Genomic DNA, 235,017 nt, shown 5'->3' on the forward strand with positions numbered 1-235,017 from the left:
CACCTTGGAGGAAACCCACGCTGACACGGGGAGAACATGTCAGAGCACCTGGAGGAAACCCACGCTGACACGGGGAGAACATGTCGGAGGGAGCACCTGGAGGAAACCCACGCTGACACAGGGAGAACATGTTGGAGCACCTGGAGGAAACCCATGCTGACACAGGGAGAACATGTCAGAGCACCTGGAGGAAACCCACGCTGACACGAGGAGAACATGTCGGAGCACCTGGAGGAAACCCATGCTGACACAGGGAGAACATGTCGGAGCACCTGGAGGAAACCCACGCTGACACGAGGAGAACATGTTGGAGCACCTGGAGAAAACCCACGCTGACACGAGGAGAACATGTCAGAGCACCTGGAGAAAACCCACGCTGACACGAGGAGAACATGTCGGAGCACCTGGAGGAAACCCATGCTCACACGGGGAGAACATGTCGGAGCACCTGGAGGAAACCCATGCTCACACAGGGAGAACATGTCGGAGCACCTGGAGGAAACCCATGCTGACACGAGGAGAACATGTCGGAGCACCTGGAGGAAACCCACGCTGACACAGGGAGAACATGTCGAAGCACCTGGAGGAAACCCACGCTGACACAGGGAGAACATGTCGAAGCACCTGGAGGAAACCCATGCTGACACAGGGAGAACATGTCGGAGCACCTGGAGGAAACCCACGCTGACACGGGGAGAACGAGCAAACTCCACACAGCAGGGACCGCCCACCCTGGGTTGGGTAGCTGTGAGGCGACGATGCTAACCACTGAACCACTGTGCCACCATAAAAACACAAACAAACGAACAAACATAAATATTATTCAGTTGAAGCCATTAAAAGATTTGTGTGCTTCAAAAAGCAGTTCAGTATCTTTAAACATCAGCAAATCTTTGTCCAATAAAACCAAACTTTAACCTCAGAGTTGTTTTTCATCATGCTGCATTGTTGACAGTGTTTCCCATTGACAGTGAGTTGTTAAAAATATGCATCGGGGTGTTCATACTGATGTGTACAGATTATATAAACTATGAAACAGAGCCACATCTCTAGAAAATCCTCCGTGGCGCTGTCACATTTGCATTCTCCATTTCTCCCAATTGAGTGTTGATGGAGCCGTACATCTGTGCGACATCACAGATGCAGAGAGCGGACAGCCTTGTTTCTCATTATACAAGGACGAGCAGTGAATGTTAACCGTCCCAAGGCGCACATCCGAATGGTGAAAATCAGCATTTCTCCTCTTTTAATATTGTTACTTCTGCACACTCGACATGACATGCCTCCCTGAAGACTAACTCATTACCTTTTCCTCCCTGTCAGCCGTCCAGGCTCACAGTGAGCTGACAAACTGTCCTTTGGGCTCTTTAACCCCGTCAGGACTCCGGCACACATTAGTCTTGTTTTTACAGAAAACAGCCAGGCCGCTTCACAGAAACCCCTCCGACACATCAAAACCTCCTGAATCTGTCTCTTTTTATCAGAACACATGATTGGATGATGGAGTGCTTCACTCTGCGTCTGACTCTGCATTATTGCATCGTGCCTGGAGATGTGTTTATTACGTAATAGTCCAAGAAAAGACCAGAACAGCCCAGGAAGGCCTCAGCTCCTGTAAAAATAGAAAGGCAGGCACAAAACGATCGAGTTATATTTAGCAACACCCTCCCCGTCCACTTCTAAGAATAGCAGGGGAGATGTTTCATCCTCAGACTCAGCCTTGGATTTGCCTGAATGTTTCCATCCCTGTACTCTGTGAGTGGAGTGGACAGACGCTGCCTTATGCAGGCTCGCTGTGTGTTTGTGTGCAGGCTGCGGGCTTTCTGAGGTGCACGTCATCAAAATTTTACACACTTATTCCTCATTCCATTACTCATCGCCACCCATTTCGGTGCACAGGCATCTCGCAGCTGATGAGCTTATAAGGGGGAGCCAGGGAAATAAAACTGGCAGATACAGCAGCTCGGAGATTCGAGCAGCTCGCCGTATCGGCTCCAGTGATATTAGATTCATGCTGAGCTTGTTCAGGTCTGCTTTATTGCTTTAGAGTCTCGGTGCTCAATGCAGGTGGTGCCCGCCATGAGGAACGGCGGGACGTGTGATTCCCTGAAAGGTGCACATTAAAACGGACAGTTTTTATGTCAGATAGAGGAAGTGAGGTCTAAATGGACCCGGGTGTGAAAAATTAATCGATCTGTTTTATGAGAGGTTTTATCTCTGAGAGATGTTTCTGCCTGTTTCAGTCATTGTGGAGTAAAATTCGATTTGCCAAATCACTTTCCTCTTCAAAACAGGACACTTTATAGACGCACGTTTATGTGCAGATGGTTTTACTGCAGAGATTTTGTTTTTTATTCTATTTATCCTTTATTTAGCAGGAAAGTCCCACTGAGATACAAGATCTCTTCTTCCAGAGAGTTCTGGTGGAGACTGCACCACTATCAGATATAACAGTAATAAAATAAACTATATCACATATTAAAACACTGTTGTTTTAATTAGTTTACTGCTTGTGTTATTGTTGTTCTGACCTGAGTGTAGAGTTTGATTCCATCGATCACGCCACTCTAATTAAAGAAATAATGGGACACATGGGAAATTTGCTTCTCCTCTTTCCTGCTGCAGAAAGGAATGATGGGGAAATCAATACCAGTCTAATATTGGTCCATTTATAATAATACTAGCAGCAGCAGATAATTAGACACAAAACTGGCTATCATGAATTCGAGGGTAATTTTGCGTGTGATTATTTTGTGCACAAAGTCAGAACATTTCTACACATGTGTTACTTAACGAGGCCTGAAGACCTCTTAGAGTTAACGCTGGTTTCCTGGCAGTCAGAAGAACAGTAACAACAAGAGGAGCTGGATTTTGTAACCAAATATGCTAAGCTAATCGCTGATTGGCTCTCGCTTCATATTTAGCATCGAGACATGAGAGTCGCATCAGTACTTCCATATAAATCTCAGCAAGAAGGCCAATATGTTTTTATTCTACTGATAGACTGAGGTTTGGTTTATTTCATATTAAAACAAACCTACATTAAATACTCTGTTTGTCTCAAAAACCGGAGTACCACAGGGAACGATTCTGGGACCTGCTCTGTTTCCTCTCTACATCTCTGACTCCGTACTGTCCCTACGCAGATGATACAGACTTATATCTGTCATTCAAACAAGAGCGCTCTGCTGCAACATAAAGTGCTTCACACTGTGGCCTGAAAAACGTTAAAGACCTCTGTTTTAAAATATAATTCTGGGAGCGCCCAGTACCTCAGTTGCTCACTTAGAGAAAAAAAAAAGCGTTGTGGAGCGTCGTTCCTGTGGGCTACCGCAACACTATACCCCTGAGCTTGCCTGAGAAGGACTAAATACACAAAGCTGCTATTTTTAAATATCTCATGGAGAGAGACTCTCACTGCAGCCTGTTCTACTTTGTTCTGAAAATGTCGGCGTGCAGCCTCGTTCTGTGGACGATAAACCAGGTGCAAACTTCCATCTGTGTCACCGGTGAAATAGAACAACTCCAGTCACATTTAAGAGGACTGTTTGCGGTGGAAACACTAAACAGACCAAGGGTCAAGGTACCATGTCTGAAGGGTTACTGTTGGTTCCAAAGGGACTACACTGAAAGCGTTTGGTGGAAATGGGGCTTTTGCAATGGAACCAGGGCAACACTAACTTCCATGTCAGCTTACAACCATCATCCCTGCAGCACTCCATGGACCCCCATGGTAAATGTCCAACTTTACAGCAGAAATAAACATGTTTACAGCCTGGTCCAAAAAAACAGTTTTGGTCTTTATAGCTAATTTCAACATTCATGACAACCGTGCACGGCTGAACTTTTATAGAACTCACCAGTTGATTCATTTTTGGGGCAGTCCAGGAAATAATGAGTTACAGTGATCTAGATGACTGGAGACAAAAGCATGATTGAGAGTTTGTTTGTCGCTTAAGGAAAGAAATTATATAATTTTGACGATACTACTGATTTGACCGATAGCTGATTTGGTAATGTTTCTAAAATGTTAAGAGAAATTTGAATCCAAATCAAAGATCACTCCCAGACTTCTAGCCTCAGGGATGCATTGTGCTGAATCTAAAATGTTACTGACACAGTCTCTATATGATTTGGGTCCAAACACCATCACTTCAGTTTTGTCATTGTTTAGCATCAGGAAGTTAAAACTCATCAGGACCTTACAGCTGTAAGACAGTAGTCTGTTAGAGCGTGAACTGAGGAGCGGTCTAATGGATTCGCAGATAAATAGATTTGTATGCTGTTGGCATAAAAATGAAAAAAATATTTAGGTTTCGGATGTCTTGACGCAGACATGTAGATGCTAAACAGTAAAGGGCCAAGAATGGACCCTTGGGGAACACCACAGGTGATATTAGTGTGGCTGGAGGAGACATTCCCAATTGATATGCAGAAGGTTCTGTTAATAAGGTAAGACCTCATCCAGTCTGTTAAGCTTGTTTTCACTAGCAAAAAATACCATTAGCATTATCAGTTAGCCACAGCTGTAACTGCACAATGCTAACCAAGCTAGCAGCTAGCTTTAGGGCTAGCTCCACTCTATCATACAAATATGGTCACTTTTGGATCCAAAAAACCAAGATGACGTCAGCCAAAATGCTAACTGGGAGGCCAAAAAGCCAATGGGTGATGTCATGTTGGCTACGCTGATTTTTTTTTTTTTAATGCAGTCTTTAGTTTTTCTGCATGGACTCGACACTGAAACAGCAGAAGTGTCTCTGCATTTACATCTTGTCTTAAAAGCCATTTTCATAGAATTGCTTTTCTACACAACTAATTCATTTTCCTTGTCTGACTGTGAGGCGGCTTTTTATGGAGTTAATTTCTGTATTTCTGTACATTGTCTTTGTTTCACTGCTGGTTAATGTTTTTATCTTTCTTACATAGATTACAATACCTTCTAATTGTGTATTTTATTTTCTATCAAAGGTGCGACACAAACACAAATGATTATTATTACATCATCAGTCATGATGTGACTTTAACAAATCTGACAGAAAATATAACAGATACACACTCTCTACTGTACACTTGTGATGCAACATGAACCTACCATGTTCCTAAAGTGTGTGTGTGTGTGTGTGTGTGTGTGTGTGTGTGTGTGTGTGTGTGCTTAAGAGTGCCAATTAAAGTTTCTGATTATAGCTTCCAGTGGGCGGCGACCATAATAATATAATAACATGAAGTTAAAAGTCATATGCAGATAAACATACAGAGCCGATAGCAGCAGTAGCGAGCGTTCATTATAATGTTGGACGGGACTGAAACGAGGCAGAGGGAGAAAAGTCTGCTGGCTGTAATTAGCACACTGTCACATGTTACAAAGCAGCCCACGCCGTTAGCATGTCAGATCACTTCCCAACACCATCAACCGATTGTTTGGTTGCTATTCTGAAAGCGTGTAACGACTGAGCCCAATAATAAAACACAAACGCCTGAGATTTAATGGAGAAACATTAGAGTGTGTATTTGTAAAGACAGGAGGTTACTCCGCTCACACAGTGTCGCCTCTGCATCGTTCACTGGCTGGACAGTTCAGCAAACAACTGAATAAATAAAATGTGACACACACAAAACAAAAAGATTCACGTGATGCTTTTGTGCACAAACACGCACACATCTTTTCAGAGGTCTGATTTCCTGCACCATGAAGCACATGGTAACACGGTGTTCTGTTATTTCTGTTCTGGAAAAGCCACAGACTTGTTCTCTCTCTGTCGACGCTCCACGTGGTGCTAAATAATGAAGCAGAGACTCCATGAAATGTGATCGTACAAAGGATGTCAGTGTCATATAATGTAAAAAGTGAAAGGGCTTTGAGGAATCCTTCAACCATGAACTCCAGATGGCTCAACGAGAGCGAAACGACTCTCATGACAGCGCTTCCATCAACGTCTGATGGCTGCTGTCATGTGAAAACTTCATGAACCAAAAACATTTTTCAAAACCTCTGGATAAACTGGAATATATGCCAGAGTCCGATTCAGACCTGTTTTTATTAGTTTCTGAAACACTGAGACTTTGTGGATACAAAGTTTTCACCATCTTTAAACTGAACCTCTGAACATCTCTGCAGCAGCAGCAGGAAATCACAATGATTCACCTGCAGACTTGATTTGTTTGCTCCTACATGTTACTGAAATCAGCCGAAAAGTGCACGACTGAATTTATACGGAAGATTTAGATGGATGAAAATACAAATATTTAGGATCCTTCAAAGGACGTAGTTTGTGAACGTTTGTTCTTCAGAGGATCTGAAAGCTGTTTTTAAATTATTGTAGAAAACAGTTTAACCGGCATCATTGTGTCTGCGGAGCAGCGTGGATAAAAAGTTCAAGTTTGGTGAATTTTAATCTGATGTACTCTGAATGGCTGAATGCTTTTGCAGTGAGTAAAAATGTGGGACAAATTACTGAACAGTGTTTTTAAGTGTAACAAATCATCACACCAGACCAAACTGAGACCAAACTGAAAACATTTGCTGAGCTAAACATCAGCCTTCAGATTCATTAACAAGGTTTGCTACAAAAACAGCTTTACCAGATGCTACTTCAGTTACGACATGTTCTCCCTGTGTCAGCGTGGGTTTCCTCCAGGTGCTCCAGCTTCCTCCCACAGTCCAAAGACATGCAGGTTAATTGGTGACTCTAAATTGTCTGTAGGTGTGAATGTGAGTGTGAATGGTTGTCTGTCTCTATGTGTCAGTCCTCCCTTCAACCTGGCAACCTGCCCAGTTGATTAATGCAGTAATAGTTAATATAGTGCACGTTTCCAAACCCTGCATTACAGACTGTAATATCACAGTACACACACAGTGAAGCATGCAGCTAACACACACTACAAAGACAGAGTTTGTGTAGCATGTAAAACACCCCACTCTGCCCCGCCTACAAGATGTGTCATGTCTGTACCCCATGTAGTTCTGCTGCAAAGCCTGACAGAGATCAGTCCTCTGTGCCACAGAGTTTTTGTTCAGGTGTTTAGTGAGGTTTTTGTCTAAATAAAACTAAAATGTGTGACTTGAACCTAAAGATGAGCGTCTTCAGTCTGAACCAGCTGTCACAGACAGGGTCGGGATGTAATGAGAGATGGACACATTGTTTATTTTGGTCTGTTTATGGCATTTGTCGACAGGAAGAAAGTCTTATTCTTTGTCCTGCTTTAGGTTTCAGAATACCGATGCTACAAAAGACGACACAGATTTTGTCCTCAAAGTTCAGATACAAAAGAGGCTGCATTTCTCAGCCACATTTCTTGTGGTTTCTCTGGAACAGGACGGTCTGTCATCCTGCTGTAATGTCTCAGATCTTCAGATGAACACTTTAAAGGTGCAATAGTGTGAAGTACATCTATTCCAGTGTGCTGCTACTGTTTGAACAGAACAGGAAAGGTGCCTATCAACATGGAGAGCGTCTCTAACAGGAGACAATGTTGGTTTCTGTGTTTTAAAACAGACCACAGTACAGACCGACATGTTCATGGTGTTGTCTTTTCATCCTGTAGTGACAGAAACAACAGAAACAGGTTTGATATGAATATTTATTTATTTAAAGACTCCAATTCTTACAGAAATAGTCATTTAAATTGATCTTTAGTGGCTTCCATATTTCCTATAAGAAGAGTAAAACCTGTGCTGTCTGTTAACACATCACTAACCTCAGTAACTGATCTTAAATACATTATTATGTTTCAATGGACAAATCATTTTGATTAGTGTAATCACAAGCATCATGCAGAAGCCATGAATCACTCCTCTGAGGGCTGATGAAAAATAAGAGCTGATGAATTTTGGGTGGATGAATCGTGGCATAATAAAACACCATTCTGTAGTAAAGATGGCTGTTAGGAGGCTGGGCCGCATTATTCTCAGCTGAATGATTCTGTCTCTTTGCTGAGAGCGAGACAGCCCAGTTTTTTCTTTCCTTCCCTCCGTTGGAATCATTCTCCCTCTTATTCACATCATTTCAACCACTGAGAGCTGAGAGAACAATGCTGTGAGATGATGTCTGATGAGTGGCTGTGCACAAGCGAACCAAAACAGAAAAACAACAGTCTCCAAAAGAAACATCTGAAGGCATTGCACAATTCCAAGATTGATCAGTGAGATTTTTAAGGCAAAAAAGTTTCTAAAATACTCCAGAATAACATGTAAAGATGTCATATTACAATTATTTTTTTAACGCATCGATGCATCACTGTTAGAAAAAAATCTACACATGCAAACTTAATGCATGCTATTAAAAAAACATCAGAATAAAACAGGATATTCATCACGAGCATTCAGTTAAACCACCTATTAATATTATAAGGTACAGTAAACAGCGTTCATGTTGTATGTGTGAAGATTACGTGGGCGTTCATATGGCCTGGCATGCTGACACGATACCGCCTTGGCAGAGTGACATGGATGAACGATGAGCGATGGGAGGCAGCGAGGTGTATGAGCCGACTTCATTAAAGCTTGTTTGTCCATCAGAAGCACAGGCCTGTTTTTATTTATTTGTTTGTTTATTCGCCTTGTAGTCTCCTACACAATGCTTTTGATTGTCACTCCTACACTGACGCAGCCTCAGAGGAACAGTGACTTCACACGTTGCAGCCACACGTGACAAACCCAGCCGTATATGTTAAGACTTCCACTGAGATCCTGTGCAAACAGCGTTCACGTTTTCGTCCTCATCCTCAAGGCAAATCCACGCTTGCCAGAGAAAAGATCTCCATGCTGTCATATCTATACTGCACATCACAGAATAATATGGCAGACATGGAGCTGTGTTCTGTGGCTTTGTAGCCATCTGGACAGAGTTTCTCAACCTCTCACAGGGCTGATCTGTTTTTAATGTTTCAAATGTTCTGTTAAATAAATTGACAGTTTGTTAAACCCCTCCCCTGTACAGCAACTGTCCAATCATAGCGTAGCATCCACAGGTATGTTGGACCCGTCAGGCTTCAGATTTCTCTCCATGTTAAAGTGAGCGGCTGCAGAAAGAGAGATACGAGGGCTGAATTTGGTTTCTGTCATTTACAAAAACATAAAAAAGTGTAAGAAATGTGTAAATGTTTTTTATCTGAGCTGAAATCATCAGCTTAATACTAAAAGAGGTCACTCATCATTCAACCAACAACATTAGTTTTTGAGGTCACAGGTCACAATTTGGGGACATTCACCCTCCAGTGTTTCCCTCGGAGTAGAGCTGCTGCTCCTTCGTGTTGACTGAAGCCAGTAGGGTTGCAGTGATATACTGGTTTTGAGGAATACCTTGATTCTAAAATTGACAGTGACCATACCGCGTACATTTGCTTATCTTTAATACTGAAAAAAAAAATTTAATTGCAGTGCAAATCTCCCCTTTGTGTTATTTTCAACTTTTTACAGAAACTTCCATTAACAAAATGGTTTCAAGTTTCAATTTTAGTGATAAAATGTTTGTTTAACCTAAAATACCCCTTCTGTCTTAATTCATTTAAGGATCATTCTGACCGATAATAATTAGAATTTTGTAGCACTGCGATACAGTGAAACTGCGATATTTTCTGAGATGGTTATACCATTAAAATCTCATACTACTGCAACCTTAGGGGTCAGTTCAGGTAGTTCAACATCTGATCAGCGACAACATTCACAAACATTATGAGACCTCTCTCAGAGAGCTCTGAAAAAATGTAACAATTGTAAGAATTTTCTTAGATTGTTGTCATGAGGAGCAACTCTTAGTGCTAGGAAGCTCTGTAAATGGAAAGTGTCACTAGTTACGGGAAGGTCTGGGGTACTTTGCTCAGGCTGGGCCCCGGATAAGAGGATAAAAATGGATGGATGGATGGATGGATGGACAGGAATTAAAATTTTTGTGAACCAATTGCTTTTTAGTTTTCACACATTTCATATTGAGTCCAAGTTTTTGAACAGAATATCTTACACCCCACTGAGCTTGATATCCTGTGATGTGTGTTCCCGGACAGAAGGTTGAGAAACTCTGCTTTTAACAGTGTTAATACTGAGATCAAACATCACGACACTGAAATGACTGTTTCTCTGAGACAACAAGCGTGAAACTCTTCATCTTCACTCATCCCCAGCCTCGTTATGTAAGTGTCATGCATGTTTCATATACAAATACATGTCCTGGATGTACAGTGTATACGAGAGCGTGGCTGTGAGATGACGCTGACATCGTGTCGTGATGAATAAATGAAAGGCCCTGCCTTGTGTTTCAGGAGGAGAGTCACAGAGTCCTGGCAGTTCGCTGCAAGTCAACTCTCCACAAATCATACGTACAGTATATACAGGATATAGAGATATATATATGTACATATAAAAAGACTGTTCCAGCCTGATCTGGGTGGATCTGGTTCAGTCTGGTGTTGCTCCAGTCCGGTACCAGACACCAGTGCTACATTGTGCAATTCAACATCCCCGCTGTCGTGCGGGGGCCCCGCCATGAAACAACTATACAGAAGAGTACAAAACCTACCAGACCCCCCCGGCCCCACGCTGAGGGACCCTATTCAGTCAAACTGAATAACCAGCTTTACTGGAATGAGTCTCAGCCAACGATGAGACGCTACACTTAACAAGAGATTCTGAATTTGGCAGAAAACTGTTGCTACAGAGTGTGTACTTGTTCATCAGGTCTACTTTAAACATCTGGCACACATGAAACAGACATTATTATCCAACCATTTGCTTATATAAAAAAATACAGGCCTGTCGTTCATGATTTAAATATGAATAACTTATGTATAAACATGAATAAGGCCTGTTAGTCATGATTTAAATATGATTACAGGCCTCAGTATAAAATGTAATACGTATATCAGCAGTAGAGAAGCAGCATTACATAAAGTTTATATCCACCAATACACAAAAAAAGGCAAAATTTGTACAGTGTATAAATGTCTAAGAAAATGTTTTACAAGCAGTTAATAAGTTTTAATGAAGCGTCAACAGCCAAGATGATTTGAGGCGTACGTTTAGAAAAATGTTGTAAACCGTCTCTTACATTGATTCCTTGACTGAATAGGGCCCTAAAAAGTTCTGATAGGATCTATAGTTTGTAAAACACAGAGTCGGATGTAGAAACGCTGTTCTTCACACATTTACAGGAGTTATGAGGAGATACGGCGGCTGGAGCTTCTCTAAAAGCAAATGTTTTGTGCTTCGTTTAAAGTCACACTGTAAAGTTTTCATGTACACGTTAATGGGCAAAACAGCAAAAAGTTGCATCTGAGTTTCACCCTGAAACTTTCCTAAAAGTGACAGTGCAAATACCTGTTTAGGGTTTGAGTGTTTTCATATTCGTTAGGGGAAAAATCTAAAACAACGAGGTCATGAATGTCACATACTCACAACCTGGAGGCTTGAGAAGGTAAAGTAGCTGACTCACTTAAAGAGGACAGCAGCTGTGGTTAGTTTGGATTCACAACAGTTACAGTAGATTCTAATGGAGACCCAGTGTCAAGACAAAACTAGAACCACCACCCCCGTGGTTGTATGACTCCGCCCACCAGCCCACCCCGTGGTTGTGTGACTCTGCCCACCAGTCCAGTGTCTCTGACAGTCTCCATCCATGTCAGTGAAAACATGGATGCTTCACACACAGAAGATCTATACAATCAGCACAGTTTCAAGATTAGAGTCACCAATTCAGTATCTGACCAAATGTCTCCCCTTCTGTTCCTGAGATATGATGTTAAAACATGACGATGTCACAGTCAAGCTGACCTTTGACCTTTTGGATATAAAATGTCTCCCTTTCAGTTTTGTCATAAATAGCATATGAAGTCTTCGGTTAGGGCCAAAACATATTTTGTGAGGTCACAGTGACCTTTGACCATAAAAATCTTATCAGTTTATTCTTCAATCGAAGTGGACGTTTGTGCCAAATTTAAAAAAAATTCCCTCGAGCAATTTTTGAGAAATAGAGTTCACAAGGTTGGGATGTATGGACAACCCAAAAACATAGTGCCAGGGCAGAGGCATACAAATAATCATAATAAAAGTTAAATTAATTAAAAATAAAAATGTTCATAGTAAGTTATTGCAACCAAAAAACATATTAGGCCAAAGTCGTAGATTGAAATCAGTCATTCTTCTGTCGTTAGCGCAGTTAGTTTGTTTACAATATTACACAAATGCCACTGTGACACTAAACATATGTGTTGTGCTTATCACTAATGAATAAACGTATTGCGTGTTTAAAAGATAATTATCATCAGTCTGAATAAGCCACACCTCCTCAACCAGTAACACCAATACAAACTAATATACCAATATATCTGTAACGTATAAAGTGAGGTCATGGGACATTAAGCAGCAAGTTGTACTAATATTAGCTACATATGCTACTTAGTAAACACCTTAGCAACCTAAGCATAGCTAGCTAAGGTTAGCACTTCATACAACTATTTTGCTGCTTAATGTTTCATGAGCTAACGTTCTACATTTATACATAATATTGTTGTTTCCTTGGTGTTAGTGGTTGAGGGGGTGTGGTTTATTCAAACTAAAGAACACATGCTATCTTATCTTTCTGATCATCTCCAGTGAGCTCACACAATTTCAGACTTCCTTCTTCAAGCTTGGGATGTGAAAGAGCCTGATGCAGGAGGTGAGTCCAGGCCTGCAGCTCTGCAGCTACACACTTCTCTAAATACTGACTTTCACCATGAAACTGTGATCTCGTTAACCTGACGATCAAATGACATGGTCATTTAGTTTTCAGTTAATCTGCCTCAACAGGACTGAGTGTTTGATCAGATCTAACTGACAGAGCCGACGAAACAAGCAACCACAGTACTGTCACTGCATTTGATTCAAACATTGTTAAACTGTGGTTGGTGCTTGGAAGCATGTGACGTTACATTATCCAAGCTAAGCCCCGCCCACCTCAAACCAGCAAAGATAGCACAGACAAAAGCAAAATACACAGAAATCTCTCCTGTGAAGTGTCTCTGACCTCACTGCCCACGGGAAGACGCTGACTGAGAAAATAAAAAGGTTTTCGGGGTTTTAGAAATTCGTTGAAAGTCGTTTTATCACAACCTGTACAGCTGTGTCAGTTTCATACATGTACATTGTCAATTTGGAGGTAATTTTTCTGTTGTCATATTTTTTAGGAAAATAACACATTCTCAGTCCCACTAATAAAACTCTGAGGAGCTCAGTTGTTTCTCCATCTGGAAGAAAAAGCTGTCGGTGACTATCACACTTAGAGATCTAATTGAATTGATTATAAAATGGTGAGTGAGCGTCTGTGGAATCCATTTTAAGTGTCGTAATTCCGATGTGAGAACAGCTGCTGCCTTCAGAGCCACCTTCAAGCCTTCAGGAGGTGAGTTTGGTACTGATATCATTAATGTTTCTGTCGACTGTTCCTTTAAGGAGGCGATTAGCGACCTGCTACCAGACTGATTATTACTTTTAGTGACAATATAGTTGGAAAACATGGAACTGAAATCTGAGCTCACAGTCACTCCTCTGATCAGGATAGGGAGCTGCTAATAAAAACAAAAAGCATCTTTGCATTTTGGTTTGTTTTTCTGTGCACGTATTCACAGTGTGTTTCTAACACTAAGGTGTGAGTCACCTGATCTGATAGCTACCAAAGTGCTTCGATTCTCAACCTACAGTTTGGCAAATATTCTATGAATCCTATGTGAGAAGGTGAAAGTGTGAACTCTACAGACCGACACACCAAACAGGTTTTTTTTTGGCAATATTAAACAAAGTGAGAGGTAGAGAGACGTCAAACTGAACAGAAAAATGCATCTGAATGTTCCATGAAAATAAAGAGACTCTAAAACGTTAACACACAGTCAGGTTCGGTAGTGAGATGTGTGTTTTTGACTTCTGGGCTTGGAGATCCACATTTCCAGAACCCATGGTGGACACGGTGCCTGTGAATGTAAGAGTAAGGCTGGTTCAAGTCCCTGCTGCATTTGATTGGACCAGACTCCTTTTGAGTCAAGGCAGGTGGACGGAGCAGAAGGTCGGAGCGTGGGAAGATTTCAGGTGGGTGATGATGGGTTTGTTCTTAATGAAATATGGCAGTGGTGGTGGTGGTGGGAGGGGGGGCTGTGTGGGAGGGACAAAGCCCTGAGTGCAGGACAACAGTGCATGCTTCTCTTAAACTAGCACATGCTCCATTTATTAAAAAAAAAACATACACACTCTGTAATGAAGACCACGGCGCCAGGGCCGAAAACGTTTTTGTACAAAGTCACAACCTCCAGTTTCTGCAGCCGAAAAATAGGAATCTGAAAGGTTTTCACATTAAGTGGTAAAAATGTCCTCCTGAAAAAACGTCTCCACCTTCGTCCTCAAACTTGTAAACATTTATATATTGAGATATTGTGAGAGAAAGAGGAAGTTGAAATAGAAAGAGCAGATGAACAGTGTTCCCAGTTTGGACCAGTTTCAGTCTGACAGCTTCCTGTGGTCCATTTCTGTCCCGCTCACACTTCCTGGTGGAGGGTAGTGATGTCATACCCCCACCATGACCCTTCATACCCCCTCCTTCATCCACTACAGGAAAAGTCCCTTCTTCGGAAAAGTGAAAGCGTCCCACTCGGGGGTTTTCCGCATCACACCCACGGCTCGCGGCCAAACGTTTCCGAAAGTGCAACATGAGAGAGCGGCCGATGTTGCCGTGTGCTCAGAAGCTTCCAGTGAAGAGTAGGAAGAAGAAGAAGCAGAGAGAGGAGAGGAGAGACCAGTAGAGTTGGCTGGCCGGCGTTGGAGCGAGGCCTCGGCCTTTAGATTCGGCTTACCCGTCTGCAGAGGAGCGGGTGGATGGCCGGCGGAGGACAGGTGGTGTAAGGAGGCGGCAGGGGGCCTGGTTTGATCCCTCGGGTCCTCATGTAGGACAGGAACTGGTCCGGGATCTCTGCCAGTACTTCCTTCGCCAGGCGAGCCATGCTCAGGATGTGGTTTCCACGCCGGTCGATGTAGTCTCTGAAAGGAACGAACTGTGGAGAGGAGAGGAGACAAGGTGAGGAGACAAGGTGATAAGAGGAGAGGAAACAAGAACAAATAAGTAACGAGGTGAGAAGAGGGGAGAAAACAAGGACAGAGGAGGAGACAAGGAGAGTAGAGGAGATGAGGAGAGGAGACAAACAAGATGAGGAGAGGAGAGGGCGCAAGGACAGGAGAGGAGAGGAGAGGAGAGGAGACAGTGGGTGTAGTTTAGAGGAGTGAGACAGCAGGAGGAGGACAGAGAGACGGCAGACTGAGGACAGGAGGACAGCAGGAGGAGGACAGGAGGACAGGAGGGGGTCAGACGCTGTGACCTTTGTCCCATTAATCATAACTCCCACATGTCTCTGAAGACATGTCTTCGTCTTCTTCTGTGTGTACCTGAACAATGTCCCTCTCAGCGTATCGTCCTTGGGACGAGATCCTCTCCTCGTCCCCGTCCAGCTCGATCATCTCTGAGGAGGGAAGCACATCAGTCAAGGCCTGTCAGGAGAACTGGAGCAGCCATGTCAGAGCAAACACGCCACACACACAGTGTGTGTGTTTGAATCTGCTGGAGCCATTAGCGTGCCGCTGCGTTACATCTCCTCCGTGTGTTGGCGATGCCAAACGCGGCGTGAGTACACTGAATTTGCGTCGCTGAGCGTGAAGCCAGCGGGCCGTGAGCGGCACACAGCCGTGCACAAGGAGGGGAAAAACATGCTGTAATGTGTGTAAGCAGAGCGCGGCAATGTGCACCGCGGGGACATCATGCAACCGTGCACACTGACTTCATAAAGCGTGACAATTGGTGAGATCCCGTCGACTCTGCAGCTCATTGCTCATCATGAGTGAGTTTGTTTTTACAGAGGACTGAACTGTAAATGTGAACATGACAAACACACAGAGGAGAGGTGAGAAGAGACAGGGCCAGAAAATACACCACCTCTGGTCTGACAAATGAGAATCCTCACATCCACTTAACCTCAGAGGAGGAGGAGGAGGAGGAGGAGGAGGAGAAGGAGGAGGAGGAGGAGGAGGGAAATTAAGGGGGAGCAGAATGGAGGAGAGAAGAAAAGAAGGGCTGAAGCGTGTGGGAGGCGAGATAGGAAGCAGAATGAAGGCGAAGGATTACTGCATGCAAATACCACACAGCTCCACATAAAGCGTGCACGTGATCGTCACCCTGCTTACCGTCAAACTCTGCTGGGCCAACCCCAACTATTATAATCGACATGGGCAAAGATGCAGCCTGTGAAGGGAGGAGGAGACAAAACAGGCTCATCAAAGAGGGGGAAGGAGCAGCACCCGTCCTTTTCACCATGTGCTATCTTAAACACCACAGGCTGTCAGTAAAATGACGAAGTGTACGCTAACATTCGACACAAAGGAAGCTCAATAGCCAAAATCCGATGCCATTGTTGAGACAGACGGAGTTTGTCCAAATCCATCTGGCCTCTGCAGACGCTTTCATAAAGCCTCTCGTCCGGCCAGAGTTTTCTAATTTCATGCATCTACAACTTTGTCTAAATCTCCCAAAGCTTGACAGCTTAAAAATGACTCCCATTTACATCTTCCTCTGCCCCGAGCCGCAGCTGAACTTCTGCCCTGCATCGCAATATTGTTTATTAAATCTTGGCCGAGTGGGACAGCAGAGTACAGTCGGAGTGATGAATGATGAATGAAGGCTTTTTTTAGTGTTTCATAACTTCCCCTGGTTATTAGACCGACGGCCAAATTGCTAGAGATATGAAGGGCACGGATCCTCCGCAGGAGAGTAAATAATTACTGTGGAATCTTACTTTACAATAACATTACATCACACAACGGCGAGGAGGGGGGAGAGGGAGGGGGGCAGCAGGAGAGGAGGCCGCTGAGGCTCCAAATATATGAAAAATCATTACACACATTAACTGTGATCTCTCTAATTAGAAAGCATAGTTATTAGAGCTGAACGTCGAAGGATCGGGGGGAGGGGGTGACCAGGCCCACTCTTCCTCATTAGTGAAGACGAGCAGAGGGGGAAAGAGACGCACTGAAGGAGACGGACAGCTTCATAATGTTTGCTTTTTGGTTGATTAGGGTCTCCATTAGAGGTTTAATCAGAGCTGAACCCTCGGGGGCTCCTCACATGTTTTACAGTAAATTAACTGAATGAATACGAGCATACAGAGCATCAACCGCTGCCCTCCTTGATACTGTCACTGCCTTCTGTTCATGTTGCTGGGTGAGATGGTTTTTAGCTTCATAATGTCTTTAAGTTTAAACACTGAAACACAGAGAAGATGAATTGAGTCTAAATGTGGTACTGTACATTGACGATGGACTCCTTGGTCTGCGCCATGTCTGTGATGACGCCGTCAGAGATGATGAGCAGGATGAAGTACTGGGAGCCGTCCGTCACCGCTGAAGCATACCTGAGACAAAGAAGGAGAGAGACACAGGGTCAAAGGTCACATGAGCGACAGGTCCACAGGCGCAATGGACTGAAAAAGAAATTAATTATATTCGAGCGTGTGACTAACTGACAGCTACTTAACAGAGACAGCAGTTAGCTCGACAACATGGCCGAACACAAGTATGTTCTAAAAACCAAAGATATTTAAAACACTTTACTGTCTAACGGGAGTCAGTAACTTGGTTTAACAGATCAGTTAAACAGATCAGTACAGTCAGACGCTGATCTGTTTCTCTGACTGTGATCAGTGACGACAGTCAGCTCGTCTCTGTTCAGTTTAACTTTATTAGTTAAAGGGTTAACGTACGATCAGATGTTGTTCAGGACCTGCTCTCATCCAGGAAGCTGTAACTTTGTTAAAGCCAAAGTAAACTGACACTTCTTTAACACTTTATTAACATTAAAACAGATATTCTGACTTTTCTCTTCTGCTGAGATCCACCTCTCTGTGTTCATTTAAAAAGGTCACTCCACTGATTTAACACATCAGGACCAACTAACAGGCGACGAGGACGAAGACTCAAGATGACTCAACCTTTGAAACAGTTGTTAAACGTCTTCTGTGACTCTGCGGGAGTTGTATAAAGTCTGAGAGAAATTAACTCTGAGGATGTCAACACTGTTATTTTGGCTCCAGCTCAAAAGTAAAACTCTTTTTCTATACAAGCTCAGAGTTTAAAGACAAACAGAAAGTGCTGCATTATGGGAAGTGTAGGATCCAGTGTTTCTGGAGCTCAACCTACATCAGAGACTCAGGACCTCATTCCATTTCTATCCTTCTCACCAGCCCATCAAATTTATAGACCTGTTAAATGAACAACATTGCACCCCTGTCTCAAACCACATCACTGCTGCAGTTAAATCATCACATAACATCCTGTATTAGATTATTGCCCCTCAGTGATCAATGAAATCAATCCTATTTTATCCAGAACAAATGGTCCAATTACAGAGCGAGTATCAGTGCTGAGTCTGAACAATGTACGCCAGGTAAAATGAGAATCTAGTTATTGATCGTGAAAATTAATATTTTAGGTATTGAAAGCATTAAGTATATACTTAAAAAACATGTACAGACTAAAGTAATCGCTCTAAATGACCACATATGACCCACTCTCAGTGTGGTGGTGTATTTATCTGCAGAGACTCTACCCTCTGCCTGTATTTTATAATTTTGCTGTGTTTGACACTTTGCTGGGCACAGCGTGCAGGTGAGGTGGGACTTTGTAAACAGATAGCAACCAGTAACCATACTGTACGTAGCATCCAAAAGGAAGCTACAATAATGCATATACAGTTAGAGGAAACACGAAGCGAGCAAAGCATGTGTTCGGTAACGAGAGTGAATCTGGCTTTCAGTTGCACTTTCACTGGTGAGCAGTGAAAAAGACATGGGAGAGACGCTGAGTTGTCCTGTTTCCTGTTGGACAGGAAGGTGTCAGCAGTTAGCTCAGTTAGCCTGCTCCAGTAGCGGATTTTCCATTACAACAAATTTAACATTCCAACATTAGCCTGCAGTGTCGTTAAGCAGTGAAGGGAGGAGGGGCCAAGTATGAATGTCGTGTTCATAGTACACAGTAACTGACATTTCCTGCATACTGTAAATTCTCTAATAGTGGGCGGGGCCTTTATTTACCTTTACTGCAGAGGATGCCAGACCTTTATTTGAAATATGCTCTTATCAGAGAGGCAGTTATTTCTGATTCACTGTTATATTGTTGAATTTATTGAATTAAAGTCATGTAGATGTACATTATTTTTAGTTACCATGCACGTTTTATAACCTGGAGTTTATCCACCCGTGTCTTTCCTATATATAAAATATAATATGAGACCTTTGGTGTCATTTTTAAAACAGTGAGTAAGAACAAACTAGACAAAAGCCAAAAATGGCGTGTACCAAAACAGATTTGACAGTTTCTACAATCAGGCTCCACCTCACCATCTGCATTGCCAATTTCCTGTCTCCAAAATGTTGGTCAGCATGGGTCAAAGTTTCTCCATCAACTCTGTTTTTATAGATCGCAAAACCCAAATTGTTCCTGGTGGCTGTTTATCAGTGTGTGAGTGTGTGTGAATGTTTACTGAGTAGCAGGTGGCTGATCAGTGCACCACACGTCTATGTAAAACAGATGTGTGGTGCACCGGGCAGTGTGCAGTTTGTTGGCTGATGGAGGTCTGTACGTGTACTGAAGGTACTGAGTGTGTGGGATTGTGAACAGCCACAACTCTGTGTGTGAACTGTGTAGATGTAGGAACTGTATGTATAACTTTTTGTATCTTTTAACGGCAGGTACCGCATGTACCCAAGACAAATTTCCTTTGGGACAATAAAGTCTATCTTATTTTGTATGTTAGCCTCGGCCAAGAGTGTGTGAATGGGTGAATGTGACATGTAGTGTAAAAGCACTTTGAGTGGTCAGAAGACTAGAAAGGATCTGTACAAGTGCAGTTCATTTATTTAAGAAAATACAGTAAATACTTTAAGTACGCAGTCTTTTATATGTGTTTTTTATGCCAAGAATCATATACTAATAATAATATAATATATATAATATATAATAAACAGTATTTCCAAAGGAAGTGAAAGTCGACCCCACATTCACTCTCATTGGCTTTATCTGCGGGGATTTGTTTTGTTTTTTATGCACTGTGTCCACATTTTTTGTAGCTTCCTCTTGAATGCCTGCTGCTGCCACCTGGTCGCTACACTTTTATACAGTCCCTGCCTTTACCTGCACCTTGTGCACAGGAACGTACTGAACACAGCAAAATAAGGACAAAATGAATAAATCCAGGCAGAGTCTCTGCAGATAAATACACCACCACACACTGAGAGCAGGTCATACTGTACGTGACCTCTGTATGAGTCTGAACATGGTTTATAGGAGAACCCTGTACAGGATGAATTAGAAACAGTATGGTTTATGCTTTAGAGTTGAACATCCAACAGTCAGGTCTGTTTCTCAGCTCTAAACTAACATTTACATCAGTTTTCTTTTATATAAACCAGAGTGAAACATCTGAAGTGATGTCACAGGATCATATTTTGATCGTATATTAAATGACTCTCTTACACACACACACACACACACACACACACACACACACACAGTCGGAGTATTAAGAACCTGACGCAATTTGGTGTCACTTTTTTTTAGTGTCTTCCTGGGTTAAAGTCAGAAGCTCGGCAGAAGTGAGGCTGAACAATGCAGCTATTCTCAGGCTGAGTGGGCGGACGGCGCTCACAGAGAGGAAGAGATGGAATTTAAAAGCCGACGATGAAAGGTGGGAAAAGTGCTTGTTCCAGTCGATCTTGAGGATCATAAGACGAGATGTGGCAGTCGGGAACGTCAGATGGAGGTCGGGAAGTACTGTACTACAAACCAGCACATGACGTTGTATCAGAGGGGATTGGTGTAAATTGGTTGAGTGCTGCTGACAGTTTCCTGTAGTTTCTATTAGAAGTGTCTATTATTTGTTTTTAATATTTAAAACAGTGGAGGAGTGTTTCTGCATTTATGATTTGTTGCTCCAATAAAAATGTAACTGCACTTGAGGGCCCACACGTCTCTCATTAATGCTGTTTTTAATAGTGAAGCGGCGGTACGTGTTTTCTGCTCGTGTCTGTGGAGATTCATTTACTGTTTATTTGTGAGATGGTGGGAGGTGAGACATTATCTGTTAACCACACAACTCTTTCTTTCTTCTGCCTTGCTTTGGGATTTTCTGTTTCTCAGATCCTTCAGGCAGCTCCTGGTCTCCTCCTGAAGACTGTCGCTGCACGTGTAACAGTGAGTATTGATTCCTCTTAGGTGACGGAGCTATCAGCACATTTATTTTAATCTCCTCCCTTTGCTTCACAGATTGCGTCCAGCAGCCCACACACACAAACAAACACACACACACACACACACACACACACACACACACGGCTGCAGTGTCACTGAAGCAGAACATTCTCATGGCGGCTTTGTACTCCGTGACATTTGTGTTGTGTGTCAGCCGACCACGTCCCCAGCTGTGATTACAGTGGACCTACCTGGCCACATGGTTAATAACAGGGGAGAAGTGGGTGGGTCCGTAGAGACGCACAGATTTGAGGCTCTGGTAATAGGCCTCCATCACCCCCTCAATGCCATTGCAGTACGGGTTCTGTGGATTTCCATTCTGCACAGAAACACAGACACAAAACACTTCATGAGTTTTGTAGAAAATGACTGAAATGTTACTGAGTCACTGACAGAAGTGTCCACTCTCAGGATCAGAAGACTCCAGAGTGTCTCCATTTCTTAAGATACACTTGTGGGAAACATGTTTTGACTTGATTTGTGTTTAAAGAAGAAGACGAGCCGTGAACGCCCCTCTTTGTGACTTGACAACTTGAGTATAACGAAGCTAGTGGGAAGGAGGGTTTGCAACTGACAGGATGCTGCGTTTGATGTGTCGACTTCCTGACAGCAGCTCTGTAACGAAATACATGAATCTAAGACTACAGAGACAAACAAGACTGATCATTCAGGTTTGTATATGATTAAGAAATGAAATAGGAACACCACCTTCATTAAGAATTTCAATATGTTATTTCCATGTTTGAGGAAAGTTCAATCAATATTTGTGAACATGAGCTCCTCTCTCAGAGTCAGAAACCAGAGGGGACAGACCTCCTTCACACCTGACACGAAAATGTGTTTTGGGTGACCGGATTGTAAGGTGATAGTGTTTGACTACACTTAAACTACAATTATCACCCCGTGGTTGTGTGACTCCGCCCACCAGTCCAGTGTCTCTGACAGTCTCCATCCATGTCAGTGAAAACATGGATGCTTCACACATAGAAGATCTATACAATCAGCATAGTTTCAAGATTAGAGTCACCAATTCAGTATCTGACCAAATGTCTCCCCTTCTGTTCCTGAGATATGACGTTAAAACATGATGATGTCACAGTCAAGCTGACCTTTGACCTTTTGACCTTCATTATTTTATCCTGTTAGACATTTGTGTCAAGTTTTGCCATAATTAGTGAATGAATTCTTCAGTTATGGACAAGAACATGTTTTGTGAGGTCACACTGAATTTTGACCACCAAATTCTAATATTCTTCAGTCCAGGTGGACGTTTGTGCCAAATTTAAAGAAATTTCATGAAGGTGTTTCTGACGTTGCATTTGTGAGAATGGGACAGACGAGGTCACAGTGACCTTGGAGTTTTCAGTGTAATGTAATGTAATTTAAATTCATGATGTCATTTTGTGACTGTCTGAAAGCAGATCTATAAATGTGGGACGTGTGTGCTTGGGAAAGCGTGGATTTTAACAGTTAACTCCAAACTGAACCTCTCGTTTCGACTGATCCCCGTGTCAGTACAAGGTCTGTTGAATCAGGGATAAATGTCTCTTAACAGCTGCTGCAGCACAGATCTGCCACGTTCTTCCACAGAGTCAGAAAGCTTTTGGTCTTTATTAATCTCACTTTGTACCTTTATTTCAAACTGAACACGCAGACACAAAGTTCTTTTTCTTTGCACTGAGGCAAATTAGAAGACAATGTCCTGATTGTGCTGCGTATGAGTTTGATTACTCTTTAATGTCGTTTCTGGAACTCTAAAAAAAGCCAAACCTCATTTAAAAAGATGAGACGTTCTCCTCAGGCTGGAGTATCTTTGGTTTCCTGTTTCAGGTGTCTCTATACGCCACCAGCTAACAGTCAGTTTACACACAGCAAGTCTCATCATTGATTTAATGTCAACTACATAATACTTTAAAAAATGTGTTAAATTCAGGGACAATTAAAAAAACTTGCCGACACTGCGTCTCCTGCTGTTTGCACATTTTAACACCATGCATCAAAGTTAGAATTAAACTGGTACAGTTTGTTTTGATATTCAGACAATCATCAGAGGGAGAAGAGAACAAAGTATTTGTAGATTTTATACCTCTTTATGGGAAAAAGACTGGGATGGATTTACATGTTATGTTCCAAACAGGCCTGTTTGGCTGAAAATTGCAGGAAACACGATTACATGCATACTGAGAGACATAAAAATGCCCCCCCCCCCCAGGGCCAAAACATCAATAATACTTCAATATTATCAGAAATTATTACCCAGTATAAACGGCTCTGGAGGCTCAGAGGCCCTGAAAGATGTAAAATCCAATCTTACATTTAAAATATTCCACATATTTTAGGGAAATGTTGACAGTTTAATTCTCCTGCTGCAGTAAAGAGCATCCTGAGGCTGGTCGTTTCACATTTTAAACTCTGCATGAAGAACGGACACCAGGAGAAGTATTCTGGTGAAAATCTATTGTTGTGAGATTAAATTTGTTTTTAGAAGTTAGAAAATATTCTGAGCATTTTTCTAAAGTCCAGTTCAGACCAAAGATTCACGACAAGACAAAACCGTTTTCAAACGTTGCGGAGAAAAGTATCAGCAGTGTGAACTGGCCGGTCTGAGCTCGACTCAAGCGGGCTGATGGTGTCACCTGACACTCAGCTGATCAAAATGTCCGGCGGCTGGTTTTAAAGCACGTCACCTGTTTCAACAGCCAATTAGCTTGTAGTGAAGTCCGCTGGTGAAGTGAAAATGACCACAGACGGCGTGTTGGCTTGCTGCAGCAGGTGCTCCGCCCCCACTGAGCCCTCTGTTTCCGTCCTCACAGTGGGTCGCTGCTGCTGCTGGCTCTATGTGCTTATGCCCCGCCCACACACACACACACATTCTCATTGACTGATGAATTGGCGCTGGTTATTTATATTATTGTGGCGTACTGATTAAGAATACAGTCCATCTGATGCTATACTCACCAGTCACTTTATTAGGTACACCTGTTCAACTGCTCGTTGATGCAAATAGCTAATCAGCCAATCATGTTGCAGCAACTCAATACATTTAGTCATGTAGACATGGTGAAGACGACCTGCTGAGGTTCAAACGGAGCATCAGAAGAAAGGTGATTGAAGTGACTTTGAACGTGGCATGGTTGTTGGTGCCAGACGGGCTGGTCTGAGTATTTACTGGGATTTTCAGCACAACCATCTCTAGGGTTTACAGAGGATGGTCCCAAAAAGAGAAAATATCCAGTGAGCCAAAATGCCTTGTTGATGCCAGAGGTCAGAGGAGAATGGCCAGACTGGTTCAAGATGACAGAAAGGCAACAGGAAGTCAAATAAGCACTGGTTCCAACCAAGGTCTGCAGCAGACCATCTCTGAAGCAACAACACTTTGTCCAACCTTGAAGCAGATGGGCTACAGCAGCAGAAGACCACACCAGGTGCCACTCCTGTCAGCTAACAACAGGAAACTGAGGCTACAGTTCACACAGGCTCACCAAAACTGGACAACAGAAGACTGGAAAAACATTGCTGGTCTGATGAGTCTGGATTTCTGCTGCCACATTCAGATGGTAGGGTCAGAATTTGGTGTAAACAACATGAAAGCATGTCACAAAGCTCACATCATCTCAAACATGACGATGAGTTCACTGTACTCCAATGGCCTCCACTGTCACCAGATCTCAGTCCAATAGAGCACCTTTGGGATGTGGTGGAACATCATGGATCAACTGTGTGATGTCATCATGTCAATATGGACCAAAATCTCTGAGGAATGTTTCCAGCACCTTGTTGAATCTATGACACCAAGAATTAAAAAGGGCGTCCAACCCAGTACCAGCAAGGTGTATCTAATAAAGTGGACACTAAGTGTATATTCAGCCACAAAATAAGTCTGAAAAGCTGCAAATCAGAACAGAGGTTAAGAGAGTTGTTGCATAGAGATGATACACTGTCTCATCTAGTTGACTTGGTGTGAACAGGCAGGTTTTCAGAACGTTGCAAAGCGAAGTGTTGACAGAAGTCGTCTGTTTCAACTCGTCTTCTCATGACCTTTGGTCTGAACTGGACTTTAGAACATGTTTGCCCAACAGAAGCTCATCCACCTGCTTCAAACCTGTTTTAAGAACCAAATCTGCTGCAGTATTTTCATCTCTCTGCAGCCTGCACATCCTTTGACAGACATATTCAAACTAATGTCTGGTGACAGGGTTTAAGTTTTCCAAAAGTATCCACCAAAGAAGCAAACAACACATTATTTAATCTCCCATATGTTTTGGGCTTTCTAATTACCTCAGTATGAAACCATCTTGACTGACTCTGCTCGGCCGCTCATGAGTACGATCGGCGCACATGAGACTCCTTTGCTGTGTAAATGGAGCTTGCATAATGACTTGGGATTCAGCAGTGGCTTTTTCCCACTGCGGCCTCGCAGCTGCAGCTTCCTCTTTAAGAGCTGACGAAGTTAAATCCTTAATGGTTAGATTAATGCATGTACGCCTTGTCTCGAAGGTTTGGCGCCGCTGGGGAAGCTGTTACCCAACGCTAAGCAGCTGTAAACGCCTCTGGAGGAACATCTGGAAGTGACAGTAGAGCAGGGAGAGGATTCTGGGTGGCCGAGGAGTGGTCAGGACGTCTACAGCCCCGCAGCGCTTGACATTGAGTGGTACTGTATGGATGAATGAATGGATGGGTGGAGGATGAAAAGATGCAACGGCTGAATGCTGATGGTGCTGAATGGAGGACGCAGTTAACCCAGATCCTTAATGTGTCCTAAGTATGTATGATTTCTATATATTTTTAAATGATTGTCATAAAGAACTGAAACTGTCTTTGTCTCTTCAGCAGGAGAAAAAACTGACAGTATAAATATAAAAATAAATAAAGTTGTGTGTTTGCAAAGCCAAAAACTCACCAGCTCATTTGGCTTTCATCAGCGCAGTGTGAGCGCCGGCTGAATGGCTGAATTTGTTCTTGTTTTTGGACAGCAGCGTTCACCACCCACCCAGAAACTGTTGCCTGTAATTGGTCATTTGTGTATGAAAGTGTCTGGTTCCATGCTGCGTGTTTTCACTTTACTTTTACAGAGTTTTTTTTTTGTTGACATAGTTCTGATACAACTTTATGTTCACATTTTGATTTGAGAAATAAAGCAGGTTGCAAATTTTCTCCAGCTGGTGTGAAGGCCATTAAAATATTTACTCTCTGTGACATATTCAGCAGCAGTCTGAGAACCAGTCCAATTTGTTTTTATACCGTCAGTCCTGATGTTAATGTTGTCCTAAATTAACACTGCAAAATCTTTATGTCCAAACATTTTGTCCCTTCAGACGATAAATATCTAAACTGTAGGATGATCAAGGATCAGGAAATTTGATTCATGTTGCTCAGTAAATTCAACTAAATGACTCTGGTGACAAATTCCACATCTACCCGATGGACTGGCAAATAATCTGATACAGACAGTCATGTCTTCTCGTGACTCCTCATTACTCCTCGTGACCTTTCATCTTTCACCATCATCAAGTTGAAATTTTGAATTGTCCCACAGTTTGTTTTTTGACTCCCGTCAGCTTCAGTTATACTAAACGTTCAGTTCTTTAGTTGTTTGTCCACAGCTAAATATTCATGGATTTATTATTTATTATTGAAACAAAGACAGTTGTCACCATATTAGATTGTTTTAGATTAATGTCAATTTTCTTTCTGACTGATACCAACTACTGACTGTTTTACGGCATCATGTCTGGGAGTGGCAAACTTAACTTCATCTTACTTGTGCATCGACAATAAGATGTCTGTCGGTCTGTCCATACATCTATCCATTTAAATTAACACAGTACACATTAAACCTGCCAAATGTCAGCATCGTCATTTCAAACATATTAGCATCCAGAAGTAGCTGCTGACATCTCTGTGGAGGTTTTGTTTTTTTTTCATTTCTAAATTATTACTTCCATTGTTCAACACTCAAAGCATTTAGCATAGTTAGCTCTGGAAAAACACTGTCACTTTCCCTCTGTGTGCTGTAAATCAATATTTTATCAGGGGTGCAAACTCATCAGAGGTGTAAAAGCTGACACGGGTAGTGCCAACACATATTTGCAGACTGTCTTTGCAGTAAGTGCAAAATTCCAACCAGTGCCGCTGGTAATTGAGCCAAGCAGTTTTTTTATTGATGGTTATATGTTGCATCATGCCACACAGTGCGCAGAGTCAATGTAAAACCAAACGCGGTCCATTAGTCTGTAGTGATGAATGTTTGAGACAAAGTCGGCCTCATTCAGCAACTTGGCATCATTTTACTCATTCACACCGTGACTTCATTGTTTCGTGCCAAACCTGACCCGGCGGAGGCCTTGTTGAAAGTGATGATCTTCTTCATCAGTGTTTTGTTTGGTTAAGAAGATTATGTGAAATAACTGAACAGGTGTTTGCACGCCTTGTGTAGGTTTCGGTAGAGGAAGGAACACACAGTTAAACTGAAGTGTTCATGCGTTATTATGGCTTAGATGAATATTTCAGCTACAAGTGATAAGCTGAGTACATCACAGTTTTTTTGTTTTGGGTCAATTATTTGGGGCAATTTTTGTCATTTCAGTTTGCTAATTTTAAAATTCTGCCTCTGAAGAATGAGTGAGAAAAACAAACTCTAGAGATAAGTTCGTTTTCGAGACGACTCAGTGAAAGACTCTGGCTCAGTGAGCTAACACAATGCAGAGAGAGACAGCGGGGAATCAGGGGTGAGTTAGGGTTTTACTTTAAACAAAGCAGAGTCAATGATTCTTAAAACAGTGGAAAGACTAACCAAGATGGTTTTAGTGAGAATAGTTTCATTTCTTTTATTTTGTTTTACGATGAGGCAACAAGGCAGTTAAGCTCGTCTTAGTTCAGTGAAAGAAAGAAACTTAAATTCAGAAGGAGTTCGGTTTTATTTTTCTGTTTAATAAAGGAAAAAGTAAGTGTAAAAATATTTCCTCTCTTGAGATCTTGTGAGCTTATTTGGTTTATTCATTAGACTAAATAGCTCAGAGTTTGTGCAACTTACCAAAGAAACAATCAGAAACAATACATTGTGTGCCTATATTTAAAAAGGAGAAATGATTTGTAGATTTGTGTGGATGGTTTCATGTTTGATGATAATAAGAGAAAACTGTTTCCTCACCAGGGCGAACTCGTGCGAGACCCGTCCGTCTGGTGGAAGCTTGGCACCAAAGCCCAGTGCAGGAAACATCTTGTCACTGTCGTAGTCCTGGATGATCTCTCCAACGGCCCGCAGCGCCATGGCGTAGTCGTTGAGCTGGTATGGGCTCATGTAATGGAGCGAGGTGGGCTGGGACGGGTTGCCTGGGACCCGAGCGTTCAACACAATATAACACACATCAGCATCAAACTGTAATTACGCCCGCTCCCCCCGGGCTGTGAGTCATATTAAATATAAAAGGAGGGGAGTGGGTGGAGGGGGTTCACATGCAGGCTGGAGTTTAGCTACACAAACATGTCTCCTCAGCACAGCTGCTCTGGAGGCAGAAAGCATCTCACTGGTCGCCTCAAACCTCAGCGGGCAGTGAGATGAACCGCAGCTCGTTCAGTAGAGCTCAGATACATGGAGCTACTAATAAGATAATGAGCCCCAGTGACCTGCTGACCCCCCAACATCTCCTCCCCACCATCATTAATGAACCAGATCAATAAAGATGTGATGACTCAGAAATGATGAAGATGATAAAAACAGTAAAAACTAAAGTCTGACTTCATTTGTCTCTTTTTTATTTTTGTCCCTAAATGAGAACAGATAAATATAAATACATGAAAGTAAATGTAAAACCACAGTTGTGACATTAAAGGATGAGGCCGGTGATGTTCTATATTTCGACTTCCACAAACCGTCTGTAGCTTCAGAGCCTTCAGTTCTCTCTGATGAATCTTTAAAAATCTGTCTGTCACATGTCGTTTCTTCTTTTTAAAAAAGGCCCAGTCATTCAGTAAAAACAGCTGAGCTGGAGTTTTTAGCCAACATTATTAAAACCAGAGAAAACAGATCATTTGTTGGGGACTATTTTCAGCTTTACACATTTGGAGCTGTGCTGAGTATTTCCAGCAGCAGGATGGTGTGTGTGGGATTTAATCAAAATAAACTACAGCTCCCATGTTCGTCATTACACAGGAACACGTGACGCAAAACAACAGCGTGGCTCATAAATGTGTTTTTAATAGTTTTCTGAGAAAGAATGGAGCTCTGTGGCAGAGAGGAAAATTATATTAGATCAAAACTTTTTTAGACTTTTTAGAGCCACTCGGAGTGATATTTAACCCTGGAGAAAGATAGTTGATTGTTGAGTCTCATTTCCAGGTCATCAAATATTGACGCTTTGGGTGGTCAGAACTGAACCACCAACCCAGTGTTTCTATCTGACAACCTGGAAATATCAACCATCTTTTTCCAGAGTCACATACAGCACCTTTAAAATACATTTTACAAAGCTGAAGAAAATAAAAACATATACTGAATTAAATGACTTTCGGTTCAGGACTGACAGTTTTACTCAAATGTTTAATACACATAAACTTATTTGGGAAGTACCTGGCATTAGTTTGCAAGTTTTGGGGGGCAAGAGGAGGAGCCCTGATGTATCAGGTTTATATTGGGATGAATTCATTGTTGGTTTTTGTTTCAAGTCCTTCTGTAATAAAATAAGGAAAATAGAATATGACAGGCCTCGTTCTTTAATATGTGTGCGGACTGTTTTGTGTAATATTATAAAGGGAATGAGAGGTTTCATATTCTAACAAAACTTCTGCAAATATGAACAACTGAGGCTGGAACAGAAACTTGTAATGTACTGTAACGTAATTATCTGCATAATATCACCATTATTTCAGACGTTCCTGGAGACGGGGCGTAGAAAAGGGATTTGATGGCAGTAAAAAAAAAAAGCCTACTATTTCTCCTGCGACATAAAGATGTCTCCAAAATCGTATTACATATATTAACTTAGTAAATCATCCCTCACTGAAATGAGAACATCCCTCATCTGTGAGAAAGGCTTCTGCACAGAATGTGTTTGTTTGTGGTTAAATTGCTGTCACTGATGAATGTACAGCAGTTTACCTGTGGGGCTTCATAAACACTGACGACATGTGGTGACAACCATCTGAACTGGAAATGTCATTTAAAAATGCGTGTAATGAGTTTCTGTACAGGCTGAGGCACAAACTGAGAACTTCAAACTGAGCTCACAAAGTTCAGAGGAAAAGATAATGTTCAAATAATCGTCCAACTTTTAGCTGCTTTGCCTTTTTTGTCTCCAGCTGAGTAAAAGTGTCATTAAAATAAGTCAGTTAAAACCGACTTCACTAAAGACTTCACATCAAGTAAAGATCTTAGTGATAACCACCAAAGTTTAATCTGTTCGATACACTTTCATCGATAAGAGCAGAAGCTTTCAAACACTCACCATTTGATGCCGTGAAATCAATTGCCACTGTGAAATTAATCTGAGTCCTACAAGAGAAAACAAGTCACGTAAGGAGTTAACGTGGAACCATCAATCACGCTAGATTATACCACAGCATGTTTCAAAGCGTGCAGCGGCGAGCAATTAAGCAGCGGGTTATCGGCAGCTGTCAGTCTTAATATCAGAGCTGAGAGATAAACACCGAGCGGTAATCCTCTCAGCGGAGTCTCTGGAGACTGCACACAACATCACAACTGCAGCTGACTGATTGATGCTGCCGTTGAATATCTGCACAATCATATGAGGACGTTTATGGTGAACTCACCCGCCTCGGATGTAGTCCAGGAAGGAGAGCTCAGTGTCCACCAGGCAGGACAGCAGAGTGACCTGAAGACAGTCAGAGACATGAAGACAAGGGTCGGTTTCAACTTCTAAGCTACAAGGCCATCCACAACCACGACCTCCTTCCTATCACCATACCTGCTCGCACCCTCAGATCCTCTTCTTCTATTCACCTCACTGTCCCCTCCGTTCGCCTCACTACCATGGGGGGCAGAGCACTGAGCTGCTCTGCTCCCCAACTCTGGAATTCACTCCCCCCTGACCTCCGAAATATTGATTCACTCCCACACTTTAAATCCAGGCTGAAAACTCACCTGTTCAGGCTTCCTACTCTCTTTGAGTGGGTAGATGTTTTGTTTATGTTTGTTTTGTTTGTTGTTAAATGTTTAATTATCTTGTACTTTGTATTTTATTGTAATTTACTCTGTATTTTACTCTGTAAGGTGACCTTGAGTGTCATGAATGGTGCCCAGAAATAAAATGTATTATTATTATTATTATAACATTACAGCATGAGCAGAGGCTGTTCAGATGAAATCAGAGATCATAAGTTTGTCATTTTGTAGAGATAAAAACAGGAGGTCCGTCGCTCCAACATTCAGCTCTGTGTATCATTCTTTGTTTTGCTTCTCAATATTTTAAATTCTCAAGTTCATTACAGTCACTTCATTTCACTACTGAACCACGACAAACTCATCAAACACATACATGTCTCTGACTTTAATTAATTTGTGTAAAACAAATCTAATGATTCTTATTCAAACCTGTTTAAAGCGTGGTCAGATCAAACTGTCTGGACCCAGAGGTAAAAACCTTCTGTTGAGCCTCTGTTGCTTCAGTGCACACAGCACAGTTAAGATGGCAGTGTCATTAGGACACAGATCCTACACTGGATACTAAACGTCTCTAAACTCTGTTTGGCCCCGATCACACAGAATGCTTTTCAGCAACCTGAAGATGTTTGTCTAATTGTTTTTAATGAGACTGAAGCTTTTTGTTCGCTGCTTTTGCATTGCTGAGCAGCTCATGTTTTCCTGCTCTATGCAGATCATGTTGTTGCAGGAGCTGCTCTGAACATCTCAAGTTAAAAAAACTTCAACTCAGAGCAGAAAAGCACCTGACTTCATTTGCATTGCAGGTGTTACAGACAATGCCCAAAATTAAAAACAAATCACACAAACTCTGGATATAAACTGCTGACTCACCGTTCCTGAGTTTTGGTACTTTTTCTTCTTCTTTCCTTTTTTCTTTGGATTTAGCACCTGTGGAGGAAACATGAGCATTGATCAGCTGTGTGGCGTCTCAGTGAGCTGTGAACGATCCTGATTATTTTATTTCACTCGTCACATGACGCTGCTTCTAAAAGAGGTCGGACTGACACCATCGCAGGCTTCAAACTTCTCCCAGAAAATGTTCACGTCAAGATGTTTGTGTCTGAACTGATTATTTTATTTTGTATCGTGTGTGTGTTGGTAACAGGGACGTGCAGATGTCACAGCTCTTGTTTAGTTTGATTGACAAGTATTTTAACCTGAAACACTCAGACCTCGACATGAGCTCCACCTTCACTTCCTTCAGTGTCAGCCTCTGGTCTGAACCTCAGACGTGTGAAGGGCAGCAGAGTTACAGAAAACACTTCATTAAAGGGAATTTCGGTTTATTTCAACCCGTCTCCTATCGTCCTAAATTTGTTTGTTTATCATCTAGCTCTGCTTTCCAAAGCGCAGCTGAAATATCGCGAGGAATGTGACCGAGGACGAGACACCTCCACCTGGAGTAGTATCCAGCTGGGCTTTATCTAGAGCTCGCAAGATTTCAGGCACGGTATGAGATCGCTGCTTGTTCTCGCGATATTTCGGCCGCGCTTTGGAAAGCAGAGCTAGATGGTAAACAAACATGGCAGCACACCGGTAAGGTAAGACAACACGTTTACATGTCGTTTTCTATATGTTCTCTGACATTTATCCTAACGATATGAGGCGGTTTTTGTGGAACAAAAGCTTGTTTAGTGGACTAACTTTGCACTTGAAGGTTGCCCGTTCACTTACGTTTTAACAGGTCTGACGCTACTATGTGCCCCGGCTGTATCTAGGCTAACGGCTAACATGCTAACTATTATTTTTATGTCACTAGTCACTTGAAACATTTTTAAACTTAATTTCCCCTTAAGAATAAAGAAAATAAGAGTTTAAACAGAAGGAGTTAGTCTGGAGAAAATCCAGAGCAGGTTTTAAAAGGCAGAGACAGCATGAGTGTGACGAGATGATGTCACATGTTACATCACATGTGTGCAGAGAGAATGCTGTGCTTTTCCTGCCTCTGCAGTGATTCAGGTTGTGCTTCGTAAGCACCTCTCCTGACTCCTGACCTTCACTGATTTATGGTTTGTTCACACACAGCTGGTGTAGAAATTAATGGAGCAGGTCAGTGAACTGCACTGAGAATAAAGAAGGTGAAAGAGAAGTCGGTCTGTTTAGGAACTGGTGCTCGAGTGTTTCCACCGGGGCAGGGCGTCCAAACTTTCTGACTGGGGCCACATTAGATAAAAATACCCGGGGCCAGCTGCTTCCCACTTCACAGGGGTTGTTAAAGAAACACATACAAATGAGACAAAGCAGCTGTTTCATCTTTCAGTGCAAAAGTATTTAACATTTCACCTGAAAGCAGCAGCTCTCGCTGTCAACCTCGTGCTTTTTTTGCTTTGGACATGTCTGCGACGATATGGGAAATATCACCTGTTACATAACCATTCATGTGTTTGTTCACTGTCTGTTAATGCAAACACATTAGTTCCCCCCAGCACAGTTCCTACTTGGTCCACGTTTGAAAACTGTTACTTGACTTGACGGTCCTGCAACTGAAAGGTGAACGGGAAAAATGCAAAGAGATCCTACTTGATCAACCAGGCACACCACATACAGCAGGGTTGCCTTAAATGTGATGCAATAACAGTTGTGACACGTTTTCTCTTGCTATGTTATTGTCATCGTGACATCATCATGTCGACGAGGTGCCAGTACAGTAATAAACAGGACAATATGGACAGGATTTGTCCACTCTGCAGGAACAGCAGGTTTACACTAATTAGTACAGGTACAGTAAGTAAAAAGTGAGTAGAAATTAATATCCAGGGTTTTTTTCAAATATAAATTTGTGTTTGAATATTGTGGAGCTAGAGTCCACACGTCTGTCTGCGTGTATCTGATCTCCATGTGTTAGCTGAGTTTTCACATGATGTATGTTGGTTCTGGTCTGGAAGGAACGCCAAAGCATGGGTGCGTCCAGAGGCTCATTTGTAACTTGTGTTATGTTTTTTACTGCCTGGATTTAACAGCACAGCTTGGTTACTTCACTTGTATTCATAATATTGTTAACATGTAACTTGTGTGTCTGCTGTTTGTCAATAAAACTTGACTTTATAAATGGACGTTGTGTCTGTAGCTCAGACTGTAAAACTCAGTGATTTGGGGTGTTGCACTGTTGACCCTCCAGAGGTCAGAGCACAGTTACAGACAGACGTCCCCCAGAATGCACTCTGTGTTCAGTCAGATGTCATCCAATTACATTCTTAAAGACGACCAGCGGTAAAGAAACACGGCGGTATTTTTGGTCGTGGCTCTAAAACAGTGGTCCTATGTCACACAGTCAGAGAGGTTTAAGGGTGGCTGTTGTCACAGTTTGTGATCAAAGACAGCCTGGGATAAAATTCTGACTATGTGATGCTGTAACCAACTACGTCTACTAATGAACCAATAGCAATGAGGCACTGATCTGTGTGACAATGCTAAATGCTAGTAAATGCTAATAAATACACTTAGAGCTCTTGTTCCCCGGCCACGGCCACGTCTACGTTCTCCTCCGCCTTCTCCTCTTCTTCTTCAGACATTTTTCCAACACATAAATGCCGCTATAGCGACGGCTCCATTCATGTTTGTTTTCATTTTTCTCTGACCACTACAGGGCGTAGATGGATGACGCACGCTGATGACGTTTTGTTCTTGCGTACTGACGGCAATGGACATACATTGTAGCCTGTGATTCGGTAGGTGCTGTCATTGTACAGTCTGCAGACATCAAACTTGATGCCAAGTTTATTAGATCCATGTGTCACAGTGTCGCTGCACTAAACTTATCAGGCTAATAAAATCTCACAGTCTGTAGGAGGATAAAGGGAAAATTCAATGTTTGAATTGTGGGAGAAAATCTTAAAAGTTGCATAAAAGGCTGTCTGCCTCTGTTGTTAGATAAGATCCTGTACTCCTTAAGTTAGCCAGGTTGAATTTGACATTATTGACCACCTTTATAAAGCTCTTTACACGACAGATTCAAATCTAAAGTGATCCTGAGGTCATGGTGAATTACAAACAGCTCTCAGATTGGATAAACATTGCTGACCGTGAGGAAGACTCTGGAAGACGTTGGCAGTGCTCAGACTGTAAATATATTTTAAATCAAGTAAAGTATTTCGTCCCCAACTGTACTGTACGTGTGTCTACATTTGAAATGAGTAGTTCAAGGTGACATGATGAACTGTAAACCAACGGGGAGATTCCTACAATCAGTAGTCAGTCGGTTCATGGTCAAACTCTGATGTATGTATTTGTCCAGTTTTAGTGAAGATACATGATGTGTCTCTGGACACGAGACAAAGAGGAGCAGAGAGAAAAGGAACTGTATGTTCACATTAATGTGAAGAATAGATTTTTACTGACGCCCCCTCCATCATGTTCTTGGTCTTTGGGGGTTTTATTTCTGACGTTGATCCTGAGCCCATGTATGCACGCCGCACTGTGTGGGCAGCTCGATGCCAAAAGTTCAAAACTTTGAACACAAGCTGCTCTGACCTTTGTGAGCTCAGCCCGCTGCTGTACGGAGCACTGAGCTGTAATTAAAGATGGAGGAAGAATTAATAATTTGTGGGGCTTTTTATCTTCCACAACTACATGTTAACAAATGTTCATACATGGAAACAAAACTTAACGACAAAAGGTGCTTTTATTCTTGTTTTCCAGCCAGATCTCTTTCTCTTCTATCTGTACATCGAGAGCAACAAAAGAAACACAGCTCTTTTCATTAAAGATGAATACTGGATGAAGGTAAATTCTGTCGTTCTCCTGATGTGTTCAAATGTAATCTTATATATTACATCGTTTTTGGCTGTTTGAAGGACAAATTTGTTGACATTTCTACAGCAATATAAAACAGATATTAGAAAGTGAATTATGATATATTTCATAGAGTAAAAAGCCTTTGTGAAACAGTTGTGTTTTTTATATGAAGGTTTTATCAAAGGTTGTTTCATTTTAATGGGCAGAACTTCCAAAATTTTCAAGGATCCATGATAAAGATTTTTTTTTCTTGCCCCATTTGCCTGACATCAGATTTAAACTGTTCAAGCACTGTTCAAGCATAAACCATCACAAATGCCTAAATCTTCCTTGTCACGCCTGCAGCTTGTCCAGAATGCTGCTGCAAGACTGATAACTGGCACAAGGAAAAGAGACAGCATAACGCCTGTGCTGGCATCCCTGCACTGGTTACCAGTCAATTACAGGATTGAATTCAAGGTTTTATTGTTTGTTTTTAAAGCTGTTAGTGGCCTGGCTCCCCAGTATATTTCTGAGCTCTTATGTCCGCTTTTAGATTCCAGAGCACTCAGATCTTCAAACCAGCAGCTTTTGGCTGTGCCTCGATCGAGGCTAAAGGGCAAAGGGGATCGTGTGTTCGCTGTGGCTGCACCCAAACTTTGGAACAGTCTACCTCTCTCCATTAAGGATTCCCCATCTGTGGACACTTTTAAGGCTAGACTTAAGACCCACTTTTACTCTAAAGCTTTTGAGCGCTCCTGAACTCTTATCCCCCTTTTTTAGTCTTTTGTATTTCCACTCTCCAATTTGTTCCTCTACTTTTGGACTTGTGTACACGGGACTATACATTACTACGTAATCACGTAAGCACTTTGGTCAACCTAGGTTGTTTTTAAATGTGCTTTATAAATAAATTTGATTTGATTTGATGATAAATCCAGCTCACGGGCAAACAGGAATGGAGAGCTGAACCCAGGATGGAAATGACGAAACATACATGATGGTAAACAAAATGGCACAAGGCCACCTGGAGAAAAAGCACTGTGCCCAGCATAACTTTTCAGAGCGCTGTGCCCTTTTTGTGCATACCAAGCACTTCAAGTTGAAAATCTCTCAACTTTTCAGAAGGTGCCAGTGAGATCACTGCGGCTTCTGTCACAGCGAGGACAGAGAAGCTCATGTCTTGGAGCAGAGCGGCCAGCGGACTCTCGATGTTCCTGCTGAGTGTTGGAATTTTATCACCGTTAGCTTTGTAACCTTGAAGTTAAATGTGTCAGCCCTCTGTTAATGAAGCTTTATGTTAGCTACCTGGCTAATGTTAGTGTCAAGATATTGTTGTCATAGAAACAAAACCCAAGCCCAGCACGTCATTACAAAAAGCACGGTCAGCACTTTCTTAATGTAGCGCTGTGATGAGGCGCTCCCCAACACCCTGCTGCCAGTTCCTGATTTATAATGAAGATTTCTTTATTTCCATGGCACAAAAGGGGTAATAAACAACAAAAACAAAATAAACAACAACAACAAAAAAACATCAGTATCTGTTGTTCACCAAATTGTTAAACATTGTTAAACATATTGGCCCAGGATCAATGCGTCCCTGGGTCAGAGGTTATGATCTGAAGTATGGACTACAGGACAATGAAGTTACAAGTGTGTGTGTGTGTGTGTGCGTGTGTGAACCATCACCTCATAGATGTGGAACTGTGACTGGCTCCTGCACATTTCTCTGTAGCTGGTGCTGAAGTCGCCGATAAAGTCGTGGCTGTAAAATAACGAACACACAGTCATGTTCGGCGTCACAGTGAGAAACTCTGCAGTGAGTAAAAGAGCAAAGATCATAATAACAAGAATCGAACATCCCGTAATAATAGTTAAAATGCTTCCATTCCTTTGTAGTGTATTCACATTGTTAAAGCACAGCACAAATCAGGAGTATCACTGACAAGCTTCCTGGTTACCGGAGGCATGGGCGTAACAACCAATTTCATAATTTCACGGAGATAATTAGCGCTGTTGGAATCAGAGTCAGAGATTTGTGGGAGCTCGGGGCAAAACGGACTTGAAATGTCAGAAATGGCCTGTGAAACTAACAATGAAGGGGTGAATACTGCTCCTGAATACTAGGAATTCACCTGCTTTAAATATAAACATGGTCTTTATTCCCCGACCGACTCGATGGAGTTATGGAATTCTCTGTCAGGACAATGTTCAGGCTGTATTAACAGTTGCTGCAGGTTTTAAGCAGCAGCAGTTTTTATCACTTCATATTTTCTACAGTATTTAAAGTGGAAAACAAGAGGGATTATAAGGACAGCATGATCTGTGACTTTAATCCCAAATGTCCGTCCCTACTCTACACACATGCTCTCATATTTTCAGGCCAGTTATTTTATTTTTTAGGAGCATACAATCTCAGTGTCATCAGGTGTAAATCTTTATATCTCATTATGGCATGTAGGATTAATAAACAAAGAAATAACAGAATCACTACGATGTCTATAAGTCAGAGGTAATTACAGCAGTGACTCGGCCCTGGGGCCTCGTGTCTAACGTATACAGTGTTTATTTCACAGCAGGATGTCAGTGGGCTGCTAACACTGTACTGATGGATGGAGCATCATCACATCATCGCCTCAGTTTAACAGGACAAAAGGAAGAGAGTTGTTCCCTCACCCTCCATCTCGGTCCCAGTCGTACACCTCCACCTTAATGCTCCTGCAGGGGAAGAGAACACGAAGGAAAATCCCATTAAAAAACCAATTAGCACGCTGATTTACGTCCTCCTGCTTAAAACTCTGGGAACTGGTCCGTGGAAGGCCCGCGGTCCTCCAGTGAGAGGATGAGCCGACGTAACACAGACAGGAGGGTTTTTATCAGTATACCCTGGTGTCACCCCAGCAAATAAGAAAAGAATTAGAAAAAGATTAAAATATATAAGAATTAGGAAGCACTCAGACAGCACACAGCACCACTGAGGCTGCCTTGTGTTCAAAGTGACCGATGGTTTTTATGGGAAATATTTCTGTTTCTGTCATTGGAGAGCTCTATTCTCCGCCCTCCCTCCCCTCCTGCCTATCTTTCCCTCTTCTCTACATTGGGTCCTGATGGGTTTGTCGTGGCTGGGTGCTGCGGTGGATCCCTTTCAAAGTTTCCCCACATGGTGGATGAGCTACAAGCAGACCGAGCTTCGCACATCTGTCATGTTTTTTCTTCAGGTCAGGACTTTATAAAAAGGAAGCAACCAGTTGCCAGACTGTAATGAGTAGCGATTCAGTATCAGTGTTCAAATGCACTTAAGGAAAGTGTTAAGAGAACATTTATAATACCGTATTTTTAAGTATATTCAGTTGCCAGTTTATTAGTTACACCTAGCCAAAACAAATGCAGTCTTAGGGCCCAGACACACCAAACTGACTAGCGACTGAGAGAACTAGTGGCAACGAAAGCTGACTCCTGCGTTGCCTCACATCACGTGTCTTAACTAAAAAGTTGCACCTGAACACACCACAGAGCCTTCAACCGACAGCCAACCAGCACGTCAGCTCTGTGTCGTCACTGCATGTGCAGAAAAACAGTGTTTGGCTTCTTCCTGTGCCGATAGCCCCCAGAGCTCCCCACTCATCTGCCGGCAAAAGTCCGTCGGGTGACAGGAAGCGTGTCATTGATGACTGTTCAACTGCCCACGCTGCAATGACACAGAGCTGGTTGAAAATTGGCACAGTCTCCCTGATAAGGTGTCAGTAGTTATTTATATAAAATGTAGAAATGTTGGATGGTTAAACATTGTCACAGGCAGCTGCAGGTCTTCTTTCCTCCGTACTGTATCCGTTATCTAACAGGTGTTGCGTCTGGTATGTGCCAGCAAAGCTGCCACGAGACACAGAGCCAAATCTTAGTGATTACATCATTAAAGACCCAGAGAAATTAAAGAGAAGTTTTCCAGGTATGTGTCCAATATATGTCAATTGTTTCTATACCAAAACTGCTCAGTTTTTTCATTTATTACATCAGTATAAGTGTAAAGATGGTCAGTGAAATGTTTGTGTTTGTTTCCTTGTGTACCTGTCGTAATCTCCATTACACAGCGCCCTGACGGGAATCTTAAAAGCCTGCCACACCGGGTCCAGAGTGTTCTTCACCACCTCTGTTTTGTGGCAGATGGTATACCTGAGAGTGAGACACACAAAAATATTAACAATGACAAGTTTACCTTTAAGACTGAAATCACATTTAGTCATCCATTTCCTGTTGTCAAAAAATGATCTCTGATTTTAAATGTGTTTTATTAACAGTAGTGACTGGCTGGTTTCCATCTGCACAGACAGATACCAGAACAACAGGTACCAGAACAACAGGTACCAGAACAACAGGTACCAGAACGACAGATACCAGAACAACAGGTACCAGAACGACAGATACCAGAACGACAGGTACCAGAACGACAGGTACCAGAACGACAGATACCAGAACGACAGATACCAGAACAACAGGTACCAGAACAACAGGTACCAGAACGACAGGTACCAGAACAACAGGTACCAGAACGACAGATACCAGAACGACAGGTACCAGAACATGACATGCTGCTGATCAAAAATTAAGATTCGTTTTACTATTTTTGTTTTATTTATTGATATTATTTTGATTATAACTGATTAGTGTTTGTCGTGTTCCGACAGTAAATAACACTTTAAACCAATTAACCTTCTGGTTAATTAACCTTCTGGCAACTTTCACTCAGGGGCAAAAATCAGCCTTTAAACTTGAAAAAAAGATTTTTGCTTTTTAAGATAATCAATATTGACTGATATGACAACTTTCATCTTGATAACATCTTTGATCACATCGTCCAGCCCTGATACAGACATACTTTGTAAAAGAATCCACTGTAACAGTACAACTTCAAAATGTTTAGATCACATGAAAAATCAAACTTCCAAGTCTGGATTTTTGAAAGATGACAAAAAAACCCCCGATGTGTTTACTTAATGTTTTCCATATGAAATGTTATTCTTAGACTGTACATGTGTGCACATCTTTGCAATTCAACTTGTTATGAGTTCAGAGAAACCAAAATACTTGGCTGTGTTCCTTGTAGTTTCTGAGTCACTTTCTTATCATACTGTATTCAGTCTTTGGGGACGTGGGACAGTTTGTTCCTAAAATATAATGACATACACAGTAAACTGTAGTCCCATGTGCCCAAACTCTTAATACAGTATGATAACGGAAAGTCACTTTCCAGCCAAACAGTTTGACTGATTTTGGAAATTCCTTCTTATCTATTTCTTTAAGTCAGGCCCGGAAGAAACTTCCTTCAAAGGGAAATATAAAATCTTAAGATGCAGGCACTGATGGGTTAAGGGGAGTGTAACACTAACAGTATTTGATAAAGCCTGATGTTTGGCTGAAATAACAGCTTTCTGTTCTTTTTGATGTGGCACCTAGTCGGGCTCTTTGTGAGCGCGGCGTGCTGCTGTTCTACCCTGCGGCTGAACATTTAGGCTGCATCAGTAAATACCCAGCTGCACAACAAGAGAATGTGTGTCTTCACTAAGACGCTGAAGTCGACTTGAATAAAAGCATCTGCGGGGCAAAGAAAGTGCGACCTCCACACACATTTTTCACTTAACTCCATCTTATCCATCCTTTCTCCCTTTATATTCCTCTTGTCAACTCTGTCTTATTATCTCTGCTCATCCCTCCTTCTGCTGCTTTCTCCTGTTAACGTCTGGACGGCAGAAGTCACATATACAGCGACTAGAGTTACATAACATCACAGAGGCGGTTCAGACCTTATATCCTCTGTATGGGAGCTTTTTGGAGCATGAAAAATGTCTATATGCATTTCAGGCGTCTTTACGTGCTGTATGTGTGTTTCTTTTTTTCTTTGTGAGACAGCTGCTTTTGTTAATTCAGCAAAGTGACATCCACAAATACCATGAGGAGGAAGCTGCCTGTCAACTTACGATCCGTCTTCGTTGCTGCGGTAGAAGACGAGAAAAGGATCCGATTTTCCGAAGAAGTCCTTCTTATCCAGCTTGTTCCCACAAAACTGAAGCATCACCGACTCCTGAAACAGAAGGAAGGAAGTACATGTAAAATATAACAATACCAACGTTCAGGTCATAAAAAGTGACACGTTGGCTGCATTCACCACAGATAATATTAGATACTGTTGTTTATTGATTCATTCTGTTATAGATTTATTTTGGAGAATAATTCTAAATTTTTAAAAGTCGATTCAATCTTTCTGATCTTATCACTCTAATGTAGGACTGGTACCGTCATACGTTATCACTTCGGCATCAATTAAAATGACTGCACACATTACATTTGGACAATTTTTTGACATTTTCTTCCACTGAGTCCTGGGACCTGATATTAAAATTCAATCTTCACCTGCTCCCAGAACAGAGAATATTAAATGGAGATCATGAGGCTTAATTACACCCTCCAACACTCTGATATTATTACCATGATATCATCTTAAATCTGTAATTAATGATCTATTTTTCAACAGTGCTGTAAGTTATTTGGTATGACGACTTTCCCTTTTGTTCCACTTCTTAATTAAGCAATTTCCTTTGTTTCCCTGGAAGACTGGGAGACGAACATAATTACAGTTTTCTAACAGCTGCATCGATTCTGGCACATTGTGTATTGACAGAAAAGAAACTGGAGTTCTCCTGAGATGTTTCTGTGCACAGTGTGGGCTCAGAGCTCTTCATCTTTGATTTGAAGGAAAGTCATTCTTTAACCTAACAGAAAAGAGTCTGCTTTCAAGCATCACTGGAAATATCTTGTTGTGAAGTGATTCATATACAGCCTGCAAAGACACCATCAAATGACAAAATGGGCCCAGAACAGCGAAGGTACTTTTCCAGAAATGTCCAAATGTTTGAAGTGATTTTGTTTCCCTTTGATGGAAAGAAAAATTCAAACAGACAAAGTCACAGTCCCGCTCGGTGTCAAACAGTCTGCTGCATCTTCAACTGAAACCAGTCCTCTGTGGGGTTTTAACTGGATTTTTTTTTTCAACAGAAATAAAGACTCAAACCTCCTCTGTCCAAAATTTAAAATAAATCTGTTGAAGGGAACAGAACTTGTTTGAGTAAAGCAAAGCATCTGTTCTATTGTAACGAGTTGAAACACTGTCAACGCTCTGTTCTACAATGTTCTAAAAAAGCTGCTGGTTCACAGGAAGTGACCTCACGATGAGACGGTGTATCATCTCTAGTCAACAACTCTCTGTACCTCTGATCTGTAACGCTGACAGGAAGTGACCACCATGCGACGGTGTATCATCTCTAGTCAACAACTCTCTGTACTTCTGATCTGTAACGCTGACAGGAAGTGACCACCATAAGACGGTGTATCATCTCTAGTCAACAACTCTCTGTACCTCTGATCTGTAACGCTGACAGGAAATGACCACCATAAGACGGTGTATCATCTCTAGTCAACAACTCTCTGTGCTTCTGATCTGTAACGCTGACAGGAAGTGACCACCATAAGACGGTGTATCATCTCTAGTCAACAACTCTGTACTTCCTTTCTGATTTGCAGCTTTTCAGACTTATTTTGTGGCTGAATATAATTTGTAGCTTCTTAAAATCTGAATGAGGATAGTGATAGTGAGATACTGGCTACAGTGATGAAACAAAACCAGCATCAGATGGACTGTATTCATAATCAATACGCCACAATAATATAAATAACCAGTGCCAATTCATCAGTCAATAAGAATGTGTGTGTGTGTGGGCGGGGCATAAGCACATACAGCCAGCAGCAGCAGCGACCCAACGTCTGACACCGGCACACCATGAGGACAGAAACAGAGGGCTGGGTGGCGAAGGAGCACCTGCTGCAGCAAGCCAACACCCATCTGCAGTCATTTTGACTTGACCAGCGGACTTCACTACAAGCTGATTGGCTGATGAAACAGGTGACGTGCTTTAAAAACCAGCCACCGCGTTGCAGGTGACAAAATCAGCCAGCTTGAGTTGAGCTCAGACCAGCCAGTTCACACCGCTGCTACTTTTCTCTGTAACGTTCTAAAACGGTTTCATCTCGCTGTGAATCTTTGATCTGAACTGGACTTTAGAGATAGGCTGAGGAGCTCAGACATCCAGAGGGAGTTCGCAGTTGAGCTGCTGCTCCTTCATGTTGAGGTGGTTCAATATCTGATCAGGATCCTCCTGGGCGTCTCCTGGAGGTTTTCCAGACACGTCCAACTTGTAGGAGGCCCACGTGGCAGATCCAGAACACCCTGAAGGACTGGAAACACCTCGGGAACCTCCAGAAGGAGGTCTGGTATGTATGTATGGATGTATGGATGGATCTGTGATGGCGTATGATGCTTCCTCTTGTTTGCAGCAGTACAGTGGAATTTTTAGAAACTACACTTTTAGATAATGTGCTTAGTTCTCTGATTAAAGTCAAATTTCTGGTGTTATAGCAACGCCGGTGTCTCACAAATAATGTCTTTAGTGCTTTCTTAAAGCGATACAGTGTTCAACTGCACTGAAGGAAAGTGTTTAGAGAACAGTGATAAGACTGCATTAGTGTGTACACTGTCAGTTTATTACGTAGGTACACCTGGCTAAAATAAAGGCAACAATCCTGCAGTCAATCCTTCATGAAGGTTATCATGTTCAGAATATCCTGATTTAACTTTAAAAGGATGTCGTTTGTGATGCTGTTAAATTATAGTGAGTTATATTGAGAGGTGTTTCTATTATTCTGTCCACCCTCTGTGATATAAATGGGATAAAGGTGGGACTTACTGTAGCCTGCTGTATTAGACTGTATAAGTTCTAACCTTATAAGAGGACACTTAAGTGTAAGTCCAGTTTGTATAAAACTGTTAATGTTTCCAGTATTTTCATGGTATTTATGACAGAATCTCCTCATTAACACCAGACTGTGTCTCCTGGTCACTCGGAGTTATTCAGTTTAAGCTGTGTGGAGCAGCAGATGGATCTAACGTGTCACTCTGGATGATGTAAAAACCAGAAAGTTGGTTTAATTAGAGGAAAGTACCTGAAAGTCTGAAAGTTTGACTTCAGATGAATCAACAGGGGAACAAAACAAACTCTTACCCTGCAGTTGCTCAGCTCTTCAGCTCTCACTATGATGGTGCCACATTTCTTCCCCGGGATACCACTGGAAAAACAGAGGGAGAAAAATATTCTCTTTACATCTGAGCAGCCGAAGGCCTCAAACTGTGAGTTTATGACAGGTGGAACAATGGTCTGAAAAACCACTGAGTCACTGGGAAGAACTGTCTGAGTGGTGCACGATGTAATAGATATAATATATAGGTTTAAATTTTATCCCATTATAGTTCATTTTTATGTTTTTTCCATCAGGTTTTATAAAAAAAAAAAACAAAATCAGTCTTTTTTTTTTATCTCCTGCTAAAAAACAAACCAAATCTTTCCATATAGTTATTTACACTTTATAACTCTGTTAGGTGAGACACACTTCAAGGAAACATAAATTTGCATTGTCCCTTCATTTTAGATTTAGTCTTGAGATGAAAATGCTGATTAGTTTTAGTCACATTTTAGTCATTTTCATCCTTCATAGTTTTCTCGGTGGGTGTTGTTCCTCCATCTGGGTTGTCCCTTATCACCGACTCTGTATGTGACATTCATGGACAGGATCTCGACCCTCAGCTGGGAGGAGGATGGGGTCCAGTTAGGTGACCTCAGAATTGCATCTGTGCTGTTTGCAGATGCTGTGGTTCTGTTGGCTTCATCACACCGTGACCTTCAGCATGACCTGGGGCGGTTTGCAGCCGAGTGTGAAGCGGTCAGGATGAGTCAGCACCTCCAAATCTGAGGGCATGGTTCTCCGACAGAGAAAAGATTGTTCCCTCTGGGTTGGGAGAGAGTTATTGCCCCAAGAGAAGGAGTTTATGTGTCTTGGGTTCTTGTTCACGAGTGAGGGTAAATGGAGCATGAGATGGATCAGCTGTTTGGCACGGTATCAACACGCCAGACTGTTGTGGTGAAGAGGGAGCTGAGCTGGAGGGCAAAGCTTCCATTTCCTGGTCCATCTCCGTCCCAACCCTCACCTACGGTCATGAGCTCTGGGTAGTGACTGAAAGAATGAGATCACAGATACAAGCTGTGGAATTGAGTCTCCTCTGTAGGGTGTCTGGGCTCAGCCTAAGAGATAGGGGGAGGAGTCAGACATCTGGAGGGAGCTCGGAGTAGAGCCGCTGCTCCTTCATGTTGAGGTGGTTCAACATCTGATCAGGATCACAGCCCAACTAACTGGTATCATCCATCCAGCAGCTTTTGCATTTTGTCGTACTGAGATTGAGTCTGATGTTTTCAGATTCATACTGATAAATGTCTTTTTCTACATGTAGCATTCATCCTCCACACATCGCAGCTTCAGACAGACTGAAGTATTGATGTCGTTAATAATCAGGCTCTATAAGATAGAAGGTTATTATGTGGTTAAAATGTCACTCAGAAAAACACACAATGTAAAATTCTTCCAGCCGCAGACGCCTGCAGACCTGGAATCTTTCCTCTTCTTCTCAGTCTCATTTGTTTGGCTGATTGTCTGAATAAATATTAATTTATGCTGAATGAAAGCCTTTAAAAAATACTAACATCAACATAATATAAGCAGATCCAGTGACATTTCAGCTGCAGAGTTTGTTTACATCCTGAGCTGCTGGAGCGGAATAGCCAATAAAGCCGAGGGAGACTGACCACTAAAAATAGACTCATGAATGCCACAGACCGCGGGCCGGATTCACAACCAGGAAGTGGCAGAGATCATTTCATTTGGATAAGTATTGTCCAGCACAAGAAGAGACGTGGGGAAACGGACGGCAAATTGGAGCAAGGCTTTGATACTTCCTCCCCCCACCACCACCCCGTCACCTGAGACACACCGCCGTCCTTTGATGCACGGGGAGGCATTCAGTGAAATTAATTCACTGTACGAGCAGAGAGACGGCTCGGTGAGGGGCAGATGGAAACATGGCAGAGAGACGAGGGAACAAGAAGGAGAAGAGGAAGAACAGAGTCAGAAAGATGGAGGAGTGGAAGAGAGGCTGAAAACATCAGAGCATGTTTCCACTGAAATGAGACGTCAGACCAAGATCGATATCTTATATATTTCTAATAAAGCTGACATATTATATATTGATAAAGCAACATTTTAATAAATAACAAGCTTGCACTGTACTCAGGATTGAATTCAATAACAGACTTTTTTTTTTACATGTGCATTTGTATTTGTATTTGAGTGCTGATATTCAGTATAACAGCACTGGGACTTTTAACTCTGTATGTATCACTCTGCTTTACAGCTGATCTGAGCCATTAATTATATTAATCATTAATTATCTGACATTAAAGGTCATCGTAACAAACTTCGCACCACAAAATGAAACATATTATCAAACCAATCAAATCTAATTTAATTGTAAAGCAGGTCTGGAACAACCAGAGTCGACCGAAGTGCTGTACCATAGAATAGAATAAGTAAAATAACAGAACATGGTAACAGTGAACATCAGAGAAGTAAATATGGACAAATAAACAAGTGAAAAGGAAAATAAAGCTCAGAAAAGTGAAATCTGAAAATAAAATGTCAAAGATAAAACAAAAGCTGAAAGGATAAACTGTTCCAAAGTTTTGGGACGGCTACTGCAAATGCACAATCGCCCTTCACCCTTAGTCTCGACTGCAGGACGGCCAGGAGCAGCTGGTCTGAGGACCTGAGAGATGTTGGGTTAGAAAGAGGGCAGAGGGGGCGTCGGTGGCTTAGTGGATAGAGCAGGTGCCACATGTACAAGGCTGTTGCCGCAGCGGCCCGGGTTTGAGTCCAGCCTGTGGCCCTTTGCTGCATGTCACCCTCCCACCCACGCTGTGAAATGAAGTTCATTTAGATCATAGTCAACTCATGACATAGTCTGACTATGAAGAGTAGATGTGTGTGTGTGTGTGTGTGTGTGTGTGTGTGTGTGTGCGCGCGTGTGTGTGCGTGTGCGCATGTGTGGAGCATATTGTCACATCAGTTGTTTCTGCTGCTCTTTGTTTTTGTGATCCGCCTCCACTCCACTGAGCACTAGTGTGACTTTGTCTGTGTGTTTCACACTTAAAGGCAGCAGACTGAACACACACACACACACACACACACACAAAGTTGTACAAACTTATAAACAAGTGTGTCAGAACAAGAAACTACTAAAAATATCTTCACGTATCTAAAATAAGAGAGGGGGATAAAAATAAAATGTAAGGACACACAGGCGCGCGCGCACACACACACACACACACACACACACACACACACACACACAAGCACACACAGATCTGAGTGAATGACTGCAGGCCGAGGTGATTACATAACTCAGCGACAGCAACACATTCTTACATCATATTTCTTGTGTGTCATTCTTCAGCAGGCCCATTCAGCTGCAACTGCTCATTGATTCTGCCACACACAGACACACAGACACACAGACACACACACACACACACACGCTGGACACCACTGGGGAACGAGGCGAGGGTCAGACAACCAATGGCTCGCTGTCTCAGGAGGAAACAAAAGCAACAACAAATTGTTCTCTTCAGTAAACTGGAGAAGAGTTCTGCTGGGTTTGTGTGTGTGTGTGTGTGTGTGTGTGTGTGTTAGAGGACAGTGACAGTGCAGCTGAGATAATATATTTATCAATCTGGCCGACTATAACTTTGCTGGTTTAAATTAAGTTTGCAAAGAGAGTGATGCTCTCTCAAAGGGACGGCTCAATCCGAAATTTAAAACATATTTTTCCTCTCACCTGTAGTGCTGTTTATCAGTGTAGAAAGTTTGGGCGGAGTTGCAGAGTGTTGGAGATATCAACTGTAGAGATGGGGGGGGGGTTAAGAACAGTGCAGCAGAGTAAATAGAAATTACGATGTCAGGCAGTACGGAGGAGACATGTTGATTTAGAACAGCCTCAATAGAAGCATCCATCTTGTCTACAGTAGTCGCCATTGTTGATCTTGTTCCTCATTGGTTGTAGCACACCATTTAACAACAGCACTGACAACAGCATTCCTGACTGTGACTCTGATTGGATCATTTTTTATTCTAATCAAGAAGCCAGACTGAGAACTTAAAGGTCTGGACCCAGGCAAGTGAGCAGTTTCAGGTAGGAACTATTTTCTTTCTACCAAACAACACCCACCAACTGTATCACCGCGAGAAGGAGGCCTGCATCTAATGCTAGCTCACCTAGCATCACTGCACTAACATTACAGCTCAGTCGCGGAAGACGCCATTGATGTTTACATCTTGTCTTGTCACGAGCACGAGCCTCTTGTCCATGAGTACATGAAAAAAAAGACACACTTGTTCTGCCTCAATCAAATATCAAAAACTACATTTTAGATGTTTTAAGACTTGTTAAGGATCTGCAGGTATCCTGACTTCATAGCTTTTAATACTTACGGAAATGCTATGGACTGCCCACACTGAAGCATCAAAACCTGCAGTTCCTCTAATGTCCACTTGAGACTGGCTCCAACAGTGAGTCAGTCCCCACAGACCCCAATGTTAATATGTAGAAATAAACATGTTTACAGTCTGGTATAAAAAAGGAGGAAGTAGGTATACTCTCCTGTATATTCCTGTGGCTTTTTGGCTGATAGGTAGTTATACCCTCCACTTCACCACTGGTTAGCATGCTAACACATGAGGCTAAGAAACATGGTAAATATTAAACCTGTTATATATTAAATAAATATAAAATATTAAACATCAGCATGTTAGCATGCTAACTTAGCATTTAGCTTAAAGTAGGTAATAGGCTACGGAGTGGTAACATCAGGGGCTGACGAAATGAAGCCAGCACAAAACTACCAAAAACTGCAGTTCCTCTAATGTCCACTTGAGGCTGGCTCCAAGAGTGAGCCAGTCCTTACAGACCCCCATGTTAAACACAGAAACATTCATGACAACTGTACAGGGGCTAAATTTTTATATGACTCACCCGTTTAGATTTTATTGAGGCTTACAGTTAAGTGCAACACACATGGCCGCCATACACCGCATGTCAACACGCCCACCTCCATTATATTCTACGAACAAACCGACACTGGCGCCGGCTGACGCGCCGCGCCACTCTGCTTCAGCCCACTGCTCTATTTCCAGCGCAGCCGGCGCTGCGAGAAAAGCCTTTCATGTACATCTCGGCCACTGTAGTATCAACTCCGGTTGCTTCAAATTTTTAATAAGACGTTTTTGATAAGAAACTCACCCGTGAAATCCAAGTTGTTGTTGCCTCAAAGTTTTTCCTCTTCTTCTTCTGTTACTAGCAGTTGGCAACTGTTGGCAACTAGTGTAGGTACAGCCACCTAGCGTGCTGGGCTGGGAAATACACTTTAGTGTCGACGGTGCTGCTGCGCGCCGCTGCCAATGTGTGTTGGGGGCAACACTTGACGGCCACAGTGCCACGCCGGCGGCAGTGTGTGTTGCACTTCACACATAATTAAGGGCGGGGCCTCTTTGAGCGACAGGCTCCTCAGCTTCTCAGTCAGCTCCACCCTCTCACCCAAATATAGTCACCTCTGGCTCCAAAACACCAAGATGGTGACGGCTGATAACCTGAACTCGAGGCTTTAAAATGGGAGTCCACAAACTGATGGGTGATGTTACAGTAGCTATGTCGATTATTTTATACAGTCTGTAGTCCATTCTGAGAAATCTGATTTACTGATAACTGCTTTTCAGTCCAACTCTGAGTCAGAAGAGAAGTCTCAGTTTAATCTGTATTTGTGTAACATCAAAACCTTTGTTGTATTTCTGTGGGTAACTTCTTTCTATCTTCTGCCACATTGACTGCTTGGTTCTTTTCTATTTATGTCAAACAAACTGATGTTTTAATTTTTGTCAGTATTAAATATTTGGTATTAGAGTGACTGGAAACAAGGAAAGAGTGAGAGGAAGACTTCCTGTGTCCCAGAGGATGTTTCTAAGTTCAGACCAACCACGCAAAGAGCAGCAGAGGTCAAAGGTTTCATGCCGTGACCACAGGTTGATTTTTGTTGTTGTAATAGAGAGCAAAACTTAGACATTATTTCAGATGAAAATGTCTGTGATTATTTCTTCAGGGTTCAGCCGAGCCTTCAGTTCAGTTTAGACTTCTTCGGAAAGAAGCCGGAAGCTGGCCGCTGACATCTTCCCTTCGGGTGAACTGTCCCTTTTCACTACACACTGTTTCCCATCTTAGCATGTTTACAGTGTGTCATTAGGCCCGCTGCTGTTTAACTATTCATCTCATTTGGCTGATGGAGACAGTGTTCGCTTTCATCAACATCTTGCCTCATTTTCATGCCCCTGCATCGCTTCCCTTCAAACAGCGGCAAGTGATCCTAAAATAACGTGTTGATTTTTAATTAATACCGCTGAACGGAACAGAGTTAAAAACCTGAACCTGAACACCTGACGTCAGTGGATCTCTGATTACAGTAATATAACTGAAAGTGAATGGACGAGATGCTCATGTTACGAGTGTGTAATTAACAAAGCAGAGAGTGTGTGTTTGTTGGTGCATGTTGTGAGCATGGTGCTGCTTACATCAAAGGTTTTTCCAGGCGGCTTCCCAGGGACCCAACGATCTCGCCCAGTGTACAGAACGCCTGGCCCAGGAAGTCCTGCAAAAACACGTACAAGTAAACACATGAAACAGAAATACAGAAACAGGGAGAGGTGGCAGAGCAGAGAGAAACAGTCAGGAGGATGTGTTTGACATTTCTTTATTCAGCATGTCAGGTTGTAGCATGACACAAAAAGAGCTTAACTTTCCCAATATGGAGACTCAGAGTGTTTCCTGTTAGATTCACTGATTAATAACTTGTGTAAATCATATGAAGGTTGTTGAAAGATGTGTTTATCTCAGTCACTGAATCAGTTACTTGATATGGATGAAAGTAGGCTGACGAGATAAATGTTTATCTGGGATAAACACTTATCTTTCTTATTATTGGTTCTTGGTCTGAAGGTTTATGCACATGTTTTGTAACTCTGTTTTCTGACGCTTCTGTTAACACAAAGCTTCATATTGGTTTGTTTAGAGAATCTGTGTTTGCTGACAAAGGGGCTGATGATATATGGACTAAACCAAAACTAAGTACTTTAACGATGATAAAAACTGAGTTGGGTTTAGTGAATTATGTTCAATATAATGTGTCTTACTCTGTGTTCAGCTGAGATCTACTTTTCGAAGCAGTGATCTGTCAAATGTTCTCTCTCCTCCCCTCACAGTGTCTACATGTGGTTAAGTGTGATTGGATGTTGCAAGGCAGGTGGTGTTCGCTGATTGGACAATTAGCAGAGACTCCTGCCACCAGATTGGTCCAAGGCATGACAGAAGATTTTTAAACGCCAGCTGACAGATGCTCTTCCCTTCTTTCACCTCTGCCACTCCCACAGAAGCTGGTACTCTGAACTGTGAATGTGAATTTGTTTGAGTACCTGCAGGTCAAACTTCTGACTTTGTAAGCTAGTGTGTGTGTGTATGCTGATACCTTTGATATTTAGGAACGTTTCTGATCAGTGTTTAGTAGGTGAGTTTACTATTTAGAGTTATTAATTGGTTTTCTTGTATTCTTTTGTTCGAGCACTGCAAACAGAACTTGAAGCAGCTTTAGTCAGAGTGAGAATCCCTTCTTGTTTTGCACTGCCATGTTCTTTTCTATCGTTGCGTACAGTAGGAGCTTAGGTTAGAAACCTGTCTTTTGTTTCTGTTAGGGAGGTTCAGGGTCTGTGAGTATATTTTGTTTGTTATTCAGGGCACTGCTCAATTCTGAAGCCAAATAAACTGCTTACTTTGTCGTCTGAAACTCTGTGTAACAGGCCTTCATTGGGAATGGGAAGAGTGGGGAGTCACAGCATGTTATGTCTCGGTTCTCCTGGACCAGGGACCTAACATTTGTTTATTAGGATATAAATAGATAGAATTTGCGGATATGCACACCAGTGCAGACCAGTGGTGGATGAAGAACCTAAAAATCCACACCTGAGTGAAGGAACAGATATTTGACCAGAAAATGACTGGAAAAAGTTAAAGTGAGTTAACAGAATATAACTTAAACTATCTGATAGTTACTGTTAAGTATCAAAAGTATTTAGTATGTTAAATGTAATCAAGTATTGGAAGTAAAACTAGTGAGTAAACGCTGGTAATAAAGACAAGATTATAAATTTTTAAATTATAAAATTCTTCTTAACATGTTCACTGCCTTAAAAATGGAGCGCACATCACATTTGGAGGAAAAACGAAGTCCTCTTCACACCTTAAAGGATTTAAAGAAAACCTCTAATGGTCCAGGGTAGACACACTGCAGTCACCGTGCACTTAGCTGTCACACATCGCTATCTTCTTTAATCATTACTCTCTACTTTCATTACCCTCTCTGCTGTGAGACGCCATTTTCTGCTTCCATCATGACGCCAGTCTCATTTTCGACTAGCATGTAGCATCTAATCTGACACGCAGCGGGAACCTTACTGGTAATCCAAAGTTCACTGTGGCTTTGACAGCACTAGTTTAGTTCAGACCGCTGATTCTCCAGACCATCTGATTTTATTTTGCAGTAATGGAATAACAAAAATGCTCAGGTGAAAGAAATACACAGAAGCTGGAGTAATGGGACAACCTGAAAACATAACGTCTCTGGTCGAGAGCATCACTGGCGCAGAGGCATAAAAATAAATGAAAGAATTAATAAATGACCATGAAACTGTTGAAAATAATAATAATACCTGTTTTAAACTGAGCTCAGTGCTTCCTGCTTTTTCTGACACAATAAAGGTTTATTCACAGAATATTTTATTTAATTGTTTCACAGCTGAAATGATTAGTCAATTAATCAATTGGTCGATTGAACACTTAATCAGCAACTATTCTGACATGTTATTAATTATTTCAGTAACTATTCTTTGGTTCCAGGTCGTCAGATATGAAGATTTGATTTATGTCTTTGTCATACATCACAATGAACTCAATATTTGAGTGTTTTTGTCTGTTGGTCTGATAAAACAATCACTAGTCAGTCATCTGACAAATTATAATGGGCATTTTTCACAGTTTAAAATATTGATTAATTGGAAATGTAATCCAATATTGAAAATAATTGTCAGTTGCAGCCTTCTGCTATTTTTCATCACTGTACCTTTGTCAATCAAGACAAACGAGACAGAGATAGTTATGTGATGTGACATCCATCACACAGACCAGCAGGGACACGTCAAGGAGGAGACAAAGCTGTTCAATTAAATAAATGAATGAAATGAAATTAAAAAGAATTATATTTATGCACACACTGTGAGCACTATAGAGGCATACAGAACACAAAATAAGGCTTTAAACAGCAGCTTCTGATTTCATTTCCTTGGCTGAATTTAATGTTTGTCTTGTGACAAAGTGAATTAACGGATATATTTTATTTTGTTCTCTTCCTTGTGTACATGTTGCACATTGACAGCTGAGCCCAGCATGCAGAGGATCCCGTGTCCTTGTTGATCACTGTAGGGTGACCACGAGAGAACACTCAGACTGAGGAAGAGGAGGAGGAGGAGCCTTTGGCCAGCAAGAAGAGCAAAGAGCAGAGCGAGGGGAGGGGGTCTAAAAGTCTGTATACAACAGGCAGGGAAGGATTGTTCATGCGCGGCTACTGAGGCCTCCCTGACCAGATTGTGTGTGTGTGCACGTGTGTGTGTGAGTAAGCGTGCATGTACGTACATGTGTGCGTGTGTGTGTAAAAGCGCTTGGCAGATGAGCCGTGTCGAGTCCGGCGGGCAGAAAGCTGCTCCAAAGATCTTTGCCGGTGCTGAGCAAATTTCTCCCCCAGCCGAGGTTCAAACAAAAAGAGATGACAAAAACGCTCTGGCCTTTCCATAAGAAACATGCTGCCAGCTCGCCGCCGCCGTCCAGCGCCTCGTACGCCTCAGATATCTGAGGCCAGAGGCTGAGGCGCCTCAGATCTGCAGGCTCAGAGAGGGCAGGGGAGGATAAAGGTCAGGTAAGTAAAAAACGATCACAGCTGAATCCAACAAGTCCAACCCTCCTTCCTTACATCTCCTCTGCCCATCTAATAAAGCACATAAAGATTAACTGCTGGATAAAGCTAACGAGAGCTTCACCCAGTTTTAGGTTCTTCAATTGTAAAATACCAAAATGTGTTGGTGTACTGGTTTATTGTGGTGTGTGTAATTGTGTCAAGTGTATTTCATTATATTTCCATTTCTGTATTGTGATGTTATTTCATGACACTGACAGTTGTATATTTTAATCACACTTTGCATGTTAAAGTACATTAAAATTAAAAGCTGTGAACTTTCTGTGCAGCACGTCAGTCTATTTCTTGGTATATGAACTATGTTGGAATTGCATCAACCAACTGAGTTAAGACGTCAAGTAATGTCCAGATAAGTGTTTCTGCAGAACATGATGATGTCACAGGGAAGTTGACCTTTGATCTTTGGATATAAAATGTCATCACTTCATTATTTCAATTTATTAAGACATTTGTGTGAAATTTTGTCATAATTAGTGTTTGAATTCTTCACTTGTGGCCAAAAACATATTTTGTAAGGTCACACTGACCTTTGACATTTCACCACCAAATTCTAATCACTTCATTGTGAGGCCTTGTTGAGAAATTGCCTTCACGAGAACAAGACGGACTTAACGTCTAACTGATCGTTGACTAGGGTTAAGATCGGGATCCGGTTCTTTTTTGGAACTGGGTCCAAAGTTTCAGTTCCGGAACCGGTTCCATCACATTTGGCGTAACGGTTCCTGCAAACGGTTCCTAGATTGTAAAAAAAAAAACAAACAAAAAAAACGTCACATGCATTTCCATTAGAGTGTGGCACGGGCCGCATATTTCTGTCCGAACCCGACCAAGCCTGACATTATCTAATCACTAAAGCACTGAGTTCGTGTCTCACAGTTGTCATGGTTACAGGCTATTTAACAGGCCGGGCGTGCGCCGGGTGCTCAGCAGAGTGGGAGACCTCCGTGTTTGAGACGGGAGCAGGCGGCGGGAGGTCTGCTTCCAGCGAGGGGAGAGATAGAAACAAACAGCCAATGTGTGTGTGTGTGTTCTGTTCAGGTGTTGTCACGTAAATAACAGTGCCCAAGCATGAGTGCATATAAGTATTTTTTATTACATTGCTGTGGTTAATTTTAATAGTGTTACTGTAGAAATCAGAGAATCACTTTTTGTTGTTATATATTCTCAGGGAGATGATACAAGCTCTAAATCTGAAATACACACCACACACAAATGTGTATTTTCATCTAAGTGTACTGTGCAGCAGTTAGAATAAAGTTTTTGTATTTGTATGATTGCAGTTGTGTTTATTATATACTTGTTTAAGTATAGCAAGTATAATGAATATAATGTAGGAATCGGTAAGAGGAATCGGTAAGGAATCGGACCGTTAAGAAGGAATCGGTAAGGAATCGGAATCGTTAAAATCCTAACGAGTCCCAACCCTACCGTTGACCACCAAAATTATTTCATTGCTGAGTCCCAGTGGGTGTTTGAGCCAAATTTGAAGAAATTCCCTCAAGGTGTTCTTGAGACGCTGTGTTCATGACAATGAGACAGAAGCAAGGTCACAGTGACCTTCACCTGTAACCACCAAATTCTAATCAGTTCCAAGTGGATGTTTGTGCCAAATCTAAAAAAAATCCCAAGGGCCTTCTTGAAATATTGCCATCATGAGAATGAGACAGACGCAAGGTCCGGGGGTGTACATGTTTCGCACAGCGGCAATCTTTGTCAATCGTCCTCAGAAGAGGTCCGTCTATAATTTTGTCAAAGATGGCTGCTGTGCATATAACCCACTGACCCACACTTACCTCAGGTTTTTTCTTTAGGACTAAGTACATACAGTACATGTGTGCACAGTAATGAGCAGGTGAAATGTCTGTCTAGCTTACATTTAGGAAAATATAATTTTATTGAACATAATAAAAGTCACTTGACATGCTGCTGTTTTGTGCTATGACCTATTTAAGTGCTGGAAGTTGTTATTTACGTGACAACGCCTGAACGCAACACTGGCTCCGCTCCAACAGTGCTGTGCTGCACTGCTGTGCGAGCAGCATGCTTGTCTGTATAACAGCAGTGTGTTGATGGTTATTTACACACTGTCCATAACAATAACTATGTCAGCTAATAAACTGCGCCGGGCTCGGGTCAGGTTTGTTCAGGAAAATGCGGCCCGAGCCGCACTCTAGCGTGCTCACCTGCCGGAACTCTGCCGTGTGCGATACAGAGAGCAGAGGAGAATTATTAATGCCTGACCATGTAGAGACAGAAATGACACGATGACAACACGATAAATAGTATATTGTTATGTTATCATATGAAGCGTCCGTCGTGCAAATTAATATAACTTTAGTTTATGAAGAGATAAGACGGAGCCCTCTCCTCTCCTCTTATATACTTTAATCACAAGTGTGTGAATTGACCTGGATATGAAGCGTCTGTAGCACCAAATAATAACGGTTAAAGCACCAAGACGGGAAGAAAAAAAATCACCAGCAGCGGTCATATTTCAGCAGCGGCGGTGCACCGCTGCTAGTTGCATATAGGGGAAACACTACACGGCATGCTGTTTGCTCTCAGTGTCCGATAGCTGGCAGTCAAGCTAACAAATGCTAATCATTCAAATGCAGTTCAATTAGTAGGTCCATTAGTAAGTCCTGCATCTACTGTTTGGAGTTTTCATTTATGGGTTGATTTTTCCTTTCTATTGTCAGGTTTTATCCTGCCTCTGGCGTTTCCTCATTTCCTGTTCTCAATGAGTACTCTTACACAGTTTGTATGAAAAGTGCTGCACAAATAAAGTCTGATTGACTGATTGATAATAAGGGGAATAAAAGTTACAGTAAGATCCTGACATATTTCAGAGGCAACACCCAGCCAGTACAATTAATTACTGCCTGCAAACAAAGAAGCTATTTCCCTGCCTGGATCCACTCTCTAATCATCGAGTAGAAATAATGAATAAAGACTGTTTGTCAGAAGGATATTGGTGTATTTTATCACCAAAAACAAACATGAGTAAAATAAGGGATTGTGCACAGGGCCGTGACATGCGTCTGTCAGAATGAAAAAGCAACATTCACTTCATCTGCGAGGAAACAGCACACAGCCCTTAATTAGATTTTACTGTACGCTCCGGCTCTGCACATCTTCGCCTGCAGCCATATCAGCACAAGGTATGCAAACCATATGGCACAGGAAAAACATCTGCTGTGATGGAGGAAGGAGGCATCCTCCAACGCTGTCACTGAAGCTGCCAACAGAGATACTGTAATTGAGTGCAGTTTTTTTTCTGTTATTTAAAGCGACTGGAGATGGACCGTGCCCGGACAATGGAGCCATCACTGCGTGCCAGATCACCAATCCCACACATCCACAGTGACGACAGGACGCATCCAAGCGTCCTCAGCATTCATGCTGAGAGTGAGTCGCTGCGCTCACATTGCTCAGCGCTCTCAGAAGAAGCCCCGGGGGCACGCTGGGGTTGGGGCTGAGGAAAGAAACTGCCTGCAGTTGGCAATGAGTATGAAGCTGGGTAATAGGAAGAGGGCTGGGGGCGGAGATGGAGACCAGGTTATGGACAGAACTGGAGCACGGTGCTGCTGGAGCTTCTGTTTGATCTGACCGTGAAGGATGGAGATGAGGGGCAGTGAAATATGAAGTCTCAGATTTTAAATAAACACAGAGGGAGAACTTGATCCAGAAAAGATGGCTGAATAGTGACGATCTGCTGATGATCGGCCTGGCTGATGATTGGACATGATTTTCAGCATTGTTTTATTATCAGAATCACTATTTTTTCATCTGATAGCCAATAAAAAGAACTAATTGAACTAGAATCACCGGCCCGTGGTTGTATGACTCCGCCCACCAGCCCACCCTGTGGTTGTATGACTTCGCCCACCAGTCCAGCGTCTCTGACAGTCTCCATCCATGTCAGTGAAAACATGGATGCTTCACACACACAAGATCTATACAATCAGCACAATTTCAAGATTAGAGACACCAATTCAGTATCTGACCAAATGTCTCCCCTTCTGTTCCTCAGATATGAGGTTAAAACATGATGATGTCACAGTCAAGCTGACCTTTGACCTTTTGACCTTCACTATTTTATCCTGTATTTTATTCTTCAGTTATAGACAAAAACACGTTTTGTGAGGTCACGCTGACCTTTGACCACAAAATTCTTATCAGTTTGTTCTTCAGTCCAAGTGGACTGGACCTACAGGCCTTCTTGAGCTATCACATTCACAAGAGTGAGACAAATAATCTTATCAGTGCATCGTTGAACCCAATAAGACGTTTGTGCCAAATTTGAAGAGAATATATATTGACATATCATGTGCACAGGAATGGGACCGACAGACTTGTAGACATATGGATGGACAACCCAAAACACAATGCCTCCCGCCATAGCTAGCGTTGGCACAAAGGCATATAAATGCAGTACTCCGACACAGCACAGCGGCACAGTGACCCCACTGCTGACAAGCTATTTGGAGGTTTAAGGGTCTGTATGCACATTTTTTTGGGTGTTGGGAAGAGCTTCATTCCAGGGGGGCTTTTTTTAATGATGTGCTGCACATGGGTTTTGTTTCTATGAAACCAAGCAGCTAACATAACACTATACTGACAGAGAGCTGACACAGTTAACTTCAAGCTCACAAAGCTAACGCTGATAGAAGCACAACACTCAACCGTAACATCCAGAGTCCTGTGGCCGATCTGCTCCCGAAAAGTGAGCTGTTCTGTCTTTGCTGTGACAGCTAGCAGTAGCCTAGCTAAAGAAGCTGCAGTGACATCACCGGTACCTTTCTGAAAAGTTCAGAGATCAACTGAATGCGCTCAAAGCAGCTGCAGAAAAAAAGGTGAAGTGCCCTGAAAAACCCCTGAACAGCGCTTTTCTCCAGATGCCAGCTATTTTTTTTGGACGTCATTTCACATCCCAACACCAGAGATGGCCGACTGTAATAATGCACAGGTAAAGGAGCCATAATCTTTTTTATAGAGATAATGATGATAACATTCTCTTTGAACCATTTTATTAAACACAGGATGCTTAAAGGCGTTTACACAAAGTTATGTGTTGAAGTTTTGTATTTTTGTTATTCTGATTTCAGACACAAATATATTGGTTCCAAATATCAGTTATTGGTCATTACAATGACAAAGCTGATATGTTTTCATTGTTTCATTAAAGCCTGACAGCTGACACCTGACTCTCATCCTTTATTTACATTTTGATGAGCTATCAATTCCTCCTGAAGTCAGTGCTGAAAGCCTTTAACTACAAAATGTTTTTATTCCAATATCATCTCTTTGTTTAATCCATAAAGCATCTTATCCGTACACTGGCGCTGCTGATGATTAATGGATCAGCTGATGAGTAAACTGACAGGAAATTATCCAACGAGCCACTGTTTCCGAAAGCACAAAACATCTCTTGGAAAGAGCAAATCCATTTATTAATTTGCTCCTAAACATTTGGCAGGAGATTTGGAGAAAAAAAGCCATAACCTGTGGACGTCTAAAACCTGAGGCTCCTGAGATTGATGACTAAACAGGGATATTCATCAAATACATATAATGGAGAAATTGACATACGCCCTCAGAGTTCACCAAAATAAACACAAATAAACGTCCGGTCAAGATGAATCGAGTTCATTAGACCCTGAAGACATGAAACATAATTACTACTGTGAAAGTTCTGCAAAGGGAAATTATAAAAGATCCCAAAATGTGAAAAAACACAGGCCTGTGTGATGATGAAATGTAACGGAGACTGTGCTGCAGGGTTATGTACTTCTTTTCTTTTAAAATCTGTTTTCATTGAATATATATTTGTCAGTAGAGTGTTTGTTATTGTCCTTCAGTAAATACAACAGCTGCCAATACAAAACTACACAACTGTACAACGGTATACCATCCTTTACTACTGTGTCCTGTTCTGTACTATATTACTAATGCTCCTGCCTGTGGAACCACAAGACATTTGTCACACTGACTCTCTCCACCTTCACATCCTTTGTGAAAACACAGATTTTCCAGCTGACATATTTGGTCTGATCTCAACTCTAATGGTGACACACCAGTTTTGCATGTTGATAACTTTATGATGATGATTTTAAACTTAACCATGTGTGGCAGGCGGCACGGAGGAAAAGAGGAGGTGCACCAGGTAGTGACACCTTTAACATAGAAAGGAGGAGGAGGAGGAGGTTGACGTACAAGGTACTTTCAATTTTAGCAGTATTGTTTTTTTCCGTATGCATTTTGCAATATTTTGTAAAAAAGTGTTTTTAAATATTATCCATTTGTGTCTCTGCAGAGCATCAGTGATCCATTAGCTGCTTCTGGTGTTTGACCATTTACATTGTTTGGTTTTGTTTGGTTTTGTCTTTTCTTTGTCTAGTCTGCCCTGGCACACATTGTTTGGGTTAAACATGAGCATGTTACAGTCCTGGAGGATTATTAATGTGCACCTCCTCCTGTACTGCCTTAATATGCACATTCAGCACATCCAATGCATCAAAACATTGTTTTCTAGTTGGAGCCGCGCCTCGTTTTCAAACTGCATGGTTTGACTAAAATGAACAATGACAGCAATATAGTCCACGATGAGCAGCGCTAAAATCAACCTGCGTAGTTGTCCCTCCATTGTGACATTAGAAAGTGTCACATTTATCTTGCAAGTGTACTCTTCTTCAACGTTTGCTTTACTTCCTGGATTTTTCCCACATGGAAATTCTGAGCAATCAAGAGCAGCTTTCTGACGCTGGCATTTGATCTGGTCCGCTTGTAAATGCCGCCACACGAACATGAGTCCCTGATTCAGACCAAAGGAGATGACTCTGGGTCTGACAGCATCTTCACATCCTGTATGTTCAACTGTGATTCTCTTCGATCGAGTCTTCATTAAATACTGTGTGTAATCCATCAGAGTCTCCTGAGGACTTGTTCAACTATTAAATCATTAGCTGTGACATTTTCATCAACAGCTATTATTATACACACCGATCAGCCAAAACACTGCACCCACTGACAGGTGAAGTGAACAACATTGATCATCTTGTTACAATGCATCTGTTGGGAAATCTTGGGTTCTGACATTCATGTAGATGCCACCTGGCACACCACAAAAACTGCTCTTGAGTGGCCCAAGGAACATGACGGAGACCGCAACAAGTGCCATTACCATAAGGGGGTTTACTCGGTCTGCAACAGTGTTCAGGTGAGTGGAGAGCATCAGGTAGCATTTACATGAATGCCAGGACCCAAGGTTTCCCAATGGAACACTGCACTGCAACAAGATCATCAATGTTATTCACTTCACCTCATGGTCATGGTCATGGTTTTAATGTTTTGGCTGATCGGTGAATAATATGTACGAGTCAGAATAAGTTAGAAAAATAGTCAAACTGCTGAGAAGTACCTGAAGATATTTAAGACAGTGTAAAACAAAGTCACAAAACATAATTAGAAGTGATGCTAATTTGTGCAGCTGCTTCTTATTTCTGTGAGTTTCTAATTGTGTTGTCAGCTCTTCTTTTACTCTGACAGATTTTCTTTCAGTAAAACACCTCCACACCTGTAGTTATAGTAACTGTTAAGGAACTGCATGTGACTCTGAGCCTTTAGGTTTCATATAGCTTCATGTCTTACAATGGTGTTGCTACAGGATTGTTCCTGTGACGCCACTCTTACCTGTGACACTCTGATTCATATCAGGCTGCTATTGTACTGGAAGGATAAACATTTGGCTGTATAATATCTCCATGAATGCACGACTGATTGTTGAACAGCTGAGGTGAAGGAGACACTCACGTGTTTAGAGAGGTTGTCGCTCTTGCAGTCCAAATCATACCTGTGGAGAAGAGAGGAGAGATGAAACATCAGAGCGGGAGCTGTGATAGGCTGCGAGCTGAGAGCAGCAGATCTGTGACTGAAAGGCTGCCAAAACACCAATTAGTAGTCAATGACAAAAGCTCCTCTCACTCGTCACCTACTATTAATGCGAGACACTTGTCCGCTAATCACTGCAAAGAAGCTGTTGAGGTTTAAAGTAGCCTCGTGATTACGCCACCAAAAGCTTTAGTGATCTGATTTCATGCGTGACGGTACAACAATGTTAGCGGCCACAGTGCAGCTAACGGCTGAAAGTCTTTCACTTCACACAGCAAAGTCCCCATTTTCCAGTTTTAAGCAATGATCAGTTCAATAAACGATATAAAGAGACAGATAAAAGAAGAATTAAAGAGATCTGTCACTGGAAAATGACACATTAAAAATACTGCATAGTTTATCTCACTATAACAAGAAAATGAAAGAGGAGAACAGAACAAGCACGTTTTCACTTTGGATTAAACATGGTCAGAACTCTGTGAGGAATCAACATGAATGGATGATGGATGGATGGATTAATGCATGGATGGATGGATGGATGGATGAATGGACACATCCATACTTAGATATCAAGCACAAACTCACTAAGCAGACTCACAGACTCGGATGAATGTTCAGGGTTTTTAATCAGGCAAAGGTTGGTACATGGGTGGTCAGTCACACTGGTGAAAGTATCTAAAATCAACAGGCACAAGGGTGGTCACAAGTAAAAACGATCAAACAAACACGGAGGGAACACAAGGGAAACACTAGACCTTATATTCAAGGGTAAAGACCATCCGGCAACAAGGGGAAGACAGGGACTTAAACAAACTGAGACAAGAGAGACAATGAGACACAAGTGAAACACATTGAGGCACAGGTGAAACACATTGAGACACAGGTGAAACACATTGAGGCACAGGTGAAACACATTGAGGCACAGGTGAAACACACTGAGACACAGGTGAAATACACTGAGGCACAGGTGAAACACATTGAGACACAGGTGAAACACACTGAGACACAGGTGAAACACACTGAGGCACAGGTGAAACACACTGAGGCACAGATGAAACACATTGAGGCACAGGTGAAACACATTGAGGCACAGGTGAAACACACTGGGACACAGGTGAAACACATTGAGGCACAGGTGAAACACATTGAGGCACAGATGAAACACATTGGGACACAGGTGAAACACATTGAGGCACAGGTGAAACACATTCAGACACAGATGAAACACATTGAGGCACAGGTGAAACACATTGAGGCACAGGTGAAACACATTGAGGCACAGGTGAAACACATTGAGACACAGGTGAAACACATTGAGGCACAGGTGAAACACATTGAGACACTGGTGAAACACATTGAGGCACAGGTGAAACACATTGAGGCACAGGTGAAACACATTGGGGCACAGGTGAAACACATTGAGGCACAGGTGAAACACATTGAGGCACAGGTGAAACACATTGGGACACAGGTGAAACACATTGAGACACTGGTGAAACACATTGAGGCACAGGTGAAACACATTGAGACACAGGTGAAACACATTGAGACACAGGTGAAACACATTGAGGCACAGGTGAAACACATTGAGGCACAGGTGAAACACATTGAGGCACAGGTGAAACACACAAGGCACAGGTGAAACACATTGAGGACACAGGTTAAACACATTGAGGCACAGATGAAACACATTGGGACACAGGTGAAACATACTGAAACGCAGGTGAAACACATTGAGGCACAGGTGAAACACACTGGGACACAGGTGAAACACATTGAGGCACAGGTGAAACACATTGAGACACAGGTGAAACACACTGAGGCACTGGTGAAACACACTGAGGCACAGGTGAAACACATCAAGGCACAGGTGAAACACATTGGGACACAGGTGAAACACACTGAGACACAGGTGAAACACATTGAGACACTGGTGAAACACATTGAGGCACAGGTGAAACACATTGGGACACAGGTGAAACAAATTGAGGCACTGGTGAAATACATTGAGGCACAGGTGAAACACATTGAGGCACAGGTGAAACACATTGGGGCACAGGTGAAACACATTGAGGCACAGGTGAAACACATTGAGGCACAGGTGAAACACACTGAGACACAGGTGAAATACACTGAGGCACTGGTGAAACACATTGAGACACAGGTGAAACACACTGAGGCACAGGTGAAACACACTGAGACACAGGTGAAACACATTCAGACACAGGTGAAACACACTGAGGCACTGGTGAAACACATTGAGGCACAGGTGAAACACACTGAGACACAGGTGAAACACATTGAGGCACAGGTGAAACACATTGAGGCACAGGTGAAACACACTGAGACACAGGTGAAATACACTGAGGCACTGGTGAAACACATTGAGACACAGGTGAAACACACTGAGGCACAGGTGAAACACACTGAGACACAGGTGAAACACATTCAGACACAGGTGAAACACATTGAGGCACAGGTGAAACACATTGAGGCACAGATGAAACACATTGGGACACAGGTGAAACACACTGAAACGCAGGTGAAACACATTGAGGCACAGGTGAAACACATTGAGGCACAGGTGAAACACACTGGGACACAGGTGAAACACATTGAGGAACAGGTGAAACACATTGAGGCACAGATGAAACACATTGGGACACAGGTGAAACATACTGAAACGCAGGTGAAACACATTGAGGCACAGGTGAAACACACTGGGACACAGGTGAAACACACTGAGACACAGGTGAAACACATTGAGGCACAGGTGAAACACATTGAGACACAGGTGAAACACACTGAGGCACTGGTGAAACACTGGTGAAACACATGAGACACAGGTGATTTGCTGGCACAGGTGAAACACATCAAACAGGTGACACATTGAAACACATTGACACAGGTGAAACACACTGAGACACTCAGGTGAAACACATTGAGGCACAGGTGAAACACATTGGGACACAGGTGAAACAAATTGAGGCAGGTGAAGTTGAGGCACAGGTGAAACACATTGAGGCACAGGTGAAACACATTGGGGCACAGGTGAAACACATTGAGGCACAGGTGAAACACACTGGGACACAGGTGAAACACATTGAGGCACAGGTGAAACACATTGAGGCACAGGTGAAACACACTGAGACACAGGTGAAATACACTGAGGCATTGGTGAAACACATTGAGACACAGGTGAAACACACTGAGGCACAGGTGAAACACACTGAGACACAGGTGAAACACATTCAGACACAGGTGAAACACACTGAGGCACTAATGAAACACATTGAGGCACAGGTGAAACACACTGAGACACAGGTGAAACACACTGAGGCACAGGTGAAACACATTGAGGCACAGGTGAAACACACTGGGACACAGGTGAAACACATTGAGGAACAGGTGAAACACATTGAGGCACAGATGAAACACATTGGGACACAGGTGAAACATACTGAAACGCAGGTGAAACACATTGAGGCACAGGTGAAACACACTGGGACACAGGTGAAACACATTGAGGCACAGGTGAAACACATTGAGACACAGGTGAAACACACTGAGGCACTGGTGAAACACATTGAGGCACAGGTGAAACACACTGAGACACAGGTGAAACACATTGAGGCACAGGTGAAACACATCAAGGCACAGGTGAAACACATTGGGACACAGGTGAAACACACTGAGACACAGGTGAAACACATTGAGACACTGGTGAAACACATTGAGGCACAGGTGAAACACATTGGGACACAGGTGAAACAAATTGAGGCACTGGTGAAATACATTGAGGCACAGGTGAAACACATTGAGGCACAGGTGAAACACATTGGGGCACAGGTGAAACACATTGAGGCACAGGTGAAACACATTGAGGCACAGGTGAAACACATTGAGGCACAGGTGAAACACACTGAGACACAGGTGAAACACACTGAGGCACAGGTGAAACACACTGAGACACAGGTGAAACACACTGAGACACAGGTGAAACACATTCAGACACAGGTGAAACACACTGAGGCACTGGTGAAACACATTGAGGCACAGGTGAAACACACTGAGACACAGGTGAAACACATTGAGGCACAGGTGAAACACACTGAGGCACAGGTGAAACACACTGAGGCACAGGTGAAACACACTGAGACACAGGTGAAACACACTGAGGCACAGGTGAAACACACTGAGACACAGGTGAAACACATTGAGGCACAGGTGAAACACATTGAGGCACAGGTGAAACACACTGGGACACAGGTGAAACACATTGAGGCACAGGTGAAACACATTGAGGCACAGATGAAACACATTGGGACACAGGTGAAACACACTGAAACGCAGGTGAAACACATTGAGGCACAGGTGAAACACATCAAGGCACAGGTGAAACACATTGGGACACAGGTGAAACACATTGAGGCACTGGTAAGACACATTAGGGCGGGGCAAGAATTTACAAAGGAGGGAAACTTGACAGGACACGGGATCTGAAACAAGATACAGTGACAGTGGATACCAAAATAAAACAGGAAACACAGAGATGACAAATGAACATGAATCTAGGCAACTTGATGGGTCAAGACATTAGACATGTGTGACATGCACATTGCTCCACAAGGTGTGCCTGTTTCCCTGGCCGTTCTTTCTGTTACACAGCTGCTGTTTTTTGGGGTTTTTCTACAGACATTTCCACACACCCAGACACACAGACATGACTGCTTACTGACTTCACATTTATTTGATTATTCATCATTATTTTGTGAACAAATAAGATTTTAGCTCTTTGTACACTCGTCGATGCAGCCTCAGAGAAAGGCTGGAACAACATTACAGTACCGATGTGAGCATGTGTAGTCCAGTATTCTCTGCACTTTCTAGCACACATTCAACACATCCCTGTATGTACAGTTTGCACCTGTGTAAAGATACAGTGTGTTTGTGGTCTAGCTGTTATCTGTTTTCATACCTACTTGCCTATGAGGTAGATTATACCTGTTGTTTATGTCTGCTCATCTTTGTTTAGCTCCAGTACACTGTCTCTGTTGAGCTGCATGTCTGTATCTGTATGTGCCTGTATATTTGTTCTCACGGCGTGTGTGAGGATATCATGAGAGCTGCTGACAAGCAGAGTCCAATTCCTCGTACGTGTCAACATAATTGGCCAATTAAGTTGATTGTGTTAGTGACAGGACAGCTGGCAGACGTCTTATCAGATTTAGAAATACAGTTAAGCTCAAGCACGATGACTCAATGTCACTTTTGATGAAACTTTATACAGTTACACATCTCTCTGTTCGGTTTTAGTATTCCAGCTGCATTTGACTGTGTGTGTGTGTGTGTGTGTGTGTGTGTGTCACTGCCTGAGCTTCATCTCATCACAGTGTTCTCACGTTCTGAAACCCTGATGACTAACAGAGCGTTCACACGAACTTTTCAGGACTGAATTTGTGCAGAACAAAGCCATTATTTCCAGTGGTAAGAACAAGCTGTAACAAAGCATCCTGCCCTGATTTGCTGTCAGGTTTTAAACTAAACTACGCTGACCTTTGACCCCGAACACACTGACCTCTTCGATTAGAGGCCAGTGGGATTGTGGTGTTGATGAGAGGCTGAAGTTACAACAGTGAAATCTCACTGTAGAGAAGGACAGAAGAGAAATACATTTGTGCATCAGTTATGTAACTCTGCACTTTGATCCTAAACAATCCTGACATGACAGAAAATATCTGAGAGGACATGAACGCCAGGTTAGAAAATAAATATTCTGATTGTTTACACTGCAGTGCATCATGGGAACACAACACAATATCTTTATCGTCACTGTAAAAACACAGCAAGATTCAGCCTTCAACTACAGCACAGAGCTGAAATAAACAAGTTCATACAAATAAGTTCAAACAGCAATAAATAGAGATTATAAAACGTATAGGGCATTTCAGTTTGCTGGTTAATAGGATTATTTACTGGGATTTGTTTTACACGCAACCTCTAAAACTCTGTAAGAAACACCACATTATGTCCTCAGTCTGTGACAGTCGCTCTCAGACAAAACTCAGAGAAATACCTGAATTAAAATCAAAATCAGACTTCATCATTCGACTCCTGTATTTTAACACTGTCGGACTCACAATGGATATTTTTTAAAAGGTTGATGCATCAGAGACGCCATATTCTCAGGGCTGCAAAATTACTCACAATATTATCACAAGAGCAGTATCCAAATTTAAGGAGCTGCTATTTTTGATGGAGGTAAAATGTGTCATAACATGATGTTATAGATAAAGCGCTGTGGTGCTGCAGAGATGACCCAACCTACGAATCATAATCCAAACATAAGGGCACATGCTCATCAGGTACAGACGACAATAAAAATTACATCATTATTATTTTTATATTTTGTTTTTGGTGAAAATGAAATTTTCACAAACAAAAGTGACAGCAGCCTTATTATTTTTTATGCCACACATTCATTATTCTTAGTCAAAACCTGGTGCCTACATTACCCACAATGCAACCTGAATGCTGACAGTTTGCTCTGAGATTTCCTCACATATGTGGTCGTGGGGCTGCACAATTATTCAAATTTAAGATTTTGGCTTCTAACAATTCAATGAACATGATAATTTTGACTTTTAACATGCTCAGAGAAAACTCTGCTGCACATCAAATCAAGCGCTCCATGAACCTGGCAGGAGTGTAGCTAAAGCTTTAACCACGTGGGCTTTATTTGGTAAGATAGCACGGGATTGCTTCAAAGTTAGACCAAAAAGTTTGCAGACTGGGTTGGGGTCCATTTAGGTTTCAAACACCTTGCTAAAGGCTTTAAATATATTTGTTCAGAAATTTGGACATAACCAAAACATATGCATTAAGTCTGCTGGCTGGCCTCTATATCGATGGCATAACATTTGGATATAACTTTGTCAGTCTAGTGTCAGTAAGATGAGCTCTATGAACCACTTTCAGCTGTATTACATATGTTGAGAGGATGTGGTAATGCATGCATCTAGTCTAAGATGGAGTCCCATTGGTCGTCTGTTAGAGCTGTTCTAAGAGTGCCAGGCCATTTTTATATTTTCAAGAGTGTGGATTAATATCATTAATGAGCTTGTATATCAGGGACATCAATCCTCTATGATCTGAGTTTAATTCAAGGATACGGTAGATGTGTGATTCTGCTAGATTATTTGGAAATGAATTCAATGTGTTTCTTTCAAAGCTTGAAATTTGAAGGTAATGGAATAAATGGTTCTTAGGTAGATGATACATCTGGGCCAACTGAGAGGAAGATGCAAATATATCTTCTATGTATAAATTATGGATTGATCCGATCCCCTTACTAAACCATAATGTAAATGCATCATCTGTACACGAGGGAGAAAACATGTGATTGGACTTAATGGGGGGGAGGGCTGAAGCTCCTTGCATGGATTATGATTTTGGCCATAATTGTGCAACACTGTGCAGAATCACTTCCTGTAATCAGAGTTCCCCTTTAAAACATACAATATTTTTTCTTCCTGTCCACATAGCTTTCCGTTGCCAATTTGAAAAAGTAGATTTTTCCCCGACTTCACCTGACAACACTGCTCGGTCTACAGAATAGTCACAGTCTGACACACTCGTCCATCCTGTGCAGACGCATTCATCCAAACCCATAAGTAACATCATGCAAACCATGTGATCCACTCGCTTCTCTGGAGAGCAATTTATCCAGCTTTATTTACTCCCCATAACCCGTCACCTTCCCGGGCCTCTCAGGTGTGCGTCAATATGTGTGTGTGTGTGTGTGTGTGTGTGTGCAGCACCGTGCAGCCGAGTGTGTAAAAGGGAGAGCCTGAGTGTTTCTTTCTACAGACAGCATGCCATGTACGATAAGGCGCCTGCTGACACAACTGGGAGACGCTGTGTGTGACTACAGGAGGGTGCTGGGGGGGGCTCCAATACAGAGACGTTCCTAATGTTATTCCATAAGAGCAAGGAAACACGCTGCTGTTACGCAACGCGCCAAAGGCAAAATGCACAGGTGCGCTTCATGTTCTATTCGCCCTTTGCTTCTGTCACTACCAAATGTTCATAAATGATTCATATAATCTTATTTAATAATGAGACCCAAACACAGAGAGCAGCGGGGGAGGGGAGGGGGGCAGAGGGGAGGGGGGAGGAAAACATACTACTGATATATGTATACCATGTACGGTAGTCAGGTCGAATCAGTTTGATTTATAGAGCCCAGTATCTTAAATCAGCCAGAAGTGGCTTTACAATCTGTGCAGATACACCACCCTCTGACCTCTGACCCTCGAACCAGAGCAGGAAGAACTCCCCTAAAATAACCTTCACATGGAGACACTGTCAGAAACCTCAGTGGAGCGGACGGACCGCTCCACCAAAACATGTTGTGAACACACACTAAACCAACACTGTAAAATTACGCCACAATCAGTACGACCAAACTATTGACCGACTGTAAACATGTATGAAGAGTGTATTCAGCTGGACATGTTCACCACACCTACAAACACACACATGTTCACCCACACCTACAAACACACACATGTTCACCGCACCTACAAACACACACATGTTCACCCACACCTACAAACACACACATGTTCACCGCACCTACAAACACACACATGTTCACCCACACCTACAAACACACACGTGTGCAGGAGCATGCCTGTGGATATTCTCATTCATCCAGGTCATAGTTATCTCAAGGCAATTGAATCGAATGCAACTGGACTTAGTTTTGTCTTAGAAGACGTTTCACCTCTTATCCAAGAGGCTTCATCAGTTCGTGCTTGTCTGACTAGGCTGGAACTAGTCTGACAAACTGGTGTGGAAGCACCCAGGTATTTAACCTCTGGGGAGGTCTTCAAAGGGCAAATTATGTCACTGGTTCATTAGTGCTCCAATGGTGTGTCAACGACAGTCGTTGAAACTCCTGCTGCAACGCTGCAATTGGAGTCGTTAGGGTCACATGAGGCCATTTGTGAACGACCATTGTTTTTAGAGGTTAAGTTGTTAAACCTCCTGGGCAAGGATGAAAGGACAGCATTATAGGTGGCACCTATCCTAGTTCCAGCCTAGTCAGACAAGCATGAACTGATGAAGCCTCTTGGATAAGAGGTGAAACGTCTTCTAAGACAAAACCAAGTCCAGTTGCGTTCGATTCAATTGCCTTGAGATTGGTGTGCAGGAGCGCGTGTCTCATGGCGCCTCATGAGTGAGTGACTATGTGTTTACGTGGATGACATCACTATGCATGGGCACTGGGCCAGACAGGGTTTCTGTTGTTCCTGTGCTGTCTGTCTTGCAGTGTGTGTAGTGTGTGGTGTGTAACGGGGTGGGGGGTGGGGGGGGGCAACGATGACTAACGATGGCACACAAACAAATGAGGCCAGAGAGGCAGGCAAACAACAGCTGACAGCTCTCTGACACTTGAGCTCCGTCTCCTAACAGCTTTATGAAACCTTCATAAAACCTCCACAGCCGCGGATACGAGATGTTGCACCACTGTGTTATTAACACAAGTTCGATGGTCTGATTGGTCCTGACAGATTATACTGAAGAAACTGTCATTAGATTATTTTCCCACATTGTTCAGCTCTACAGATGAATGTTATGCAATAAATATTTGCATGAGACGTGATAAAAACTGTTCTGTCGATATATAAGCATGAACTCTCCAATAGTTTGACTCTGAATCATTTTTCAGATCTCACCTTCTTACAGAATAATGGTCCAATTTTTTTCAACAATTCAAATGTAAATGAGTTTTTTGTTTTTAAATACATTTGAACTCTGCTGATGTTTGTCAAAAAAGAGTATGGCCGAGTTAAAGGTTGAGTTATTATTGTTTCTGATTCTGCTGATTTGTCGTTCGAATCGTGGGTCTATTTGTGACATGTTTTTGACAGAGAGGATTCCAGTGCAGTAATTAGTCATAAACAAAGAGGTATTTTGTGTTTCTTTCTGGTTTAAAGATAAAATTACATGTATGATCAATTTCATCATGCACAGGTTACATGTTTGTTGTGAGTTTTTGCATGAGTAACACTGCATGTTAAACTTGGACGAGGGAGCGGCTTCCTCTTGTAGATAAAATCATGTCAGTGCAGTGATTTACATTTTAATGTAAAACTACAGTCTTCTGTGTGTCTACAGATATTTCCTAAATTCATACAGGTAAATTTTACATTTTATATTTTCTATATTCTAAGTTATTAGGGATGCTTTGTGCATACTGTAAAACCTTAGTTAGTAGCCCGGGTTTTTATTTGTCTAAATCACTGAAGTCAACAGGCCTATATTTGAGACGGGCCTTAAATTCCTCTCACACAAAACTGTTCCTCAGCAAAGACAGAGAAATACAATCAAATTGTTCATATAAATTAGTCTGAATATTACTGTATAAAAATTAGGCTTCCAACAACAAATCCATTATGAATCAGTCATTTGGTCTAACTCCAAGAGACAGTTATGACACTCGTTTTATGTCACACAAGGATTACGTCACCCGTCAAACGGACCCAACTCCACTTTATCCTGTTAAAACATTTCTCACAACTTGGATTAATTTTATTAAAAAAAACCTTTTGATTATTTTGTTCTGAGGACCCTGATGGACTGAAGGAATATGAATAACTCACAGGGTAACCGAGGAATGGACACATAATCTGACTTCATGACCGATTCAGAGGTAATGTACTCTTTTATTTTTCTTCCATCTCTTGTTTACCAGGCCGATTAATCAGGGGGAATTAATGTCTTCTTTGGTGCTCATGGTCTCAGTCTAATGAACTGAATCGAGCTGACGATGTGTAGAGTTTCAATACTGACACAGTTAACACATTTATATTTGTATGCACAACCTATGAGCTCACTAACACTAGCTCCAGTGGGTAGCCAACAACCTGATTTATACATCCAAGGAACTTCTATAATAATGAACTGCTTGGCAACCAGACCAGGCCTCTAATAGAGACAGGCCTTTATCTATCTATCTATCTATCTATCTATCTACCTACCTGACCTCTTTAACAGCCCGGCCAGTGCCAGCTCCAGTCTGCCAATATACTACAGAGAGCACATACGTACTGAGCAACATTCAGTTTGTTTCCACAAAAATGTTTATGTGAAAATGAAGCATTTCTTAATGACTATAAAGTTCTTATACATTTTAATATAGCTAATAGAGCTGATTCCTGATATCTGATACTCTGGATCACTCTGGCAGAAAAATCTCCAAACCAGTGAAATAAATAGAGTTAATACAGCTATATTCGCCTTTTATTCCTTTGGGAGGATTTTTCACGTCATTTTTTGAGCTCTGATCCAATTTGCCACACTTGATTAGACAACAATCCACCCTGAGGGGCTTCCACTGGCTTCACTGAGCATCTCATGTTTCAGTTTATAAAGGGGAGAAAAGAGGAGCAGTGAACATGGCCCGCAGTGAGATGGGGGTTAACAGGATTTCCAGGCACGGATGGCAGCAGAGGAAGCAAAGTGTGTCGTGGCTTTGGGGTCTTTGGGTAAAGAGAGCAGGGGATGGTTCAGCAGCAGTGCGGTTGCTGGCGGTTTGAGGGGTGCTCGCTGCTGTCTGGCTGTATGAATGTCCTGAAGGGATGTGAGGCGCAGAGTGGGAGTGAGGGGAGGTGGAGGAGGTGAGGAGCTACAGTAAAAAGACTTTCAGACCTCAGGACAGAGGAGAGCAGGGTCACCGCTGGTTCTGGGAGAAATCTGAGAAATCTATGTGTGTGTGTGCATGTTACAGCTCAACATGAGAGGCAGAGAGGAAACTCTGCACATGTTTCACTGTACTCTGTGTCTTTTTACCTGAGTGTTGTATGTCTTTAACATTTCAGAATATTTATGTCTGTGCATTAAGCAAAAAATTGAAAATAGCAACAGACCCATGTTATTACCTGGAGGTAAAGCTGCCTCTCCCCCACAGGGCTGTAGGCTACATACTGTAAGAGTCTTAAAATGTGTTTGTCTTGTTGTGTTATTGGGAGCCAGAACAGAAGGAGTCATGGCTCAAAACCAGCCGCCACTGCCCGGCAACAAAAACAAAGACAACTATAGTTAAATGTGATAAGACCAAAGGACTGGACGGAGGCCATCATCAAAAATGCTCACAAGTGCAGCGTACACTTCATATCAGGTTAGGGAAAAAGTATTTCCTGTTGTAGGGATGAATAACGTTATGTGTGTTAAGGGTTATCATGTCCACCTCATCAGAAACTGGGGAGGGATTAAGAGGAATATTGGATTTCTCTGGAACGCTAACCCATTGGTCAGTGTTTACTTATTCAAGTAACACTCACGGTCCCGGAGAGTGAGTGACCTGACATGGTGCGTTGGTAAATTCAGTCTGATGCTCTACACTAAAATGAAAGCCCTGTTGGTGGAAGAAACGGAGCGTTATATTTCTACATGAATGAACCAACGGTTAAGTTAATCACACATTCACTCCGCTCTGTGCTCTGCTGCTCCGTCTCCACAGACAGAGTGTCCAGAGTGAGAATATTTCAGAATATTCCCTATTCAGAGTGACTTGTATCATCTTATCATCTTCCTTCATTGTTTGAAACAAGCCAACAGAACCAGCTAGCGCTAGCTGACATCTGAGGAGAATTGTTTTGCCTCCAGCTAAGCCCCGCCCACCAAAAAACGTCACACGGTGTACTAACAGTAAAAGGGTCTCTGCTCTCCATTCACATAACATATTTTAATTGTCTGTACCGAAGGTTCGTATGGAGTTTGACAAACAAGTATGCAGATTCTTATCTGTGGAATCGTGTGCATAGGGACTTAAGAGTTTCACACACTGGTTCCTCTCGACTGTTTCAAATCTCTGCTGCAGGAATTTTCATCATCATCTATCTGCCGATGTCAGGGTGTGTTTTAGCTGCTCTTTGTAATCATGTGTAGTTGCCCCTGTTTTTATGTTTTTATGGTTCACTTACAGCATATATTAACAGACTTTTTGTAATCTCATTTTGTGTTTTAAATTGCTTGTTTTAGAGCTGTATATTTTTTACCTTGTGTTTTGGTTCTGTTGTCTGTCTCTAACTTTATGTTGCTGCCTTTCTCGGTCAGGACACTCCTGAAAAAGAGATTTTTAATCTCAAGAGGTTTTTTTAAGAGTTGTACCGATACCGAAACCCGTATCAGAAATGCCTACGATACTGCATAAAAATGCGGCATCAGCGAGTACAGCCTATGACCAATCCAATACCACGTAATGCCTCACATCATTACGCATATTCACGCTATCATTTGAACATCACCATCGCGATGTGCACATCTGCGATACTCACATTGCAGGACATGCAATGTTTTCTCTTTTTTTAGAACATGTAAACTTTTGTTTTGCTTCAGAAAAGCAGCTCTAAAGCTTCACTCGTTGCTCCGCTCCGCTCGCCTCTCTCTCTGTGTCTCCCTCTCTGACAACAGCAGCCCCTTCCCCTCTCATGCACACGCTGCAGTCACACACTGAAAATGAACGACATGCAAGAGGGAGAAACGGTAAAGGAGGATTTATGCCTGGTACACACTACACGACTTTTCTGCCCGTTCTTAAAGTCACTATGTCACATTACATGATTGTGGAGTCATAAAACCGTGCCGTGACTTGGCCGACAGACATGACACACTACACGAGTGTGATGTCATCGGGTTATTCTTGTCCTATTATTATTACTTTTACTATTATTTGAGTCACTGTCTGTTCATGTGCCAGCCGAAATGTTGGTGTAGTCACCTAAAAAGCGCCAGCAGACGGCAGGAGCTACATTTGAAGTACCGTACGTAAACATTAAAGTCACTGATTTCTCCACAACAAGTTCCTGCAAATGTTTCACAATAAAAGCCTATTTAGAAAATTGAGGGATTCTCTCAGCCGAGGTTATAAGGGGCTTTTAATTTGAAACAAGTTCAGGAAGTGTTGAGTTTGAAATGACGGCGCCATGCATTAACTTTATCAAGCCAACGGGAGCGGATAAAAAGTAAAAAATATAAAGAAGAGGGAATGATAAATTACGACCCTTTCATAATGTAGTCTGTTTCAAATGAAGCTGGTAGCCTCTGCAGTTATGGTGAGTAAAAGCCCCACCACTATTTTTTAATTTTCTTACTTTAAAGGGATAGTTCAACATTTTTTGCAAATTCTTCTATTGCCGTAATCCCTATAGTCATATGAGTAGGTACATTACCTTTAATTGTCAGTGCGTGCTGTTCTGAGCTGAAATGGAGGTAAACGGTACAGGTCCCTCTCTCCCTCAAAACTAATCAAATACACCATCAATTGACTCCAAAACGCTCTAGTGGACATGCGTCCGCTTGCGCATTCCCCACGCTATTAAATAATAATGTTTAATTAAGTAACATTACGACACATGAAGCAAATACTCGGAACTACTTTCTTGAGTAAACCACTGGGCGGAGTGACACAGTGCGCAGCTGAGACAGTGCCGTAGTTTTTGCTTGTAGCCATTTGCGGTATCGTCAGCGGGACACACCAGAAGGTTTGAGGAAAGTTTACAAGTGTTTTTGTAAATCATGGTTTACACATGCATTGTAAAGGGTTGCAGTAACAAGCCGAAGACATGGAGCAAAGTGAAGTTTCACGTAGTTCCAACCAGTAATATGGACAGGATGAAACAATGGCTATTTGTGCCGGACATCGACCCCAACACGCCTGTGGAAATGGTCCAGAAAATGTTTGTGTGCTCCTGCCATTTTTTACCGGAGGACTACGCTGAAAGGATGGAGCGCAGAAGCTCAGGAATGGTTCAAGCACTTTTCTTCAAAGATACTGTCATACCATCTGTTGGCATCACAAAACGAGCAGACGTGGTAAGTGATCGTTGTGTATTTTGCTCAGCTAAATGTTGTTATGGTTATAGTTATGTTATGGATAAGTGCTTGCCCAGAGCATATAGTGAAGTGACTGGCATTACTTCTCATTGTTGGGAATAAACAGACTGCTAGGGAACAATTTATGTTGTTGTTCCTTCAGGAGTTGTGGTGATTTATGAGTGTGGAGTTAGCATGTTCTCCCCGTGTTCCGGTGATTATTTTGAGGCGTACTCTATATTTATATTGCACAGGTGTACCTAATAAAGTGGCAATAAGCCCCACATTTACACCACCGGCTGTGGGTCTCCCCTCAGCCCCTGGTTGCTTGGCAGCCTCAATCTCTCTTCTTGCTCTCTCTTCTTCCAAAAACTGTAACTCTTCCTCTGTATATTCCGGCTTCTTCTCAGCAAACTTGTTGTTTTGATGACGGGATTAACTGCACTAAACATACGCTGTTTGAAATCACTCCGCCCGGCAAGTACTGCATGTCTGGAATGTAGTTCCGGCTCTGCATTTGGCTTCAAAACAACTCTGTCTCGTAATATTACATTATTATTTCATAGCGTGGTGAATGTGTAAGCTACAAGTTGTCCACTAGAGCGTTTTGGAGTCATTTGATGGTGTATTTGATTAGTTTTGAGGGAGAGAGGGACCTGTACCATTCACCTCCATTTCCGCGGGCAGCTCTGCTCCACCGATCTCAGAACAGCACACACTGACAGTAAAAGGTAATGTACCTACACATATGACTATAGGGATTACGGCAATAGGCGAATTTGCCAAAATGTCGAACTATCCCTTTAAGTCAAATGTTGAAAATTCTTGTATTTTTTAATACAAGCCCTACATTCTACTGTAGCCTTTAAAATGTCTTTTTTTACCAAATTGTGTGACACTTTAACCTGTGTCTTGATCTGTGTCAACACTGGATATAATAATAAGAAGAAGAAGAAGAAGAAGAAAAGAAAAAAAGTTTTATGGCATTCATTCTACTATTATGTATTTATTTCTTAATATTTTACATAGAGTTTTGGGAGTTGAGATATACAACAATTCATATCCCATTCATTTTTATTTTACGTGCTGGTATCGGATCGGGACTCGGTATTGGCAGATACCTAAGGTTCAGGGATCGGAATCGGTATCGGGAAGGAAAAAGTGGTTTCTGTACATCTCTAGTTTTTTTGGTGAAATAAAGCTTCAATAAATAAATTAAATTACACATATGGTATGCTTCATATTGTATTTTTTTCATTATCCTCAGAAGCCTGTTAACATCTGGCAAAGGAACTGCTGATGATTCAGTTTGGGTGATTTTACATTTGTTTAAATGTGGATTAATGTACATCGTCCCTTTTATACAAATAAATTGAAATTGATCATGTCTGTGTGTGTTTGGGTGATTTTGTTCTTTTTCTGGAGGCAGACATTTGTGTGTGTGTGCGTACGTGTGTGCGTATGTGTGTGTGTTAGCCATGTCCTCGCTGCGAGTGATCGTAGTGCCATCAGCCCAGCAGACAGTAACGGGGCCTGATGCTCACCCACTCACAAAGAGCCATACAGGGAGTCGGCCGGGCTGCACAAACGCACACACACACAAATATCCCTCTATATATTTGATCACACATGCCTACATGCTGAGGCACAGGCCTACACACACATATACACATTACCAGACACAGACTGTTGGTACAGTGGGAACACAATACACTGCCTACACGTGGACACACACACACACACAGACACACACACAGCCCTACAGGACCAATGGCAAGCGTCTTTCCTTGACCTTCAGTGTGACCTCCCACAGCTTGTAAGCAGCGTGAGTCTCCGGCTGCCGACAGGCCAACAAGTAAACAAACAAAAGAGCGGTTGCATATTTCATGAGCTCTCGTGGGAAAACGCGTGAGGCTGGAACAATAGAGGAAAATACAGATTATCATAATTACTCCGACAGCTCGACTTTCAGGGCTTCATGGGGAAATATGACTTTTTTAACTTTTAACACAAGCGTGACTCCAAATCCAGGTGTTTCTGATGTGTTCGTGACAACATGTAAATATTCGGTTTGTAGCTAAAATAAATACTTTTCTGTTTTAATCCTCCGACAGACGGAGAGACTTTATCAGTCAGATAAGTTTAGTGCAGCTACACCAGGGCTTGACGCTAACTTTTTTCCCAAGGAGCACATGTGCTCCTAAGTTGAAAAAGTAAGGAGCGCACAAAGAACTTTAGGGGCACAATGTAAATTGATCAAATAATGTGTTTTCTGTAATAAACGTGATGCAAATAGACATTTACAAGCAAAATTATTTAATGAATTTGTATACAAAATGTACAGAAAGGTAAAATCATCAAGTTTTGAAAAAGTATTGCAATTTAATTTTGTCTTTAATGTTATTATCTTATATATATTATCTTTGCAATATGATTGTTATATAATGTTATTACTATCCTAAAACATTCTCCAGGTCCTCTGAAACTCTGCAGGACTTAAGCCTCTTTCACACAGAGCGCCCTTTGCGGCGCCCACCGCGGGGTAGGGCGCAGAGGACAGGATTTGGGGGAGTACAGGCTCGTTCAGGAGCTACAGCTCCATGGTGACCGCTTTCGGGTCTACTTCAGGCTCTTCTCTGCTATTGGACGCGCGGTGCTGAGGTGTCGTCACAGCGCGTTGCGGTGAAATTAAAAGAATTTCAATTCGAGCGCAGGCTGGCGGCGCGTGACGCTCAGCTCGGCGGCAGAGCGGTGCGCTCTAGCGCCGCGGTAGCACATACGCAATGAATGGGTTCGTCAGCGGAGGTCTGCGCTTTGCGTGCTGTGTGTGAAAAGGGCTTTATTTCCACCCTGCCCAGCAGCGGTACCGTGGCGAACGGTCCCTAAAGGCCTCTACACACGATCAGCTGTAAAACCGCTTTGCGCTGGCTGTCCCATAGTTTGTCTATGGAGAGGGCAGCAACGTCTGACAAAGCGGCACCGCTACCCTTGGCGTCACGCACGATATTCATTGTGCCGACAGCGGCTTGGAAAACCACCCATAACCGTGTCACACGGGGAAGAGGGAAGGCGGCTGGAGTTCCTCCAACATTTGCGGTTAGATTATCATATTTTTTTATTGACAAAAATATAGGCTGCTTTGGCTGATTTTTTTATGTGCACGTGCCCCTAAATATTTTTTACAGTTCGCACACACCTATTTTTAGTCGCAAATGCGAGTGAAACGCTTGCACTGTCGAGCCCTGTACACTGTGCCACATGGATCTAATAAACTTGGGTACGACATTAGGTTTGATGTCTGCAGACTGTACGATGACAGCGCCTATTGAATCATAGGCTACGACGTACAATGCAACAGCTTCATATACTGAGTGCACAAGGATGCTGCAGGGTTATTACTTCTCCAACTGTGAAGCAAAACATAGAGGTTAATATAACTAATAAAATTATTCTTATCATTAATAAAAGTTATAAAATGCCTGAAAAAATGTTAATAAGATGTTTGAATGTCTGGATTTGTACTTTTTTTTTATAAAATCTCCAAAAAAAGTGATAAAATGTCCGAAAAACATTATTAAAATAAAAAAAAAGTTGATAAAATCTCTTGAAAATATTTATAAAATATCTGAAAATATGCTGATAAAATGTTCAAAAATTATTAAAATGTCAAAAAAGTAAAAATGTCCAAAAAATATAAGTAAAATGATCGAAAAAAAATTGATAAAATGTCTGACAAATATTCATAAAATGGCCTAAAACATGTTTATAAAACATCAGAAAAATATAATTGAAATGTTGAGAAGAAAATTACTAAAAATATCTGAAAAGTATCAATAAAATGGCCAATACGTTGATAAAATGTCAGAAAATTATTATTAGAATGTCCAAAATTATGTTATTGAAATGTCCGAAAAGTCCGTTGTTAGAATATCTAAACCTGTCTGTTTGTTTGGGTTTGGCGTTGATCAGTGGGTCATTTCGTGCTGCATTTCTATTGGTTGGTTAGTAGACATAGGTGGTAACAGCACTCACACAGTGAGATGGTCATCCCAAATTTCTGACACTGTCAGATTTACCCCAGGCTGTCTTTGACCGCAAGACCATGACATCCTCGAACCTCTCTCACTGCTCAACACAGGACCACTGTTTTAGAGCCACCATCAAAGATATCCATTAAACAATGAAAGATAAATGTTCTTGACTTTATGTCAAAAAGAAACTTTACAACAACTTTACATTATTAAGGACACCCCACTGATTTTCAACCAGCTTTGTGTCATAACCATGTGGGTCGTATGTGTAAATGAAATGTGGTTAACTTCCCTCCGTCTCACCAGCAGCCTGGAACGGTTGCTCAGACTACAGATTGTAGCCACCATGGACACCAAGACTATAGAAGTTGATTAAGGGAGAAACTGCCCCTCTCTCTCTAAACTTCAGATCAAACTCTATCAAACCTTAAATCAGGATTCTGTCACTGTCTTGTCTATATGATCACAAAATAAAATGGAGGAGAACATGATGGGGCCTCAAAACGAGCTCTGAGGGACCCCTGAGGTGTTTGTTGTCTGCTGTGGTAGTTAAAGAATCTTGTGTTTTAACAAAGCAGGTTATGCTTGAGCGCTGAAGTCTAAGAAAACTCTGTGCTGACCCAGAAGATACCCACCCAGTGCTTAAGGCAGTCAATTAAAATTGTATGATCAACTGTGTCAAAAGCCGCACTTAGGTCTAAAAGGATTAAGACCGAGCAATCTCCTGCATCTGCTACAGAAACGAGGTTGTTTGTTTCTTTCATAAGAGCTTATTTTGCACTGCAGAGCAGCCAAAAACAAATTCATAAAAAATGGTGGAAAATATTTGATAAAAATACAATTAACAGAGGAAGGAGTTCAAGGTCTTCATCAGTTAAAATGAACCGACTTTTGTAGGTCGTGTGACTGTTTGCTGGAAGATCCTGTTTACATCCAACTGAGAGGACAAACTTGTCTTTTAATGGATACTGAGGAGAAATGACCGATACTGAAAATGGATCATAATCATCACAAAATGCCAAGTGTGTGATTCACTGTGTGAGCGTGGCCCTATTTTGTCTCAAAGCATTGTATGAATGAGATGAATTCACATGGAAACACTGGTGGAAAAAGTGGCAGGAAAACTTGTCTTTTATTTAAAAGGGAGAAGACTTACATCTCCCTCTGCACAGACCATGAATATTTCAGTCTTCGCTCGACTCTGCTCCACACAGAGCGGCAACCACGCCCGCACAACACACACACACAAACACACACACACACAGCAACACACATAGGTCAATTGTTAACTCACAGGTCAAAGCGTAGATTCTGCCTCTCCTCAAAGAAATAGTCCAGGATGAATTTGCGGACGAAGTCAGGGTTGAGGGTGTTGTCTATGACTTCTGTCCGTCCAAACTAGAGGAGAGATGACAGGGTGATGTTTGATTAGCAGCTCAAAGAGTCATTCCACAAACTGGAAAAACACCAGTGAAAAACCCTACATAATGTAAGAAATAACAGTCCTGTATATCGGACATTAAAAATTACACTGTTGTTAAAAAAACAAAGCCTAACAACATGCCAACATGCTGCATCTCAAATGCTTCATGTCTAATATCATTCCTCTTTCAAAGCGCTGATGATTCACCACGAAACCAGGTGAAACTTGTAGCTACTTGTTAGGGTGTAATGATCCATCGATGTGGATCAATATATCAATTCAATGATCAATGATCCAATATTATTGATGCAAAGTGAAAACATCTATCTATATCATCATCTTTAGGTCACGCCTTTATTTTAAAATCCTGTGTCACTGTCAAACAGCAGCAGGCAGATAACGGCGAGCAGCCGAGAGACAGATGACGAGGATAACGTTGTTTACTCGGGAATAAATCAGCAGTGTGGAAATATTTTGGATTTCAGAGAAAATACGGGTCAACAGACAGGACACATGTTGTGTGTAAACAATGACTTTATAGTGATATATTTCAGTCTGCTCTGTCCACAGTCCACAGTCGCACAGAGGCTTTACTGCTAAAAGCAAATTGTTCCTAACAAGCTGAAACAACAACTGTTTATGTCTCATGACGTGTTCACGTAAACCAAATGTGAATTTTTAAGTTTGAAGGCTAGGATACTTTGTGCTGACTCTCTTCATCAAGCAAATAACTCACGTCATACGTGCATGAAATCGCTTTATCACTGTGTGAACTTCCTATGTTATGTCCTCAGCGTCATACGTCCACAGAGGATCTCATTGCTGATTGGCTATCACGGCACGAATCAGTTCAATCAATTTCACATCCATTGTGTCCATCGTGCCGCTCTGCAAGAATTCACATCTACTTGCATCTTTACATTGAATTTAAATGTAATTCACTCCTGTGAATTGTTTTGTGTGTGAACACAACATTACGGCTCAGCCTAGTTTGCCTAATATCTTCATGTTTATGAGCCATAACTTTACCTACAGGCAGTGATTCTTGTCAGCAGCAGAGAGGACAGAGGACTGAGACTGACTGATGTCTCTGTTCTTTATTCTTCATAAAATTCACTCAGTACTGTGATTTCAGGAAAACGATTTATTTAACTGACCTATCAGATTTGTTCCCAGTGAGATATTTAGTATTTAGTGAGTTAATATTGTCACTTTGCTTTTTTTAATATTACTGTTGCTGCTCTAGAAATAAATAATAAAATAGAATAAATTCAGAACAGGATCAAAACTGAATATTTCAGTTTTGATCCTGTTCTGAATTTATTCTTTTTAAAAAAGACTTCCTTGTATAATTTACATTATTAGTTCTCTGAAATTCTCTTTCACATTGTAGCAAAAACCAGTATTGTGACTGAAATATCCCAAATCAGATCAATATCAAATCGAAGTGGAAATCTGGTTTGATCAGGACCTTGTGAGTCAAAATCAAATCGATTCAGGAAATCAGCCCTAATTGACAAGCCACAAGAGTTGCAAGTGACATCATCAGCCTGCTTGAGTCCAGCTGAGACGGGACAGTTCACACTGCTGAAACTTTTCTTTTCAACGTTCTAAAATGGTTTCATCTCATTGTGAATCTTTGATCTGAACTAGGGTTGCAGGGATATACCGGTTTCAAGGTATATCATGATATAAAAGTTGTTGGTTATCATAAGTGAACATGTGCTTTTCTACGATATTGGAAAAAAAGCAACTGGACAGAGAATCTCTTTTTAATTTTACTTATTTTCGATGAGGTGACTTTTTACACAAACTTCCATAACAAATGTTTCAATTATAGTATTAAAATGTTTGTTCAACCAACAATAATCCTTCTGTTTTCATTCTGACTGATAATAAGATCAATTCTGTGATACCATGAAACCACGATATTTTCTTAAAGCTTATTCTACCATGAAAATCTCATACCGTTGCAACCCTAGTCTGAACTGGGTTTAAATGTCCAAAAATTGATACTGCACAGAGGATAAGCCGCTGTGATGCCACTGATAACGTGGTCAGTGCTTCCCTCAGGACAAATTGGACAGTTTTTAGAACGACCAGATTTTCATTCACCATTTTTCATCCATCCATGTTTTCTTAAGATGAACATTACAGCTTTACAGGGCTAATATATGGTTTGTGTGTACATGAAATGATTACATGAGTAATCACTTTACGTGCTCATTTAGTTACTTAATTAGAGTTAAAGAGTGACTGATACTGGCTCAGTAGCCAGAAGGATACTGGGACGTCACGCGTCCTCAATCTATTAGAGAGTCACGGGAAAACTATCCTGAGGCTGCACAGATTCTTCAAAAAACCAGACCTGGACTTTTTTTCACAGAATTTACAACATGTAAGCTGCAATTAACAAAGTGAGAACACTTCGTCCCATTCATTTCGGCACTCGTTAAAACAACGCTTGTGACCCTGTAGGACCCAAAAATGAATCTGCAATTTGCAAGCATCAATTATTTGTCAAACATGATGCTGCCCTTTTTGCAATTTGCATGTACGCAGTGCTCACAAAATCTCTTTAGTGGAACAGGCTGCTGATCTGAGAGAGACCCGAGGATAATTAGACCTGCTCCAAAATGCAATCAGCCCCAACACAGAGAAAGAACACCAACACCATAAATATAATTAAGACAACTCCAGTCCTGAGTCTCACTTCCTGGGAACTAAGAGGACCCGAAAAGACCCCTGGTTTACACACACTCAATCTGTTTCTGTCACACAAACACGATAAAGCAACGTCATCAAACACCTTCTGAAAAGAGACGCCTGCGTGTGATTGGCTCAGCACGCTGGGTTAAATGTGATAAATTAAGACCAATACATTGATCCAAAAGACTTAACACTGCATTTCTGAGGGTAACAAAAACAGCATTACTTTTCATGTTCTTATCACTGATCAGATACTGTCAGCTGGCTCACAGGCCACCCGCCCAAAAACTTATTGTATCCCTCCGATATGACTTTCTGAAGGCAGCTGCCATTTAAGCTCCTTGGAAGCTTTCAGTGGTTATACTGTAAATGATTCCCACACACCTCCGCCCCTGTACTCACCTCTCTCCATTCCCTGTTGGCTATTCCTTGAGTGTACAGCACACAAACTGTTGAATTAGAAACAGAGGAGAGGAGAGAAACAAGAGAGGGTTAGACTGATTGAAGAGTATTTAACGGTGGACAAAAAAAAAAAAAAAAAACACTGAGAAGTCTGCTGAGAGCGTGTTCTTCCCCCGGACCCCAACATGAGAGGAAAACTCCCTAATTAAATGTCACTAGAACTTTGCCTTGCAGCATGATGATATTTGAGAGAGGGGCTGGGGAGGGAGGGAGGGGGAGGATGGGGACGGGGTGAGTGAGTGTTTGTGTGGGTGGAAGAGAAAGTCCTCCTTAGTGACATTCGAGCGTCTCCGTCTGCGGAAGTCTTGGAGTGTTTTTTGATTACGGACCACCAGTGAAAACACAGTGAGGCAATCAGCTGGCACTAAAATGACATTTAATTTGCATTCTAGCAGCCTTTACTGTATTCACACACACATCTGTCACATGGCAGCCACTCACAACTCTGAAACCCCCGGGACCACACACTCAGAAATCTGTTTCAACTGGTAAAATGTTTACATCATGAAAAAGTCAGTGGAACTGTGGAAATGCTAAAGATGGTGTGTTAACATGATTAAATCATAGTTTAAGTTCCCCTCCAGACACATTTTAAAGCAGGCAGAAATACTACTTACTCCATTAATATTTTATATATAGATATATGGTTTATTCCACATAAAAAGTAAAAAGAAAACTCTGAAAACGCGCTGGAAGCAGATCTACTCTTTTTCAATCAAAAATTCTGTATCTGGCCTCTCGCCCCACCCACCGCTACAGCTTGTCGTAGGTTTCGCTCTCTCCCACTGTGACACAGCTTTAAATCAAAGTGTGGAAACAGGTCTGCAGCTGTGAGACTAGTACTATGTCGACCGTTGAAAGACCAGTGTGCATCAAGATGGCTAACGTACATGTTTGAGCCCCAGTCAGACCCAGATGTGGAGTCTGTCCTGCACCAAAATTAACGACTAGTAGTGGTAGGTGAAAATTGATGCAGCATAGTATTGCAATATTTTTGTGTGGTAATACTGTTTCGATGCTGAGTTCACTGTATCTGACTCCAAGTATTGATATTTTTATTACATAACACAATTATTACAAATACAAATTTTTGGTAGCCTACTGGAATAATAAAATCTTTGTATTCAAGGTGAGGTGAACAGACTGAAAACGTTATCTCATTAGATATAAGAGATGTTGACAAAGTTTTCCTTTGTTAACGTAATCTGCGGGTGAAAAAAGATAATAAATTGCAATATGTTTGAAATCACAATAATATTGTATTGTGACTTCAGTATCATGATAATATCATATCGTTGGGCCTCTGGTGAGCAATTATCAGACATATCAGATAGTCAGTGTCGTTAGCATCTTTTATTGGTTCAGTGTTTCCCACAGGTCTGAATTCTGTCACTGGCTGAGGCAGACCATGGTGTATTTAAGTTCATGCCAGTAGGCACAGGTGTGGCTTATTGAGGGAAGCAAACAGTTTTCATCTGTGCTCAGATTGAGATTTATGTGTCTGTATTTATTGAACTTTGTGTTGAAACTTATTAGAAGTTAAAAGGACATTACGGACACTGGTGAGACAATAACTTATGATGATATAAACCTTTGGTAAAGACTGGGGATCATTTCTGATTCTGAGTACACGTCCAAACATTTCAGCCAATTAGCAGCCAGCAGTGGCTAAAGTATAGAGCAAGTCCCTACAGTGCATAATCCAGCTCACCTGGTGCACATTTGAATCTCAGATTTTGGGGAAATGCACAAATATCACCCCCTTCAGTAGAGTAATGTGAAAACACCTTTGCCCTGATACAAGACAGTAAAGTCGAGTTTAGACATTTTAGATAACATAAACAGAAGAAAAGAGTAGGAGGAGACTTTAACATGCTTAAACATTGTAAGAGAACAATAACTTACTGCCAAAAATCAACAGAACATATGCTTTGGATATTTTTCGTGTGCGTGCATCCCTTTGTCATCTCTCCATGTCCCCTCTCTGAATCTGGAGGTTGTGGATCATGATGCAACGTAGGCAGCACTCTTAATGTATTTTTTTCCTCAGCAGCAGTTTGTTGAGTTTGAATTGTGGGGCGGAGAATTGATCAGTTGATCAGTTTTTGGTCAGCTTGATCAGAGCTGATTGTTGGATTAGACGAGCAGCTGCTGCAGAGGCAAGTTAATGCAAACTTTTAGATCTGGCTCTGGATCGCAGGGTGCATGGTTTCCATGGGAACACTGCTGGTTTCATCTGCTGTAATTTGAAACGACACCGCTGTCGTTTGAGGAAACGGAGCTCTCTATTTTTTAATGAATGAATCAACGATTAAGTTTCAGTTTCTGTATTCTGCTGCTCCATCTTTGCCTAGAGTACACTCTGTGCTTGAAAGTGTGGTGCTCTGAATATCCGCACAATATCTTTAACCACCACTCCTAATGAACAGTCCAGCCCAGAAAATAGAAAATCAGTATGTGGCAACAATGCTGATATCGGGCAGGCCGGCACATGTAAAAACAAAACATGAAGTCAGACCTTCATTTACAAAAGTTTATCAGTAAAATATAAGATACTGATTGACACCTAATTTTCTTTTTGCCGATTTATCCTGTGTTACAGTTCATGATGCTACATTTACTTTATATAGCATTAGCTGACTGGACGGTGCTGCAGATTTACACCTTATTTAGGTCTTGAATATTTTGCAACCTGATTTAGTTCATCTCTGTTTTGAAACTACTCAGTAATCACAACGTTAGGAAGATAACCTGTTTTAGAAAGAGTGGGTGAAATCCAATCTAGTTGCTACATCTGAAACAAATGGAGTAAAGACATCGATCTGCACTTCAGCTGTTTAATAATCGTCTGTCCTCTCTCTGATATCTACGCTAACAAACCACACACTGCTCTGTTTGGTATGGGTGATATTTACTGCTGTAATCTGCTGTAATCTGAGCTCCATCCTTTGGGAATTATCTTTAAAAAAACGCCTCATGAGGAAGGCAGAGCGACCCGTTTCCAACCCATTCCACCTGAGCAACAACGATCGCCAACTCTGAAAGGCCACAACAACAACAACAACAACAACAACCTCTGTGTGTCCTTGTCCTCTCTGGTCACACAAAAGCACTAAAAAGGAAAAGAAAAGGAAAAATACAAACACATGAGCCTGTTAGCTCGTGTTGAGTGCTAAGTGTCCACTAAGATGGTCTGTGTTGCTGGAAGAGCATCCATGGGGATGCACATCATGGCTGGTGAGCTGGGCAGGTTTTATAGCTCAGTGGTTACAGACACACTGATCTGTAAAGTCCAGCTCAGACCAAAGATTCATGAAGAGATGACATTATTAAGTCAAACCCTGAAACAAAGGACAATAACGGATGTGTAATAATGGAGAGAATGTTGGACAACTAATGAAGCTCTAGCCAAAGTTCAGTCAGGAAGAAAATACTCTGCATGCTCAGGCTGTAAGTTTTCTTTCTCACCCTGCCATTTGCTCCTCACACACATGGTCACTCTTTATCTCGAGCTGTCATTGTCCGGGGCTCTCAGAAGAGTCATCAGCTGATTAACAATCAGCCAATAGCACAGTGACACACCTTCTCTGTCAGCCTATCATCTCACTGCTCCTCATTTTAAATATGGTTCTTTCTTGCCGCAGTCGTGTGCACCCTCCACCTTCCCATCACCACAGAGTCTTTACAGATTCATCAGCCTCATCTGCCTCATCATCCTCAGAGTCATCAGCCACAACCATTGTCTGGACTCCATGGAGGGATTTATCTTGCTGCCACTCAGATGTCCTCAGTCACAAAATATATCCCTCTGATGTCCAAAGACTTCTGTTAAATCATCTGTTAATCTATTCACTCACATTCTGTTTGGAATATTATCTTTACTTCACTCTCCTGTCTCTTCTGATTGAAGTATTACAGCTCTGTGCTCCTGGAGGAGTTCTGACATGTTTGCCTTTCAGCATCAACACAGAGAGCCTGCAGCAGCCTATGAGATGACTGTACATCATCATTTATTTGCTGAATTTGCACCACTCTTCACCCTTTATCAATACACCAATATTTCCACCTCTCCCGAAGCGTAAAAACTTTTTTCTATATTTTCTTCATTTTTCATAAAGAAAGAGATGGAGACACAACTACTGAAGCTCAAAGGGAAGAAAACACTATTTATATGTTGCATAAAAACTCTATATCAGGGTCTTAGGGACAAAACAAACACCTGATGCAATCAGACGCTCTAAAAAAAGCACTTGAGTGCAACTTGTGTCATCTGATTATGAAGGCAACACCCTCAGCTGAGGCGACTTGCATTATCATTAATTACAGCAATAATTGTAAATTTATGCCTGACTTAATGTATGAGCTACCACCGACTGATGAAGTAACATGACTGATTTAATCATGGCTTCATTAACAGTTGTGACTGTGTGTGAAAATCATCCGATCTGATGAATCCCAGTTTTTCTCCTCTGAAAACTGACATTTCCATCTTTCAGAGCGAAGCTCCTGCCGCGTTCAGATACGCTATATTATTACCAACATTTTGTTTGTGCGACTCGCGGCCGTGTTGAAAATGTCACACTGTTTTTGAGTGCAAACACAGAAAAACAAGTGTCCTAATTACCCTGCGTCTGGTGCAACGGCGGCCATGCTGTCAGTCTGGATGTTGTATATGTTGCATTGTGGGTGGCGTGCAGCGGGCCTGGGCTCAGCTGCTTCAATATACAGTCATCCTTTAATCTTGCAATGAAGCATCGGATGACACATGGTCTCCGCGTTATTGTGCGGATGGGGATAGCAATACATCAATCACACGCCTGTAAATAGCGATGCATCCTCGCCATTCGTACAGCCGTACTTTCAACTCTTTATTCACGGGCTGATAATGAGGTAAAACCCTGACAATAACACGGCCAACACTATCTCTGTTTTGAATGCAGGAGATACTGATGGTGTGTACTTTGATAACACTCCCGTCTGCTAAACGCCCTTTTCCAATCTGCTGAAGCCCACTGATCAAAGCACGTCCATGTTACTGCACACACACCCACACACACACACAAACAAACAAACAAACAAAACACAGGATTGTTGTCTAGCTTTATAAGCTAATATGAATATGGTGCGTGAGCCTGCCCGAGGCCCTGGATGTGTGTGTGTGTGTGTGTGTGTGTGTGTGTGTGTGTGTGTGTGTGTGTGTGGCTCTGCTGAGGCGGTCTAATGCTGTGTGACTGGGGCCAGTGCTGTCAGCAGAGCAGAGACATGGACGCAGCACAAGTGCCTCCTTGCATAAATGTTGGTGCGGGCGGGGATGCTCATCCTCCTCTCCCACCGTCTGACACTTAAAGGTCCAATCCGCGATTCTGGAAGCTCATCAGTTATGGGTTCACGCACACCGGCCAACACTTAAAACACCTTTGGGTTCGCTGTGTAGCACCCAGGTGGCAAAGAGCGGGATATTTTGGGACTGAAGCAAGGTGATGCTTTAAAAATGCCTGGTAACCAAACCCCAGATGAATACAGGGTAATTTATCATTTCATCATAACTCAGAGAATTCTCTTCCTGTCGTGTTTTTTTATTTTTAGAGGGCTTTTAACAGACAGGAGGACTGTCACAGTCCGTTACAGAAAACAAAGCCGGCACGATAGATGAAAACAGCAAGGAACTACTTTACAGTCTTCAAGCTTGTGTGTGCACGAGTGCACGTGTGCATGTGTACGGGAGTATAAGAGGTTCTGCTCTCAGCATTCAGTCGGGCTGAGGTTCAATTTTAACAATCATCCTGACAAGATAGTTTTTGCTCAGATAACCGAGCACTACTTTTTTGAAGTTTTTACTAACTTGAGGATTGAAACCAGGGTCTGAAGCTGACACCCAGCAAGTGCCAAATTTTCCATTTTGGTGAGTAAATTTCAGAAGGCTATCCACCACACTGGTGGGTAAATGTTTGAACCAAAATATTCAGGTAATAAAAGAAGTCTTCTGAGAATCTGTATCGTATTAGTTAGTCATTAAAGAAGTATTTCACCACTGGAGAGATGCTCTTTTAATAACACCAGGATGTCTCTGCTACAGAAAGACACAAATACTTTTAAAATGGATGCAACAGAACCAGAGAAGACCGAGAAAAAGAATGCTTTACCCCGGAGATAGAAAACCTACGACTACCAGAATGCACTGCACCACACTGGACCAATAAATGCTCCCACTGGTGGGTGAGTTAATGCAAACACGTTCATTTGAAACTATGGCGGCCGGCTGACAAGAAACGACCTGGTATTACAGTTAAACAGCAGCTGACACATGTTGTGAGAGAAACAAACTGCGCAGTAAAAGAATCTTGGTTTAGATTTGATCATTTGATCTCAGTTTTTCTCCCTCCATTCTCACTGTGCAGGAAAGCATATGGCACCCACTTCCTGTTCACAAACTCTTGCATTTACAGCTAATACGGGCACTGAAATATGTTTCTGAAACCACTGTAGGTGAGTGATAGGCAGTACAGTAAAAAAAAAAAAAAACCCTAGATCTATATTTGATCAGCAAGGCCTAGTTTTACAGTTTGATTGGTCTGAGTTTTGTGTAAAATAAAACTAAGTAGGTATAAGTAGTAAAAGGTGGTGATAGTCAATCAATCAATCAACCAATCATCGACCAATTGTAGCCTGCCATCTTCCACAACATGCACAGGTGATCAGGACGGAGGTGCTGAGGACCGACCTTACTGTTCCACCTGACAGCATCAACAATCAAAGCTTAATGTTTGATGACTGTTTTATGACCTCACGTGGAGGTGAAGGTGGACCCTGTGGCTGATCAGCTGTGTGACACGTTCGGCGTTCTGCTCCTGACATTAAATGCCAGCTTTTGGTATTTAACAGTTGTCCATGCGCTGTGTCACGCGAGTCAGTCTGAAAAACAAATTAAGGTTTGATAGCCAGCTCTGGTGTTTACATGTTCGTAGAGACAAAACATTCTCTAAAAATGAGAACTCAGTTTGCATGTTTAAAACTTTTTCCATCCTGCACTTTACCTTTCTCTATCATGGCAAATTACGGTTGTACTGCAGACTGGGCCTTTAAAAACCACTGGACCAGTTGGCAAATTGAACCCCTGCTGTCAAGGGAGTGAGGAGTGTGTGTGTGTGTGTGTGTGTGTCCTTTAATCTGTAGGAGGGAAGTGGCTGGTTTGTGTGTGAGGATGATCTGGTTCCCCTCACTCACGTTGGGAGGGAGAACAGTGACGAATACGACCCCTGACATATGCAAATGTCTACTGATTCACACAGGCAAGGCAAAGCGTGTGTGTGTGTGTGTGTGTGTGTGTGTGTGTGTGTGTGTGTGTGTGTGTGTGTGTGTGTGTGTGTGTGTGTGTGTGTGTGTGTGTGTGTGTGTGTGTGTGTGTGTCCATGTGTAGTGCACGCATGCCTGTGTTGGTACAGTTTAAATCTGCCTGCATGTGGTGCATGTTTGTCTGTGGATATTTCTGTTTGTCTGCAGAATTTAATGTGCACGTGACTGGATGTGTGCTGTGTGTTTGGCCTGCTGGGAACTACAGTGTGTGTGTGTGTGTGTGTGTGTGTGTGTGTGTGTGTTTGATAGCAAAAAGGCTTACTTGGATCAGACTTGGAGAACGTGTCTCTGTCCAGCAGGTTTCTGGAAAACAAGAAAACAAAGAGACACGATGACATAAAAATAATTGCACAGCTCTCAAACAAAGACGTGAAAACAGGAAGTCATCTCATCACTAAACCTCGCTTAATTAGCTCCCTCACTGACCCTGACAACATGTTTAACCATAATCCTCTTCTGACTTAATTAACAAAAGCCATTTCATCCTCCCATTCAGGCAGTAGCATTAAACAGACTATAAAATCGAGCTTAAAGCAGAGTCCATTTATATTTCAAACATACAGAGAAACAGCGAGGAAAGGACCTATTTTTCACTTTTCTGCTCTCCCTGGGTGCGAGCAAAAACAGTGCAGTCTGCCATCAAATTTAGATGACACTCCAGTCCTTGCTCTTTGCACAGGGAGGGATAAATGCACTGAAGAGTCCCTTCACAGAGCAGATGCTCGGCACCGCCGAGGTACTCCATGGTTAAACAGCTCTGACGGAATTAAAAATGCACACAAGACGACAAGTCGCAGCTGCCTGGGACCCAACAAGAAAGAAACGGAGGAGCAGCTCGGGCTCGGCGAAGGGAAACCCAGCTGTGTTACGTCAGTGGTGGGCCTTCGTGTTTTAAACTCTGTGTCATTTGCTTACAATGTCCAGGTCTCAGGAGGAGGTAGCCAGGAGGACAGAGACAGGGCGGACAACACCCAAAGGGGCCGAAGTGAACCCTTCACTCACCCACTCAGCTTGTACTGCTGCCAAGTCTTACATTAAAGCTCCATAAAGCTTTCATAGAGCTAACCCAGACAATAATATGAGTGCAACGGCCGTCAGCAGGAAGTCCAGCGGGACACATTACCTCAAAATCTACTGTTGTGAAGCTGCTCAAAGTATTTTACATCACATCACAAAGGTAATACAGGCTTAACGTGTACAACTAACTACACTCAATTGAATCATATTTTAAATCAGAAGGCCGATTCAGTGGGCACAGGAATGCAACAAAACCATAACAGTAACTGGCCGCAGCTGTTAAATTGGATTTCATTAAGACTTAAATTCAAAACGTTTACACTGTCAAAACTGCTGCACAGTGGCTTTTAAGTAAAGCAGCACTTCTAAAGGAGAATTTAGGAATAAAAATACTTGTGCCTGATGTAACTAAACCAGATATGTCCTCCTTTGTAGTCCCTGCTCTATTTTTCTTTCTCTCAAAATCCTGGCTGCTACACTACAATTCAAACGGCTTATGAATTTTCATCAGCACATTCGTTCTGGAAGCTGTCCTGACTAACAGAGTCTTCAATAAAAAAGACATTCTTCATTTTATGGGGACTTTCATTGCTTCCTGCTGATGTCAGATGATTATTATAAAGCAAAGTGTAAAGATACATGCAAAATAAAACCTTGAGAAAACCAAATTAACATGCAGACAAAGTACGACTGCACTCTACACTTGTATGAAAGTCTTGATGGACAATTGTTTTGGAGCAGCTCCCATCAGGATAAAATGGAGTGTCGTTCAGTTTGCAGTTTAACAAGAAGACCTCCAAGCTAAACAAGCGAATTAAACATCTGTCATTATCTTCCAAAATGACTGTTTATTACAAATGACTGATACAAGAATGATTCATATGACCACGTTCTGATTCTTGGTATCATGGTATACCAGGGAATTTAGTCGACTTGCACCGATTCATCGGCAGTGCTCGGAATCGTGAAAGTGAAACATGGGCGGCTTCTCACCTTAATCATTCGCGCACACACATCAAAAGAGAGAAGGCGAGGCGCGTGTCTGCGCGCTTAATGTCGGGCACGTCCTGAAGACCTGTGTGAATTTTCCACAGGAGATATTTTTACTTTTTTGTCTATTCAAGAAATTACCCACAAATGCTATACATTAAGAATTATTATGTTATTTATCTGTTTTTATTAGGGCTGACCCAAAAAATTCAAAGCTTCGAAGCTTCGTTCGATGGCACGGGATTCGACTGTAAAAAAATAAAATTTGAAGCTTCGGCGCTTTTTTTTCATTTTTTGGGGGAGGCCTTAAACGCAATACTAACACCCACCAGTCCGATAGCTGGCAGACATGTCCAAGAGGTCATCAGATGTGTGGTTGCACTTTAAAATATGCCCCGACAACCCCCAGAAAGCAGAGTGCCAGATGCCAAAAGCAATTGGCATATCACAACTCAACAACAAATTTGGGAAATCACTTGAAAAACGTAAGTAGTAATTAAAAAAGAAAAAATCTCCGACAAGGAAATAGAAAGCCCGACGCACAATGGAGACCTGCTATTATCCTGTTTGAACACAGACGGCTAAATTCTTTCAACAATGTGACTCAAAATAATGATAAAATAGATTTTATTGATGTAAAATATGCAGTTTCCAGTTCCACCGGTCCGCTCCGAGTCTGGTGTCAGACACACTTCTGACGCTCTGAGTTGCGCACCTGTTTGATTATGCTGCAGTATGCGCCGAGGGTTTTAATTTAGTGTTCAATCAAAAGTTAAACACTACTTATCACCAACCATTAGTGTTTTTGATTATTGAAAAGCTGGTTGTATCTTGGCTAAAATGTTCTAATAAAACAAAGATAGAAAATATTGCAATATCTTGTATGCTGTAAAGCGGTTTGAAAAAAATGAAATCAGAATCAGCCATCCAAACACTCTGCAAACCGGCCCAAAATATTTTAATCGGTGCAAGTCTAGTGTTTAGAAATCCCAATGGTACCGTCAAAAACACACGTCAATGTCACAGGACCAACTATAAACAGCTGAACTGTGAAAGCAGAGAGACTGCAGGGTTTATTTTCACATCTAACTCTGTGACTTAAGGCTGTATTTTAACCAAACCAGAACAGTGGACTGACTAACTAAAGGACTGATAAGACTTGCCAAGACAGCTTTACAGAGTTTCATTTTGTTCCAGTTCAGTTTGAATGAAGTGCGTGTTGAGTTTGTCTTAGTTTGGTGAAAAAAAGAAACTTAAATTCAGAAAGTGCTCAGTTGTATTTCTCTGTTTAATGGAATAAGGGAATATAGGTTTGAGAACATCACCGTTCTTCTTCAGAAGCTATCAACTTGGACTTCCCCAAAGTCTAAGAGGTTTTGCCGCGCTACTTTCATCAACAGTAACAAGGTGCAGGGCCAAAAGAGTTCCTTGTCAAGTAAACATAAACACATGTATTTGGCATTTGAACAAAATGTTGTTGTGGTGAGGACACGCTCATGTGTCTCTTACATCTGAATAGGATAAGGATTAGAGTTGGGTGATACTGAAATTCCTCTACTAACTATATTGCTTTAAGAAAAACAGTGATATTTGAAAATTATGATCTAAAAAAAAGCTGAGAAGGAGACACACATAGATACGAATATGTACGGACTGGAGATACCAATGTGTAACCACAAAGTGGTCCCAGTGAACAGGCAGTAAGAGCTGTTTTCCACAGGGGCATGCTGTATTTCTATTCAATAACACATTTGACCACTCCGATACAGCCAGCTCGCCTGATTGAGGGTTGATTGCTCACCCGGTCAGAGTTTAGGCCCGTTTGCTCTATGTGGATGGAGTCAGTAGCAGACGTGTATTTTATTGGATGGCGAGTTTAAAGATTGAGGCGGAGATGTGCAATGCTTCCATCTGAAGTCACGACTTGTTTACTGCTTCGTCTTTGTCTTCTGGCTGTCTTTCTCATTTGGTGTACAACCAAAGAATCACCAAATAGGCACATTCTGAATATTTTTGCTAATGAGAACGAACATCTTTCCTGCTGGAATTAGGACTACTGGGTAATTACACACAGCATCAGACGTATGCTAACATGGTGTTACTTTTTTTGGATACACAACAACAATGGTGGTAAGCATAGTGAGAGCAAGAAAAAGAGACTGAATACAACACAAAATACATAACAGGCGTTGCATAATTGAATATCTTTCTATAGGGGTGGGTGGTATGGTCCTAAAATAATATCACGATAAAGATATTCTTGACGGTATGACAAATTTGTCCAAAAAAAGTTTATTTTATTATTAATTTATGAAGATTGAATGGCAACAGAATCAGTGATGTATTTTTACAGTTTGCTTTTAATGTTCATTAAAAACTAAAGAAAAATGATCTCTCATTTCTTCTCAGAGTGAGATTCAGATTCTGTCACAATATTAATAGTTCAACTAAATCAAATCTAACACTAATTACACATTTAAACAAACGTCCCCTGAGATCTATATAAATATAAATCATCTTTGATGTTCAGGCTGTAACCTGTGACAGGCTGTAAGGAGACAGAATCACTGTGATGCTGCCAGAGGAGCCGCTGAATGAGTTCCCTCTGAGGAGACGCCACACTTTATTACACACTACTGAAGCTCCTCTTCTTTTTGGAACCACCGTCAATATGTCAACAAGTCAAAATATTGCCAATATCATGATATAAATTTTTCACATCACAGTAAAAATGATACCAATATTATAATGAAGGAGGTGATATGGCACAGCTCTATCTTTCTGTTATCGTGGACACCTGAGGATCATATCATGGCCGACCACTATCATGTTGAGAGATGATCTTGTCATATCATCCAAGCCTAATAAGGACGGTCCTCTCCCAGCTTGAGGAAGACTGAAATGGGTTAAAATATTATTTTTTAAAGGATCAGGCTGTCATGTGCACAAACTCACACAGACATCAACTTGGGAGCTTAACAGGGTCGTGCATGATGACTGAGACAGAAGTGACGAATTTGGAGTGTTTGGATTAGACTGTGCAAACAGACGGAAAGCAGAGAAATGATTTATGCTGCAGGAGAGGTCTGACAGGTCTTTATGGACATTTGATGCCTTTCTTTCACTGTCACTTTTGAACTCCTGTGACTGACGTGAATTAAAGTTGCCCTCAGCCATCATGCTCTGTGACATTCGAGTCACAACAAACTTTTTACAGCCAATTTCCAGCCCACAGAGTGATTGTGATTCTTAAAGGGAGATTTTAGGTATCTCTTTAAGCTGCAGTAATCGCAGCAGCGTGACTTCGTCCATATTGTGCTCTGTTGACAGACAGAGAGAGACGAAGGAGGAGAGGAAGGAGACAGAGGCTCCTGCTATCATGCTAGCTGCGGGGCGAGCGTTCTGTCGCCCGTCCTGTCCTGTATGACAAGCAGCGAGTGTCTTGAAGCCGTTGATGGCTAGTGATGTATCTAGATCAGGCACTCGTGTTGTGCTGATCCCAGTGTGGCCCAGATGGTAAACCGCCACGCTCTGCTGCCTCGCTGTCAGGGCCGCCCACCGGCCTTCCCCCGCCTCTGAGATCTTAAATAAATGATAATAAGCGATGGAATCGGGCCCAGTCATATCGGGGCTGTGTTTACGACTGGCGGAGCGTCTGAGAGGTTGTGCAGGAGTGAGAAGTGGGCGACTTCACCTGCCAAATGGGATAAATGTCCAATAAAAAGTAATACAGTACTCTCAGAGGAACACGAGTGGAGGCAGGGAGCCAGTGAAGGAAATAAGATGAAAGACAGGACACATCTGTATGTGTGCGAGTGCTGGCAGAAGTGCACACACTTGTATAGATATGGTAACCTCCCTCTGAATCGTGTGCACCCTTGGGCTCCCACCTGGCCCTGATAGAGATGGGCGACTCTTTAAAAAGCCCTTTCCACCGCGGGCAGCCCTGGAAACGTCTGGGCAGTCCGAGCAGAGTGCCTCGTCGTTCATCAAACATTTACGAGAGCGGTCCCTCCTCGACACCAGAATTACATTTGAAATCCCACCAGTTACATCACAGCCACCTAAACATGGCAGCTGGAGCTTTAAATACCTGTATGTGAGGAGGAAGAGGAGGGACGGGGGAGGAGGGAGCTTCCATCTGTGAGAGCAATTGAGATGAAATTTTCTAAGATGTGTGCTTGGAAAAAAAAGGAAGATTGCTGCAACCAGACATAAATAGAGGATCAAAAAGGATTTCATCCCAACAGGAGTGTGAGTGTGGGCTCTGGGAAATCACTTATCATACGTTTTTAATGGAGTGCTGCTCTAATTTCCAGAAAATACAAGAAAAAGAACAGGTGATGCATTCAAAGGAAAGACTGTGTGCATATATACAGCACCATCTGCCTTTGTCACACACCTCTAAAGCCCTGTTTCCATCAAGCAGTCGAGTTCGGTTCAGTTCTGTATGTATTGTTTCTGTTCCCACAGCGAAAAGTTGTGGATGGTACCAACAGAACTGTTTCTTATCGTCCCCATGTTTGGTCCCCCCTCTGTTGGGGTACCTAGCACACAGATCTGGTACTAAAAGGTGGAGCTAGAAACCCTGCAGTCTGATTGGTCAGTAGAGGACGGTCACTCTGCTTTTATGTAACCTCTGTTCATAAATGAGTAAACTAGAACTATAAAATGAAAGGATGTTTCGCTGCCTCTCACAGCAGCTGTAGACTGAGAAAAAGTAACTTTATTCACTTGTAATGTTGTGTTCATACTGCGTGCAAATAAAACAATTTGCACAAGTGAATTACATGTGAAGTCAATGTAAAGACGTCATTAGATGCAACGAACACGACCTGAATGACACAAACTAAGCGTCACGAATGAAGCCAGCAGCGCGATTTCGCAACATACGCTTATTCGCAAGAGTTAAAAAAAAAAAACTGAACTTAAGCAACCAATTCATGCCGCAGTAGCGAATCAGCATTGAGATCCTCCAGCAACATATGATGCTGAGGACATACTAGCAGAAGTTCGTGTATGTATGACGCCATGTATGACACTAGTTATTTGTGCATATGTAGTTAGTCAAAGCAAAATACTTGTATTAGCGTTCAAACTCACGCGAGTGATGCGATGCAAATATTCGCATCATGTCTGGTGTGAACACGACATTATGTTACTCAATGCATGAGTTGATGACGTGAATCCATCAGCACATCTTAAATTTCACTGTGACAACTTTGACCATCACTTTAGTTTCTATATGACACACACTTTTAGTAATGACTTTAAATATATAGATTAATTTGGAGCGGATCATGTGAAGGTCATATATTCTAATCCTCACTTCCTGTGGGCTACAGCAACACTAAACCCCTGAGCTTGCCTGAGAAGGACTAAATGCACAAAGCTGCTATTTTTAAATACCCCATGGAGAGAGACTCTCACTGCAGCCTGTTCTATTTTGTTCTGAAAATGTGGGCGTACAGCCTCGTTCTGTGGACGATAAACCAGGTGCAGACTTCCATCTGTGTCACTGCTGATGAGGAAATACAGGGAGTGCTGGACGGAGCAGTGAGTAACAACAACCCCGCCCACATTTAAGAGGACTGTCTGAACGGACCAAGAGTCTAGGCACCATGTCTGAAGGGTCACTGTTGGTTCCAAAGATACTGCAGTGAAAGGGTTTGGTGAAAACAGAGTTTAAATGTCAAACAGGTTCTATGATCCATTTTCCATATTGTATTTAAAATTTTAAAAGACCCCTTACTAGAGTATGAAAAGTTCTCATGCTTGATGCAGTTCTGTACCACCTTTATATTTTGGAGGAGAAGCTCATTTCCATGTGAAGATAATGAAGTCAAAGTTAAGCCCCTTCACAATGTGATAGAAATGTTTATTTTGGGCTAATCCAACAAAGTCCTGGTAAATCAAGGTGCTTCATTGTACTGATGCAAAAATAACAAAAAGTTATTGATTTAAAAGTTTACCCAGAATATCCTGATACACAGAGATTACAGTAGGAGAGCTACCACAGGCAGCCTCTGGCTTCCATTCAAACAATATTAAAATGCATGTAATAAAAAATATCAAAGGTCTACTCTCTGTCTCTCTGTGCTTCCAACTTCACACACTTAATTCAGCCATCAGCCTTCATATACTCAACTAACACATCTAAAACAAGTATGTTTCTTTAAAGCATCGATCACACAGAAAGTGTTATAGCAGTCGGAGCTGCTTTTGTAATAGTTTTTCATGAGAACGAAGCTTTTTGCTCGCTGTTTTTGCGTTGCTACAGGCCTCGTGTTTCTGTGCTCGAGGTGCCTGGCGTTTTTTGCCAGAGCAGTCTGAACTCCTCGAGTTGAGAAAACAAATCAGAGCAGACAAGTGCCCCAACAAAAAGCAGTGCGGTGCGCCTTGTGTTTTGCAACCTGCAAAATGCTTTCTGTGTGATCAGGGCCTAAAGATACACTCATCAATTTTCCTATACTAACAGTGTTTCAAATGACTATGCGTAATGAGGAATTAATCACAAAGAGAATGATCCCTGAAATAAAGTTTCCCCTCAGCTCTTCCAGGCATCTTAGCATCTTTCAGCTTAATGTTTTGGTTGTACAGCTCATAACTATAATGCTTTGTTTCGCGCTCACCGCTCTCAAAGCATCATCTCCACCAGCAGCAGGCAGCTGTTCACTACCGGTCAGCAGACAGACAAAGGTTTTAGAAAGCAGCTGTTGAACATTGTGAAGCATTTAGCAGCTAAACAACCAGATATTTCCTTCAGCAGTTGGCTGAGACCAAAACAGAGCTATCCTGGACTTACATTTATCATCACTTTAATGTTAATGTTGTTTCAATTCTGCTGAATGTGCAAAGAGTAACTCAATTAAACATTTTAAGAACTCTTAACTAAGATAATGGAGAACACCCACCAAATAACACACAATAGGGATTCCCAAACTGATACCAAACAGAACAATTAAGCTTTTGTTTTTAGTTTTAAATGCTCCTGCAGCCCTGTGGTTGTCCCCCAATTTTATTTTTATACTTAATTTGATCATATAGCTGTCGGGAAATGAGCACACATCAAACTAGTGAAACTTCCATTAACACAACAATTTCCAACTGTTCAGCTTCCTCCAGCGACCTTAACACATGCTAAGAGATGGATGTAAGTGTGTGCACTTTTAGTCTGGGCGTCCCCGGTGGGGTTGGAAGCATTAACCCTGGCAGCCTCCGCTCACCAGACTCCACAGGAGCACAAGAAGCAAGGAAACGTTCTCAGCAAGAAAACCTCCTCGTCTTCTTAAAGCCAGAGAGCTACAGACTGCAGGGTGGGCGGTCACTCTCATTGTGTAACCTCAGTCCACGAGTTTGACATTTAGCCCTGCAGCTCATGCGCAGGTTTGTTTACTGTTGGTGCAGCAGCGATTGTCTGCAGAGCTCTAAACCATCTCATAAAGAGTTTCCATGCAGTAATGAACAACACAGGCTGGTCCTGCTGGGAGGATAACACCACATCAATAAGGTCAATTGAGTCTGAAGAAAACTGAGCTGTCCTGATCAATCCACCTTTGAAGCACCTGAGACACCCTCTTAACTCTCAATGATTTTCTCTGATGCTCAGTGTGTGTGTGTGTGTGTGTGTGTGTGTGTGTGCTGAGGGGAAAGAGATGTGCATCCAATAATAACCTGAAGGAATCCCACGTCACTGAGAGAAAGTCAAAGCATCAGCAGTCCATGTAAATTTAAGGATTACTGCAGAATAATGACTGTTGGAGCAAAACTCTCACAGTACAACGATTAACTCATGCTGTACATCATCACTGATTCCTTCATCCCTGTCAGTGCTCACCAGTCTTCCCCCTACATGTGATCACCAACATTTCAGAATCAGAACTGAGCTTTCAGGCACCACAGTGCTACTTCATTTCTTTACACAGACAGTCATCTAAATCCCTAACAGTAACACTGCTGTATGAACTCATGTAAACATAGTATTTAGATGAGTCAAGGCAGGAAGAGGCTAAAACTGTGTATCTGATGTTAAAAGTGCTCAGTGTATTCACACTTAGAGCATCTGGTCTCACTCTGCAAAGTTGTTTCATGTCATTGTGATCTGCAGTGAAAACAACAACCAACCAGGAGCTGGGAACAGGAATATTAGGGGTGCACAATAATATTGGTATCGGTACCAATAACAGCCTTAAAATGAACAGAATCAGCCAACATGCTTTTTCGTAGTTTGCACAATGGATGAATATTACATACGTTGATAAGTATGGTGGGCCGTCATGATGAGAGTACGTCAAAGTGTGGCGGAGGAGACGGACCGGGTTAAGCGACGGACCTCCGGGGAAGCCCTCTCCCCTCTCCCCGCAGTTAGGGACCGTTCTCTAAGCTACTGCTGCTGGGCAGCGTGGAAATAAGTCAAAGGGTGGAGGAGATGGACCGGGTTAAGCGGTGGACCTCCGGGGAAGCCTGCTCCGTTCTCCCCGCAGTTAGGGACCGTTCTCCATGGCCAGGCTGTCAGCTGGGTGGGAATAAGTCATTTATTAGTAAATTAGTATTAATAATTTAAATCTGCTAATCTGCTCAGTAACTAAAGCAACAGAATGTATGTAGTGGATGAAAAAGTACAGTATTTGCCTCCAAAATGCAGAGGAGTGGAGCAAAAGTATAAAGCGGCATGAAATGGAAATACTCAAGTACAGTACTTTTGTAAACGTACTTATCTCTTATTATATAAAAATAAAGATCAACTGCAGCCACTGTTAATGCACATTTACTAATCACACTCCCTGATAAAGACAACACATACATATACTGTAGATTAACTATAAAGCATTTAAAATGACAGCAGTTTATACGCCATATCTACAGTCTGCTCACACAGTTTAAAATTCCTGGATTGCGTTGAAGTTTCAGAGAACATATGTCTGGTAGGAACAATGTGATCATGTAAAGGCACTGATGATGCAGTATAGCACATCTGTAAGTGACACGTTGCTCTAATGACTGTCTCACCACTGTGACTGAACAGCTGCCTTTCCTGTTTTAATGTTAATATTTGCTCGACTTCCTGCCTGTTTCTTTGTATTTGATTGATGTTTTATTTTGTTATGATTTTCATGTTAAAAATGTAATAAAAATTTTAATTACAAAAAACATCCTGGATTATTTGAAGTTTAGAGCACGCTAACCACATTCACATCACACACTGTGCTCAGCAGAAACCTTCAAACACGACTAATCAACAGAGCGTCTTCCAATCTGCCCACATCAATCATGGAGATGGAGGAAAGTGGCTATGTAAAAGATGAAAGCAGAGGAGCAGAGGGGGCAGGAGGTGAGCTGGTTAGTAATGTGATGGAGCCATGTCAGCTCTCTGAGGTAGCAGGAGAGGCTACGGTGGCTGGCCGGGGCCTTAATTAGGCCAAATGATTCCTTCAAAAACTCATTAATGCAGCCACTCAGCATGACCCTCACTGGGCCTCCTGCGGTTTGGCCCCGCCACAAGACCACCTTGATCTGTTGGTTTTATGCTCTTTGCTCTGTTCCACCCAAACGGTGGAGGATTTGTTAAACCAAGGACTTCAGGTAGAGAAGCTAAAGGGCAAGTAACACAGGGAAGGAGAGGAGGAGAGGAAACAGGAGGTCTGTGCTACAATGTTAAGTTGTATTTCTTTAGTCTTTGTTAGTCTCAACAGATCTACCTGGTAATTAATAAGAACAAGTGGAACAGGGTGGAAATGCATTAAAACAACAGGTATGAAAAATTATAATAAAGATAATAAATCAACAGAAAAAGTGATAAATTACATAAACAAACCGCACCTGGAGGAATTTCTGTACCTAATCTTAACAATGCACACAGTCACAGAGCGCCTCACTGCTCCGAAATCACCCTCATGTTTTGTCATGCAATTTGTGTAAAGTCTGCTTAGTGTTACAAATACAGAAGCAGGGTTGGAAATTAGCACCAGCCACCAGAAAAATGCTGGTAAAATATGCAAGTGGCTGCTGGACTTGCTTCACTCACCAGCCGACGAGTGACCAGTAGATTTTAGATTTGACCAGTCACAGTGGCAGGTTTACAACAAAGTTCATTTCCATTCCTGCGCAGGAGGAACTGCTGCTGTATGTTGACCTCTAGTCATTTTTTTGTCAAATAATACGGCAGTAAATTGTTTGTGTAGATTGTACTGCTGTCTATTACATTAATCTTTCAGTTTTTTGTGTTAAAGTCAGAATGTGTCTCATGATGTTGCGAGTGTGCATGTTTCACTAACAACACTGACTGTTTAGAGTGCTCGTACACGTCGTTGTCGGTGGTGCTGAATGTGTCGCAGCGGCTGTGTACCGTTTGCAGATTGTTTTTTCTTTTTAGTCATCTTTGTATAAACTAGAAGTTTACATTTACAAGTCACATACACAAGTTTATACACATTTAATCTTGTCGTTGCCTCTCTGTAAAGACTTTTTCATAAAATATGCATGAACATGTACTTTCTAAGACGCAGTGCTTTACAGAGAGGTAGAGACACAATCGGTAACACTATAACACAGCCCACGACTTATAGACTTCTTAACTCACAGTATAATATCATCATATACTTTTGACACCATTTCAGAACGTGTAGCATATTAAGTTGTTAATCTGGATATATAGGGGGTGTATGAACCTGCTGAATGCACACTGTGCACAGAAACTTTAGGGGCTCCACGCAAGCGCCAGAGCAACGCCGTCGCAGCACACACACATTCCTCCCAAACGCCTTTATTTCAGGGCACGACAGCTGCGTCCTGAGATAAACAGAGTTTAAATTTTGAATTGCAGCAGCGTGCACTACACGTCACGTGATGAGGACCAGCCAATCACAGTCAACAGACATCTTTCCCTTCTTTAATAAATATCAGTCTATGATAAATATGAAGAAGAGGTTGATCATTTTTCTGCAGGGTTACCCAGTGCTTCATATCTGTCCCACAGACAATGTTTTTGGGCTAATACTCACTTACAAAACAGCGCCCAGGGTTGCCTGTAGGGTTGCCTAGCAACCTCAGACGCAACTTGTCACTGCGCTCTTGAAAGCTGGCACAGAAAAGGCACAAAATAAGTGCCCAGCGCCCGACCTCGAGTTTCCTACACAGTTAAAGACATGCCATGTGTATGGCCCCTTAGTAGGACAGCTAAATGGGTCCGTCAGTGGTAAAGACATATTTTGACGTTGCTGGAACACCCAGGAGAGAAGTCCAGCTCGAATATGTGATTATGTGACCAATGCCAACAGTAAACAAGGAGGCAGTCCCGAGCGCTTGTAAGGTGTCAGGTTGGGGTGGTGGATGGGTCACAAAAAAATGGACTTTTTCCCGAGACTTTCCCCTGGAGCCATATGTTCAGATCTGCGGGAATTTTGAGTGAACTCTGAGGTACATCCTTGCCATGTTTCTTTTCCTAAACCTAACCACAGTAACATTATCTTAATTACGGAATTGTATTTTAAGGACGTAATATCATCCGTGGGGTGCAAATTCATAGGATATCATACAATCTTCTCCCCCTGAGTACAGTTTCCATCATTTAGAGTCTTTGGTGAGTGTAAAACAGTGTGCAAGACATTAGCTGTAAGCTACAACCTCATCTGATTGTACACCTGGCAACATTAAAAGTGAGTCGAATTAGCTATTATCAGTTCCTGTTTGCACTGTACCCACAGATCTACAGACTTCTATTAATGGATAACTCTGATACTTATAAAGCTTAAAAATATGATTATTCTCAGGCATGTTCTGGAGTTATAAGGAGTGTCTTTTTTAAATATATTAGTGATGGACATTGGAGATAACTATATCCTTGGGAAGTGTAAGGCACACTCAATCTAAAAATATGTGTATAACTTCTGCATGTTCAGAATTTTGACTCAAATTGCAGCAATTGGGCACTAAGTGTTTTAAAGCACCTTGATTGCCTCCACAATCTGCTGCTGGGCTGCTGACCGTGTTAAATCAGCCATACAAACTACAATAACTAACTTTTACTATTTTTAAACACGAGCACACACCTGTGCCTTTCACCTCCACTGTACCTCTGCCAAAATGAGGCACCAGTCGGACTCAGCAGCTGTCAGACAGACTCAGGAAGAACTCTGCAGAATCTGCAGTGTGAGCACCAACAGCACCACCGCTTATGGTCAGTTACTGCTCAGAGCTTTTCAGGTGTTACATGAGAGGGAATGGAGATCATAACTGTTCACAGACACAGATGAGTGCCTGGACAAGCAGAGGGAACCATACGACCCTGAAGAGCAGAGGCAATTAAGCTACTGTAAAAATCCCATTCCACAGTCTTGATAATTTATCAGACGCTTCCTTTTAGCAAGAAGCATCACAGACCTTTGGCTTTATGGCACGTTTGCAATCACGGAAACTGCATCCATATCACAGCACCACATTAAACATCTGCTTTTCCTGCAGCAGCCACTACAGCAAAGCTTTTGGTGTTGGGTTTTCAGTTTCTGGGGAAATGTTACAAAGAACAATAACCAACCCTGTAATCACTGTTGGTCGGACAAAAGAAGAAACACCTGGTTCTCTGTAAACCTCGAGCTGTGGTAACTTGTGATGAACATTTTTGACATTTTAAGGACAATTAATTGCAGAAAAATAATCAATCATGATGAAAATGATCTTCAGTTGCAGCCCTACTTTAAGCCTTTTCTTTCAGCATTCAAACACTGAGGGTTATTTAAAGACATCCTCGTCTTGTTCGGATGTAAACCTGCCTGATCCTGCAGCCATGCTGGCTGTTTGTGTGTACAGTACTAAAACATGAGAAACATGCACGCAGGATTCCTTCTCTGCTTCAACAAGTCTTTCTGTCTCTTTCTTCACTTTCCTTGTGGAAAGTGCAACATCGGCTGTGACACATCGACCAGCCTCTCAGCAGGTCAGCGTCCAGCTTCAATACAGCCACATCACAACACGTCAATTCTTCGACAGGATACACTTCCTACCTTTTGTGCCCAAAGGTCACTGCTATCTCTCCGCTGTGGACCGCTCAGATCAGGTGACAGCCACGCCAACGTGAACGCCAACATCTTTGTGCACAAACATTCTCAGAGGACCGAGCGTCTGCAGCTCTAAAGGCCCGCCTGGCTCGCTGTTTATGCACAAAACTAAACTCCATCTTTGTGTGTGTGTGTGTGTGTCATCAAGGACTTGTGATCAGGAGTGATAGGCACTCATCAGTCACACGGTGCTGCTGCAGCGGCCGAGGGATTTTCTTCCCACCGATGCACAGTATTGGAGTTGAGTTAATCAATCTGTCAGTTCTTCTGCTTGACTACACACATGATGAGAGCGGCCATGGTTTGGATTTATTGAGTGAAGGAGGGCTTTCACTGAAGGATGGGATCTATCTAGACTGAATGCTTCAGTGGCTTCACCGACACACAGAGACACAAAAGTGGGAAAATCACACCGCCCACCAGCTCAGGGCTGGTAAAGTTTGTGTTGGTGAGGCTGCCGAGGGTGTCGACTCTGCCGTCAGCTCGGCAGCTAAAAAACAGCCATCGATTGTTGTTTTCTGTTAAAAATAATCAAAGTAAATGGTAAACAATGGGTGTGTCTGACACGCAGTAGAAACTTTACCAGCCACTTCATCTTATGGATGAAAACATGACAGCACAGGTGTTCAGGTGGTGTTACAGAGAAAAATGAACATGTGTGAACATCATCAAAGCTTCAGATTGGAGCCACAATGATTAGTCGATCAACGAAGAATTAATCAGCTCATTTATGCTCAACATTAGACTCAGGGTCCAAAATTAACACCTGTAAAGCTCCAAAATGAGGCTTGATTTCCTGTTTGGCGTGTAAATCCAGGTATGCCGTCTGCTTGGCTTGGGCGGTACCTAATTTTTCAAACCCTCGTACCTCTCTGTAATTTCACTGCAGTATACGATACATGGGGGGTGATACTAATTGTTGACTAACTGTGACAGACTGTGAATATGACAAGAAATGGTGTGAGACCGTTTTTGGCAACAGGTCAGTAGCCTACGTGCTACATTCTATTAAAACGGCACGGCTGTTAAGGGGGTCGTTCGCCAGTGGGCTGCAATGAGTACTGGGCCATCAAATCACAGCATTTTTTGGAGAAATGAAACAACAGAAAACAAGCGCACAGACCCATCGGTGGTAAAGTGGCGCACATGACTCGTGCTACGGACTGACGGACGGACGGACGGACAGACGAGCCACGTATCTAAAACAGGTAATACATCTGGCTACATCTTTCCCACATCAAATATCCATGATCGCCTAGAGCCACATGCGTTAAAGTGCACACAATTCCGTGTCCTCTCACCGCAGATGCAGTGATTTGATGGCCCGGTACTCAATGTAGCCTATTCTTATAAGACCCAATAATAATAATAATAATAAGTTAGTGTGGACCTATATGCCATGCTTTTTAATAAAATGACCAGAGGAGTTCCCTGAAAAACAGGTAAAGTCAGCCTGAATTACTCGTGTGCGTCCCCGGTGAAAATCGCTGACATGCGTGGGAAATACGGCTTCTACAGGCTCGCCATAGCTTACTGTCAGGACTCAGGGACCAGAATTCGGGATGGCAGACCGTCGGGATGGCGATATTTCGGAGTGGCGGCCTGTAACTGTTGGTTAAATGGCCCGTTCAGTTGGATTTCAGATAACTGGGGCTTTACTGATATAATACAGTAGCACCACCCAGCAGTGAAACCCGTGTACACGTTTACGTGAAAAAAATGACCCACTCTAAACGATTTTTGTTTGTTTAGACGAGATTTTTGTCCACGAACTCACCCCTACTTAAAACACACTTCATTCAAACTCAACTGAAACAAAATAAAACTCACCAAAACCGTCTTGATTAGTCTTGTTAGTTGCTTAGTTAGTTCGTCCACTGTTCTAACAAACACCAAATCTCAGCTGCGTCTTTCACCAAACTGACCTCTGGTGGCGTACAATGTGAACTACATGCAAAACATCCACATTACAGCCTCCCCAGTATGAGGTTAATAAAAAGAGGAGCGTCTGTATTTTTGACGGCTTAGGAAATTATACCATCTGGATTTCTAAATACCCTGGTATATCATAATTCCGTGATACCACTCAAGCCTTCAGTTACTGAAGAACACAATCAGGAGATCAATCAATAATTAAAGTAATCATTAGATGCTGCCCTGATGTAGACCTTTTGATATGTTTCACTGCCCTCTCTGTTGAATGTTTCAAGCCATTCACACCTCCAACCACAGTCAACAGTGATGTCATGTTGTACACATCTACATCACTGCTGGAGCCAAACAGGATTTTAAGTTTACAGAGTGCTCCAGTTGAAGATATGCATGAAACTGATTTCCAAAAAGAATGGTTAAAATCCATGCAGCAGAGATCAAGATATCCAGTCTTTTAGTCCAGACTTATTGGTCATGCTCCGAAAATTCTGGATCCTACATTTCCCATAAAGCAAACAGATAGCATCTTTCATTAGACTCTGGCTGTCTGGTAAACACTCCTGCCTTTAAAACTCCACACCTCCAGTTTGTAACACAGGCTTTCTGTTATAAATAAGTAGCCTCTGAGCTTAGAAAACAATATTTTCTCAATATATTGTCTCACCCCCAGAGGTGCTGAGATATCTGTCACTGAGATTTCTGCCTCTGACTCAATACAATGGGGGGTAGTGGGATTGTTTGTGCTCCTCACAGCATTGGAAACTGACATAAAACTCTATAAATAATGTCCTAGTCCTCCCTGGGAACACTTAGAGCTGCCTCCTACTGAAGAAATAGCACGTATGAAAATTGTCCTGTGGCTGTCCAGAGTATCGGGGACATTGGTTTGTGTGACCCTGTCAGTCACAGCAGCTGGACGCTATATAAAAAATGTTGATTCTAGACTCCAGTTCTCACGGTCAAGAATCCAAAAGGCAAATAATAAAACATTACTCCATAATTTTACATAATAACTAGTCTGGTCCTCCCCCCGTGAGACGTGACTTAAATATTTTTGTCCATTGCAGGTTGCTGCTGTAAGCTGTCCCAAGGAGCCGTCCACACTGGGAGCCGACAGAAACAACACATCATTTAACAATCCTATGACTCAAAACTCCTCTACAACCACTAATGAAATGTTGCTGCAGTTTGTCATCTCGCTGCCAATCCATCTCCCATAACTACACGTGTTCCTATTCATGGTTACATGCGACAGATCTTACATTATGTTTTATAGCCACAGCATTTTGTAAGAAAACATGATTCATAACTCTCAACAACAGAGCTTTTCTGTCATGATGCCATCATTTTAAAACAACAATTATTTTTGTCCAGATGGTAGCTTCATAATTTTGGAAAAAACGTCTTTGCAGGCTCAGATCTCAAAATCGCTGAGGTCATTACCAAGCTGACTTCTTTTGTTGAGTCATTATCAGGCTTTTATCTTAGATATGCATAAAACAGCAACAACAGCTGGCTGATTTTGGGTCAGTGGAAACATAATTCAGTCCAAACTCTTTGTTCTTGTGCTCAAAACAAGACTTTACAAGACTTGGTTTTCCAGTAAAATAACACAACACTTTGAGCGGGATGATGGTGAATCATCACAGATCACAATATTTCTGAGTAAGCCTAAATAATATATTTGCTCATTGTATTACTGAGTTTAGGAGTGACCGGTGCTTTTAAAGATGAATCAACTAGTCTACAGACTAAAAATCAAGACTCAACTATTCTGATAACTGATCAATTATTCAGTCTGCTGTCATATAAAACAGAGAAATGCAGCAAATATTTACATTTGAGAAGATTATTGGTGCTTTGGACTGAAACTGGATGAAATAAATCAAATATCAGACACACAGACAGGTCGATAAAATCATTGATCAAGAAATTAGGATGACCAATTATAGAAATTATTGATAATTATTGATAAGGAGTGCCATGTAGGTGTAGGCGAGTCTCCTCGGCCAGTAGCAGCATCTAGAAATTACTCCCTCCCTTTCAGCCTCATCTACAGTACAGCCCTCTATTAGTGCTACAGTGGGGACGGAGTGGAGGAGCTGCTTCAGTAGTAAACCTATTTTTAGCCTATTTTCATCTCTCTCTTTTTTTACACTATTTATTTCCAACTTTATGAATGTTTGTTTACTTGCTTGTTTTGTTGACTAGTTGGCACCTGATCAGATGTAGCACTGCTTGTATATTCTTTGTAAAATGACAATAAAGGCTTTCTACAGTCTGAACCACACACCATCAGTGCATGCTTCATCCAGTCTCCACACACCAACATCCATAGAAAAATATAACAATTTATGGATTACATCATTACCACGCAGGAAAAGTGCCTATATATATTGTATTAAACACATAAATTCTCACAGATGTGCATGTGGCAGCTGTATCTGAGCAGCACAGCAAAGACATGTCAACTCTGACCTCCAGCTAAAGGCTGCAAACAGACGCACCACATTCAGCTGTATCTCCCTTTGAACTGAACGTTCAAATCTCCAAATTGTATCACTCAACCATGACCACTGTACACAGAGACACAACTGACCCTTAGACGGATTCACATCGGTTTAAAATCAACGATAACAGCAATGAGCGCGAGCAGAGTTCCTGGTGCGTTTACTCTCCACTACATCCATCCACCTCAGTGACCGACACTTACTCCGTGTCAGGAGTCAAATCCCAAAAACCACACAACAGTCTCACACATGCAAACACGTCCTCTGTGTCTCTGACACACTGAGCAGCAGTGTGTACTCACCTACAAGAAACCGTGAGTTCAACTTTGGTGGCAGGTATCGCAGCGGTGAAAGGGTCTGCGTCCCCAATACACGCCATATTCATCGAGCTGCTGCCTGGTCGATCACAACTCGCCCCGTATCCAGCGCCTTAACGGCGGCATGAGAGGAACCGAGAGGAGAGAAAGAGAGAGGGATGACGAGGAAGCCTTGAACCACAAGATAACGAGCCGTTTGCTTCTGGAAGCGCGAAGCACCGGAGAGGAGAGACGGAGACAGAGAGACAGAGAGGGGGAGAGACGCGGAGCTGCAGCGCGCCGGAGTCGCGTCTCTGTGCGCCTCGGTGCTCCGGAGGAGAAAGGAGGTGTGGAGGGGAGGGAGGAGGACACACTCACAGGGGGAGTGTACTGTAGTCATCCATCTGGAAGAGCCCCAAAGCTTCATCTCCTTTTCTTTAGGAATTAGTTCAGAATATTAAAATTAAATGTAAAACACATTCAGGGTTTGAGTGTTGGACATGAGATTATTTGGGGCAGACATTAAAATGGTGAGTGTAACAACTGCAGGGTAAAGAGTTAAAACCTCCGAAACAGCAGAAAAATAAGTTAAACACTGGACAGCCATGTTGACAGCTCATGGAACTGAACTTTGTCATGTAACACACGATACAAGCTGACTTCATTAGCATTAATTTGACTATTAGCATAACTTCGATGTTGTTAGCATAAACTTGACGTTAGCTAACAGCTAACCTTCCTTTACTAGAAGTCACCGACCGTTTAAACCCAGAAAATGGTTTCAGACCTTACCATTGATCCGTTCTTATGTTCAGAGTCCTCTTAGATTCTCAATCCTCTCAACAAAAGGAAATATATTTTGTCTGCTGCGTGAAAAATAGATTTTTAACCAGTTTCTCAACTATCTTTCTTGTCCGAGCGCCAGTCCGGCCGCCATCTTTGTTTTGGTACAGAAATGGAGGGAAACAGGAAACAGGCTACAAATATGTTTTTATTTTTCAGCAGAGCAATATTTTATTTAGTTTTTATTTTTATTGAGACGGTTATAAGAATCTGTGTATATTGGAAATACCTTGATATTAACATGTAAGTGATTTTAAATTACTCTGAGTTTTTCAAACATGGCTAGTTATTTTTATTTATTTATAGAGAAACTGGCTCTGACCTGAATGTAACATGCTAATATGCTAATAAGCACCCAAACATTTGTTTATTGATTTTAAACATTTAGCAAGTTACACAAACATACAACACCACCAATGTAAGTAAGGTTTATTCTCTGGGGACCATAAATGTCTGCACAAAATGTCATGGCAATCCATCCTGAAGGCAAGTTGTTGAGATATTATAGGCTGGAACAAAGTGGTGGACCAACCGATAGACCACAGCCATGCCACAACCTTGATATCAGGACTATGTAAATATGTATAGATTAATGTTTATAGTAATTGTCAGATAAAATGAGAATAATGTGGGGAAAAAATGACACTTTGTCTGGTATGTGAGTAAAGCATGACTATAATTTCAGTCTTTATTTTTTCAGGTCCTTAAATGTGTAAAGGTTTGTGTGTACATATACTGATCACACAGTGGAGACAAAAATCTGTTTAGCCAAATTCTGAGGCTTACCATCTGCCTGTAAATTGGTATGTAGTAGTTTTGGTTAAGGTTAGGGGAATGAATGTAAGTCATGACCACGTCCTCACACAAGTGACAAAAACAAATGTGAGTATTCGTGTACAGTACCTCTACTTCACACACAGTGTGTTTACATGGCTTTTAAAATCCACGTCAACATGTTAGTGTGACTGAAATGGTCCTAATGTGAATTTGTCAGAGTGGGACTAACACACCCAGATAATGTGACTCCTGCATGTATACATACAGTCAATCAGACCCAAACTGGCCGAGGCGCTCTGAGCATGCTCTGCAGTTTCCGCCCCGGGCTTTTTCTCCCAGGCAGCTGGCAACTATCACAATATTTTGGGTGGTGATATTGTATCAATACACGGACACCACAAATCGAACTTTTTATCATATACATTATTCATTTTTTTCAAATACACATTTTAAAGGGCCAGTGTGTAAAATGGGTTGAAAACCGTTGAAAACAGTGACATCAGTGGTCAAATTCTAGATTGCAGGGCTCACTCACTCACCCCTCCCGTCGGGTAAATGACGGTGGCCTCGTAGGGACAAAAAGACTTGCGCAGACACGTGTTTTTCAGGATTAGGTCTATCTAGACGAGGTTAATATTTATTTAGAAATCTAAACCATGTTACGATATTGTAATGAATCCCTCATGAGCAGGAGACCAGAGGAGCGTTCGGGAAAAAGGCCCGTTTATTTGAGCACTCCAAAAACTCCGGTAACACTCCAGGGGGTAAAAGACTCCGTCCCAAACTCTGACTCTTCTAGCGTAACACACACAGTTCATACACACATACTCACTTACAGTACCTAGCGGGTACCCCCTCCCCTCTCTGGTCCACCAATCTCCAGCCCGCACACTGACTGACAGCGTAGCCGGTAAACAGAGCTCAGCTGTTTATTTAGCCTAGCAATATCTCTGGACTATAGTAGCTGCAATGGACGACTTTGAACACGATTTTGAAGAGTTTCTTGTAGCGGACACAGACCCAGAGCCATACCTGTTTGAGCCGGAGCATACAGATGAGGAACTTGGATGCTGAGCGGGCGAGAAGAGAGGCTGAATGCACAGAATGGGATTCGGTGCTACTGCTACCATCGTTGGGGAGATATATCACCAGGAGGAAAAGCGCCGCAGAGAGTGCATCACAAGGAGTGAAGTTGCGTCTTCTTTTCCTCGCAGATGACGGTTCGGGTTCATTCTCTCCTGTAGTGTGGTAAGTGTGGTCCATTCGTAAACTTTATAACTAAAAAAACTTTTCACTACTCTCTGTCGACGAACTACTAACACTCTCTGCTGTTTCCTCCTCCTTCTTCCTTCCGCTGTCTTTGTTGGTTTATTTATACATGCGAAACGCGTTCTCTGGCTGGCTGGATTGTCCGCTCGGGCTGCCTTACATACATGGCGGCGCAAGATGGCGACCTCTCTAAAGCAAGGCCCTTGCTATATATATATATATATATATATATATATATATATATATATATAAGCATAATTATAAGGCTACGAAAATCATCGAATTTTATATAGATACACTTATATAAACATATTAATGGGTAGAATATTCAGATTCAGATTTAACAATAAACCATGCCAAATATTACACACTGGCCCTTTAATACATCATTTTGGCCAGTCTTTGCTTCTAATGAGGCTTTAGTGATAAAGTTAGGGTTAAATTAAGCGTTGGGCATGAACAAAATGTGTGTGTTTGTATTTGTATTGAGGACAGACACCCTAAAAGGTTAACATGTCGTGAGCTTTTGTTCTAAGGTTACAGTTATAATGATTAGGTTTGAGCATGTAGCGATCAGGGTTACGGGTGTTGTAAACCTCCAGGGAATGAATGTAAGTCAATACAGTGTCTTTACAAAGCATCAGTGTGTGTGTGTGTGTGTGTGTGTGCGCGCGCGCGCAGGTTTTCTGTTAATGAGGAAAAACTACTTTCAGGATGCTCTGCAGAAGAGGGCGGCCTTCAGACAGCCGAGGAGAAACTGTACTGTACCAATAAGAAAAGACTCACAATAGACCTGCGAGTGGCTGATAAGGCTGTTGATCAATAAACTCATTGATTACTTGGCTGGGAGCCTAAATTCATTCATTTTAAACCCAAATTTAGGACTGTTTTGGAACAACAACTTCCGACTTCACTTCTTCTTTTTAAATGTAAATGAGACTTTGTTATTCTTGTCTGTTAATTCGGCGGGATACGAGGGGTGAAGAGGCCCCGTGTGCGTGTAATTAAATGATCTCTTTTCCCAGCGGTAGGTTGACAATTACTGCTCCAAAAAATCATTTAATTACTTGTTTGCACTAATGTTATGAGCTCCTCTAATCGTGTGGATGAGGTTGAATTATCCAAAAGCAAATTTTCCTTACAGCCACCCTTTAAAATATAAGTAATTAAGATGAAAAATGGCAAAGAAAACAGACAGTTGGCTTTCCCTCCATCAAAATATGAAGTATTACTGGCAGCAGAGCCGACTGAGTTATCCATGTGGGTGGGAGAAAATGCAATTATCCGTGTTTGGAGTGTAAATGGAAAGTAATAAAACTAACAGTGTGACTTAAATATACTAAAATAAGTTTAGAAATAGTGGTAATTTTGAAATAATTAAAGACATGCAGTGTTTAAAAATGAAACGAAGAACACCCATGGCTGTTAGGTAATCAACTGAACACAAAGAAAATGGAATAATTAGGCCTCACATGGATCATAAGTATTCAGTGTACCTGGAACTCAGTGTCCTCTCTACCCATGTGGAGCGAGCTGCTCCTGTCAGCAGCGTGCCAGGTAAAAAGGTGTGTCACATGAGCTAAAGCCAGAGTCACAGGCAGATGACAGAGACCACCTGAGGAGCAAAACAAACTCAATTAAGCTGCTCAGCATGAAACTGAGAGCTATAAATGGGAATACGCATGTCAGCTCCAATTAGTCTGAAGAAACAGACAGAGAGTTCATTCTGCAGGTCAAACACCTGTTAGATTTGTGAATTAAGGAGCCGTGTGCTTTCTGTGGGGTGATACGGGTTTCCACTGACATGTATGATGTCACCTTCTGAGTGGTCAACATGCGGTCCGAATGTTTTCGTCATAAGACCCCTTTTAATTTAAGTTTTACAGTAAATGAATTCTACTATGAGTGCTGGTGTCCTATCTGTTTTTTGGTCTTTTGGCCAGTTCCGTGGAGTGGGGTTATGCTACACAGACACACTGTTGTTTGTCCACTAACTAATACATTTAAATATCAGATTTTATTGTACGTCTTATTTATTGCCGCATCACTAATGTCTTACCATCAGAATTTATTTTTGGCATTCAATAATAAATTGAGAAATGTATCATCTAATCTAGTCTTCCCATTTTTGTAATATAATAATATAACATCAGGGTTTATGCTATGTCTTTATGTATGTGTGTATGTCTCTATATTAATATTGTATTTTTATTACACCTCCACACGCCAGCAACAGTTGTGGTCCGAGGCATAATGTTTTCAGGATGTCCATCCGTCTGTCTGTCCCATTGTTGTGAATTCAATATTTCAGAAATCTTGAGGAAATTTCCCCATTTTGGCACAAACAATTACCTGGACTCAAGGATGAACTGATTAGATTTTGGTGGTGAGAGGTCAAAGTTCTCTGTGACCGTGCTTCCATCTCATTCTTGTTGAAGCGATATCTCAGAAATGCCATGAGGAAAGTTCTTCACATTTGGCACAACCGTCCACTTGCACTCAAAGACAAACTGATTAGATTTTGATGGTCAAAAGTCAAGGTCACTGTGACTTTGTATCTGTGTCATTCTTGTGAATTTGATATCTCAACAATAACTTGACGGAATTTCCTCTAAATTGTCACAAATGTCGAGTTGGACACAAGTATGATCTTTTAAGATTTTGGTGGTTAAACGTAAAGTTTACTGTGACCTTGCCTCTGTCTCATTGTCTTGAAAGTGGTATATCAGGAATGCTTTAATGAGAATTTCTTCCAATTTGGCACAAACGCCCACTTGGACTAAATGATGAACTGATTAGTCTTTGGTGGTCAAATCAAAGGACAATGTCACAGCGACCTTGCATCTGTCTCATTCTCGTAAATGCAATATCTCAGAAACACCTTGAGAAAATTTCTTCATATTTGGCACAAACGCCCACTTGGACTGAAAGACAAAGTGATTATATTTTGATGGTCAAGGGTTAGTGTGACTTGTTTTTAGCCGTAACCCAAGAATACATACACTTATTATAACAAAACTTTAATAAAATGTCTAACAGGATGAAACAATGAAGTGATGACATTTTATATCCAAAAGGTCAAAGGTCAGCTTGACTGTGACATCATCATGTTTTAACATCATATCCCAGGAACAGAAGGGGAGACATTTGGTCAGATACTGAATTGGTGACTCTAATCTTGAAACTGCGCTGACTGTATAGATCTTCTGTGTGTGAAGCATCCATGTTTTTAGAATTTGTAGCTTCTTTGCAGAAACATCCAGATTTGAAACATCACCTGCTGTTATGACTTCATGTGAGTCTGGACAAACACGGATATAAATTGTAACTTGACTGGTTCTTGGAGGCATTCAACTGTGAGGTGGTAATTCCAGCTGATACAGTGTTAAGATGAGTCTGTTGATACACCCCTACTGTTCTGGCTTTTTACATCTCTAAAATCAAACCAAAATAATGTACACGTATCAGCCTGTATAACATAAAGTTCTGTATGTAATATACTACACAGCCAAGAGTATGTGGGCCCTTAAAATTTACATTCATTCCTAAACCATGAGCATTAATCTGCTCCTATTACAGAGCTGTTACCTCCCTCTCCATTCTGTATTTAATGTTTTGTCGCGGAGCTGAAGCTGCAACCTTTCTGCACGTTAATATCTCACCCATTTTTCTGAGTCACATTTTGGATATGGGAACTGAATGTGGCTTTCACAATTTCAGTGTAATTTTCTGGCTAAAATGATGCATATAGTTACACTGCACCCCACTCCTCGTCTCTACCTGAATTCAGCACCTGGCAATTTGTGCAACATAAAAACGCCCACAAGATGATCTGACTCCCATTTTCCTCGAAGACATTAGGGGAGGAAATGAATAAGAAACTTATGACCCCTATGAATTTATTTAATTTTGTCTTGTGGTGGTGTTGCTGTCCTGCAGGCTGCTGTCCCGTGGCTACACCTTCTCAGTCTCTGAGACTTTGATCCAAGTGGGTTAAACACAGAGAGAATGATCATCAGGGCTGTTGGAAGCACCTTGCTCATTGTGCTTCATGCCAGGAATAGGCTACAGAAGACATTTGAAATCCTGATCAAGTGCGAAAACACTCAGCTTCACACATTTAATTACTGTTTTTGCATTTGTTAACAAGTACACAGTGTTCTGGATTAGGTCTGTTGGGGTTGTAGGAAAAGTTAATAATCAGAAACATATAAAAACACTTTGTATCTGGGATTTTAAAAAACGGTCACATCTATATTGGTTCTGTATCCAGTGAAAACAGGAAGGGATGGAACAATGGAAATGGTTAGAAAGGATAATTGATTTCTTCTAATGGGGCTCACTGTGGTGTGAATAGTCTTAAAAGTGAGGAGTGATGAAAATTGAAATATCTTAACAGCCTCTGATTGTCATGAAATCTAGTGCAGACATTTACGATGGATGAATCCTCATGACTTCGATGATCACCTGACTTTGCCTTTAGCACCTTCAGCAGGTCAGAGTTTTCACTTTGAATGAATGTTTGGATGGATTGCTATAGACCGAATCACCATGAGATCGTGCTAACAACAACAATCACTTCTAGGCAGAAAACTGACAGTTGATTACAATAGCAGAAATATGTAAATTTGCAAAACTTGTTGATTTCTGTTGTTATTTTCAAAGTGTGGCATTTAATGATATATAGTTAAACACAGTGGTCTGACCTGTCTGGTGTTTCTGCTGTGATTATTTTATAAACTGTGTAACTTTCCTATCATCTTTGATTAACCAAGGCTGTCGGCACAGATGCTAAATAATGTCCTGCTGTGGACGGGGACACAGCAAATCATATTTTAGACACCTAAAAAAAAATCAACATCAGAGTAAGTGTACACTATATTTGAATATTTGTGCCACTTTACCTCACACACTAACAGATCAGCACTGAGGTAGACCAGCAACTCAGTGTTCTGCTCAGTAAAATGACTGAGTCTGGTGGTTTTTTATATAATGACTTCAGTTACTTGTTAGAAAAGACTTTTGGACAGAAAGGTACAGCGGTGAAAATATTCTAAATATAGCATACACTTAAACTGATATTGATTTTTTTGGTGGGCCTTTCTTAAGTGGCTACAAACTAAGTGAAGCAGAGTTTGCGCCAGCGCAGTTTGATTTTATGTATGACATTCCCATCAGCCTTAGCTGTACTTTGCTAACAAATTACCAAATGTTAGCATCAGTGGTGTGGTGGTGGTTGATGAGCTAGGTGTACTACTAGGTAGACAAGCAGGGTACCAAGGAGGAAGTAGGCATATGCTCCGATATATTCCTATGGCTTTTTGGCTGATAGGTAGGTATACCCTCCACTACACCACTGTATATTAAACCTCAACATCAGCATGTTAGCATGCTAACAGCATTTAGCTTAAGATAGCAGTCTGACTTAGTGCAGCCTCACAGAGATGCTAATGTGGCTCTTGGTTTTGGGTAATAGGCTACCAAGGCCTAGTCCACATGAGCACAGGTATTTTTAAAACCGAACTTTTCTGGCCTCCAGTTTTTAAAAAATCAGTGTCCATACGAGCGGTGTAATAAAAATACCTCCGTCCACATGACACCGCAAATTCCACTATCACGCAATGTAATGCACACGCCAAAGCAGTAGGTGGCGATATAACTCCTAACTGTAAGGCCCTTGTAGCCAATCAGAAGGCAGTAAAACGTCATTACCGGAAAAAACAACAACAGGCGTACTATTATGCAGCAGGAGCAGTTTCCGTAATAGCACACTCTTGCGCCTCTGTTGCTGGATGTGGTTGAGTAGCGTTAGTTGTATGATACAGCCACAAAGTGCTGATATGCTGCTAAATACCAGCAGTATTTTGTTTAGGTCCATCCTCAAATCGTCTCTCGCACACACTGGATCGGGTAATAACACAGCTGTTTTCTGTTTATATCGCACACTGTGACGTCATACAATGGAGACGAGACAAAATAACTGCGGTTATCCTGTCCACACATGACTGCTGACACCAGACTTTTCCAAAAGTTCACCCTGGACTCCGGTTACAAATAACTCTGGTTACAGGGGCCCAAAACTGCAGTTACGTGTGGATGAAAGGCCAAACTGTGAGCAAAGAGTCACGGTTTTATAAATACCCGCATTGATGTAGACAGCCCCTAAGTGACAACTTCCGAAACTAAAAAATAAAGCCAAAAACTGCAGTTCTCCTAATGTCCACTTAAGGCTGGCTCCAAGAGCGAGTCAGTCCTCATAGACCCCCATGTTAACATGTAGAAAAAAACATGTTTACGTTCACGTAGCTGGATACAAACAAGAAAACATTCATGATAACTGTACAGGGCTGAATTTATATGTATATGTTAACATTTACATTTCTTTATAAGATTATTTTTTGGGCTTTTTTGCCTTTATTGTGCAGGGCAGGGTAGTGGGGGGTGACATGCAGAGATGGTCGCAAGCTGGAGTCGAGCCTGCGACTGCTGCAGCGAGGCGTTGCCTCTGTACATGGGGCACTACCCACTACGCTACCAACGCCCCAACATTTACATTTCTTTTACACATAATTGGGCAGGGCTTCTTTTAGCAACAGGCTGTCTGCAAGGCGTCACCACAGTATATGAGTCTGATCCACCCTCTCATCCAAATATGGTCACTTTGGCCTCCAAAAAACATGGACATGCCAAACTTGAGGCTTCAAAACAGGAGTCCACAAAATAACAGGTGACATCACAGTGGCTTCGTCCATTATTTATACAGTCTGTGGGAAATGTCAGATGATTTTACCTCACAGGCCTCTAAAAATATTCAAATAAAACAACCAGGGAGGAAAATTAATTTACTGACATAATGCATCATGATGAATGGGTCATACGTAGAGCTAAAGAGATTAATCGATAAGTTGTCAACTGTTAAATTAATCACCAATATAATCATAATTAGTATTATTCCTAGAACAAAAAAGGTAAAAAAAAAATGTCCAATTCCAGATTTTTAAATATGAATATTTTTCAATTTCTTTACATCACAATAAACTGAATATCCTGTTGACATTTGAGGACGTCATCTTGGGCTTCATGAAACAATAATTGTCATATTTCAACATTTTCTGACATGTTATAGATCAAACAACTCATCCATTAATTGAGAAAATAATCAGTGGATACATCAGCAATAGAAATAATGGTTTGTTGCAGCTGTAGTCATGAGACAAAAAGGTTGGGTCTGATTTCTATCAGGATGCTGAGAAACTACATTTTGAGAAAAATCAATATCAGCCCACAGAAAACGCTCGGCTCTTTATTTGTCAAATCTAACAGGTGTGTGACCTTTACTTAACCAGGAAAGCGCTTCACTGAGATTAAAGAAACACGCTGACGTTAGCATTTGGCTCAAAGCACCACTGTGCCTGAGCACCTCCTCACAGAGCTGCTAACATGGCCATAGACCTGTGTTTCAACCTGCTTAGTTCTGCTGGGAGCGATGACACGAGGTTATACGATGGGTCTAAATGATCTCAGCCTTTATTCAGTACAAGTGCAATAAGAGCTTCATACAGCAGCTGAGGGAGAGATCCAGAGCTGGTGAGGCAGCGATACAGAGAGTGCCTGACAAATGAGCTTTAATACTGGGGGAACTATTTGATCAACTCTTTATTGGAGGACTGCCTGTAACTCCTCGAAGATACATTTATATTCTTCCTTAGCTTTGTTATTAAGTCTTTGGAGATCCATAGCAGCCAGGAAGTCATTAATAATTTCAGAGTTAAACTTTGACTGAGTGAGTATTGAAACGCGAAAGAAAAATCACGTGTTAAGATTCATCCTTTAATATCTGAACCTGAGCTGAGGGAGCAGTTTATTCTAAACGCTTGCACGACTTGAATTTACATTTAATCCCCTAAATTGTAAAGTAGTTTTTGCTGTAAGCTGTCAACGTATCTGAACTGACATAACTGTATTTTATTAATTCCTCTGTGCCATAAATAGATTTCAAATTATCAGAGTATGAAGCCTCTCTGACGGCTTCTAATGACCGACTCTTCAGTCTCCCTTTCTCTTAATTTGCAGAGAGAAACAGTCTCGCTGTGTTGGATACAGAGTTTTTCTGAAATGTCTTAACCTCCACAGCCCTGCATGACCCTCTGCTGGATTCATTACTACAACCTCATGTTGTGCAGCTGTTCAAACCCACTGAACTTTATTTTAAACACCAATTAAGATCCCAAACTTTCCAAAGATATTACAAATATCGAGCTAAAACTTTAGGAAATGTGCAAAAAGTTCTATTTTAATTTGAAGTCATGGCATCAAAATACAGTGTAGTGTATATTAGGGCTGCAACTAACATTCAGTCAGACGACTCACGTTTAAATATTTATTTCAACAGCAGAACATAGTTAGAGTTTGGCGTCTAGACTCCAGGCTCATCACCTCCCGCAGATATGTTTACATGAGATATATATTTGTGCATTTTAAGGGTTGTATCTAAATGACAATAAAAGTCAGTCAAAGTCTAAGTCTAAGATATTGGGAAGTGATGATGAAATCTCTTCCCTCCCTAGTCGGAGCCTGCAGGTGGATGCTGGGGTGGAGGTGGGGCTGAAAGAGCACGCGGCAGTACTGATGCAGGCAGCAGCGGTGTTCACAATGCAAAGGGAGAGCTGGGAAGATTTTGCAGCTTAAATAGACCGCAAAATTTGGAGGGTGTGTTTGTAGATGACATATGGGAAGTGATGTATAGCGTGTGCGTGTGTGAATCAGTACAACTCGAGTTGACTGCCTGAACTAACTCGCAGGCGTCGCTCCATTCATTTTTTTTAAACATAAATTCATTCATTCATCTTCTAACCGCTTCATCCTCTTGAGGGTCGCGGGGGGGCTGGAGCCTATCCCAGCTGACATCGGGCGAGAGGCAGGGTACACCCTGGACAGGTCACCAGACTATCGCAGGGCTGACACATAGAGACAAACAACCATTCACGCTCACATTCACACCTACGGACAATTTAGAGTTATCAGTTAACCTAGTCAAATTCAAATTAGTCTATCTCTGAATTCAAGTAAATGTTTGTGTCAAATTTAGGGAAATTCACTCAAGGTTTTCTTGAGATATTGCAACAATGAGAATGAGATGGACATGAGGTCATGGTGACCTTGACTTTTAACTTCCAAATTCTAATCAGTTCAGTATTGAATCTAACTGAACATTTGTGTCAAATTTGAGGACATTCCCTTTAAGGCGTGCCTGAGAATATCACTTTCATGAGAATGAGATGGGCACGAGGTCACAGTGACCTTGACATTTGACCACCAACATCTTATCATTTCATTCTAGAGTCTAAGTGAATGTCAGTACAAAATATGAAATAACTCCCCTAAGGTTTTCTTGTGTTACTGCGTTCACAAGGATGAAATGATGTTAGGTCACAGTGACCTTGACCTTTGACCTTCAAATTCTTATCAGTTAAGTTTTGAGTCCAAGTAAATGGTTGTGCCACATTTGAGGAAATTCCTTTAAGGCCTTCATGAGTTATCACATTTAAAGGAATTAGACAGACGCAAGGTCACAGAGACCTTGACCTTTGACCACCAAATTCTAATCAGTTCATCCTTGACTCAAAGTCAACGTTTTGCCAAATTTTATAAAATTCCCTTAAGGTATTCTTGACATATCACATTAACAAGAATGAGACAGATAAGGTCACAGTGACCTTTGGCCACCAAAATCGAATCAGTTTGTCCTTAAGTCCAGTTGGAAGTTTGTGCCAAATCTGAAGACATGTCCTCAAGGCATTCTTGACATATCATGGTATCAGTGTGGGACAGACAGATGGAGGGACAACCAAAAGCATAAAGCCTCTGGCCACAGCCATCACCGGCGCGGGGGCATTAAACTCTTCGACATCAGCAAACAGGCAAAAACCCTGAAAATATTCACCTGCCTGTGATGTCAGACAAGACAAAACAGCTAATCATCACATCTGAGAAACTGAAACCATCAAACATTCGTCAGATCTGCTTGAAAAATAACTTAAACATTAAAGTTATTGTCAGAATAGTGACTGCCATCTTATTTTCTACTGTTTGTTTCCAATGTGAGGGAAAGTAATTAAGGGAAATAGTTTAAGGGGTCAAAGGATTATTAGTTTCTATCACAGCTTTACTTTTGTAACTAGTGACACAACAAACAGCAGGCACGACCAGAGCGGCTTCAGACCCAGAACAGTAGTAATGATATGGTTATATGATTCAGATATAAACGCAGTTAAAGAACACAGCCTTGTTAATGATGGCTCTTTCTGAAGGGAACTCTCCCTCAGTTAAAGTCACCTGCTGTGATTTGACATTGTTCAGTAGAAAAAAAGGGGCTTTGTAAACTAGTTTGTGCTGATGCAGGTCAAAAATCTCTCTCTGAGGGGCGGAGACGAGCTTGGCAGCGAGCAGCAGTGCTCGGTAAAAATGTGCACATCTCTGCATCTTGAGAAACAGCTGGTTGTGCTGTTTTTAAATGAGGATTAATGGACGCACATCAAAGAAAGTGGCGATTGACCAACGAACACGTGCTGTTGGTGAAGAAGTCAGCAGGAGGAGCTGTTAATGGAGACGGCTTTGTTAAACAAGATGTGCGTCTGTGTGGACAGGAAGTGATTTAAAGTCTGAACGCTGGCACACAGTGAAATAATACTGCAGAGACTTCTGAGGAGCTCTGGGTCAGATTCAACCCGACATAACCTCAGTGTCATCCGCACACTGTCACAATGTAACACTCACATCAGGTGGCCGGTGATTGGTGCTGCCTGTCAGACAGTGCTGCAGATTGATGACGGCAGACCCTGATGGCCCCCCCGAGTCGTTCATTAGACATCTGAACAAAGTGTCAGTGTGAGTGTTCTCGCTGGATCCAGGCAACATCACATCCACGTGTCAGACTTGCTACATCTTGGTCATTTTCATTTATATCGCCCAAAATCTGGGCTTTACAGTCCGAACAACACACAACACCCTCTATCATCAGACACAGGTTTGGTTAAAGGGGCAGTTCAACCTAAAATTAAAACCTGTAATCCTGTTATCAGTCTAGGTAGTTTTGGTGTGAGTTACAGTGTTGGAGATATCAGCTGTAGAGATGTCTGCTTTCTCTCTACTATAATGGAACTAGATGACACTCGGCTTGTGGAGCTCTACATTTGAAAAACTCAGCATCAATGTCTCTTTCCAGAGATCATAACCTGGTTAATCAACAGACCTTGTTGTGAGCAGTTTCACCTTGGAACCATTTTCTTTCTGCCAAACCACACCTATCACCACGCAGAAGGATGTGTGCATCTACTGCTAGCTCACCTAGCATCCATGAGCTAGCTAACGTTACGGCTCAGCAGAGGAGGATGTTAATTAATGTTTACATGCAAAAAACATTCTTGTATTTGCTCTGAAAAGAGACTATTCCTACAAAACTGATAACATGGTTAATGAAAATGAATGTACCACCAATATTACCATTAACATGAAGCCGTGCATATTCCAGTTAACATGCCCTAACATATCATCGTCAAACATAAAAATGTAAATGAGGCTGGAGCTGCTTGTCATATTTTTCAAAGTTTCCCACTGGTGGTGGACATGTTGGAGCGTGTGTACACAGCCTCCCTTTTTCATTCCTTTAACCACCCTCTAGAAAAGGTCAACATTGTCATATTTGCACATATCCATGTTTAAAGTGGGTTATTTTCTCCTTCCAATCAGAAATGTGGGCTTGTCTTTTGGACATGCATCTCTCGCCCACAGCACTACAAACTGTTGGAGAGTTTGTTTACAACATATTCACGACAACACACTGAGCCAACTGTAAACAGACACGAGGCCGTGTGTCACAAACTGCAGTAAAACCCCCATTAATCTTTATACATTTTTAACCCTAACCCGACCTTTATGACTGTTGTAGTGTATCCATGTTCACTGTCTCTTGCTGCTCTGCATCTGTGTGTTGGTGCTTCTAACATGTGTTTGTTGTTGTTGTGTTGTTCTGATGCTCTGCTGTTACTTGTTGCTTTGCATTGCTTCTGTTCTAGCATGAGAATTCCTGTTTGCTGTAGTGAATGTTGTCCTTATGGTGTCCTGTGTCTTTGTCCTGTCAATTTTATCCCTTTACTGGTTTAAAACATCTTGCCAAAGGACGTCAGTTAACAATTAGCCAGCTGGCTAACACTGGCACATTTACAGAAACATTGATTAATGTGTGTTGTTCTCATAAATACATTAAAAGAAATGAATGAGACAGATTGTGTGAATGTGCTGTGTACATGTCCAAATAATACTCTTAAAATCCGAATATCGGCATATCCCATGTCTTGACTGAACAAAGATAAATACAGAATATCTACACAGAATATGTTGTTTACATGACCTGCATCAAACTCAGAATATTGTCATATTAGGAATAATAGTTGAATATTAATGTGCATGTAAACAGAGCCATTGTCACAAGCACAAGTCTCTCATTCATGAGTAGATGCACACTTCCTTCTGTGAAGTGACACAGTTGGTGGGTGTAGTTCAGTAGAAAGAAAACCTCGTTGTGAGCAGTTCCTACCTGAAACTGTTCACAGCAAAGTCTGTGGATTATCTTGAGTAACCAGGTCATAATTTCTGGAAAGAGACATTGATGTCGAGTTTTTCAAATGTGTTATTTTGTGTACCATTATACTCTACGGCTGAAATCACAAACACTCCACAACTCACACCAGAACCATTTAGACTGATAAACAGCTCTACAGGTAAGAGGAAATATATGAATCCCTGATTTTGGTGTGAAATGTCCCTTTAAGGATCAGCTGTAAAATGATTACTGAGATAGAAGAAAAGACAACACTTTTGTTTTTGCTCCCATTTTTCATGAGCTGAACTCAAAGATCTAAAACATTTTCTATATACACAAAAGACCATTTCCCTCAAATATTGTTCACAAATCTGTCTAAATCTGTGTTAGTGAGCACTTCTCCTTTGCCGAGATAATCCATCCCACCTCACAGGTGTGGCATATCAAGATGCTGATTAGACAGCATGATTATTGCACAGGTGTGCCTTAGGCTGGCCACAATAAAAGGCCACTCTGAAATGTTCCGTTTTATCACACAGCACAATGCAACAGATGTCGCAAGTTTTGAGGGAGCGTGCAATTGGCATGCTGACTGCAGGAATGTCCACCAGAGCTGTTGCCCGTGAATTGAATGTTCATTTCGCTACCATAAGCCGTCTCCAAAGGCGTTTCAGACAATTTGGCAGTACATCCAACTGGCCTCACAACCACAGACCACGTGTAACCACACCAGCCCAGGACCTCCACATCCAGCATGTTCACCTCCAAGATCGTCTGAGACCAGCCACCCGGACGGCTGCTGCAACAATCGGTTTGCATAACCAAAGAATTTCTGCACAAACTGTCAGAAACCATCTCAGGGAAGCTCACCTGCATGCTCGTCGTCCTCATCGGGGTCTCGACCTGACTGCAGTTCGTCGTCGTAACCGACTTGAGTGGGCAAATGCTCACATTCGATGGCGTCTGGCATGTTGGAGAGGTGTTCTCTTCACGGATGAATCCCGGTTTTCACTGTTCAGGACAGATGGCAGACAGCGTGTGTGGCGTCGTGTGGGTGAGCGGTTTGCTGATGTCACCGTTGTGGATCGAGTGGCCCATGGTGGTGGTGGGGTTATGGTATGGGCAGGTGTATGTTATGGACAACGAACACAGGTGCATTTTATTGATGGCATTTTGAATGCACAGAGATACAGTGACGAGATCCTGAGGCCCATTGTTGTGCCATTCATCCACGACCATCACCTCATGTTGCAGCATGATAATGCACGGCTCCATGTTGCAAGGATCTGCACACAGTTCCTGGAAGCTGAAAACATCCCAGTTCTTGCATGACCAGCATACTCACCGGACATGTCACCCATTGAGCATGTCTGGGATGCTCTGGATCGGCGTATACGACAGCGTGTTCCAGTTCCTGCCAATATCCAGCAACTTCACACAGCCATTGAAAAGGAGTGGACCAACATTCCACAGGCCACAATCAACAACCTGATGAACTCTATGCGAAGGAGATGTGTTGCACTGTGTGAGGCAAATGGTGGTCACACCAGATACTGACTGGTTTTCTGACCCCCCCAGACCCCCCCAATAAATCAAAACTGAACATTTCAGAGTGTCCTTTTATTGTGGCCAGCCTAAGGCACACCTGTGCAATAATCATGCTGTCTAATCAGCATCTTGATATGCCACACCTATGAGGTGGGATGGATTATCTCGGCAAAGGAGAAGCGCTCACTAACACAGATTTAGACAGATTTGTGAACAGTGTTTGAGGGGAAGTGGTCTTTTGTGTATATAGAAAATGTTTTAGATCTTTGAGTTCAGCTCATGAAAAATGGGAGCAAAAACAAAAGTGGTGCGTTTATATTTTTGTTCAGTGTATTTTTGTTCAGTGTAGATCCAGAGAGTTGGGGCGTGTCTTCATGATACTTGAGTCACTTTACAGATCAGGATAAGAAAATCATTAAAGAGAAAAAAAAAAACCCAAACACATACGAAGACAGAAACTCATCTTAAAGAAATAAAGAATACCTGAATGGTTGTAATGTCCACCATCCAACTCTCCCATCTTTTCAAAGACATGTCCTGTTGCAGTGTAACAGAAGAAGTAATCCTCTCCATTCTACAGATTTCATATACTGTATAATGTCAATCCAATCATCGGCTGTAGGTTTTAGCCACTTTCTATAAATGGCTTTCATGCTGGCTGCACTTAGGATCCAAAATCAATATCTCTCATGAGAGGGAACCTGTCCAAAGACACAATATAGGATCTCTAGCTTCAATAGAATGTCCACATTTCCTTTTTGTAGCTTCAACCTGTCACTCAGTTAAGACAGAGGTTTAAAGGGTACATTCCTCTGTGGTGTCTCTGCTGACCACTCACACATCTGAAACATAAAGCTGATATTAGACAGATATTTTTAAGGCATCACAGTCAAAAAACACTGGTTTAATTTGGGCTGGATTGTACAAGCTCCATCTTCATTATATTAGCTGGTCTGTAATAATCGGATATTGTAGATTTGTTTCGGAAAATGTGGCACTGACACAGATGATCAGCTGTTATGATTCTGTCTGTGGATGGTCCTGTAATAGATTTGTTTTTCATCCAGACTGACTGACTGGGTGGTCAGCAGCAGCTCATCTCTGCCCTGCGGCGTCCCACTGGGTCGATCTGGAAACTGAAAGGAGGATTCTGAAATATTCTGCTGCTTATTAGCCAAATGCCTAAAATGTCAGTGAAGGTATTTTTGGACATTGACAGCTCTGAGGATGACTTACACTGAGGCTGGTCAGGCCTGCAGGTGGTGCTACTGCCATCTTGTGGTCACTGCTTCAAACATCTGGAAGCAAAACTCCTCTGTTAAACGTTCACCTGCTTTACTGAGAGAAGCTTCACCTGCAGCAAACAGGTGGGAAAAGAAACTCTGGGAATCAGAGCAGGAGATAAAAAAGGAATAAAGAGCTCTGAGCACCAGCGTTTGACGCTGTGTTGACGAATTAACACTAATTATACACACATCTGGTCCTGTGAGGAGACGAATGTGGGACAGCCTTTAGACACATTTAGTTTATGAGATCCCCGAGAGGAGCAACATGTTGTGTCTCTGATTGATAACAGAAGAAGAAGCTCTAAGAATTTATCTGAAAAAACAAAACAAAACAAACGACTGGCTGTGAGCAAAGAAGCAACATTTAAAAAAGCAGATGGACACAGTGAGGGACGTTCCCATGCCTTGATGATCTTCTGCTCATCTCTTGTATAATACAAATATCAACTGTTACATGTAAAATGTCAGAATAAAAAAGGTGCAACACTTTAACTCCCTGGGACCGTTTGCACAAAACACCTCAAGTATGACACAGGCTTTATTTCTCTGTAGCTGAGGGACTTACAAAGTTGCACACAATCCCTTTAAGGTTTTCTTGGTGAAGTAAAAACTTATTTACTGCAGTAAAAGTTTTCATGGAGATTGTTTGCTTGGACTCACGCTTGCACCGCCTGTACAAAACTGTACTGGTCAAAGGAGGAAAAGATGAAAGAAAGAACTACAAAGTAGATCTGATCTCTAAATATAGAAAACAGAAAACGACTGTAGGAAGAAACTGCAACGAAAATTAATCCTGGTCACAGAACACTCCTCTCACTTCTTACTCCCACTCTGGAAACTTACAGAAACTAAACAAATATTAAAGAATAATAAAAAAAACAACAACAGAAAAACAAAAAAGAACAAGAATCATTGCCTGTGGTTGTATGACTCCGCGCACCATTTCCGCCCAAAGTGTCTCTGACAGTCTCCATCCATGTCAGTGAAAACATGAATGCTTCACACACAGAAGATCTATACAATCAGCACAGTTTCAAGATTAGTCACCAATTCAGTATCTGACCAAATGTCTCTCCTTCTGTTCCTGAGATATGACTGATTAAAACATGATGATGTCACAGTCAAGCTGACCTTTCACCTTCATTATTTTATCCTGTTAGGAATTTTGTGAGGTCACATTGACGTTTGTGCTAAATATGAAGAAATTCTCTCAAAGCTTTCTTATCACGAAATTCACAAAATGAGATGAAGACTGACACAAGACCAGAGTGAACTTTGACCTTCAACCAGGAAAGTCTAATCAGTTGAGTCCAAGTGAATGTTTGTGCCAAATTTGAAGAAATTGCATTCACGAGAATGCAACAGATGAGGTCACAGTGACCTTGAACTTTGACCATCAATTTCAAATCAGTTCATCCTTGACCCAAAGTGGATGTTTGTGCCAAATTTGAAGACATTCGCTCAGGGCCCTCTTTAGATATCGTGAAATTCACAAAATGAGACAGAGATTGATTCAAGGTCACTGTGACCTTTGACTTTTCACCTATGACCACCGAATTCTAGTCAGTTCATGGTTGAGTCTAAGGAGACATTTGTGCCAAATTTGAAGAAATTCTCTTAAGACGGATGAGGTCACAGTGACCTTGAACTTTGACCTTCAACCACCAAACTCAAATCAGTTCATTCTTGACCCAAAGTGGATGTTTGTGCAAAATTTGAAATTCTCTCAAGAAGTTCTTGAGATATCACATGGAAGGGAAGGACGTCCATATGTACATGTGTATGGACAACTTGAAAACATATCGCTATCGCCGACACAAAGGAATAATACAAATTAAAACTTATAAAAATACAAAACTATAATAACTGCTCGAACAGACAGAAACACAAATGTGTTTCTCAGATTTGTAAAAACAAATGAAAATGACACATCTAACTGTTGCTGTGTTTCAGTCTCCAACCTGCAGAAATAATAACAGCACTGTTAAGTCTTTGAATGAAGATATGAAGAATGACTCAGAGCTGGTTGTTTTTGACAGATGGCGTTTATTCTCACCAAGGCATCTGACATTAGAATCGCTACAGAGTCCGCCACTTGGGAATGGCTGCTAAAACTCCAGAGTGGGAACGCCCGGGATATGTGGAACAGGGACAGCATTACAAACAAAACGAAGATGAAAAAAAAACAAAAAAAAAAAACTAACCATAGGCCACTAAACACAACCTGCCACATCACTGGAGGAAAAACTCCGTCCAAAGCGTCAAAGCTTGTCAGTCTTCCGTCAATTCTGGTCCTCTCGGCTCTCGTGTGAGACTGCGCTCAGATCAGTGGTCCCACAAAACTAACATTCAGTCAGATTTTTCTTTTAAATACATTGTTTACATACATCAGATATGTACTTTAAGAAACGCCTACAACTGCTGTTTGACCGAACATTCAGAAGTGACAGCACACAAACACGTCGGTTACATGACGGAGACCACGAGCGTCTCCAGGAAGGCCCCACAAGGATCAGAACTGGGAGACAGACGTGGTTAGGCTCACGACACAGGCAGAGTCTGAAGGCCTCTCCTCTCCGAAAACAAAAAAAGAAGATAACATTACACATATATACAAACACGCTGCTCGGTGTGGAGCGGACCTCACCCGGAGTCCATGACAAGAAGCCCTCTGATAGGGTGGAGAGAAGGTGAGCACGTGACGTAGCAGCATGGGAGTTAGACGACGATGACTCAGTAGTGTGGGATTAGTGAGTGTTAACAAGAAGAGCGAACATACGCTTTACATACGATGAAATATGAACAACAAGTGTAGAATATCCTCAAACGCTGAACCTGCTCACATTCACAAAGGATTACGTGTTTCTCAAAGACTGTGGCGGTTTCACAAGTGCTCAAGAGTTCGACATTTTGGGAAACACTTCTGCTGGAGAGTCAGATGAGAACAGTGATACCAGCTACAGTCTGTTAGCTTAGCTTAGCATAAAGACTGGAAGCAAGTGGAAACAGCTAGCCTGGCTCTGTCTGAAGGTAACTAAATCTGCCGAGCAGCTCCTCCTCCGCTCCCTAGGGAAGTCATTAAATATTGCTGCACAGCTGTCGCAAGCTTTTTCCATAGACTAAAAGAATGGTTGTAGCTCCCGTGATGCCACCCATTGGTTTGTGGAGTCCCATTTTGTGGCCTTGTGTTTGGCATTTTGGCCTTTGCCATCTTGGTTTTGAAGCCAGAAATGACCATATTTGGACAAGAGGGTGGAGCTGTAGAGGAGTGAGGGGTGGAGCTGACTGAGAAGCTGAGGAGCCTGTCACTCAAAGAGGCCCTGCCATTAATTATGCGTAACTTTAAGCCTTAATAAAGTATTAACAGGTGAGTTATATAAAAAATTCAGCCTCTGTACAGTTGTTAAGAATGTTGAAATTAGCTACAGAGACCAAAACTGTTTTTTGGTACCAGGCTGTAAACATGTTTTTTCTGCTGTAAAGTTGGCTTCATTTCATCAGCCTTGGAGGTTTCGCTTGGTAGCCTACTGCCCTACAACCAAGAGGCTACGGCCATATTAGCATCTCTGTGAGGCTGCAATTAGTCAGACTACTACTAAATGCTATGTTAGCATGCTAACATGCTGATGTTGAGCAGGTTTAATATTTACCATGTTTACGATCTTAGCCTCATGTGTTAGCATGCTAACCAGTGGTGTAGTGGAGGGTCTACCTACCTATCAGCCAAAGAGCCACAGGAACAGGAGAGTATACCTACTTCCTCTGTTTTTGTACCAGGGTGTCAACATGTTTATTTCTACATTTTAACATGGGGGTCTATGGGGACTGACTCGCTCTTGGAGCCAGCCTCAAGTGGACATTAGAGGAACTGCAGTTTTTAGCTTCATTTTTCAGCCTCGGAGGTTGATGCTTGTTTTTTTTTTTCTGGACACTCCCACAGTTACTTCAGCTGTTCCATCGCTCACCACCTCCGGTTGTTGGGATAGTGACTGCAAGGACCTCACGCTGAAACACTTTGGTAACTGGGGATAGCTACCGGGCCCCCAGGAATAGTGTTGGGCTATGAAGCCAATTTCACATTGTGGCCTGATAGCGTAACAGCAACTTTCAGGTCTGTCTGTAACATCTGTAAATCCTTGAATCATTTTTTTTGAGCTTCACCACCCCCAAGAAATGAGTCGTTTCATTATCAAGATTTGACCCATTAGGTCTGATAACTTCTTGAAAGTCTAGAAGAGCCATGATAAAATAATTTTATCCCCATTCAAGTTATTGGAGGGCTAAAGAGCAAGTGAGAAGCACGGGAGCAATGCTGTGGAAGATCCAGGTGACTTTATAACTGGGAAGTCAAACTTTTTTGGTTTCATGTGCCATGAAGCAACTTCCAAAGGAATGAATGAGGCCCCGTCTCCAACGTTATATCTAGTTCTCTTAACACATCCATGATTGTTACTAACAGCTGAAAAGGTCTATCTTCTTCCTGTTTTTGGTTGCACAATGATTGATGCACTTCTTTGCCTTCATTTTCTTCCCAAGATATTATACTCACACTTATTCTATCCAGTGAACACTTACTTAAGTTAAAGTCATAAACTTTGTCTATATTCACTTTGATCCAAACAAAAACCAAAGTGTAGAAATGGAGTTAAACCCACAAATCGTTATTTGAACACTTTGGGTTCTGTACAGATTAAACAAACGAGATTCAGCATGTTCATCAGTGAGCTTCAGACCTGCACACAGTCAGATTTTCTTCCCAGAGCTAGCAAGCTGTTTCCCTGTTTCCAGTCTTAATGCTAAGCTAAGCAGCTGCTGGCTGTATATTTAACAGACAGATATGAGAGTAGTTTCTTCAAACTCCCAGCAAGAAAGCAAATCATCATTTTCCCCAAAATGTCGCACTGCTGCTTTACAGTGAGACTGTTACTGTACAGTGTGTTCTGTTCACGGTGCAGTGCAGGACAGCAAAGACGACAGAGTGCACAATTTTGGTCGCTGATCTTAAAACAGCTGCAGGAATCGAGGAGCACAGAAGCAGGAGAGGGACGTTAAGGGGAACGGTGATTTGTCTTATTCACATACAGTAAAGCCACTTTTTGTTATTTGGGGGGAGACAGAGCGTAGGGCAGGGCTGGTGAAGGTGCGGGGGGACATTAGTTCTGCTTCAAGTGCAGAGGAACAATCCAAAGAAATTGGAGAACTGGGGTTGTGAAGACCAGCTACCAACCCGTTAGCTCTGCCACACTTTTCTCCTCCAACACTCAGCGTCCTGTCGCTTTTATTCTAATCTAACGCTGCTGAACTTTTTCTGGTTAATGTGTGTCTACAGGTGGACTTCATCCTGACACAGCACTGAGCAGAGCTGAGCAGCAGAGATATTTTCTATGAGTGTGTTTTAAATAAACATCCTGCGAGTTCTTATCTCCACGGTGACGTATCGTCTACAGCGCAAGAGAGAAAAAGATGCTGCAGAGAGTCGTTAATGACACAGAAGTGAAACAGATCATCACGACTCTGAGCACACAGAAGACTCTAACAGAGGAGTGATTGTGCTAGTTTGTGTTGAGATGAGATTACTTCCTGTTGGCTCAGACATGAAGGTTACATGGCGTGGAAGGTGTGTGTTTAAGGATTCAGCATTGGAGAAATTAGGGGTCAAAGTGCAGGGCAGCAGCATCACTAGATGCTGTTAGTGTCCTTTCAGGCATCAGTTACTGGCCACCTCGTCCACATTGTCACCCGCCTCTAAAGTGCTGTCCAGTCCACCACGTGCGCGCCAGATCTTCACAGTCCGGTCACTGAAACACAGGAACACAAAACATGAAGGAAATTAGAATCCAGACGCAGTCAGATAGCAAGACGCTGCATAGGTACATTAGCTGGCTAATTGATGTCTCATTTGTGAGAGACAGAGAAAGTGAGGCATGGAGGGGCGGATTTTACCCATTTTAATTAGTAAAAAAAATCAATATGTGGTGGTCCATGTTAATACTGATGGATTATTTGACTCATTGATTTTCAGGGGGCAGCCCTAAGCATAAGCATGTGCTGGTGTGTGCTGGTGTGAGACTCACTCGGAGGCGGTGAACAGGTGGCTGCTGTTGGTGGAGATGCCGTTGATGGGGCTCTCGTGGCCCTTCAGCTCCCCCAGAGTCCCCAGCGTGTCCGTGTGCCACAGCTTGAGCACCCCGCCTCTGCAGCCGCTCAGCAGGGCCGGGGACCCAGGGACGACTCCCAGCGCACAAACCCAGTCACGGTGTGCGTTTGGGACTTGCTGTTGGAGAGAAGAATGAAGGTTTGCAGAGTTTTGAGAATCGTTTCAGCAACCTGTTGCTGCAACTGCATGAATCCCTCAGTTTCTTAAACTTCACCCTGACGTATGAGAGCACTGGTGCTCTCAGACGAAGTAAACAAGTCTCTCAACAAACAACAAAACAAACCTCTCACTGACTTTTTAAAGTTTTCTCCAACTCTGTTCTTTCAAAATGTGGTTCAAAACTTTTTTGTTTGCCGTGACTTTATATTTAATTAAATTTGCATTATTTATTTCATAACTCTCATATTTTTCTGTTTATTGTTTTATTGAGATGAATTTGAGCTCATTTATTATTTAGATATCTTTTCTTTAAACCTTTTAATGATGCACAAATAAACCCACCTTATCTCATTTAACCAAGAAGCCAGACCTGAGCACCAAAGCAAACACCTAAATATTTCATAGCACCCTCCTCAGTCTATCTATCTATCTAATATATCTCTATATCCACCATCTCATTGGTCCAGTACCTGCAGCAGGTCTTTGCGGTCCAGGTCCCACTTCTTGATGCCGTTGTCTCGAGAGCCGCTGAAGAAAATGTCCCCCTGGACCACCAGTGACTCAATGCCATCGTAATGGGGGGGTTCAAAGTTGTGTGTGGGGCCAATGCTCCCCAGAGAGCCTTCAGTGACGTCAAACAGCTGCAAGAGACACAACACTGCACGTTAAACTGTGTCACAGATACAGATACAGTACAGCTTTAATGTGCCTTTTGTTGTGAAATCTAACATTCAAACTTTGAAACCACAGCAGCTCTGTATTTTATTATACTGAAGATAATCATGCTGTTTTATTTGTGTATACTGGAGCTTCAATGGGACCCGTTTGGCTCATTTTCAGGTTGTTGTTTATAGCTGTATTTAAGGTTTCTACAAGAACATGTTTGCCTGCTTCAATGTTCTAAAAACACTTTATTTTCCTCGTCCTGTCTGTGCTGGAACAGCTGTATTTAATCTGTCTGAGATGCTCCGTTTTTGCGCCTGTCTCTTTAAGCCCCCTCCCAAAAAAGTATGCTCTGATTGGTCGGTGTTTCTAGGTCTTCTGCATCTCGGCATCCCTGCACCATCAATGCAGCCGAGGAATGACTGTGATGGAAAACAGCGGCACACAATAAAAGCATCTAAACAAAACTGGACATGTTCCTGCAGGAATATGATCCAAAGTCGGGGAGAAAGGGGTGGGAGACTTAAGACTTATTTCAAGTTAAGGTTGGTTTTTAAAGACAAGTGGAGGAGGGAAAGTAATTTGGCATCTGTCTACACTCGCACTGAGCAGCTGGTGAACTGGAGTCTGACAGTTGGAGGGAGACAGTGTGATTTTACACCAGACTAACTTACCTGTTACTAGGCTGAATGGTGGGTTACTGCCTAAACTAGTTTGGCTTTATTGAGAAGTTTTAATGGTGGTTTAATCTCACAACAGTTTTTCCTGACTGTTGCCAAAGATTAGGGCAAACACTATCGTTACCTGACTGCCCATGACGGCAGGTAACAGGGAGACATGATGCTGCTCCGCAGGACGCTTGGTTTTTGTGTGCAATAACTTTGCTGCGGTAACAAGGAAAGTTCAGGGGGAAGGGGCGGGAGCTTTTGCAGTCTTGCAGAATTTAAACTTGGATGTATGTTGTCATGGGCCAAATTTAAAAACTTAAATATAAAATTAGAAAAAGAAATAAAAGAAAATGTCTCGCAAAAAAGGCACAGAAAATAGTTAAGAAAAAGTACACTAGGTCGCCTTTAAGTAACTTATATATTGTATTACTGAATTCTTGAATCATATTTCAGAATCATGTCCAAGTTTTCTTTGACAGGCCTCACAGGAAACACTGAGGTGACGGAGACACACCTTGATGTAGTGGTCTTTGGAGCCAGTGATCACCAGGTCCTGGTTGTTTCCGGACTGATCCACAGTCAGACACATGACTGGACCCAGGTGACCAGTCAGCTTCCCTGTGGATGCAAATCTGACACAGAGACACAACAGATTAATCCAACCAGCAGCTTCAGTCTTTATATCACGATGCATACAATGCCAGCACTGTTCTACTTGATAAATAATTCTCTCCTGATAAAAAGTGTCATGTGGGTAAACAAAGTTTGGATGAATGGAGTTGGGAGCGTTGAGTCTCAGTTCATATTGATTCAAAGTTATTTCAATCATCCAGGCAGCTGATTATAATCAGGTTTTACTCTCTAAGAGGAACAATTCATCACAACGTGTCCTGGCTGCAGCTAAATGATGGATGACAGCTTTGGATTGGATCCTGTCAGGTGTCACAGTGAATGGGAAAAGAAACTGGGCTGTGAATTAACTGACGGTGTGTTGTGCATCTGGAAATCATGTGGTGGTATCAGAGTGAGGATGTGGTGATAATACGGAGAATAAAAAACAGACTGCCGACATTGTTTCATGCAAAACTGGACTTTAACACAAAGTGTGTCAGATATGGAGACATTTTTTGAATCAACATTTTCTTTCAGTAATGATGAAGTTTTATAATAAATTTGTGGATTTTCATTGAATAATTTAATTGAATTTTTGAATAATTTTTTTTGGCTTCGGCCTTTATTTGACAGGGCAGTACTGAATCGTGAAAGGGGGAGAGAGAGAGGTGATGACAGGCAGCGAGGGGCCACAGGCTGGAACCAAGCCCGCTGTGGCGAGGTCATTGCTTTTGTACATGGGATGCCCGCTCCACCCACAGAGCTATCGGACACCCCGGTCCACTTACTTAATTTTCAACAATTCTCAAATTTGAAATGAAGTAAATGGTGATGATACTTCATTAATATTTAGAATCTTAGCATTAATCTTAAAACTACTGGAGGCTGACAGGAATGTGATCACTGAGGTTTAGAGGCATCCTGACATCAGTCAGTCCGCCCCGCCCTGTCCTGCCTGCAGCTTGTTCAAAATGAAGCATCAAGTCTCCTTACTGGTACCAGAAAGAGAGACCATAACTCCCTGGTACTGGCCTCTCCTCACTGGTTACCAGTTTGAAATACAGAAATAACACATGCCTGCTCACATCTTAAGACCCGTCTCTTTCCTGTAGCCTTTTAAGTATCATTAGGAAAAGACACCTGACCACACTGCTTAACAAATGGATTTTATTTTGTTGTTTATACAATGTTATTTCTCTGTTATGATTTTGTCATAATATTTTATGCTCATATTCATTTTAATTACATTCTCCTATTTATGGCTGTTTTTATTTGATCCTTCCTGTGTTTTTTTTTTTTCTTTGTGAAACACTTCGGTTGACATTTGTTGTTTTTACATGTGCTCTATAAACTGCTACAAATCTGAGCCTAAAGCCTTAAACAATGGATGGACATAATCAAGAAGATCTTTACAATGGAAAAGATTTATTTTCCCCTGAGGTCTACGGAAATAATATATTCCTCAGGAAATGGGAAACATGGGCTGTCTTTATTTCAGAAGACGTGGATGCAGCTTTAGTGTGAATGTCTGTGGACAACAAAAGGACATTTCTGACGGGGAGTCATGTATACTCAACTGGTGTACGGCCACAGAGAGTTCTCTATGGCAAAAATACTTTAAATAAAGAGTTTTAATTTTTTTTAAAAAAAGTGTGTGCTCTATGAACAAATCTGACTTGCCTTGACATGAACCCAAAGTGTAAAAGTAACACAGAAATCTTGACCCGCTGTTGGAGCTACTTGAAAAATCAGCGGATCACCAAACTCATTCAGAGTCCTCCTCTGGGACACCGACTGAACGTACAAAACTTCATGACAAGTCAACAGTTATTAAGATGTTTCACTATCAATCCCTAAAAACACTACAGAGGCTGAAAACACACCAAACACATCTTCAGTTGTCACACACCAAGTTTTCCTGACAAGGTTTTTAAATTCCTCTGCTCACCTTCGCAGGTCCCAGACTCTGACTGAGTTCCCGGCGGCGGCATACAGAACCGTTCCGTTGGGGTTGAGAGCGATCTGGTTGATCTGGTTCTCTCCTGCTGGGATGGTGACGGTCCGGCTGGTGTTGGCCGAACAGACGTCCCCAACATTCACCTGACCCGAGGACCTGAGGACACATGGACGACGCATGAATCGATCTGCAGCGAGTGATTCCCACGCTGCCAAGACTTTCAGGGTGTATGCTACAACATACTTTGGTTCAGATGTGACTTTATTGACAGATTTATTTTGAAGTAACTTAGTTAAGAAAAATCCTTCAATATATAGATGGTTTTATTTCACTCTAAAGTCACAACAAGTTCTGCTGAGCACTGGATAAAATTCATTTCAGTCTGCAGCCTGAGACCCATTGAGACAGTCAAACTCACGTTAGCACTCGGATGCACTTGGCCGAGTCTCGGATATCCCAGACTTTGATGTAGGACGTGGAGACGGTGAAGACCAGACTGGAGCTGTAGCGAACTGACACCACGTTGTTGGGGTGACCAGCCAGGGACATTATCTCCTGACCCGTCACCAGATTCCACACCTTACAGGTCCGGTCTGTGAGAAGACACACAGTCTGACATAATCCATCTGCTACTTATCCATCGTCAGTGTTTACCTACAGTAGATGTCAGTCAGTGCGCCTCCAGTTTAGAGAAGCAGACTGGAGTCTGACACAGAAGCTGAGAAATGTACTGCTGTGAACCGTCGTGTGACTTTGACGTGTTAAGGCCCAATAACACCAAACCAACTTCAGAGAACTAGCCAACTCTCTCCTCGCCTCACGGTGCCTGTGTCACGGCCAAAACCTTGGACATGAGCACACTGCAAAGACAGACAACAGCCAACCAGCACGTATGCCTTATACCTGCATGAGAGGAAATAACCATATACAGCCATATTCTCAGGAGATGGAGGTGGCTGCAGTTTGGAGCCAGGTGCTGCAGTTGCAGTTGTGCTCCAGTCACTCCACTCTCCAGTTAGATTTAAAACAGTTGGAGAGTGCAATCAAACTGATATTTTAATATACCAACATCAGCTCTAACAGGAAGCGAGTGTCTCTGACTGAAGGCTGCTGGAAACTAGCGGGAAACTGTCTGACTTCACGGCAGCTTTTAGTCACCGCCTCCTGCTGCAGCCGCCTGATCTCGTCTACTTTCCATACGTAGTTCATCTTGAATGAGCATGTTGTCTTCCAGAAAGGGAAACAGGAAGAGCGTCTTGATGCTAGTTAGCCAGTTAGCACATTAACAACACAATCAGAGCATATTTACCGTGCGCCAGTGAACAATAACACAAACCATCAGGAAACGTTTCTGCTGAAGAGAAAAATAATCTGACCTTATGGAACAAGTTGGTTTTGGTCTCACTCCCTCTGGACTTTAGCTCCTCCTTTACTCACTGACGCTTCTCTGCTCCTCACCTGAGCTCAGCTCACAGTCAGAGGGAGGTCATTCACTAACAGCCCCTGCTGTCTCTGCACACACACCCCTAAAGACTAGGGTGACAGATGCTCACCAATGACCCACAGCCAACTGTTGTCTTGGTGCAGCAGAGCCTTTGAAGGGTTTCAGATTCACCAAATACTGGACGGATGCTGTTATATGGATATAACAGCCTCAGTTCTCTGTCAGAGTGTCTGACAGTACAGCAGTGAAAATATTCTAAATACAGCGTCTGATTTAAATGGTATTGTGGCTTAAACACGTTTTGCTGTTGCCCCCTCCACAGCAGAACATCGCTCAGCTTCTGTGTCACTGTTCCAAACTATCACAGTGTGAGCACACCGACTGCCGTCTACTGCGGGTAACACACTGACCATGGATAAGGACCTCAGACAACCCCACTGAAAAAACTCCAAACTATCTCTTTAATGATACCAAAACAGAACAGAAATTAAAAATAAGAAGCTCTTTCCCATCTAGTTGACTGCTAATTAATTTTCCTCCATTAATCATCAGGAAAAGCTCCTTCACAATAAGAGTCTTACTGTTTGTATGATGTCATTTTATTGCATCACTTCATTTACCCGCACACTGTGCATATGACAATCTTAATTAATCCCTGTCAGCTTTTATTTGCTGTAATATAAAAGCATAGCAGCATGTCAGAGTGTAATAAATCAGCAGTAACAGGTTGACATGTGAGGAATACCAATGAGGCAGAGAGGATATTGGGTATTAACCTTTGGATCCGGTGAAGAGAAGGTCATCAGTGCAGTCGACACAGAGAACAGCTTTACTGTGTCCCTCCGCCACGTGGACGCACTGCAGCGTCGCTGAGCGGCTGCTCTTAGTGGCCGGCACTGGGTTAATGACGCCCCTGGAAAACACACACATCTGTATCAGTACACACACACACGGACACTCTGGACAAAACGCTGTGTAATAATCTGAGAGCAGCACAGACACAAAGTCATGCACAGCATGCAGCTCTCGCGGCTGATGAGCACGATGCTGCAAATCAAAAATAGAAAGAGATGACGAGAGCAGTTCAGAGAACAAATGAGGGGACAGCTGTGAAGAGACACAGACACCTTCACTGAAGAAACCCTGCACCACCCGGAGCTGCTCTGTTCCAGCCCATAATAGATTCCAACACCCAAAGAGACAAAGACAGATAATCAGTGGAAACCAGCGGTGTCAAATCATCAGAGACCGCAGGGTCAACAGCATCACAGGAACACAGATCGATCACTAAGTGGCTGGTCGTGAAGACAAACTGGTGTCTGGTAGTGTAAATGTACGACCACTGCTCTCTGACAGGAGCAGCGATCAGCGTCAGGGCAGCAGCGGGATGAGCGGATGGAGTACCACAGATCCACACGTCGATATTCAGGAGTTTGGAATGAATGAGCTCTAAAAGACCCGCTGAGTGCAGAATAAAAGACTCACTGAAATAAAACAAGACTGATTAAAAGGATTACTGAGGGTCCAGACTCAACAGCTGGAACAAGATTAACAAGATGCCACTGTTTGGGTTTATTGTAATTATCTATTGATCCCACAATGTTCCTACATCCTTTGATTCTAACCACATTATCTGTTCATGTCGGGTTAATCTAGTGTTCTGTGAGAGTGGGATGAAGCTGCTGTGAGAACCTGGTCTGATAAGACGTCCTGTTTCCCCACAGCCACGCTCAGAGTCTCAAGATGTGTCGACACAAACAGTGAATGAAGGTCATGAGGAGCAAAGGATCCACACCACGTGCGTCTGTGCTTCAGTTTCACCAAACGTGACATTTTAATGAGCCATGTGACAAATAAAAAAGACAAAATGTTGTACTTGGGCGGGTCGGAGAGAGGAGGGGACGCAGAGCGCAGGACGTGTTTGGACGACAGGTGGAGGCGTCCATTGGTCCTGGAGCAGAGAGAGGATCCAAAATTCCTGAGAAGCTGCAGACTTATACTTGGCATTTCCAACCAACCAACAAAATAAAGAACACACTATGTTTACAGAGATGGGTTAACTGTCACCAGCGAGTCTGTTTAAATGGATTTTTCCTTAAATTCAATACAGCTGAAATGAAAGGAATATAACAGCTACACGGACGGTGGAAAACAAATCTTCAGTCCTACAGTGCGCTTTGCAACATGATCAGCGATGTGCTTTTAATGAGTCGAGAATTATCCAACAAATATCATGATAAACCACAAGTATAGTCTCCTACCGTTTAAGGACACTTTGCTGAACTAAATGACTTCAGCTACAACGTAACAATCAAAATGAAAACAATACTTCCTTGTGACACTGCAACACTGGAGTGTGTATCAACAGATTTGTACAGTAACTCAGGACGTAAGGCAGCGTTTGACAGATTTGGGAGAGACATGCTCTCACTCCTCCTCAGCATCCCTCCTTCACTCTAATCTGACTCTCTGGCAGCTCGTGCAAGTTTGACTTATCTCTGGTTCTTAGTTATCCTGCAGAACATTAGCAGCACGGCACAGACACCCTGTCATACGGCTCGACGCAGCGATGTGGTTACTAGGACAAGCGGCGGTGGGGGGTACAGGAAGTGGCGGGCTGCTGTTCAGATTCCTGATGATGGGGCCGGGGAGGAAGACAGTACGGCTGCCAATTAAGCTGCAGCATAATTAAAGCGTGCGCTGAGCTGTTTACACACTTCTGGCAGGAGTGTGGGAGGACTGCACGGAGACAGACGGGAGACGCATATGCTGCATTCACGTCATATGGAAGAAAGTGTCAGGACAGTTTGACAGGAAGGAGTTCTGATTCATCTGAAGACATGAAGACGACTTAACAGAGGTTTCCTGTTCCACGTCCTTCACTAGGTTTGGAGATGAATTTCCTGCTTCACCAGAGCTCCACAAAATATGTCTTTGTACATTTCACAGCAGGTTATTCAACATTTCTTATTTATTCAAAAGCCTGACATATCCAACGGATCAACTTCACAACAGCCTCTCTCCTCAGACCCTTTAACGTCATCAAGATACAACATTTGTTTTAGTGCTTTTCACTGCAACGAGAAAATCAGCAGCTTCAATCGAACTGAAGCCGAGGTAGTCTGAGGCTGTGAGGCTTTAATGCCTACACACTGGAGCTGTCTGCAGCACCAGTTTTGGGGAATCAAAGCTTCACTGAGAAATATTTTCAACTAATCGAAGCTTCTCGATTTGCGACAGCTGAAGCATAGAAGCATTCGGCTCAGCCCTCATACACACAACACTGACTGTATAAAAGAAGTGGATGTGGCCATCCTGATGTCACACATTCATTTTTGGACGTCCGTTTTAAATCCTCGAATCTGGCTTTTGGTCGTCATGATCTTGGATTTCTGAAGCCAGAAGTGACCATATTTGAACGAGAGGGTGGAGCTGTGGAGGAGTGAGGGGTGGAGGTGACTGAGAGAGATGTAATCACAAGGTGGCCACGCCCTGAAGCGTACCTCGCTTTATCATCTATTTTACTCTAAACAGGACCGTAGTTTACAAAGTGAGCATCATGTTGTGCTGAAGAAGACGTCAAACTAGAGATTTAGGGGGCGTCGGTGGCTTAGTGGTAGAGCAGGCGCCCCATGTACAAGGCTGTTGCTGCAGCAGCCCGGATTCGAATCCAGCCTGTGGCCCTTTGCTGCATGCCATCCCCCCTCTCTCTCCCCCCCTTCACGCTTACCTGTCCTGTCCATTAAAGGCAAAATGGCCCAAAAAATATCTTTAAAAAAACTAGAGATTTAGACCATAAACTCAGTGGGTAAATGTAGGCTGACCAAACGTCCTCTTTTGCCCGGACATGTCCACTTTTCACGTCCTGTCCGGGGCGTTTTTATAAATTGTTGATAATGTCCGGTTTTCCTTGTGTGTGTGTGTGTGTGTGTGTGTGTGTGTGTGTTAGAGTGCATCACGGGCCACATATTTCTGTCCGAACCTGACAGTCATTCTGTTTTGTTATGTCCGAAACTGAACCAAGCCTGACATTATTTAATGACTAAAACACTGAGTTTGTGTCACACAGTTGTTATGGTTACAGGCTATTTAACAGGCCGGGCGTGTGCCGTGGGTGCTCCGCGGAGAGGTAGAAACAAACAGCCAATGTGTGTGTGTGTTGTGTTCAGGTGTTGTCACGTAAATAACAGTGCCCAAGCAATAAACAGGACAGACAGTAGGATTTTATTTATTTTTATACTACATGTTCACTGAAAGCTGACGGAATCCGACCCGAGCCCGAATACAATTTATACATTTTTGACCGAACCCGGCCCGACCTGTCGGGTAGGCCCACCGTCAGGACCCGTCAGGCTCGGATCGGGTAGCCACACTCTAGTGTGTGTATGTGTCCCCTATCTATTGGGGCCTATCTGAATTTCTGTCTTTGAGAGATATTATTTTGTAATATAACTGAATTTTCTATCCATACATATAAACTTTAAATATATTAAAATTATAAGGCATCTTTGAGTAAACTGCGAGTATCATTTAAGTAGGCTATGTCGTGGCCGGGCCGAGTTTCTTCTTTTTTGGAAATCAAAATATGGTCACTCTAGTAAATGTTCACTGAGGTCAGAATTTAAATGAGAAGTCGGCTCATTTTCTCACAGACCTCTACACAATTGGACTTCTTGTTGCAACCAGTGGAGTCGCCCCCTGCTGGCCAATAGAAAGAATGCAGGTTTAAGGCACTAACTGAATGGTTTCACTTCTGGAAATTGTATGTCTGTACTGTCTCTGTGCTGTCCTCTGTTCACCTGTATTTTAGGTTTCTTTGTCTTTTTAGATTGTGGTCTGTGTATATTGTAAATTATATGTTGGGACTACAGATGGAAATTAGCAGGTATTGCTAAATCTGGTGCAACCATCTCCTCATCTCTTGTAAATGATTAATGCTATTGCACACTGTCCCTTGATAAACTAAACTAAACTAAACTAATCTAAACTAAACTCAGTCTTTCCAAAACCAGACTGTAACTCTGTCTGTAGTCTCCTTCACAGCTGAATGAAGCTCCTACATCAAGGTGCAGAGGATAAATACAGCAGCAGCTTTGGGACAAACTTCCCTCTCTGTGGCAGAAAGAGGACGTGTCATAACTACTCTCAACCATGGAGAAAAATAAAAATGACTTCCATTTTATGTTCTTCATATGTATTTGTAGCACTTACATTCAATCTGTATGTGCTGCTGTTGTTTAGGCCTAACTGAATTTTTGTATATTATGTTTTTATGTGAACGTCTGTATGAGAACAGGCCTACAGACATCCGTCTTAGTGTGAGCAGGTTACGTTTGTGAGGGTAGTTCTGGAACTTTATTTGCACAAAGCGTCTTCCATGTACAACACAATACGGCCTTGCACGGTCAGGAAGTCTGTATCGGTGCAGGCTCGCTGTTAGAAGGCAGCACGGCATGGTGCTGCGCTGCCAGCAAACAGGAGATGTTGGTGATCGAGAAAAACCTGTGGCCCGTGGCTCACAGCTTTACACAGACTCTTCTCCTTTGCCACGTGACATGACTGCAGCAGTACTCAGTGCTCATGTATCGACTCCATGCTCTCTCACACTGATCATGCGTGTCGGAGTGCAGCAAGAACGTAAATGTTGTTTCAAGTTGGCAAACAGCTGATGTGCACAAAGCCCAGAGTGTGCACACGTCATGCCAACAAAAACTCAAACACTAAAATATTTAGACTTTTCTGAGTAACCACTCTGAACACATAAGATTCAGATATCATCAGCATGAACACTAATCTGCTGTGTCCCCATGTTAGAGATTTTGAGACATGGCGGCAGGGACCAGAAACATTTTTTACATGCAAATACAAGTCGTCATCACATCATCATTATCATTTTTTCATCAGAGCCTTCACTCGGCACATTCTTCCATTTCAGTGTCACAAGACTTTACTGATGAGACAAAGAAAGGGAGGAGACAGTGATTTCATTGGTCAGTAGATCAGCAGCAGAGAAGTTGTTTAGCAAGTTGAACACTGAATTTGAGTCAAATCTACTCCGAGACGTTTGAGTAAAGAAGGAAGAATCTGACTTTAAATTCAGTGCAGAACTTGGCAGGTCAAAGGTCATAACACCAGGCGCAGTGCATTTTAGATTGAGTTGAGACCACATGCTTCTTCAAAGCAGGAAACCGACAGAAGGAGTATTAGTAGAGTTGAAGTGAAGTTATTTTGCTTTTTTTCCTGGCTTTGCAGCCACAGTGTCGGCATCAAGCTCTTACTGTTTAATCTCCTTGACCTTTGCCCTGTCAGCCGCTGCCTGTGCCTTGTCATAGGTCTTCCTGCGAGAGAGTGGCGAAGGCTCCGGCGCTCGCTTCTCCACCCCTGGTGAAGTTCTGGAGCCAGAACTGATCGTTTCAGTGTCATAAAGTTTTCCACAAACAACACAGAGACAGTACAGAACAGAAATCATGATAAAACAACAGAAGATGTGAAACACAAAACACAAAATCATGACAATGATGAAGAGATGAGCGTGCAGTACACAGAAACACATTACCTGAGATTTAAAGTCCCAAAACAGAGGTGGTTCTTCGCCAAGCTCATGTTTAACTACTGAGGCTACGCTAAATATATTTCTATCACTTTATCAGCCGATGGATGACTTTCAGCCAAGGCTCGTTTATATACAAGTCAACGTGCGCTGAGGTTTGAAGCATAAACTTTAATAAGCCAGTTAAAGCAGTGTGGTTAGTAGTTTTGCTTTCAGTGTGTATCTGAGGTTTAATAAAGAATTAGAGAGGCAGTTTCTGCAGAGTCGGTTATAAATCAGTCAAACGCATGTTAATATCAGCTCCTCTCTACATGCTTTTACCTCACAGGATTTATGAGGCTGTTTGATGTCAGGATGCTCATGAATAATGTGAAACAGAACGAAGTGAAGCAGAGGACGTAAGCAGCAACATCAAACATGCAGGAAGGAAGGAAGGAAGGAAGGAAGGAAAGAAAGACGTGGTCATTACTGTGTTAGCGACAGAGTGCCGGGCCCTGGACTTACATGCTGCCCATTTTAGAGGAAAAGCCGGGGGAGAGAGCTGTGTAGTCCCTGACTGATGAGCCTGACGAGTCCATGTCTCCTCCCCCCTCAGGTGTTTCAGCCAATGGCAGCATCGGACCGGCGAAGTCTGCTGTGGGTGCGTCGGGGGCGGAGTCACTGTTGGCGTACAGCAGCTCCATCTGAGTGGTTGTCCTCCTGCGAGCCTGCAGAGCACAGACAAGAGAGAATGAAGACAGGAAGTAGCGGGGGAAATACTAGTGCACACAGAGCACGAGGCATGAACACGCCGTGATACCTTATTTCTTGTTTTGGTCTCTCCGCAGAGTTTCATCAGATCTGATGTCAAAGTGCTGAAAGGGAAACATGAGTTTAATATGTGAGTGTTGATAAGCATAAACACAGTAAATATGACACAAAACATGACTCATCATATGAACATAAGCACGGCTCAAAATGCCATGCACATCTGCATGGGATTGCACGTAAAATCTGAGCTGTGCATGAACTTCTCCGCTCTGCGTGCACTGATTGGTGCACGTAATATGAACTGCTGAGTTTGACTCAATGTTGGCAGCAGGACGATGATGAGCTCACATCCAAACCCTCGTGTTCCTCAAAACTGATGTTTTGATTTTTGTTTATCATCTTCATGCTGACTTGCTGATATTAGTGAACATTATAAATAAAAAATTACACTATAATGGTTTCATGTAGCACACTTATGTTCATTATTAATGTGCACTGATTTTATCAAAATATTTTAATAGAAAATAAAGGCATTTTTTTTCAATAATCTCCACTTAAAGGTCCACTGTAGGATTTAGAGGGATTTATTCAAGAACAGACATGATGTTAAAACATGATGATGTCACAGTCAAGCTGACCTTTGACCTTCTGACTTCATCATTTTATCCTGTTAGACATTTGTGTCAAATTTTGTCAGAATTTTCTTGAGTTATGGCCAAAAAAAGTGTTTTTTTGAGGTCACACTGACCTTTGAACACCAAAAACTAATCAGCACATCGTTGAGTCCAAGTGGGCGTTTGTGCCAAAGTTGAAGAAATTCCCCTGAGGTGTTGTAGAGATACTGTGTTCGCAAGGATGGGACGTACAGACAGACAACCCGAAAACATAATTGCCTTTCACCGGTGCGGAGGCCTAACAAAAACATAAATAAAACAATAACATAAAATTACATCAATAAGATGCGTAAAGATAAACTTACTTTCCCTCTGCAGATGGACTCTGTGCAGATTCATCACTGCTGCTGTCGTCTCCATTTTCTGTTAAATGAGATCAATAAATAATATCAGAGTTTACAGGAAACTGTCGCTGATGACACTCAGACACCTCCTTATAACTTTCAACAGTGTTCTTTAACAAGTACACTTTGTCTTCCACTAAATAATTTATCACTTTCATTGAAGGGTAAAACGAATTCTTTTAAAACTTTATTTTTTTAAATAGCTTCTCAAAATGGACGTAGAAAAGATGAACAGGGGAAGCAGATGAGGGCGATGTCAGCGCGGCGCCATGCTGTTTTATCGACAAACAGAAACGCGGTCCTCACTGAGCTCAATGGGATCAGACGGATGGAAGAGGGTGAGAGGTCAGAGGTCAGAGAGCGGCCGGGGGGGGGGGGGTATGAAGACAGATGTGTGGGCGAGGACAACAGGGTGGAGGAGTGAGAGGAATCATTAGTCCGATGCTCCCGATGGGGTCAGCTGACCTACAGCGTCTGACAGAGCTAAAACATCCACGTCATACGGCTCCTGTGGAGGGTCCTGGGTTAGCAGGGTGCTAAAGCATGGAGGCTGTAGCACATGGTGAGCTAGGAGGAGGAGGAGGAGGAGGAGTGTGTCCAGATGAAGGGAGGGGAGGAGGGAGCAGACAGATGGAGGGAAGCCTTGGTTGCATTGCACCTCATGCACCTGTTCCATGTTATGTTCAGTTAGTCGTCACAGTGCAAAGGGAACCATGCATCCAGAACACAGACAAGAGTCTTTGTGGTTTCACTTACCGGCCGGGATGTTACCTAGCTCTGTAAAAACATAAAACAAAAAACAAAAGGAAAACGTGGGGGAACAGAAAAAAGGCAATGCACAAATCAAAAACACTGTCCCCCGAAATTCTACAAAAATAAACCAAAGAAAATAAAGTGCAGCTACTGTAACAGAGACATCCTGCTGTACAGAGGCTGGGAAAATATTTACTGCTCAGAAAGTCCTAAAAATTTTGATGGAAAACTTTCAGTAAAATCACTCTGTAACATTTTCTATTAGAGTGACGTTTTCTTTGGACCCGACTCGAACTAAGGAATTATGGGTCAGATTTTTAATAATTCGACCAGCTTCTATTCCGCAGATGACAACAGGCAAGAGCATGTCAATAGTCCCAATCATGCACCAGACCAGTAACCCAGTCCACCTCCTGAAAGCCGCTCTAACACACATTTAGTGACAAGTTTTAAACAGAATTTACTCATGAAAAGATATTTCATCATCATCATCATCGTCATCCCAGAATAAAATCTGAATCCCACTTTTCTTTGACATGATAATAAGGACACTCCCAGGAGGTGGGCGAGGTTAAACCAGGGGTCTGGTCTGTGTTTTGGGTCCGTCATCTTCACTTTAACGTCAGCACAAACGAACGCCATCGTTACCTTGCAGCGCGTTCCCCAGCAGTGCGTCCAGCTCCGGGTTGAACTCGGCCTTCTCCTTCAGCATGTGAAAGAGCAGCTGGTTCTGTGTGGCGCTGGTGATCTCCGTCTGCTTCAGCCGGCCCTCCATCACCTTCACCTGAGACTCCCGCTGGGCCGCCTGGAGACCCTGAAGACGTCACAACGAAGACGTTAGAAATGTTTACTGTCCATCTCAAAGTCACAGCCATGTTTCTGCTGTATGGTAAAATAACTCCCTGCCTATTTTCTGCCTCTTTCCTGGTGGAGAGTCATGAAGGCTGCATTGGAGGCTATAAATGAAAGTTCTGGCGGCATTTTTGGTGCAAATACAGGAAGCTGGTGTCACTACACAACATGGAGCCTCGTTCACAGGAAGAGCTCAAATCCATCAGAAGAGCAACACCTTGACAGATGATGAGACGGACAGCGTGACAGGTGTGTCTGAATCACTTCCGTTTGTTTAACCTACATTTTAAAGAAAAAGGAAGGTTGACACTGACTTAATTTCTCCACCAGTGGTGCCATGAAGTGTTTCTGTGATGTGAAGAGTGTCATCTCCAATTACAGACCAATCTCCAACCTGCCTTTTTTGAGTAAGATTTTAGAAAAAACTGTTTTTAAATAACTGAATGACTTTCTCTGTGATAACAGTATGTTTGAGAAATTCCAGTCTGGCTTCAGGGCCCAGCACAGTACGGAAACAGCTCTAGTCAAAGTTATTAATGACCTTAGAATGAACGCTGATGAGAAAAAGCTCACTGGTTCCCCTAGATCTTAGCGCTGCATTTGATACAGTGGATCATGATATTTTATTGAACAGACTTGAGCACTGGGCTGGCCTCTCTGGAACAGTTCTTGAATGGTTCAGATCTTATTTAACTGATCGGCAGTTCTATGTGGCCTTGGATGACCATTCCTCCGACAACACTAATTTGACATGCGGTGTCCCGCAGGGCTCCATCTTAGGACCAATTCTCTTCAGTTTGTATATTCTACCACTTGGCAATATTATTAGAAATCACAACATCAATTTCCACAACTATGCAGACGATGCTCAGCTATATATCTCTGTGAATTCAAAAGACTACAATTCCATCTTTAACCTGATAGCATGTATGTCTGACATAGGATTATAGATGAATCAGAACTTTTTACAGTTAAACCAAGAAAAAACTGAGGTTCTTGTTATTGGAGCAAAAGCTAAAAGAGAAAAGCTATCTGACCATCTAAAATCATTTGCATTAAAACCCAAAGAACATGTAAAAAAACCTTGGTTTTATAATTGATCCGGATCTTAACTTTGACCGCCACATTAAAAATGTAATTAAAGTGTCATTTTATCACCTAAGGAACATTGCCAAAGTCAGACCGTTTCTCTCCCAAGCAGATACAGAAAAAATAATTCATGCTTTTATCTCCAGCAGACTGGACTACTGCAATGCTCTTCTGTCTGGTGTGTCCAAGAAAGCCATTTCTAAGTTACCTAAGCTGCAAAATGCAGCAGCACGTGTTCTGACAAAAAACAGGCAGAGGGCACATATCACTCCAGTTTTAAAATCACTACATTGGTTACCTGTCAGTCAAAGAATACGTTTTAAAATTATTTTATTGGTTTTTAAAGCTCTAAATGGCCTTGCCCCATCTTATCTGTCTGACATGCTCAAAATATATGTGCCTTCAAGCCAACGAAAAGGCATGGAGAGGCAGCCTTTGCTTATTATGGCCCTAAACTCTGGAAGTCTACCTGAGGGTCTTTGGAGCTCTAAATCTGATGAAACTATCAAACGAAATCTTAAGACACACCTTTTCACCATTGCTTTCTCTTGAAATGTGTTTTTATGTATTAATGCTGTTACTAGGCATTCTTTTATTCATGCTTTTATTTTGTTTTTTATTTCTAACAAATGTCATGATTGCCTTTTCTGTTCAGCACTTTGTGTTGCATTTTATGCATGAAATGTGCTATATAAATGAAGTTGTTATTATTATTATTATTATTATTATTATTATTATTATTCAAGTAAAATACAGACTTCAGCCTAACATGTCTGTAATTTGTGAAGTTAAACCTCCACCACAAATTAATGATCCATATTTCATCATGTGATAATATGAGTCCTGTGTGACCATCTCTGTAATTTGGGGTGGAATTCTTTTGTTTGTTTGTTTTCTCTGTGTTGTTTTTCTGCCTCTTTCCTGGTCAAGAAATCATGGAGACTGTGTTGGTGATTATAAACCAAGAAGAACGACACCTTGACAGATGATAAGGTGGACAGAATACGGTAAGCACCAGTTTTCATGTAATAACATCAGTTAAACTAAGTGAAGTACAGACTTTATCAAATATGAATGTTGAGGGAGGACGAACAGGGCTGGAGTCATTTCTTTCTGTAGCTGATGATTTTTTCTCAACTTTTGTCAGGATAAAACAGGGAAATGTAAAAACCCATTTCACTTTCTTCTCCATGGTCTAAAATTCATTTTATTGGAAAAACACAGCAGGAACAGAGACTTTATCAGAGACCATGTAAATTAAATTTTATCATCATGATGTTAATGTGGCAGATTTTGCCAAATGGGCAATTTTCATCTGCGGTCTCAACCAGGTTCATGTTAAAACTTCAAATGGCCCAATTTGGGCTGAAAAATCAGGCAGCAAGAGGCGCTGACATGTGCTGAAGAATCTTGGGTCTTGTTGTGAAGCAGCTGTGAGCACAGACAGTGGTAAACAGATGTGATTATTTACTGATGAACATTATTATTGTCATTACAGCTGGTACCTTGTTAATGGCCATCGACATGAAGTGATCCAACAGAAAACGAGCTTCTGTCAGAGTACAGGAACCAATCACTGCAGAGACGTCCACTGTGTCGCCTTCCTCCTGGATTTAAAAAAGAAAGAAGTGTGAATTTATTTGACTTCAACAATAAAACTCTTCATCTCTCAGAACGTTTCAGAAACTCCACCTGATCGGGTTGGTGATGAGATAAAACTGAATCATGTATCTAAGCAGCCTGTTCAGCCCGTCTCACCTTGGTTTCCTCCATCTGCATGATGTTGGCCTGACAGTCTGCGATGCTGTCGTTGATGTAGTCGATGTTCGCCGTCAGCGCGTCCACCTCCTCGTTGAGAGGAAGCATGGCCTTCTCTGCCTCTGGTCCCTCCTTGACCAGCCGGTCCCTCTTACGGATGACCTTCTCTTTACGCTTGGTCAGCTCCTCTCGTTGCTACGAACCGAAGAAAAAACAAACCCCACACTGACTTCAGACATTTTTACAGATTTCAGAACATGAAGTCATTTCTAACTGTGCACATGGCAAATGTTACGGGGAAGAGCCAAAGGTTTTCTTAACAGATGCTATGCAAGGTTTTTTGTTTTCGCACTTTACCTTGAGGAGACGGTTCATGTCGGCCTCCATGTTGGAGATAGTCATCCTCTGCATGATGACGTCAGTGATACGGCGCTCCAGGGACTGCCATTTATTGCGGGCGATCCTGGTGGAGTAAATACCGACTGTACGCCTGTAGGAGGAACTGCGCACACACACACACAGCATACACACATTCAACACATCAGTGATGTACTTGAGCTGTAAACCTGGAATGGATGCAGACTGATGCAACAGAATCCAGCATTAAACATCCATGATACATCTCCTGATGGAGCAGGTGTAAAGTTTCTTCCATGTACAGTAGTTTGATGTTCGGAGGATAAAGTCTGGCCTGTTTTGGTTTTTAAAAAGCATCTATATTTGGCATTCTTCCTCATTTTGCCTCTCTGGAAACATTACCGTGCGCTCGCACACACACACACACACACACACACACACACTCACCGGGTGCCGTTGGGAGCAGCGTTGCCGGAGGAGTACAAGCGTCCAGATGGAGGTCTGTGGGCGGAGTCCTGCATCGGTTCTGGGAGATTAATTTTCCTGACGACCTTACCTGAGGTGGGCCTGGCCTGCCTCCTCAGAGCCGTCACCTGACACACACACACACACACACACACACACACACACACACACACACACACACACACACACACACACACAGAGCGAACAGAAACGTGAGCACAAAAAGCAAAACACACGCCACATGTATTTCTGCATCCATAATGTATCAGCAGTGTTTCTGCATACATTATGTAAAGGTACAGTCCTGCTCTGCTGCTGCTCACCTCCTCAGTCTTCCTCCTCAGGATCAGCTCCTGCTGCCTCTTCTGAGCCTCCAGTAGCTTCAGCTGGTGCTGAAACACAGTTACAGCATCCACACTGGTTAAATAATGACACTGAGACTCTGAAGTTCTGATTCAAAGAGATGAAATGAAAGCCAAAAGCAAAAAGAGGATGTCGCTAACGTCCCCGTCACCGACCTCCTGCCTGCGCTGGTCTTTCCTTAATGAAGCGATTTCTCGGTTTCTGCGAGACTCGTTCATCCTGTTCTTCTCCTGCTGCTCCTTCATCTGCTTCATGAGACGCACCTGAAACAATCCAATCACAAATATTCATATTGTATACAGGCCTACACAAACAGCATTGATACTCGAAAATTATCTGCAGATCTGTGAATTTTTTTAAAAAATTATAAACCACTTGTTGAATCCTGTCTCTTTAATCTTTCTTTATCCGTCGGTGTCAAAATGAAATCTGAGTCATTTCTGTTTTTAAAACAAAGAGCAATAGCACTCCCTCTCGTGTGATGTTGCTTAATTGTGATAATAATTAATATCATTATTTATTTTGGGATGAACTGGTCCTTTTATGGCCAAAATACTGTACATGGGGCACGGATGTGATGCGTCACAAAGGTGGAGCTGAGCAGGATTTTGACCTGCAACACCAGCTGGATGAAATAACGTGCAGCGTGGCGCCTGTGGTCAGTGGAGCAGCTTCAGTTTGACCATAATGAATATGTTGCATTTTGGGCTGTAAGCCTGCTGAACCAACTGAACCACTTGTTTCTGATGCCACCCTGACTTCATTCAAAAGCACTCAGAAGCAGCTCCTTCCACACTGAACTCTGGATATGATACACCACAGCCAACAAAGGACAAATCACAGCAGTCAGAGACCTCTGATTTTTCACCACAATCATCAAAGTGCAGTTTTATCACAGTCGTCCTTAGAGTGGACTAACTGCTGTAACAGATCGCACCTTTGTCTTCTTCATTTCAGCCACGTCCATCTGAAGCTTCTTCAGCTGCTTTTCGTACTGCGACTGGTTCTTCAGCAGGCGGGCGTGTTCCTTCTGAGCCGACTGGAGCTTCTGGAGCTCCTTGTTCATCACGCTCAGCTTCTTCTCATACTCAGCCTTGATCTTACGAGCCTTGTCATCTGTGCCACTTTCTACTGTATCTGAAAGTGTGCAACACAAAAAATCATGGAAAACTGAGCTTCCTGAAAACACTGCACACAATTATAGCTGCTGTGCAGCGATGGGTCGGGTCTGGGTATTTTTAGGCAATTCTGAGCAACAAGCAAAAGAATTAGAAGACATTTAGGAATTTAGCAACACAATCTGCCTTTTGCATCAGCTGAGGCTTGAACTCACAACCTCTGAGACTAAGAATCAATTTCTATCTCAATGAGCTAATTAGTCAGTGACAATTCATGTGTAGCTTCACAAATTGTCTAAGCCAGACGTGCAGGTTCAGCAGTCGTCCATGCATGGAATTTATTTTAACAATGATTGATTTGCTTCATCAGTGAAAAACTGACGTTTAACTAGTTGAGCTATGGGTAAAGTGAGAAGCCTCAGATGGTTTCACACTGAAGTTTTGACACTGGATCTTTGTGCAAAGTTTGGTTTATTTTCAAGCATGAGAAGGCAGATTTTCTAGCAGAAAAAAGACTTGAAGATGCTGCACAGTGATCAGTCACGCTCAGGCAATTTTAAGCAATAAGCTGGAGCACAAGACGATGATTACATTACAATGTGGATTCTGCACCAGTTGAGGCTTGAATCTGCAACCTCTGGAACCTAAGACAGTTATCTACCACTCTGAGCTAACTGGCAAGTAGCAACGCAACAGTGGCTTCACAAACTGAGTAAGCCATTCACTGTTGTGTAGGAAAGCAGCCATCCGTGCATGGAAAGGCAGATTTGAAACCACTGTCAAAAATTCAGTTATTAAGACAAAAATCTGAAAATACACATGTTGCATCTAGACAGCATGGAGATGTTGGTAATTTGTTTGTAACAATGACTGATTTGCTCCATAAGTGAAAAACTGATGTTTAAAATTGCCATTTTTACATTGACTCCAATTGTTCACATTAGAGCAAAATTCAAAATGCTGTCAAAAATTCACTTTTTGAGATAAAATTCTGAAATTTGCCACACATCATCTACCATGACTCTAGAATTTTGCCTTTTTTTTCATGAACATTGAAGCAAGAATTTGCATGTATATGTTTACAGTACCGTTTACAGTCAAACATTTTGATGCACTGTAGGCTCAATTTTTGATAAATCAAAAATCTGAGAAACATAGTTTGTGTAGGACAGTCTGAAGATGCTCTGTAGCAAGATTGGTGTCAATTGAGCAAAAATTGTGGGAGGAGATAGGTTTAAGAAGTTTTACTGTTTTTGAAAAAAAAAACAGTGATGAACTTCATAATTTTTAATAGGTTTAAGCAGACAAAAGTTTCTTCAGTATTGGGGCTACAGTTTGATGAAAGTTGTGAAGTTGTAGCACGTATGGTTGATTTGTTATGAATTTTCAAAGTTTTGAACTTCAGACGCTTGCTGTAGCGCCACCATCAGGACTATTGGCTTGAGTGATTGAGCTGATCAGCTGATTGAGTTTACAGCTGATCTCATGCCAGATGATATCTGGCATGAGACTGGACCTTTGTGCAAAGTTTGGTGAGTTTCCTCGGAGGAAGAGGAAGAAGAAGAAGAAGAAGAAGAAGAAGAAGAAGAAGAAGAAGAACTAGGATTACAATAGTGTCCTGGCAGCTTAGCTGCCCGGACCCTAATAAGACTGTAGAAGAACTTTAAATGTTAAAACTCAGTCACTTGTGTTTGGGAGAGTTTCTAATGAAGCGCCCACACTGCACTGCAGATAAAAACATATTTCCTTTCATGGTTTAAAAAGTCAGAAACTTTGATCTCCAGCTGTCACAAAGTCTCTTTTGTGTGTTTTTTCTTTTTAATTTGACGAGCTGAAAACTCCTCCGTGCTTTTAAAATCTGCATGAGACAATGCTTTGATCCATTAGTGCTGATAAATATAAATGTAACTGTCATCGTCTGATGGCTGGCGGAGAGCGCTCGCTCTAAAGGTTTCTCTGAAGTACACAAGTCTGCAGCGTTTTTGTTTTTTTATGACTAAAGAACAAAAAGTGACATCAAACATGTGGGAGAGATATAAATTCTTCCAGCGTAAGAAGGGCTCTAACACGCTGCGCTCTGAGACTGAAATAACTCATCAAAAGGACAGTTAACAGTTAAAGTGTATTCTGGTGGGTGTTTTGATCCCGGCTGCCTGAGGATGTACAGTGTGTTAGTACATGACTCCCCCCCTCTGGCGTCCTTGTCTTACTCATGTTCTGCAGGACGCGGTCCCGCTCCAGCTGGGTGTCCCTGATCTTGCACTGCAGCATCATCAGCTTCTGCTCGTACTGCTGTTTGAGCGTGTGCAGACGCCGCTGGCTGTTCTCCAGCTCGTCGATCAGCTTCTGCTTGATGGCGATCTCGCAGGTGATGTTGGCCAGATCGGCCTGGAAGTTCTCTGTTGGACACACGTGAACAGACACACTGTCACGTTACTGTCACAAACACACAGCATGTTTTGTTTCTGGTGTTAACAGATGATTTTACACTCGATGTTGGAACTATTTAATCTTACTTGAAGAATCTTTTTTTCTTTTGTCTCATTAATAACTTCATTCTGATGTTCTCTAAAGTTTGAATAAAACACACAAGTGAAGGCATCAACATGAGCTGGACGTTGCTGGTGCTGTTGTTATTGTGCTCCCTGTAGCAAGACAACAGTTAACAACTCTCACTGAGTAAAAGAGTTTAAGTCCTTATATTAACAGCCGTGACTCAACATTTACTGAGCAGATTATTCAGATTATTTGGCTTCGCCCGGTGGCCCTCTCTCTTTGTTGCTCGCCTCAGTACGCCTAACTGTTTAGTTCCGAACAGCTCTGTTTGAAGTTGTAAACATCTCATCACCATTTCAAAAATGAAGTGCTTTCCTTCTGCCCATTACGTTGGCGTTATGTTGCTTTCCTTCTCTCAATGAGTGTTTCTGGGCTGTAAAACCATCTAACTCAAATACTGAGTGTGTTCCTGACCCCCAGTTTACCCCGCTGCAGCTGAGCTGAACGAGAAGGAACTACATCAGAATCGTACGTCTTCATTTTATAGTTTTTAGAGAGTATTTTACAGTATAAATGTGTCCTAACGTCACCAGTATATAGATGATGGTCACAGTCATCTCTCTTTATTTGGCACTCAGCAGTGTTCCTGCATCTTGAATGCATCCATGGTGAAATAATCACAAGTGTTCAGCTCTGCATGGAGGTGAAAACGTCCCTAAAACCAGAGGCAGGAGAAGCATTCAGATCCTTTACTTTATTTTCCAATGTTTTTCTGTCTAAGTGACAAAGTGCAATGAGCAATAATCCTTCTTGCTTAGGGAGACATCTCGTTCTGAATTCTCACTGACTTTTCCACATTGTTGAAATCAGTTAAACATTCAACCCTGAAACTAAAAAGTCTTTTAGAAAACACTAAACTACACTTTCTGTTCTCTCACTGATGTTTCTATCCTCATTTTTCCTTCAACATGTCATCTCATGTGATTTCAGAGGGAAACACAGAAACAAACAGACCAGTGAAAGGTAAAGAAACCTTTCTTTTCTCTGTAGGATCCTTTTTATAACGTTGTCAGACACTTAAGAGTATCAGTCTGAGCCTGTCAGTGACCAAACAAACACATTCAGTGGACGCACAGAGACGGAGCACAGTTACCTGTAGGGATTATGTGACATTAATGTTTGGATGATCAGTAATTACCTCAGACTTACTCAGGATAAGTCTGATCTTCATCACCTCACCAGCCACACTGTGCAGAGTTTCCACCTAAATCCCTGATTTTGTTACATCCTCTGCTACTTTAGACTCCCTGTTTAACAGTGCATCCGTTTTAAAATCCTCCTCCCTGTCTTTAAATCCCTGCATAGCATGGTGCTGCCCTACTGTACCATTCCAATCTTCTGCATTCCTACACACCTCCTCATTCACTGCAATGACCACTGACCCTCGACTCCCCCCTCCAGGCTCTGTACTATGGGGGACCGGGGCCTTTAGTGTAGCTGGCTCTGATGTGTGGAACGCTCTTCCTCAGCGTCTGCCTCATTCACATTAGTTTTATTCTTTTAAGTTGCAACTGAAAACTCATCTTTTGCAAACAGCCTTTCCTGGTGTTTCATGAATATGTTCTTTTATATTGTGTTATTTTCCATCAGTGTCCAAACACAGCTGTGTGTGTGTGTGTGTGTGCTGCAGGTTGGAGTGTGTATCTGATCTGTCAGTGGTTAAACAGCTCCCCCTGGTGGAGAATCAGCAGCGTCTTTATGGTGAATGAGTGAGAGCGATCAGACATTTTCTTCCTTGTACCTTTTTCGTCTGACTCTGAGTCAGAATCATCCGAGCTCTCCTCCACATCCATCTCCTCTTCCTCCTCCTCCTCTTCCTCTTCTCCTTCCTCGTGGTCGCTGCCCTCCTGGACCTCCTGAAACGTGACATACTGACACTTTAATATCTGAAGCAGGGCCGGGGCATACGGCCTGTAAATTATACCGCATTATTATTTTTTTTTATCACAATACAGAGCATACGTCTCGATATTTAACCTGGAATAACCTCGCAGCTGATGTTTGACACCGACTCTGAACACTTAACCCATTTCAAATATGTTTTTTTTTTTTATCATTTATCATCATTTATCATTATCAACATTTTTAATGGTGACTTAAAAAAAAAAATATATATAAATCATTTAGTAATTAATTTTGAGGAGTCAGTCGTACCATTTCTGCCTCCTCGTTGACTCGCTCCGTCATTTCCTTCTCTGTACCCTTCTCCTGATCGTTGTCAGGAACTTCCTCCTTGTTGGCACTGAAAGATTCAGACATTGGTCAGGATTATTCCTCTGTGACGGACACATGATGCACATGATACGCCTCCAGGGCTACTGTACGTCACATGGAAACAAGGAGCATATTTCTAATTAAACACCTGCAGGTAATAACGGCACTGTTTCTTTTTTTTAACTGGTGAAGCACAAGTTTTGTAAATTATATAATAATACAACAACTCTGTCTTTTTGGCAAACAAACTGTTTTTATGGACTTTAACACTGTGAAGCAATAAAGCGTCTCACTGTTAATGACTTTATTAGCTGTGATGTATTTGACACTTCTGATACTTTATGAGAAAATGTATTCTTTAAATGAACCATAAAGCACACAGAGCCTTCAGCATCATCTCATCACGTAATGAACTATAAACTCTGAGGTGATGCTGCTTCTTTAAAATGAGTTTGTTTGTGATAAAGACAGCGTGTTGCTTTGACAAAGGAATCTCATCAGAGTCAGAACGAAACCAGGAGAAGCAAAGAAGCATGAAAGGAATAAATAAATAATAGCTGTAAATCAAGTCCATGAAGCAGATCTGTTGGATAAGTGCTTTATCCAAACTCAGAGGGTTAGCAATGGTTAGGTGGTGCTTGCACAAAATCATCTGGATTATCTGAACAAAAGGAAAAAGAAAGATTAACACAGGAAAGTGAGAAGAGATATTTATCATCCAACGATGTATTATTTTAAAGGACTGATTAACACAGTCTGTTGGGGCGCACAGTGGCTCAGTGGGTTTGATTCCAGCTGGCGGCCCTTTGCTGCAGGTCGTACCTCCTCTGTCTCCTCCTCATGCTTCAATAGAACACTGTCCTGACATTACAGGCAAAAAGCCCCAAAAATCATCTATTGAAAAACCTAGTCTGTCAAACGTTAAAGAAGACGCACCTGTGCGCAGAAGTTTTAACCCTTCACTTCTGATAATCTAGAGGGGAAAAAGTTAAAAATAGATCGCTAATAGATAACTGATGGCTGAGTGGTTACAGCGCCATGTAACTGTCGTGTCGCCACATCTTTACCGTTAAGCAAAATAACTAAGTGTAACTACAGATCATGTATTCGTATATTGAAGCTGAGAACGGCCATGCTTGCAATTTTTCCTTTCGTGCTGTTGTCTGGAGATCACAAGCTTTGTCTTCTCGAGATAATGAAATAAGAAACTCGTCATCATGAAAAAAACACAAGGTTGTTTCCTCTTATTACCTCCGCCAAGGGGTTGTGTTTTCGTCGGTGTTGGTCTGTTTGTCTGCAAAATAACTCAAAAAGTTAAGAATGGATTTTGATTAAATTTTAAGGAAAGGTGGATAATGGGACAAGGAACAGATGATAGAATTTTGGTGGTGATAGGTTGAAGCAAAGTGGATAAAATAATAAATAAATTCTTTCGTCTGACAGCCTCAGCAGCAATTCCAATGTCTAAAGATGGTGAAAATAGTGCCATCTGGTGGCCGGAAAGCACGTCTTGTTCTACTTGCTAAATATTGTTGTAATTCTAAAGTTGAATTTAATGTTCTGTGTTGGAAAAAAAGTAAAAAAATACAAAAAACATATTATATTCTGTGTTGGTACAAAATAAAAACGAAATAAATACACCACAGTGTCTCCATGGAGAAGGCATACATAACCTAATAATGATAGTGATGCAAATAACCTAATTGTGAAGCAGGCTGCAAAATCTGATGCAGAGGGAGAGGGAATATCACCTACTTGGTGGAGGTCTGCACTCTCTGAGTGCTTTTCTAGTTATTTAAAGTGTTCAGCAGAGATCAGATGTGCTACGTCAGCAGAGACAGAGTCTTGACAACTGTAGCGGAAAGTTTCAGACTGTACTTTAACGTCTGATAAATTATTTTGATCTCTTGTTTTTTCTTCTCTAGAATCAACAAATAAGTTGTTATCAAATCAAATCACGTTTATCTATAAAGCACATTTAAAAACAACCAGAGCTGACCAAAGTGCTGTACAGAACATGTGAGTCAACGTCAAATATCAATTAATCAAAGAAATCAGCATAATGTAGTGCAACAAGGACCAGTTAAGGGCAATCAAATGCCAGGGAATACATATGAGTTTTTAGTTTTGCCTTGAACATAACTACAGTGGAGGCACATTTGATAGAAAAAGGTAAAGCGCTCCAGCGCAAAGGCCCGATCCCCTCTGCCCCTTGACTTTGAACAAGGGAGCCAGGAGCAGCTGGTCTGAGGATCTGAGAGGTCTGGGGTTGGTGAGGGGGCACAGGAGCTCAGAGATGTACTGGGGTGCCAGGCCATGTAGGGACTTGAAGACAAACAGTAGGATTCTGAATTGCAGTGCAGAGATGCCAGGACAGGTGTAATGCTTTCTCTCTTTTTTTGTGCCGGTTATTAGTCTGGCAGTGGCATTCTGCACCAGCTGCAGACGGGACAGAGAAGGCTGGTTGATGCCGAAAAAGTGAGTTGCAATAATTGAGGCGAGAAGAAATTAGGGCGTTAGTGACGGTTTTCAGATCGGTAAGTGAGAGGAATGGTTTGACTTTGGTGATATTTCCTTTGACCACGGCACTGATTTGTTTTTCAAATTTGAGTAATGAATCAAATATGACACCAGTTATGACATGAAAACAAAATGTATTATCTCGAGATAACGAAACTCTGAATGATCTGAAGGTAACTGCATTAAAAAATACTAATTGCAGGCACAGCCCCTCTCAGCTTCTGGAGTCGCATCCATTTTTCGGAGCTTTTGCTGAAATTAAAGTTTTAGAAAAAGGCAGAAAAAAACTGACTTCACTTTCTTCTCCATGATCTAGAATTAATGTTTTGGGCAAGGATTTAGCAAAACGCAAACATTTATCAGGGGACATGTTACCAAATGACAACATGTTGAATTAAAGGTAAAACTGCGAAACTCCTTGATCACCAACAGCACAACGTCACTAGTTCAATTCCAGTCAGTGACCCAGAGTTTCCAGTGTCTGTTTTTACAGTTTGTTTTTGTTTTGTTTTGTTTTTACTGAGAAAATTGAGGTTTCACATATTTAAATTTCTCTGGTCACAATGTCCGGTAAATCTTCTGATTGACGCCTCTGATTTTAAAAGGACACTTTGCCGACTTGAAACCAGTTCTGATTCACTGCAGTAAGTAGTGAGTGCACATGAATGGTGCCTAGCCTCCACACATGGCGCCTGCACGTGGAGCTTCCCGCTCATTGGCTGGCAACGATTGCCAGGTGAAAAGAAACACGTCATCATTATTGTCATCCGGCAGACTTGTGTTCCAGGATGGGTGGGGAGCTCCAGATGACGGCAACATGTATGTATGTATGTATGTATGTATGTATGTAAATCTGCTGACAGGACTTGTTTTATTTGGATTACAGTGTGTGCCCAAGTACAGAAGTGTATTGCATTCACTTTTCAGAGTAATTTATTTATTTTTCTGGGGTTTTTTTGGTGTATTTTTTTGTGTTTTTCTGAGTATTTATTTTTTCAGTTTTTTTGTGGTATTTTTTTTTTCCTGAACGAGGAGATGAGATACTTCAAAATCTCGCGAGAAGCTCCCACCTGGCACCTGCAAGTGACTCCTGCATCCATGGTGACTTCTGCTTATGGATGTATTTTGCATCTGTGCTCCTGCTCCTAGACAGTTTCAGCTACGGGATCAATAAGGGTAAGGCACGTCATTAGTTACACACAGGGTATGATAATCTAGCTATGTTTTCCACTGCATTCTTCTAGTGTAGGCCTATTGCTCAATCTAACAGGTTAGGTTAGTAACAGGTTGTAACAACGTTAGCTGACAAACGTGTGTGGGCATGATTTCAGTTGTCAGATAACGTTGTTACAACCTGTTACTAACCTAACCTGTTACACTGAGCGATAGGCCTACACTAGAAGGATGAACATAGCTAGATTATCATACGCTGTGTGTAACTAATTACGTGCCTTACCCTTATTGATCCCGTAGCTGAAACTGTCTAGGAGCAGGAGCACGGATGCAAAATACATCCATGAGCAGGAGTCACCATGGATGCAGGGGTCACTTGCAGGTGCCAGGTGGGAGCTTCTCGCAAGATTTTGAAGTATCTCGTTGCCTCGTTCAGGAAAAAAAAAATACCACGAAAAACAGGGAAAAAATTACTCAGAAAAACAAAAAATTACTCAGAAAAACAGAAAAAATTACTCAGAAAAACAGGGAAAAAAAATCACTCAGAAAAACAAAAAAATACTCAGAAAAACAGAAAATATTACTCAGAAAAACAGGGAAAAAAATCACTCAGAAAAACAGAAAAATAAATAAATCACTCAGAAAAACAAAAAAAAAAAATCACTCAGAAAAACAGAAAATATTACTCAGAAAAACAGGGAAAAAAATCACTCAGAAAAACAGAAAATATTACTCGGAAAAACAGAAAATATTACTCAGAAAAAAACAGGGAAAAAAAATCACTCAGAAAAACAAAAAATTACTCAGAAAAACAGAAAATATTACTCAGAAAAACAGGGAAAAAAAATCACTCAGAAAAACAGAAAAATAAATAAATCACTCAGAAAAACAAAAAAAAAATCACTCAGAAAAACAGAAAAAAATCACTCAGAAAAACAGAAAATATTACTCAGAAAAACAAAATATTACTCGGAAAAACAGGCAAAAAAAATCACTCAGAAAAACAGAAAAAATTACTCAGAAAAAAAAAATCACTCAGAAAAACAGAAAATATTACTCAGAAAAACAGAAAATATTACTCAGAAAAACAGGGCTTTTTTTTATTTGTCAAGTGAATGTAATACGCTTCTGTACAAAAGTGCCTTGATGATGTCATTCTGTATGCAGCCTACCTATCAACTGTTTTTACGCTCATTAAGCACAGATATTATCTGATCAGAATTCTCCCATTGGACACGTTCACCGGCACCAGTTTTTTCTAATGGAAACCTGCGATGACCTTTGTTGCACGCCCCCTGTCTCCCTCCTCACTGTCAAACTGTCCAATAAAGGGAGAAATGCCCCCCAAAATCTTAAAACAAAATAAAATCAATAACTAGAGTGTTCTTGATCCTCGATCTTGCATCCAAGATCTTTCAGAACACTTTCTAGTTCCTGTTTGTCTTCACAGACTGTGACAGTCAGTAAAAACATAAAACAAAGATGTGACAGAAAGCAGGATGATGTGAGATGGGTCAAAGAATGAGCGGAGGGTTCACACACAGGATCTAAACAGATACGAGCTTTTTACAGTGAAAATAAAGTGTTTTAATGAGGGGGGGCAGCCAGTCTCACTCCAGGTGGGAAATAGTACCTGCGCAACGTAAATTAAACATTAAAGTAAAATGCTGAGTCAGGGTAAGCAGAGGATGGGGGGGGGGGGGCAACAGGAGGGTGGAAGCTCTGACAAACCTGACGTCATCAACCTCTTCCACCACCTCCTCCCTTTCCTCCCTCTCTCTCTCCTCCAACAGCTGCTGGAGTCTTCAGGGAGGGGTGAAGGGTCAAACGACAGAAGGAAGCAAGAGATGAACGGAGGAGGAAGAAAGAATGGAGGGAAGAATGATCAGAGGAAGCTCTGCACTCACAAAAACTCCACCCACTGCATCATCCCCCACCTCAGCTCCAACCTGGACCTCTGATGCTGCTCATTTCTCATCAGGTTATTCTCACAGTGAAACTCTTCTGTTTATCAGAGTCAGAATACTGTCACAACATCAGTCCACGTTATAAACATCAAGTGTGCAGGTAATTCATTGTTTCATGTCTGTAAATGATGCACATTAATTATTTAAGCATCTTTTAGCTACGTCGTGTCTCAGTTTACATCATGACTGAAGGTCTCTTTAAATATTCATGTTCCAATGTACAAAGTGTTTCTTATTCAAATAATCAAACAGTCAAAGTGACTTCTGGTTGAAGCAGGCGGTGATGCGCCTTTGAACAATGTTGAACGTTTTAAAAATCTCACAAAAAGTGTCGCTCCAGTTTGAAACTTATTCAGAAAGTATCCACAGGCAGAAACAGTCGATTTTAGATGTAATTTTTAGTCCTCTTACCTTTTCTTTTTCTTCTTCTCTCGTTTCTTCAGCTTCTCCAGGTCTTTCTTGGCGAGTTCGATGATGTCAGAGGTCTCCTTTTCAGGCGCCAGCAGAGTGGAGGAGAAGGAGCCGGGTCCTCCGTACAGCGACTGGCGGTTGGAGGCACGAGACAGATTCTTCCTCAGATTCTCGTTCACAGCTTCACTCTCCAGGAGTTTGGCTCTGATGAAAGAATCCAGGGACACAAACAGGAAGATCACACGTGACCCAGAGCAGAGTTCAGGTGTTCTTGCGATATCGCGTTCACAAGAATGGGACAGACGGACAGGCGTATGGGTGTATGTACGGACGGACAGACAAGCCGAAAACAAAATGGCGCAGAGCCATAAAAATGGTTATTTGACCCTGATGGAGTGAAGACGTAGAAATGAATCGGGGCACAGTTTGAATTTACTTCATCTCCAGTCGCAGATTTTTACCTGAGGTCTTCGATCTCTTTGATGTAACCTTGAATCATGTTTCCTATTTCTTCAGTTCCACCTTCACCTGGAAGACAATCAGGACACTTTAAAATGAGACGCAGGGAGAGACAAACTAAACATGTCTGCCCTGTATCGCGACTGAACCAAGAGCAGAATCAAACACTTCACATCAGACATAAGAATAAAATAATTATAATAAAATGTGGAATATTTATTTGCCAATAATTAAAGAAAGACTTGATGAACGTGCAGGTTTGAACCGACCTGCCCTGGCGAGCGCCTGGTTGGCCTGGTCACTGAGCAGCTGGGTGAGCCGCGCCCTCTGGGCGTCGATGGTCTCCTGCATGGCCTTCACTCTCACCCTCAGGTTGCTGTTCTCCGTCTGCAGCATGGAGTTCTCGTGGAACATGTCGCTGAAGCTCTCCACGCCGTCCTCACCCATCAGGCGTTTACCCTGCAGGGAGGAGGAGACAGATCAGAAGACGACACCTCCCGTCGACATGAAATATGCCCTGCTTCATTTATCAGACTCCTCACCGTCTTGTACTCCATCAGCTCCATCTGCAGCCGAGCGATCTCCGTCCTCAGAGCGCTGATCTGCTGGCTGGCCTTGTCCTGGTTCACCATCACCTTGTTCTTGATGTTCCTCGCTCGGTTGGCGTACTTTAACGTGTTCAGCGTCTCCATGAAGTCCCGATCAGATGGGCTGATGCAGGCGATCATCACGGTTTGGCTGAAGCAACAAGGAGGCACATGTGTAATCACATTTTTATTATTATATATATACTGTATATGTATATACTGCAGAGGTTTCATTTTAATTCTTACAATTCACTGTTGGCTTTTGATATGTGGAAATATCAGTGAAAATATTTTGATTTCACTATAAATGACTTTCAGCTTCTTAAAAGGTTAAATTATTCTGAATTTTCTTCCAGTTCCTCACCAACAGATGTAAATATCAGTGATTGGCATGCAGTGTTATTGATTGATTGATTGATATTCCCTCCTGCGTATGCTTTACTAAAAACTTTATCAGTGTCTTTATTTTATCATTAATGATGAGAAAGACATATTTTATACTTTATATTAAAGATACTCTTTATGTTCCTTTATTCTGCAGTTGATTCCTGTGCTGATTTCATTACAACAGGTTGTCAGGTAGATTTCCTGTTTCCCCTCTGAGACCTCTGACTGCTGAGACTTCTCTGGGCTCACACTGCCTCAGATGGTAATTGTGATAGAAATGTGAAATCACCGACCTGTTTCCTCCCAACGAGTCCTGCAGCAGTCGGGTGAGTTTGGAGTCTCTGTAAGGCACATGTGACGACCGTTTGCTCCGGTCACCCAAAGCACTGATTACATTCCCCAGAGCGAGCTGCAGCAACACAGACGAAAACAAAGACGAGAAATGTGGTGATTTAACAGTTTACTGACAGCTTTTTATTCCATCACTGCTTTTTGGATCATTAACCAAATAAGTCTGTTTGTAAAGTGTTAAAAGTTTTTAGTCTGATGGTTTTCACCTCAGTCAGGCAGGTAGGAGAGAAGCTGTACGATGTAAAAGAGCCAAAGAGCCAAAGAGCATCACATGCAACAAACGCGTTTACTTTATACTAAAATATCTTCACTGGCTCTCTGTTGATTTTAGGATCCTGTTCAAAACTCTCATCCCTGCACCAGATTTGTATTTTATCCATATTTTGTGAATTGTGATTCTTTGTTTTGTTTGTTTTTTGTGTGCATATAGTTTTGCTAGTTGTGCACTTTTAACTATTTTCCTGGTGATCCATGTGTAAAGTTTTATATCTTTACCACTAAATGTATCACCTGTTGATTTTCTCCACCTGGATAAACATCTCAAAACACTACAGGAAGTTCAGTGAACAGAGAACCCTGCAATGATGAGGATAAAGACAAATACAGTCCTTCATGTGATTTAAAATACTTACTGGATTACAATATTGGCTTTTTTGCCGTTATCCAATATGCCGATATGTAACAACTTATTTGGCCATTAACTGATATCCATATATCCACTTTTTCCCGCCTAATTTCAGTGATCATCAAGTCTCTTCTGTAGATGAATTAACATCATATTATACATACAGACTCTTATTGTGACGGCCCACCAGCAGATGGAGACATGACATACTGTCCAGTGTCTGTAACATTCATTCACAGTGTAAAATAAGAAAAAGCATATAGGCCGATTTTGAAAGTTCATTTTAAAGCAGATATCAGCCGATACTGATGACGTACTGATATTATTGTGCATCCTTACTTAAAATGTGTCCTTCCTTCATGAAAACACTGCAGCTAAAGCTCATTTAGCCTTTCACTGCTGCAATCAACACGTTGAAGCCACAATAATTCATCTATTAATGAATCAGTTGTCTACTAATTGACTATTAAACTCAATGCAACTTATTTTATAATCAATTTATTGGTTTGAGAAATTTTTTAAGGGGAAAAAAGGTATAAAACCTGATTCCTGCTTCTTAAATGTGAATATTCTCTGGTTTCGTTACTTCTCTATGACAGTAAACTGAAAAGCATTTGGTTTTGGACAAAACAAGTAATTTGAGGTTGTCATGTTGGGCCTTGATGTTTTTCATGATTTTAGGTTAATATAGAAAATAATCCACAGATCAATCAACAGTGGAAACATCCCTTAGCTGCATATTAAAAGCATGCCACACACAGGTTTAATAACAAAATATGTGGGGGGTTTTAAAGATTATTTTTATGGCTTTTTTTTTTTTGCGTTCATTGGACAGGATAGGATGAGATTCTGAATCAGGCCCACCACTACTGCAGGAAGGACAAGGTCTATGTACACGGGTGTACACGGGGCACCTGCTCTTCCAGCTGAGCTACTGGGCGCCCCGATATATTGTATGTTTGTCCTTCCTCTGCACTGTATTTTTCTGTTCCAGTAGTGGATGATTTTTGAGGCTGGACGAGTATAAAATTGAGCCACTAGATGGCGCTCACGCTCTGGTTATATCAGCAGCTCTGGCTCTGACTCTACAGATCCTGCAGCAGTGACCCAGAGGACACAGAAGAAGAAGGAGGAGGAGGAAGCTGCTCACCAGTCCACAGTTGATGGAGATGCCCTCTTTGGCTCGATCGCCCGTTGCTCCAGTTCTCTTCAGCCTCTCAGAACCAGCCAGATCCACAAAGTGGAACTTGGCCGTCAGCGTCTCGTACTCGTCCATCTCAGAGTTTCCGTTGGACACTCTGTTGTCAGTCTCACTTTCTTGCTGTGTAACAATGACAAACAGAAACACTGTTAGTGACACAGACATACAGGACACTGCAGCGTGTTACGGGGACAGTGTCAGTTTAATTTCTGACAGCAAACTGGTAAAAAAACTGAACCCTCTGTGGCACAAGTCCTGTGTTCATCATATATATTTTTATTGTAAGTCTATACTAACATTGTCGGAGGCACAGACGCGAACTTGGCACAGGTGGATGGTGAAGATGGCGTGGGATCGAGAGCTCTGGACGTTCATCTGAGTGCTGGCTGTGGTGCGAGACAGAGCGCCAAGCTTCAGGCACTGCATCATCTGAACAGATGAAGAGAGAGAGCTTTAAATATTAACACACAGGTCGAACTCTCTGTGATGCAGCGGGGATAAAAAACAACAACAGTAAATACTCTCAGGCGTTTATGAAAGTAAACATCAGAGCAGGGATGAATTATATATGAGTCATAACGAGAGTGTTGGTAAAGACCTGTGGGGGCACAGAGGTTCACGTTCAGCAGCGCAGATACATTAATAAATATTCATTACAGTCATTAATAATGACAGTTACTAACACACACACACACACACACACACACACACACACACCCGGTTACCTCGGCCTCGGAGGACACGGTCCGTGTGGTCACTCCCACGGTGTAGATCCCCCCGGTGGCATCTTCGTGGATCTTGATGTGAGATTTCTGTTTCATGTCTCGTGTGGAGTCGAACAGGTCCAGAACCTCCTCGTTATAAAGCTGCACAGAGACAACACACACACACACACACACACACACACACACACACACACACACGAAAATGGTTTTAATCAGGCAGATACAGGACTTTAAATCATGGATTAAATCATCAACATTCACAGAAGATCTGTATGGAAGTTTTCACATTTCAAAGAATCATTTTACAAAATATATTAAACAAAAAAGGAGACAGAATTGAACACACAGATTACAGAGGACAACTGGACAGAGACGTGAGACACTGCAGGTCCCTGAGTGAGTTTGCTTTGAAGAACACTGTGATTCTTTATCACCCTCAGACTAACAGCACTACAACAGGTCTACAGAGACACAGCTTTCGTTGGAGACCATGCAGAACCTCACTGACCGCTTATTGTCATGTTTTCTGGGCCAAAAATTCCAACCATATTAGCAAGAGATTGTAGCTGAGATTCACAAGATACTTGGAATGGATTTAGTCTATTCATGTATTACGTTATACCTCAGAAAAATACCTGACACTGTCCCACACAGAGAGAGATATTTATTAAAGACACTTTTGGCAAATAGCAGATAAAACTTAACTCGCAAATACAGTTGGGGATTATAAACCAAATACACTGTATGAAAAGACTTTTATTTATTTTAAGGCTTGATCTCGAGAAATGTACAAAATATTGGGAGAAATGGATTGTGTATAAAAGCCACAGAGAAAAGTGTGACACTGTATGCTGAGATGAAAGAGGAAAAATGTGCTGTGATTTGACTTCGTAACACCCGTCATGACTTCTTATTCTTTGTTTCTTAACCCACTGAAACCTGAAGTGACATCACTTTTCTTGTGCTGCTTACAGAAACCTTTCACAAAGATTTTTAAACCTTTAGTTTGTGTGATTTCTTTCAAAAACATGGGGGGAAAAAAAGCAATGAGCAACTGGGTAAGACGTGTCTCACAAATTGCAAAAAATGAACAGATTCAGAAAATTATTTAAAAAGAAAAAACATTTAAAATTAACAATTTAAATTTCTGTTGTTAAAAATCATTTTTAAGCACTTTCCCCAAGTCAATTCTTTGTTTTTTAACTGTCTTTCTTTCTGTCTTTTTACTAAGTTTTTCTTCAAAGTCTTGCAGTTTTTTTGGGTCATTTCTTCTGTCACTGCTCTTTGCCTTCTTCCCATGTTTTTGAAAGAAATCAAGCCAATTTCCTCGGAGGTTTCAAAGGTTAAATAAAAAAAAATGTTATAAAAAAAACACAGAATATCTTTAGGTTTCAAACTCCAAACTCCATTTGAGAACTCAGGATCTTGACTTGGCTTTAGGACCGATATAAGAGCCAAAATAATACGGCAAGCCTCCACTTGTTCTTTATTTTAGTTCTCACTGGCTGATTTTTGACTAAAAAAGGTTGGTGAACATCTGGAAATGAAACCTTGCCGAGTGCATCTGTACTGTAGGCATTAAGTGGAGGAGTCAAATCGAAGTGAACTGATGCTGCGTGTCAGAAATATTTCAGTGATCAGGTTTGATGGAGCAGTGCTAGAAAAAAGACAAAAAGGCCAAACATAATTCTGTTAGTGTCAGACTGAAGTATCTGTCTGACATTTGCCTTAATTAAATATAAACTCTCTGATAATCACCATCATCCAAAGAGTTTCCTCTCTGAACAGACAATCTGTCGAACCTGCAGTGACGTCTGTTTCTCTTTGTGCCTTTAATTCAACATCTGGGAGTCCTTCACGTGACGTCCTCAACAGTCTGAATTTAATTTAAGTTTCAATGTCTCAGGATGATTTGGATTTTTCCGAAAAGCTTTCTGCATCTTGATAAACAAAATCTGAGGAGACATGAACAACTGTGGTGTAAAAAACAAAAGGTCAGATTTGGAGAATCTGAGCAATAACTCAGTTTCTGTTGGAGACAGTTTTGTGTCTGAAACTGTGTGACCGTTTGATTCCTAACCGCAGCTCATCCAGTTCCAGGTCTCCTCCTGGAATCTGAGCACTGCCACAGTCTGACGGAGCGCCACAACTGTCTCCTCACATTATTCCTGTTAACTGCTTCCTGTCTGGACTGACACCCCTCCTCACACCTCCTCACCCCCCGATGACAGCTGCTGCAGTTCAATTGTCAGTGTGGATATTTTCATGTGATGTAGCACTGGTGTCGCAGCTTGTTAAACGGGGAGTGTCAACAATATGAGCCTGACCCGTGACATCTCTGTCGAGCCTGCCACTGGTGGGAGACACATTAGATTTTCTTTGCTTTATTCAAAGCAGGTAAACTGATAAAAACATGATGGATGAAGCAGTGATGGCGGTGCGCGTACCTCCAGGAACTGGGCATTGATTTTAAACTCAGGTACGGGGCGTCCCTGCTCCTGGGCGGCCTGTCGGCGCTCCTCGATGCCCTTGAAGAGGTGGTGGACAGCGCGTGGGATGATGCCCAGCTCCTCGTCTGAGATGTTGACGTCAAAGCCTGTCCCCATGGTGTACGTCTTCCCTGAACCCGTCTGGAAGGGGAGAGGGAAATACGAACACGCTGTTAACGGAAGTGTGACGAAACAATACTTCGACACAGAAGTATCCCAATACTATGCTGTATCGATTTGGTGTCAACAGACTGAGAAATGTCCACATGTATTTGACCTTATGGTGTATTTCTCCTGCGCCCTGTAAAGAGCACTTTGTGTATCAGTTTTTAAAAAGAACTTTACAAATAAAGAATCATTACTGTTGATTCATTCTGTCATGTAGAGTTTACCTGCTTTTAGTTTGTGTTATCTATTTTAATGTAGTTTTGACCTCCTTTATTTCCCAGAATGCCCTCTGACATCCCCTGAGATGACCTCACTGTATTTCCCTGGGGGCTGTGCACTCAGCCAGAGAGCTGGTTTGCCCATTTAGAATTAAAGGAGGCTTCTGTCTGTTTATTTAAAGAATGTCACAAATTGAGTTGCTTGTCAAAGAAGATATTTCTAACCATTCACCTGAACTTTACTTTGATTTTTGATTTAGCACAAAGAACAAACCAGTTTAAACTGACACACAGCAGACACCACAGTCCCTCTGAGAGGTCAGAGTTTGTACTTCCTCCTCTTCCTCATTTCCTGTCTGTTTCTATCTGCAGCCTCACCGGGCAGCGCTGATGTGATGGAGCCGAGCGGGTCGCTCTAAATCTAGATTAGTTGCTGTAAAACTGCAGAGGCAAACAGGTCTGATCCCAGCCAAACCAACAGCACTGTGTGTGTGTGTGTGTGTGTGTGTGTGTGTGTGTGTGTGTGTGTGTGTGTGTGTGTGTCAGAAGTAGGCCAGCAGTGACAGAAGCTGTTACTGGGGAGATATGGGTTAATATGGACTCACATTAAAGATGTATAGAGGTGTGTGTGTGTGTGTGTGTGTGTGTGTGCATGCACTTTGAATCATGTGAGTGCCGTACAGCAGGAGCTCCATCACCACGGCAACCTAAGCTGCAGGGAGGTACAGGAGGAGGAGGAGGAGGAGGAGGAGGAGGAGGAGGAGGAGGAGGGACCATGAGGCCCAAACTTGCATGTTATTTCCATGAGGTGAACTCAGTGAAAAGAGGGAGGAGGAAGTAGAAGAGAGGAGGGAGTGACTGAAGGAAAAGAGGAGCAGGGCTGCTTGATGTGATGATATCTATATATTCATTCTATTTCAATGTGTTCATACTCATGTTTGTGATACAGTCATTTAAAGTCCTGTTTCCACCAAGCAGTTCAGTTCAGTTCAGTTTGGTTCACGTTTTTCCATCTCCACAGTGAAAAGTTGTGGATGGTACCAACAGAAGCGTTCCTTAGCGTCCCCATGTTTGGTCCCCCCTCTGTTGGGGTACCTAGCACACAGATCTGGTACTAAAAGGTGGAGCTAGAAACCCTGCAGTCTGATTGGTCGGCAGAGGACGGTCACTCTGGCCGACTGCCGGCAACTTTTAAGGTGGAACGTTAACTTGTAATGTTACTCAATGCATGAGCTGATGACGTGAATCCATCAGCACATCTTAAATTTCACTGTGACAACTTTGACCATCACTTTAGTTTCTATATGACACACACTTTTAGTAATGACTTTAAAAATATAGATTCATTTGGAGCGGATCATGTGAAGGTCATATATTCTAATCCTCACTTCCTGTGGGCTACAGCAACACTAAACCCCTGAGCTTGCCTGAGAAGGACTAAATGCACAAAGCTGCTATTTTTAAATATCCCATGGAGAGAGACTCTCACTGCAGCCTGTTCTATTTTGTTCTGAAAATGTGGGCGTGCAGCCTCGTTCTGTGGACGATAAACCAGGTGCAGACTTCCATCTGTGTCACTGCTGATGAGGAAATACAGGGAGTGCTGGACGGAGCAGTGAGTGACAACAACCCCGCCCACATTTAAGAGGACTGTCTGAACACACCGAGGGTCTAGGCACCATGTCTGAAGGGTCACTGTTGGTTCCAAAGGTAGTACTGAAAGGGTTTGGTGGATACAGGGCTTTACATATCCCACGTGGAACAAGCCACGATACATCATGTAAAATAGATACACTGCCCACCCCCACATGCTGCATTACTAAGTAAGATGTTTATGTACTGTAGGCAGATTTTTTTTTGTCCACAGACAGAGCCAGCTGTTTCTTCCTGTGTCCTGTCTTTATGCTGAGCTAAGCTGCAGAAACTGCTGGCTGCAGCCTTATAACAATGGTAACAACGATCTTCTCCTCTGACTCTGAGCAAGGCAGCCAATCAGTATATTTCCCAAAATGTGGAACTAATCCTTTAAAAACTACAGTTGGACAAAAACAAGGTCACAGAGGTTCAAATTCCACAACAGGAGTCGTCTCTGCTCTCCTTTCACCCAAATGTCGGCGCTCTCCACCTCTCCACCCCCCCACCCAGCTGTAAAGCACTGTCACCGTCAGCACTGCAGCTGTGACACCGAGGACAAAGACTTGCCTGTCCGTATGCAAAGACGGTGGCATTGTAGCCCTCGAAGCAGCCCTCGATCAGCTTCTCCGTGCAGGTGGTGTAGATGGAGTCCTGCTGGGAGTCCATGTCGAACATGTAGTCGTAGGTGAAGGACTTGTCTTTGCCCAGGATCACCTGCGGCTCCCCGGGCATCACGTACGTACAGATGTGACATCCCTCGATCTTCTCTCGGGCCAGCTGAGGACGAATCCTGCAACACACATAGAAACAAAACATGAGGAATGAGGAGGTACACTTCCTGACCACTTTATTAGGTACACCTGTACAATCTGATGCAACCCATAACAATAGGTCTGTCACATATCCAGCCTTTATGGAGCTTAGAATAGACAGTTCTTATTAAAGCTTTCTGAGGAGGGTTATATTAACTCCATATTTATTACTGAGGAGGTCTTACTGATCTGGGCTCAACAACAAGGATTCCTTGATTGCCCGGGGCAAGTTAAATGCCATGTTCGGCTAGTTAAGCTAGCCCGATCAGGCAAGTGGTACAAAAGGATTAAACACATTGAGTCATCTCACTTCCTTCTCATCTCCGTTGAGACATCTGCACTATTAATCAGGAACTTGTGAGAAAATGGCGGCAGTAAAGACAAAGTTTATGAGCTGAAGTGCAAGTGAGCATTTCAATGATCCTGAAAACAGGAGTTTAGTTGGGTGGCATTAGAGGAGGTGGGAAAAACTCCAACTTTGTTTACACAGTTTACTGCAAGTTTCATAACAAGGCAGATAAAACATTGTTTTTCACGTCAAGCTTCCTAAAAATGTTGCTCAAGTGCCAAAACACAAGTTGTTTAGTCTCCTGTTTTTGATGACTGCTAATACATCAAACAATTTGTACTGTACATGTACCAACAGTCCAGCTCTAGAGCCTCTTTCCAGATTTTTTCAAAGACAAGACAGTATTGGAGTAATAAGGAGCAGCATGAATGGCAACTGTAAAATATCGTATCGTAAAATTTAGGGCCCGACCGATATGGATTTTTATGCCGATTCCGATATTATGGAATAAAAAAATCCGATAACCGATATATCGGCTGATTCAATTTTACGTTTTTCAACTTAAAACCCCGAACTACCTGCTTTTGATGGCTTAAATATAGTTCAAACACTCGTTACAAAGATATAAATTGAAGGAATAACATTTTACTATTTTCACATACTTTTATTATCAGAAATTGTGTGGAATTGGGGCGTCAGTAGCATAGTGCCGGCGCCCCATGTACAGAGGCATTGCCTTGCTGCAGCGGCCGCGGGTTCGAATCCGGCTCGCGGCCCTTTGCTGCATGTCAGTCCCCACTCTCTCTCTGTCTCCCCATTTCACTCTCTGTCCTGTCAATAAAGGCAAAAAGCCAGTAAAAATAATCCTAAAAAAAAAAAAAGAAAAAAAGAAATTGTGTGGAACAAGCAGCATACGAACAATTTGAACACAAAATAAATCAAAAACACGATGTGCAAAAAGGCAGTAAACTTCTGGGTATTAAAATAATCATGCAAAGTCTCTATGAATTAAGACATTCACATGTATGTTCACAGCATGTATGTTCTGCTTATTATTGCCAATTTAACAGAGGTAGGTTATAGTGCAAAAAGTAACATAAAAATTTAAAGATACTTTTTAGGGCATTTTGCCTTTAATGAACAGGACAGGTAAGTTTGTGGGGGGGGAGACATGCAGCAAAGGGCCCGGGCCGCTGCAGCAACAGCCTTGTACATGGGGCGCCTGCTCTACCCACTAAGCCACCAACGCCCCAAGGACATCATTTCTAAGTAAAACACCATATTCCCTGCATTTTATTAATGATGAAAATATAAGTGTTAACATCGACCAACTTTTGGCCGATTGCCGATTATTCTCTAATGGCTATAATTGGCCGGTTAAATCGGCCGGCCGATAAATGGGTCGGGCCCTAGTAAAATTTAACTTGGACAATCAGCTTCTTCCATAAAGGGCTGGTAACTCTGAAACACATCACCGACTGAAATCAAACTGATCACAGATTTAAAATCCTTCACAACAAAAGGTCAAAGGCTGGTTAAAAGCAAATCAGAGCTGGAGCCACACTCAAACATCTACAGGGTATTAATGTAAGTGTTTTGGTGTATTATTGTATGTGTATTTTAGTAAATGTATTGTGGTATGTGTATAGTGGTAGGTCTACTGTAGTCGATGTATTGTAGGATATGTTGTGATATTTGTGTTGTGGTCATTTTTACTGTGGGGTGTGTATTGTAGTGTGTGGATTGTGGTTTATGTATTTTATTGTGCCATGTTTACAGTGTCTTGTGGTTGTATGATGTTTTAAACTTTATATTTTTAATAGCATTGTTGATCTACATGTAAAAGTCCAACTAGGGACAAGAGTTGAAAATTACCAACAGCTATAAACTCTGTGAAACACATCAGTCTCATACTCTGTACTGGAACTATGTTAAACTGCATCGTCCCTATCAAATAAAAAAATAAAACAAAATGCAGAACATGATGATGTCACAGTCAAGATGACCTTTGACCTTTTGGACATAAAATGTCATCACTTCACATTACTGTTTCACATTACTGTTAGACATTTGTGTGACGTTTTGTCAGAATTACTGAGTGAATTCTTGAGTTATGGCCAGAAACATGTTTAGAGCAGCATATTCTAATCCACGGCTATTGCTTAAAAAACATTACCATTGAACCCTTGTGGTTCCGTGCTGGACTGCATCATATTAAAACATGTTTCCAATGTTTATCTACGCCTCCTGTTTGTAAGTGGGACGTGCAAAACATTAAAAACACCTCAACATCTTTTGAAAGCGCTGCAGGGATTCCTGTTGAGTATCAATGATTCACATGAAATGTAAATATGCTGCAGCAGTTTAAAAGCTCATCTGAATACAAACAGGTTTCACCAGCAGCTCCAAACACAACCTGTTTACTCAGGGACACATTAACAGGACGTACAGTTACTGTAGCTGCTGAAATGTGCTGTACAATCACTGCTGTGGGGATCAAACCTGTGGATCACTCCACAATCCTTTCACCATGCTGATGAATAAGTCGGCACAATCATGGAGCTGCTTCATTAAGAAGGAAACTGGAGACAGACACATCAGAATTACAGCGCTGCATCTGCATGTTTTCGACTCTCAGCTCAGAGTCAAACTTCCTTCAGATGTAAATTCTGAAACCGTAAATCTAAAATGTTATTTTGATTAATCCGGAATCACAGGAACACGCTGAGCTTGTTTTTGTAACTGCAAACATTTTCATCTGCTGCAGATGTTCAGTTTCTGTGCAGCAGAGTCTGCAGGGTTCAACGTCGTAATCTGACCCAATACTTTGTCCCATAAAACCTGCCAGCTGGGTTAATATGTACTCATTTAGTCTGTCTGTCTGTCCGTGTGTCTGTCTGTCTGTGTGTCCGTGAGTCTGTCATGAAGCTGACATGCTGCATGTTAGTAAAGCTGCCCCGACAGACTGAAATCTGTCGGGATTAACTCGTTCACTGTGGACGTGAGAGGAGAAAGACAGAGAGAGAGACAGAGGCCCTGTGGGCTGCAATGTGGTGGTGGTGGTGGTTTCGGACCTAATTGTATTGCGGAGTTTTGCACAGCGGCGACCGGATCTTTGCTCTCAAACCACAAAAAAAAATGTAAAAAACAACAACAAAAAAAGGTAATAAAAGAACGAATATCGAATACCAAATTTTCATAACGAATACCTACCCATAGAAATGAATATCCGAATATTTGGGTACAGCCCTATTTTAGTACAAGACACAGAGCTGTTCTACTTTTAACCTCGTGCTTCATTAAACATGTTCTAACGTAATGGTTATCAAACCTAAACCTCCAGTAAGCACCACAACACTGCTGTTGTCCCATCACAGCAGGGACTGAAGGAAGGAAGTGACCAATGACAGTAGATTATTGAGGGTGTAACGCAGCAGCATCACATCATCATCTATGTTCTCTTCACTCTGTGGTTAATTGTGACCGATCTTTCAGAGAGTATGGCTCTGTGGTTTCAAACAAACTCTGCTCATGAGTTCAGCTCACAAACCGGCCTGAAAGAAAAGCACCTGACAGCGACCCTGCCGGCCTCTCTGTCCTCTGAGGATAAGGGCCTCATTGTGCCTCTGTGTTCAGGGGGAGAACAATGCTGCGAGGGGAGCACAGAGCGGCCATTGTGTCCGTCTGTGTGACACTGGATCCCGGCGCTGACACCAGCACCACGGCTGCAGGATTACATGGCTGGACGGAGGCGAGGGAGGAGAGGTAATGTCCTGCTGGAGGTCATGGTGTGTCCGCAAATAGCTAGTCAGTCGAGTCAGTGATGAAAACTGCTCTTTATTCATCTCCTGGCTCTTTGTTACATTAACTCTCAGGCTGCTTGACTCCTGGTTGATTTTAATGTTGGTCACTGATGAGATCCAGGCTCGTTCCTCTGTCGCACTTTGTCTTGAAAAATATCAAGAAACCACCTTTATCGTACGGTACTGATACAGCAGCAGACAACTGTAAAAACTTAACTTGACGAAGGTTTTTTCATATCAAAACATTTAAGATTTTCCTAGAGCAATATGGCCGACCTGATTGCCTCGAACCTTCAACCACTGCTGCTGTTTTGTTTTGTTTTTTCAGCTGCAACCTGGTGGAGTAAAGTGAAAGGGGGACAAATGAGGACAAAGACCAGGTGAGACGAAATGCAGAGCGTTATCATGCAGCCCGACCAGCTGTGTTCTGAGTTACTTATAAGTTAGAGAAACATTGTGTGCAACAGTCCACCTTCCACCTTCTCTCCCCTTTCTATCACTCTCTAACACACACATAGAAGCACTACATCTTACTAAAGCAGGTTTGGCTTCGGGTGGTCTCGTCGCATCTCGTCAAAGCTTCAAATATTGAGTCAAACAATGCAACATTACATGATGGCTTCTCATTCAGAATTAAATAAATCTGAATGAAATCATTCGGAATTAAAGTGTTTCCAGGTAGTTTACATGAGAAATATTCATTCCGAATGAGGGTTTACACGGGAGATCAGTTTAGTCGCCTTTATTCGGGTCTGCGCAAGGTTTGGGGCAGGGAAGGTTTCTGATTGGATAGGGGGCGGGGCGGATGTTACGTGTTTATGTTTACCAGAAGAAAACACTGTAGTCCTCGCTTCGGATAACAAGATGCTTGACGACGCAGTTCTTAGTGCCTTTTTCGGGCTTGTTTTGCTTATATTCTTGAAGCAGCAGTACGACAACAACCTTGTTCTGCTAATGCTTCGTCTGTTGAGGAGGAGAAGGGAGACAGAAGACCGTGTTTTGGCATATGGAAACCAGTGAGTGCAACTAGCCCGACTGCTCTATCTCAGCCCGTTGCTATGCCCAGAAGGGCAAGGAAACGAGCATGCACAGAAAGACCGGAATGAACGTTTACATGCACACAAAATTCTTTCATTCGGAATGACAAACGGAATAAACCACCCCCTTTAATTGGATTTAATTTTCAATCGGAATGACCGTTTACATGACCACTTTTAATCGGAATGGCGAATAAAAATTCCGAATGAAATTGGAATTAAACTATCCATGTAAACGTACTGATTGATTTGCGTTTCCTTTACCAGTTTAAGTGTGCCAAGTTGTGCCACAATTCAGAGAGTTGACGAGTGATTACAACAGACATGAGGAGAGTGGAAGTCTTTTACAATGGATGCCCCAGATATATGATATATGCCAAATCATCTGGCTCCAACCTTCAACTGTACAAGAAAACAGGTAGCCGCAGCGTCATCAAGGAAATCACACACAGATGTTTGAGATGGCTACAGTGTATGTCACGTGCTGAGAATGGAACAGGGCTTAGAGTCACCTTAAGATGGACACCACCACCACCACCACCACCAGGCACAAGAAAACCTGGGAGACTCAAAACCACCTGGTGCACAACTGTGACACTGGAGCTGTAAAAGATGAGCTTTTCATGGGGGGAGGTGCAACATATACATTTATGACATGACACACGAACCTTCAGATGCAATTTAACATATATATATATATATATATATATATTTTCAATGACTACAGCTCATTAAAGTGATCATGAAGACAAGATGTTCCAGGGGTGGATTACTGCACCATCTCTGCAGAACAAACCAGGCCAATCAAACATCTCTGTGAGTCTGTCTTCAGTGTAACTAACCAGCCTTCAGGCAGGAGTGGGAGGAACCGTTTGGCACGAGACTCAAAAGAAATTCACACATACTGCGGAGTAATAAGACAAAGAAACAAATCTCCTCAGTTGTGTTTTACTGTTTGGATCTCACCACGCTGTTGTTGTAATGTAGAATAAATGTGATCTCATTCAGAAAATCAATTATCTTCCATGTCAAATTCACTGGTTTTAACCAATTACATGTTTCTGTGGACTCAGAAATCTAATCCTCTCCAGTAACCACATGAGGGAGGGGGGTCTTTGTTTCAGATCATTTAGCTCACTAATTGGGTGTGTAATCCTGTCTGTTTCTCTCCCACAGCGCCGTCACACCCGGGAATCTGATGGATTTTTCCAAATTTACTCTCTTTTCATCTGCATGTAACCAGTGAGACGTCTCGCTGTACCGTCAGGATTTAAGGGAATATTTGTTTCTCAATAATGCAAACATTAATATTACATAGTTTAGTCTAAAATATTTTTTTGATACAGGAAATATATACCTTCTTTTTTTATTTTTAGGCTTTTTTTTACAAGATGTCAGTGACACTGTGGACTGATGTCAGAAGTCTTCAGATGTACTGTGTTGTTGATATGAACACTGCTGCAAAATTCAAAATGAAGGATGACGAGTGAATTTTCAATGAAAACAGTGAGTTGCTTTTTGTAAAAACATATTTGAGGAAAATCAAGAAAATATTCTTGCTAAAATTATGATATTGATTTCAACCACATTGTCCCACTCACTACAATAAATAAAGCTTCAAGGCGGAGTCATTAGTTGCAAGTTACTCTGACTCACTGCATTTAGACTGTGGCTGTAAACCTGCCATTGACCAGCTATTTAGGCAAGAAACAACAACAACCTCCAGCTAACAACCTACACGAAATGTCAAGTTTTGACAAAGATTTGAATCGTGCATTGAGGCATGTTGCTTTTCTCTTTGGGGGGATTGTAATGGTCTACAACAGTAGAAGGAAACCCGTGAACACACCTCAGAAAAGCCCAAACTCCATCTCACAGATGTGGATCTGTCACATGTTTTAACTCTGGCAGCGTGCGCCGCTCACACTGACCTCACAACTGTGTGAAGTTGCACTGTTCAACTTCACATGAGCATCTGTGATATCACTGTAATAATGTTCTGCAAAAAGTCACACACAGTCAGCAAATCGTCTGAGGTCCTGTGAGTTTTTTCAGAGCTCAAGTACAGTCAGGCTTCAGTCTGGCTATCAAAAGATGTTTGTATTTTTTTCAGTAAAAGCTGAATCAAATGGTTGCTATACGTCTGTTAAGGCCAAAACACACCAACAGCGAACATTGCGCATCAAAAAATATGCCCCTACTACTTTCAATGTACATTTTCTTTTACAAAGAATCAGCCATTTTAATGACAGACCTCCGACACTATTTTGCAAGGGAACAGTTGCTGCATCCTGGGCTTAGTTCCGCCCAAGACGACTGTGATTGGTTTAAAGAAATACAAACAGGGCAGAATATTTTTCCTTTACAGCAGTATAATAATGTGTGAGACTTTTCTCTGGCACTGACTCAGCGCTGTGAGACTAGCTGTAGATTTCTTTTATAAAATAAAAGTGAAACACACTGTGTTTAAAAAAGGAAAATGAGAGTAAACTGAGCAGCACTGTATCAACAGGAGTCATGACGAACAGCTGCGGTGACTCGTCTATTTTAGGAGTTCTGGACTTTGAGCGCTACAGGGGAGGAGCCGAGGTCATCAAAGTTCAGGTGAGGGTCAGGGTCAAGGGTCATGATGTCTCCGCAGTAGAGACACGATGTCTGGCTGTCAGTTAGTGATTCAGATAAATACACAGGGGGTCCAAAACATGGATGTTTAAAGAGACCTGGACACAGTGCTGAACATGGCGCCCCGTTCATTCCTATCAGAGCTGCTCAGTGGTGCATGAAGCCAGAACGGTTCAACTGCTGCGCTGCGTATAAACTGGATGATCTGAGGATGATCTGCACTACTTCTGTACTGCATGGCTCATAGAGCAAATGCATTTAAGACTTCCAGTAGCCCCGTGGCTAACTTCCACTTTAGCGCTCTGCTAACTTGAATGGTGATAAAATTATTTAATCTTGTGGCTCTTCCAGACTCTCCAAATGTTCATGGATCAAATCCTGATAATGAGACCAGTCATTTCAGGGGGTTGTGACGCTCATTAAATGTATCTACTGATTTACAGACGTCTCTTTTGCCACGTAAGTCTATGGGATAAAGTCTTTCTTGGCCGCAAGGCATCTGTCGTACCTGTCAGATTTAATTACTCTGTTTGGCCACTAGAAAACTGGCTTCAAAGCCCAGGGCATTTTCCAGGGGCAGAGACAGACATTTAAAGGGACATTGTGTAACGTTTTCAGTTGTTTATTGGCAAAAATCGATGTCTGCATTCATAAATATGTCACCATTGGTGTTCTATTACCTCCACCAATAATCTGACTTATTCTCGTAAAATGAGAATTTCGGATTTGTTTGTACATTGTGTGGGTAAGTCGTTTGGGGGGTTCCATAATGTTTCGCCATCTTGAGAATACATCCGCCAGCAAGGGACATACAGCCCCGCCTTCGGCATTTTCGTTGAGAGCCAGGCCAGCACTGCGTGACTGAGAAGCCAAAGGAGAGGAGCAAGAGTCCCTTCGCTACTACCCCGGCACTACTGCCGCATAACAAAGTCCCACTCTTTGAGCATAATGCAGGATCATGCATATGCAGCATCACGGGAGACGCAATCCTCGTCACCAAGAAAGCGCCAAAGGGAATCAAAAAGGCAACGTGACCGGCGAATTCAAAAAACGAGGGTCAACAACAACAAGAACAAGAGCTGCTGAAGGAGAAAGGTAATGCAATCACAGGCCAGTGATGCGAGGAGAGGGATGAGGTGTGTGAGGCTGAGCCACTTGTCAGTTGTCAAAAGACAAGACGTGAATGGTTTGTTTCCATTTACACCCGCCCCAACAGTATTACGCTGTAAACACAGCCAGCATGGTGAGGAGGGGGTTTGTCAAATCGCGTCGCGTGTGTCTGTGTAGGAGCCTGAATGCATACTCTATGAAGTATTGGATGACATGGTTTCATCAATGTTATCATAGCTTTTTGGTGCACAGCGGCTACCGTTGTTGCAATACACATTTGAAACAGTGAGGCGCTATCTGTTTGAACGCAATATGAGTTCAGCGTTAGATGGGAGAAATTCCTACACACTGTACCTTTAAGGCTGTATATCACACTGACTCTCAACTAGGGCTGGGTATCATCTGAATTTTATCGATTCCAGTTCTGCTTAGTTTTGAGTCCAGTATTGGGAGGGAAAAAATAAAGAGGTCAACTATCAAATGTTTTTATTCTCATGTTAACTCAACAACCACAAAGTAAATACAAATGTCTGATCCACACACAGACGTGCATTAAAATTGTGAACCATGTGCCAACCCTGCTCTCAATACAAACAGTTTGGATTCAAGTCCGTCTCTAAAAACCATTTAAAGCACAGCAGTTCTAAATGCTTTGTTTTGTCTGCACTAAAATTCACAGCTCATTTCTGAGCTGCTGGTGTTCAGCTGTAAACACTGGATCACACCCAATCCCGCCACCACACCTCCCCAAACCCTCCAACCCCAGCCAGACCTCCTCCTCTCTGCATTCAATAAATCATGGAGGGAGGAGTGAAGGAAACAGAGGTGTGTGTCTGTCTTGAGACTGCAGTCCCCGGACTCCCTTCAGCTGCATCTGCAGCTACAGCTCTCACCCAAAATGAGATTTTTGATGTGGAACAGAGAGATGGAACCAAATAAATGCAGTTCAGAAAGAAACTCTTATTCTCATCATATCTGGTGGCATATTTGATATTTCTATCTAAGGACAGACAAAGAAGTCGTGCCTCTGACACTACATTATGTCAAGCCTTTGATTATTCTGTAATTTAAGTCTCTCTGTTGCTTTTTATTACATTGCATTAAAAAAACTAGGTATTTGAATATTACATTTTCAGGGAAATGAATTCTCGAGCTGATGCAGCTCTAGTTCTTTCACAGTGATTTAGTTTGTGCATGACTTCATCACTGTCTGCAGACAGAGCGCTGTACTGCAGAGAACCTGGCTGCTGCTTCGATAGAGGAGGAGAAACGATTCAGGGCAACCTTTGTTCATGCACACACAGCCAAAAATCAAAGCCACACACACAAAAGCTGAATCTCCAGCCCCAGCGGTCTCTGCTGCAGACTGGAGAGTAAACAGGACGATCTTTATGTGAGAGATTCTGCTGAGGGCAGCATGCGGCTGCTTCGATGATGTCACCTGCCGCTGAGCTCCCAACTCAACTTTAAGCAAAACGTCTCGCTGTCCTTCACAGAGGAGACAATTAAGCCTGTGTGAAGGACAGAGGGAGACAGAGTGTGCGGAAGAAAGAAAATGTAATAAGAGAGAAAGTGTGTCTGTCTTTGTCACACACTCGGCACAATGCCAGACACTGAAGGTCGGCGTCCACGTGTAATCGTAGTGAGGCGGGAGGGAGAGGGGAGGTGATTGCTCCAAGGCTTCAGCTTTCACCTGTTTCCTTTCTCACCTTTCACTCACCGTACGACACGTCAGAAAATCATTTTTAACAAGACATCATGTGACAAGAGGGCGGGGTTTAAATCTTTTCAGTTTACAACATCAGGATGATTCAGAACTGGTCAGGTGAGTTATAATTACAGGAGCGTGTAGTTAAATCACCTCTGCAGCTCTTTGCTGTCATTTGTCTTCATCTTCCTGTCAATCACTTCCCTAAAAATGTCAAACAGCAGTCCTCAGGGCCTTCAGAGACAGTTTGAGAATCTGTCAATACAAGTTCACTCAGGTGTGTAAGACAACCTCAGAGACGGGTTTTAAACACCACAGGAGAGATCATGGGTCCAAATCTGCTGCATCAAGGCCTGAAACAATAACTACTTTTGTTGGACGGTTTATTTGCTCAGAAATAATTGTGATTAACAATATTTTTCTCATTTCGAGAACATTTCATTCCACTGATATTATAACAATAATAATCCATCCATCCATTTTCATCCTGGGTCCCAGGGGCAGCAGGGCAAGCAAAGCACCCCAGACGTCTCCCTCCTCAGCAACACTTCTCAGCTCCTCCTGGAGAACCCAGAGGCGACCCCTTTCGACATGAAGGAGCAGCGGCTCTACTCCGAGCTCCCTCAGGATGTCTGACTCCTCCCTCTATCTCTAAGGCTGAGCCCAGATACCCTACAGAGGAAACTCATTTCAGCTGCTTGTATCTGTGATCTCATCCTTTCAGTCACTACCCAGAGCTCATGACCAGAGGTGCGGCGGAGACAATCTATGTCCCATAGGTGGTACATAAATTGAAAGCTTTGCCTTCTGTCTCAGCTCCCTCTTCACTACAACAGTCCAGCACAGCGCCCACATCATCGCAGAAGCTGCGCCAAACAGCCGATCCATCTCACGCTCCATTCTAACTCTCTCCCAAACAGTAGGGAACAATCCACCAGAGAACCATGACCTCAGATTTGGAGGTGCTGACTCTCATCCCGACCACTTCACATACACTTGGCTGCAAACCGCCCCAGGTCACGCTGGAGGTCACAGTGAGATCAAAACCAAACACACAAACAGATATAAAAACCATCAGATTACACACTGACTGACTGTAAAACAATAAACGTCACTGAATTTGAACATTTGTACTAAAAGTTACAGAATATATTTATTTTCAAGGTCTAATTTCACAGAATAAATATCTCAGACTACTACAGTGAGGTCTGACTTTATAATTCATTATTTTTTTTATTGCATTTCATCACAACTTTGTCATAAACATTCCTACAACACTTACACACAAACTAATAAAGTACCGTTCCCATAATACTTCAACTGCACTATATTCTACCACACTGTTCTGTCCTCATATAGAGACACTGCGTGCTGACAGCGGTGATGTATGTCACACGTGTATGCATGAAATCACCTCTGCAGTCTGAGGATTAGTGCAACAGAGCTCAGCTTGTGTGTGTGTGTGTGTGTGTGTGTGTCTCTCTCTGCAGGTTTAAAGAGAACGACTTGAACCTGTGGGAGCTGGAAACAAATCTGAGTTTCACAACACCGTGAAAGACTTAAAGTGTGTGTGTTTAGAGAGGAACGACACGCCTCACAGAACAGGAGCAGGGTATTAATGTACAGAAGTTGGTATTAGAATAAAGTCCTGGTTTTCGCAGCAAATTTAATGTCGACTGCAGTTTGGCTCCGGCTTCACATTTGACTCCCCGATTAAAAATAAATTGGACAGAAATATTCGGTCCGACTGCAGAGAAGTCAGAGGAATGCAGGATAAATGCATCACAAAGATCCTCTGAGGTTTCAGTGGAAGCTTTCAAAGTGGCGTGCTGTACAATGAGAAGGTACATTTTTAGTATCAGACTCTGTGCTGGAAGTGGTTTCATGCTCTGCCCATTGAGCCAGACAGGACCACCTACAGCACCAGACAAAGAGCTGCGAGCACCGTCTACTTTAAAGCGAGCAGCAGACCACAGACGAGCTGCAGGAGAAACCAGCGGCACACGCAGTAAAAGCTTTAATGTCATATCTGTGGACGTTCAATATCCACCAGTAATATGTTTTATGTCTGCGCAGCTGAAACACTCCGTGCTCTGCGTGACATACAGGATGGGGTTGCCATGGTGACCGGTAATGGAAGCGGAGAATTAAAGTCATAATCCGATCCCAGCAGGATATAAAGCCGGTCTGGCCGACTAAGAGATGCCAGGAGGAGGGGCATCAGCATCCTGCCGCCCGTCACACACGTCAGGATGAGGTTAACACACTGGCAGCCCGATCGGTGAATTAGGCTCTGTGTTTTCTCTGTGACTCCATCCTCGAGACTGAAGCACCGACATCAGACAGGGTTTATCATATAATTATTCTTTAACCACTGAGGTAATTTTACCTCTGTTCAAGTCTTAGTCAGACCTGAGCTGCACAAAACTGCCTCGTCAGCCTGGGTTAAAACTCTTACATTTAGAGGACATGAAATATTAATCAGCCCAAAGCTGAATTAAAAGAGAGTGTTAAAACCTTCTTCAATGTCTGTGCTGCATCAACTAGATAAAATCATCAAACAAATGACAACAATCTTCAAATAACAAATACTAGAAATAAGACAAATGAGGATGAAGAAGAATGAAGATGAGACACACAATTCAGACAGGAGAGAAAAATAAATCTGCCTCTAAAACTGTCTGATGTCTAAAAGCAACAGGCCTGAGGGAGGTGAGACGTTCTGTGTCCCAGAAACACAAACTCAGACGTCTGTGATTGTTTTCTAATCACTTCAACCCAAAGGATATTTTAGAAACAGACTTTAAAATCTGACATCATCAGTTCACAGTTTCATCTTTCATCAGGTAAAAGCTCATCCGTCCGTTTTAGTAATATTTTTTCAGAATTTTTATCAACAATTTTTCAGCCATTTTATTATCTTTCATTTCTGACGTTTTTTTTTTTTTTGGTTTAGATTTTTCTGCCATTTTATGAAAAACTTTATTTTTTTTTAAACTTTATTAAAGTTTATCCTAACATTTTAACAACATTTTTTGGACATTTTACTAACCTTTTTTCAGACTTTTTTTTTTTTAAAAAAACATTCAGAGATTTTAGTTAATTTTTTATTTTTATTTATTTATTTATTTATTTATTTTATTATATTTTATCAACATTTTTTCTCACATTTTTCAGGCATTTCAATAACATTTTATTAATATTTTTCTGACATTTTATTTATTCTATAAATGATAATAATAATTGCATTAATCTTGTTAATGAGAGCCTTTATGTTGTTCTTCACAGCTGGAGAAGTAATAACCTCTGCACTTGACCTCAGATACAGCTCTGTGGGGGCTGGAGCAAGAGCAGAGAAGGGTGTCGAACCTCAATACTTGTTTGTACAGACTCAGATGTGACCTGTAGGACTGAGGATCCAACACTGTCAAAGTTATAACCACAGGTCCATCAGCTCCACTATCCACCTCCTGATTACTCAACTCAGCGATCTGTAACTGAACCAAACTTTAAACTGAGTCATATTTATTTTATAAATGCTTTTGTCTACACAGACGTGGGTGTTTCAGAGCAACAGTAACTACAGAGAGAAAATTCATCACATATTTTCACACACGAGGTCAGAGCCTTTAAAAACCACACACACCCAGACCTGTGCCAGGACACACTGCCTGTGTTTTATAATCTCAGCACGAGGTTCAGGGAGGCTGGCGCTGCCCTGCTGCTGCTGCCCTGCTGCTGCTGCCCTGCTGCTGCTGCAGCTTACTGCTCCATCTTCCTCTAATGAAGCTCTGGATATACGTGGATATCCCACTGATCCTGGAGCTCCAAAGCCTTTCGGAAAATGTGCTTTCAAAAACAAACGAGGCCGCGGCAAGTCCCTGTGGCACGCCGATAACGGCTTTACTGCTTCCTGCAGGTCAAAGAGCAGACCACCCCGATCATTACCAGAGAGGAGCAGAGGAGGGACGGTTAGGAAACAGGAGGTGTCAGCGAGGGATCATCTGTAGCTGTCGACATGGAGAGGGAAAACTGATCTTCCTCTCAGCAGCATGCTGTACGCACACATTGAATTTACCTGCTGAGTCACAACCACACCGATTTTCTTGAAAACAAAAACCTCTGTTTTTGCATTGTGTCCATACTGGCTGTCCAACTAAAAAGGAGCCTGAATTTAAACTCAAGAAGTGTTTAAGTGTTTCTCTGCAGTTTGTCTGAAAGAGGTCACGACCCAGTGTCTTCGGTCACCTGTTCACACCTGCCTCCTCACCTGTCGCAACAAATCTGACTGACTGAAGAATAAAATGTCCCAAAGTGTGAGACAAAAAATGTCTGCTGTGAACCGGGCCTCAGAGTTTTTATTTCAAATTAGTATTACTTAGAAGTGAGAATCACCTGAGGCCCCACGAGACGATAAAGTCAAGATACTTAAGTCATGATACAATAGGACTGTGATTTTAATCAAAATTGGGATAATATAATTCATAAAAATCTATAATTAGTGTCTGAGTATTAATAGAATATTGCCACACAAAACATCACGGTGCTAAACTGTATTGATTTTTTTCAACCACCATCCAGTTACTGTAACTGAAAACTGCTGGTGCAGCGATGTGTTTAAAGCCTCGTCATTTTCCTGCTCAGTAGATGCACTTTTATTTGTGGACACATGAGTGAGCTCTGAATGATGCGTCCTTTTCAGGAGTGGAAACACTCACCCAAACACACACACACATATGTTGAACCTAATATGAGAGGTGTTTAATTTAATTTGGATCATCTGGCCCAACAAATAAACTCTTACTGTTTAGAGCCATGTGGCATCACTGATACAGATATAATATCTTAGCAGAGTCTAAAAACAACAGCTCGTTAGCATTAAACCAGTCGACATCTCTGTTAAGACACTGACAGGTGATTCATACTCAAAAGTGATGCTGATGTTGCAGACAGTGGCGCCGTATAGGGGAGAAAAGTTAGGATGATTCCAAGGGCCCCTGACTGACAGGGGCCCCAAAAATAGGTACAAATTAATATGAAATATTTAAACCATCAGCATTAAGAATATTTTTTTTCAAATATAGTAATAAAATTAATGATCTCTTTGTTTTTACTTGTTTTATCAGTAAAAGTTAAATATCCCCACTGACCAAAAAGTAAACATCCACATTGACTGACCACCCCCCTGTATCTGCATGAAATGGTTTGGTCCTGCCTTAGCGCACTGACGGTGACGGTGCCTAATAGCAGTCAGCAGCTGCGCTAGAACGCTACAGATATTCATATTAAATCAGTTGTCCCTGCCCCTTTTACCAGACTCAACGACACATGAGTCAGAAGCAGCAGCCCTGTCTTCCCATAACTTTACCCCTCCCCGTCCCAGGGAAGAAGGTGAGCAACACATGCCAGTTAGCATCACTGCAGGGAGTCTGTGGGATTTCTCGCTTGCTCTTTTTTTACCAAAAAAAGAAAACAAAAGCAAATTTGGGTCAATGTAAATCTGTAGGATTTAGTGTCGTTCATTTATTGGTATCAAAAATCTGCTGTTTTCATTATTTTGAGATGATGATCTTAACTTATTTTGATTGAAAAGTTAATGTATATTCAAGTTTTTTTTTTACGTCTTTCATTAATGTTAAGAGAATTTTCCATTTTGGGATTTTACAATAAAAATTACATTTCATTCATTTCACACACATGCTGAGAGATGACAGTAACTGAGTAAAGACAGAGAGAGTGAATACCATGTCACAAAGGTACCCGGCTAAATGGGAACAGTTGACGCTGAGGTTCATGGTCAGACCCTTTAACCTCTTCTGTCTTACATTACTGCAGCTTTAAAAGCCTGATATATCAGATATTAAATGTGTGAGTCACTCATGGTGATCGATACATGGGTTTTAGGGTCACATAAATGTTTAACCCTTTGAAACCTGGAGAGACATCACTTTTCTTGTGCTGCTTTCAGACACCTTTCACAAGTATGTAAACCTTTGAACAAAAAAAGATAATGAATTCATATTAATTCAATGTACAATAGTGAATACTGTGTATGCTCCTTGGCTGGGCCAGATGTGCAAGTCAGTCTATACTGCTGCTGCTCTTATTACACTGCACTATATTGTTATTGTCTTTTGCTGTTTTTGTGTGTGCAATGACAATAAAGGCATTGATTTGAATTGAATTGGATTAAAAAAACATGTAATGGGAAAAAGGGCAATCAGCAACTTGTAATAAATGTCTGATAAATTGCAAAAAAAAAAAAACCCCAACAGATTTGAATTAAAAAAAAAAAACAGTAAAAGAAAATAGCTAGGGAATATTTCTAATTATTATTATTATTACATATTTAAATCTATGGTACAGAAATTTCGTAATTTCCTTGTTGTTGTTGTTGTTGTTGTTGTTTTTTTACTAATTTTCTTGTAATTCTTTTGGGTCATTTCTTTTTTTTGTTGCTCATCAAGCCAATTTGCTCAGGTTTCAAAGGGTTAAATGCCACTGCAGAAGCGGAAAAGTTCTCAAACTCGCTAAAATACTAGAACTAAATACTTAGAAATTTACCCAGAATTCCTGTATCGTGAATATAATTTAACTACAAAATAACTGCATGTGCCCTCAGTCAGTCACCCTTTGATTTGTCCTGACACATTTCATTTCAAACCTTTATCTAAGACTCAGGAAATCAATTAACAGAGAGCCTCATTTCCACTGATGCTGAGCTTGAACCAGAGTCCTGCACTGGGTTGGGTACCCACAAAAACAGCTGATTTGCGGGTGTTTTTTTTTTTTTTTTTTTTTTAATTTCCCGGGTTCGGATCTGGGTGGAAAAAATAACATACGGGTTGGATCACGGGTTTTAGATAAACACATCAAAATGAATATAAAATAATAATAAATAAAATAAAATAAAAACATAAGTTGTAAGCTGGTTGTAAGGCTGTGACCGCAGCTTGCACCGCGCCATTTCCGGGTCATTTTCCGCACAATCATTTCCGGGTCAGCAAAACAACAATGGCGGAGGACATGAGAGCAAAGTTACAGAGCGGAGAGTACAAATTAGCCGACAATTCATTCACTCGGAGTCGGAGTCGAGCTGCTCTGGAAATGCCGCCGCCACAAAAACAATCGATCACTTCTTCACGAAAAAAAAAGGTGAACTTAAAGCACCAAGAAAGCAAGACCAAGAGACTGTTACCAAACTAGCAGTGAAGTTTGTATGCAGTGACATCAGATCTTTTGAAACGATGGATTCTAAAAACAAGTGACGGCTCGTAACTGCTGAACGTCGCTCTGGACAGAAAGTAAGTCTATTATTACACATGTAAAGTTCCTTTACATAGATTAAAAGTTTAAAAGCATTAATCGTAACAAACGAGTGCTTTTACACTGGTATGGGAGAAGAACACAGAGGGTTGATGATGGAGCTGAAGTCAGGTTTTTATTGTGAGAGCTGCTTCATTCAGGTCGTTGTTTACTCACTGGCGCCTGACCTGTGGCGATATGCTGTTCAATATTCAGCCAAAATGACCCAAAATGATTACTTTAAATCCGGGTTACTGGTCGGGCTGCGGGTCGTGTTTCAACGGGTCGGACCGGGTTGCAGTACTAATTGGCCTGATGCGCGGGTTTGCAGTTCGGGTGCGGTGTTGTACGTCTCCGGGTCGGGTTGGGGCGGATCTTGAAAACTGGACCCGTGCAGCACTCTGGCTTGAACTAAAACGTTAAAAGCAATCCATAAGCAAAGAACCATCCTGCACATCAGTTAAAACACAAATGAAATCATACAATAGCAACATATTCACACAGATAACAGGCTCAAACCAGAATAGCTGCAAATATTTTACACCTGTTTCCAGGATGCAAAATTATGTTTTTGTCCACCAACTAACAGGCTACATTTCACCAGCTACTCAACAGACTAACACTGTGTTTGTTATCCAACTGCACATCTACCAGCTGTTTGCATATTTTACCAGCATTTGGATACTGAATGGTGCTGATCATGAACCCTGCCTCTTTCACAGAGCTTCATCTCTGTGTCACCTACACAGTTATATCAACAGGTAGAAGGAGTTCAGTCTATAAAACATGGATAGGTTACTGAACAGGTCCAGGGGACCCAAGTGTCAGGGGGCCCCACTGGCCTTCACTTGCAAAATGCCACTCAAATTAATACATACAGAACAGGAAGAGACTCACGGTGACCACAAAGAGACACCGAATGAACTAAGAGACATAAAATTAGCTCAAAGAGACACAAACTACGACAAAAAAGAGACGTAACAACCACAGGGAGACACAAAATGACTAAAAAGCAACAAAAAACAACCACAAAGGCACAAAACTACCTCAAAGAGACACAAACCAGCACACAGTCTGTGTGTGTTGCTGCTGTGCAGGAGAGGTGGTGGGGCCCGTTTGTATATCTGTGCCCAGGGGCCCAGTGTCTCAGGCTACGTTCATGGTCTCACACCTTATAACAGTCATCACAGACCACATGGCCAGACACACATAAATATTATGTCACAATTTTTTCACATAAAAACAGAGAGAGGAAAATAGTAAGAGTGTGATGTGTTCAGGTGCACGTCTGGACGCAGAAATTCCAGCTGTCTGCCCTCAGAGCAGCGTCAGCATGGACTGCAGCGTCATTCAACCATGTGCTGTTGACACAGGAGTCCCATCTCTGTGTCAACCACAGGACAGAGACACAAAAGCTCGGCCTGAAACTGTGGACAGAGTGTGTGTGCTTTACTGTGTGTGTGTGTGTGTGTGTGTGTGTGTGTGTGTGTGAGGGACACATCAGCCAGCCGCCATCTGCAGCTTTCAAGGCAGCCAGATAGCAGATAACAGGTTAGGTAAACACAGCCACCGAGGTCGAGTGGAAGTCAGTTAACCATTTGCATCTCTGTCTCATATAAGATCTTATTTCCTGCCATTATTTGGTGGTCGGAGGCCAATCAACACTGAGAGGTTTAATAAAGACACCACTCACGTGGAGTGTTCACACCTGCAGCACAATGCAAATGAAGCAGCAGCTCATGAATATGCAAATTCAGACAGCTGCGACACGACACCCGCAGGTGGTGGAGCGGGTCATTTACATACAGCGCCTTCAGCTACGGTTCATCCACGCCTGCTTTTTAGGAGCCACACGGGAAGGTGTCTGGCAGCCTCACTGTAAGGAAGGTGTGAGCAGTGTCTGTGTGTGTGTGAAGAAGCTGTTGTATTGTTCTAGTAGCTGCACACAGATCATGATCTAAAAATGTCGCCTTCAGAAATGATGCAGAAAGCCGAGTCAGTTCGGAGCAGCCGGTCACCAGACTATCACAGGGCTGACACATAAGACAGACAACCATTCAACTTTGGACTGTGGGAGGAAGCTGGAGCACCTGGAAGAAACCCAAGCTGACATGGAGAGAAGCTCCCTCACTGTGTGCTCAAGGACGCCTTGTCGATACGGAAATTGACAACTGCTGAAAATCCTGTTTTATTGTCTGTTTGATACCATCAGTCAGTGTGTTTCCAGTCACAGTGAAGTGGAGCTACAGTTCCAGCTGGACGAGGCCATTTAACTGGCCTGCTGTCCTTGTCCCAGTATACAAGCACGGGAGGGGAATCCATTTATTGACCCAAGTATGTGTGACTCCTCTACAATAGGTGGAGATATGCCCCCTTTCAGCTTGTTAGTATTGGACCTTTTTTCCTATCGACCTATTACGTCACAGACTAAACAATGGACAAACAAGTTAGCTACGGTTAGCTAGCAGCTAACTGGTACCATGGTGGACAACTTTACAGCTCTGTACATTTGGTCCGTCCAAAAAGTGACAACTCTGGATGTAGATTTCTCCACGTTGTTACCGGCTTGTTCTTCTCTTACACATTTAATGCTATTGGACTTCTGGGTCAAAGCCCGGGGCGGAAACTGTGGAGCATGCTCAGAGTGCCTCGGCCAGTTTGGGTCTGATTGACTGTATACATGCAGGAGTCACATTATCTGGGTGTGTTAGTCCCACTGTGACAAATTCACTTTAGGACCATTTCACTCACGCTGACATGTTTACAGGGATTTTAAAAGACCAACACGATAAATCCATTTTCTGCAGAGTCAGATCACAAGACATGTGGTAGACACTGTAATGTAAGCAAATATTGCATCGTGATGAAACTGGTGATTTACACCCCTAGTTACTCGCTGGTTGATAAGTGTCAGGCTGTCCAAAACAAAATCAAACCAACATTCTTAGTTTTGACAGTTGTTTAACAAAACAAGCAATTTCAAGACACCACACTGGACTCTCAGGCCCTATTTAGACGACAACGCTTTCTCTAAAAACAGAAAAGTCTGTCCTTTGTGTTTTAAAAAACTTCTGCGTTTATATGACGACGTTATTGAAACAATCCCCGTTCACACTGAGCCGCAAAATCTACTGGAAACGCTGTAGTATGCACGCCAGGCCAATGGGTGGCAGTGTAAATTTGCAAAGCAACACCACAGCATGACGCCATGGGCCTTCCTCTACAACGCGGTGATTACAAACCAAAACAAAGAAGACACAATGGCGAAAGCATGCACAGATAACTTTGTCTGGATGGACGACGAGGTGGAGTTGCTACAGTAACAGATCTACACTTCACGTCAAATCAACAGGGTGAGCAGCACAAACAGAGCTCGGCATTGCTGTTGTGAGGGTCGACTTTCTCACGCATGGCTAGTGACTGGAACCGTAATGCGCACGTGCAAAAAGTCTCCGTTTTCAGAGGAACTGCATATTGCAAGTTTACATGACAACGGAGATGCTGCCATTTCCAAAAAATTGCACCCTGGAACCCGTTTTCAAAACATTGCGTTTTCAGGCACCCAAAACACTGCTGTCGTATAAACGATCGGCCAAAACGCGACTAAACTTTACCGTTTTCAGCTGAAATCGTTGTCGTATAAACGGGATGTTAGAAACTGAAAAGAGCATTTCTCACTTTTCTTTTTATCCATTTTTTATACATGAAATGATTAATTGTCCATGTGAGATGTTACAGCTGAGCAAAAAAGTTTTAACCACAGCGCCTCCATTAGGTCAGTTATACACTTTTAATAAACTGGCTTGAAGAGAGTTTAAAAATTCATCACCTAAATTAGGTCAGTGATGCTGGAGATACCACAGAGAACCTCTAATATCACGTTTAATGGACACACACACACACACACACTGACTCATGAAGATGCCCAGCTCTCTCCCTGTGAACTGCACACACAGCCTCCTGACAGAAATAACAAGGTGGCAGCTCACTATGCAAACACATCTATTTGTGACTGTCTGAGGCCTATTTGTGACATTCTGCTGGCACTTTCATGATGATAGAAGTTAAGTTTCATCCACTTCCTATTAATGGCACCACGTCCACATTTAGACCCTCGCCCGCTTCAGCTGAGCCCCTTAACTGGACAGATCTGAGAGAAGAGAGCTGAGCACACAAACAGAGTCAAAGTGAAACTGAGCCAGCAGGAAGGAAAATGACAAAAAAAGGCCAGCGGAGGAAGACAAAGGCAGCAGCACAGCATATTTGCATGGGTGTGGTGAACATGAAGCCTCTCTGTAATTACATCCAATTTATTTTGCATGACCAGCTTGTTTCCCAAGTGCTACATAATGGGGGGAGGAGAAAGGGAAGGAGGAGGAGGAGGTCCACATGTGGTGTGCGAGTGGCTCCACAGTTGAAGGCTCTGTGTGTGTCAGTGCAGATGCGTCTGGCAGAAATGTGCTGACTCCTCAGAGGTTGTGATATAGATAACTGAGGTCCTCCAGCAATGCGGCGGCCGGTCGTGAGGCTATTTTGGGGACGAGCTGAGTTTAAGTGTAGGCTATGCTTAGCATCGTCTTGAATTAGGAGCCTTCTGTCTAGAAAGAAGGTCACGGCGGCTAAACACTGGAAATGTATCAAGGTTTCACTCTAATTACTGTGTTACAGAGCCGCCTGTCACCGTGACTCAAGTCCGTTACTAAAGATAATTTAAATATCTGATAATTAGAGTCCTGCTGCAGAGACTCTCTGCTGTGGAGACGTCTGCAGTCCTCACACAGAACTTTAACCAGCTTTGTTTGGGATGTTTGCAGGGCTGCAACTAAAGATTATTTTTCTTTCTTAAGAATTTCTTTTTTTTTTTTTTACATGCAACACAGAATAAAGCAGCTCAGACATGACAAATAAATTGAGCAGATAAAAATAATAAAAAAACACTGGGCACGATATCCATCCCTGACCTTCATCACCTCCGACAACAAACAAATAAACAGGCCACACAGACAAACAAGACTGATTTACAGGAAACGTACAGAAACTAAGCTGTTTCAGAAACCCCTGTAATTTGGAAGATGACAGAGCAGGTCCAATGTTCTTTAAGTAAAGGTCCCAAACTTTATAAAAAACATCTACTGAGGAGAGAAGCATATAAAAAGATTTATGTGATTTATTTGTTTTTAATCAATCATTTAGTCTTAAAAAGTTTCCCAGAGACACAAGAAATGTCTTCAAAATACTTGTTTTGTCTGACCAACAGTCTAAACACCAAAAGGAATTTAGTTTACAGAAATAAAACATAAAGCAAATCTTCTTGGGCTGGCTCCAAATAGTCGACCAAACGTTAAGGTCATTTGTCGGCAAGATTTCATTGGTCGCTTAGTCGCAGAAATAAAAAACAAACAAACATGAAACTCTATTAGGAGCTTCACCTTGTCAAAATAAATCCAAACCGATATGACTGGACCATGTGTGACTTTAATTTGAAAGGACAGACACAGGAAGTGTCCACGCCCAGCAGTCAGACAGGAGTCAGGTTAATTTCCAGGGCTGGTACCTGCGGTTATTCCACAGGCCAGTTAATAACATGTCGGGCAGGAAATCCAAAGTGTGGGATCATTTTGAGAAGGTGAAGGACGAACCCAAGGTGACATGTAAACTCATCTTCATTGGTCGACTACAAACATGACGTATCATCTGAAACATGGAAGTAGCTACATGCCCATTAGCCCACAGCGTCATTAACAGGCGGCTCGCTCAGTGTGTGACGTGCACTTGGAGATAAAATATAGGCCTATATTAATGAAGGTTCATCCATCCATTTTCAACAGCAATTCCGCAGCTGCTCCTCCTGGGGGACCCCAAGGCATTCCCAGGCCAGATGAGATATGTAATCCCTCCAGTGTGTTCTTGGTCTGCCCCGGTTGTCCTACCAGTTGGACGTGCTGAAACACCTCCAACAGGAGGCGTCCAGGAGGATCCTGATCAGGTGTTGAGCCACCTAACTGACCCCTTTCAACATGAAGGAGCAGCGGCTCTACTCTGAGCTCCCTCAGGATGTCCTCCCCCTATCTCTAAGGCTGAGCCCAGCCACCCCACAGAGGAACATTTCAGACGCTTGTATCTGTGATCTCATTCTTTCAGTCACTACCCAGAGCTCATGACCATAGGTGAGGGTTGGGACGTAGATGGACCAGTAAATCGAAAGCTTTACCTTCTGGCTCATCTTCCTTTTCACCACGTCGGTCTGGTGCAGCGCCCACATCACTGCAGACGCCGCGCCAAGCTCCTGATCCATCTCACGCTCCATTCTACCCTCACTTGTGAACAAGACCCCTGGATACTTGACCTCCTTCTCTTGAGGCAGAAACCCTCTCCCAACCCAGAGGGAACAATCCACCGTTCTCCAGCAGAGAACCATGACCTCAGATTTGGAGGTGCTGACTCTTATTCTGATAGCTTCACACTCGGCTGCAAAACGCCCCAGGTCATGATGGAGCCAACAGAACCACACTTTTTTTAAAAAAAGGGATCAAAGGATGTGTTCCAACTATCAAGGTATCACACTGCTCAGCCTCCCTGCGAACATTTATTCCACGGTGCTGGAAAGGAGGCTTGACTGATTGTCAAACCTCGGATTCAAGAGGAGCAATGTGGATTCTGTCCTGGTCTCGGTCCTGGAGCAGTGGAGCAGCTCTTTACCCTCGCAGGGCTTCTGGAGGGGTCGAGCAAGTTTGCCCATCCAGTCTACATGTGTTTTTTGTTCTTTGAGAAGGCTTACGACCGCATCCTACAGGGAGTCTTGTGGGGGGTACTGCGGGAATATGGGGTACTGGGGTCGCTGCAACAAGCCATCCAGTCCCTGTACGACCAAAGTGAAAGCTGTGTCCACATAATTGGTCAGACATGTTCTCAGTGGGATTTATCAGAAAGCTCCCATAGAGTTTCTGTATAATCATTATTATTACTGTGACTTAGCAGAGTACTTCTGTAAAATTACTGTATTTACCTGCATGAATTTCACAATAAAATTCTAAATTTGGTTAAATATCACAGTAAAAGCCTGTGAGGTGATAATAATGTCATTTATTGTGAAATATTACAGTTACATATTAACTAACTTCCTGAAAAATAATTTGCTGTGCAGATTTAATCTGCAACGTTTTGGATGGTCAGTTCATAGATGGACGTATTTTTTTATACAAACATCCAGAACATTCTCAGGTTTTAGATTTTAAATGTGAGGATTTGCTGCTTTTCTTTGTCTCGTGTGATTTCATATAAAAATCTCTGGGTTTTGTTCTGTAGGAAAGGCAAAGAAAGTAATTTAAAGTCGCCACTTTTTGGCTTCAGGAAATTGAGGAACTGCACAGTTTTCTCACCAATTAAATTATTAATTACAGAAAATAATTGGCTGATGAACTGATAATGAAAATAACCTGCAGCCCTAAACTGCAGGTGGTAAAAAGAAAGAATTCTGGGTACAGGGAGGTTATTGAAGGGCATCGGTTTCAATGTTTAAAAAAAAAAAAAAAAAAAGAAAGAAAGAAAGAAATAAGAAGCAGCAGGATCAGAGTTCATGGTTGTTTCATGTTGGCTGAAAATTCCAAACGTCTCAAACATTAGTCCAAACTGCTAAATTCAACTCTGAAAACTGCTCCAGGTGCAGCCCGACTATCTTGTCAATAATAGTGGATCTTCTTGTGTTACAGTTTTCTGCGCTGGCCTCAGGGAGTCTGGATGGTTCTCTGTTGCTTTGTCTGTGTGTGTGTTGTGTGTGTGTCGGGTATTTGCATCCGCTCTGATCCACATTCTTTTATTGGAGAAACGGCCTGAGGGGGAGCTCACTCGCTGCATCGCGCTTTATTACTGCTCCACACATGCCGTGCATCTTTTAAGTGTTAGCCAAAGTGTTAAAGTGTTGGCCAAGTTACCCAGACGGAAGCTATGAATAACACCTACTTTGCCCGCAGCACTGGCTGAAGGAGGAGTGTGTGTTTGGAGCTCTGCAGAGGTCGGCTCTGAATAGACTCCGCTCGTTACTGTAGAAGATAAACTGACCTCACATCAGATGGTTTTTATGGTCCTATGAGGAGTGCACTCGGGCTGACAGACAACATGATTTTATGGGGTTGGTGAAGGACGTGTGTTTTCTCTCTGCACCTGTGATCAGGCCTCCAGCTGATATAAACTGTTCTCTGTGCAGCCGTTAGCTGAGCTCAGTCTTTGTCTCGTCTGTAAAAGGTCACAAAATAGTGACAAATATCCTTTTACAAGTTTCCAGAGTCGAGGTGACGTCTTTGGTTTGCTTGTTTTGTCCAACTAACAGTCAAAAATCCAAAGATAATTATTTTATAATCACACAGAAGAGAAAAAGGCAGCGATTGGTGAATACATCATTATTATTACTACATTGTATCATGGTGAAACTGGTGATTCACTCCTCCATTATATGTTTCTTTCGAATGTTATACAGAGTACACACCCTCCTTTACCATCAGCAGGTGTTTAACACAAAGTCTTTATCTTAAAGAAGCTCTCAGTGCGAACATGTAAAACTGTAACTGCACACATGGGCTGAAGTGTTACAGCAGACTAGGAAGGGAGGAAACAGATAAAACACACACACACACCATAGTTACTGTTGCCACAGTCACACACTGTAGTTACTGTTGCTATGGTCACACACACCATTGTTACTGTTGCCATGGTCACACACACATACACACACACACAGTTACACACACACCATAGTTACTGTTGCCATGGTCACACACTGTAGTTACTGTTGTTATGGTCACACACCCCATAGTTACTCTTGCCATGATCACACACACCGTAGTTACTGTTGCCATGGTCTTTCTCTCTCTCTCTCTCTCTCTCACACACACCATGGTTACTGTTGCCATGGTCTCACACACACACACACCATGGTTACTGTTGCCAGGGTCACACACACATACACACACACACAGTTACACACACACCATAGTTACTGTTGCCATGGTCACACACTGTAGTTACTGTTGTTATGGTCACACACCCCATAGTTACTGTTGCCATGATCACACACACCGAAGTTACTGTTGCCATGGTCACACACACACACACACACACACACACACACACCATGGTTACTGTTGCCATGGTCTCTCTCTCTCTCTCTCTCTCTCTCTCTCTCTCTCTCTCTCTCTCTCTCTCACACACACACACACACACCATGGTTACTGTTGCCATGGTCACACACACACACACACACACACACACACACACACACACACACACACACACACCATAGTTACTGTTGCCATGGTCACACACACACCATGGTTACTGTTGCCATGGTCACACACACCATGTTTACTGTTGCCATGGTCACACACCGTAGTTACTGTTGCCATGGTCTCTCTCTCACACACACACACACACACACACACACACACACACACACACACACGGGTCAGCGGCTCACTCCTGACAGACTGGCTCGGCTCAGTGGAAGCGAACAAAGCTAGAGGTCTGTGGAGGCTTTAGGCCCATTGGGGCTTTTGTGTTTGCGTGGTGATGCCATGGGTAACCAACACACATCTGAACGCCCCGTATCCGAGCTGCCACTGGTCCTCTGCCAGTCCTGCACAGGCCCCGCCCACATTACTGCCCCTGTTTCTGCTCACATCAGTGTCCTGCTCACTGGAGAAATAACATCAGATATAAATCCTGAATAAAACCTAGATCATGGTCCATGGTGCACTGTCTTTGATTTAAGACTACATATAGTTATATTTGGGCTGTACTGGACCGTTGGATTCTCTCCTCATGTTCTTCCAGTTCCTCTGCTCCCTCTTGTCTCCTTAGCTGAGAGGCCCCTCTCTGTTTGCTCTGTAAACCCCCACAGCTCTCGTCAGCTGCCGTCTCTTGTCCTCTGAGTTACGGCCCGCTCATTAAGCTAACAGCAGATATCTGCTCTAATCGTGCAGCTCATTTTAACAAGCTTTTCTACCACCGTTAACCACGTCCCTCCAGTTGGCTCGTGAGCTGTAACCTGGGGCTTAGACTTACTGACACCAGTTGATGCATGTCTCCATGTCATTACATTAAAGTAGGCCTGTAACTTAAGCTTTAAGAGGTTTAGGGATTGATTTAATTCCATTATGTTTTGCCCTTCAGCTGAGCATCCAAATCCTCACAGGGCGAGAAGACAAAGACAGAGGCTGAGTCTTCATGATGCGATGCGTCTTTAGATTTTCTGGGCTGCGTCATGTTGTTGAATGGTTAATGAGCTCGGCAGCAGCAGCCAAACTGCAGCACACAGAGTAGTTAGAGCAGATAGAAACACAGTCCAAGTCCCGCCCTCTCACTTTGATCGGCGCTATTCATGTGTCAGCGCCTTGACAATAAATGATGGCTGCTGCTGTATGTTTGTTGTGTTGCAGTAATCGCCCCAGCAGGCAGGTTTAACGAGTCCTCAGTTCCACCTGAGCCCTTCCCTCAGTGAAGACAAACTGCTGTGACGTCTTGTGCTGCTGTGTCAGTAAGCCCACGACAGCAGAGTCAGTGCACGGTCGCAGGGAGCTGTGCTGTGTCTCGCCCTCTCTGTGCAGAGGTAAACACACACTATAGACTCTAATGCATGTTGAAAGCACATGTTTTGAGCTTTTGTTGCTTCTGTGGAAGTTTGAAAGAACAGGACGGCCTCTGTTGAGATAAGCTCAGGTCTTAAACCGATTAAACAAGCGGACCCCTCGTTCTTTAAGCAATCCTGTTGGAGGCACTGTGCAATCTGGGCTCGAGCATTATGGCTCAAACTGCACACTGAAATCTCTGGACTCCAAGATAAGCTCTCTTTCCATTACTCACAGTTTGTTGACACACACCTTCTCCTGTGTAGTAACAGGGAGCATTCCCAAGTATGTTGGAGCTCGCTGGGTTTATTTGGATTTGAAGCAGCTGAGAGAACGAGCCGTCACACCCAAGTTGAACTGCCTGTGCACGTGCACGGTGAGACTTGTCAACAGTCCTGACAGTTGGTAGCAGTTAAAACATGTCACTGCGATCTGCAGCCCGGTGCTCTCATAGTTTGGCTTCCTGAGGACCTCAGGACGGGCCGACACAGCGGCGTATATGTCTCTATCAGCTCGTCACAGAATTCCACAAAACACCTGAAGTTTGCTCCTTAAGTGTGACACTTAACCTTACCTGGGGAATTTATTTAAAGGTGTTGCACAGAATCTCTTAAAAGGATTCCTTAGTCTAGGAGACGTTTCGGCATTTACTGCACTGAAAGAGTAAAAGTTGACTGTTTCCATAGAGACCATTTGTTATCACCATTATCGCTAACTATTACATTTAAATACCTTTGATATAAGGTCAAGCATCTGAACAATTGAGTTTTTTTTAATAATAATGTATTGGGCTTTTCCAATTTTAACAAACATTAAATGACCTATTAATTAAATGTTCAGTCTTTGCAGTAAATAACCTGCAGTGAATATCATGTAAAAAGACAAGTAAATAAAAACATAGTGAGTAAACCAGAGTTGAATCCGGTCTACAGATGTTACAGTCAAACAGTTTGGATAGTTCAACCAGCTGTCTGAGATCTGTTGGCAGATTTCTGGTGACGTCTTAGCCATGAGCAACATATATATAACCACAGTCCCCAAGAAGGACGCCTTTATGTTTCCCCTCATCAAACTAACTCGCGATAACGCTCTCATCCAGTGTCCGAGCATCATGGGTACTGTCAGGTCACTGTGCTACAACGTTGGATATTCTATTTTCATGACTTCAGACTAACTGGACATTGACTGTGTGTTGTTTTTTTCTGCTGACGATCTGATCCTAATTTTGCACAGGTGTTTGTACCCTGATGTGGGTCCCGTCTATCACCCTACACTAGCCCCTTTTACACTGCCAGATTTTCGGTGAATGTTGGGCCGTTTTGCCGGCAAGCTGCGAGCGTTTAGACACACAGAGCCCGACTGGCAAGTTGATCAGAGGTGCCCAATTTTCCGCCTCGTAGGGTAGTCATTTTGGTTTAAAAAGCCCGAGGTGGCCTTCCGCAATGAGAGGGGCTGTTGATGACTTGTGGGAGGAGCTGTTGATGACGCCGCACGTGCGAGCCACTGGCGGTGGATAAACAGGAAACAGCTGATAGCAGGAATTAGCGAGCAGCTAGTAGCAAGAGGGAAACACAAACCTGACAGACACTGTAAAGATGAGCAACTGGGGAGACAAGGAATTGCGCGCCCTCCTTGTCCTCCCACGTCACTGTTTACGTCACACGCTGAGCTACAAGTTTTGTTACTTGCTCACGCCCCCCATTGCCCCGAAAAAGGCGCATTCTGTATAAACAAAAATAGGCAGGCGGCATTTTGCCGCACTCCCCGATTTTGTTTTTATACTGCCAATGCTGAAAGAAGACTGATTGGGCTTTCCTGCAAATTTGCACAATTCCTGTTTAAAAAGGGCTATAGTTCTGGGAAGCTGACAACGTCAAAAACCTGCGCCGCTATCTCATCCTCCTCATCCTGATCTGGCTGCTCCTCCAATAAAAGAGTTCATACAACTGCGCTCAGACAATGGGAGGGCGTCTAGGACGACCAACAGAGATGAACTGAGGGGCTCTCAAGACTGTTGGCAATGCTTGATAGTTTAACAGCCTTCAAACACCCTCCTGATGAATAGGAGAGGAACATTATGTAATGTACAATATTACTATTCAGTCTCATGCACTGTTACTTTTCCCTTCCTTTCTTTTATTTAATTATTCCCCTTTTTTCTACTGTGCTTTGTTTTTAATATGGAAGCAGTGTCATGGTGTGTTCAACCTGTATCTTCATGGACTTTAAAAGGTAGGGCCGGAGGGGGTGGGAAGGAAAAAAGGAAGTAAAAGTATTGATTCACTTGTAATTCTGTTTAATTGGCAGTTATCCTTGTTTTGTTGTTGATTGCTAAACATAATGTGTTGTTAAAAGGGCTGGTGTTATAAGCTGTAGATTCAGTCTGCAGCTTTGCAACTGCAAGAGTGTCTAAGTTGTGTTAAATTACTTTGTATGTTGTAATGTTTTGCGTTGTACTATTAAAGTATCTGCCATTTTCTGTGAGAGGCTGTGACTTTATTTACATGAATTTATAGATTAATACATGATGTTCTTATTTCTATGTGGAGGCCAAAAGAAATTCTAAATTGTAATAAAAAAACATCATTTAAAAAAACAAAATGTCGCTGCAGACTCATCCCCAGCTCTGAGCTGAGTGTCACTCCTGTCTGTGGAAACCCTGCTGTACTAATTACATCACTGGTTTTACAGCTATCATTTCACCCTGAATGCTTCAAAATTATAGATGATTAGTTGCAGTCTAAATGCTAAAACTGCCCAAAATATTTAATTAAGAAACCGTAACTGTGCTTTTTTGGGTTAGTCTCAGAAAACGACCTGGTTAGAGTGAAATGTAGCGTGTTAAAATCTGGGCTGTAATTTTAGTTCCTGGAAGCAGAACACAAAACATCCACATCGTACTGGATTAACAGCAGGTTGCACGCTCTTAGAAAAGACTTTTAGAAAATGCAAGTCATTTTGAACACACACTTTCATCCAATGTGGACAAACATGAATTCTGGGGAGGTTTTTTTTTAGTTAGAGGCCAAAATTTGGTTTTCAATTTACCTTCACAGACAGGAAACTGGCTTATATGTCAATTCTGTCAAATGTCAATATTTAAGGCTGAATACGCACTTTAAAACAGCGCCTGGAGGAAGATCAGCTCTGCACTCAGGATATCTGGTAAGTGGGATATGATACAGTGGTTGTTATGGTTGCTTAGCAACTTCAGACGCAGCCTGCCTCAACGCTCTTCAGATTCAGACATCATTAATCCCACCAGGGGCATTTTGTATGAACAGCTTGCCTTGCACACACACACTACAACACACAGTAACCTGCAGACACACAAAGAGATGAGTAAGAAATAAAAATCAAAAATATGCCAAGGAGTTCAGTGAAATAAAGAATTCAACAAATAATAATAATAATAATAACGTCCTTACAGGGACAGAGAAAATTCACCTGCAAGAACAGGATGTCCAGAAGAAGCTAAAAAACTCGAGGCGTTCTGGATTTGGATTTGTTGACTGCAAAAACAGGTCGAGTCCTGCTGTGTCACTGCTGTGATCTCAGAGCAGATTTTATCGATGCCATTCAGACTGTTTTTGTGTTTGAATATGAGGCTGTGAAACCAGCAGATAACTGAAGATCACAGGAGGCTCTCAATAACAGACTGACAGAGACGTCAGAGGATGACGAGACTGACGGATAAGGAATTTAGTTCACCGAGAAGGTGATTTAACTGTTGCCCTCGCTTCACAACATCTGCAGTGTTTACATCAAATTTAAGATATTCATCAAAAAAGTACCTAAATATTTGTCAGATTAACCCTTCCCATAGTTTCATTGTGAATAATGCTCTTAAGGTTGGTACAGAGGAGGCACAAGAGAAGCACCCAGCACCCGACCTCGTTTTTTCCAGGCAGCGAGAGACACGGTGTGTCCCGGGCATTAGTCAAGTCAAATCAAGTCAAGTATTTATAGAGCACATTTAAAAACAACAATCGTTGACCAAAGTGCTTTTCAATGGATACAATTATGCACAACAAGAAAAATAATCAACCAAGACAGCAGAGTTCGCCTTGAGCAAATTCATTGAAAAAGATGAATATCAAACAATATATGTTCTCATGATGCACCACCAAAAGCTAAGGCAGAGAGATGGGTTTTTAGCCCGGCTTTCAAAATATTTAAAGAGGGTGAGGATCTAAGTGTTTGTGGCAGGCTGTTCCACAGTTTCCGACCAACAACTGAAAAAGAGACAGGTGATGATTCAGCTCTGTGGTCAGCTTAGTTTGTGGTCTTTATTCTGAACTCTAAAATCCAGTCTAGCAACACTACAAATGACTACGACTGGGAGGATGTACTTACCTCCCAACTGGATAATACCAATATACCGGGGTACCAAGTAGGGTTAAGGTGCGGACACACCAAACCGACATCAAAGAACTAGAGGTGACGAAACCCAACTGTTGCGTCGTCTACGTCGCCTCACGTCGCCCTGTGTCAGTTGCATTTGAACACGCTACACGGACTACATCCGACGGCCAAGTAGCACGTACTCACCTGCGTGGGGGACAGCGTAGTGAGAGAGTGGTACATCCTGTCAGCCGAGGGGTTTCCTATCTGTGCAGCCGAGCACCGCAGCACCTCCACGGACTACATCCAGACGGTCCCGGTGTTTCCTCCGCAGGCTCCACTTCACTCAGCTGCCCGATAAACCCGCTGCTTCTTCCCACTTTAACCTGAATAACAAACCAGGTCTCGGTGCTCCGGTTGGATCCAAACGGAGAGCCGGGACTAGCTGGGAGGCTAGCGGAGGCTTTCAGGTTAAAGTGTGAAGAAGCAGCGGGTCTGTCAGGCAGCTGAGTGAAGTGGAGCCTGAGGAGGAAGCACCGGTTAGCCCCGGTTTCACTACAGGCAGATTCACTCGCTACAGGGGTGAGGAAATAAAACCTGAACAGCCAATCAGAGTGATCTCTCTCACCGACAATTGTCCGAAAAGCTGCCGACGCCGAAGTGTCGACGGTGCGGGACACACCGCAAAAACTAGGCCGACAGACGCTCACCAACGGCCCGACTTTGGTCGACAGCCGACTGTCGGCTTGGTGTGTCAGGGCCTTTACAACAGTATGAGATTTTCACAGTTCGATAATCACCTCAGAAGATATCACAGTTTCACAGTATGACAGTAACAGAAGGGTTATTGGTGGTTAAACACATGGTTTATTACTTTAACTGAAATCTGAATCTTTTCTTGTTCCGACATCAAGATTAATTCACAAAGGCGATCGAGCACTTACAGTCAGAGCTCTATGACTTTGGAGTGACCTGCCTGAGATCAGGGCCCCGAACTCAGTCTCATCTTAGAAATCACTTCTGGAAACCTGCTTAAAATGACCTCTGGGATTTTAACTGCTTTAATTTTGTCTGTTTTACTCTATGAAGTAGGGTCATTTTAAGCACAGCGTGACATCAGCACAGGTGTTTTTTTCTGCTGCAACTAGAAGGACAAACAGAAAGACACGAGCAGATCAGCTGCAAAGACACCTGACCACATGACAGACTCCTGACGGGACGTGGCACTGACTGGTCCCACTGTGGTAACAGATATCATCGATTAGTGATTTGCAGATCACTCCAGGAGCTGTGTTTGTAATGAAGTGATGTTATTCACCTCAGTTTACTCCCAACAATACACGTCCTGCTTCAGCTCTGCAGCCTGCTGATTTCATACAACTCCCCGAGTGACCTTTACCCTCTTCCTCCAAACACACTGACATCTATTGACACTGTGTCTCTGTGGATCTGCCCCTGTGTGACTGTTAACTGCTGGTACAACATGTCACCTTCAGTAAGAGCTTCTTTTCTTAAACATATTCTGCTGAAACAAATCTCAACATGACGTCACAGCCGCTGCGTTTTACAGGAGACATGTCTGAAGCAGCCACATGACGTCAGCTGTTTCTGAATGGAATCAAAATGTGGATTTTTCCTTTTAAAATGGGAAATGGAATCAGGAAGCTTTGGACAAACACGCTCCACACACACACACACACACACACACACACACACACACACACACACAAGATGATGATGCACTTTTGTGATGAGGCTTAGCAAAGGAGCAAATCCAAGCACGGACAAGAAGAACGGATGCAGGAGAAAGAGACAGGATGAAACAATACAGCCTTTATCTCTCATTTCATAACGGTCAGACGGTCCCTGAAAGGCCTCAGAGAGACAGACAGAGAGGGGGAGACGGGCAGACAGACAGGCTGGTCTCCCATTATGCCACTGTCACTGTGCCACCTCACCATCTGGGTGGGAGCGGCCTGCTTCACCACAAAAGCACATTAAGTGTTTAACATGTTTGGAGGAGAGGAAGCTGTTTCTGATCAAGCTCACAGATCTGAGACTGAGACAGAGCCTGACTGAACTGTCTGCAGACAAAGAGCAGAGCTTAATGAACGCTCCACTGTCCTTTCCTTGAAACCTGGCTGTCAGTGAAGCTGCTCTCTCATCGATTAACCGTCTGTCTGCAGGAGGCTGAGAGAGGCAGTCAGGCTTCAGGACACACAGGCTGACTGTCTGTCTGTCAGATGGATGATATCATCCCTCCTCAGTGTGCTGGAGACAGGCCTGTGTGTGTGTGTGTGTGTGTGTGTGTGTGTGCACCTGTGCAGAGGGTGTGATGCTTTAAGGTTTATGCACAGAAAATAAATGTGCATCACACTTTGGGAAGCTGCAGATCACAGCGGAGGTGCAGAAGAGAACAGGCCGAGAATCAGACCTGAGGAGCGGCAGCAGCATCACGAGGTGCCGGCTGCAAGTGGGTCAGCGTGCTAAAATGAAATGAGGCTGATCATTTATAGATACAGTGTGACTGTGTGTGTGTGTGTGTGTGTGTGTGTGTGTGTGTGGATCAGATGCTGCTGTTGACCTGCAGGTGTTTGCTCGGCCCGCGGCACTGACTGACAGGTGGCACCGGGTAATGAAGCACCAACCAGCTGATGGAGATAAATAAAGAGAGCCTTACCTCAGAGCCACCCGGACTGAGCTCTCATCCTGCCCCGTCGACATGATTCCTCTCGGTACACAACAAAACGAGCGTATATCTGTGTGTTGGCTCCGCGCCCTGCAGAGGAGCGAGAAGAAAGTGCGCACTCCCCGTCAGACAGGAGGCAGCAGGCGGCGGCAGCAGCAGGCAGCGGACCGAGCAACGGAGCTGCTCCTCACCTCAACTCCAGCGCCGCCATTTCAAACTCTCTAATTATCTTCACAGGTTTTAAATCTTGATCTGCGCTGCGCGTGTGTCCGCATGTCGCGTCTACATGCGCCGCATCTCTGCGCAGTTCGGCCCGGATGCTTCAGCTCCGGCTCGAGCCCACATGCAGACTGACGCTGCCGCTGCTGATAGGTGACACGCCGCCGCGCGCGCACACATCAACACACACACAGATAACTACGCATCCGCACGCGCCGCCGTGACTCTCTGCTGCACGTTTACGCACCGGGGAGGGAGCCGCAATGCGTCAGCAAGACACGCCCTCTCCGGAGCTGCGAGATGACGTCATAACCAGGCTGTTATGCACATTTTTGTAGGAAAAAAGTCAGAAATACACTTTAATTTTTACAATTATACATTTATTTTATGGATTCATTTGTGTAAGATTCTTCTAAACTGATGTTGAACATGTTTCTGACATGTTCTGTGGAGCTGAGCTCCATTTACAGAAGGGTGAGGTTATTTTTATTAAGGAAAAAATGATCATGTCTTTATTTTAAATTATTTCTTTATGTCCATAAAGGTCAAAGGTCTGAGGGGAAATATTCACCACTGCAAGCATCAGCTGACACTTAACTTGGAAACAATCCATCAGGATCATGATCATTCACAGTCCCAGACACACTTTTATTTTTAAGTACCTGTGTCCCACATTTGTTTGTTTGGTTGTTTATTGAGATCCCCATGTGCATTGCAGTAGTTATTCTTCCTGGGGTCTACACAGGTACAGAGGGACAACACAAAACATACATTCACACTAAACAACACATCATAATGCACATCCACTGTAAAAGACACACTAACAGTTAATGTAACACACACAAAAAGAAACTAAATAAATCTGCTCTTACAGAATCCATAATAATCTAACAGATAAATATCATCATGTAAGTAAGGGATAATGTGCAGTGAGCCGGTGACTGTTGAAAAATAACTCTTGACAGGCAGCGTACTGTATGTTCAAACATACAATAATTCCCAGATTCTGACCACTTTTAAGTCGAAGCTAAAAACATTTTTGTTTGCCTCACTGCCTCCTCCACCCTGTCATGACTGAAACCTTATTTTAAAACTCTAAACTCTAAACTTTAAACTTTTATCTTTGCACTTTTTGTTCTGCACCTCGGCTTTTAAAAAAAAAATGCAAATCATTTAGTAATTAATTTTACCTTTTACATATTTTTACTCTTTTCTGTAAAAGAGTACTGTGAAATGTGCTGTATAAATAAAGCTGCTTTGCCAAAAGAATAAAATGCCCTTGAAACATTTACACACCAAAGAATTCTAATAATTAGTAAGTTTATTTTCAAGTAAGACTCTTTTAGCAGTTTTTTTAAAACCACATATATTATTTTGTTGTAGATGTGATTTGGAGGTGAATTCCATTTTTCCATTGCTCAGTATATTACGGTATGTTGGACCGATGTGGTTTTGGATCATGATAAAGTAAAACAACCTCCAGCAGTCTGTCTGTGCTACAGGACAGGTCTTTGTAAAAAGTGAAAGTATGGGTTTGTATTTTTGAAGCTTTGCATATAGCCTATAGTGAATGGCACCATCTTTAACTTAATGTGAGATCTCTGAACACAGGTGAAGTTCTGAGGTGGCAATCTGAATCATTTCCATGGGCCCCCCTTGTACCACGGGCCCCATTGCAACCTCACAGCCTGCACTGCCTCTGTTTACGCCCCCGGTGAAATGCAGTACGCCAAAAACACCAGGATGTTCTACTACATCTGGCCAGATTTTGCGGTATGCATGCCAACATGCTACTTTGCCTATTCTGACCCACAATCCTCTGAGCAGACAGTACATCACATGGACCGAGGCACAAACAGATTAAGGCTTAACAGCTGATTGACAGCTGTCAGAGGTCACAATGAAGGCTGACCGCACATTCAAGTAACTGATGACCTGCTGAACAGTGATAATTGGAATATTGATTGTTTCAGTGAAGAAAATTATCAGAACTATTACAAACAACAAAAGGACATAACTATAAATATATCACTGACAGAACTGTAGATATAATTTCACTGTCACAAGTAGCATCAGTTAGAAACTACAGTCTGTGCAGTTAGAACTTTAAACTACACACACTGCAGAGTAATAACCCAGCAAACAGGGAACCTTCTGGGAACATTCCCTGAAGGTACTCTGGGGGTTTAAAAAGAAGAAAAAAGATAGACCAAAACAGTTCATGTGAGCTCATCAGGAAGAACTCAGCACTGATTCCATGTATAGAGCAATTGATGACATTGATTAGGCTATAGCAGGGGTGTAGTCTAATCAATAATGATGCTCAGCGACACAACTGCAGGTTGTAGAGAGAAGCAACACGTCACAGATCCAGCATCATTTCCAAAGGCACACTGCACATGCAGACAAACAAATTAACAAACAAATAAAAAATAACTCCCCTCCCAAACAGCAACTGCATCTTAGCAACTGTTGCTAAGCACTGCTGGTTGCTCTATCACATCAGAAACAGGTGGAGAGTCACATCAGGAGGCTCCTGAGGATAAAAAACATCCCAAAAAGGCAAAAATGAGAAGCCTGTTTATGTCTCCTGTTCTGACAGTGACACATGATGTTTCCCCTGATAAAGAAAAAAAAGATTGCTGCTGTTTTTTTTGTTGTTGTTGTTGTTGGTTTTTTTTTACCAAAGAATAAAAGAAAGAAAATAAAAGAAAACACAGTCATGTCGGAGATGGATCTGGATTTTTGAGGACACGTATAGCACATGACACCATTTTTAATCTATGTGCCTGTAAGGAACACACCTGCAGGTCAGTTCAGTCTGCTCTGTATTTGTGATGTCAGCTCACTGCTCACTCACTGTAAGGAAACCTTTAGCGCCATCCTGTGGATATGAGCCATCATGACACTGTGAGGACACGAGACAGATGAAGATGAAGTGTTGGGGCAGTGAGAGCAATAAATCAAGAAAACAGAACTGATGTTTATGAGTTAGCTAAACAGTGAACACTGCACACATGTTATATGAAATATTACAGAAACAGTCCAGAGGTTACAGACGGACACACATTAAAACAATTAGGCACATAATGTAGGCCTATATACATACAGTATAAATATTAACAAAGGTACAGAGCTTGACGTGGGGATTATTCAAATCTCTCCATCGGTTTGACTCAGTCATTGCATCAGAGGCAGCAGCAGAAGACCATCTCTGAAGCAACAACACCTTGTCCAACCTTGAAGCAGATGGGCTACAGCAGCAGAAGACCACACCAGGTGCCACTCCTGTCAGCTAACAACAGGAAACTGAGGCTACAATTCACACGGAAGATTGGAAAAACCACATTCAGATGGAAAGCATGGATCCATCCTGCCTTGTATCAACGCTTCAGGCTGCTGCTGGTGGTGTAATGGTGTGGGGGAGATTTTCTTAGTACCAACTGAGCATGGTTTAAACACCACAGCCTACCTGAGTATTGTTGCTGAGCGTGTCCATCCCTTTATGACCACAGTGTACCCATCTTCTGATGGCTACTTCCAGCAGGATAACACACCATGTCACAAAGCTCACATCATCTCAAACATGACAATGAGTTCACTGTACTCCAATGGCCTCCACAGTCACCTGATCTCAGTCCAATAGAGCACCTTTGGGATGTGCTGGAACATCATGGATCAACTGTGTGATGTCATCATGTCAATATGGACCAAAATCTCTGAGGAATGTTTCCAGCACCTTGTTGAATCTATGACACCAAGAATTAAAAAGGAGGTCCAACCCGGTACCAGCAAGGGGTACCTAATAAAGTGGCAGCTAAGTGTATGGTGGTATTTTCCTATATACATCTCCACATATGAAATTGTGTTTGTCACAAATTGTATGAACAGACAATGTGTGTACAGTTACCTCTCTGAGTGTGACATGTGATCTGTACTGTGTACATTTATCTCTTGCATCTGCGTCAGATATTTAGTCTCTGCCACTGTGTTTGTCTGAGCTCTTCATGTTTGTCTTTATGAAGCACAGAAGCACATTAATGTTTGGCCTGTATGTAAAAGCCTCCGGCGCTCCACCCTGCCGCTTCCTGCTGGTCAATAACACCATGAATACAGGAGTCCCGTTACAAGCCTATCAAGTTACAGGACAGAGAAGGAACGACAGACCGCAGGCTCACTAATGACTGAACACATGTCAGTGCACATTATACTGTGGCTGAGCCAAAGACTGCTGACTGTGCTGCTGGCTGCTCTGCAGAGACTGAAAATCTCACTCACCATCACAAAGACTTCAGTCCAAATTAGTTTAACTTCGTAAAACAGAAATTAAGTCACATAATGTGACTTCATCCTGAGCTTTTCTCCCAATCACGGCTAACCTGCACTGCATCGATCAGAGTCACTGTGTGGTCAGAAATACGTCCCTGCCTCCATCGTCATCAGCTCATTGAATGTGTCGGGTCCACATCTACTAACTGTTATAAATGCTACACAGAACAGGCTCTGTGAACACACAGGTTACACACTGCTTGGACAAACCTTTAAACATTTAAAGAGCTGGTCCACTTACATTATATATAAAAACTACAGTTACCACCTCACGGTTGTATGCCCCCGCAAACTTGTCATGTTGAAAACATGGACTGACCCTTTACACAGCTGATACAGGAGCTGGTTTCCCAAAGATCATATTAATGAACAGAACATGATCAGAGACACATGGAATTTATTTGTACAGACATCATGTTTCACATTTTATATACAAACTGTAAAAAACAGTGAGACCAAACTGCACACGTGTCGTCAGGTTAAATAGATCTATGGCTGATGAACTGTTGATCCTCTGTCTCAGTGCTCTCATCGTCACCTGAGGGTTAATTAGCTCTGCTCTACAAAACACTGTCAGTATTTTGATTTTATGATACAGAACTTTTCCCCTTTTAATTCCTCACATCGTCGTGTCAAGCTCCCTCGGTCATGTTGTCAGTCTTTAGATTCTTTAGATTTATTTCCTGTTTTTTTGTTTCAGATTTCACTTCCTGCCCTCAGGTGTCTCCTACTCTGTGATTTGTTTGTCCCGCCCTGATGTGTCTCACCTGTGCCCGATTATCTGCCTCCCTGTGTTTTTAGTCTGTGTGCTCGCTGCCAGTTTGTCTTCGTACCTCATGTCAGCAGTTTTCCTAGTGTTCCTTTTTTTTTTTTATTTAAATCCTGGCTCATGTTTTTGGACCTCCACTTTTCTTTCTCAATATTTTTGTGTGGCATTATTGTATTGTCACATTGTGCCAAGTATTGATATTTTCTTTATTATATAAATTACAATATTACGAATACAAATTAAACTTAATGCCAGGTTCACACTACACAATGTTTGTCTGTTCTACGACATAATACGATATACTTTATTGTCCCTGAAGGGAAATTTGTCTTTGACTCAAGTGCTGTGCACATTGCCTGCTTCCATAAAAAAAAAAAAAAATCAACCCTTAAAGGGACAGCGCATCGAAAAGTTTAAATTCAACCATTATCTGCTCACCCATACGCCGAGGGAGGCTCAGGTGAACTTTTCCTCAGTCCTCACATCCCTTGCAGAGATCCCAGGGGAGAGGGGGTAACAACACAACTCCACCTAATGGAGGCTGACGGCGCCCCAGATTCAAATGTCCAAAAACACATAATTGAAACCACAAAATATCTCCATACTGCTTGTCCGTAGTGATCTCAGTGTCCTGAAGCCCCGACATAAAAAGTTGTTTGGAAAAACGTCATTTGAACTCTGTTTTTAGCCTCATTGTAGCCTGTAGCTCTGACTGCCTCTGTGTGCACTGCGCTCACGTGTGCGTGCTTGCACACGAGACCAGCGAAAGCACATGAACACACATGAAGACCGTGCCCATGTCTCATGGTCCCGCGCAAGCGCACACACATGAGCACAGTGCCCAGAGAGGCAGCCAGAGCTACAGGCTACAGTGAGGCTAAAAACAGAGTTCAAATGACGTTTTTCCAAACAACTTTTTATGTCGGGGCTTCAGGACACTTGGATCACTACGGACGAGCAGTATGGAGATATTTTGTGGTTTCAATTATGTGTTTTTGGACATTTGAATCTGGGGCGCCGTCAGCCTCCATTAGGTGGAGTTGTGTTGCTACCTCCTCTCCCCTTGGATCTCTGCAAGTGTTGTGAGGACTCTAAAACTCCACCTGAGCCTCCCTGGGCATATGGGTGAGTAGATAATGGCTGAATTTTCATTTTTGGGTGCACTGTCCCTTTAAGAGGGCACCATGGCACTAATGCTCAGCCCTAACAGGTTATTTACTATTTGGTATAGTAACTGAGATAGGCACAAAGGAGTTTTTAAACCTATTCAGTTTGCATTTGGGGCATTTCTGACAGCCACTGTGTCACATTACGCGATTGTGGAGTCATGACACGTGACATGACAGACTACACGATAGTCCACGACCAATCATCAGGCTGTAATCTGGCTGATATTGTGTAATGTGTACCCAGCATTAGTTTGCCTACTAGAATGATAAAATCAGTTGCTTTTTGGTCCACTAAAAATGTCTGAAGTGAAGAACAGACTGAAAACTTTATCTTATTAGATAAAACAGAAGTTTTCCTTTGGGGACAAAGTTTACAGCTGAAAAAAGGTAATAAACACAATATATCTTATCACAATATTCAGCATATCGCAATATTTAAAATCATAAAAATATTGTTTCGTGATAATATCGTACCGTGGACCCTCTGGTGATTCCCACCTCTTGTAATCAATGAGATTTAGGTGAATAGAGAACATGTGATATCACTGATATCATATTGCTTATAGAGTTTTCACAACACACATCATGTGAAAGGAGTACAGATCTGTAACCACCAAATATACAGTTAGACATATTGGACAAGGTGTACATACCATAAATATGTCGATAATAGATGTTTGTAGAGTTCTAGAAACAAAATGCAGACTGCTCTAAAATAGAATTTTCAAAGGAACACTCGTCTGCTGCACAGAAACTTGTAGCTAAAAACACGACTGCATCAGAGAATGTTTCATAAGAAATCTTTCACATTCTAAAACGTTAATAGGCAAATATCAAAGTGTGCAAACAGGACGTCGTGAACAAAGCTGCTCTGTATAAAGTTGTTCAGGGTCACCGTTATTTGAGCTGCGAAAACAAGGACATTAAACTGAACATTAAAAAAGGCGAACTGTCGTAGCAGAGCAGAAAAGTCATGAGTGCACTCGGCACCTGGACGCTGTACTTACAGTTATATAGGCTATGGCACTGTCTGACCCCGTCGCTCCATACTGTGCTGGGCTCATTTCCAAACCTTGCTAGAAAATTAAACATTTGAAAATCTCGTTCGAGAAATCTGACATATAAAAATCTTTTAAAATAAAAAACAGACACTGTTTTGTTTGTTAAAGTGCAGTCTCTCCCACTGTGCAAACAACTGCAGCAACCAACAATCAATCATTGTGATTTACACCAGCACAGATTAAAGATTGAACCCATGTTAGTGATTTTAACAGGAATGTGTTTTTTAAGAACGTACAGATATGAAAATGTCCAAATAAGGCAGAAATCACTGATGTTTGTTTGTCTCTTCTCTGCACGGAGGATCTTAAAACTGCAGATCATTAAGGCCAGAATACAAACACATGCTTGCTGGTTTATCAGTTTTGAAGTCGGACAGTGTCCACAAGACATGGACTGGAGTCATGCAAAAAGTTTTTCACTCTAAATGAAAATAAAATAAAACTGTCTTGACACTACAGAAAGAAGGAGAAATTGATGAGTCAGCAGCCAGGAGGTAACCTGGTTTCTGAACTCATTGAGAAAAAAACAACAACAACAAAAAAAAATGTGTATCTAAAATTTTGTCAGCTGGAAAAATTAAAGTCATTCCCCAAAGTTCATCTTTAATGTCCTTTAAATAATTTGTTAAACGAGGACTTTCCATCTGAGTACCATCATCTGCTTTTCTTTCAGATGAATCAGTTTTTTAGGACTTTCATGGGATATTTGTTATCCCAGCAGCTTCCAATGATCCCTGCTCACTGTAATCCTGGAAAAGTCCAGTGTTTCTGTTTATGACGACAGAGGGAATGATGGGAAACAAAAGGAATGCAAAAAATAAAAAGCAGACCAACTCCCAGGTGAGACAAAGACAGAAAAGGCAGGTGATGAGTGAGGGGAAAGTGGCAGTTTAAGCCAATCACTGGAGAGCTCAAGCTTTTTTTTTGGTCATGTTTGATCGCAGCCACCAGAGGGCGACATGATTAACTTTCCTCCCCACACCACCAGACCAAAAGAGAAACTCTTCCCAGTCTAGTCTACGTCTGAGGCATCGTTGTCAGAGGGGCGGTAGTTGCTGCCTTTTACCCGGATGTAGTGGACGTGGCTGCTGTCGTTGGGCGAGGAGGCTCCACAGGAGCACAGCGGACCGGTGAACAGGTTATCGACGTCCTCCAGCTGCAGGCCCTGGGTCTCTGGGAGGCAGCCGAGGACGAAGAGCAGAGCCAACACCACCAGGCCAGTGTACATGAAGAACGCTCCTGAAGAGACATTCACAGTTTCTCTGTCAGGGTCTGAGCTCTGACTGTCAGTTCATATTGTGTCACAGTGGTAACTCACACTGGATGAAAATGAAATGGTCATGGCGGAATTCTCCAGAGCGTGTGTTGTGAGCTCTGTCGAAGTTTCCCCAACAATTGCTCAAGATCATGACTTTTTTTAAATGTATATATATTGTTTATTAATAAATCAGGAGAGTCAGTGTCTGACTGCAGTCTGAGCTTGTGTCTGTGCTTTAAAAATAAAAAACGTTTTTTTTCCTATCCTGTATGTTCAGTCAGTCCATGGTTTTACTTTCACATCGCTCCATTAAAATCCATTCAGGACTTGAAAACAAAAGTCAGTTGTGGTTCATCTCATCTCCCTCGTCTCTATCCTGTTGCTACAAACACGCTGGTGTTTACAGTGACCACGCCCGGTTATGTCATGAGGGAAAACAAAATGTTTGGATCGGGTTAAAGGAAGAGACGCCCTCTGAAGATGAGGGGAAGCTTTCACTGACATGTGCTTCAATGTCTATAAAAAAATAAACAAATTAAACAGAAGTGAACAACAGTGATAACCAGATTAATCTGATCATGACTTCTGAGCAGAGCTGTGAGAGACATGATGATTTATAAAAGTTTGAAATGAAAGAAACGACAGCATAAAGCATCCTGTGATGATCACTGATAAAATGTCTCACCTCACATGTAGAAGCAGTTCATTACGTATTAATCACCATCTTACCGTAATAGGTGAGAAACTGAGCGATGTGCAGGAAGGTCAGAGACACCAGGACGTTGAAGATCCAGTTGACCCCGGATGAACAGGCGTTGCCGGTGCTGCGGGCCCACAGTGGGTAGATCTCTGAGTTCACTGTCCAAGGCATGGTGCCCATACCTGACACACAGAGACAACACATTATCTACCCGTCACCTCACACCGTCACTGTGTTCACTCACTCACACCTACATCACTGATTTACTGATAAGACACACTCCATATGTCGCTCTTTTTCAGTTGTCTTTTTCAGTTCTGTCTGCCGTCTGTTTCCTGTATCAGCCACAGGGCTGGGTATCATTCAGAACAGTGGTTCCCAACTGGTCCAGCCACGAGCTTCAAAGTCCACAGTTAAATACATTCAACGTCATACTTATGTTTGGCCATGTTGTCAAGACGCTGTGCGTCAATCCTCACTCTACAGCAGGACACTGCACTTCAAAATAAAAGTTCTGTGCCAGAAATTCACTGTACTTAAAATGTGTGTTTTTTGTTGTTGTTTTTTTTGTCTTCTCGGGGACAAAACATTTTTGCCACCAGGTGTCACAAGGGCTCAGTTTGGTTTATTACCTCCGCCAAGGAGGTTATGTTTCCGCCAGTGTTGGTCTGTTTGTCTGCAAAAAACCTCAAAAAGTTCTGAACGGATTTTGATTAAATTTTCAGGAAAGATTGATAATGGGACAAGGAACAGATGATAAAGTTTTGGTGGTGATCGGTTGAAGTGAAGTGGATAAAATAATAAAATGGCGGGAAATCCAAGTTGCTTGGCGGAGGTCTGCGCTCTCCGAGTGCTCTAGTTAGTAAATGTTTCATTACTGCAGCAAGAGTTGTTTTAAGGTACTGGAAAAATACAAAAACGCTGAATTCACTGGACGGATGAGACTTATGACAGAAACTGCCTCCTTTAAATATGAAATATTATTTACTGGCTCGAATGCATAATACAACAGGAAAATAACGTCTTTATATTTATTAAGGGCTCATGACACTGAAGAACATATGGGTGCATCTGTGAAGTATTTTGTTTGTTGAAGTATTTTTGTTTTCCAAGTCATCTGTTCATAGAAAAATCAATAAAGATTTAAATGACAGAAAAATAAATAATTAAATAAAGTGTGTTATTTTACAAACTCGACATACTGACCTCAACTCAGAATCAACCTGCGACCCACTTTTGGACTCTGACCCACCAGTTGGGAACCACTTACAATACCAGTACAAACAGCACGACGAACAGCAGATACCAAAAGAGGACCTCATTTGATACCCTTTTTTATTTTGTACTTCATACAATCCCCACAATGTGAATGAATTCAATTGCATATAATGCCACTCCTCTTCCCCATTAAAATGATTTTAACATAAATAGATTTTGAAAATGTTCAATTTATCAAGAATGTATTGAATAACTGCACAAAAGTAAACACACTTAAACTTTGGTCAAATACGCCACGCTTGACTTGAGGACACCTCAGACTGTCTGGGTCTGTAGCTGCTGCTGGAGTAGATCAAATAAAACCACACAAACTGGCTTTTTTTGTTGATCTGGATACAAAAAGGTTTAAACACAGGGATCGATTATTTCCACTGATACCTTTTTGTGTCACATCAGTTAAAGGTTTGTGACATTTATGTGGGCCCTGAAATATATTGTATGAAAATGACTTCTTCTTAGCCACCATCATCTTTTTTGAGATATGGAAACTAGTTCACAACAACCAAAGACAGCTCACATGATAAATTCACCGGAAGACTATTGGATATGGGAGGATGCTGGAAAAACAAAGAGGAAGTGGTGTCAGACCTGGAGCAAAGAATGCAAGGTAAAGGATGAGACCCATCAGGACGACCCAGGAGTAGGACGTTGGACAGTAGTTGTAGGCCCAGATCGCACTGTCACCTCCCTCTGTCTGGTTGGAACACCTGGATGACACAATCATTGCAAGAAACTGAAACCAACATTTGCCAATAGACTTAACTCCACTTGATCTTCATAACTGAGCAAATAAATCTGGTTTGCAGGCAACTCTGAGCTGTATTTTAATTCTGTATTTCTTTAATAACTGCTGCTTCTGATACTATTTCATGTGCAAAGAAATCGACGTACAGTGCAGTTCACAGGTGCTTTTACTGTAGGTACATGTTAAAGACACATTTTAAACACATCGTGATCATGTTCTACTGTCAGCCACATGAACGTCGGGAGTTTGTACTGTGACACTCACGTTTTTATCTCAACTATTCCTCAACCTCTCATTTACTTTCTGTCACACACATGAACCAGAGTCTGACCTTCCCCAGGCGGCGTGATCTGTGGACTCTTGATTGGCAGGAACACAGGAGGAGTCGGACACTCTGGTGCCGTTTTCATGATAACAAAATCCACAGTTTGGATCCAACATGCAGAATTCACAGGACCTGGAGGACAGAGAGGAGCTGTAAGACCTCTGACATACTGACACAATACTGACTAACACACCCACACACACACAAACACAAACCACTCTGTCAGCAGAGATATCTCAAACCTTTGATAACAACAAATCCAGTGAAGCTTCAACTCCAGAGGACAACACTGTTCACTGATACAGGGAGAACATATACAGAGGATCTATACAATCAGCACAATTTCAAGATAAGAAGCCCCTGACAACAGACTCTGATTTCACTCACTCACACATGAATGCACAGAACACACAGTATCTGGCCTGCGGTAACACATAGATGTTAACCTACACAAAGCAGCATGTTAGTGTGGAGGAAGGTTTGTGTTGCTTGGCATCAGTCCAAGTCTAATCGCAGAATTGTTTGTGTTGGTAGAGCCGAATAAATCTTGACCAAATAAATCACACCCTGTTGTCGCTTATTACTGTGAACTATTAAATGGAGCTTCTACAGTTGTCATATAAAAGCAGTATCACACCAGAGGTCGTGCTGTTGGACTGAATATCAGCACAGCTGTGATAATCTTCAGCACTCGGCCACACTCCCTCTGTGGGATGCTTTGATCAGCCTACCTGCTCTACTTCATTTTAAAACTAGAATTGCTGTCCTATGGTTCTATGACTCTGCCCACCAGTCCAGTGTCTCTGACAGTCTCCATCCATGTCAGTGAAAACATGGATGCTTCACACACAGAAGATCTATACAATCAGCACAGTTTCAAGATTAGAGTCACCAATTCGGTATCTGACCAAATGTCTCCCCTTCTGTTCCTGAGATATGTCGTTAAAACATGATGATGTCACAGTCAAGCTGACCTTTGACCTTCTGGATATAAAAATGTCATCACTTCATTATTTTATCCTCCTTGATTTTTTGTGAAATGTTATAATAAGCATGCATGAACTCTTGAGTGTTGGTCACAGTGACCTTGACCTTTGATCTCCAGATTCTTATTCGTTCATTGATTAGTCTAAGTGGATGTTTGTGCCAAATTTAGGGAAATTCCCTCATGCGTTCTTGAAATATCATGTTCATGAGAATGACATGAACGCAAGGTCACAGTGACCTTGACCTTTGATCACCAAATTCTAATCACTCTATTGTTGAGTTCAAGTGGATGTATGTCCCCAATATGAAGAAACCCCCCTCAGGTATTCTTCAGATATCACATTCACGAGAATAAAATGAATGTAAGGTCACTTTGACCTTGACCTTTGACCACCAAAATCAAATCAGTTTATTGTTGAGTCCAAGTGGACATTTATGCCAAATTTGAGGAAATTCCCTTCAGACATTCTCTTTAGATATTATACTTTTGGATATTTAACAGACAAGGTCAGTGACCTTGACCTTTAACCATAGAAATCTAATCAACTTATCATCGAGTCCAAGTGGACATTTGTGTCAAATTAAGGAAAATTCCCCTAAGCCATTACTGAGACGTCACCTTTACAAGAATGAAACAGACGAGGTCCAAATGACCATGACCTTTGATCACCAAATTTTAATCAGATTTACGTTTAGTTCAAGTGGACATTTGTGCCAAATTTGAAGAGTCCCCTCTAGGTGTTCCTGAGATATTGCGTTCATGAAAATGAATTGGGCATAAACTTCTGTTCCTGAGATATAACGTTAAAACATGATGATGTCACAGTCAAGCTGACCTTTGACCTTGTGACCTTCATTATTTTATTCTGTTACACATTTGTGTCAAGTTTGGTCCGAATTAGTATATGAATTCTTGAGTTATGGACGAAAACAAGTTTTGTGACACACAAGTCATTCTTAACACAAGTTTATTCTTCAGTCCAAGTGGACGTTTGTGCCAAATTTAAAGAAATTCCCTCAAGGTATTTTTAAGATATTGTGTTCACAAGGATGGGATGAACAAATGGATGACCCGAAAACATACTGCCTTCACGGCTATCACCGGTGCGGAGGCATAAAAATAAGTTGTAATAAAAAGCTGTTTTTTAATTCACACTGCCCCGCACATCGTAAAAAATATTAAAATATAAAGTAACTTGTTCTTTGAGTAATTTATTTACCAGGTACTTTTTAACTGTAACTTGAGCGGGTTTCTTAAATGGAAAATCTCACTTTTACTTTAGTCATTTTTTGTTATTATCTGTACTTTGAGTATAGATTTCCAGAACTCTACTCACGACTGTCTCAATGAATAAGAAAAACCCTAAAAACAAACGTCTCAAATTCAAAGTGACTGATTGGTGGTGATGATTAACCTGACTCTCGTGTCTCTTACCCGTATAATCTGCAGGTTGAGTTTTGAGGGTCAGCTGGGTGGAGGGTGATGGGTGGAGAATGTTGGGCAGACAGCAGGAACCCAACTGCCAACAGAGCCAGACTGAGACCAGTACCTGGATCAGAGAATATAATAATTAGAAATGCATGAATCCTGCACAGACCACAGTCACGTGACATGAAGCTGTTACAGAAACATGTCTCAGTAAAATATGAAATGACTGCAGGCAGGAACTGTTCTGTTTAAGAACACTTTCCACATGACAAACCTAAGAGGCTGCCCAGGGTCAGCTTCCTGCGGCCCACTCTCTCCACCAGCCAGAACCCGACCAAGGTGAACACAAAGTTGGTGGCAGAAGTCGCAGCAGCCAACCAGATTGCCTGTTTATCATCCCGCACCCCCGCCATCTGCACTATGGTCGCACTGTAGTACCTGATATGAGCAGAGACATTCACTGATAGGCCAAATCAATTTACATTTCAACCCACAACCAAATCTCTGCAGCAGTTCTTCTGGTCAGGGCGGTGAGGAGACAGGGACTGTTTATAGGGGTGGGCGATGTTATCAGGAAGATATGGGGGGTAAAACCAGATAAATAAATGACTTACATGACAGTGTTTATCCCCGACAGCTGCTGAAACATCTGGAGGCCGCAGCCGACGATGAGAGCCCTGCGAGTTGGACCGTGGCTGAGGATCCGCAGGATAACAAGTCCACCTAAAGAACAAGCAGAACTCTTTAATAAACATTAGAATTTCAACTCATGGACCTCAATTTCTTTTTACATTTCAGTTTATACAAAAGGTGGTTTTGTCACGGCTACAGAAGAATGATTCTGTCACTGCTTTTTATTTCTTTCTGTTTTCACAGAAATATTTCACCTGCACCCGCCTCTTTCTCCTCGTCCTCAATAGTGGTTCTGATGGTGTCGAACTCCTCGTCGACGCTCCGGCCTCCTCTGATCCGGGTGAGAACTTGCCGGGCCTCTTGGCTGCGGCCCTTTTGGAGAAGCCAGCGGGGGCTCTCAGGCAGGAAGAAGAAGCCAACGAACTGCAGCGCTGCTGGGACGACAGACAAACCCAGCATGTACCTAAAGTATGGAGAGAACGAGGAGTGAAGAAGAGCTTCAAGAGACATCTGCCTCCGCTGACACTCAGGTTTGGGTCCTCAGACTCTGAGGTATCAAGGAGGGATTTACAAGGTGGTAATTTCAAGCTGCGTCATCACTGAATGAACCTAAATCATGAATTGGGGCAGCAAATACACACAAGTGAGGATATCTAGATCTGATCCACTGGATTGAAATCTGAGTCAATATTTTGAGCTATAATCACTGCATCTGGCTTTTTGTTAGCATCTGTGTCGTCTATTTTAAATCCAAGTCATTTACAGTCCTTTGTTTGCATCACCTGGAGCTGTCAGAACGTCCAATGACTCACTAAAGCCGCACGGTTTTATAAGCAAGCCAACATCAGAGCGCACAAAACTAGATCACCTCACATGAATCTTTCTGTATTGCTGTTTCTTGTCACAACTTGCCGATAGCAATCCATCTGAGAGAAGCTAACACTGACAGTGCAGATGTGTTAACCACAGTCTTCAAACAGGAGGAGACAGAGTAAACACAACTAAATGCCTGTCATGGAAAGTTACTGGCAGAGTGTAGTGTAGCGTGGGAACCAATCCATACCTCCAGCCGTTGTGTCTCAGGTAGCTGAAAGCTCCATCGATCACACTGGCTATGAACTGGCCACCAGTGATGAAGAGGTTGTTGATTGTGACCAGCTGACCTCTCCGGTGAGGCGGGGACACTTCAGCAATGTACACAGGAACTGTCATGGAGGCAATACCTGACAGAGACAAACAGATTTCATTTTGATGCCCACAGAAACAAAACTGACACAGATTTCATTAATGCATTTTCTGGTGAAGACAATCTTGGAACAATAAATTCTATTCTGCAACATGAACAACATTTCTACGCTCAATTCAGGCAGTAGTGGGACTGGAATAGCAGGTCAGGTGGGCTGTGGTGAGTAAACTATAATTACTGCCTCGCGGTTGTATACGTCAGAAAACCACTCGAGTTACAGTTACAGTTTCCATGGCTCCGCGCACCAGTCCAGTGTCTCTGACAGTCTCCATTCATGTCAGTGAAAACATGGATGCTTCACACACAGAAGATCTATACAATCAGCACAGTGTCAAGATTAGAGTCACCAATTCAGTATCTGACCAAATGTCTCCCCTTCTGTTCCTGAGATATGATGTTAAAACATGATGATGTCACAGTCAAGCTGACCTTTTAGACCTAAAATGTCATCACTTTATCATTTCATCCTGTCAGGGTTAGGGGTTAGTCAGTTTGTGCTGCAGTTCTTGTATGAAAGGTGCCATATAAATAAAGTGCATTACATTTGCCCAACACTGCTCATAAATGTGGATTGTAAAAGTGTGGAACTGTATTAGTGCGAAACTAGGTCAAGATTAATAAATCAAAATGACAAACATTCCTAAACAGAAACTCACCTATGCCCACACCGACTGTGATCCTGCCCACAAGCAGAACCACCTTGTCCGGGGCCACACTCAGGATGATGCCCCCAACACTGAAGATGAAACTGGCCAGCAGGATGCAGATCCTTCTCCCCAGCCACCCGTTCAGAGACCCTCCACTGAAGGCAGACAGAGCCGCAGCTCCCACGGTGCTGGACACCAGCAGCTCCTGCCACAGAGCGCTCAGGTTCATCTCCTTCTTCAGGAGCAGCATGGCCCCGGACACCACCCCGGTGTCATACCCGAACAGAAACCCTCCCAGGGCCGAGAAGAACGCCAACACGTAGACGAAGCCCGGTGTGGAGGCATCTTGTTGGTCCAGGAGATCCCCAGCAGTGGAAGAAGATGGAGGCCCGATGAGACTCTGCTCTCCACCATCCGCCACCTTGTGCCTCCCGCTGCCCATAAAGCTGCTCATGTGCTTCAGGCTGAACTCATCCTGGCTGCTGGACATAACATCAGTTAGAGCCCCAAATCTCCATCAACACACCGTAAAGTGAGCCACAAACTAACACAGATTATAATGTCACATTATCTCCAACACCAGACGTCCCAACAATATCCAACTGATGTTTCGCCCAGGGTCCAACTGGAGGTAAGAATCAGCGAAGAAGCCGAAACGTCGAGAATTTAACAGCTAAACTAACTAGCTTAAGCTAATGATAACGTCTCGCGATAAAACTACACGTAAGGTTCCGTTAGTTCATCATGTTTATCTGTCAGACAGTCGTAAGACAGTTACCGAAACGGCGTTACTAGTGACTTAAAACCGATTGTTTACCACTGACAGTGTAGCTACACTCTGTGGGCGGCCATGTTTAGTACTTCCGGTGTCCGTCACCTGACCGCCCCCGCAGCAACATCAGCAAAAAAAAAAAAAAAAAAAAAGTTGGCAAACTGTTTGCAATGTTAAAAATATGCAACTATTCATAACTACAATGTGTAATTAACATCCAATCCATATACACATAATCTGAGAATTATCTTTTTTTAGCCAAGAGTGACCAACTTATTTATTTTAATCACTTTCTGTATTACGCGGCACCAAACTCCGTTCAAAATTTAGCATTTTTACTTATTTCTTGTTTATCCTTGCATATACACGAGTTAAAACATAAATTTAGACCATTTATTAGCCTTATCTTTAATTCGGCATACACCGATTTTAATCCAGTCTTTACAAAATATATTTATTTAGCACGTTAGTCATTTACATTTTAGTTAGGCTACACCATTTACATGATCAGTTGTTGTTTTAGCTGCAAACATTACGTAATCTATTTCCAGTTTTACACAGAGGGTTTATCAGTTTGGGCGGCTGTTGTTGAGACTATATGAAAGTGTAACAGGGTTACAACAGGGTTGTAAAAGAATATGTTTCTTGAGGCTATGAATTCATGACCACACAAAATGCAGCTATAAACTACATGCTGACCATTATAGGTATAAAGTATTACAGTTTGTCACACAGGCTCAAACCAATGTTCAAATTTAGTCATTAAATGTAAGAAATATAACGTCACAGAAATGCAGCAGCTTCAGAGTCGTTTGACAGTGAACACCTGAGAGGTGAGGCTGTGTCCCGCACATTAAATATTACTCACGGTAAATATATAGGCTAAAGACCACACAGAAGCTTTGCCTTAAAGAGATGATACATGTGCAGAATAAAGTCAAATCATACCTGTATAAAGCTTGTTGTGGAGCACTGCAGCAGCTGGTGTCCTCTTCTTTAAAATAAAGGAAGTTTGCCAGCTGGTCCCGGATCATATGATGTCCCCGCAGCAGAGGAGGGGCCCGCCTATTGACACTGTAATAAAGAGTTCACCTGCGCCTCCAGCGACCCTCACTGAGCACACAGCAGCTGTCTTCACTTCAGTGTTGGCAAGCAAGAGTTACAAAATACTTCACAGAGTACAGATATATGGAAGGAAATAAGAGACACAACTATCTTACTTTATATCTTTAAACACCACTGAATTAATTTATTTCTTTATTCAGTGTTCACAAATTTAGATCCAACAATTCAAGTTTCTTACTACTACTACTACTACTACTACTTAATGATAATAATAATGATTCAGGTGGCTCAAATTCAGATCCAGAAATTCAAGTAAAAATAAAATCTTTTTTTGTTTTTTTAATTCTGAAACTTGACTTTTTTTCCTTCTGAACTGTGGACATTTACTAAAAAAAGGCAAATCAGGAAATTTCATATAATCATTTCAAATAAGTTAATTCAGAACAAATACATTCAGACGTGATTTTTTAAAGTAAAATATTTCAACACTATGAATTCTGTGGTGTCTTATGTGCTTCTATACAGGCTACAGATACTGCTATAAACAGAAAGGACATGAAAAAACAGGTACAGCATGAGCAAACTATCACAATATATTTTCATGTCAGCTGCCTCCGAAGACTTAACAATCACTGATGAATCTGGATTTTATTTAGCAAGTTAAAGACATTATTCTCTTTTAATGTTGGTGTTTTTTCTATCTATTTTAAACACCTTTTTTAAAAAAAAAAGAAAAAAGAAAACAAATAAATGTTTCTTTAAAAATTGACAAAATGACACCATTTATCACAAACAGAAACTGTAGAAACATAATATACTGTTGGATTTTCAAATATACCTCAGTCCCCTAACACATCATGTAGAGGGAATGCTTCCATCAGAAAAAAATAATCACAACCAAATCTGAGCTTCAAACAGTGATATATTATTAAAATCACTTTATTCTACATCTCATCTAAAATTTGGCCAAAAATAAACCGTTTGCATGACAACAATGAAAAAACAAGACTTTTCTCAACTCCAGGATTTCATCTTGGGGGGAGGGAGGGTCCTGGATTTTCCTCCAGTCACTCAGGGAGGGCCGAGAAAAATACCTGGAGCTTCGTGGAAGGTCACACCCAGCCACCCTCTGATTAGTAAAGAACAGTCCCTATTTTTTAATGGTTTATATGCTAAATCAACACTTTTTAAAGACTGAGTAAAAACTGGTCGGCCACATATATGCTGATTTGAAGAGAAGACTAATAAATGGTTCTGGAGGACGTGCCTAAAATAAATAAGTGATAAGTTTGTTGTTAAAAAAAGATATTTCATAAACAACGTGTATATTATTTGGATGCGTATGGTGCGTCTTAGTCATGAATTGTTATGTATTATTATAAGTTGTCATACCTATAGACTGTACGGTCATACCACTACTATTACAACTAATAATAATATTAACAGTAGCTAATACACTGGATTTATATAGTGC

General features: G+C 42.2%; 3 protein-coding genes across 12 annotated transcripts; all 3 read right to left on the reverse strand.

The window, feature by feature from the left end:
* Positions 1–7,643: 7,643 nt before the first annotated feature.
* LOC125887045 (copine-8-like) lies at positions 7,644–114,770 on the reverse strand. Its single transcript, XM_049573546.1, has 21 exons — positions 114,623–114,770; positions 113,837–113,963; positions 94,296–94,336; positions 86,621–86,667; positions 83,381–83,484; positions 63,095–63,134; positions 51,780–51,856; positions 45,284–45,347; positions 42,149–42,252; positions 40,242–40,346; positions 38,853–38,894; positions 37,866–37,941; positions 32,295–32,351; positions 31,073–31,134; positions 30,748–30,794; positions 28,455–28,636; positions 21,496–21,623; positions 17,310–17,412; positions 16,190–16,247; positions 15,398–15,471; positions 7,644–15,009 (listed from the first exon to the last, which is right to left on the reverse strand). Exons 2-21 carry the CDS (start codon positions 113,917–113,919, stop codon positions 14,797–14,799), a joined length of 1,707 nt encoding a protein of 568 aa, XP_049429503.1. The 5' UTR covers positions 113,920–113,963; positions 114,623–114,770; the 3' UTR covers positions 7,644–14,796.
* A 19,431-nt stretch (positions 114,771–134,201) lies between these two features.
* kif21a (kinesin family member 21A) lies at positions 134,202–215,342 on the reverse strand. Of its 8 annotated transcripts, XM_049573542.1 has the most exons (36): positions 214,903–215,342; positions 179,141–179,363; positions 176,511–176,693; positions 174,064–174,204; positions 173,636–173,767; positions 173,288–173,458; positions 171,455–171,570; positions 170,730–170,925; positions 170,457–170,646; positions 170,190–170,256; positions 169,729–169,932; positions 169,082–169,153; positions 163,598–163,685; positions 163,185–163,299; positions 161,098–161,286; positions 158,707–158,906; positions 157,925–158,032; positions 157,730–157,798; positions 157,389–157,534; positions 156,942–157,086; positions 156,585–156,779; positions 156,332–156,433; positions 153,534–153,699; positions 152,889–152,909; positions 152,094–152,151; positions 151,164–151,218; positions 150,869–151,071; positions 150,093–150,218; positions 145,691–145,765; positions 144,591–144,727; positions 142,789–142,963; positions 142,362–142,526; positions 140,316–140,433; positions 138,941–139,111; positions 138,229–138,428; positions 134,202–137,952 (listed from the first exon to the last, which is right to left on the reverse strand). In XM_049573542.1, exons 1-36 carry the CDS (start codon positions 214,944–214,946, stop codon positions 137,862–137,864), a joined length of 4,857 nt encoding a protein of 1,618 aa, XP_049429499.1. In that variant the 5' UTR covers positions 214,947–215,342; the 3' UTR covers positions 134,202–137,861. The 8 variants fall into 8 exon arrangements, with proteins under 8 accessions (XP_049429499.1, XP_049429495.1, XP_049429494.1 ...); XM_049573538.1 differs by lacking the exon at positions 145,691–145,765 and having other exon boundaries at positions 150,093–150,206; XM_049573537.1 differs by lacking the exon at positions 145,691–145,765 and having other exon boundaries at positions 214,903–215,341.
* A 6,703-nt stretch (positions 215,343–222,045) lies between these two features.
* LOC125888063 (proton myo-inositol cotransporter-like) lies at positions 222,046–233,811 on the reverse strand. 3 transcript variants are annotated; one of them, XM_049575244.1, is made up of 13 exons: positions 233,427–233,811; positions 231,716–232,185; positions 230,877–231,036; positions 230,068–230,276; positions 229,795–229,903; positions 229,455–229,618; positions 229,187–229,301; positions 226,771–226,896; positions 226,283–226,401; positions 224,446–224,598; positions 223,525–223,697; positions 222,405–222,473; positions 222,046–222,303 (listed from the first exon to the last, which is right to left on the reverse strand). In XM_049575244.1, the coding sequence occupies exons 1-13, from the start codon at positions 233,510–233,512 to the stop codon at positions 222,295–222,297; spliced, it is 1,962 nt and encodes a 653-aa protein (XP_049431201.1). In that variant the 5' UTR covers positions 233,513–233,811; the 3' UTR covers positions 222,046–222,294. The 3 variants fall into 3 exon arrangements, with proteins under 3 accessions (XP_049431201.1, XP_049431200.1, XP_049431202.1); XM_049575243.1 differs by having other exon boundaries at positions 222,046–222,473; XM_049575245.1 differs by having other exon boundaries at positions 222,046–223,697; positions 233,427–233,799.
* Positions 233,812–235,017: the final 1,206 nt, after the last annotated feature.

The sequence above is a fragment of the Epinephelus fuscoguttatus genome, linkage group LG4, assembly GCF_011397635.1.
Source record: "Epinephelus fuscoguttatus linkage group LG4, E.fuscoguttatus.final_Chr_v1".
In the NCBI taxonomy this organism is placed as follows: Eukaryota; Metazoa; Chordata; class Actinopteri; order Perciformes; family Serranidae; genus Epinephelus; species Epinephelus fuscoguttatus.

Excerpts from the sequence above, each read along its gene's own strand:
- LOC125887045 (XM_049573546.1), bottom strand. The coding sequence starts at position 113,919 with ATGAATATGGCGTGTATTGGGGACGCAGACCCTTTCACCGCTGCGATA. Across the intron at positions 83,485-86,620 it reads CCAACAGGGAATGGAGAGAG|TTTGGACGGACAGAAGTCAT; the intron begins GTGAGTACAGGG and ends TCTCTCCTCTAG. Across the intron at positions 40,347-42,148 it reads CGCAGCAACGAAGACGGATC|GTATACCATCTGCCACAAAA; the intron begins GTAAGTTGACAG and ends TCTCACTCTCAG.
- LOC125888063 (XM_049575243.1), bottom strand. The coding sequence starts at position 233,512 with ATGATCCGGGACCAGCTGGCAAACTTCCTTTATTTTAAAGAAGAGGAC. Across the intron at positions 232,186-233,426 it reads CCACAACAAGCTTTATACAG|CCAGGATGAGTTCAGCCTGA; the intron begins GTATGATTTGAC and ends TATGTCCAGCAG. Across the intron at positions 223,698-224,445 it reads TCAGTTTCTCACCTATTACG|GAGCGTTCTTCATGTACACT; the intron begins GTAAGATGGTGA and ends ATGTCTCTTCAG.
- kif21a (XM_049573542.1), bottom strand. The coding sequence starts at position 214,946 with ATGTCGACGGGGCAGGATGAGAGCTCAGTCCGGGTGGCTCTGAG. Across the intron at positions 169,933-170,189 it reads AAAGAGATCGAAGACCTCAG|AGCCAAACTCCTGGAGAGTG; the intron begins GTAAAAATCTGC and ends TTCTTTCATCAG. Across the intron at positions 140,434-142,361 it reads AGAGTCTGGGACCTGCGAAG|ATTTGCATCCACAGGGAAGC; the intron begins GTGAGCAGAGGA and ends TCTCTGTGTCAG.